General features: G+C 48.9%; 2 protein-coding genes across 10 annotated transcripts in view; both read right to left on the bottom strand.

Moving 5' to 3' along the window:
- Window positions 1–17,577: 17,577 nt before the first annotated feature.
- On the bottom strand, window positions 17,578–162,717 carry mnmip1 (manchette microtubule inner protein 1). The gene is made up of 17 exons (XM_085963172.1): window positions 162,714–162,717; window positions 159,279–159,439; window positions 148,601–148,661; window positions 117,248–117,363; window positions 114,387–114,504; window positions 83,611–83,654; window positions 74,963–75,032; window positions 73,639–73,733; window positions 71,846–71,941; window positions 69,140–69,182; window positions 57,380–57,451; window positions 46,065–46,179; window positions 36,173–36,243; window positions 30,929–31,044; window positions 29,219–29,469; window positions 26,725–26,788; window positions 17,578–19,622 (listed from the first exon to the last, which is right to left on the bottom strand). The coding sequence occupies exons 1-17, from the start codon at window positions 162,715–162,717 to the stop codon at window positions 19,539–19,541; spliced, it is 1,581 nt and encodes a 526-aa protein (XP_085819298.1). The 3' UTR covers window positions 17,578–19,538.
- Window positions 162,718–180,626: 17,909 nt separating this feature from the next.
- The window catches only part of LOC147103079 (thyroid hormone receptor-associated protein 3-like), a 152,172-nt gene continuing 120,742 nt past the window's right edge, over window positions 180,627–212,056 (bottom strand). For 5 of the 9 annotated variants that reach the window (XM_085962378.1, XM_085962379.1, XM_085962380.1 and 2 more), the window contains 9 exons: window positions 209,738–210,718; window positions 207,148–207,951; window positions 205,080–205,252; window positions 196,360–196,468; window positions 194,571–194,655; window positions 188,382–188,578; window positions 187,020–187,215; window positions 185,870–186,019; window positions 180,627–183,533 (listed from right to left, as the gene is read on the bottom strand). In XM_085962378.1, the coding sequence (XP_085818504.1) occupies window positions 183,285–183,533; window positions 185,870–186,019; window positions 187,020–187,215; window positions 188,382–188,578; window positions 194,571–194,655; window positions 196,360–196,468; window positions 205,080–205,252; window positions 207,148–207,951; window positions 209,738–210,718 (2,944 nt within the window). In that variant the 3' untranslated portion in view covers window positions 180,627–183,284. The remainder of the gene's footprint in view (window positions 183,534–185,869; window positions 186,020–187,019; window positions 187,216–188,381; window positions 188,579–194,570; window positions 194,656–196,359; window positions 196,469–205,079; window positions 205,253–207,147; window positions 207,952–209,737; window positions 210,719–212,056) is intronic. The other 4 variants (XM_085962385.1, XM_085962381.1, XM_085962387.1 and 1 more) reach the window with 4 other exon arrangements.

Here is a 212,056-nt window from a genome sequence, read left to right as displayed (position 1 = left end):
AAAATTGATCAGTTTCCCCTTTCACCAATTAGCCCAATCTCCCTAACCTTTCACCTCTGTTTGCCCCTACCCGCACAACAGCAATAATCTCCTTTCTACGGTCAAGTGACCGTACGCCAGATGAAATGTGACCATCACCTGGCACAGCAACAGTAACAGTAGTGTCGTTCGTACACGGCCTTGCAGCTTCTGATATGGGCTCTGGTATCTCATCTATGACACTAAGGTAGTCAAACTCCACCTGCAGAAAGGTTGGTAACCCGAGGACACAGATTTAAGAGAATTGGCAAACGAAGCAGAGGAGAGATGAAGAGAATTTTATTTACGCAACAATTTATTATGATCCGGAATGCACTGCCTGAAAGGATGATGAAACATATTCAATTATAACTTTCAGAAGAATTGTATCTGTTGAGGATTAGATTGAGTAAAAACCCCAGTTTGTGCTTGGACTAAAATTGAAGATAGTCCAAATACAGGAACAATTCCAAACACACCGACACAGCCATGAACAGATACAGACACATACTGCACATACACGCACACAGACAGACACACACACACATGCACAGGCAAACAAACACACACAGACAGAAACAGTCACACACACAGATTCACACATACAGGCATACACACAGACAGAAACACACACATACAGACAAACCGACATAAACACAGCCATGAACACATACAGACACACACACAGACAGACACACACACACATATGCACAGACAAACACACAGACAGGCAGGCACACACAGTCACACAGACAGAAACACACATATGCACACACACAGACAGAGACAGACCGACACACAGATAGATATACACATACACACATAAACACAGCCATAAATGCACTTGAAGTGTCGTAACGTGCAAGGCCACAGACCAAGAGCTGGAAAGTGGGATTAGTCTGAATGGCTCTTTTTTGACCGGCGCAGACACGATGGGCCGAATGGCCTCCTTCTGTGCAGTAAATTTCTATGATTCTGTAAACACATACAGGCACACACACAGAGATATAGACATACAGATAGACATATACACATATGCACAGTCAGAAACACACACATACACACAAACACACTGAGAACATTCCTCTGTGTGTCAGTTCAGATTCAAAAGGTTACATCCACTTAATAAAGCTAGAACTATCCATAACTCTGAGGCCTTCACTTTTAAATCAGAGACGGGATCCGTGCCAAATGCTTCCTCATGCCAATTTGAGAAGAAAATGTTTTAGACCGTTAACGCTTGCAGTGCTGGCTGCCACGATTGTGTGAGAGTTTGAAATTGTAGAATTTTACAGCATGCTTGCACTGTAGTCACAGCTCCACATCTGGGGTCCCTGGAGTGCAATCTCTCTCAGCACACCAGTGCCAACTCCCAGAGGTTTGGTACTGATGGCAGTCTTGTGTTCCAGGCTGCCTCACCTCACATATCAGTCATTTCATTTTTGGAGAAAAAAAAATTCAGGCTTTTAAATTTCATTTTTTTTAAGCCAATTTTGCCCTCCCCCCCCCCCAACCTGTCTGACTCTCACTGAGGTCCAGTTCCACACCTACTGGCAACTCTCCAGCACTTCACTCTTCACGTGTGAGTCTAGACTTTCACTCACTGTTGACAGGTTTCTCGGATGCAGGGAGCAGCCCAGCACCATTCTATCCTAACCCGGTGGCTACACTTCCCAGCAGGAATCACTGGATAGGGATCATTTTACTATTTATTACAAGGTGGTGGGTTCACGCCCCATTCCAGAGACTTGAGCACAAAAGCCAGGCTGACACTCCCAGTGCAGTGCTGAGGGAGTGCTGCACTGTCGCAGGTGCCGTCATTCGGATGAGACGTTAAACCGAGGGCTCGTCTGCTCTCTCAGGTGGACGTAAACGATGCTGTGACACTGTTTTGAAGAAGAGCAAAATAGCCCCCGGTGTCCCGGCCAATATTTCTCCCTCAACCAACATCACTAAAAACAGATTATCTGGTCATTATCACGTTGCTGTTTGTGGGGCCTTGCTGTGTGCTAATTGGCTGCCTTACAACATTACAACAGTGACAACACTTCAAAAATACTCCAGTCCTGCGGTCACAAAGGGCGTTGAATAAAAGCAAGTTCTTGGGTTTTTCAGCAGCAATCGCTGAATAGTGATCATCTCCCTTGTCTGTATCAAGGGTACTGAGGCCAACTGTGGGTAGCCCAACTGGTGCCCCCACCCCCCCTCTCCTGGAATAGGCACAGTGCGGGGAATGACCCTGGGAGCTGCTGTGCTGTACGGTTCTCCCAGTCACCACTTTTCCCCGCTAGGCACCCGGGAAAACCAAATCCTTGATATTTCTAATAATAGAATAGGCAGCTTTTTATTTTATTCATCCTCGGGACGTGGGCGTTGCTGGCAAGGCCGGCCCATCCCTCGTTGCCTGGAGATACAATTGAGTGGCTTGCAAGGGCAGTTAAGAGCGAACCCAATTGCTGTGAGGCCAAAGTCACATATAGGCCCGACCAGGTAAGGATGGCAGGTTTGCTCCTATTAAAGGACATTAGTGAACCAGTTGGGTTATTATGACAATCTGCCAGCTCCACGGTCACTGTTACTGCTATCAGCTTTTCAGAGAATCAGAGAATCTTACAACATAGAAGGAGGCCATTCGGCCCATCGTGCCTTTAAAAGAGCTATTCCAATTAGTCCCACTCCCACACTCATTTCCCATAGCCCTGCAAATTTTTCCTATTCAAGTATATATCCAATTCCCTTTTTATTTCAAGATTTTGTTTAACTGAATTCAAATCCTTAAGCTGCCATGGTTGGATTTGAACCCCATTCTCTGGATTACTAGACCAGTAACATGACCACTAATCTACCTTTCGAAAGTTCTGACAGTCTGGAGACCAGTAACCCAAGCACCAGGTATGTGACAGTCTACATTCTGAGTCAAGAGTTGCCTTCTCACAGGGGTGTACCTGATAGTGGGCCACCTGGTGTTCACTGGGCCTCAATGACCAGGCTTTACCTCACAAACTCCCTCCAAAAACCCACGGCATCAACACCAAATCTCCATTGACCGTCAGCTTGGCCTGATTGGGAGCGTCTTCCCTCTGGGCCGGGTAGCTATGTCTACGGGACCCATCTCAGCACTTCTAGTTCATTCAAAAAATAAGGACAGGAATAGATCAGTTCAGTCGGTTTATTGAGCCTGCTGTATCCACCACCTAACCCTTCCCTCCTCAATCCGGGGACTTGCGCACATAAAGCTAGGCTGACACTCCAGTGCAGTGCTGAGGGAGTGCTGCACTGTCAGAGGTGCCGTCTTTCGGATGAGACGTTAAACCGAGGCCCCGTCTGCGCTCTCAGGTGGACATAAAAGATCCCGTGGCACTATTTCGAAGAAGAGCAGGGGAGTTATCCCCGGTGTCCTGGCCAATAGTTACCCCTCAATCAACATAACAAAAACAGATTATCTGGTCATTATCACATTGCTGTTTATGGGAACTTGCTGTGCGCAAATTGGCTGCCGCGTTTCCCACATTACAACAGTGACTCCACTTCAAAAAGTACTTTATTGGCTGTAAAGCACTTTGGGGCATCCGGTGGTCGTGAAAGACGCTATATAAATGCAAGTCTTTCTTTCACTCCCACCACAGCCACGCAATCTCCAGGGCGAGCCTGAAACAAAACCTTTGGCCAATGTACAAACATACGAAAATGGCGGTCAGGAAAAGACCAACTGTTCCTTCGCGCCTGCCCCACACTCATGATTCCTGGAGCATCGTGACTAGACGCTTCCTACCCTCTCCACACAGCCATGTAACCTCCTGGTATCTCCAGAGATACAAGCTTCAGAATAGAGTAAGACAGCACAGAAGGAGGCCATTTGGCCCAGTGTGTCTGTGCCGGCTCTTTGAAAGAGCTATCCAAATTAGTCCCACTCCCCCTGCTCTTTCCACATAGCCCTCCAAATTTTTCCTTTCCCAATTCTCCCTGGAAAGTTACTGTTGAATCTGCTTCCAGTACCCTTACAGGCAGTGCATTCCAGATCACAACAACTCGCTGCGAGCCTCTAGTTCATGTGATTCTCTCGCTAACAGTTCCTGGGGCTGAACTTTGATCAGCATTTTCCAGAAACTATGTTTGGGATAGGCCGACCTCAGAACCAGCATTCACATTCCAGTGTGGTCGATCATAATCTCTCTTCCTACCATTTAATGAGGTGGTGTCATTTACTCGGAGGAGCCTCCTTGCAGGATCAGTTCCTGAAATGCATTGATCCAAAGGCCCAGGTCCAACAGTGCCTCCATATTCTTGTGGTCTGGGTGGGGTTAAGCAGGAAGAGTTAGCAGTGACAGTAAACGTGTCTGCGGCAGGCAGTCTATGCACTGCATTGTTTTGCCATGTATATCCTACAGATGCATTTACCGAGCTTATTAGCCTGGATTTTCCAGTCAGCCGTAAGCCCACCCAGATGTTGGCCGATGCATTTTCACATCCGCCCAGCCACGCTCGACTTTCTGGGACCACCCTGAGTTAAGTATGGTGGTTGACATAGGCTGACACTCCAGTGCAGTGCTGAGGGAGTGCTGCACTGTCGGAGGTGCCTTCTTTCGGACGAGACGTTAAACCGAGGCCTCGCCTACCCTCTCAGCTGGATGTAAAAGATCCCATGGCACTATTTCAAAGAAGAGTGGGGGATTTCTCCCCAGTTTCCTGGCCAACATTTAACCCTCAACTAACATCACTAATTGGCACTTCATTACTTTGAAGGAGTAAGTTCTAAATTATCATTTTAAAATACCACCAATCTTGGTGGAATTGATTCCTTTTTTAAAATACTCATTCTCGGGGTGTGGGCGGTGCTGGCAAGGCTGGCATATAGTGCCCATCCCCTGCTGTCCTGAACAGGAGGTGATAACTGAATAGCTTTCTCGGCCACTTCAGTGTCACCCATGTTGGTGTGGGACTAGAGTGACATATAGGCCAGACCAGGTAAGGACAGCAGATTTCCTTCCCGAAAGGAGGTTTTTATGATAATCCAACAGCTTCATGGTCAGTTTTACTGATACCAGCTTTTCATTTCCAGATTTTTTTTAACATAACTCAAATTCTCAAGCTGCCACCGTGGGATTTGAACGCCAGCTCTCATGGATTAGTTAGTTCAGTAACATAACCACTACACTACCAAATACACAAAACCTGGCTGGGGTAAACCCTCCAGCTCCTCACGCAAGTGGCCATGCTTCATCATGAGCCTCAGCTGTGAGTGTTGGTAGGCTATTCAACCATGCATCTGATTCTGGGCCAGCCACATAAATACTGCGCCACAAGAGCAGGCCAGAGGCTAAGTATTCTGCGGCGAGTGTCTCACCTCCTGATTCCCCAAAGCCTTTCCACCATCTACAAGGCACAAGTAAGGAGTGTGATGGAATACTCTCCACTTGCCTGGATGAGTGCAGCTCCAATAACACTCAAGAAGCTCGACACCATCCAGGACAAAGCAGCCCACTTGATTGGCACCCCATCCACCACCTTAAACATTCACTCCCTCCACCACCGGCGCACCGTGGCTGCAGTGTGTACCATCTACAAGATGCACTGCAGCAACTCGCCAAGACTCCTTCGGCAGCACCTCCCAAACCCGCGACCTCTACCACCTAGAAGGACAAGGGCAGCAGGCGCATGGGAACACCACCACCTCCAAGTTCCCCTCCAAGTCACACCCCATCCTGACTTGGAAGTATATCGCCGATCCTTCATCGTCGCTGGGTCAAAATCCTGTAACTCCCTCCCTAACAGCACTGTGGGAGTACCTTCACCACACGGACTGCAGCAGTTCAAGAAGGCTGCTCACCACCACCTTCTCAAGGGCAATTAGGGATGGGCAATAAATGCTGGCCTTGTCAGCGATGCCCAGATCCCATGAACGAATATAAAAGAAACATTCTGTCCTGATCCAATGTCCACACACATGCACTTTCTTGCAGGAATGACTGGACAGTGATCCAGAGCAGGAACCAATCTTCCCTTTCAATTTTTTTTGGGTGCGCGGCCCCTTTAAGGAGCTGCGCGGCCCATTCAAAATACCACGCATGCACGTTTTTTTCCTACTTAAAAGCCGGTGAGCCGGCTGCGCGGGAGCCGCGGAAAGGTTAAGGGGAGATTTAATAGAGGCGTTCAAAATGATGATGGGTTTTGATAGAATAAATGAGAAACTAGTTCCACGAAGGGTTGCCAACCCCTCCAGGATTGCCCTGGGCCCTGGAGTCTAGGAATTGAAGATTAATCTCCTGGACACGGCTGCCAGCAACCCAGGAGAAAAAATGGTGTGTTTTTTCTCATTTTCTTTGCACACTTCTGTTTATTAATTATAAAAATATTGGACGTTGGAAAAAAAGGCTGCTTGACTGACAGTCAAGAATCATCCGATTGTGTAACGAAGAGGTTTTTACGCTTTCCAATTGGCCATGGGAAGGCGGTGCGGCGCGAGGACGAACGTGCCGGGCGACCAATGGCGGGAGTGTGGGGGCGGGGCAGTTGGGGGCAGGAGGTCATGTGATGAAGCCTCCAGCAACACGTCCAATAAGAGTTGGCAACGCTCTCTGCAGTGGCAGGAGGGTCGGTAACCAGAGGGCGCAGATTTAAGATAATTGGTCAAAGAACCAAAGGCGAGGAATGTTTTTACGCACAGCGAGTGGTTGTGATCTGGAACGCGCTGCCTGAAAGGGCGGTGAAAGCAGATTCAAAAGTAACTTTCAAAAGGAATCGGATAAATACTAGCAAAGGAAACGTTTGCAGAGCTATGGGGAAAGAGCAGGGGAGTGGGACTAATTGGATCGCTCTTTCAAAGAGCCGGCACAGACACAGCAGGCCGAATGGCCTCCTGCTGTGCTGCATGACTCTATGAATGAAGACAGGTGCCTTCTCAAGGCTGTGTGCCTCAGCTACTCGCTTAAAGCTGAACCATTACGGTTGGCCATTACATGTGTAAAAATTTCGCTATATTTAATTAAACCCTACACACTGGGAAATGTTATCATCGGCAAATTGAAGGGAGGATCTGGCAACTGTTAGTTGCATCAAGTGTTTGTAGGGCTATCGATAGCCTTAGCTCCCGTACACTGAGAGAGATAGAGCCAGGGAGGAGCCAGACACCAAACAAGAAAATTAACAGTAGGTACCAGGAGGTGAGAACCAACCACTGACAGGCTTTAAACGTAAGTAGAGGAATGTGGTTAGGGACTAGCCAGGTTTCATTCTCACGGTTCACCGTCTCAGCTTATTTTGTTGCTACCGTCGTGGTGACCTGCACTTTTGGCCTTGGTCCTGTCACTTCTCAATAATAAAGAGATGTGGTGTGATCCTGAGCCACATACAAACCTGGGACAGTTTGCGCTGAGTTGTCTGATCCTGGCCCAGCCCTCGCCGTCAGTGTCCGCAGATCATGGAAGGTAAAAAAAAAAATGAGTTCCCGTTCCTGATTGTTATCCGGTGGCCCCCTGATGGCTAGCGATGCCCCCATGGTCGAACGGCCAGCCAACACCCACTGTCTAGGATCATGCATGAAGGATGCCGACTTGAGTGAAATCCCAGAGGGTTGTTGGTGGGCATCTGTGGAACGATACCTCAGCAAGAGAGTTGAAGAGAGGACATTGGAGGATAAGGAAATGTTAGAAGAAGTTTCTTGGTTTACTTGTGTTACATTTTGTGTTTTTGCTCAGTGCTAAAGACCACCTCCCCGTGGAGTGTACTTCAAAATCCCTAAAATCTGAGATCATAGCAAGTCCAGGGTCCTTGAACACCTGCTACTCTTTAAAGGTTGATCAGGAACAAAGGAAATTCAAAATGTGCCTCCCTCTCAACATCAAATAAAGTTGCCAAACAAGCATATACTTAAAAGCATAGAGGATGTTTACGGAGTCCATCTAATAGGTGTCAGACCAAGATCATTTGATACTAGACTGAAAGTTCCTTTAGTCTTCATGGACCATCGTATAAGAGAGCAAGCTGTTGGCCAAAGGGTTCTCAGGTGTCAGCGGCAGCTCAGTAGTTGCACTCTCACTTCTGAGTCAGAAGGTTGTCCAGAGGCTTAAGCACAAAATCTAGGCCAAGACTCCCAGTGCAGTACTGAAGGAGTGCTGCACTGTCAGCGGAGCTGCCTTTCCGATGAGAAGTTAAACCGAGGCCCCACCTGCCATCTCGGGTGGAAGTAAAAGAGCCCACAGCACTATTCCGAAGGGTTCACCTAATGCTCTAGCCAATCAACACCACCAAAAAGAACAATTAATTGGTCATTCATCGCACTTGTTATTTCTGGGACCTTGCTGTGAGCAGATTGACTGCTGCACTTGCCTACATAATGACAGTGGCTACACTGCTTCCAGCATTTTCTGTCCTCATTTCAGATTTCCAGCATCTGCAGTATTTTGCTTTTTGTACCATTATGTCGCACACGTGCGCAGAAAAGGATTTTGGGATTCCCCAAAAGAGCACCTTACGGAGAGGGGTGCAAGGTATGAAATAAAGGCCAGGGGACCAGTGCCAGCAAGCTGGTACACGCCAGGTCACCCGAAAGAAAAAACATAAGAACATAAGACGTAGGAGCAGGAGTCGGCCACTCGGCCCCTCGAGCCTGCTCCGCCATTCGATAAGATCATGGTTGATCTGATCTTGGCCTCAACTCCACTTCCCTGCCCGCTCCCCATAACCCTTGACTCCCTTACCATTCAAAAATCTGTCTGTCTCCGCCTTAAATATATTCAATGACCCAGCCTCCACAGCTCTCTGGGGAAGAGAATTCCAAAGATTCACGACCCTCTGAGAGAAGAAATTCCTCCTCATTTCCGTTTGAAATGGGCGACCCCTTATTCTGGAACTATGCCCCTAGTTCTAGATTCCCCCACGAGGGGAAACATCCTCTCTGCATCTACCCTGCCGAGCCCCTTCAGAATCTTATATGTTTCAATAAGATCCCCTGTCATTCTTCTAAACTCCAATGAGTATAGGCCCAACCTGCTCAACCTTTCTTCATAAGATAACCCCTTCATCTCCGGAATCAACCTCGTGAACCTTCTCTGAACTGCCTCCAATGCAAGTATATCCTTTCTTAAATAAGGAGACCAAAACTGTACGCAGTACTCCAGGTGTGGTCTCACCAATGCCCTGTACAGTTGTAACAGGACTTACCTACTTTTATGCTCCATTTCCATTGGAATAAAGGCCAACATTCCATTTGCCTTCCTAATTACTTGCTGTACCTGCATGCTAACTTTTGCTGATTCATGTACAAGGACCCCCCAGATCCCTCTGTAATTCAGCATTTTGTAAACTCTCTCCCCATTTAAATAACAATTTGCTTTTTTATTTTTCCTATCAAAGAAAGACTTGCATTTATATAGCGCCTTTCACGACCACCGGACGTCTCAAAGCGCTTTACAACCAATGAAGTACTATTGGACTGGAGTCACTGTTGTAATGTGGGAAACCTGGTCTTACTGGAACAGCAGTAAAATGCTGTGCTGGGTTCGAATGCAACTGGAACCATTCGCCTTCACTGATCCACAATCAGCTCTAACTAGTTTGATCACAATTTTTCAAACGTTAGCCAGAAAATTGTGTACATGACATGTTTTCGAGACAACACAACACAGAATATTTATTCTATTTTTGGGGAGGAGGGAGGGAGGGAGTGTGGGGAATTTCCTGTTTGTGCAAAGCTATTAGAGTTTTTTTTTAAAGCTGCAGTCAACTATTCTTGGAATGAAAAAATTCCCAGCTTCCTCGTTCCCATAATTGGAAGCAGCCGGGTGGGAATAGAGCCTGCTCCCAGCCATGCACCCAGCGTGCCGTTGCCCCTGACGACCCCCGAGGTGGCTCTCCTCCAGCCTCCAATCACATCAGCAGGTCTGCCAGAATCCTCAGTGAAGGGACCTCTGATTCCCACATCCTATTTTCACAGGGGCCCTGCTTCCTCTTGCTGTTATTTGTTTTAAAATATATCCACCACAATTACTTTCTTACAAGGGCTATATATGGTGGCTTAGGCCAAATCAAGGCCTTTTTTTAACCGTAGGAATTGCCAAAATGTTGCTGCTCAGGACTTTTTTTAGTATTAGGGCTCTTTTTCAACTGGTTTTCTCTCATGCTTGAAGGGGAGAGATTTGCAGGGCTGTGGGGAAAGAGCAGGAGAGTGGGACTAATTGGATAGTATGTTCAAGAGGCATGATGGGCTGAATGGCCTCCTTCTGCGCTGTAAGATTCTATAATTCTGTTCTATGATTCTATATTTAATAAAAATATATTTTACTACAGTGATATACTGTGTATTTTGGTATACTAAACTGCTTGGGGTCCTCATTTTAAAATAACAGGCCTGGGAGACAAAAGGTCAATCACTTGTTTTTTATTATTTCAAATGTTTTGCACGTGTCAGGACCTCGACATCATTCAATTAATTTTCAACAAATTAAAAGTGATGTCACGTTCAGGGGAGATGTCCTGTCTCTCTCGAGGTGCTTCTTGGTCATGCGATCCTCCGGCTCCTAGCCTCATCACCACGCTCTCAGGTAGTGCGATCTCTTACCGGCGCTGCCTGTCAGCTCGGACCCATGCTGGGGTCATGGAATGACCCCTTGTGCATTAGAAAATCGTAAAGATTTGATTTTTGTTACACACAGCGCATCGGGGCAATGCTCCCCCCAGGGTTCCTTTAAAAAGCAGCCATTTTTTTGCCCCCCTTCCCCCATGGCTTAATGAAAAGCTGATGGTTGGATGAAGTGCAGGAGGGCTGCTGACACCGGAGGAACCAGAGACATTACTGTTCCGATACCTCGCCCAAGAGCCCATGCTCGTCGGATTCATTGTCAAGACAAAGGGACAAAGCAATTAAAACAGCGGATAGAGTGTTGGGATAGAGGATTGAACAGTTTGTGCAAGAAAGAAAGACTTGCATTTATATAGCACCTTTCACAACCTCAGGTCTCCTCATAGCGCTTTACAGCCAATGAAATACCTGGAATCTCTCACAGATCAGCGATCACCCTCGTAGTTTGGATCTTTGACAAAGAGATGAAGTTTGACATGAAACAAATTCCCTTGGTGTCCTTCATTAACCCAGACACATATACCTTTGAAATGTAGTCACTGCTGTAATATAGGAAATGCGGCAGCCAATTTGTGCACAGCAAGCTCCCACAAACAGCAATGAGATCATCACCAGATAATCAGTTTTACTGCCACGTCCCTCTACAGGGACTTGAGCGCATAACCCAGGCTGACACTCCTAGGGCAATACTGAGGGTGTGCTTCATTGTCGGAGGTGCTGTCTATCAGATGAGATGTTAAACCGAGGCCCCGTCTGCTCTCTCTCAGGTGGATGTAAAAGATCCCATGGCACTATATTGAAGAAGAGCAGGGGAGTTATCCCTGGTGTCCTGGCCAATACTTATCCCTCAATCAACATCATTAAATCAGACGATCTGGTCATCAGGCGGGAAGTGGTAGCTGGACCAAGGGCGGGGGTGTAACTTCAGGCGGCAGGAGCCCACAGTGGTTGGCAAGAAGGTAAATTGGGAGGAGCGGGTTTCAGGAGGGTCTTCCGAGAGGGGAGGGAGGGGAGACCAGGGGCAAGGGAGACCAGGGGCAGGGGAGACCAGGGGCAGGGGAGACCGGTGCAGGATAGACCTGGGCAGGGAAGGCCAGAGCAGGGGTGGGGAGTCTGAGGCAGGGGAGCCCAGGGCAGGTGAGACCGGGGCAGGGGAGAAGAGACCGGGGCAGGAGAGATGGGGGCAGGGGAGGCTGAGGGTTGGGAGGGGAGGGTGGCTCATGGAAGGCAGGGGCAGGGGAGATCTAAACTTTTCTTATGGGCTCCTGGCCCAACAAGGCAAGTAAAAGAACGTACCTGTTGGGGCCTCTTCTGGCCCAGTATCTTCCTCCTGCTGTGTTCACCCGCTCCCAGGAGGCACTTTAAATATTATAATGAGGCTTCCTGCCTTATGCTGATCCACCATTTTAAATTTAACTCTGGACGGGAGGCGAGGACTGCTGGATCCAGGAGGTAAGGGCCTTTCCACTTACCGGCTAGATCCAGCGTTCCTGTCTCGCCAAATCCCTGCATTCAGACACCACCCCCGATCCTTCCGATCTCCCCCTACCTCCCCTGCCCTGAGGCCTCTACCTGTTGTACCGTTTCTCTTGCAGTCTGTGTCTTATTATACACAGACACAACATTGGCGACGAGGCAAGTTCGAACCTACCTGCAACTCTGCATCACCTCCCGGGGATTCGTTCCTGGAGATCAGTGGATTGGAGGTCAAGGCCAGAGACTCGGGTGTCGACCACGGGCAACCGCCCAGTCATCCAGCAGAGACTCGAGAATTGCGGGGGAGGCTGTCGAGAGCCAGGCTTGGCTTTCCAGTCGAGGTGGTCCAGCGAAACGGGCTGGCAACAGGTAGTGCGCAGACCCTTCCCGGACAGCGGCGGGCTAGAGCCCGACCGAGCGGCACAGCAAAGGGCCGAGCAGCGTCGACGGGGGAGAGAGAGAGAGGGCAGAGCGCACAGGGCGCAGCCAGTATTCGGGGGCCGAGCAGCGTCGAAGAGAGGGAGAGAGAGACGCGCAGAAACCCGCGAGGCGCCGCCATTGCCACGAGGACCGCCGAGAGCGGCCTTGGCAGCAGCGCAGGAGAAGCGCGCGAAACCTACAGGGCGCCGCCATTGCCACGAGAACCGCCGGGAGCGGCGTTGGCAGCAGCGGGGGAGGAAGGAAAGCGCGGGAGACGCCATTTTCAGCCATTGGGAGACGCCATTTTAAACCACACCCAAAATGCCAAAGAGTGGCAATATCACATTTGACAATGAAGTCAAAGATTGGACTACATATGTCGAACGAATAGAGATATACTGCAAGGCAAATGAGGTGTCAGATGACAAGAAAGAGTCAGTATTGTTAAATTTAATGGGTGCAAAGACGTATGGTTTATTACGAAATCTAGTAACCCCAACGAAGCCAATGGAAAAGAGTTTAGAAGACATAGTAACGATACTACAGGGACATTTAAACCCCACACCGCTGCTGATAGCAGAAAGATTCCAGTTTCACAAACGGAACCAGCATAAGGATGAAAGCAATGCTGATTATTTAACAGAACTGCGCAAACTATCGAAACACTGCCAGTTTGGAGCGGGTCTGGCAGATACCTTAAGGAACAAGTTTGTGTGTGGGCTTCAAAGTGAAGGAACCCAGAAACGGCTTTTATCTGAAAAGGACCTTACGCTGAAAAAGGCTTTCAGCATTGCGGTATCCTATGAAGCAGCAGCACGGGGCGCTGCAGAGATACAACAGAGACGGCAAGAATATGGCACAAACGAAATGTCATATGGAACAGAGAAGTGCTATCGCTGCGGCAGAACAACACACGACCAGAATGATTGCTGGTTCAAAGACAAAGTGTGCAGACAGTGTGGAAAAGTAGGACACATAGCACGAGTCTGCAGGTCGGGAAAGAAAACCAGCAATAAGAAACCTACCAAAGGAAAGTACAAGAAGGTACATAAGATGACGGAGAATAGTTCAGACGAACAAAAGAGTGATAACAACTCCGAAAGCAGGGAACTGAGTTGTCTGAAACTACATAATGTGATCACAACGGAGGATCACCGAACCATTTGGGTCACTCTCAAGATAGCAGGAGTCCAGGTAAAGACGGAATTGGACACGGGATCAGCCCTAACAGTCATAAACTGACAGGACTACGAGTGGCTATTCTCACACATACCCTTGAGGGACACAAAAATTATTTTGAGGACGTACACGGGGCAAAAAGTCTACCCCAAAGGAAAAATAAGGGTGACCGTTATATATAACGGTAAGGAAACACCAAAACTAGACCTGTATGTATTGCAAGATGGAGGACCACCATTACTGGGACGTGAATGGATCCGGAAAATACTACTAGGATGGCATTCCATACAGGCACTGACTGTGGCTGACAAAAAGGATGACGACGTCACACCTGGGCGACTGTCAAAGATCCTAACTGACGCGAAAGAAGTGTTCCAGCAAGGACTCGGAACACTAAAAGGCATGACAGCGATGATTAAAATTGAAGAAAACGCAAGTCCAAAATTTTTTAAGGCCAGACCGGTACCTTATGCGATCCGCCCAGCCGTCGAAGCAGAGCTGGAGAGTCTGGAACGTTCAGGTGTACTGTCCAAGGTAGACTGGAGCAAGTGGGCTACACCCATCGTCCCTGTGATGAAAAAGTCATTGAGCAGCACGCCTGGGGAACCAAGGAAGGTTCGCATCCATGGGGACTTTAAGGTAACAGTGAACCCGGTCCTTCACACCGTACAATATCCACTTCCGCGGATTGAAGATATTTTCGCCTCGCTATCTGGAGGGAAACGCTTCACTAAGATTGATCTGGCCCAGGCGTATCTGCAAATGGAGGTAGAAGAAGCATCAAAAAAATACCTCACAATCAACACCCATAAAGGTCTCTACCAATACAACCGGCTGGTATTCGGGGTAGCATCAGCTCCGGCTATTTGGCAGAGGGCAATGGAACAAGTCCTGCAAGGGATCCCAGGGACCCAGTGTTATTTGGACGACATCCTGGTCACGGGCGAAAATGACACTGATCACCTTGCCAACCTGGAGCAGGTGCTCACTAGATTGCAGGAATATGGGCTCCGAGTTAACCGCCCGAAATGCGAGTTTTTTTAGAAAACAGATCTCGTATTGTGGCCACGTTATCGATAAAGAGGGGTTACATAAGTCCCCAGAGAAGATTGAGGCAGTAGTCAAGGCTCCAGCACCGGAAAATGTGTCACAACTGAGGTCGTTCCTCAGGCTGGTAAACTGCTACCATAAGTTCTTGCCAAATTTGTCTACAATACTACACCCACTGAACACCCTACTGCAAACTGGGGTGCCATGGAAGTGGAGTGACGAATGTAGACGAGCTTTCCAGAAGAGCAAAACACTAATCACATCAAAGGAGGTATTGGCCCATTACAACCCAGCATTACCAATTCGGTTGGCATGTGATGCGTCACCCTACGGCATTGGAGCAGTGCCGTCGCACAAATTCTCGGATGGCTCAGAGAGGCCAATAGCCTTTGCGTCACGATCACTAACCTCAGCCGAGCGTAACTACGCCCAGATTGACAGGGAGGCCCTCAGCCTAGTGTGGGGAGTGAAAAAGTTCAATCACTATCTGCACGGGCAGAAATTCACCTTGCTGACTGATCACCAGCCTCTTGTCTCCATTTTTAATCCGAAGAAGGGCATTCCGGTGATGACTGCGCAACGACTACAAAGATGGTCACTTTTTCTAGGGGCACACCACTATGAGATTGAATATAAGGGCACAAAACAGCATGGAAATGCTGATGGGCTATCACGCCTGCCACTGCCTACTGCGGAGGAAGCACCAGCAGTGGATCCTGTCAAAATATTCCATTCGACTATAGTTGAATACCTACAGGTAACTAACGCTTGTATCGAAAAGGAAACCCGAAATGACCCGACACTGTCTCGGGTATATGGTTTGACGGTGAAGGGATGGCCAGCACATGGCAACTCACTGTTGCCAGCATTCTCGACAAGGAGAGAACAGCTGTCAGTGTGCTGGGGGACCTTGATGTGTGGATCCCGAGTGGTAATTCCACCCAAGTTAAGGGATAGAGTGCTCAATGAGCTTCATGAGGGTCATCTGGGAGGGGTAAAAATGAAAAGCCTAGCCAGGGCTTATGTGTGGTGGCTGGGAATCGATAAACAAATCGAGGACCTGACCAAGAGCTGCTCAGGATGCCAGAAAGTCCAAAATGCACCACCACAGGCCCCTCTACACCCATGGGAGTGGCCCTCATCTCCATGGCAACGGGTGCATATTGATTTTGCTGGTCCATTCATGGACTCAATGTTTTTAATAGCCGTGGATGCGCACTCGAAATGGCCTGAGGTCATCAAAATGTCCTCCACCACCACGGAGAAAACTATTGCAGTCCTACGGACAATTTTTGCCAGGAATGGCTTGCCAGAACAGATTTGCTCTGACAACGGACCGCAGTTTGTGTCCGAAAAGTTCCGGAGGTTCTTGAAAAAGAATGGGGTAAGGCATTACACATCCGCCCCGTATCATCCAGCCACAAATGGATTGGCTGAGAGGTTCGTACAAACCTTTAAGAAGGCAATAAAGGCTATGTACAATGACAACATTCTGCTGCAGCACAAGGTGGCCAATTTCCTGTTCGCCTACCGGAATGCGACACATGCAGTCACCAACCAGGCCCCAGCCATGATGTTCTTTAACCGAAGGTTAAGATCTCGCCTGGATTTGCTCAGACCAAACGTACGAAGAGATGTTGAGAGTAAGCAATTCCAGCACATCCATGAGAAGCCAACAAGGAGCTTCAATGTAGGGCAGCCAGCCTTGGCCCGCGACTACCAAACAGAAAAATGGCAGCCAGGAACGATATGCACACGGCAGGGCCCACTAATGTACACAGTGGACGTTGGGGAGAGCATCGTGAGACGCCATGCTGACCAGATCCTAGAGTCACAGGAACAAGTCAACCCCATGCCTCGCCCATACATACCTGGTGATGAACCCGACGTACAGATCGCATCTACCCCAGAAACAGTAGCATCGGAAGCTGATGAATCAACCGACAACAGGGGGCCAGAATCGCCTCTGCACCAAGAGCAAGACACTCGGGAAAAGCGCTATCCAGAAAGGATCAGGAAGCCTCCCCAAAGACTGAATATATAAATAGACTATTTTCAGCTAATGTTGCATGTTAAAAGTGTTAATTGTAATTAGTTTGATATTTAATTGTTAAATGAGTGTTATGGTACTGTTAATCTAAAAGGGGAGGAACTACTTTTTACAGCTCATGTATACTGTAGTACCGGCAGTGACCACACCTGTATATAGCACTGAGTAGTAATCTGTACAGTCAGTTCCACTGTGAGCCATGTTGAGTAAACACCTGTTGTACCGTTTCTCTTGCAGTCTGTGTCTTATTATACACAGACACAACACCCTCTGACCCCCGATCACCTTCCGACCTCTCCCCTCTGGCCCCTGATCACCTTCCGACCTCTCCCCTCTGGCCCCTGATTACCTCTCTCCCTCTGCCCTCCGATCACCCTCCGGCCTCCAAACCCTCCCCTGATCCCTCCCTCCATCCTCTCTGCGACCTGGTGCCGCAGGCCTACCTGCCCACAGCCAGTCAGCCTCTCCGTTCTCGCAGGTTTCCCGACTGCTTTCCAGCCCCTGCACCAGTTCCCTACCCATCTCCAAATTAAAACTCTGGTCAGTGTCTACCTCTCTGTGTCTTAGTGTCTTTCTATTATGCTCTATTTTTCTCTCCTATCTTTGTTTCTCTCTGTATTACTTGTCTTTTTCTCTAATTCTCTTTGTTCCGTCTCTGTCTGCCATGTAACATGTATGCGTGTCTCACTGTTTCTCTCTCTGTCTGTGTGTGTGGTATCTCTCACTCTTTGTGTAGTGTAATGAGATTCAAAGAATCTATTAACTGCCATCGCTGACAGTGAGCCCATTCATTAATTTGTACATGCAATAAAAGGAAAATGAATCAATTTAGTAGCCCACACAACATAACCAGTGTCTTTGAAATACACACAGACACAATTACAGGATTAAATAAAGCTGTTGTACATTTAAAAGGACATACATCATCAGCTGGTCACTGGAAACTTGGCACCAGTCAGCACTCTGATTAAAGGATGTGCATTGTAGGTAAGTACGAGCTGTTTAAAGGGATGTGCATTGTAGGTAAGTACGAGCTGTTTAAAGGGATGTGCATCGTAAGTAAGTACGAGCTGTTTAAAGGGATGTGCATCGTAAGTAAGTACGAGCTGTTTAAAGAGATGTGCATCGTAGGTAAGTACGAGCTGTTTAAAGGGATGTGCCTCGTTGGTAAACTTGAGCTCTGTTTCCGAGGGCATCCCAACCATCGACATGTCATTGGCTAGGAATGCTCCGATCTGCTCCCACACTATTAACAGAACACAGGCGATTAAAAGCACTGACTGAAAGTCTGAGGAAAATACACAGCCAGTTAGCAGCAGACGCAGACTCTCACCTGACAGACTCTCACCTGACCCAGACAGACTCTCACCTGACGCAGACAGACTCTCGCCTGACGCAGACTCTCGCCTGACCCAGACAGACTCTCGCCTGACCCAGACAGACTCTCACCTGACGCAGACAGACTCTCACCTGACACAGGCACTCACCTGACCCAGACAGACTCTCACCTAACAGAGACTCTCACCTGACCCAGACAGACTCTCACCTGTCGCAGACAGACTCTCGCCTGACAGACAGATTTTCACCTGACGCAGACTCTCACCTGACCCAGACAGACTCTCGCCTGACCCAGACAGACTCTCGCCTGACCCAGACAGACTCTCACCTGACGCAGACAGACTCTCACCTGACGCAGACAGACTCTCACCTGACACAGGCACTCACCTGACGCAGACAGACTCTCACCTAACAGAGACGCTCACCTGACACAGACAGATTCTCACCTGATGCAGACAGGCTCTCACCTGACACAGACAGACTCTCACCTGACGCAGACAGACTCTCACCTGACAGAGACACTCACCTGACCCAGACAGATTCTCACCTGATGCAGACAGGCTCTCACCTGACACAGACAGACTCTCACCTGACACAGACAGATTCTCACCTGATGCAGACAGGCTCTCACCTGACACAGACAGACTCTCACCTGGCACAGACAGACTCTCGCCTGATGCAGCCTATCCCGCCCACATTGGTCCCTTCCTCAACCCAAGAGACCAAACGGGCAATGGCCACCTCGGAATGTGCCGGTGTTTGGGAGCCAACCGCTCGGAGGCCCACATATACCTGCCCAGCACTGCTCACCTTCTGGTTTTCCCAGGGTTAGCCACGTGGAGATGCCAAGGCACCTTCCCCAACCTGGCTTCAGTGCCCCTGAGCATAAACCCACGTTGTGCCGTACGGTGGTCGATCCTGATGGATGACTGGAAATCTAGGAATTTTGAGCACTAATGGAGAGTGTTGTGATTGGCCACCACGCGTTTGTCTGGGTGAGAAGACGGAGTCTGTCATCCTCACCGTGTGTGGAAACCCATGTAAGGTCTTTCACCCAGCTGCCATCTTGGATTTACATTCCAACAGCGACTACACTTCAAAAAGTACTTCATTGGCTGTGAAGCGCTTTGGGACGTCCTGAGGTCGTGACAGGCACTATAGAAATGCAAATCTTTTCAAGTCCTTCTTTTTTCAAAGCTGACGGGTCCCTGGCTCCGTGACTCGACCTCTGACCCAGGATCCTCGAGAATTCTTAGCCCTCCACCATCAACATGTACGATACACACCGAGCCAACCCCGTAACAATCCCGCGACCTCGGCAAATCGGCTTCGGGTTCTTAAAATTCCAAACACGAGAACCGCTCGAGCCCAGGACATTGTCTGTTTGAGTTTTCTCTTCGCAGAGGGTGGGCCACAGGCTGGGGCCAGGAGCTAGGGGGTAGGGGGAAGAGCAGGTTCAAACTGAGAGTGCTTCCATGGAGATGATACGAATTTGCTCAGTTTTTCAACCTCCACCTGCAACAAAAAATTTAAAAAATTGTCAAATTATATTAAATGAAGCTTTGAATTAAAATTTTTTGTTGGAATTTGCGGATCCTCTGTTTCTCACGGTGCTCTGCTCCCCACAGCGGCCTATCAAAAGGCAATAGCCTTCAGCAAGTGACTCCTTCCCCCCATTAGTGACAATGAACTCCTGCTGTAACAGGCGCCTCACTGAATATATTTAAGGTGGAGATAGTGAGATTTTTGAATGGTAAGGGAGTCAAGGGTTATGGGGAGCGGGCAGGGAAGTGGAGTTGAGGTCAAGATCAGATCAGCCATGATCTTATTGAATGGTGGAGCAGGCTCGAGGGGCCGAATAACCTCCTCCTGCTCCTAGGTCTTATGTTCTTCTGTTCACTCACACCCTCACTAACAGGCTGCTGCCGGCTTTGTCCCCAGTTTGCAGCAGACGCTGCTCAGCAGTGCCACCAGCAGGCTGGCCAATGACACTGCAGGAATTACCAGGACCAGACGGAGCCTTAATCTGTTTTAACTGTGTTAACATTCCCGTTAAATGCAGAGAAACGGTCGCCTCAACACTTTAAATGTTCAAGTCTGGCTCAGTTGATAGCACTAAGTCAGGAGACTTTGAGTTTATTTTTTTACTCATTCTCAGGATGGGGGGCATCGCTGACGAGGCCAGAGTTTACCGCCCATGCCGAGTTGCAGTGTGGTTTGGTACAACAGTGTTTGCTGGGTCACTTCAGAGGGCATTTAAGCATCAGCCGTGTTGCCGTGGGACTGGAGTCACATATAGGTTAGACCGGGTAAGGACGGCAGGTTCCTTCCCTGAAGGGCATTAGTGAGCCAATTGGGTTTTTACAACAATCTGACTGCTATCATGGATCACTTTTACTGAGATCAACTTTTTTATTTCCAGAATTTCTTTTTAATTCATGTTCTCAAGGTGCTGAACTCAGTCTCCCTGGATTATTGAGTGCCAGTAACATAACCACCGCACTGTTTTACCCTCTCAGGTTGAACATATAATCTGAGTTTGACGCTTGAGTGCAGTGCTGAGGGAGTGTTGCAGTGTCAGACGACACTGTCCTGCAGAGGAGATGTTAAATGAAGCCCTGTCTGCCTATTAGAGACGAGGTGGAACTGTGGCCCAATCCGGGGATGCGACTTGGAGCATAATCCAGATCTGCGCGGTTTCCATCTCTCAGAAGTTCTCAGGTGAATTGTCAGGGAAGAGGTTGCTTCTTAAGCCAGCGCCGGCTGCATCGCAATCAATCTTTCGGCCGTGTCTGGAGGGTGGGAGGGTGGGGGGGGGGGGTGTGGGCTGAGGGGGAGGGCCGGGGGTGGGCGTGGGCTGGGGGGGAGGGGCTGGGGTGGGCTCGGGGGAGGGGCATGGGCTGGGGGGGCGGGCCGCGGGTGGGCGTGGGCCGGGGTGGGCGTGGGCTGGGGGGGAGGGCCAGGGGTGGGCCCGGGGTGGGCGTGGGCTGGGGGGGGAGTGCTACGGGTGGGTTGGGGGGGGAGGGCTGCGGGTGGGCCGGGGGTGGGTGTGGGCTGGGGGGGGGGGCGGGGGAGGGCCGGGGGTGCAGGGAGTATCCGGAGCAACTTCCAAAGGGAAACTATTTGCAGCAAAATTTCACATGCAGGTCACAAAATATTAAACTATAACAAATTGTTTTACGAATTGATAGCGGTGCCTTAAATGAACGTAGGAACAGGAGAAGGCCACTCAGCCCCTCCAGCCTGGTCCGCCATTCAATGAGATCATGGCTGAACTGTTACTTAACTCCATCCACCTACCTTGGTTCCGTAACCCTTAATACCCTCACCTAACAAAAATCTATCAATCTTAGTTTTGAAACGTTCAACTGACCCACAGCCTCAACAGTTTTTTGGGGGAGAGTTCTGTTGTGTATGTACCTTTAAGGGAAGAACTGGTTTTAGGCTGCAGTACCGGCAGTGACCACCCCTGTATAAAAGGCCCTAGCAGGCTTCTGTATTTCAGTCTGACGTTGCCCTCCTGTTCAGTAAAGTACCTGTTAAACTGTTCTCCTGAAGTCCGTGTATTATTGAGGCGCGGACTTTACAGTGGCGACGAGTAAGTTCGAACTCACCTGCAGTGTGGCATCATCTCACGGGGATCTCGCCCTGACAGGAGGTTTCTTGGAGGTTGTAGTCTGAGCAACGGGCGTCGACCGCGGGCAACCGCCCAAAGAATTCATCGGTGTTCGGAGAATTGCGGGAGAGACTGTGGAGAGCTGTGCTTGGCTCCCCAGTTAAGGTGTTCCAGCAAATCGTGCTGGTGGCAGGTAGTGCGCTGACCCTTCCGGACTGCAGCGGGCTCAAGCTCGATCGAGCGGCTCTACAAAACGGGCCGCACAGCGTCGCCGGGAAAAGAAAACAAGAGAGAGAGAGGGTGGAGCGGACAGGGCGCGGTCGGTGCTCAAGAACTGGGCAGCGGAGAGAAAATAAACGGGGGGGGGGGAAGGAAAGCGAGACGCGCCGAAGCCGCGGGTCGCCGCCATTACCCCGTAGAATGCTAGGAGCAGCGCGGCAGCAAAGGGAAGAAGGAAAAGCGCGGGAGGCGCCATTTTATCCCGTTGGGGAAGAAGGAAAAGCGCGGGAGGCGCCATTTTATTCCATTGGGGAAGAAGAAAAAGCGCGGGAGGCGCCATTTTAAATCACCCAAGATGCCGAAAAGTGGCAGTATCACTGCTTTCGACAACGAGGTAGAAGACTGGACCACGTATGTGGAAAGAATTGAAGTGTACTGCAAGGCAAATGAGGTGGCCGATGGAAAGAGGGCGTCGGTATTACTGAATTTGATGGGCGCGAGTACATACGGCCTATTGCGGAATTTAATTACCCCAGCTAAACCAATGGAGAAAAGTTTTGAGGAGATTGTTAATACCTTACAGGAACACCTAAACCCTACACCGCTGCTGATAGCAGAAAGATTCAAGTTCCATAAAAGAAACCAGCACAAAGATGAGAGCAATGCTGACTATCTTACGGAACTACGCAAGTTATCGAAGCACTGCCAGTTCGGAGCAGGACTGACAGACACCTTGCGGGATAAGTTTGTCTGCGGGCTCCAGAGTGAAGGAACCCAGAAACGACTACTTTCAAAAAAGGACCTGACGCTAGAACAGGCTTTCAGCGTGGCAGTATCCTACGAAGCAGCACGGGGAGCTGCGGAAATACAACAGAAACCACGAAATGGCGTATGGAGCAGAAAAGTGCTATCGCTGCGGCAGAACAACCCATGAGCAGAAGGACTGCTGGTTTAAGGACAAAGAATGCAGGCAATGCAGAAAAATGGGACATATAGCAAGAGTCTGCAGGTCGGGAAAGAAAACCAACACGACAAGAACTACTAAGGAACAGTACAGGAAAGTAAAGAAACTGACAGACAGTAGTTCGGAAGATCAGGAGAGTGATAAGGACTCCGGGAGCAGGAGACTAAGTTGTCTAAAGTTACACAACGTGATCGCAAAGGAAGATCACCGAACCATTTGGGTCACCCTCATGATAGCAGGGTCCCCAGTAAAGATGGAATTGGACACAGGATCAGCCCTAACTGTCATGAATCAACGAGACTATGAGCGGCTATTCTCACACATACCCTTAAAGGACACGTCCACTGTATTGAAGACATACACAGGGCAAAAGGTCTACCCCAGAGGAAAAATAAAGGTGCCAGTTAAATATAACGGCAAGGAAACACAGAAACTATATATGTATATACTACGAGATGGAGGGCCACCATTATTGGGATGTGAATGGATCCGAAAAATACAATTGGATTGGCATTCCATTCTGGCGCTAACTGTGACTGACAAAAAGGATGATGACGTCGCACCTGGACGTCTGTCACAAATTCTATCTGACGCGGAAGAGGTGTTCCAACAAGGACTTGGGACTCTAAAAGGAGTAAAGGCAACCATAACGATTGAGGATAACGCAAACCCAAAATTTTTCAAGGCCAGACCAGTGCCATACGCGATCCGCCCAGCCGTTGAAGCTGAACTGGAGAGTCTGGAGCGTTCGGGTGTGCTGTCCAACGTGGACTAGAGCGAGTGGGCCACACCCATCGTTCCTGTAATGAAGAAAGCATTGAGCAGCACGCCTGGGGAGCCAAAGAAGGTTCGCATCTGTGGGGACTTCAAGGTGACTGTGAACCCAGTCCTGCACACAGTACAGTATCCACTTCCGCGGATAGAAGATATTTTCGCCTCACTATCTGGAGGGAAACGTTTTACAAAGATTGATCTGGCCCAAGCATATCTACAAATGGAGGTGGAAGAAGCATCTAGAAAATACCTCACGATAAACACTCACAAAGGCCTTTACCAGTACAATCGACTGGTATTCGGGGTAGCATCGGCCCCGGCTATTTGGCAGAGGGCAATGGAACAAGTCCTGCAAGGGATCCCAGGGACCCAGTGTTATTTGGATGACATCCTGGTTACGGGCGAAAATGACAATGAACACCTTGCCAACCTGGAGCAGGTGCTCACGAGATTACAGGAATATGGGCTACGAGCCAACCGCCCCAAATGCGAGTTCTTCAGGAGACAAATCTCGTATTGTGGCCACATGATTGATGAGGAAGGGTTGCATAAGTCGCCGGACAAGATTGAGGCTGTAGTCAAGGCTCCAGCACCGGAAAATGTGTCGCAACTGAGGTCGTTCCTCGGGTTGGTGAACTACTACCATAAGTTCTTGCTGAATTTATCTACAATTCTGCACCCACTGAACGCCCTGCTGCAAACTGGAGTGACATGGAAATGGAGTGATGAGTGTAAGCGTGCCTTTCAGGAATGTAAATGCCTAATCACTTCAAAAGAAGTATTGGCCCACTACAACCCAACACTACCGATTCGGTTGGCATGTGATGCGTCACCCTACGGCATTGGAGCGGTACTGTCACACAAATTCCGTGACGGTTCAGAGAGGCCAATAGCCTTTGCGTCGCGCTCGCTAACCTCAGTCGAGCGTAACTACGCCCAGATTGACAGGGAGGCCCTCAGCCTGGTGTGGGGGGTGAAGAAGTTCAATCACTATCTGCACGGGCAGAAATTCACCCTACTGACTGATCATCAGCCCCTGGTCTCCATTTTTAACCCAAAGAAGGGCGTTCCGGTGATGACGGCGCAACGGCTGCAAAGATGGTCACTTTTTCTAGGGGCACATCAGTACGACATAGAGTACAAGGTTATGAAACAGCATGGAAACGCTGATGGGCTGTCGCGCCTACCATTGCCTACGGTAGAAGAAACACCGGCAGTGGACCCTGTTGAGATATTCCATGCGACCATAGTCGAATGTTTGCCTGTTACAAACTCGAGTATAGAGAAGGAAACCTGAAATGACCCGACACTCTCTCGGGTCTACGATTTGACGGTGAAGGGATGGCCAGCATATGGCGACTCACTGTTGCCAGCATTCTCGCCAAGGAGAGAACAGCTGTCAGTGTGCCGGGGAACCTTGATGTGTGGATCCCGAGTGGTAATTCCACCCAAGTTGAGAGATAGAGTGCTCAAGGAGCTTCATGAGGGTCATCTGGGAGGGGTAAAAATGAAGAGCCTAGCCAGGGCGTTTGTGTGGTGGCTGGGAATCGATAAAGAAATCGAGGATATGACCAAGAGATGCACAGGATGCCAGAAGGTCCAAAACGCTCCACCACAGGCCCCGCTACATCCATGGGAGTGGCCCTCATCTCCATGGTAACGGGTACACATTGATTTTGCTGGTCCATTTATGGACTCAATGTTTCTAATCGCTGTGGACGCCCATTCGAAATGGCCAGAGGTCATTAAAATGTCCTCCACCACCACGGAGAAAACTATTGCAGTCCTAAGGACCATCTTTGCCAGGAATGGGTTGCCAGAACAGATTTGCTCCGACTATGGGCCACAGTTTGTGTCTGAGGATTTCCGGAGGTTCCTGAAGAATAATGGGGTGAAACATTACACATCTGCCCCATATCATCCAGCCACAAATGGATTGGCTGAGAGGTTTGTTCAGACCTTTAAAAAGGCCATAAAGGCAATGTATAATGACGACATACCACTACAACACAAGGTGGATAGTTTCTTGTTTGCTTACCGGAATGCGACACATGCAGTAGCCAACCAAGCTCCAGCCGTACTGTTCTTCAACCGAAGGCTAAGATGTCGCCTGGATTTGCTTAAACCAAACATAAGATGAGATGTTGAGGATAAGCAATTCCAGCACATAAATGAGAAGCCAACCCGGAGCTTCAAGGTAGGGCAACCAGTCTTGGCCCGTGACTAACGAACAGAAAAATGGCAGCCAGGAACGATATGCACACAGCAGGGACCACTAATGTACACAGTGGACGTTGGAGAGAGCATCGTGAGACGCCATGCTGACCAGATTCTAGAGTCACAGGAACAAGCCAAACCCGTGCCACGAGAAGGTGCACCTGGTAATCAACCTGAAGTACAGATTGCGTCTACCTCAGAAGCAGTGGTATTGGAAGCTGATGAACCAACCAGTGACCATGAACCAGAATCAGCTTCGCCGCAAGAACAGGATACTCGAGAAAGGCGCTATCCAGTCAGGATCAGGAAGCCTCCTCAAAGACTGAACTTATAAATGATTATTTCAGTTGATGTATATAATATCCAGAAAGTTGTAATTAGTTATTATTTAGTTGTTAAATGAATGTTATGTACTGTTTATCTAAAAGAGGAGGAATTGTTGTGTATGTACCTTTAAGGGAAGAACTGGTTTTAGACTGCAGTACCGGCAGTGACCACCCCTGTATAAAAGGCCCTAGCAGGCTTCTGTATTTCAGTCTGACTTTGCCCTCCTGTTCAGTAAAGTACCTGTTAAACTGTTCTCCCGAAGTCCGTGTATTATTGAGGCGCGGACTTTACAAGTTCCAGATTTCCACTACCCTTTGTGTGAAGAAGTGCTTCCTGACATCACCCCTGAACGGCCTGGCTCTAATTTTAAGGTTATGCCCCCTTGTTCTGGACTCCCCCACCAGAGGAAATAGTTTCTCTCCCTCTACCCGATCAACTCCTTATAATAATGACAAGTGTGTCAGATCCCATGGAGAGAGTGACACTTGCAAGGGGTTTACCTTCAGTATGTTCCGTTTGGTACGTTCCTCTGCAATCTCTTCTTTTAAATCGGATATATCTCTCCTGTTAATGATGAAGAGAACGTCACTCGATTACCTTATGCTCGTTAAGTGTGTCCCACCTCACACAGGTACACAAGGAGGTGAAGTAAACTTTCAACTTAAAACCACAGATGGTTCCTTCAGTCACATTATCTCATTCTTTTAATTGTGTGAATTTTGTCTGTTTCCTATCCTGAAGGAGTTGCTGTGCTGGGCACGGCCCCAGGGTCACAGGCAGCCGTCCAGTACTACCCCCATAAACTATTTCTACAGTGGACAATGGACCATGGGTGGCATCAGAACTGTGCCCAATCCTGAACTTGCTCAACATCCACACTTACCGGCAGGGACCACTGTACAGCGATCGAGAGCAGTAACCCTGGCTGATCTTTTCTCTCAGGAAACTGAGGCCAATTGTAGCTGTCGTGGCTCAGATGAGAAAAGACAACAGAGGAAGGATAAAACCCGAGACAGCTGGTCAGTACCATAACGGGCAGCTCTTTTACTGATTGAGCCACTGGGACTCACTCTCGCTCTCCGTTTTCTCAGCAATGTTCCCTCATTTCCTTCAGCTACATGTCTCCATGTCCCGTCCTCTGTACCCCAGTTAGATGGTGCTGGCTTATCCTGTCCCCAGTTAGATGGTGCTGGTCTGTCCCCTCCCCAGTTAGATGGTGCTGGTCTGTCCTGTCCCCAGTTAGATGGTGCTGGTCTATCCTGTCCCCAGTTAGATGGTGCTGGTCTGTCCTGTCCCCAGTTAGATGGTGCTGGTCTGTCCTGTCCCCAGTTAGATGGCGCTGGTCTATCCTGTCCCCAGTTAGATGGTGCTGGTCTATCCTGTCCCCAGTTAGATGGTGCTGGTCTGTCCTGTCCCCAGTTAGATGGTGCTGATCTGTCCTGTCCCCAGTTAGATGGTGCTGGTCTGTCCTGTCCTGAGTTAGATAGTGCTGCTCTGTCCTGTCCCTAGTTAGATGGTGCTGGACTATCCTGTCCCTAGTTAGATGGTGCTGGTCTGTCCTGTCCCTAGTTAGATGGTGCTGGTCTATCCTGTCCCTAGTTAGATGATGCTGGTCTATCCTGTCCCCAGTTAGATGGTGCTGGTCTGTCCTGTCTCCAGTTAGATGGTGCTGGTCTGTCCTGTGCCCAGTTAGATGGTGCTGGTCTATCCTGTCTCCAGTTAGATGGTGCTGGTCTATCCTGTCTCCAGTTAGATGGTGCTGGTCTATCCTGTCCCTAGTTAGATGGTGCTGGTCTGTCCTGTCCTCAGTTAGATGGTGCTGGTCTGTCCTGTCCCTAGTTAGATGGTGCTGGTCTGTCCTGTCCCCAGTTAGATGGTGCTGGTCTATCCTCTCCTCAGTTAGATGGTGCTGGTCTGTCCTGTCCCTAGTTAGATGCTGCTGGTCTGTCCTGTCCCCAGTTAGATGGTGCTGGTCTATCCTGTCCCCAGTTAGATGGTGCTGGTCTGTCCTGTCTCCAGTTAGATGGTGCTGGTCTGTCCTGTCCCCAGTTAGATGGTGCTGGTCTATCCTGTCTCCAGTTAGATGGTGCTGGTCTATCCTGTCTCCAGTTAGATGGTGCTGGTCTATCCTGTCCCTAGTTAGATGGTGCTGGTCTGTCCTGTCTCCAGTTAGATGGTGCTGGTCTATCCTGTCTCCAGTTAGATGGTGCTGGTCTGTCCTGTCGCTAGTTAGATGGTGCTGGTCTGTCCTGTCTCCAGTTAGATGGTGCTGGTCTATCCTGTCCCCAGTTAGATGGTGCTGGTCTATGCTGTCCCCAGTTAGATGGTGCTGGTCTATCCTGTCCCTAGTTAGATGGTGCTGGTCTGTCCTGTCTCCAGTTAGATGGTGCTGGATCTATCCTGTCTCCAGTTAGAGGGTGCTGGTCTGTCCTGTCCCTTGTTAGATGGTGCTGGTCTGTCCTGTCTCCAGTTAGATGGTGCTGGTCTATCCTGTCCCCAGTTAGATGGTGCTGGTCTATCCTGTCCCTAGTTAGATGGTGCTAGTCTGTCCTGTCCCCAGTTAGATGGTGCTGGTCTATCCTGTCCCTAGTTAGATGGTGCTGGTCTATCCTGTCCTCAGTTAGATGGTGCTGGTCTGTCCTGTCTCCAGTTAGATGGTGCTGGTCTATCCTGTCCTCAGTTAGATGGTGCTGGTCTATCCTGTCTCCTGTTAGATGGTGCTGGTCTATCCTGTCCCCAGTTAGATGGTGCTGGTCCGTCCTTTCCCTAGTTAGATGGTGCTGGTCTGTTCTGTCCCCAGTTAGATGGTGCTGGTCTTTCCTGTCCCCAGTTAGATGGTGCTGGTCTGTCCTGTCCCCAGTTAGATGGTGCTGGTCTGTCCTGTCCCCAGTTAGATCGTGCTGGTCTATCCTGTCCCTAGTTAGATGGTGCTGGTCAGTCCATTGTCAGATGCAATCAAGACTGGGAACAGTTTCTGAATTGAATGTTACTTACAAATACTGATTCTTCAGCAGATCCAAGCCTAGCTGCAGGCTTCGCAGTTCAGCTCTCAGTGCTGCAATGGATGTGGCGTTGTCCTCGCTCTCTGCCTCTCTCTGTGATTTGTTTGGTGGTCCAGACAAGACTGCGCCTGGTTCTACAGCTGTCGACCGTTGCACTTGGTATGGCGGGGGCTCGGACAGTTGGATGGTTGGAGGAATGACCTTCGCTGGCGCTGGCGGTGATGTTGGCCTCTTGGCATCCTGCTATTGGCAGTTTAAGAAAAAGAGAGAATGAAACCGGCTACAGGCACCGTGTTCCCACACACAGAATTAGAGCAAAGTTAAAGATTGCCTTGGAGAGGGTGCAGAGGAGATTTACTGGAATGGCACCAGGGATGAGGAACTTCAGTTGTGTGGAGAGACCAGAGAAGCTGGGATTGTTCTCCTTAGAGCAGAGAAGGTTAAGGGGAGATTTAATAGAGGTGTTTAATATTGTGAAGGGTTTTGATAGAGTAGATCGGGAGAAACTGTTTCCAGTGGCAGGAGGGTCGGTAACAAGAGGACACAGATTTAAAATAATTGGCTAAAGAAGCAGGGGGGAAAGATGAGGAGAATTTCCTTTTACGCAGCGAGTTGTTACGATCTGGAATGCGCTGCCTGAAAGGGTGGTGGAAGCAGATTCAATAATAGTTGGTGCTACATAGTTGGTGACCATGTGGGAAGCCGATTGGGTAGCTGACCTGTGCCAAGGCCTCTGCCAGTGCAGCTCTGTAGCTAGGGGTGCGAAGGAAGCGAGCGGTGACTGATCCTCCCAGGAGGTTCTCTCCCAAGTGAAATTTTTAGTGCGTTTCTGTGCCTCTGAAGGGGGAGGATTTGTGTGGGTCCAGATGGCAGCCGCAAAGCCCCATTCTCCCATCCCCCATGTGATGTTTCTCTGGAGCGCCAACTAACTCTGCCAGCTCCTCCAGAGAGGAACATGTAAGAGAATTTTTAAAAAGCCTTATGGGGAACGAGAAAGTGAACAAATAAGCAAATTTTAAAAGCTCCTTTTCACACAAGTTCAACGTTACTCAGGATCCTACCCAGCAGCACTTGCAGCCCACCTCCCATTCACCTTTGACCCTCAACAGATCTGCTGCTCTCGGTCTCTCTGGGCCTCTGTCCAAAGCCCATCAGCTGTGGGGTGTTGCTGGGGTCAGGGCAGAGAAATAGGGGGATACATACTGGGATTGTAACCCTTCAAGGAGACTTGCCATGGACTGAGGGAAATAAGTAATTTTTTTGGGGGGGGGGGAAGAGCTCTACAATATCTATATTATATTTTTTAAAGATCTGTGCAGATGCACACTTCCGGTTCACAAGCTTCACTTCCTGTTGTCACGGTTTTTTATGTCAACATTTAACACTATTAGTTAGAATGGAAATTTCCTATGTAAACGGAGGCTGGGCGCAGCTGTAGTTGCAGGCTGCGGCCACTAGCTCCACTGTATCTTGTGCCACTTTGTGCTCTTCATCAATGGCACGGGAGATCTACCAGTACTGGACGGAAACAGAAGGAGATTAACGTTTCTGGTGGGGGGGCCTGATACTTTAAGCTGTTTTCGGATGCTGTGCATTCACAGTTGGGTTTTTTCTCTTTCAAAATTCGTTTTTGACATTTGGAGTCTTCCCTCCCGCAAGTGCTGGGAGCTGCTCAGAACCAAGAGGCAAACAAAAGACTCACGGCGGGTGCAGCAGCAAGCTGAGTGGGTGGCCTGCGCCCTTGGGGTTTGGGCCTGTCTGTCGTCAGGTGCCTCAGCTTTTCTGCCGATACAGCGAGCATGTCAAAGGTCACCGAATCTAAGGGGGGGGGGGGGAAAAAAATCACGTCTTAGAAATATCTTCCAATCATGAAGTTTTCTGCGGTAGGTTCTCATTCATCCCAGCTCCATGGTCAATTGGCCGTCGCCTGAGGGGAATTTTGAGCGCTGCCCCTTTAAGAAGTACGTGCCCGCAATGGTCTTGTGATTTCAATGTCAGCTGCTGCATAAAGGACTGTCATCGACCCAAGCAAATGTTTCAGATATACTGACTTAGAAGTAACATTAACTCAACTGCCATCTATAGAAATGCATTCTTTGCATCGAAAAAATCTAGGCTGACCTCCCCCCCCCCCCCCCCCCCCCCCCCAGTGCCAGTACTGAGGGAGTGCTGCACTGTCGAAGGTGTGGCCTATCGGATGAAACGTTAAACCGAGGCCCCGTTTGCCCTCTCAGGTGGATATAAATGATCCCATGGCACTATTTCAAAGATGAGCTGGGGAGATCTCCCCGGTGTCCTGGCTAATATTTATCCCTCAACCAATATCACTAAAACAGATGATCTGATCGTTATCACGTTGCTGTTTGTGGGAGCTTGCTGCGCACAAATTGGCTGTCGCGTTTCCCACATTTCAACAGTGACTCCACTTCAATAAGTACTTCATTGGCTGTAAAACACTTTGGGATGTCCTGAGGTTGTGAAAGGCGCAAGTTTAAAAAAAAAAATTCTACTCAACAACTACATATATTTAGATAGCGCTTCACAAGAGCGATCAAAAGCTTGGTCAAAGCGGTAGATTTTAAGGAGCATCTTAAAGGAGGAGAGAGAGGTAGCGAGATGGAGAGGTTTATGGAGGGAATTCCAGAGCTTGGGGCCGAGGCAGCTAAAGGCACAGCCGCCAACGGTGGTGTGAAGGAAGTCAGGGATGTACTTGCTACCATTGAATAAACCTGAGCACCAAGCCACGAGCACTGCTTACTGCAAACAACAGTCTACACCTCTATTCCCTCTAACTTTTTTTTGGTGCACGGTATTTTTGCCAGTGGCTGCAGCTGGTGAGCGGCCTGTGCGGGACCTCCCGATTGGTGTGTGGTCTGTGCGGGACCTCACGATTGGTGCACGGTCTGTGCGGGACCTCCCGATTGGTGCACGGCCTATGCGGGACCTCCCGATTGGTGTGTGGTCTGTGCGGGACCTCCCGATTGGTGCACGGCCTGTGCGGGACCTCCCGATTGGTGCACGGCCTGTGCGGGACCTCCCGATTGGTGTGTGGTCTGTGCGGGACCTCCCGATTGGTGTGTGGTCTGTGCGGGACCTCCCGATTGGTGCGCGATCTGTGCGGGATCTCCCGATTGGTGCGTGATCTGTGCGGGACCTCCCGATTGGTGTGTGGGCTGTGCGGGACCTCCCGATTGGTGCACGGTCTTTGCGGGACCTCCCGATTGGTGCGTGGTCTTTGCGGGATATCTCGATTGGTACGTGGTCTTTGCGGGATCTCTCGATTGGTGCCTGGTCTTTGCGGGATCTCCCGATTGGTGCATGGTCTTTGTGGGATCTCTCGATTGGTGCCTGGTCTTTGTGGGATCTCTCGATTGGTGCGTGGTCTTTGCGGGATCTCTCGATTGGTGTGTGGTCTTTGCGGGATCTCTCAATTGGTGCGTGGTCTTTGCGGGATCTCTCGATTGGTGCATGGTCTTTGTGGGATCTCTCGATTGGTGCATGGTCTTTGTAGGATCTCTCGATTGGTGCATGGTCTTTGCGGGATCTCCCGATTGGTACGTGGTCTTTGCGGGATCTCTCGATTGGTGTGTGGTCTTTGCGGGATCTCTCGATTGGTGTGTGGTCTTTGTGGGGTCGCTTGAGTGGTACGTGGTCTTTGCGGGATCTCTCGATTGGTGTGTGGTCTTTGCGGGATCTCTCGATTGGTGTGTGGTCTTTGCGGGATCTCTCGATTGGTGTGTGGTCTTTGCGGGATCTCTCGATTGGTGTGTGGTCTTTGTGGGATTTCCCGATTGGTGTGTGGTCTTTGTGGGGTCGCTTGAGTGGTGCATGGTCTTTGTGGGATCTCTCGATTGGTGCATGGTCTTTGTAGGATCTCTCGATTGGTGCGTGGTCTTTGCGGGATCTCTCGATTGGTGTGTGGTCTTTGCGGGATCTCTCGATTGGTGCGTGGTCTTTGCGGGATCTCTCGATTGGTGTGTGGTCTTTGCGGGATCTCTCGATTGGTGTGTGGTCTTTGTGGGATTTCCCGATTGGTGTGTGGTCTTTGTGGGGTCGCTTGAGTGGTGCGTGGTCTTTGTGGGATTTCCCGATTGGTGTGTGGTCTTTGTGGGGTCGCTTGAGTGGTGTGTGGTCTTTGTGGGATTTCCCGATTGGTGTGTGGTCTTTGTGGGGTCGCTTGAGTGGTGTGTGGTCTTTGCGGGATCTCTCGATTGGTGCGTGGTCTTTGTGGGATTTCCCGATTGGTGCGTGGTCTTTGTGGGATTTCCCGATTGGTGCGTGGTCTGTGCAGGATCTCTCGATTGGTGTGTGGTCTTTGTGGGATCTCTCGAGTGATGAGTGTTCTGTGCAGGATCTCTCGATTGGTGTGTGGTCTTTGTGGGATCTCTCGAGTGATGCGTGTTCTGTGCAGGATCTCTTGATTGGTGCGTGGTCTTTGCGGGATCTCTCGATTGGTGCAAGGTCTTTGTGGGATCTCCCGATTGGCGCGTGGTCTGTGCAGGATCTCTCGATTGGTGCGTGGTCTGTGCAGGATCTCTCGATTGGTGCGTGGACTTTGTGTGATCTCTCGCGTGGTGCGTGGTCTTTGCGGAATCTCTCGATTGGTGAGCGGTCTTTGCGGAATCTCTCGATTGGTGAACGGTCTTTGCGGGATCTCTCGTTTGGTGAGCGGTTGTGCATCTTAGGGGAAACATTGGGCTACACTACCCATTCCAACTTACAAGAAAAATGAAAAACTTGAATTTCTATCGCGCCTTTCATAACCTCAGGGTGTACCAAAGAGCTTTACAGCCAATTAAGCACTTTTGAAGTATAGTCACTGTTGTAATGTAAGACATGCAGCTGCCAATTTGCGCACAGCAAGCTCCCACAAACAGCAACATGATAATCACCAGATAATCTGTTTTAGTGATGTTATTTGATATTGGCCAGGACACGAGGAAGAACTCTCCTGCTCCTCTTTGACATAGTGTCATGGGATCTTTTACGTCCACCTGAGAGGGAGGAGGGGGCCTCGGTTTAACGTCTCATTTGAAAGATGGAACCTCCGACACTGCAGCACTCCCTCAGCACTGTACTGGAGTGTCAGCCGAGATTATGTGCTGAAATTTCATGGAGTCGGACTTGAACCTTCTGAATCAGAGACGAGTGTGCTGCCCACTGAAACATGGCTGATACCTCAAGCTGTACCTGCCCTGGGAGTGTTTGATGGGGCAGTGTAGAGGGAGCTTTACTCTGTATCTAACCCGTGCTGTACCTGCCCTGGGAGTGTTTGATGGGACAATGTAGAGGGAGCTTTACTCTGTATCTAACCCGTGCTGTACCTGCCCTGGGAGTGTTTGATGGGACAGTGTAGAGGGAGCTTTACTCTGTATCTAACCCATGCTGTACCTGCCCTGGGAGTGTTTGATGGGACAGTGTAGAGGGAGCTTTACTCTGTATCTAACCTGTGCTGTACCTGCCCTGGGAGTGTTTGATGGGACAGTGTAGAGGGAGCTTTACTCTGCATCTAACCCGTGCTGTACCTGCCCTGGGAGTGTTTGATGGGACAGTGTAGAGGGAGCTTTACTCTGCATCTAACCCGTGCTGTACCTGCCCTGGGAGTGTTTGATGGGACAGTGTAGAGGGAGCTTTACTCTGTATCTAACCCATGCTGTACCTGCCCTGGGAGTGTTTGATGGGACAGTGTAGAGGGAGCTTTACTCTGTATCTAACCCGTGCTGTACCTGCCCTGGGAATGTTTGATGGGACAGTGGAGAGGGAGCTTTACTTTGTATCTAACCCGTGCCGTATCTGCCCTGGGAGTGTTTGATGGGACAGTGTAGAGGGAGCTTTACTCTGTATCTAACCCATGCCGTATCTGCCCTGGGAGTGTTTGATGGGACAGTGTAGAGGGAGCTTTACTCTGTATCTAACCCGTGCTGTACCTGCCCTGGGAGTGTTTGACGAGATAGTGTAGAGGGAGCTTTACTCTGTATCTAACCCGTGCTGTACCTGCCCTGAGAGTGTTTGATGGGACAGTGTAGAGGGAGCTTTACTCTGCATCTAACTCGTGCTGTACCTGCCCTGGGAGTGTTTGATGGGACAGTGTAGAGGGAGCTTTACTCTGTATCTAACCCGTGCTGTACCTGCCCTGAGAGTGTTTGATGGGACAGTGTAGAGGGAGCTTTACTCTGTATCTAACCCGTGCTGTACCTGCCCTGGGAGTGTTTGATGGGACAGTGTAGAGGGAGCTTTACTCTGTATCTAACCCGTGCTGTACCTGCCCTGAGAGTGTTTGATGGGACAGTGTAGAGGGAGCTTTACTCTGTATCTAACCCGTGCTGTACCTGCCCTGAGAGTGTTTGATGGGACAGTGTAGAGGGAGCTTTACTCTGTATCTAACCCATGCTGTACCTGCCCTGGGAGTGTATGATGGGACAGTGTAGAGGGAGCTTTACTCTGCATCTAACCCGTGCTGTACCTGCCCTGGGAGTGTTTGATGGGACAGTGTAGAGGGAGCTTTACTCTGTATCTAACCCATGCTGTACCTGCCCTGGGAGTGTTTGATGGGACAGTTTGACCCGAGTGTAAGAGTTTTACATTGCTCAGTGCTGACATTGGATATAGAATGTCATGAGACTATTTTATTGCTGACTACACTAATCTCTCCTCAATGAATGCACAAATGAACTAAACACTATCAAAGAAACAGCTGCTCATCCATGGTAATGTTACGTACAAAATGTCACTCTTCAGGGCTGATTAAGACTCATCGTATGAAGGCCGGCAAACTGGTCAAACTTTAACTGTTGAACATGCAGATAAATCAGACCCTGACTTCCAGGGGACTGATGCATATGATGCACAAATGTCCCCCTCCTGTGCTCCCTCAGTAGGACATGGCATCCTCTCTGTGCTGCAGTTTCGGTTATCTGTAACATCATGCTACCACCCTCACCCTTACCTGAATCACTGGTCCTGTCTCTGGCTGGTTTGTTGTGTTCCTGCGGAGGGAGGGCCTGTTCTCCACTATCTCTGCAAAGAAAACATTTGTAATCATCGTCTCTTCAACGTATCACTGTCAGTGCATGTTTTAAAAAAAAGCAAAGCGTAAGTATGCAAATCTGCTCCTTATTTTGAACATCCTTCTATCTGACTTCCTCTCCCATGTCCTTGCGACACTATGTGAAACCAACACTAGCACTGCTAATTCCCAACGGAGGGGTTGGCTCCAAGTCAAAGGGAGACCAATTTCTCACCAGGTCTTACTGCAGGCCGGTCTTGGCTTTACTGAGACGTGTGTCCCCTGGTATCAGGCTCCCTGTGGCACCTCAGTCAAGACCTTTCCCCTCCACCATAATCAAGTTCTCTATTGACACCTGATCTGAACCTTGACAGCTAGTGTCAATGGAGCATTGGACCATAGTGGGGAGCCAAATTCCGCACAAAGGCACTTTCCAACAGGTGTCATTGGATAGTAATCAAGAATGGGAAATCTAGGAATTCTCTCAGTTAGCATGTCGCAATCAGGTAAAACACTCTGGGGGAGAAATTCGGTATCGCCCCGTTTGGGGCACAATTATCAGCCGGGCGCAAACATAGAAACATAGAAGATAGGAGCAGGAGTAGGCCATTCGGCCCCTCGAGCCTGCTCCACCATTCAATGAGATCATGGCTGATCAACACTAGTACTGCTAATTCCCAACGGTTCCCAAAGTTTAGCGCCTGGCGCTAATTATCGCCTCCGACTGCAAACTTGGCTTCTATCGCCCCTGGAGGTGATTGGAGCGCTAAATCAGGCACTACACACCTGTCTTAAGGCGCTAACGCCGAGGAGCGAGGCGCTACCTCAGAGCGCTGGCGAAGCTCATGTGATGTCAGTCAGCAATGGAACACAGACAGACTGGCGCCGGCCAGTTCTTAAAGGGGAGGGTTGATCTTGCTCTCCATCCACATCCTGCTCATTGCAGCCTTGAATCTCGGCCTGGAGAGACCTGTACATCAAATCTGCTGGAAAGAACAATGGAGAGGCCCAGGGAAAGAGCTCAGAGTGCAGCCCCCACAGTCTCTTCTAAATCGATACAAGGTCAAATCAAAAGGAACCTGCAAAGTGCTGCTCAGTACCCAAAACTCCTTCACACAGCGTTGAATCTCTACAGAAGTCTCTCTCTCTCAGAATGCGTGGTGCAAAAATGTCGCAGACAAAAAAAGGCAGGAAGTGGTCGCCTTTAAATAGCGCCCCCCCCAGTCCCTTCCCGACTGCAAAATGCTCCCCTCAACCTGTCGTTGCTGGCGGCAGGCGGTAAGGCAGGGGGCGCCACTCAATATCCGGTCCGGGGCGCTACCGGGGCGTTGCACGCTCGACTGACGTCATGATCTACAGACGCAGGAGATCATGGCGGTAGTGTTTAGCGACACTGCAAAATGTCTGGTCAATTTCGCGAGTGGCGCAAACATCGCCGCGCCCGGGCACTAGTTGCTTTGCGCCCCATTAGCGCCCTCTTAAGGCACTGATGGGAGGCACAAACCTACCAAATTTTTCCCCCTTTGAGTAAATGGTTGCAGTTTCCATTCAGCCTGGCCCTCACAGTCTTGTAACAGACTTAAATAAGCCTCTTTTATAACCTGATCCATATAACGACAGGGAATGACTTGTGACTTCATAATCAGCTGAGGACTGAGTCTCACACAGTCTGGTGCTGATTTAGCCAGGGTTGGTGAGGGTCAGGAGCCTGTCTATGGTCACCGTGTGTACTATATGACTGGTCCAGAGGAGGCTCGTTAACCTGACCTGAAGCAGGGTAAAACCTTCTGTGAAAAGATCTATTTATCCAACCTCCTACTTAATTCTTTTTGTGATTATTTTAAACTGGTGCCCTCTCATTACCATCTCACCAACCAGTGGAGACAAACAACCGTCAAGTGTCATAACCTTTCATGACCTTGAAGAGCTCTATTAGTTCACCCCTCAGCTTTCTCAGCGCGAGTGAAAAAACTCTCAAGTCCTTCTTTAGAACTGTAATCCCTCATCCCTGTTAATATCCCAGTGAATCTACGCTGCACCTTTTCCATTGATTTTGTCATACCCTTCCTGTAATAGGATGCACTAAACTACATACAATAATCCAAACTAAGGTTTTGTAGAAGTTCAGTATTGCACTCTTGCTTTTGTATTCAGTATTTTGTTTGTTTGCCACCCTTAATGGCCGGTGTATTAACACATCAAAGTCCCTTTCTCCCCTACTTCATTTCAAATCTTACTATTTAAGGTGTATTTCCTTTCCTTCCATTTATTTGAAAAAAGTACTATTTCACATTATTTTACATTGAACTGCATCTGCCACATATCTGCCCAACCTGCTAGTCTATCTACAAAAACAACAACTTGCATTTATATAGTGCCTTTAACATAGTAAAACGTCCCAAGGCGCTTCAAAGGAGTGTAATCAGACAAAATTTGACCCCGAGCCTCATACGGAGATATTAGGACAGGTGACCAAAAGCTTGGTCAAAGAGGTAGGTTTTAAGGAGTGCCTTAAAGGAGGAGCGAGAGGTAGGGCGGCGGAGAGGTTTAGGGAGAGAATTCCAGAGCTTAGGACCTTGGCAGCTGGAGGCACGGCCGCCAATGGTGGGGCGAATTAAGTGAGAATGAGGCCAGAATTGGAGGATCGAAGATTTCTCGTAGGATTGTAGGGCTGGAGAAGGTTACAGAGCTGGGGCCATGGAGGGATTTGAAAACAAGGAGGAGAATTTTAATTTTGAGGCGTTGCTGGACCGGGAGTCAATGTAGGTCAGCAAGCACAGGGATGATGGGTGAACGGGACTTGGTGCGAGTTAGGACACAGGCAGCAGACTTTTGGATGAGCTCAAGTTAATGCAGGGTGGAATATTTTTATAGTTTCTTCAGCATATCCCTGACTTAGCAGGTTTGGGTTGCAGAAACCTTACGTAGCTGACTGTGGCTGCACATCCTTTATTTAGCTGGGTCTGTGTGGAGTTTAGTTTGAGTGACAGCCATCACAGTGAGATAATCACATGTGTCCTTATCAAATAGGATTTTTTTAGGCAAATCATTTTGTCACTAAATATAACAAACATATCAGGAATATGTTACTAGGGAAGGTCATTGGGGCTAATAGCATAAATGAGACAGTTATCTACATATCTTGAAAAGGAAGTTTGAGTGATACAGTGGGGTCTAGACAGAGTAGATAGAGAGAAACTGTTCCCATTGGCAAAAGGGCTGAGAACCAGAGGACACAGATTTAAGGTGATTGGCAGAAGAACCAAAGGCGACATGAGTGAAAACTTTTTTACGCAGCGAGTGGTTAGGATCTGGAATGCACTGCCTGAAAGGGTGGTGGAGGCAGACTCAATCGTGGCTTTCAAAAGGGAATTGGATAAGTACCTGAAAGAAATTTTTTTGCAGGGCTACAGGGATAGGGCGGGGGAGTGGGACTGGCTGAAGTGCTCTTGCAGCGAGCCGGCACGGGCTCAACAGGCCAAATGGCCTCCTTCTGTGCTGTAACTGTTCTATGTGGAGTTGAGTTTCTCTCTCGATTTCAGTCAAAACAGGCTTTTTGGGATTAAGACCTTTACCTATTCCCCTTCCTCAGGTGGAACTCATTGACTAATCACCACCACCCAGTTCTCTAACCAGGGATAGCACCTCATAGGCCAGACTATCACCACAAAACTCTGCTGCTTCCACAGGCACACCTCAGGGGTCAGGCCAGCAGCGCTGGGTCAGTTTACACCGAAATATGCACTTTTTGAAGCCACTGTTCATTTTGATTGCACTTGGCTTGCAAGCGAGTGCACACCACAGGCAGCTCCTCATAGGCCAGATTGGGACTGACGAGTGCCACCACAAACCACTTCTCTTACCAACATTAGCATGTGATAGGCCAGAGCACTCTCGGGGACTATCTCCCTGTAAGTGGTGGATTCTGAATGACCAGCTGGCTGAGGAGCAGCAACAAAGCAAAAGATAAATAAATAAATTCAAAATGAGTTCCTTCTTATATTTCTCCAGCAGGACTTGGACACCAGACATGTGTTTTACACTGAGAAATATTAAGAAGCATCACCTCTACCTCAGGACCTTTTTGGCTGGAAAATGAGCAGCCCCGAGACAGCAATTTCCAGTAACACATATTCAGAGACATGTTTGTGAAGCCACTGTATAATTCACCTGGTCCTTTCAGGAGAGTACACTGGTACCCGAAGCCATGCGTGGTTAAGGGTTGGAGCAATCAACAGAGGATGGCAACAAGGGACCTATCAAACTAGAGGTCCTTTTTTAAAATTCATTCATGAGATGTGGGCATCTTATTGGCCATCCCTAATTATCCTTGAGAAGGTGGTGGTGAGCCGGCTTCTTGAACCGCTGCAGTCCGTGTGGTGAATGTACTCCCACAGTGCTGTTAGGGAGGGAGTTCCATGATTTTGACCTAGCAACGATGAAGGAATGACGATATATTGCCAAGTAAGGATGGTGTGTGACTTGGAGGGGAACTTAGAGGTGGTGGTGTTCCCATGCGCCTACTGCCCTTGTCCTTCTAGGTGGTAGAGGTCGGGGGTTTGGGAGGTGCTGTCGAAGAAGCCTTGGCGAGTTGCTGCAGTGTATCTTGTAGTTGGTACACACTGCAGCCACGGTACGCCGGTGGTGGAGGGAGTAAATGTTTAAGCTGGTGGATGTTTGTTTAGAATCATTGTCCTTGTCTTGTAGGGTTTGGCCGGTGCCAACATCAGTGGGTGCATGGGGCTGAAGGATTTTTGGACTTTTAAAATGGAGACGCACGTGGGCTGCGTTTTAAAAATGGAGTTTGGACTTTTGGACTTTAAAAGGGACTGCCTGTTGGTTTCTGTGAAGATAGCAGGAACTGTCTGTCTTTTGGGTTGCCATGGGACCTGTCTCAACGCTGACGTCATGAAAGGCAGGACCCTTTTCATATTTGACCTTGTGTGATTTGTGGAAAAACACCTTTTGTCCATGGAGCCGGGATGTTTGGATGGACAATGTGGTTTGCAGGCCAAAAGTAACACTTCTGGACTCTTTCAATGAAGGAGCAGTCAAGAACTTAACAAACAGTTAGCACTTGGAGAACTGGTCATCTACAGTAATGGCCTACCATTGTTTCCTTCAAGATGACCAATCCAGGACAGAGACGTCACCAGGAAGACCAATTAGCGTCTCTGTGACCATGGTAACCAGGAATCGCCCAGCCAGTTTGGTGTATTATACGGGGTATAAACATGCTGAACTTTGGGGATGCAGGGCTTTTTGGCTTGCTTGCTTGCTTTTCCACTACCATCTGTAACGGGGTTCTCCGCATAACATACGCATCTGTCAACTCTCCAGGAACGCCCGAAGTGAGCGCCTCGTCGTACTGCCTGAACGTAACTCTCTAGGCCTCATCGCATGCCTCCGTTAGGCACGGTTTTGTCTCTGGAGTCGAACGGAGCCGGGACCGCGTGAATCAACGACAAGGGCTGGTCATTGGGCTGACCAATCGGGTGGCATCTGGTCACGGCCGGGTTACACAGTAATCCCGCTGGGGATGCAGCGCATCGGGCATCGGGCTGGTCATTACCATCTCGTCTAGCTCTTTTGTTTCTTTCACTTCTTTTGTCTGATCGCAGCCCTGCCTTCGATCTGGTTTCTTTTCTTTCCAGTTTTGAAGAAGGGTTCGACCCGAAACGTCAACTCAAATTTCTCTCCACGGATGTTGCCTGACCTGCTGAGTTTTTCCAGCATTTTCTGTTGTTATTTCGGATTTCCAACATCTGCAGTATTTTGCTATCATTATATCCAGCATACACCTCTAGAAATCCCCAGGACCGCCCGTGTGTTTGGCTGCTGAGGAAATGCAAGTGTCCAAGACACAGGCTAACATGGGTGTGTGTGTGAGGAGGCTTCCAAGTGTGAGTTCTGACCAAACCAGGAGAGAGGTTTAGTTAGAAGGGTTTTTCCATTATCTAGGCTTAAATTCTGGGAAGGGGTTGGTTCGGCTTAGCCAATAGGGTGGGCATTTTAGTCTAAAGTTGTAAGCTAGTGTCCACGGTCACCTACTCATTATGCCATAAGCAAGAGGAATAGGGATTGTCATTTTGTGAGTGTAATAAAACAGAATCGACCTTTGACCAACCTGAACCGTTTCGTTTTGTCTGAATCATTTATAATCTATCCATAGTAACTCCTTGGGTCCGAACTTGGGGGTTGTGGGGCTTGTGGTTCGCGGTATAATTCGGAAGACCAATCGGGTGGCATCTGGTCACGGCCGGGTTACACAGTAATCCCGCTGGGGATGCAGCGCATCGGACATAGGAGAAGACCTATCTGGCCTTGGTCTCTCTCTCTGTGTGGGATTACCGCTAATCGACGGGCTGGGCAGGGACTATTGGCATAAGCTCCTGTCGTCCAAGGCAAACAACCCAAACCGGGGAGTTTTTGAGGCATGGGTCGACTCAAGGGAGAGTCATAGAAACACGGGGCACGCAGAAACACCCTACACTCTGTCTCTGATGGGTGACTTTTGCTGGTTGGCTTTACCTCCTCTGCTGGTCTGCCTTCTCCACTTGGAGGGGTGCTGTGAGTGTTGATGGAGGCTTGTCTTAAATGACCCCAGTTACCTTCCGGATTCTTGACCAATGCCCTTAAGCCCTCTGGTCACTATGAGACTTAGGCTCCATTTCAGACTCAACACCATCAACCTGGATCTCAAGCACAAGGCAGCAAGCCAGTGTGCCACCAGAATTATGGGATGTGGGTGACCACAGGTCAAATGGAAATGGCAAATTCCTGACCAGGACCACGCTGGTAGAGGGAGATGGGAGAGGGCATGCTGGCCAAGTAGGCGGTGTAGTGAGGAGATGGGAGAGGGAGTGCTGGCCAAGTAGACGGTGTAATGTGGAGATGGGAGAGGGTGTGCTGGCCAAGTAGGCGGTGTAATGAGGAGATGGGAGAGGGCGGCTGGCCAAGTAGGCGATGTAATGAGATGGGAGAGGGCGTGCTGGCCAAGTAGATGATGTAATGAGGAGATGGGAGAGGGCGGCTGGCCAAGTAGACGGTGTAATGAGATGGGAGAGGGCGTGCTGGCCAAGTAGGCGATGTAATGAAGAGATGGGAGAGGGCGTGCTGGCCAAGTAGGGGATGTAATGAGATGGGAGAGGGCGTGCTGGCCAAGTAGGCGATGAAATGAGGAGATGGGAGAGGGAGTGCTGGCCAAGTAGGCGATGTAATGAAGAGATGGGAGAGGGCGTGCTGGCCAAGTAGGGGATGTAATGAGATGGGAGAGGGCGGCTGGCCAAGTAGGCGGTGTAATGAGGAGATGGGAGAGGGCGTGCTGGCCAAGTAGGCGATGTAATGAGATGGGAGAGGGAGTGCTGGCCAAGTAGGCGGTGTAATGAGGAGATGGGAGAGGGAGTGCTGGCCAAGTAGGCGGTGTAATGAGGAGATGGGAGAGGGTGTGCTGGCCAAGTAGGCGGTGTAATGTGGAGATGGGAGAGGGCGGCTGGCCAAGTAGACGGTGTAATGTGGAGATGGGAGAGGGTGTGCTGGCCAAGTAGACGGTGTAATGAGATGGGAGAGGGCGCGCTGGCCAAGTAAGCGGTGTAATGAGGAGATGGGAGAGGACATGCTGGCCAGGGCGTGCTGGCCAAGTAGGCGGTGTAATGAGGAGATGGGAGAGGGCGTGCCGGCCAAGTAGGCGATGTAATGAGATGGGAGAGGGCGGCTGGCCAAGTAGGCGGTGTAATGAGGAGATGGGAGAGGGTGTGCTGGCCAAGTAGACGATGTAATGAGGAGATGGGAGAGGGTGTGCTGGCCAAGTAGGCGATGTAATGAGGAGATGGGAGAGGGCGTGCTGGCCAAGTAGACGGTGTAATGAGATGGGAGAGGGAGTGCTGGCCAAGTAGATGGTGTAATGAGGAGATGGGAGAGGGCGTGCTGGCCAAGTAAGCGGTGTAATGAGGAGATGGGAGAGGGAGTGCTGGCCAAGTAGGCGATGTAATGAGGAGATGGGAGAGGGCGTGCTGGCCAAGTAGGCGATGTAATGAGATGGGAGAGGGCGGCTGGCCAAGTAGGCGGGGTAATGAGGAGATGGGAGAGGGCGTGCTGGCCAAGTAGACGGTGTAATGAGATGGGAGAGGGCGTGCTGGCCAAGTAGACGGTGTAATGAGATGGGAGAGGGCGGCTGGCCAAGTAGACGGTGTAATGAGGAGATGGGAGAGGGCGTGCTGGCCAAGTAGATGGTGTAATGAGATGGGAGAGGGCGGCTGGCCAAGTAGACGGTGTAATGTGGAGATGGGAGGGGGCGTGCTGGCCAAGTAGGCGATGTAATGAGAAGATGGGAGAGGGTGTGCTGGCCAAGTAGGTGATGTAATGAGAAGATGGGAGAGGGCGTGCTGGCCAAGTAGACGGTGTAATGAGGAGATGGGAGAGGGCGTGCTAGCCAAGTAGGCGATGTAATGAGGAGATGGGAGAGGGCGTGCTGGCCAAGTAGACGGTGTAATGTGGAGATGGGAGAGGGCGTGCTGGCCAAGTAGGCGGTGTAATGAGGAGATGGGAGAGGACGTGCTGGCCAGGGCGTGCTGGCCAAGTAGGCGGTGTAATGAGGAGATGGGAGAGGGCGTGCTGGCCAAGTAGGCGATGTAATGAGATGGGAGATGGCGGCTGGCCAAGTAGGCGGTGTAATGAGGAGATGGGAGAGGGTGTGCTGGCCAAGTAGGCGGTGTAATGAGGAGATGGGAGAGGGTGTGCTGGCCAAGTAGACGGTGTAATGAGGAGATGGGAGAGGGCGTGCTGGCCAAGTAGGCGGTGTAATGAGGAGATGGGAGAGGGTGTGCTGGCCAAGTAGGCGGTGTAATGAGGGGATGGGAGAGGGCGTGCTGGCCAAGTAGGCGGTGTAATGAGGAGATGGGAGAGGGCGTGCTGGCCAAGTAGACGGTGTAATGAGGAGATGGGAGAGGGTGTGCTGGCCAAGTAGACGGTGTAATGAGGAGATGGGAGAGGGCGTGCTGGCCAAGTAGGCGGTGTAATGAGGAGATGGGAGAGGGTGTGCTGGCCAAGTAGGCGGTGTAGTGAGGAGATGGGAGAGGGCGGCTGGCCAAGTAGGCGATGTAATGAGGAGATGGGAGAGGGCGTGCTGGCCAAGTAGGCGATGTAATGAGGAGATGGGAGAGGGCGTGCTGGCCAAGTAGGCGGTGTAATGAGGAGATGGGAGAGGGCGTGCTGGCCCAGTAGGCGATGTAATGAGGAGATGGGAGAGGGCGTGCTGGCCAAGTAGGCGGTGTAATGTGGAGATGGGAGAGGGCGGCTGGCCAAGTAGGCGGTGTAATAAGGAGATGGGAGAGGGCGTGCTGGCCAAGTAGGCGATGTAATGAGGAGATGGGAGATGGCGGCTGGCCAAGTAGGCGATGTAATGAGGAGATGGGAGATGGCGGCTGGCCAAGTAGGCGATGTAATGAGGAGATGGGAGAGGGCGGCTGGCCAAGTAGGCGGTGTAGTGAGGAAAATAGCCACTGCTGAAGAGAGGACTGAGCCACGAAACCCAAGATAATGGGCGGGAAAAATTAAAAATATATTATTAATGTCTAAAAAGATGGCTGGTCTTGTCCCAGATATAAAGGCTTATTTTGTCCCAGGCTCCCGATTATGATGCCATGTTGTACCACCTATTAGAATGAGAATAGAAACTTCTCACATTTCCCAGGTTATATCTAACAATGTCCAGCATTATCCATTATACAGAGGTGGTTAAGTTAACACGGAGCGAGGACAAGCATTACTACAGGAATTGGAGATGGTGCAGAGGCTGCTGCCCTGAGTGCAAACATCACATCGTTTCACTTACTTATTTGGCAGGTTCACTGGCTTCACTTTTACAGGAGGGGGCACCTTTTTGGGAGGCATCGAGTTGGGTTTGACTGCAGGTCCCGACCATTCGTTCTTGGGTTCTTTCTTCTCATCTGCAAGTGAGACCGAGGCGGTGAGAGAGACAGAACCGAGAAAGACAAGGGCACAGAAAGAGGGTGAGAGAGAGAACATCAAACAGGCAGATGTAGATGCAAAGTGAGAGGGGGAGAAACTGTGGCAGTTGAGAGTGACAGGAAGAGATTAAAACACACAATCGCAGAGATAAAGAAAGTAAGACTTGCACTGAAGTTGTCCCAAAGCGCTTTGCAGCCAAAGAAATACATTTGAATTTTAGTCACTTTTGTAACTATAGGAAACAGGCAGATAATTTGCTCACAGCAAGTTACCACCAACAGCAATGAAATATTCTACCAGATCACCTGCTTTTTAGGTATTGGTGGGGGATAAATATTGGCCAGGACACCGGGAGAACTCCCCTGCTCTTCTTCAAAATAATGCCGTGGGATCGTTCACATCTACCTGAGAGAGCAGACGGGGCCTCGGTTTAATGTCTCATCTGAAAGACGGCACCTCCGACAGTGCAGCACTCCCTCAGCACTGCACTGGAGTGTCAGCCTAGCTTTATGTGCTCAAGTCCCTGGAGTGGGACTTGAGCCCACAACCATCTGACTCAGGCGAGAGTGTGCTACCCTCTGAGCCACAGCGGACACTGTAGATCGAAAAAGACCATCACAGAAATCAAAGGAGAAGCTCAGAAATGACTGACGACGATATTAGGGATGAACTCTTAACACGTTCATGTGACACTCGTCTATCCTCAGTTGTAATGCATGCAGTAACGTGTTTAATCTCAATGAATTAACACCTCCGTTAAAATAGCACATGGGGGAATTTCATAGGAATGTGTTAAGCATTTGTCCTCTGATATTCACAGTTTTCTAGGAAAGAGAAACACGTGCAGAGTCCGAGAGAGGAAAAGGCTGAGAATGAGATAGGAGAAACGGAAAGTGAGAGAGACCACTCAAATAGAGCAGGATGATGGTAGAAACCAACAGACAGAAGGAGGTCAAAGAGACAGAGGCATGATGAGTCAGAGCAAGGGAGAGACAGACAGTGAATTGTACACAGCGAGAGTGAGGGGCAGGGTTGGAGATTTCATCACGTGACCTCCTGCCTCCAACCGCCCCTCCCCCACCATTGGTCGCCCGACACGTCAATCCACGTGACGCCCCGCCTTCCCGCGCCAACTGGAAAGTGAACAGACTCTTCGATACCTGGGTGGATGAATCTTGACTGCCAGTCAAACAGCCTTTTCCCCATTTCCAACACTTTTATAATAGATGGAAAGTCTTCCAAGAAAATGAGAAAACACACAATTTTTCGAATGCCCCTATGAACTTTCTGCTTTCGGGAGATTAATCCTCAATCCCTGGAGACTCCAGGACAATCCCGGAGGGTTGGCAACCCTGGTGTGGACACAAGAGAGACAGACCATGAGAGAGAGAGCGAGAGAAAGCAAAGGCGAGAGACATATAATATACCCTTCTGTGCAACAGTTAATTTTTATAAAAACAGGTCAGAAGTGGACGAGAGAATGTTCGTATCACAGAACTGGATCAGTTACTGGTACTGCGGATGGGGGGTTAGTGGGGATTTCTGACATATTACTGGTTCACACATTCACGAACAGGATTTGAGTTTGACCACATGTTATGCAATGTTTCTCTGGTTTCCTGCCAGTGTGCTGCATGTGTAAGAATTTCTACTTCATTCCGTAGGCTAATATCTGCTGGCCAGCCAAGGAGAACTTTAGATTTTAGAATAACTGCTACTAATGAAGTCTCAGCAGACAGAGCTGCTGTGACCCTCTGCCCTCTGCCCGCAACCCTCTGCCCACTACCCTCTGCCCTCTACTCATTACCCTCTGCCCTCTGAGCTCTGCCTGCTGCCCTCTGCCCTCTACCCTCTGAGCTCTGCCCGCAACCCTCTGCCCGCAACCCTCTGCCCACTACCCTCTGCCCACTACCCTCTGCCCTCTGCCCTCTACTCATTACCCTCTGCCCTCTGAGCTCTGCCTGCTGCCCTCTGCCCTCTGAGCTCTGCCTGCTACCCTCTGCCCTCTACCCTCTACCCTTTGCCCGCTACCCTCTACCCGCTACCTGCTGCCCGCTACCCCTGCTTGCTACCCTCAGCTTTCTGTCATTCACACATCCCACTCGCTAATCTTTTCATACATCGTTAAAACACACAGCAGTGAGGCCACAACAGGAAGTGCTTGCATCTTACACTCGGCGCTTCATTATAATAATGGTTTATGCAACTGTCACACATTGAGTTAATTGTTGCTTTAAGTTGTGCTGTAACCACAATCAGGGGACGTAACTGGTAACAGGCAACTGAGTGTAACTGTAGGAGCCAACTGCAGTACAGACAGTGCCCAGGGCAGTGAGTACTGGCTCTGTGGGTACAGACTGTGCCCAGTGCAGTGAGTACGGGCTCTGTGGGTACAGACCGTGCCCAGGGCAGTGAGTACGGGCTCTGTGGGTACAGACCGTGCCCAGTGCAGTGAGTACGGGCTCTGTGGGTACAGACTGTGCCCAGTGCAGTGAGTACGGGCTCTGTGGGTACAGACCGTGCCCAGTGCAGTGGGTACGGGCTCTATGGGTACAGACTGTGCCCAGGGCAGTGAGTACAGACCACGCCCAGTGCAGTGAGTACGGGCTCTGTGGGTACAGACTGTGCCCAGGGCAGTGAGTACTGGCTCTGTGGGTACAGACTGTGCCCAGTGCAGTGAGTACGGGCTCTGTGGGTACAGACCGCGCCCAGTGCAGTGAGTACTGGCTCTGTGGGTACAGACTGTGCCCAGTGCAGTGAGTACGGGCTCTGTGGGTACAGACGGCGCCCAGAGCAGTGAGTACGGGCTCTGTGGGTACAGACCGTGCCCAGTGCAGCGAGTACGGGCTCTGTGGGTACAGACCGTGCCCAGTGCAGTGAGTACGGGTTCTGTGGGTACAGACCGTGCCCAGTGCAGCGAGTACGGGCTCTGTGGGTACAGACCGTGCCCAGTGCAGTGAGTACGGGTTCTGTGGGTACAGACCGTGCCCAGTGCAGCGAGTACGGGCTCTGTGGGTACAGACCGTGCCCAGTGCAGTGAGTACAGACCATGCCCAGGGCAGTGAGTACGGGCCCTGTGGGTACAGACTGTGCCCAGTGCAGTGAAAGCAAACTCAACAAGAACTTACATTTCTATAGCATTCATAACAGGCATCGATACACTCCCGCCTGTTACTGTACAGCTCTTGAGTGTCTCAGTGCCAGCTCCTGTACATGTATAGTACACAGCGGGTAAAAGGCAATGATTCACTCCCATCTGGGCCTGTGTGGGTCTCAGTGCCAGCTCCTGTACATGTATAGTACACAGCGGGTAAAAGGCAATGATTCACTCCCATCTGGGCCTGTGTGGGTCTCAGTGCCAGCTCCTGTACATGTATAGTACACAGCGGGTAAAAGGCAATGATTCACTCCCATCTGGGCCTGTGTGGGTCTCAGTGCCAGCTCCTGTACATGTATAGTACACAGCGGGTAAAAGGCAACGATTCACTCCCATCTGGGCCTGTGTGGGTCTCAGTGCCAGTTCCTGTACACTGTAAATGGGTGAGCTGCGACTCAACCATAGCAGAGGAGCCTGTGTTGAAGCACAGAACTGGCTGTGTTGATCGCAAAAGGGACAGAATCCATTTGTCCTTGATGAGCCCAGCAACTCTATGAACAAGAGATCTCCCAGAGAGTGCTGAATTTCTCTGGAGCAAGACACACACAATCCACGTTTTGACCTGGGCCGCTATTGACTGTCAAACAATAATCATTAGCCTTGCAAATATTAGTGTACAAACACCTTAATGGGGTAGACCTTGACTGTGTGAAATGGGTGAAAGCGAACGGGCAGCCCGTTTTACATCACTCCGCATTTTTATCTCCATTGACTTCAATGTAAAACGGGCTGCCCATTTACACTATCGCACAAAGTCAAGATCTGCCCCAGTGAGTGATTCGCAGCACTCCATTCTCTCAGATCCAACACCAACATTGTCATTAAACCTGCTGACAAGGGTGGTGCTGTTGTTGTTTGGCGAACCAACCTCTACCTAGTGGAGGCTGAACGCCAACTCTCCGACACCTCCTCCTACCTCCGCCTGGACCATGACCCCACTACCGAACATCAAGCCACCATTTCCCAGACCGTCACTGACCTCATCTCCTCTGAAGATCTTCCCTCCACGGCCGCCAACCTCATAATTCCCCAACCCCGCACAGCCCGCTTCTACCTGATTCCCAAGATCCACAAACAGGTAGACCCATCGTTTCAGCCTGTTCTTGCCCCACGGAACTTATCTCTTCCTATCTCAACTCTATTTTTTCTCCCCTTGTCCAGTCTCTTCCCACCTACATCCGTGACTCTTCCGACACCCTCCGCCACTTTAACAGTTTCCTGGCCCCAACCATTTGCTTTTCACTATGGACGTACAATCCCTCTACACCTCCATCCCCCACCAGGATGGCCTGAAGGCACTCATAGAAACATAGAAACATAGAAGTTAGGAGCAGGAGTAGGCCATTCGGCCCCTCGAGCCTGCTCCGCCATTTAATGCGATCATGGCTGATCATCCAAACTCAGTACCCGGTCCTTGCTTTCTCCCCATACCCCTTGATCCCTTTAGCCTTAAGAAATATATCCAACTCCTTCTTGAATATATTTAATGAACTGGCCTCCACTGCCTTCTGTGATAGAGAGTTTCACAGGTTCACCACTCTCTGGGTGAAGAAATTCCTCCTCATTTCTGTCCTAAATGGCCTACCCTTTATCCTTAGACTGTGTCCCCACTCCGCTTCTTCCTTGAACAGAGGCTCACCACCACCCTCCTCCACCTGGCTGAACTTGTTCTCACATTGAACAACTTCTCCTTTGACTCCACTCACTTCCTCCAAATTAAAGGTGTTGCTATGGGAACCTGCATGGGTCCTAGCTATGCCTGCCTTTTCGTGGGATATGTGGAACATTCTTTGTTCCAGTCCTACTCAGGTCCCCTCTGATGTGCCTCAATAATTCCGAGACTCGATGTTAGCGAAACAAAACAAGGCTTTTATTAACTTAGAAAGTAACACGTAAGAGAGAGAGGTATCTTCCTTCTGGAGACTGAGGCCAGACTGAGCTAGCTTACAAAAGGGGCCAGGTATGGGCGGAGCCCTACACACACAGCACATTCCAGCACATTCCAATAAACAATACAATGAGGACTGGGGGAAGGGAAATGACACTGAAACCGACCACAGTCACAGGCAGTGATGAATGGAATATTTCATCACATTCACCCCTTCTATAGATTTAGTCTGTTCAGGGGTTTGATAGTCCTCTGCGACCGACGTGGCTGTTGTGGTGCCGCGGGTGTCGGCTGGGTGTCCCCGGTAGTCTCCTGGGTCTCTGCCGGGGGTGCCGCCAGGGTTGTTGAAGGGGTAGTTGGTGGGGGTGCCATTGGTCGATGTTCTTCTGGGGGTGATGAAAGAGTAGTGGGTGGGTAAGAGTTGCTGTGATCGTTGTTGCTGCTATTGCCGTGGTTGTTGTCGATGCCGGCTGGGGCGACGTCTTTTATGGACACGGTGTCCTCCCTTCCGTCGGCGTGCCGGACATATGCGTATTGGGGGTTGGCGTGGAGTAGGTGTACTGGCTCCACGAGAGGGTCCGTCTTGTGGCCCCTCACATGCCTTCGCACGAGTACCGGACCTGGGGTGGAGAGCCATGACGGCATGGATACGCCTGAGGTGGATTTCCGGGGAAAGACAAACATTCGTTCATGAGGCGTGGCATTAGTGGCCATACACAATAGCGACCGTATCGAATGGAGCACATCCGAGAGGACTTCCTGCCAGCGGGAGATAGGGAGGCCCTTGGTCCTTAGAGCTAGAGTGAGTGCTTTCCATACTGTCCCGTTCTCTCGCTCCACTTGGCCGTTACCCCGGGGGTTGCAGCTGGTGGTACGGCTCGTGGCGATCCCCTTGGACAGCATGTACTGGCGTAGCTCTTCACTCATGAAGGACGCCCCCCTATCCGTATGGATGTAGCTCGGCATACCGAACAGGCAGAACAGGCTGTTGAGGCATTTAATGACCGTGGCGCTGGTCATGTCTGGGCAGGGGACGGCGAATGGGAACCGGGAGTATTCGTCCACAATGTTCAGGAAGTAAACATTGCGGTCGACGGACGGGAGGGGGCCCTTGAAATCTAAGCTGAGCCGCTCAAAGGGCCGTGTAGCTTTGATTAAGTGGGCTCTATCTGGGCGGTAGAACCGAGGCTTGCACTCAGCGCAAGTGCGGCAGTTCCTGGTCAGAGACCGAACTTCCTCAATCGAGTAGGGTAAGTTACGGGACTTTATGAAGTGGAACAGCCGCGTGACCCCTGGGTGGCAGAAGTCGTTGTGGAGGGTCTGTAGCCGATCCCCGGTGGCGCTGGCACACATCCCTCGTGAGAGGGCGTCAGGGGATTCGTTAAGGGCCCCTGGCCGGTAAATGATGTCGTACTCGAAGGTGGAGAGCTCGATCCGCCACCTAAGAATCTTATCATTTTTAATCTTCCCCCTCTGCTTATTATTGAACATAAACGCTACCGACCGCTGGTCGGTAAGTAGGGTGAAGCATTTGCCGGCTAGGTAGTGGCGCCAGTGGCGCACTGCCTCCACAATGGCTTGGGCCTCCTTTTCCACGGAGGAGTGTCTGATCTCGGGCCCTTGGAGGGTCCTCGAGAAGAAAGCTACGGGCCGCCCCGCCTGGTTGAGGGTGGCCGCCAAGGCAAAGTCAGACGCATCACTTTCCACTTGAAATGGAGTGTTCTCGTCCACTGCCTGTAGCGTGGCCCGCTCAATATCCTGCTTAATGCTTTTGAAGGCGGCGTGGGCCTCAGCAGAGAGCGGGAAAGAGGATGCTTTCAAGAGGGGGCGGGCTTTGTCGGAGTAGTTGGGGACCCATTGGGAATAATAAGAAAATAACCCCAGGCACCTTTTCAGGGCTTTGGGAGTGTTGGGCAGGGGCAGCTCCCGTAGGGGGCGCAATCGGTCGGGGTCTGGTCCGATTTCCCCATTCTCCACCACGCTGCCTAGTATGCAGAGGCGCATGGTGTTGAAAACGCACTTGTCCTCGTTGTAGGTGAGGTTGAGTTTTTGTGCGGTTTCCAGGAACCTCTCGAGGTTCGAGTCGTGATCCTGCTGATTGTGGCCGCAGATGGTGACGTTGTCGAGGTAGGGGAAGGTTGCCTGCAAGTGGTGGTCATCGACCATGCGGTCCATCTCCCTCTGAAAAACCGAGACCCCATTCGTCACCCCAAAGGGGACTCTGAGGAATTGGTAGAGGCGTCCGTTCGCCTCGAAGGCGGTGTATGGGTGGTCCTCTGGTCTGATAGGGAGCTGGTGGTACGCTGACTTGAGGTCGATGGTGGAGAACACCCGGTATTGGGCGATTTGGTTCACCATTTCTGATATGCGGGGTAGCGGGTAGGCGTCTAGTTGGGTGTACCCGTTGATCGTTTGACTATAGTCGATCACCATCCGTTTCTTCTCGCTACCCCTTACCACTACCACTTGGGCACGCCACGGGCTGTTGCTGCGTTCAATAATGCGCTCTTTCAGGAGCCTGTCTACCTCGGTCGCGATAAACCGCCTGTCCTCCCAGCTGTACCTCCTGCTTTTGGTCGCTATTGGCCGGCAGTTAGGGGTAAGGTTCGCGAATAGCGAAGGCGGCTTTACCTTCAGGGTAGCCAGACCGCACACTGTGAGGGGCGGCTGGGACCCACCGTACTTGAGCGTGATGCTTTGGTGGTTGCACTGGAAATCCAGGCCCAAGATCACGCTCGCACATAGGTTCTTCATGATTAATACTTTAAAATTATCGTATACAGTTCCGTTAACGCCCAATTGTACCGTGCAGTAACCCAGAATGGTCGATGTCTGGGTTTTATCAGCCATAGAGATGGTACCCTGGGCAGGGACCACCTTTAGGGAGAGTTGCTGTGCCAGTTCAGGGTGGATAAAACTCTCCGTGCTTCCACTGTCAATTAAACATTTAACCCGGCACCCGTTTACCTCGATGTCCACCATTGATTTGGATAGCGGGTGCAGCCTGGTCTGGTCCACTGTGACCGATGCCACTGTAGGGCCCTGATCGAGACAAGATGGCGTCCACGCTGTCTGCTCATAAGATGGCGGACCCCACGAGGTCGGGCAAGATGGCGTCCAAGATGGCCGCTCCCACGGCGCACACGCGGCGGTGGCGGGTTTTCCGGCGGTTGGTTTTCCGGCGGGGTTCCCTCTGCACACCTTCCCGAAGTGTCCCTTCTTACCGCACTTAAAGCAGGTGGTGCCTTTCGCCGGGCACAGGTTTCTGGTGTGTTTTGGCTGCCCGCAGAAGTAGCAGTTGGGTCCCTGACGCGTCGCGGCTGTCGTAGGGCTTCTGGGGGGAGAGCGGGGCCCCGCCGGTGTCGGGCTGCCGGGCGGGGAAGATGCCTTCCAAGATGGCGGCACCCTCGGTGCACACGTGGCGGCGTGGACGGCGCGGGCTGAAGAGTAGGCGTCCGAGTTTCTCTGGGCCATATCCAGGGATCGCGCGGTGTCCGCAGCCTGTTTCAGGTCCAACCCCGTTTTTTCCAGCAGTCTTTGCCGGATGTAAGTGGAGCTGAGGCCTGTGATAAAGGCATCGCGAACAAGCTCGTCAGTGTACACTGCGGCTTTTACATCTCGGCACTTGCAGTCTTTGCCAAGCATTTTCAGGGTGCTTAGGAACTCCTCCACCGATTCCCCAGGTCGCTGTGCGCGAGTAGCGAGCAGATGCCTAGCATACACCTCATTCGTAGGCTGCTGGTAATGCGCCTTTAAGATGTCGCAGGCGGCCAGGTACGTATCGGCGTCTTGGATGAGGGGGTAAACCCGGTGGCTTACCCAATTCCGCAGAATTCCGAGTCTCATCCTCGCAGCGTCCGTAGCGTCTTTGACGGCTGCGGAATTGTCCAGGAAGAATTCCATACACTCAAACCAGTGTCCGAAGCGTGCTGATGCGTCCGGAGCATGTTGATCCAAATCCAAACGTTCGGGTTTCAGGAGTTGATCCATAGTGTTGAAAAGTAAGTTAATAAAATTGATGTGCCTCAATAATTCCGAGACTCGATGTTAGCGAAACAAAACAAGGCTTTTATTAACTTAGAAAGTAACATGTAAGAGAGAGAGGTATCTTCCTTCTGGAGACTGAGGCCAGACTGAGCTAGCTTACAAAAGGGGCCAGGTATGGGCGGAGCCCTACACACACAGCACATTCCAGCACATTCCAATAAACAATACAATGAGGACTGGGGGAAGGGAAATGACACTGAAACCAACCACAGTCACAGGCAGTGATGAATGGAATATTTCATCACACCCTCCCTCACCTCTTTTTCCAGTACATTGATGACTGTATCGGTGCTGTTTCCTGCTCTCGCTCTGAACTAGAAAATTTCATTCACTTTACTTCCAATTTCCACCCTTCCCTCACCTTCACATGGTCCATCTCCGACTCTTCCCTTCCCTTCCTTGACTTCTCTGCCTCCATCTCTGGGGATAGGCTATTGACAAACATTCACTACAAGCCCACCGACTCTCACAGCTACCTGAACTACACTTCCTCCCACCCCGCTTCCTGTAAGGACTCTGTTCCTTTCTCCCAGTTTCCCCGTCTCCGTCGCATCTGCTCTGACGATGCCACCTTCCATACTAGTGCTTCCGACATGTCTTCCTTTTTCCTCAACCGAGGATTCCCCTCTACTGTGGTTGACACGGCCCTTGACAGTGTCCGTTCTATTTCCCACACTTCTGCTCTCACCCCTGCCCCTCCCTCCCGGAACCACGATAGGGCTCCCCTTGTCCTCACATTTCACCCCACCAGCCTCCACATTCAACGGATCATCCTCCGCCATTTCCGCCAGCTCCAGCGTGATCCCACCACCAAACGCATCTTCCCCTCACCTCCCCTTTCAGCATTCAGAAGGGACCGCTCCCTCCGCGACACTCTCGTCCACTCCTCTATCATCCCCAACACCCCTTCCCCTTTGCCTGGCACCTTCCCGTGCAAGCACAGGAGATGCAACACCTGCCCTTTTACCTCCCCACTTCCCACTGTCCAGGGCCCCAAACACACCTTCCAGGTGAAACAGCGATTTACTTGTACTTCTTGCAATTTGGTATACTGTCGCTGCTCACAATGCGGTCTCCTCTACATTGGGGAGACCAAACGTAGATTGGGTGACCGCTTTGCGGAACACCTCCATTCAGTCTGTAAGGGGGACCCCGAGCTTCCGGTCACCTGTCACTTTAATTCACCGCTCCACTCCCACTCTGACCTCACCGTCCTCAGCCTCTTGCATTGTTCCACGGAAGCTCAGTGTAAGCTCGAGGAACAGCACCTCATCTTTCGATTAGGCACTTTACAGCCTTCCGGACTCAACATAGAGTTCAACAATTTCAGATCATAACCTCGGCCCCTATCCTTTATTTTCCATTTATTTCTCTCTCTCTCACATGGCAGCTGTCGATGATTCTGCCATTGCCATTTACACTTCATCTAGAGTCATCTTTTGTTTCTTAACTTGTCCCATTACCATCTCCTTTTGCCTTGCACCATCTCTTAATCTCTCTTAATGTCTCTTAATCTCTCCTGCCTTCCATCCTATCACAGACCTTCCCTTTTGTTCTTTCCTCCCCTCCCCACTTTCCCTGCCCCTGCTCTTGCTTAAAAACCTGTTCCATCTCCAATTTTTACCAGTTCTGACGAAGGGTCATCGACCTGAAACGTTAACTCTGTTTCTCTCTCCACAGATGCTGCCTGACCTGCTGAGTATTTCCAGCATTTTCTGTTTTTATTTCAGATTTCCAGCATCCACAGTATTTTGCTTTTGTATTAGTGATTCCTCTGCCTGCTGTTTTAAAATGAACTGGTTGGGCCTTCAGTTAAAATAGCGGCCAGAGCAATCTATACAAAGCCACCAGCGCCCGTGCGCTAATACTCACTCAGCGGCATTTCAAGGCCTCTGCCTCTGAAGTTCTGAGGACAGTGCCGTTTATAAGGCGATCCTTATGGAGATCTTCCAACTTAAGCCTTTCTTGTAAAGGGGTTTGCACTTTCAGAGCATCGAGAGACACTAAAGCAACAGAGTGAGTGAGGCTCTTGGGCCACTAGCTCTCATCAGTCACATTTCAGGTTGGTAGGATTTTCTACGCTTACCTTTGTGGTCGATTTTCCAAAGGAACAGCTCCGGGGTCTTTGCTGTTGCCATGGCGTCAGGCTTAGAAGTTAAAATAAAATAGAAACCCAAAGAGGCGTCCAACTTAAAAAGAAATAGTCATTTTTCGTGTGCAGGTGCGAAAAAGTTGTGAAGATACATTGTAATCAGAAGTTGACTTGAGCGAGGTCGAAACTACTAAGCACAGATGGGCTCTGAGTGCCATAGCTACACATATCTTAAGTTAAATCATATTCGTATCCTCTATGCAGGCAGATTAGAACTTTCCTAGCTTCTTAATGCTTCAGAAACATATACAGAAGAGGAAAATACACAGGATCCTTGGATCCCACAAGTTCCTGTTTCGGAACGAAGTTCTCACCTCCTGGCACCACCTCTACCCCACGCACATGCACACACTCAGTGCAAACTCAAACGGAAGGTATTATTCGAAAAACCCCTGTGAGCATCTCGTTGCAAAGTGCCTTGCGCGCTTGCTAACTAGCACAGTCTGACCGACAGCCCACAGATTCAATCACATGTTGTGTGGTTAACTGCAGCTTCCTGAGCACGGTGAGAGCAAGCTGCGTAACCAACACGTTCCCTACAGAAACCCCGCGATGTAAAATAAAACGGCAGACTCACCATTCCAGGTCCCTCAGAAACAGCTCAAATCGCTTCGTGCACTGATCATGCTAAGCTGAATGCCCCCAGTGTTTTGGGCGCCAGGGTCCCACACTATCATGCCCGAGGCCCACTCACTGGCTGATGCTCTCTGCGTTCCGTACGACCCGTCGACTACACGGTCTTCACATCGAGCCAATTATAGGCCCGGTTTCAACATGAAATTAGGCCAAAGCCCCATAATATGGGTTCAGGAGCGGCCTATCCAAATCATTTAAATTTTGCCCTCTCCTGGTTTAAGAGCCACTCTTTCTTGCCTGGAGTTTCCGCTCGGTTGCGCTGGTATTTTCGGCGGAATTCATCCGAAATCGGCGAAACCCACGCAAAAGATCGAGCCCAAAATTTCGTTCAACACAAAACGTCTTTTGCGCTAGTTTTCAAAACATCACGCTAGGAGCTGGCCCCACCCACAAAACTGGCCGTGCCCCCATATCAAATTAATCACCATGGCGAGTTTCCGCTAAATGCTCTAAAAATTAAGCTGGTTCTTTTGGGCGTAAGGACACTAATTGGCAAGTTTGAAAAGCTTTTGAATGTAATTTTCTTTGAACTTACTAAGAAACTGACTACCGTACCCCAATATAACTAGGAAATGGTTCTGCATAGTTTTTTTAAGTTATTTTCAGTTAGTTAAAATCTGTATACTCACAGGTGGTGGACGAGACACTCTGATTATAAAATGCTTATTTTTGTGATAAACCCACTTCCAGCTGTATTAATCAAACCGCTTACCACTCTTGAATATATCAAGCAATATTATTATGTTTTAAGACGCGGCCCGATGACGCTGGTTCGTGGCAAATTTTGTGTTCGATGATATTCAAAAGAGTTTGAGTGGAAACTTGAGGAAAAAAAAACACTTCTCAAAATTGGCACAATTTAGGGCACCGATTGCTCCCAAATCAGAAACTCTACCCATGGCTTTTTTTTTTGGCCTCCCACAGCCACATTCTGAAAGAGGACGAGTCTCCCGATGGAGAAGACACACAGCGCTGTAACAGTCCTTCACTGGCCGCAGGAGCCTGATATTCCGACCTCCCCCGACCCCTGACCCCCCACCGTCCTGCTGTTGCTCCCAGCATGCCGTGCGGCACACATCAAATTCCCCCCCCCCTAAAATATTTAAATGAGCTGGCCTGGCATTAGCTTGGAACATCAGCTCAGCTGGCACACAATTTGTTACAATCCCATTGATAATATGTCGAAGAAGAGCAGGGGGAGTTCTCCCCAGTATCCTGGCCAATAATTATCCCTCAACTAACAAAACAGATTATCTGGTCATTATCACATTACTGTTTATGGGACCTTGCTGTGTGCAATGTTAGCTGTCGCCTTTCCTACATTACAACAGTGACTGCACTTCATTGGCTGTAAAGCGCTTTGGGACGTCCTGAAGTGGTGAAAGGTGCTGTACAAATGTAAGTCTTTCCCTTTCCATTTTCCCACATTAACCAACCTTGGGGCTTCTCTGTGTGAACTCGTCGATACACTGCCAAATGAGGGATCGTTTCCAGCTGTGACCTTTCACCCTCTAGCACAGCTCAGATTAATTTCCAAATCCCTACAGACAGCAGAGAACTCTGGTCTGTGTTCAAAACCCAGGTGCCATCAGTGAAAGCACAATTCCTAACCTACTGCACAACCCAATCCACAAAGCTGGGCAGGTTTGCCAATGTGCACTGAACACACAGATACATAAACACCTGCTTTTATTAAAGTTTAAGCTCTAGGAAAAAGGAAAAGGTATTGCATTTATATAGCGCTTTTCATGACCTCAGGACGTCCCAAAGCGCTTTATAGCCAATTAAATATTTTTGAAGTGTTGTAATGTAGGAAACGCGGCAGCCAATTTCCCACAAGCTCCCACAAATAGCAATGTGATCATGACCAGGTCATCTGTTTTTGTGATGTTGGTTAATGGATAAATGTTGACCAGGACACCTGGAGAGCTCCCCTGCTCTTCTTCAAAATAGTGCCAATGGATATTTAAGTCCACCTGAGAGGGCAGATGGGGCTTCGGTTTAATGTCTCATCTGAAAGACGGCACCTCCGACAGTGCAGCGTTCCCTCAGCACTGCAGTGGAGTGTCAGCCTGGATTATGTGCTCAAGTCTCTGGAGTGGGGCTTGAACCCACAACCTTCTGACGAGAATGTACCACTGAGCCATGGCTGATACCATTCCCTGTCTGGGACAGGAGTGCCATCCTCACCCACAGACTAAAATCGGCTGTGTAGTTGATAATGAAGAAGGAAGCTGCAGACTGCAGGAAGATATCAATGAACTGGTCAGGTGGGCAGAACAGTGGCAAATGGAATTTATTACAGAGAAGTGTGAGGTAATGCATTTGGGGAGGGCTAACAAGGCAAAGGAATACACATTACATGGTAGGACGCTGAGAAGTGTAGAGGAACAAAGGGACCTTGGAGTGCATGTCCACAGACCCCTGAAGGTAGCAAGACAGGTAGATAAGGTGGTTAAGAAGGCATATGGAATACTTGCCTTTATTAGCTGAGGCATAGAATACAAGAGCAGGGAGGTTATGCTTGAACTGTATAAAACATTAGTTAGGCCACAGCTAGAGTACTGTGTACAGTTCTGGTCACCACATTACAGGAAAGATGTGATTGCACTAGAGAGGGTACAGAGGAGATTTACAAGGATGTTGCCTGGGCTGGAGGAATTTAGCTACGAGGAAAGATTGGATAGGCTGGGTTTGTTTTCTTTGGAACAGAAGAGGCTGAGGGGAGACCTTAGTGAGGTGTATAAAATTATGAGGGGCCTAGATAGAGTGGATAGGAAGGATCTATTTCCCTTAGCAGAGGGGTCAACAACTAGGGGGCACAGATTTAAAGTAATTGGGGGAAGGTTTAGAGGGGATTTGAGGGGAAATTTCTTCACCCAGAGGGTGGTGGGGGTCTGGAACTCACTGCCTGAAAGGGTGGTAGAGGCAGAAACCCTCACCACATTTATAAAGTGCTTGGATATGCACTTGAAGTGCCGCAACGTACAGGGCTACGGACCAAGAGCTGGAAAGTGGGATTAGACTGGATAGCTCTTTGTCGGCCGGTGCGGACACGATGGGCCGAATGGCCTCCTTCCGTGCTGTAACTTTCTATGATTCTATTTCTATTCTATGAGACACAGCTGTGTCATTATGGAGGAAATTAACTGCAAGCTTGATGCTTTCTCCACATGAAGTGAGGCTGGGGGGATACATATAGTGAGAGACACCCTCCACCCACTCTCACCGACTCCTGGAAGGGCACTGGTCAGGTCTGGAATCAGGTTGACTACACACAGTAAAAGTTGGTCCACTGGCCAGAGATAGCAGGGAAAAAACGAGAGGAGACCTTTCCCTCATGGGTTTAAAAAGAAGGGGACCAGACAAGAATTTCCAATTCAATGAAGGATCTCCGCCCGACAAGTTAAACTTTGCTCTTTTCCGATGCTAACAGACCTGGTGTGCACTTTTAGCATTTCATAGAATCATACAGCACAGAAGGAGGCCATTCGGCCCCTCGTGCCTGTGCCGGCTCTTTGGTAGGGCTATCCAAATGATCCCACTGCCCCGCTCTTTCCCCAGAGCCCTCCAATTTTTTTCCCTTCAAGTATTTATCCAATTCTCTTTTGAATGTTAATATTAAATCTGCTTCCACCACCCTTTCAGGCAGTGCGTTCACGATCACAACAACTCGCTCTGTAAAAAAATGTTTCTTTATGTCGCCTCTGGTTCTTTTGCCAATCACCTTAAATCTGTGTCCTCTGGTTACTGACTCTTCTACCACTGGAAACAATTTCGCCTTATTTACTCTATCAAAACCCTTCATGATTTTGAACAGCTCTATCAAATCTTCCCTCAACCTTCTCTGCTCTAAGGAGAACAAGCCCAGCTTCTCCAGTCTCTCCACATAACTGAAGTCCCTCATCCCTGGTACCATTCTAGTAAATCTCTTCTGTACCCTCTCTAAGACGTTGGCATCCTTCCTAAAGTGTGGTGCCCAGAATTGGACACAATGGCCTGGATACTAACAGGAACGGGTTAAGTAGGCTGGGAGGGGGACGGAGTTTCGGACGGGAAACGTCCAGGTTTCCCAGCATGCTATGGAGTTTTAACACCACACTGTGCGTCTTTTGTCCTACCGAACTACGGACCTGTTAGCCTCACATCGGTAGTTGGGAAAATGCTGGAATCTATTATAAAGGATGCAATAACTGGGCACTGAGAAACTAATAGTAAGATTGGGCAGAGTCAACATGGATTTATGAAAGGGAAATCCTGTTTGACAAACCTATTGGAGTTCTTTGAGGATGTAACTAGTGGAGTAGACAAAGGGGAACCGGTAGGTGTGGTGTATTTGGATTTTCAGAAGGCCTTCGATAAGGTCCCACACAAGAGGTTGGTGAACAAAATGAGGGCACATGGAATTGGGGGTAATATACTAGCATGGATTGAGAATTGGTTAACAGACAGAAAACAAAGAGTAGAGATAAACAGGTCTTTTTCAGGATGGCAGGCTGCGACTAGTGGGGTACTGCAAGGATTGGTACTTGGGCCCCAGCTATTCACAATCTATATAAATGATTTGGACGAGGGGACTAAATGTAACATTTCCAAATTTGCTGATGATACAAAGCTAGGTGGCAGTGTCAGTTGTGAAGAGGATGTGAAGAGGCTTCAAGGGGATCTCGACAGGCTCAGTGAGTGGGCGAGAACATGGCAGATGGAATATAATGTGGATAAATGTGAAGTTATCCACTTTGGTAGAAAAAAACAGAAAGGCAGAGTATTTCCTAAATGGTGAAAGATTGGGGAATGCAGATGCTCAAAGGGACCTGGGTGTCCTTGTACATGAGTCACTGAAAGTGAATGTGCATGTGCAGCAAGCCATTAGGAAGGCCAATGGTATGCTGGCCTTCATTACAAGAGGATTTGAGTACAGGAGTAAAGAAGTCTTACTCCAATTATATAGGGCCTTGGTGAGACCACACCTGGAGTACTGTGTACAATTTTGGTCTCCTTACCTAAGGAAGGATATACTTGCCATAGAGGGAGTGCAACAAAGGTTCACGAGATTGATTCCTGGGATTGTGGGACTGTCGTATGAGAAGAGATTGAGTAAACTAGGCCTGTATTCTCTTGAATTCAGAAGACTGAGAGGGGATCTCATTGAAGAATACAAAATTATTACAGGGCTTGATAGGATGGATGCTGGGAGAATGTTTCCCTTGGCTGGGGAGTCTAGAACCAGGGGCCACAGCCTCAGGATAAAGGGTAGGCCATTCAGGACTGAGATGAGAAGACATTTCTTCACACAGAGGGTGGTGAATCTTTGGAATTCTCTACCCCAGAGGGCTGTGGAGGCTCAGTCATTGGGTATATTCAAAACAGAAGTCGATAGATTTCTGACTAGTAAGGGCATCAAGGGATATGGCGATAGGGCCGGTGAATGGAGTTGAGGCAGAAGATCAGCCATGATCTCATTGAATGGAGGAGCAGGCTCGAGGGACCGAATGGCCTACTCCTGCTACTATTTCTTATGTTCTTATGTCCTTGACAGGTTTCTCGCCCAGAAGTCAGCCTGATTGACAGACTTGGCTTCCAGGTGGGCAGGGAGGACACCAGAGCAGGTAGGTCTGATCCCCGAACCAGGTGAGGGGGGGGGTCCCGATCCCCGACCCCAGGGGTCTTTGTACGGAGGGGGGTCTGATTGCGGGGGGAGCTTGGGGGGGTCGGGGGGGAAGCACTCCTGCTCCTCCTGGCCCACAAGCAGAGCAGTAAAGGCACTTACCTTCTCCCGGAGGCAGTCCTCGCCAACCTTCCGCTGCCGGGCTTTTGAAGCCTGGGAACCCTGGTCGGCCACAGCTAAACCGGCAAAGCAGGTTAAATCAGAGGCTGCCCGCCTCACTGACATATTTAAATTGCCAACCCACCTCCTGGGAGCGGGTTGGCTGCCCGCCCCTTGCCCCACCTCCGTTACACCTGGAAGTGGGAGGGTTGGGGTTGGATTTTAAAAATGTTAACATCTGACCCGACCCCAGCCCACGGGTTTTTGGGTGTTAAAATTCATCCCAATATTCCAGCTGAGGCCTAACCAGTGTTTTATAAAGGTTTAACATAGCTACCTTGCCTCGGTTCTCTATTCCTCGATTAATAAACCCAAGGATCCCGTCTGCTTTTTTAAACAGCCTTCTCAACTTGTCCTCCCACCTTCAAAGATTTGTGTACGCACAGCCCCAGGTGTGTCTGTTCCTGCACCCCCTTTAAAATTGTACCATTTTCAGTTCTTTCTTCAAGATCTTGCATCTATCAGGCCCTTGTTGGAACTTGTTTCTCTCTGGATCCTACGTGTGGTTTGTGGTGCATGTGTTCCGCTGTATGTCATCACCCTTTGAGCAGTTTCAGTGACTGATGCACAGGATAGCAGGGTGCCCTGCTCCTACTGTGGGGTGCTGATCACCTTGCAGCTGGAGAGAGAGGAAGTGGCCGAGTGCACCTTTCCCAGCACGACACAGACAAGCAGTGGCCCGCGGGCAGAATTAACCGAACAGAAAATAGGTCGGCAAGAGTAACAATGAGAGATTCTGTTCCACAGGCTGCCCAGTGGCACTGCGGCTGGAACCACCTCCATGATCCCGTGCACGATGGGTTGCATCAGTCGTGGGTACACTGGCTAAGGGGAAGGGGATGTCAGCTGGTCGCTGTCAGGTGATTGCGAGAGGCAAATTGTAAGAGGTAGCCAACTGTGCACCTGGGAGTTGGCCATGTACATGCCTCTGAATTACAGAAAGGTGCCTGTGGACACTCCGTGTCGCGAATCAGAGAACACAGGGTACGGGGCGGTAGACACAGGGTACGGTGCTGTAGTCGCAGGGTACGGTGGTGTAGACGCAGGGTACGGTGGTGTAGACGCAGGGTACGGTGGTGTAGACGCAGGGTACGGTGGTGTAGACGCAGGGTACGGTGGTGTAGACGCAGGGTACGGTGGTGTAGACTCAGGGTACGGTGGTGTAGACGCAGGGTACGGTGGTGTAGACGCAGGGTACGGTGGTGTAGACGCAGGGTACGGTGGTGTAGACGCAGGGTACGGTGGTGTAGACGCAGGGTACGGTGGTGTAGACGCAGGGTACACTGGTGTAGACGCAGGGTACGGTGGGGTAAACGCAGGGTGCGGTGGTGTAGACTCAGGGTACGGTGGTGTAGACACAGGGTACGGTGGTGTAGACACAGGGTACGGTGGTGTAGACACAGGGTACGGTGGTGTAGACACGGTACGGTGGTGTAGACACAGGGTACGGTGGTGTAGACTTGGTGCGGTGGTGTCGACACAGGGTACGGTGGTGTAGACGCAGGGTACGGTGGTGTAGACGCAGGGTACGGTGGTGTAGACGCAGGGTACGGTGGTGTAGACGCAGGGTACGGTGGTGTAGACGCAGGGTACGGTGGTGTAGACGCAGGGTACGGTGGTCTAGACGCAGGGTACGGTGGTCTAGACGCAGGGTACGGTGGTGTAGATGCAGGTAACGGTGGTGTAGACGCAGGTAACGGTGGTGTAGACGCAGGTAACGGTGCGGTAGGCACAGGGGCCTAGAAATTCACTATAACCCCATTTGGGGTGCCAGCCTCGCCAGGGCGCTAAAAGTAGCGCCCCGGAAGCAGTCGCTGCCGCCCGCCAGAAATTCAGTTTGCGCGCCCCAGAGGGAAGCGCGGCACTACTGGAGGCGCCCAGCATCCCTCTTGGGGCACTGCAGCTGAATATCGCTGCGCAACGTGCCGCAGCGCCACACGCTGCAGCATGGCGCGCTGTGGTACTGCAGGCCTTCCTCCCCTTCTTAAAGGGGAGGGGCCTTGTGCAGCGCGATCGAAGATCGCGAGTGCCAGCAAAAGAGCCCGGCACTGAGGAGAAATGCCGGGCTCTTGGAACGCAGTCCGTGGGGGGGGATGCTCAGGAGGCCGGGGACGGCAGCGCGGAGAGGTGCTGGCAGGTGGCCAGCAAAAAAAATGGCCGCCCCGCACCTCCTTTAATTAGCGCCTCTACCGCCGCAGGTAGGTCCCCTGAACCGGTCGCAAATAGCGCCTGACGTTAAAGCAGGGGGCGCATCGAAATATCTTGATCGGAGCATTAGCGGGGTGCTGTGCACACCGATGACGTCATTGGTAGCGGCGCAGCGCTAAAGGCTAGCGCCGCCATTAGCGTCCCGCTGAATTTAGCGGGAGGCGTGGCCAGTGGCTTCCGACCCACTTAGCGCCCTCTTAAGGCGCTAACAGGTGGCGCAGCCCACTGAATTTCTAGGCCAGGGTACGGTGGTGTAGTGGTTATGTTACTGGGCCAAAAATCCAGAGAACATGAATTCAAATCCTACCATTGCAGTTGTTGCAAAGACTTGGCTTGTATTCCCTTGATTACAGGAGATGATGTAGGGGCGGGAGGAGAGGTGATCTAATTGAGGGATTAGAAATGTTTAAAAGGGTTCGATAGGGAGAAACTATTTCCTCTTGTGGGGGGAGCAAGAACAAAAGCGGACATAATCCTAAAATTAGAGCTAGGCCATTGAGGTACGAAATCAGGAAGCACTTTTTCACACAAAGGGTCGTAGAAATTCGCTCCCCCTAAAGTCTTACAAGACTGAGATCGATAGTTTTTTTGTTCGTGAACAGTATCAATGGCTTTGAAGGCGGGAAACTGGAGTTTAATTACAGATCAGCCATGATCTGATTGAATGGTGGAGCAGGCCTGAGGAGCTGAATGGCCTCCTCCTGTTCCTAATGTTGCTATGTTCCAGAGGCTTGATTTCAGACCTTTATCCTAAACCAAAAGCAATTTCAGTCGGTGGATCTGTTTCCAGATGTCTGGTGGGAATATAAACCTAATGTTCCTGCCCAGGCCATTATCTGAACTGGTTTCCCAGGCCACTCACCCTACAGGGACAGACATATTGATGGGCTGGGCAGCCCCCTGACCTGGGAAAGAAGTGTGCCGTATGAATTGGGAGGGGAAGAGGAGGTGACGGTCTCTGCGAAAGGGGAGGGAGTTGGCTGCGACACAGTGGTTGCAGGGGGCGGAGAATACCTCTGTGAACTGGGCTGTTGGTCGTGGGAGATTGTTGAGCTAACTTTTGAGTAACTGATGGTCTGGCTGGTCTGGTGGAAATCCAAATGTCACTTTGATTTTCTGTTTTTTAGATTAAAAATCTATTAATTGTGGAGAAAGACTTTCTTAACATTAACTAGAATGTATTGTTTGTAAGGAAAATATGACACATTTTCCAAGGGTAACCTATCTCTTGGACCGCCCCCACCCCAGAAATACACCAACAGTTTTGTGTCTTTGATGTTTGTATTCCCCCTTCAGCCTTTCATGCACTGAATGCTTCTTCCCTTTCATACCAACAACGGAGTGTTCAATCGACCTACAGCTAAGTTGAAAAACACCCGGTAACTACTGGTTTTGACATGTCATAGGCTTATAATCAGGGCCATTCTTCCGTCATCAACTTTTCAGAGGCTGTTTCAGATTTTACGAAGCTATCGCCAGTTTTCTATAAGTTTATACCTGCCCTGGGAGTGTTTGATGGGGCAGTATAGAGGGAGCTTTATTTTGTATCTAACCCGTGCTGTACCTGCCCTGGGAGTGTTTGATGGGACAGTGTAGAGGGAGCTTTATTCTGTATCTAACCCATGCTGTACCTGCCCTGGGAGTGTTTGATGGGACAGTGTAGAGGGAGCTTTACTCTGTATCTAACCCGTGCTGTACCTGCCCTGGGAGTGTTTGGTGGGGCAGTGTAGAGGGAGCTTTACTCTGTATCTAACCCGTGCTGTACCTGCCCTGGGAGTGTTTGATGGGACAGTGTAGAGGGAGCTTTACTCTGTATCTAACCCGTGCTGTACCTGCCCTGGGAGTGTTTGATGGGACAGTGTAGAGGGGGCTTTATTCTGTATCTAACCCATGCTGTACCTGCCCTGGGAGTGTTTGATGGGACAGTGTAGAGGGAGCTTTACTTTGTATCTAACCCGTGCTGTACTTGCCCTGGAAGTGTTTGATGGGACAGTGTAGAGGGAGGTTACTCTGTATCTAACCCGTGCTGTACCTGCCCTGGGAGTGTTTGATGGGACAGTGTAGAGGGAGCTTTACTTTGTATCTAACCCGTGCTGTACTTGCCCTGGAAGTGTTTGATGAGACAGTGTAGAGGGAGCTTTACTCTGTATCTAACCCGTGCTGTACCTGCCCTGGGAGTGTTTGATGGGACAGTGTAGAGGGAGCATTACTCTGTATCTAACCCGTGCTGTCCCTGCCCTGGGAGTGTTTGATGGGACAGTGTAGTGGGAGCTTTACTCTGTATCTAACCCGTGTTGTACCTGCCCTGGGAGTGTTTGATGGGACAGTGTAGAGGGAGCTTTACTCTGTATCTAACCCATGCTGTACCTGCCCTGGGAGTGTTTGATGGGGCAGTGTAGAGGGAGCTTTACTCTGTACCTAACCCATGCTGTACCTGCCCTGGGAGTGTTTGATGGGACAGCGTAGAGGGAGCTTTACTCTGTATCTAACCCGTGCTGTACCTGCCCTGGGAGTGTTTGATGGGACAGTGTAGAGGGAGCTTTACTCTGTATCTAACCCGTGCTGTATCTGATCAGACAATGTTACTGTTGATTTTGAATACAAACAGGTGGAAAATATTGCAGGCCCCTCTCTGAGCCCTCACATTAATGAGCACTAAATTCCTCCAAAGTATTAAACTTGGGTTTTTCCTGGTTTTTTTGCTCCAATGCAGTGTGCATATAATGCGTTATGGCTTTCCTTATTGGACTCAAGTCCTTCATTTCCCAGCACTGAGTGGCAGGAGGATGATACTGAGTGGAGAAGTCAGGCTGGTTAAACCCTCACACGCTGAGTGCTTTGATCGACGGTGTTTTGGTTGCAATGGTTGAACTCGAACGCTGCCCCTGCCTTCTTTCCCACTCCACTGACACAGGCCAGGATTTGCTCACACTGGCCGATACAATCTGCAATTAGTTCTGATGTGTCTGCCTTGCCTGAGCTTAAAAGGATGATTGGTGTAATAAGATGGCTTTACTTACAGGTATCCATACCTGTTCTGACTCCTCGAGGAAGCTTCTTTTTCACCTGCAATATAAAACAGAGATAGATCAAAGAAACTGTGGGATAAGAACATGCCATTAGTTTCTATCAAGCCCACTGCCCCCTCACCCACAGACCACGTACAATCTACCCTCTCAGGGACTCCACTCACACACTTAATCCCCTGTGGGAAGCAGCTGTATTGATAGCAAGAAGAGTTATCCAGCCTCACATGTCCGCCATTTGACCCTGGCTTGCTGCCCTCCACAGACAAGACCTGGCCCCTCCCTGAACACACAATGCTAAATGTGTCAACAATGGAGTATTTTTGCTTGTTCTAGTTTTGGCTTGGTGGCTGTCCCTTTCAATCCACCCGCGTCCCACTCAAATTGGATACGTGCGTTGCGAGCTTGGTTCGAACTTGTAGGCTTGAGGGAGACTGCGTGATTCGTTCAATTAAATATATTAATTATTTTTGAATCCAAGCATCAGTTATGAAAATCCAAAGCAGCCACAGAAACCAGTGCAAGTGTATATTGAATGGCTGGATCTGTCCATTAAGCTGAGTTTATAGAAAATAATCAAACCATTTGGAATTTGCACAGGAAAAGATGGAGCAGACTAGCTAGCTCCTATAAATCAGAAAAGATTACAAGAACAGGACTATGTATCTAAAAGGAACCATAAAAGAATAGCTTAGAATTTTTTTTTCCACTCGAGGAGTTAGTTAACTGGCTTTCTGCTGTAACTATAGAATTGTATTATGCAGTCCCCCCAGTTATAGTGGGCGCATTTGTGTGAAAGCGATTGGCCCACTATACACGATGGCCAGTATAATGTGGTACCACTATTACAGTGCTCTACAATCTAACAAGAATGTTGTAGATCACGAATAAACTAAAGAAGACTGCATGCAATCCATGGAGTACAAGAGTAAGGAAGTCTTGCTACAATTGTACAGGGCTTTGGTGAGACCACACCTGGAGTACTGGGCACAGTCTTGGTCTCCTTATCTGAGGAAGGATATACTTGCCTTGGAGGCGGTGCAACGAAGGTTCACGAGATTGATTCCTGGGATGAGAGGGCTGTCCTATGATGAGAGATTGTGTAGAATGGGCCTCTACTCTCTGGAGTTTAGAAGAATGAGAGGTGATCTCATTGAAACATACAAGATTCTGAAGGGGATTGACAGGGTAGATGCTGAGAGGTTGTTTCCCCTTGGCTGGAGAGTCTAGAACTAGGGGGCATAGTCTCAGGATAAAGGGTCAGCCATTTAAGACTGAGATGAGGAGGAATTTCTTCACTCAGAGGGTTGTGAATCTTTGGAATTCTCTGCCCCAGAGGGCTGTGGATGTTGAATATATTCAAGGCTGAGATCGATAGATTTTTGGACTCATGGGGAATCAAGGGCTATGGGGATCGGGCAGGAAAGTGGAGTTGAGGTGGATGATCAGCCATGATCTTATTGAATGGCGGAGCAGGCTCGAAGGGCCGAATGGCCTACTCCTGCTCCTAATTCCTATGTTCTTGCAGTCAGTACACTTTAACGAGGTGCGAACTGGTGCATAAGCACAGCTGTTTCTGTCTGAAATAAACAGAGCTCTTAAGACGCTGTAACCGGCAGCTTCAAAATTAACGTTAATACAAACGGATAATGTTTAAGCGACTGTCCACTTTAAACCTAGACTCTTTAAGTGGTGAGGACCATGTCACTATCCTTGTCACTGGCTCATTGTTTGCTTTTTTTAATTTGCTGAATACTTCAATTTTTAAATAAGATGTGAGGTGATGCTGTCAGAGGCTGGAGTTAGACCCAATGGAGGCACAGGATAAATTTCAATAGCTTAATAATTACCTGGCCAGGTTTGTTTTTCGTTATTCTGGGCACATTACTGAACACGTACCTGGATGTTAAGGCTAGAACAGACATTCTCAAAGGTCTGAGGAGTTGGGACTTGCCCATGAGAGTGACCTATGACACGAGTGCCAAAATAATCTGGTGGAAGAAGGGTAGAAGAGATCTAAAAACGTAACACTGACATTACAGAAACTATTGGAGTATTTGGTTATTTCAGTCTGTACTGACACATCTCAGCGTGGTTGACTCTTAACTTCCCACTTCAGAGGGCAAGCCAGTCAGTTGTACAAGGGCAACTTGGGATGGGCAATAAACGCCAGCCTTGCCAGTGATGCCCACATCCCGAGAATGAATAAAATAAAACTCCACACTCATTCCCAAGCATGGAAGCTGCTGGATTGTTGCAAACACCCAACTGGTTCACTAATGTCCTTCCAGGAAAGAGAGCTAGCCATCCCTGCTTGGTCCGGCCTTGATGTGATTCCAATCGCGCCCCCCCACCCCGCCTGGCTACAGATCCTACCTCTCATGCCCTTCTTCACATACCTGAAGCCTGCTGCTGGCATTGCAGTGGTTCGATCTTCAATCCCACTTCATGGGGCGAGCTGCCTCGTACTCTCTGCAACTCACCCGCCTCATGGAAATGAGGGCTGAGGCCCAATATCGGCGGGGCCTCGGGCCTCACCATTCAGGTGCAGGGATCGTACCCCGTGCCCCCCACACCCAAAAAACGGGCGCGCCCGAATTTCTACACCTGTGTGCCTCAGTATTCTATCCACCAGCAATTACACCCAGTCAGCCATGTTTGACCCATGGGTATCCCATAACGAGCAGTCAGAAAGGCACTCACCTCTGCGGCTTCTAGGTAAGGGACCACGTAGTTGTCTGGGAATAGCCCTTGGTTTCCATTCACATATCCTTCCCACCAGCCATCGTCCTCGGTCTCCTGTTAACAAATACGAATCAAAAGCTGCTGCTTAGATGAGACTGGGATGGGGGTGGACAATTCAACTACAGTATATTGCCAAACCAATCCCTGCAGTTGGCTCCTGTGCTAAGCATGTTTCTACCAGACACTGTGAACTGGCTCCCATCATTATGCTTGTAACCCGAGTTCAAAGTGTAAGACATTTTAATTTCTCCTACGAGGATAAGTTTATACGTCTGTTTACAGCTAATTTTAATATTAAAATTAAAATTGTAAAATTAAAAGCAATGTCTTTGACCAAGCTTTTGGTCACCCGTCCCAATATCTCCTTCCTTGCCTCGGTGTCAATTTGTGTCGGATTACGTCTCTTTGAAGCTCCTTCTATGCTATATAAATGCAAATTGTTGTTGATGCTATTGTTTAAATCAGGTTGAAATATGAGATCGCAGTGTATCATCGTATCACCTCTACAAGCACTGGTTGGAACAGTTGGACACCAGGCAGACTGAGCTCCTGCAATAGCAGCAATGCAGCTTCCAGCTCTCCTGCTTTTCAACATGGGGTACCCTCCATCCCAAATATCCGGGCGATACAGGAGCTATTATGTCCGTGTATAATTGAGACACGGACTGCAGGAGTTGGTTATAACAGGCCTTTACTGAGTGGAGACAACCTGGAACTACTATGCAAAAGTTACTACACAGGCTTATATACAGGGGTGGTCACTACTGGTACTGCAGTATACAGAGGCTGCAGAATATAGTTCCTTCTGCAAAGTACATACACTACAGGAGCGACCCTTCAAAATCATGGCGATGTTTAGCCATGTCTCCAAACTCGATTACTCTTTGCCCTCCTTTTCCGGTCTGTCCTTAACAAATTCAACTCCTTAAAAATTCTGCCACTCACAGCCTATCCCACTCTCAGTCCCATTCCTCTATTATCCCTGTGCTTGCCGACTTTCTTTTCTTCCCTATCCCCCATACATCAACTTCAAAGCCCTTGACCTCACCTACAAATCCCTGCATGGCCTCGTCCCTCCCCACATCTGCAACCTCCTCCAAGCTCTATGTTTTTGTTTGCACCCTTTGGTCTTCTGGCCTTCTTCATAACCCTTCGTCCCTTTTTCTTTACCCCACCTTTGGCCATAAAGCCATCAGCCAATTTGCTCCCACACTCTAAAACTCCCTCCCTTTTCTACCAAGCTGCACTCCTTCAAAACCCTCCTCAAAACCCACATCTTTGATTATGCTTTTGGTCACCACCCCTAGCCACTGCTCGGTTTCCGTTTCTATTTTCACCTCCGTGAAGCGCAGAGGGGCATTTTATTATATTAAAGACTCTCCATTAGTGCAAGTTGTTGTTGTTTAAACCTTGCCGGCCTTCTGAGTTCTGTCCTTAACAAATTCAACTCATCCGAGTGCAAGTTGTCGTTGTTAATGGTGTCAGCCGTGGCTCAGTGGCAGCACGCTCACCTCTTCATTAACCCTTACAATCTTCATTTCACAAGGGAATATCCCTTTCCGTCCCCAACTTGAAACATCCTACTAGCTGGGCGAGGAGGCCCCCTCCTGCCAAAACCTGCCATTAGGTGAACGAAGTATTTCTGATTGTGAGTATGCAGAGCTTGCCTTTTACTTCAGGATTATATGTGATTTATTTTACTGAAGTTTATGTACAGATGTACAGACATAGACACAAAGAAGAATGATTACCTTATTTAACACTAGGATGACATCTCCTTTGTGCAGACTGAGTTCATCCTCTGAGCTTGCAACATAGTCAAACATCGCTTTATAGTATTCTTTGCCTGAAAAGAAGATTACCCCATTAAAACATAGTAACCCATAAAATAATGTGTCTGAGCTCCCCACTGGTTGGGTGGGTGACGGGCCACCCAGTGTGGCACTGCGCCGTAGGGACCAGGAGGGTCTCAGCTTCTGGTCTGTGCTGAGTTCGGTGATCTTGGCCAGGATGGTAGCAGGGGCACTACAATTGACCTCAGCACTCAGGGTAGGGAGGGGGGTCATCCGCCAAGCTTTCCCACCTGATCTTTAGCCACTGACCTTATTGGAAGGTGCGGATGTCGGGTGAGGGCAGGGCTGGGCTCGGGAGTGTGGCTGCCCTCAATCAGACAGCCCTGCAACACTCAGTTGTCTGGGTTCAGCACCTGAAGGGCAGTCAGGTGGGTGAGGAACCAGTCAGCACACTCAGGGGAAGGAGGAGGAAATAAAGGGAAAACAATATATAGTGCCACTCGTGGAGTAATATCCAGTAATGGTGTAAATAATGCGATGTATCCCATAACTGCCTTTGTTAATGAGTGGAAACCAATTGGCTATTTTTAATTTTTTGCAACTAATCATATGTGAACTCCTCTTACAGCGCCACCCAGAGGCTCCAGTGTAGATGGGTAGTGGGCAGTGCAATGTTAGGAGGCAGGCTGTAACAACTGGAATGTTAGTTTGTCTGGACTCAGTAGCACTGACTTATTATGATCCCTCTCCACCCTTTGATCCACACCATGTATCCTCCCTTCTCCCCAACTTACCTTCAATCGCTTTATTCTCCTCTACAGAGACAACGGAAGCAAAATTACATTGATTGGTCAGGTTTTTCTGAGAGGTGATTTTTGGCTCAGCTATTTTCCCACTGTTCACACAACTCAAGTGGTTTCCCTGCAGGTCACCGAGGAACAGGCATGTACCTCTTTAAATCTGTGAGACCCGCCGTTATTAAGACAACAAATCCTCCTCCCCCGGCCAGGTCCCTTTCCACTGCTTTGGCCGACCTTTCTATATCCCCCGCACACCTCTGGTTAGCAAGGAACCAAAGCAATGGCGTTGATTCATTTAATGCTGACTTAATAAGGCAGCCCTCAGGGTATAGGTTCTTCCCTGGTTGGGGGACTTGGCTTGGTGAGTCTCCATTAGCTTGTCCTAGCACTGAGGAGCCTTCAGATTATCCTCAGCATTAAGAGCTAGATGTTCCCCTGGGCCTCCCCCCACCTCCACAAGATCAAACGCACTGGATACAAACCCATCTGTTGTCTGCCAGCTCCAGTGTCTCCAATGTCTGCTTTCGGGTGTGCTGATCTAAGAGTTGGGTCCTACAAAAAAAACAGAAAACACTTTCTTCAACATCAAGCATTCTGACACTTTTCTTAGACAAGCACTTTTATTAATTGCAACTTTCCAGAGTCAGCTGTGGCTCAGTGGGCAGCACCCTCTAGGTGGGAGGGGCTAGGAGTGAGCCAGGTGTGACTGGTTGCCTAATTGCAGCTGGGTGTTGGAGGAAGTTTTGTAAAACGTTGGTGGAGGGTTTTGGGGTGTTGTTTTCAGGTTTTAGGGGCTTTTTGGCCCACAAAAAACAGCCAGATGGCGGCTGAGGGGTCCGGAGTGCCGGGCCCCTCAGAGGACAATATTCCCGAGAGGAATTTTATTAGGGAAGAAACTGTGGTGGGAAGGGGGAAAAAAAGGCCCAAAGATTTGGGCCGGGACCTCAGGAGGTTTGGTAAAGAAAATACGGTGGTGGTGCAATGTGAAGATAAGAAGATTCGAGCCTGGGATATAATCCAGGCGGTTCATGAGGACTGTGGTGAGGGAAGCTGTTTTGCCTGCCGACCAAAACCAAATGTGGGATTTGAGGTGACGGTCAGTGGCCGTGAGGAGGTGGAAAAACTGCTGCTCAGTCTGAAAGTTGGGGAGAAATTTTTGGAGGTGACTCTGCTATATTCAGAGGAGGTGGTGGTTTCATTTTTGAACTTGCCTGTGTACATCGAGGATGAAGTGCTGAGCAAAAAGTTGGAGTCGTGGGACATTAAAATCTGTTCCAAAATAAAGAGGAGGTACTACCCGGGAACACGGGTAGCAGACGGAACCCGGTATGTAAAGGGGCGGTTCCCAGAGGGGTTGAGGTCTTTGCCTTACAGTCTGAAGTTCGAGACACTGGAAGGAGTACAGTACTTTCGTGTGCTGCACGATAACCAAGTAAAGGTGTGTTACTATTGTCTGGGACATGACCATCTCGTAAGAAACTGTCCTGATTTGTATTGTTACAATTGCGGTGAGTCAGGACATATTGCACGGAGCTGCAAGGCGGAGAGCTGTGGGGTGTGTCATAAAGGCCCCGCCCGCTGTGAGTGTGTGGCAGAAGGGAGCGAAATGAGTGATGAGGAGATGGGAGAAGGAGCAGGAGAGGAGTGTGGAATGGCCGGAGGTGCGGTGCAGTCGGAGGACACAGCCGGTAAAATGAAGGAAAAAGGAGTACAGGAAGAGGCAGAGGTTGGCGGAGCGGAGATCGAGATGGAGATGGCGGAAAACACGGCGAGTGCTATGGAGGGGAATAAAGACAGCAGCGGGCAGCAAGGGTCGAGTGCAGACTCGAGCCTTAGTGCAGTTCGGCTCCCCCTGGGGAGTCTGGTGTCTGCGGGGGGAGAGGAGGCAGGAGCGGGGTGTGTGGTGGAAGTGAGTGCTCAGGGGAAAGGCGGGGAGTCGGATATTTTGGTGAGCGGGAGGGGGCAGGGCGGGGAGAGGGTGCAAGAGGCAGGAGCCTTAAAGGGACAGCAGAATGGGATCGGCGAGATAGAGACATCAGAAGGGAACAATTTAGGTGCGCCATTGTCCCATGGAGTGAGGGAACAAGGTGCAAGGGTCAGAGGTAGAGACGTGGTCGAAGGGGGCGGCACAGTGGGAGAAACTGCGATAACAGGAAGACTCTCTATGGGAGATGAAGTATCTGACGGGGAGCAGGATTATGTATCTGACGGGGAGCAGGCACAGGGGGTTGCAGAAGAGCTTGAGTGTGAGGAATTAGAGGGGGACAGAGACATGGAAGTCGGGGGTGGGGTGGCATCATGTGGAAAGGGAAAGGTTAGTGAGGGGCAGAAGGAGGGAGAAAGGGCAGCTCCTGGGTCCAAACTTAAGGCAAGGAAGAGGCTGAAACAGCAGGGATGGGTCAAACAGGAGGGGAAAAAGAGCCGGAGGCTGCAGGAAAAAGCAACAGCTGCCCGAAAAGTTGAGAAGGAGCATGAGAGGAGGGAAGAGCCAGAGATTAAATGATGGGGAGATTATTGGGCATACTTCCCTTCTTTGGAGCCATGATTACATTGGTCTCGATCAATGTGAACGGACTGAGGGGTGAGAAGAAATTGCAGCAGTTGTTGCAGGGTTTTAAAGGCACGGACTTGTTGTGTCTGCAAGAAACCTTTTGGGATGAGGATATTCTAGAAAGAGTTCAGAAGGTTTGGAAGGGAGAGGTGTTTGCAAGTTGTGCAAACAATAACCGTAGAGGGGTGGCTGTTTTGGTGAGTCCGTCCATAGAAGAGAACATTGCCTTGGTGGACAAGGACACTGAGGGGAGACTTTTACGGCTAAGGGTAAAATTGGAGGGATTTAATTGCGATCTTTTTAATATCTATGCACCGAACGACCATTGCAAGCATCGCGAGTTTTTTTGGGGGTTATTCACTGAAGTGGCAGAGGTGGAAAATCCTTGTATAGTGGGGGATTTTAATGTATTTTTATCTTGGATGGACATTTCAGCCCAGATGACCTTTAAAGAGGATAACTCCAGAGGGATGATTATAAAAATGATGGCAAATTTAAATTTGAGAGTCTTATGGAGGGACCGGAACCCCATAAAAAGGGAGTTCTCCAGAGCAGGTTGGGTGGGTGATGTTTTAAAACAGAGCCGAATAGATTTTGTGTTAATGCGGGAAGGGTTAAGTTCGGAGGTGATGGAGATTTATTATAAAAAAGTATTTTTTCGTGATGACTCGGCTTTGGTTCTTAGAATTAGGAACAGCAGAGTTAAGGTCGGTTCAGGGGTGTGGATTTTAAACAATCATTACCTGAAGGAAAGTGCTTATAAAGAAGGGATTATAAATATAATAAAGAATGCTCGGAAGGAACTTTTGTTCTTGAAAGAAAGAAGAGTTTGGTGGGACAATTTCAAATATGAGGTAAAAGTTTTTTCGGTACGTTATGGGAAAAAGAGGGCGGCAGCTAACCGGCATCAAGAAGAGAATATAAACAAAAGGTTTACGGATGTCTGTAAAGCAGTTGACGGGGGGGATAAGGGAGCTGAGACTAAGTTCCGGGTGCTAAAGGAAGAGTGGGAATTATTGCAAGCTGAAAAATGCAAGGGGGCCATTCTCCATGCAAAGGCTAGAGATGCATTGGAGGGCGAAAGATGCACTAGATATTTTCTAGAGCAAGAGAAGCTGTGACAGAGATTATCGTTAATTGAGGAGTTGAAGGTTGGGGAGAAGATCATTCATGAAAGTGAGGAGATTTTGGAGGCGGCTAGCAGCTTTTATCAAAATCAAATCAAATCAAACCAAATCAACTTTTATTGTCATTGTTAGTGCACAAGTGCAGTACAATGAAATGTAGGCTTGCGGCTCCCGAGAGTGTACATTTAGATTAAGACATTTAAACATTCAACATACATTTGGCTTGTAATACATTAACATAAACATAACCATAATAAAGTGCATTGGCAGATGTGCAGGCTTTAGAGTTTATTTGTGGAGTTCAGTAGGATGACAGAGCTATATACAAAAGAAGACATTTCCAATTTGGAGATGGAGAAGGTTACTGCTTTTATTGAAAAGGGTTTAAAGGAGGATGAGAGAAGCATGTGTGATAAAGAAGTAGGATTAGCGGAAATAAAAATAGCAATAAGTGGAATGAAGGGGGGGAAAAGCCCAGGGTCCGATGGACTAAGTGCAGAAATTTATAAGGAATTTTTTGAGATTTTTAGTCCATTGCTCTTAGAAGTTTTTAAGGAAATTAAAATTGAGGGAAGCCTGGCCCCATCTACGAGGAGAGGTATCATAAGCTTAGCTTATAAAAATAAAGGGGATAGACGGGATCTGAAGAATTGGAGGCCCATCACACTATTAAATGTGGATTATAAGATCTTGGCGAGGGTTATGGCAAATCGTTTGAAGGAGGTGTTACCGGAGATAGTTTGGCCCTCTCACTCCTATGGAGTCATAGGCCGGGACATCGCAGACTCTGTTGTCTCAATCCGAGATGCGATAGAGCTCATGGAAGAGAGTGGGAGGGAGGCTTATGTATTAAAGATAGATCAAGAAAAAGCCTTTGATAGGGTCTCTCATGAGTTTTTATTGAAGAATTTGGAAGCATTTGGTTTCAAGGAAAATTTCATTCAGTGGATAAGGATTTTTTATTCAAACATATTTAGCTGTGTTAAATGTAATGGTTTTTTATCTAAGTATTTTCCGATACAGAGATCAGTGAGACAGGGTTGTCCCCTGTCCCCACTGCTGTACACATTGGTAGCAGAACCATTAGGTTACATGATGCGAAAGAAACAAGGTGTAGTTGGGATTGTGGTTAGGTTGATTTGGCTATGATAAATTGACCCTTAGTGTTAGGGGATTAAATACGTGGGGTTACGGGGATAGGGTGGGATATGTGTTGGTGCAGGCTCGATGGGCCGAAATGGCCTCTATCTGCACTGTGGGGATTCTGTGATTCTGTGATACCCAATATGCAGATGACACAACCTTAACATTGAGAAATGAGGAGTCAGTGAGGAAAGCTATGGAGGTAGTGGAGGAATATTGTAGAGCTTCAGGTGCCAGAGTGAATTATAGTAAGTCCCAATGCCTGGTTGCAGGGAGGGGTAGGGGGGAATGGTTGGGGGAATGTCCCTTTAAGGTGGTGGAGGTTTTGGAAGTTCTGGGGGTGCATATGGGGTGCAAGAAAGACAGGGAAGAAGTGGATCGATTAAATTGGGAACCGAAGGTTATGAAAATTAAAAAGATTTTGGGAAGATGGGAAAGAAGGTGGTTGAAAGTGCAAGGAAGAGCGACAGTGGTGTCTGCTCTCCTGCTATCTAAGCTATGGTACTTATTGACGGTAGAGGATATTCCTGAGTGGGCAGAAAAGTCCATCCGAGAGGCTTGTGTGAGGTTTTTATGGGAAGGGAAACCAGCCTTGGTGGCTTACAATACCATCATTGGACGGAGAAATCAGGGAGGACTCAACTTCCCAGATATTGATTGGAAGAAAAAATCCTTTAGAATCAAATGGGTGAAGAGATTTCTTCAGAAGTCAAATTCAAGTTTTTGGAAGAGTTGTTTTGAGCATTTTTTAAAACAAAGTGGGATAGGAGGGCAGGGGATATTGTATATGGAATACAATAATATGTTTTTGAAATCGATTAAGCTTCTCCCTAGGTTTTATAAATGTAAGAAGTCACACAACACCAGGTTATAGTCCAACAGCTTTATTTGAAATCACAAGCTTTCGGAGCGCTGCTCCTTCGTCAGGTGAAGTGGAGAAATGCATAAAGACACAGCTTATATAGTCAGAGAATCATGTCAGATGTTTACAGGTAACCATTCCAACTGCCATTTATCACACCTCGGCAGAGAGATAATCACAGCAGTCAAAGGTGTGAATGGTGTCCAAACAGGTCAATCAGGGAAACATTACATCAAAGAACAATGAGGTGGGGTCACAAGGGGTCAAATATTGCAGATGCTGGGGTCTGTATGAAAGACAAAAAAAGACAAAAAACATTTTTTTTGGCTGGAAATCACAGCAGGTCCGGCCACATCTGTGTAGAGAGAACAAGCCAATGTCGACTCGAGTCTGGATGACCCTGCATCAGGTGGGGTTACATGTAGCGTGACATGAACCCAAGATCTCGGTTGAGGCCGTCCTCATGGGTGCGGAACTTGGCTATCAGTTTCTGCTCGACGATTTTGCGTTGTCGTGTGTCTCGAAGGCCACCTTGGAGAATGCTTACCCGAAGATGTTTTTTGTCTTTTTTTGTTTTTCATACAGACCCCAGCATCTGCAATATTTGACCCCTTGTGACCCCACCTCATTGTTCTTTGATGTAATGTTTCCCTGACTGACCTGTTTGGACACCATTCACACCTTTGACTGCTGTGATTATCTCTCTGCCGAGGTGTGATAAATGGCAGTTGGAAAGGTTACCTGTAAACATCTGATATGATTCTCTGACTATATAAGCTGTGTCTTTATGCATTTCTCCACTTCACCTGAAGAAGGAGCAGCGCTCCGAAAGCTTGTGATTTCAAATAAAGCTGTTGGACTATAACCTGGTGTTGTGTGTGACTTCTTACATTTGTCCACCCCAGTCCAACTCTGGCATCTCCACACCATAGGTTTTATAAGGGGGTTGTAGAGACTTGGGCTCAATTTTTAAAAAGTGTGCAGTTTATGCCCAAGGGGGCTGAGGAATTTTTAGAACAGCCTTTATTTTTGAACAGGTGGGTCAACATCGAAGGAGAGGTTTTATTTAATCAAGCTGGGATTATATCGGTGAAAGATGTATTATACGAGGTGATTCCAGGTTGGTTGCCGGAAGCGATAGTGAGGGACATGGTGTGGGAGGAGGATCAGGAGGTAGAAGGAAAAGCAATAGGAATCATGTACGAGAAGATTGTGAGGGCAATGCCACAGGATTGGATGGAAGAAATAAATGCGGAAATCTCCAAAGGAAGTAAAATGCGGCCTGCTTTTCCAAGCTTTGTACTGGAGAAAGGGGGAGAGTTGGTCCAATTTGACAACTGTAATACTCGAGATTTCTATGAGATATTCAGAGAATGGAGATTCAAGACACCTGCTGGTCAGGAGTTTTGGCAGAGTATATACCCACAGCTGGACTTCAACAGGATTTGGAAGGGAGTGTGGGCGAATTTTAAATGCCCAGAATGGATTGAACTGGATTTCAAATTGGCTCATAACCGGATTTTTACCATGACGGTCTTGTGCAAGATTGGACGAGTGGAGGCGGCAACTTGCCCAATGTGTGGGACACAGGATGAGACTCTGTCCCATTTACTGGTGTTATGTCCGTAGTTAAATGACTTTAAGTACTATGTTCAACAGTTGTGTGAAGCTTTTTTGCTGGGTGGGGACCGAACAGCGAGAATGGGAATCCCGTGGGACTCAATTTTGAGATGGGGATTGCAGGAGAGTCTGCCAGAGTCTAGCGGAGCGGCAATTAATTTAATGTTCAGTTTGGCTAGATTCGTGATTGTGCAAAGAAGGAATGCTCTGTTTTTTAAGGGGAGGAGAATCAATCTAAAAGAGTATTTTAAATATAAGCTAAAAGACCATTATAAGGCTTTGTGGATGTTTTATTCAGAAAGGAATTTAAGGACAGTATTTTACAACCAATTTTTAAAGTACAATCGATTAATATATGTTACAGGTGACAAATTAAACTTCAGGTTTTGATGTTAAAATGTGGTGGCGGAATGGCTGTGCAGGGCGGTGGAATTGATTTGTATCATACAATGAAATGATCACGATGTTGTAAATGTTCTTAATGTTCAATAAAGTATTATAAAAAAAATTTAAAAAGTGGGTAGCACACTTGTCTCTCAGTCAGCAGGATGTCAGTTCTAGTCCCACCCCAGAGAATTGAACACAACATCTAGGCTGACGCTCTTGGTGCAGTACTGAGGGAGTACTGCACTGTTGGAGGTGCTGTGTTTTGGATGTGACTTTAAACTGAGGCCCCGTCTGGTTTCTCAGATGGATGTAAAAGATCCCATGGCACTACTGTGAACAAGAGCAGGGGAGTTCTTCCTGATATCATGTCCAATATTTATCCCTCAACCAACGTCACTAAAAATAAATTATCTGGTCATTATCACATTGCTCTTTGTGGGATGTTACTGTGCGCAAAATTGGCTGCCGACTTTCTTACATTACAACATTGACTACGGGGGCGATTTTCTCAGCCCCGAGGAGGCGGGTATGGAGGCGGGACTGCCGGGAAAGTGGCAAAATTTGGGGGCGGGTGGCAAACCCGCCTCCAACCCGCTTCTATGCCCTCTTGCCAGGAGGCGGGAAGCCGTCCCGCCCCAGGTCCCATCTCCTTGGAGGTGGGAAGGGATTAAAGCCTATTAACTGCCTGTTAACAGATGTGGGAGCATGGGATTGGTGAATTTTTTCTTTATAATATTACTGTGTGTTTCCTGTTGCAAAACGGCAGATATCAATGTTGAACAGTGGACTATTTTTTGCCACACTGTCAGTCTCGAGCATTACTCGGTCAGGTATAGTAGGGGCTAGCTGCAGTGTGTTACCTTTGGCATCTGGTACAGAGAAAATCTTGGCTTTATTGGGCTTTGTGGCCATCTCTTTAACTGTTGGGAGTGGATATTGAGACTTCTCAATCACTCAGGTAAAATCCATGGATCAATGGAGATCTTCAGCCTGGTTTGCTTCATAATTTGGACCATAGTTGACACACAAGCTATGGGTTCACTCCCGCACTCTCTCCCTAGGCTGCTTCAACACAACAGGTTGTTAAGCAGGCTCATGTTTGGATCTGCTTCAATGTGACTCGTGTCAGCCCAAACACATCACCAGGTCCATTCATCATTTTCTTATTAACCAATGGCCCCTGATTGTTTTGTACATAGTAAGTACATAATGACTTTAGTACCTCCAGAAAACTTCAGACCGGGTTTGGCTGGTGGATACATCACAGACCCATTATACAATTCTACCCCTGCATGACTGCTTTGGGGTCCCTCTATCTGTCACTACTCTGGGCAAGAGCAGACAATGCACAGATCCACAATCTGGCTGAAACTTAGCACCTATCTTGTCATTGCCTCTCATTGTCACAAAGACCACTCCTGGATTTGTTGGATTCTTTACCTGGAGGACTGAGCTCGGTCCATCTCGATTCTTGGCACCGGGGCCTAATGAGGGAAAGACGAATATGAGAAATGACACATCACTGGATGAGGATCCTCGTTGAGTTCATTGCTCCCAGCAGAATTTGAATGAGTCCCATCAATTGTTACAGAAGTCCTCACCCTAAGTCCTAACAATAAAATGTCCTCATTGAAACCTAACATTCAGAATCCTGAATCCATACCATGTTTACGTTATTTCACACCCCTCCTTTCATCTGGTCAGTGGTCCTCTTAATTTCCTTCCTTCTAAGCTCCAAACACACTATCCTCCTCCCTGCCCTCCTAACACTGTTGAAATCAAGCTTCATTGCACTATTGCATCAGCTTGGCTCAGTTGGTCGCAGTCTCGCCTCAGTGTCAGCAAGTTGTCTTCGCCTTCAGCACGTAATCTAGGCTGATCACCCAGTGCGATACTACACTGTTGGAGCTACAGCTCTCTGGATATGATGTTAAATCGAGCTTCTATGGGTGCCTGAAGCTCCCCATACATGTTAAATGCTATAATTAATGTCAATCCTGGATATTACTTCAAATGAAGCCAGTAAAATAGTGCCAGAGGATTTAAACTACTGAAATGCAAGTTTAAAGCTGATAGCAGGAAGAACTCCAGACTGATCTGGGGAGGAGTTGAACTTCCATCAGCCCACTGCTGAGGTCCCTGACCCTGTCTGAAATCCAAGGGTCGGGATTATTTCAATGTTTCGGGTCAGGGACCCTGAACACGATTATAGCTCCTCTACTGCCCCCTTGGCTGAGATCAGATAACTCCGCATAGACTAAGGTGCAAACCTATGGCTGCATTTACCAAAAGAGCCATTGGGGGAACTCTCTCCCATGTTTAAATTACACGTGCGATAGGTGCTCCTCTTTCCTATGGGGAAGGGACAGGGGCTCTCCCTCTCTATTTTGCTCAGAATTTAAACCCGTGTTAGGAATCTTCATCTGCATTTTATTCAATCCTATAAATAACGGAAAATTGTAACAAAACAACCAAATATATCAACTCCAGCGCACAACCCAGCAACGAAGCCTCTTCCCTCCCCCAGCCCTCTTTAACTTCCCACGGTTACACACACCACCCACCTCTGCAACCCACTCACTCACTGGGGCCAACTTGATAGTGTAAAACGGGTGATACCGATTGGCTGCTCGTTGTACATCTCCCCCGATATTCGTTCCCATTGAAGTTAATGGCAATGGAAATGGGGAGAGGTATACAACGGGTGGCTGATCTGTTACCCCCACCCCCAGTTAAAATTACCCCCACTCAGCCTTCATCACCCGCAGCACAAGGACTGTACTGGTACAGTCACAGCTCCTGGACAAGAGCGTAACCATAGAAGCAAACAAGCTGCTACATGAACGTTGACAAATTATATTTTCTTTGCTTCTAGTTGAGAACAGTTATTCTGGGTGACCCTGATTCAATTTGGGATACAGCCCCCAAATCACCTCGCCTAGCGGATTTACAGTGCCCTCTTGTTCAACTCTCGTTGGGTTCATGTGGATGACTGCTCTGGTTACACACACCACCATTTTGACGCTTTATTTTTCTATTATTCATTCTCGGGATGTGGGCATTGCTGGCAAGACCAGCATTTATTGCCCATCCTTAATTGCCCTTGAGAAGGTGGTGGTGAGCCGCCTTCTTGAGCCGCTGCAGTCCGTGTGGTGAAGGTACTCCCACAGTGCTGCTAGGGAGGGAGTTCCAGGATTTTGAGCCAGCGACGATGAAGGGACAGTGGAAAAATGTCCAAGTCAGGATGGAGTCCGACACTGACCTTCCCCCGATCAGAGTAACTGGAAGGCAGACCACTGGATGCACCTCCACGATAGGACACGCTGGACTGGAGCAGGGTCACTATTACTGGGTGCACCTCCACCATAGGACACGCTGGACTGGAGCAGGGTCACTATTACTGGGTGCACCTCCACGAGAGGAAACGCTGGACAGGAGCAGGGTCACTATGACTGGGCGCACCTCCACGATAGGACCTGCTGGACTGGAGCAGGGTCACTATTACTGGGTGCACCTCCACCATAGGACATGCTGGACTGGAGCAGGGTCACTATTACTGGGTGCACCTCCACGATAGGACACGCTGGACAGGAGCAGGGTCACTATTACTGGGTGCACCTCCACAATAGGACACGCTGGACTGGAGCAGGGTCACTATTACTGGGTGCACCTCCACGATAGGACACGCTGGATTGGAGCAGGGTCACTATTACTGGGTGCAACTCCACCATAGGACCTGCTGGACTGGAGCAGGGTCACTATTACTGGGTGCACCTCCACGATAGGACACGCTGGACTGGAGCAGGGTCACTATTACTGGGTGCACCTCCACGATGGGACACGCTGGACTGGAGCAGGGTCACTATTACTGAGTGCACCTCCACGATAGGACACGCTCGACTGGAGCAGGGTCACTATTACTGGGTGCACCTCCACCATAGGACACGCTGGACTGGAGCAGGGTCACTATTACTGGATGCACCTCCACGATGGGACATGCTGGACTGGAGCAGGGTCACTATTACTGGGTGCATCTCCACCATAGGACCTGCTGGACTGGAGCAGGGTCACCATTACTGGGTGCTCCTCCACGATAGGACACGCTGGACTGGAGCAGGGTCACTATTACTGGGTGCACCTCCACCATAGGACACGCTGGACTGGAGCAGGGTCACTATTACTGGGTGCACCTCCACCATAGGACCTGCTGGACTGGAGCAGGGTCACTATTACTGGGTGCTCCTCCACGATAGGACACGCTGGACAGGAGCAGGGTCACTATTACTGGGTGCACCTCCACGATAGGACCTGCTGGACTGGAGCAGGGTCACAATTACTGGGTGCACCTCGACCATAGGACACGCTGGACTGGAGCAGGGTCACTATTACTGGGTGCACCTCCACAACAGGACCTGCTGGACTGGAGCAGGGTCACTATTACTGGGTGCACCTCCACAATAGGACACGCTGGACTGGAGCAGGGTCACTATGACTGGATGCACCTCCACGATAGGACACGCTGGACTGGAGCAGGGTCATTATTACTGGGTGCACCTCCACGATAGGACATGCTGGACTGGAGCAGTGTCACTATTACTGGGTGCACCTCCACAATAGGACACGCTGGACTGGAGCAGGGTCACTATTACTGGGTGCACCTCCACCATAGGACACGCTGGACTGGAGCAGGGTCACTATTACTGGGCGCACCTCCACAATAGGACACGCTGGACAGGAGCAGGGTCACTATTACTGGGTGCTCCTCCACAATAGGACACGCTGGACTGGAGCAGGGTCACTATTACTGGGCGCACCTCCACCATAGGACACGCTGGACTGGAGCAGGGTCACTATTACTGGGCGCACCTCCACCATAGGACACGCTGGACTGGAGCAGGGTCACTATTACTGGGCGCACCTCCACCATAGGACACGCTGGACTGGAGCAGGGTCACTATTACTGGGTGCACCTCCACGATAGGACCTGCTGGACTGGAGCAGGGTCACAAAAACTGGGTGCACCTCCACCATAGGACCTGCTGGACTGGAGCAGGGTCACTGTTACTGGGTGCACCTCCACGATAGGACACGCTGGACTGGAGCAGGGTCACTATTACTGGGTGCACCTCCATGATGGGACACGCTGGACTGGAGCAGGGTCACTATTACTGGGTGCACCTCCACGATAGGACATGCTCGACTGGAGCAGGGTCACTATTACTGGGTGCACCTCCACGATGGTACCTGCTGGACTGGAGCAGGGTCACTATTACTGGGTGCACCTCCACGATGGGACATGCTGGACTGGAGCAGGGTAACTATTACTGGGTGCACCTCCACAATAGGACACGCTGGACGGGAACAGGGTCACTATTACTGGGTGCACCTCCATGATAGGACACACTGGACTGGAGCAGGGTCACTATTACTGGGCGCACCTCCACAATAGGACACGCTCGACTGGAGCAGGGTCACTATTACTGGGTGCACGTCCACAATAGGACACGCTGGACTGGAGCAGGGTCACTATTACTGGGTGCTCCTCCACAATAGGACACACTGGACTGGAGCAGGGTCACTATTACTGGGTGCACCTCCACCATAGGACATGCTGGACTGGAGCAGGGTCACTATTACTGGGTGCACCTCCACAATTGGACATGCTGGACTGGAGCAGGGTCACTATTACTGGGTGCACCTCCACGATAGGACACACTGGGCTGGAGCAGGGTCACTATTACTAGGTGCACCTCCACGATAGGACATGCTGGACTGGAGCAGGGTCACTATTACTGGGCGCACCTCCACCATAGGACACGCTGGACTGGAGCAGGGTCACTATTACTGGGCGCACCTCCACCATAGGACACGCTGGACTGGAGCAGGGTCACTATTACTGGGTGCACCTCCACGATAGGACCTGCTGGACTGGAGCAGGGTCACAAAAACTGGGTGCACCTCCACCATAGGACCTGCTGGACTGGAGCAGGGTCACTGTTACTGGGTGCACCTCCACGATAGGACACGCTGGACTGGAGCAGGGTCACTATTACTGGGTGCACCTCCATGATGGGACACGCTGGACTGGAGCAGGGTCACTATTACTGGGTGCACCTCCACGATAGGACATGCTCGACTGGAGTAGGGTCACTATTACTGGGTGCACCTCCACGATGGTACCTGCTGGACTGGAGCAGGGTCACTATTACTGGGTGCACCTCCACGATGGGACATGCTGGACTGGAGCAGGGTAACTATTACTGGGTGCACCTCCACAATAGGACACGCTGGACGGGAGCAGGGTCACTATTACTGGGTGCACCTCCATGATAGGACACACTGGACTGGAGCAGGGTCACTATTACTGGGCGCACCTCCACAATAGGACACGCTCGACTGGAGCAGGGTCACTATTACTGGGTGCACGTCCACAATAGGACACGCTGGACTGGAGCAGGGTCACTATTACTGGGTGCTCCTCCACAATAGGACACACTGGACTGGAGCAGGGTCACTATTACTGGGTGCACCTCCACCATAGGACATGCTGGACTGGAGCAGGGTCACTATTACTGGGTGCACCTCCACAATTGGACATGCTGGACTGGAGCAGGGTCCCGATGACTGGGTGCACCTCCACGATAGGACAGGCTGGACTGGAGCAGGGTCACTATTACTGGGTGCACCTCCACGATTGGACACGCTGGACTGGAGCAGGGTCACTATGACTGGGTGCACCTCCACCATAGGAGATGCTGGACTGGAGCAGGGTCACGATGACTGGGTGCAGCTCCACCATAGGACACGCTGGACTGGAGCAGGGTCACTAGTACTGGGTGCACCTCCACCATAAGACACGCTGGACTGGAGCAGGGTCACTATTACTGGGAGCACCTCGACGATAGGACATGCCGGACTGGAGCAGGGTCACTATTACTGGGTGCACCTCCACAATAGGACAGGCTGGACTGGAGCAGGGTCACTATTACTGGGTGCACCTCCACGATAGGACATGCTGGGCTGGAGCAGGGTCACTATGACTGGGTGCACCTCCACAATAGGACACGCTGGATTGGAGCAGGGTCACTATTACTGGGTGCACCTCCACGATAGGACATGCTGGACTGGAGCAGGGTCACTATTACTGCGTGCACCTCCACGATAGGACACACTGGACTGGAGCAGGGTCACTATTACTGGGCGCACCTCCACAATAGGACACGCTCGACTAGAGCAGGTTCACTATTACTGGGCGCACCTCCACAATAGGACACACTGGACTGGAGCAGGGTCACTATTACTGGGTGCTCCTCCACAATAGGACACACTGGACTGGAGCAGGGTCACTATTACTGGGTGCACGCCCACAATAGGACACGCTGGACTGGAGCAGGGTCACTATTACTGGGTGCTCCTCCACAATAGGACACACTGGACTGGAGCAGGGTCACTATTACTGGGTGCACCTTCACCATAGGACATGCTGGACTGGAGCAGGGTCACTATTACTGGGTGCACCTCCACAATAGGACATGCTGGACTGGAGCAGGGTCACTATTACTGGGTGCACCTCCACGATAGGACACACTGGACTGGAGCAGGGTCACCATTACTGGGTGCACCTCCACGATAGGACATGCTGGACTGGAGCAGGGTCACTATTACTGGGTGCACCTCCACAATAGGACACGCTGGGCTGGAGCAGGGTCATTATTACTGGGTGCACCTCCACGATAGGACATGCTGGACTGGAGCAGGGTCACTATTACTGGGTGCACCTCCACGATAGGACACACTCGACTGGAGCAGGGTCACTATTACTGGGTGCACCTCCACAATAGGACACGCTGGACTGGAGCAGGGTCACTATCACTGGGTGCACCTCCACAATAGGACACGCTGGACTGGAGCAGGGTCATTATTACTGGGTGCACCTCCACGATAGGACATGCTGGACTGGAGCAGGGTCACTATTACTGGGTGCACCTCCACGATAGGACACACTGGACTGGAGCAGGGTCACTATTATTGGGTGCACCTCCACGATAGGACACACTGGACTGGAGCAGGGTCACTATTACTGGGTGCACCTCCACGATAGGACATGCTGGACTGGAGCAGGGTCACTATTACTGGGTGCACCTCCACGATCGGACACACTGGACTGGAGCAGGGTCACTATTACTGGGTGCACCTCCACAATACGACATGCTCGACTGGAGCAGGGTCACTATTACTGGGCGCACCTCCACAATAGGACACGCTGGACTGGAGCAGGGTCACTATTACTGGGCGCACCTCCACAATAGGACATGCTGGACTGGAGCAGGGTCACTATTACTGGGTGCACCTCCACGATAGGACACGCTGGACTGGAGCAGGGTCACTATTACTGGGTGCACCTCCACGATAGGACTTGCTGGACTGGAGCAGGGTCACTATTACTGGGAGCACCTCGACGATAGGACATGCCGGACTGGAGCAGGGTCACTATTACTGGGTGCACCTCCACAATAGGACAGGCTGGACTGGAGCAGGGTCACTATTACTGGGTGCACCTCCACGATAGGACATGCTGGGCTGGAGCAGGGTCACTATTACTGGGTACACCTCCACAATAGGACACGCTGGATTGGAGCAGGGTCACTATTACTGGGTGCACCTCCACGATAGGACATGCTGGACTGGAGCAGGGTCACTATTACTGCGTGCACCTCCACGATAGGACACACTGGACTGGAGCAGGGTCACTATTACTGGGCGCACCTCCACAATAGGACACGCTCGACTAGAGCAGGTTCACTATTACTGGGCGCACCTCCACAATAGGACACACTGGACTGGAGCAGGGTCACTATTACTGGGTGCTCCTCCACAATAGGACACACTGGACTGGAGCAGGGTCACTATTACTGGGTGCACGTCCACAATAGGACACGCTGGACTGGAGCAGGGTCACTATTACTGGGTGCTCCTCCACAATAGGACACACTGGACTGGAGCAGGGTCACTATTACTGGGTGCACCTTCACCATAGGACATGCTGGACTGGAGCAGGGTCACTATTACTGGGTGCACCTCCACAATAGGACATGCTGGACTGGAGCAGGGTCACTATTACTGGGTGCACCTCCACGATAGGACACACTGGACTGGAGCAGGGTCACCATTACTGGGTGCACCTCCACGATAGGACATGCTGGACTGGAGCAGGGTCACTATTACTGGGTGCACCTCCACAATAGGACACGCTGGGCTGGAGCAGGGTCATTATTACTGGGTGCACCTCCACGATAGGACATGCTGGACTGGAGCAGGGTCACTATTACTGGGTGCACCTCCACGATAGGACACACTCGACTGGAGCAGGGTCACTATTACTGGGTGCACCTCCACAATAGGACACGCTGGACTGGAGCAGGGTCACTATTACTGGGTGCACCTCCACAATAGGACACGCTGGACTGGAGCAGGGTCATTATTACTGGGTGCACCTCCACGATAGGACATGCTGGACTGGAGCAGGGTCACTATTACTGGGTGCACCTCCACGATAGGACACACTGGACTGGAGCAGGGTCACTATTATTGGGTGCACCTCCACGATAGGACACACTGGACTGGAGCAGGGTCACTATTACTGGGTGCACCTCCACGATAGGACATGCTGGACTGGAGCAGGGTCACTATTACTGGGTGCACCTCCACGATCGGACACACTGGACTGGAGCAGGGTCACTATTACTGGGTGCACCTCCACAATACGACATGCTCGACTGGAGCAGGGTCACTATTACTGGGCGCACCTCCACAATAGGACACGCTGGACTGGAGCAGGGTCACTATTACTGGGCGCACCTCCACAATAGGACATGCTGGACTGGAGCAGGGTCACTATTACTGGGTGCACCTCCACGATAGGACACGCTGGACTGGAGCAGGGTCACTATTACTGGGTGCACCTCCACGATAGGACTTGCTGGACTGGAGCAGGGTCACTATTACTGGGTGCACCTCCACGATAGGACACACTGGACTGGAGCAGGGTCACTATTACTGGGTGCACCTCCACCATAGGACATGCTCGACTGGAGCAGGGTCACTATTACTGGGCGCACCTGCACGATAGGACATGCTGGACTGGAGCAGGGTCACTATTACTGGGTGCACCTCCACCATAGGACAGGCTGGACTGGAGCAGGGTCACTATTACTGGGCGCACCTCCACCATAGGACACGCTGGACTGGAGAAGGGTCACTATTACTGGGTGCACCTCCACGATAGGACACGCTGGACTGGAGCAGAGTCACTATTACTGGGTGCACCTGCACGATAGGACACACTGGACTGGAGCACGGTCACTATTACTGGGTGCACCTCCACGAAAGGACACGCTGGACTGGAGCAGGGTCACTATTACTGGGTGCACCTCCACAACAGGACACGCTGGATTGGATCAGGGTCACAATTACTGGGTGCACTTCCACGATAGGACATGCTGGACTGGAGCAGGGTCACTATTACTGGGTGCAGCTCCACGATGGGACACACTGGACTGGAGCAGGGTCACTATGACTGGGTGCACCTCCTCCATAGGACATGCTGGGCTGGAGCAGGGTCACTATGACTGGGTGCACCTCCACCATAGGACACGCTGGACTGGAGCAGGGTCACTATTACTGGGTGCACCTCCACCATAGGACACGCTGGATTGGATCAGGGTCACTATTACTGGGCGCGCCTCCACGATAGGACATGCTGGACTGGAGCAGGGTCACTATTACTGGGTGCACCTCCACGATTGGACACGCTGGACTGGAGCAGGGTCACTATGACTGGGTGCACCTCCTCCATAGGACATGCTGGGCTGGAGCAGGGTCACTATGACTGGGTGCACCTCCACCATAGGACACGCTGGACTGGAGCAGGGTCACTATTACTGGGTGCACCACCACATAGGACACGCTGGACTGGAGCAGGGTCACTATTACTGGGTGCTCCTCCACAATAGGACACGCTGGACTGGAGCAGGGTCACTATTACTGGGTGCACCTCCACGATAGGACCTGCTGGACCGGAGCAGGGTCACTATTACTGGGTGCACCTATACCATAGGACACGCTGGACTGGAGCAGGGTCACTATTACTGGGCGCACCTCCACCATAGGACACGCTGGACTGGAGCAGGGTCACTATTACAGGGCGCACCTCCACCATAGGACACGCTGGACTGGAGCAGGGTCACTATTACTGGGTGCACCTCCACGATGGGACATGCTGGACTGGAGCAGGGTCACTATTACAGAGTGCACCTCCACCATAGGACCTGCTGGACTGGAGCAGGGTCACAATTACTGGGTGCTCCTCCACGATAGGACACGCTGGACTGGAGCAGGGTCACTATTACTGGGTGCAGCTCCACGATGGTACCTGCTGGACTGGAGCAGGGTCACTATTACTGGGTGCACCTCCACGATGGGACACGCTGGACTGGAGCAGGGTCACTGTTACTGGGTGCACCTCCACCATAGGACCTGCTGGACTGGAGCAGGGTCACTATTACTGGGTGCAGCTCCACGATGGGACACACTGGACTGGAGCAGAGTCACTATTACTGGGTGCAGGTCCACAATAGGACACGCTGGACTGGAGCAGAGTCACTATTACTGGGTGCACCTCCACGATAGGACCTGCTGGACTGGAGCAGGGTCACTATTACTGGGTGCCCCTCCACATAGGACACGCTGGACTGGAGCAGAGTCACTATTACTGGGTGCAGCTCCACGATGGTACCTGCTGGACTGGAGCAGGGTCACTATTACTGGGTGCACCTCCACCATAGGACACGCTGGACTGGAGCAGGGTCACTATTACTGGGTGCACCTCCACCATAGGACACGCTGGACTGGAGCAGGGTCACTATTACTGGGAGCACCTCGACGATAGGACATGCCGGACTGGAGCAGGGTCACTATTACTGGGTGCACCTCCACAATAGGACAGGCTGGACTGGAGCAGGGTCACTATTACTGGGTGCACCTCCACGATAGGACATGCTGGACTGGAGCAAGGTCACTATTACTGGGTGCACCTCCACAATAGGACACGCTGGATGGGAGCAGGGTCACTATTACTGGGAGCACCTCCATGATAGGACATGCTGGACTGGAGCAGGGTCACTATTACTGCGTGTACCTCCACGATAGGACACACTGGACTGGAGCAGGGTCACTATTACTAGGCGCGCCTCCACAATAGGACACACTGGACTGGAGCAGGGTCACTATTACTGGGTGCTCCTCCCCAATAGGACACACTGGACTGGAGCAGGGTCACTATTACTGGGTGCACGTCCACAATAGGACACGCTGGACTGGAGCAGTGTCACTATTACTGGGTGCACCTCCACAATAGGACACACTGGACTGGAGCAGGGTCACTATTACTGGGTGCACCTCCACCATAGGACATGCTGGACTGGAGCAGGGTCACTATTACTGGGTGCACCTCCACAATAGGACATGCTGGACTGGAGCAGGGTCACTATTACTGGGTGCACCTCCACGATAGGTCACACTGGACTGGAGCAGGGTCACTATTACTGGGTGCACCTCCACGATAGGACATGCTGGACTGGAGCAGGGACACTATTACTGGGTGCACCTCCACGATAGGACATGCTGGACTGGAGCAGGGTCACTATTACTGGGTGCACCTCCACGATAGGACACACTGGACTGGAGCAGGGTCACTATTACTGGGTGCACCTCCACAATACGAGATGCTCGACTGGAGCAGGGTCACTATTACTGGGCGCACCTCCACAATAGGACACGCTGGACTGGAGCAGGGTCACTATTACTGGGCGCACCTCCACAATTGGACATGCTGGGCTGGAGCAGGGTCACTATTACTGGGTGCACCTCCACGATAGGACACGCTGGACTGGAGCAGGGTCACTATTACTGGGTGCGCCTCCACGATAGGACATGCTGGACTGGAGCAGGTTCACTATTACTGGGTGCACCTCCACGATAGGACTTGCTGGACTGGAGCAGGGTCACTATTACTGGGTGCACCTCCACGATAGGACACACTGGACTGGAGCTGGGTCACTATTACTGGATGCACCTCCACGATAGGACACGCTGGACTGGAGCAGGGTCACTATTACTGGGTGCACCTCCACCATAGGAAATGCTCGACGGGAGCAGGGTCACTATTACTGGGTGCACCTCCACGATAGGACATGCTGGACTGGAGCACGGTCACTATTACTGGGTGCACCTCCACCATAGGACACGCTGGACTGCAGCAGGGTCACTATTACTGGGCGCACCTCCACCATAGGACACGCTGGACTGGAGCAGGGTCACTATTACTGGGTGCGCCTCCACGATAGGACATGCTGGACTGGAGCAGGGTCACTATTACTGGGTGCACCTCCACGATTGGACACGCTGGACTGGAGCAGGGTCACTATGACTGGGGGTACCTCCACCATAGGACATGCTGGACTGGAGCAGGGTCACTATTACTGGGTGCACCTCCACCATAGGACACGCTGGACTGGAGCAGGGTCACTATTACTGGGTGCTCCTCCACAATAGGACACGCTGGACTGGAGCAGGGTCACTATTACTGGGTGCACCTCCACAATAGGACACGCTGGACTGGAGCAGGGTCACTATGACTGGGTGCACCTCCACGATAGGACCTGCTGGACCGGAGCAGGGTCACTATTACTGGGTGCACCTACACCATTGGACACGCTGGACTGGAGCAGGGTCACTATTACTGGGCGCACCTCCACCATAGGACACGCTGGACTGGAGCAGGGTCACTATTACTGGGTGCACCTCCACAACAGGACATGCTGGACTGGAGCAGGGTCACTATTACTGGGTGCACCTCCACCATAGGACCTGCTGGACTGGAGCAGGGTCACTATTACTGGGTGCACCTCCACGATAGGACATGCTGGACTGGAGCAGGGTCACTATTACTGGGTGCACCTCCACAACAGGACATGCTGGACTGGAGCAGGGTCACTATTACTGGGTGCACCTCCACCATAGGACCTGCTGGACTGGAGCAGGGTCACTATTACTGGGTGCACCTCCACAACAGGACATGCTGGACCGGAGCAGGGTCACTATTACTGGGTGCACCTCCACGATGGGACATGCTGGACTGGAGCAGGGTCACTATTACTGGGTGCACCTCCACCATAGGACCTGCTGGACTGGAGCAGGGACACAATTACTTGGGGCTCCTCCACGATAGGACACGCTGGACTGGAGCAGGGTCATTATTACTGGGTGCAGCTCCACGATGGTACCTGCTGGACTGGAGCAGGGTCACTATTACTGGGTGCACCTCCACGATGGGACACGCTGGACTGGAGCAGGGTCACTATTACTGGGTGCACCTCCACCATAGGACCTGCTGGACTGGAGCAGGGTCACTATTACTGGGTGCAGCTCCACGATGGGACACACTGGACTGGAGCAGAGTCACTATTGCTGGGTGCACCTCCACGATAGGACCTGCTGGACTGGAGCAGGGTCACTATTACTGGGTGCACCTCCGCATAGGACACACTGGACTGGAGCAGGGCCACTATTACTGGGTGCAGCTCCACGATGGTCCCTGCTGGACTGGAGCAGGGTCACTATTACTGGGTGCACCTCCACAATAGGACACGCTGGACTGGAGCAGAGTCACTATTACTGGGTGCAGCTCCACGATGGTCCCTGCTCGACTGGAGCAGGGTCACTATTACTGGGCGCACCTCCACCTTAGGACACGCCGGACTGGAGCAGGGTCACTATTACTGGGTGCACCTCCACCATAGGACATGCACGATTGAAGCAGGGTCAGTATTACTGGGTGCACCTCCACCATAGGACATGCTGGACTGGAGTAGGGTCACTATTACTGGGTGCACCTCCACGATAGGACACGCTGGACTGGAGCAGGGTCACTATTACTGGGTGCACCTGCACAAAAAGACACGCTGGACTGGAGCAGGGTCACTATTACTGGGTGCACCGCCACGATAGGACATGCTGGACTGGAGCAGGGTCACTATTACTGGGTGCACCTCCACCATGGGACATGCTGGACTGGAGCAGGGTCACTATTACTGGGTGCACCTCCACGATAGGACACGCTGGACTGGAGCAGGGTCACTATTACTGGGTGCACCTCCACAAAAAGACACGCTGGACTGGAGCAGGGTCACTATTACTGGGTGCACCTCCACAAAAAGACACGCTGGACTGGAGCAGGGTCACTACTACTGGGTGCACCTCCACCATAGGACATGCTGGACTGGAGCAGGGTCACTATTACTGGGTGCACCTCCACCATAGGACAGGCTGGACTGGAGCAGGGTCACTATTACTGGGCGCACCTCCACCATAGGACACGCTGGACTGGAGCAGGGTCACTATTACCGGGTGCACCTCCACAATAGGACACGCTGGACTGGAGCAGGGTCACTATTACTGGGTGCACCTCCACGATAGGACACACTGGACTGGAGCACGGTCACTATTACTGGGTGCACCTCCACGATAGGACACGCTGGACTGGAGCAGGGTCACTATTACTGGGCGCACCTCCACGATAGGACACACTGGACTGGAGCACGGTCACTATTACTGGGTGCACCTCCACGATAGGACACGCTGGACTGGAGCAGGGTCACTATTACTGGGTGCACCTCCACAATAGGACACGCTGGACTGGAGCAGGGTCACTATTACTGGGTGCACCTCCACGATAGGACACACTGGACTGGAGCACGGTCACTATTACTGGGTGCGCCTCCACGATAGGACATGCTGGACTGGAGCAGGGTCACTATTACTGGGTGCACCTCCACGATTGGACACGTTGGACTGGAGCAGGGTCACTATGACTGGGTGCACCTCCACCATAGGACACGCTGGACTGGAGCAGGGTCACTATTACTGGGTGCACCACCACATAGGACACGCTGGACTGGAGCAGGGTCACTATTACTGGGTGCTCCTCCACAATAGGACATGCTCAACTGGAGCAGGGTCACTATTACTGGGTGTACCTCCACCATAGGACACGCTGGACTGGAGCAGGGTCACTATTACTGGGTGCACCTCCACCATAGGACCTGCTGGACTGGAGCAGTGTCACAATTACTGGGTGCTCCTCCACGATAGGACACGCTGGACTGGAGCAGGGTCACTATTACTGGGTGCAGCACCACGATGGTACCTGCCGGACTGGAGCAGGGTCACTATTACTGGGTGCACCTCCACGATGGGACACGCTGGACTGGAGCAGGGTCACTATTACTGGGTGCACCTCCACCATAGGACCTGCTGGACTGGAGCAGGGTCACTATTACTGGGTGCAGCTCCATGATGGGACACACTGGACTGGAGCAGGGTCACTATTACTGGGTGCACCTCCACATAGGACACACTGGACTGGAGCAGGGTCACTATTACTGGGTGCAGCTCCACAATAAGACACGCTGGACTGGAGCAGAGTCACTATTACTGGGTGCAGCTCCACGAGGGTACCTGCTGGACTGGAGCAGGGTCACTATTACTGGGCGCACCTCCACCTTAGGACACGCCGGACTGGGGCAGGGTCACTATTACTGGGTGCACCTCCACCATAGGACACTCTGAACTGGAGCAGGGTCACTATTACTGGGTGCACCTCCACCATAGGACATGCACGATTGAAGCAGGGTCACTATTACTGGGTGCACCTCCACCATAGGACATGCTGGACTGGAGTAGGGTCACTATTACTGGGTGCACCTCCACGATAGGACACGCTGGACTGGAGCAGGGTCACTATTACTGGGTGCACCTCCACAATAGGACACGCTCGACTGGAGCAGGGTCACTATTACTGGGTGCACCTCCACGATAGGACACGCTGGACTGGAGCAGGGTCACTATTACTGGGTGCACCTCCACAATAGGACACGCTGGACTGGAGCAAGGTCACTATTACTGGGAGCACCTCTACGAAAGGACATGCTGGACTGGAGCAGGGTCACTATTACTGGGTGCACCTCCACCATAGGACACGCTGGACTGGAGCAGGGTCACTATTACAGGGCGCACCTCCACCATAGGACACACTGGACTGGAGCAGGGTCACTATTACTGGGTGCACCTCCACGGTAGGACATGCTGGACTGGAGCAGGGTCACTATTAATGGGTGCACCTCCACAATAGGACATGCTGGACTGTAGCAGGGTCACTATTACTGGGCGCACCTCCACCATAGGACACGCTGGACTGGAACAGGATCACTATTACTGGGTGCACCTCCACAATAGGACACGCTGGACTGGAGCAGGGTCACTATTACTGGGTGCACCTGCACCATAGGACATGCTGGACTGGAGCAGGGTCACGAATACTGGGTGCACCTCCACGATAGGACACGCTGGACTGGAGCAGGGTCACTATTACTGGGTGCACCTCCACCATAGGACATGCTGGACTGGAGCAGGGTCACTATTACTGGGCGCACCTCCACCATAGGACACGCTGGACTGGAGCAGGGTCACTATTACTGGGTGCACCTCCACCATAGGACAAGCTGGACTGGAGCAGGGTCACTATTACTGGGTGCACCTCCACCATAGGACACATTGGACTGGAGCAGGGTCACTATTACTGGGTGCACCTCCGCCATAGGACATGCTCAATTGAAGCCGGGTCACTATTACTGGGCGCTCCTCCACCATAGGACATGCTGGACTGGAGCAGGGTCATTATTACTGGGTGCACCTCCACAATTGGACACGCTGGACTGGAGCAGGGAGCAGAGTCACTATAACTGGGTGCACCTCCAGGATAGGACACACTGGACTGGAGCAGGGTCACTATTACTGGGTGCGCCTCCACGATAGGACACGCTGGGCTGGAGCAGGGTCACTAGTACTGGGTGCACCTCCACAATAGGACACGCTGGACTGGAGCAGGGTCACTATTACTGGGTGCACCTCCATGATAGGACATGCTGGACTGGAGCAGGGTCACTATTACTGGGTGCACCTCCACAACAGGACACACTGGACTGGAGCAGGGTCACTATTACTGGGCGCACCTCCACGATAGGACATGCTCGACTGGAGCAGGGTCACTATTGCTGGGTGCACCTCCACAATAGGACACACTGGACTGGAGCAGGGTCACTATTACTGGGCGCACCTCCACAATAGGACACGCTGGACTGGAGCAGGGTTACTATTACTGGGTGCACCTCCACGATAGGACATGCTGGACTGGAGCAGGGTCACTATTACTGGGTGCACCTCCACAATAGGACACGCTGGACAGGAGCAGGGTCACTATTACTGGGTGCACCTCCACAATAGGACACGCTGGACTGGAGCAGGGTCACTATTACTGGGTGCACCTCCACGATAGGACATGATGGACAGGAGCAGGGTCACTATTACTGGGTGCACCTCCACAATAGGACATGCTGGACTGGAGCAGGGTCACTATTACTGGGTGCACCTCCACCATAGGACACGCTGGACTGCAGCAGGGTCACTATTACTGGGCGCACCTCGAAGATAGGACATGCCGGACTGGAGCAGGGTCACTATTACTGGGTGCACCTCCACAATAGGACAGGCTGGACTGGAGCAGGGTCACTATTACTGGGTGCACCTCCACGATAGGACATGCTGGACTGGAGCAGGGACACTATTACTGGGTGCACCTCCACGATAGGACACACTGGACTGGAGCAGGGTCACTATTACTGGGTGCTCCTCCACAATAGGACACACTGGACTGGAGCAGGGTCACTATTACTGGGTGCACCTCCACCATAGGACACGCTCGACTGGAGCAGGGTCACTATTACTGGGTGCACGTCCACAATAGGAGAAGCTGGACTGGAGCAGGGTCACTATTACTGGGTGCTCCTCCACAATAGGACACACTGGACTGGAGCAGGGTCACTATTACTGGGTGCACCTCCACAATAGGACATGCTGGACTGGAGCAGGGTCACTGTTACTGGGTGCACCTCCACGATAGGACACACTGGGCTGGAGCAGGGTCACTATTACTAGGTGCACCGCCACGATAGGACATGCTGGACTGGAGCAGGGTCACTATTACTGGGTGCACCTCCACGATAGGACACACTGGACTGGAGCAGGGTCCCGATGACTGGGTGCACCTCCACGATAGGACAGGCTGGACGGGAGCAGGGTCACTATTACTGGGTGCACCTCCAAGATTGGACACGCTGGACTGGAGCAGGGTCGCTATGACTGGGTGCACCTCCACCATAGGACATGCTGGACTGGAGCAGGGTCACTATGACTGGGTGCACCTCCACCATAGGACACGCTGGACTGGAGCAGGGTCACTATTACTGGGTGCACCTCCACCATAGGACACGCTGGACTGGAGGAGGGTCACTATTACTGGGAGCACCTCGACGATAGGACATGCCGGACTGGAGCAGGGTCACTATTACTGGGTGCACCTCCACAATAGGACAGGCTGGACTGGAGCAGGGTCACTACTACTGGGTGCACCTCCACGATAGGACATGCTGGACTGGAGCAAGGTCACTATTACTGGGTGCACCTCCACAATAGGACACGCTGGATTGGAGCAGGGTCACTATTACTGGGAGCACCTCCACGATAGGACATGCTGGACTGGAGCAGGGTCACTATTACTGCGTGCACCTCCATGAAAGGACACACTGGACTGGAGCAGGGTCACTATTACTGGGCGCACCTCCACAATAGGACACACTGGACTGGAGCCGGGTCACTATTACTGGGCGCACCTCCACAATAGGGCACGCTCGACTGGAGCAGGGTCACTATTTCTGGGCGCGCCTCCACAATAGGACACACTGGACTGGAGCAGGGTCACTATTACTGGGTGCTCCTCCCCAATAGGACACACTGGACTGGAGCAGGGTCACTATTACTGGGTGCACGTCCACAATAGGACACGCTGGACTGGAGCAGGGTCACTATTACTGGGTGCTCCTCCACAATAGGACACACTGGACTGGAGCAGGGTCACTATTACTGGGTGCACCTCCACGATAGGACATGCTGGACTGGAGCAGGGTCACTATTACTGGGTGCACCTCCACCATAGGACATGCTGGACTGGAGCAGGGTCACTATTACTGGGTGCACCTCCACAATAGGACATGCTGGACTGGAGCAGGGTCACTATTACTGGGTGCACCTCCACGATAGGACACACTGGACTGGAGCAGGGTCACTATTACTGGGTGCACCTCCACAATAGGACACGCTGGACTGGAGCAGGGTCACTATTACTGGGTGCACCTCCACGATAGGACATGCTGGACTGGAGCAGGGTCACTATTACTGGGTGCACCTCCACGATAGGACACACTGGACTGGAGCAGGGTCACTATTACTGGGTGCACCTCCACAATACGAGATGCTCGACTGGAGCAGGGTCACTATTACTGGGCGCACCTCCACAATAGGACACGCTGGACTGGAGCAGGGTCACTATTACTGGGCGCACCTCCACGATAGGACACGCTGCACTGGAGCAGGGTCACTATTACTGGGTGCACCTCCACGATAGGACACGCTGGACTGGAGCAGGTTCACTATTACTGGGTGCACCTCCACAATAGGACATGCTGGACTGGAGCATGGTCACTATTACTGGGTGCACCTCCACCATAGGACATGCTCGACTGGAGCAGGGTCACTATTACTGGGTGCACCTCCACAATAGGACACGCTGGACTGGAGCAGAGTCACTATTACTGGGTGCACCTCCACGATAGGACACACTGGACTGGAGCACGGTCACTATTACTGGGTGCACTTCCACGATAGGACACGCTGGACTGGAGCAGGGTCACTATTACTGGGTGCACCTCCACGATTGGACACGCTGGACTGGAGCAGGGTCACTATTACTGGGCGCGCCTCCACGATAGGACATGCTGGACTGGAGCAGGGTCACTATTACTGGGTGCACCTCCACGATTGGACACGCTGGACTGGAGCAGGGTCACTATTACTGGGTGCACCACCACATAGGACACGCTGGACTGGAGCAGGGTCACTATTACTGGGTGCTCCTCCACAATAGGACACGCTGGACTGGAGCAGGGTCACTATTACTGGGTGCACCTACACCATAGGACACGCTGGACTGGAGCAGGGTCACTTTTACTGGGCGCCCCTCCACCATAGGACACGCTGGACTGGAGCAGGGTCACTATTACAGGGCGCACCTCCACCATAGGACACGCTGGACTGGAGCAGGGTCACTATTACTGGGTGCACCTCCACCATAGGACCTGCTGGACTGGAGCAGGGTCACTATTACTGGGTGTACCTCCACCATAGGACACGCTGGACTGGAGCAGGGTCACTATTACTGGGTGCACCTCCACAATACGACATGCTCGACTGGAGCAGGGTCACTATTACTGGGTGCACCTCCACAATAGGACACGCTGGACTGGAGCAGGGTCACTATTACTGGGTGCACCTCCACGATGGGACATGCCGGACTGGAGCAGGGTCACAATTACTGGGTGCTCCTCCACGATAGGACACACTGGACTGGAGCAGGGTCACTATTACTGGGTGCACCTCCACAATACGCCATGCTCGACTGGAGCAGGGTCACTATTACTGGGTGCAGCTCCACGATGGTACCTGCTGGACTGGAGCAGGGTCACTATTACTGGGTGCACCTCCACAAAAAGACACGCTGGACTGCAGCAGGGTCACTATTACTGGGTGCACCTCCACGATAGGACACGCTGGACTGGAGCAGGGTCACTATTACTGGGTGCACCTCCACAATAGGAAACGCTGGACTGGAGCAGGGTCACTATTACTGGGTGCACCTCCACGATAGAACATGCTGGACTGGAGCAGGGTCACTATTACTGGGTGCACCTCCACGATAGGACATGCTGGACTGGAGCAGGGTCACTATTACTGGGTGCACCTCCATGATAGGACATGCTGGACTGTAGCAGGGTCACTATTACTGGGCGCACCTCCACCATAGGACACGCTGGACTGGAACAGGATCACTGTTACTGGGTGCACCTCCACAATAGGACACGCTGGACTGGAGCAGGGTCACTATTACTGGGTGCACCTCCACCATAGGACATGCTGGACTGGAGCAGGGTCACTATGACTGGGTGCACCTCCACCATAGGACATGCTGGACTGGAGCAGGGTCACTATGACTGGGTGCACGTCCACAATAGGACATGCTGGACTGGAGCAGGGTCACTATTACTGGGTGCACCTCCACGATAGGACACACTGGACTGGAGCAGGGTCACTATTACTGGGTGCACCTCCACGATGGGACACGCTGGACTGGAGCAGGGTCACTATTACTGGGTGCACCTCCACGATAGGACCTGCTGGACTGGAGCAGGGTCACTATTACTGGGTGCACCTCCACAATAGGACCTGCTGGACTGGAGCAGGGTCACTATTACTGGGTGCACTTCCACGATAGGACACGCTGGACTGGAGCAGGGTCACTATTACTGGGTGCACCTCCACCATAGGACTCGGAGCAGGGAGCAGCGTGGTGAGGAGCCCGGTATAAAAACCGGAGGCACCAGCGAGGCCAGAGCACTCGGAGCAGGGAGCAGCGTGGTGAGGAGCCCGGTATAAAAACCGGAGGCACCAGCGAGGCCCGAGCACTCGGAGCAGGGAGCAGCGTGGTGAGGAGCCCGGTATAAAAACCGGAGGCACCCGCGAGGCCAGAGCACTCGGAGCAGGGAGCAGCATGGTGAGGAGCCCGGTATAAAAACCGGAGGCACCAGCGAGGCCAGAGCACTCGGAGCAGGGAGCAGCGTGGTGAGGAGCCCGGTATAAAAACCGGAGGCACCAGCGAGGCCAGAACACTCGGAGCAGGGAGCAGCGCGGTGAGGAGCCCGGTATAAAAACCGGAGGCACCAGCGAGGCCCGACCAACTGAGCAGCGGTGAGAGAGGTAAAAAGTAATCAGTGTGTGATGTCACCAGGGAGCAGGTAGGTGATTGGTTGGTGAGTATTTCTCTTTTTTCAGTACAAGCTTGAATTCTGTGGTGTTAAATTTCTGTGGTGTAGTGGGGATCGTTGGTAAATAAAGCGCCCTAGAGTATACCTGTAACTGGGGTATTGAATAAATTTTTTAATTACATAAAGGAGTAAGTCATGGCAGGAGAGTTCAGACCCGTGTTCTGCTCCTCTTGCTCCATGTGGGAAGTCAGGGATGCTGCCAGTGTCCCTGACGACCATGTGTGCGGGAAATGCATCCAGCTGCAGCTACTTGTAGACCGCATTGCGGCGCTCGAGCTGCGGGTGGATGAATTTTGGAGCATGCGCGATGCTGAGAGGCTCGTGGATAGCACGTTAAGCGAGTTGTTCACGCCTCAGGGTAGGGCAGCACAGGGGGTGACCATCAGGCGGAGCAACAAAGGCAGGCAGGTAGTGCAGGGAACCCCTGCGGACATCCCCCTTTCAAACAAGTATACCGCTTTGGATACTGTTGAGGGGGATGACTCACCAGGGGAAGGCAGCAGCAGCCAACTTCCTGGCACTGGGGGTGCTCCTGCTGCCCAGGAAGGGGGGAAAAAGAGTGGGAGAGCAATAGTGGTAGGGGACTCTATAGTAAGGGGAACAGATAGGCGTTTCTGTGGCCGTAGACGTGAATCCAGGATGGTTTGTTGCCTCCCTGGTGCCAGGGTCAAGGATGTCATTGAGCGGCTGCAGGGCATTCTGGAGGGGGAGGGTGAACAGCCAGTGGTCGTGGTCCACATTGGTACCAACGACATAGGTTAAAAGAGGGATGAGGTCCTGCAGCAAGAATTTAGGGAGCTAGGGGCAAGATTAAGGAGCAGGACCTCAAAGGTTGTAATCTCTGGATTACTCCCGGTGCCACGTGCTAGTGAGTATAGGAATGGGAGGATAGAACAGATGAATGCGTGGCTAAAGGGATGGTGCAGGAGGGAGGGCTTTAGTTTGCTGGATCACTGGGTCTGCTTCTGGGACAGGTGGGACTTGTACAAGTCGGACGGTTTACACCTGAACCAGAGGGGAACCAATATCCTTGCGGGGAGGTTTGCTAGCACTGCTGGGGGGGTTTAAACTAACTCGGCAGGGGGATGGGATACAGAGTGGAGCTATAGTAGGGGGTGATGTACAGCCAAATACGGAGGAAAAAACAAGTCAGCAGGGAAGGCAGAGCAAAGATGTGAAGGCAAAAGGGAATATGGCAGGGCTGGAAGGCATTTATTTTAATGCACGGAGTCTTGCAAATAAGGTGGATGAACTGAAGTTGTTGTTGAACACATGGGAGTACGATATTGTTGCTATCACAGAGACATGGTTGAGGGAGGGTCAGGACTGGCAGCTGAATATTCCGGGGTATAGAATCTTCAGGCGAGACAGAAGGGGGTGTAAAAGGGGAGGGGGTGTTGCAATATTAATTAAGGAGTCAATTACTGCTGTAAGGAGGGATGATATATTAGCGGGTTCCTCTAATGAGGCCATATGGGTAGAACTTAAAAACAAAAAGGGGGCAGGCACTTTGCTGGGAGTGTACTATAGGCCCCCAAACAGTCAGGGGGAGATAGAGGAACAGATATGTAGGCAAATCTCAGAAAAGTGTGAAAATAATAGGGTAATAATAGTGGGGGATTTCAACTTCCCCAATATAAATTGGGATAGTCAGAGTGTGAAAGGCTTAGAGGGTGCAGAATTCTTAAAGTGCATCCAGGAGAGCTTTTTGAGCCAACATGTAGAAAGTCCTACAAGAGAGGGGGCGGTACTGGACCTAATTCTAGGGAATGTAGCCGGGCAGGTGGTGGAAGTATCTGTAGGAGAGCATTTTGGCGATAGTGACCATAATTCGGTGAGATTTAAGGTGGTCATGGAAAAAGACAAAGACGGCCCGGAAATAAGGGTTCTAAATTGGGGGAAGGCCGATTTTAATAAGGTAAGGCAGGATCTGGCCAAAGTGGACTGGGAGCAGCTACTTATAGGAAAATCCACATCAAAACAGTGGGAGGCTTTCAGAAGGGAAATAGAGAGAGTACAACACCAACATGTTCCTGTAAAGGTCAAGGGTGGGACCAACAAGCAAAGGGAACCTTGGATGACAAGGGATATACAAAAATGCATTAGGAAAAAAAGGGGGGCTTTTGGCAGTTACAAAAGACAAAAGACGGAGGAAGCCCTAGAGGAGTATAAAAGGTGCAGGGGCATACTTAAAAAGGAAATTAGGAGGGCGAGGAGGGGCCATGAAATAACACTGGCGAGCAAAATAAAGGAAAATCCTAAGATGTTTTATAAGTATATTAAGGGCAAGAGGATAACCAGGGAAAGGGTAGGGCCCATTAGGGACCAAAGTGGCAAGCTGTGTGTAGAGCCAGATGAAGTAGGTGGGGTTTTAAATGAATTTTTTGCCTCTGTGTTCACTATGGAGAAAGACGATGTAGACATAGAAGTCGGGCAAGGGGACTGTGACATACTTGAACATATTAGCATCGAGAGGGAGGAGGTACTAGCGGTTTTAGCAGGCCAAAAAGTGGATAAATCCCCAGGCCCGGACGAGATGTATCCCAGGCTGTTGTGTGAGGCAAAGGAGGAGATTGCAGGGGCTCTGACACAAATTTTCAGAACCTCTCTGGCCACAGGGGATGTACCAGAGGACTGGAGAACAGCTAACGTAGTACCATTATTCAAGAAGGGTAGCAGGGATAAACCAGGGAATTACAGGCCAGTGAGCCTAACATCTGTGGTAGGGAAATTATTGGAAAAAATTCTGAGGGACAAAATTAGTCTCCACTTGGAGAGGCAAGGATTAATCGGGGATAGTCAGCATGGCTTTGTCAAGGGTAAATCATGTCTGACCAATCTGATTGAATTTTTCGAGGGGGTGACTAGGTGTGTGGATGAGGGAAATGCTGTGGATGTGGTTTACATGGACTTCAGTAAAGCTTTTGACAAAGTCCCGCATAGGAGACTGGTCAAGAAGATAAGAGCCCATGGGATCCAGGGGGCCTTGGCGCGTTGGATCCTAAACTGGCTGAGTGGCAGGAGGCAGAGGGTGATGGTCGAAGGTTGCTTTTGTGACTGGAAGCCTGTGTCCAGTGGGGTACCTCAGGGATCGGTGCTGGGTCCCTTGCTGTTTGTGATCTACATTAATGATTTGGATGAGAATGTAAAGGGTATGATCAGTAAGTTCGCGGATGACACGAAAATTGGTGGGGTGGTAAATTGCGAGGAGGAAAGCCTCAGGCTACAGGACGATATTAACGGGTTGGTCAGCTGGGCGGAAAAGTGGCAAATGGAATTTAACCCGGAAAAGTGCGAGGTGATGCATTTTGGACGGACAAATAAGGCAAGGGAATACACAATGAGTGGTAGGACCCTAGGAAGTACAGAGGGTCAGAGGGACCTTGGTGTACATGTACATAGATCCCTGAAGGCAGCGGAACAGATAGATAAGGTGGTTAAAAAGGCATATGGGATACTTGCCTTCATTAGCAGAGGCATAGAATATAAGAGCAGGGAGGTTATGATGGAGCTGTACAAAACGCTGGTGAGGCCACAGCTGGAGTACTGTGTGCAGTTCTGGTCGCCTCACTATAGGAAGGATGTGATTGCTTTGGAGAGGGTGCAGAGAAGATTCACCAGGATGTTACCTGGGATGGAGCGCCTCAGCTATGAAGAAAGACTAAACAGGCTGGGGTTGTTTTCCTTGGAGCAAAGGAGGCTGAGGGGGGACCTGATTGAGGTGTACAAAATGATGAGGGGCATAGATAGGGTAGACAAAGAGGAACTTTTCCCCTTAGTAGGGGGGTCAATAACAAGGGGGCATAGATTCAGGGTAAGGGGCAGGAGATTTAGAGGGGACTTGAGGAGGAACTTATTCACCCAGAGGGTGGTTGGAAGCTGGAACTCACTGCCTGAAAGGGCTGTAGAGGCAGGAAACCTCATAACATTCAAGAAGCATTTGGATGGGCACTTGAAATGCCATTGCATACAAGGCTATGGACCAAATGCTGGAAAATGGGATTAGACTGGACAGGGATTGATGGACGGCGCAGACACGATGGGCCGAAGGGCCTCTTTCTGCGCTGTAAAACTCTATGTCTCTATGACTCTATGACCTGCTGAACTGGAGCAGGGTCATTATTACGGGGCGCTCCTCCGCGATAGGACACGCTGGACTGCAGCAGGGTCACTATTACTGGGTGCACCTCCACCATAGGACCTAATGGACTGGAGCAGGGTCACTATTACTGGGTGCACCTCCACCATAGGACACGCTGGACTGGAGCAGGGTCACTCTTACTGGGTGTACCTCCACGATAGGACATGCTGGACTGGAGCAGGGTCACTATTACTGGGTGCACCTCCACATAGGACACGCTGGACTGGAGCAGGGTCACTATTACTGGGTGCACCTCCACAAAGGATACGCTGGACTGGAGCAGGGTCACTATTACTGGGTGCAGTTCCACAATAGGACACGCTGGACTGGAGCAGGGTCACTATTACTGGGTGCACCTCCACGATAGGACCTGCTGGACTGGAGCAGGGTCACTACTACTGGGTGCACCTCCACCATAGGACCTGCTGGACTGGAGCAGGGTCACTATTACTGGGCGCACCTCCACCATAGGACACGCTGGACTGGAGCAGGGTCACTATTACTGGGTGCACCTCCACGATAGGACACGCTGGACTGGAGCAGGGTCACTATTACTGGGTGCACCTCCACCATAGGACACGCTGGACTGGAGCAGGGTCACTAATACTGGGCGCACCTCCACCATAGGACACGCTGGACTGGAGCAGGGTCACTATTACTGGGTGCACCTCCACCATAGGACACGCTGGACTGGAGCAGGGTCACTATTACTGGGTGCACCTCCACCATAGGACATGCTCAATTGAAGCAGGGTCACTATTACTGGATGCTCCTCCACGATAAGACACGCTGGACTGTAGCAGGGTCACTATGACTGGGTTCTCCTCCACGATAAGACACGCTGGACTGGAGCAGGGTCACTATTACTGGGTGCGCCTCCACAATAGGACACACTGGACTGGAGCAGGGTCACTATTACTGGGTGGACCTCCACAATAGGACACGCTGGACTGGAGCAGGGTCACAATTACTGGGTGCACCTCCACGATAGGACACGCTGGACTGGAGCAGGGTCACTATTACTGGGTGCACCTCCACCATAGGACATGCTGGACTGGAGCAGGGTCACTATGACTGGGTGCACCTCCACCATAGGACACGCTGGACTGGAGCAGGGTCACTATTACTGGGTGCACCTCCACCATAGGACACGCTGGACTGGAGCAGGGTCACTATTACTGGGTGCAGCTCCACAATAGGACACGCTGGACTGGTGCAGGGTCACTATTACTGGGTGCACCTCCACCATAGGACCTGCTGGACTGGAGCAGGGTCACTATTACTGGGCGCACCTCCACCATAGGACACGCTGGACTGGAGCAGGGTCACTATTACTGGGTGCACCTCCACCATAGGACACGCTGGACTGGAGCAGGGTCACTATTACTGCGTGCACCTCCACCATAGGACATGCTCAATTGAAGCAGGGTCACTATTACTGGGTGCTCCTCCACGATAAGACACGCTGGACTGGAGCAGGGTCACTATTACTGGGTGCACCTCCACCATAGGACACGCTGGACTGGAGCAGGGTCACTATTACTGGGTGCACCTCCACAATAGGACAGGCTGGACTGGAGCAGGGTCACTATTACTGGGTGCACCTCCACAATAGGACCTGCTGGACTGGAGCAGGGTCACTATTACTGGGTGCAGCTCCACAATAGGACCTGCTGGACTGGAGCAAGGTCACTATTACTGGGTGCACCTCCACCATAGGACCTGCTGGACTGGAGCAGGGTCACTATTACTGGGCGCACCTCCTCCATAGGACACGCTGGACTGGAGCAGGGTCACCATTACTGGGTGAACCTCCACGAGAGGACCTGCTGGACTGGAGCAGGGTCACTATTACTGGGTGCACCTCCACCATAGGACCCGCTGGACTGGAGCAGGGTCACTATTACTGGGCGCACCTCCACCATAGGAGACGCTGGACTGGAGCAGGGTCACTATTACTGGGTGCACCTCCACCATAGGACATGCACGATTGAAGCAGGGTCATTATTACTGGGTGCACCTCCACGATAGGACACGCTGGACTGGAGCAGGGTCACTATTACTGGGTGCACCTCCACCATAGGACATGCTGGACTGGAGTAGGGTCACTATTACTGGGTGCACCTCCACCATAGGACATGCTCAATTGAAGCAGGGTCACTATTACTGGGTGCTCCTCCACGATAAGACACGCTCGACTGGAGCAGGGTCACTATTACTGGGTGCACCTCCACAATAGGACACGCTGGACTGGAGCAGGGTCACTATTACTGGGTGCACCTCCACAATAGGACACGCTGGACTGGAGCAGGGTCACTATCACTGGGTGCACCTCCACGATAGGACATGCTGGACTGGAGCAGGGTCACTATTACTGGGTGCACCTCCACGATAGGACACGCTGGACTGGAGCAGGGTCACTATTACTGGGTGCACCTCCACCATAGGACACGCTGGACTGGAGCAGGGTCACTATTACTGGGTGCACCTCCACGATAGGACCTGCTGGACTGGAGCAGGGTCACTATTACTGGGTGCACCTCCACCATAGGACCTGCTGGACTGGAGCAGGGTCACTATTACTGGGTGCCCCTCCACCATAGGACACGCTGGACTGGAGCTGGGTCACTATTACTGGGTGCACCTCCACATAGGACACGCTGGACTGGAGCAGGGTCACTATTACTGGGTGCACCTCCACGATAGGACCTGCTGGACTGGAGCAGGGTCACTACTACTGGGTGCACCTCCACCATAGGACCTGCTGGACTGGAGCAGGGTCACTATTACTGGGCGCACCTCCACCATAGGACACACTGGACTGGAGCAGGGTCACTACTACTGGTTGCACCTCCACGATAGGACACGCTGGACTGGAGCATGGTAACTATTACTGGGTGCACCTCCACGACAGGACACACTGGACTGGAGCAGGGTCACTATTACTGGTTGCACCTCCACAAAAGGACACACTGGACTGGAGCAGGGTCACTATTACTGGGTGCACCTCCACGATTGGACACACTGGACTGGAGCAGGGTCACTATTACTGGGTGCACCTCCACGATAGGACATGCTGGACTGGAGCAGGGTCACTATTACTGGGTGCACCTCCACGATAGGACAGGCTGGACTGGAGCAGGATCACTATTTCTGGGCGCACCTCCACCATAGGACATGCTGGACTGGAGCAGGGTCACTATTACTGGGTGCACCTCCATGATAGGGCAGGCTGGACTGGAGCAGGGTCACTATTACTGGGTGCACCTCCACGATAGGACATGCTGGACTGGAGCAGGGTCACTATTATTGGGTGCACCTCCACCATAGGACACACTGGACTGGAGCAGAGTCACTATTACTGGGTGCACCTCCACCATAGGACACGCTGGACTGGAGCAGGGTCACTATTACTGGGTGCACCTCCACCATAGGACACGCTGGACTGGAGCAGGGTCACTATTACTGGGTGCACCTCCACAATAGGACATGCTGGACTGGAGCAGGGTCACTATTACTGGGTGCACCTCCACGGTAGGACATGCTGGACTGGAGCAGGGTCACTATTACTGGGTGCACCTCCACAATAGGACACGCTGGACTGGAGCAGGGTCACTATTACTGGGTGCACCTCCACAATAGGACACGCTGGACTGGAACAGGGTCACTATTACTGGGTGCACCTCCACAATAGGACATGCTGGACTGGAGCAAGGTCACTATTACTGGGTGCACCTCCACAATAGGACACGCTGGACTGGAGCAGAGTCACTATTACTGGGTGCACCTCCACAATAGGACACACTGGACTGGAGCAGGGTCACTATTACTGGGTGCACCTCCACGGTAGGACATGCTGGACTGGAGCAGGGTCACTATTATATTAGGGGCAAAGTTATTCACATTCAGGGACTTTGGAGCACCACAGAGGTACCCTTGGCCAGAGTTTGGCTAGAATATTTCAATTGCGCAGGAATGTTAGGAGTGGAGGGCTGTCTGCCCATGCTATTCGAGGCTTTGATTGAGAAGGCAGCAGGCACTGAAGCGTTTAAAGCCAAACAATTTAGTAAACTGGAAGCCGAGTACTGCAAAGCAAGTTGGTCTCATTTTGAGACAATGAGGGTTGTCCAACACTTCCTAACGATATATGCACTTTTATTGTTGGAATAGTTTTCATTCAGATGCCCATCAGCGGGCTTAGCTGAACAGACTATGTGGTTGTTACAGCTTCCACACCAAGTGGGGAGGTTTATCATTTGAGCTGGGAGGTTTGACTGACAGCTTGGCAAGCTAATTATTAACTCAGAAAGCTGAGAGAGGGGTCAGACGTCAAGCTTGTGCTTTTCTCTCTTGCTGGAAAAGGCAGTCTGTGGGAGGTATTGTGCCTGTAACAGTGAGAGAGACAGCGTAGTCTCACTTTCTCTCCAGCCAGAGGCTCTATATTGAGACATGAATATATATGTCCCATAATTGGAAAAATTAGTAGCGACTGGTTTGGTGATTGCGAGTTTGTAAAGTCAGTTTAGCCCAATAACAGGGGTAGAGTGGCAGACTTTATTGTTTTCCACGGTACAGGGAGCAATATGAAATAGATACGTTTCACTAGAGGACTGCGTTCAGTTCATTCATATGCTTCAAATAAAATAAACCAGTTTGCTGATTCTAAATTTGCCTTGCCTCACTGAAGTGTTCATCAGTCTGCCTTCCAAAGGTTAGAGGAAATCCAGGTGACAATCCAGACAAGATCATAGTATCCAGTACACAGAACAAGGGCTCTTATTGTTACAGCCCCCCGGGTCACACTATTGTTTAACTAGATATCATATAGTACGGGCGCTCTCCACATTGTAAGGAATGCAGGGTCCACTTACAGGAGTGGCTGGTGATGCTGTATCCGAGCGAATAGTGACCGCGCAACTGAAATCTCTAACACTTGCTCATTGAACATAATAAATCAAAAATCATACTCGAGTCGGTAACCGGGCCCTGGCCCTTTCCTTCAGTGTTGTCCATTTCTATGACAAAATTAGATGGGAAACCCCCGGTTTTTCCATTCTTCCTTCCCATCCACCAACCACCTTCAATCTAAAAGGCAAATAAAATTAAAAATAGTTTTGCACAGTCTAGTGTTTGAACAAGTCTCAGTTCAATATTCTGAAGGGTTTTGATAGAGTAGATAGGGAGAAACTGTTTTCATTGGCAGCAGGGTCGGTAACCAGGGGACACAGATTTACAGTAATTGGCAAAAAAACCAGGGGGGAGCGGAGGAGAATTTTGTTTACGCAGCAAGTTGTTATGATCTGGAACGCACTGCCTGAAGGGGTGGTGAAAGCAGATTCAGTAGTAACTTTCAAAAGGAATTGGATATATACTTGAAAAGGAAACATTTGCAGGGCTATAGGGAAAGAGCAGAGGAGGGCAGCACGGTGGCATAGTGGTTAGCACTGTGCCTCACAGCGCCAGGGACCCGGGTTCAAATCCGGCCTCGGGTGACTGTCTGTGTGGAGTTTGCACATTCTCCCCGTGTTTGCGTGGGTTTCCTCCGGGTGCTCCGGTTTCCTCCCACAGTCCAAAGATGTGCGGGTTAGGATGATTGGCTATGATAAATTGACCCTTAGTGTTAGGGGGATTAAATATGTGGGGTTACGGGGATAGGGTGGGATATGTGTTGGTGTTACGGGGATCGGGTGGGATATGTTTCTGTGCGGGCTCGATGGGCCGAAGTGGCCTCTATCTGCGCTGTGGGGTTTCTGTGATTCTGTGAGTGGGACTAATTGGATCTTTCAAAGTGCTGGCACAGCCACGATGGGCCGAATGGCTTCCTTCTGTGCTGTATGATTCTATGATCCTATGGGCCTCACATCACCATTCAGCAGAATAGTCAATGTTTTATTGATTTGCTCTCAGGATGTGTGTGACACAGACTGGGTCAGCATTTATTGCCCATCACTCGTTGCCCTCAGAAGGTGGTGGTGGGCCTTCTCCTTGAACCGCTGCAGTCTGTGTGGTGAAGGTGCTCCCACAGTGCTGTTAGGTAGGGAGTGCCAGGATAGTGACAGGTGCGGAGACCCAACCCTCTTTCTCACCAGGGGAACAGCTTACCATCTAGTTCTGCCTCCTCTGAGGGTACAAAACACCCTGTAGGGAATTGTGGGTGAGCCAGCATACAACTTTAATGTAAATTTACTAATAGGACACACTGTTTACTAAATAAAAATGCATTCACATTCTATTCATGCTAATATGCAGCAAAAATTGAACGCACAGGGATAATTAGTGAGTCCTACAGCACAGAGACCCAACCCTACGTACATGTTTCACTTCAGAGATTAGCATTTTTAATACGAATCAAGTCTCTCCTTCACGGACTTTCTTGTTTCTCTCTGCTTTATCTGTAGGTCTATGGTTAGTTTTCACTTGGAGTTTCTTCTCTTGTTACTCCTAACCCCACACAATCCTCCTCTCCCTGGATCCTCGCTGTGCTGTAATCAGGATTGTCACTCCGTCTCCCACTCAAACTAATTCTTTCCCAGGATCTCAAAACGATGGAACTCCACACCTCCCTCACTTTCCCCTTCCTTCTACATTCTACGGGGTTTTTTTTTAGCGCCCAAGTGAGGTGTTACAGCGCCAGCTCTGGCTCAGTGGTAGCATTCTGGTCCCTGAGTCAGAAGGTTGTGGGTCAAGTCTAGGCTGACACTCCGGTGCAGTACTGAGGGAGTGCTGCACTGTCGGAGGTGCCCTCTTTCAGATGAGCTGATAAACAGAGGCCCCTTCTGCTCTCTCAGATGGATGCAAAAGATCCCAGGGCACTATTCGAAGAAGAGCAGGGGCGTTCTCTCCGTTGTCCTGGCCAATATTTATCCCTCAACTAACACCTAAAATAGATTACAAAAGCAGAGTATTGCGGATGCTGGAAATCTGAAATAAAAACAGAAAATGCTGGAAATACTCAGCAGGTCAGGCAGCATCTGTAGAGCGAGAAACAGAATTAAAGTTTCAGGTCGATGACCTTTCATCAGAACTGGAAAAAGTTAGAGATATAACGAGTTTTAAGCAAGTACATAGGCAGGGAAAGGGGGGAGGAGAGGAAAGAACAAAAGCGAAGGTCTGTGATAGGGTGGAAGGCAGGAGAGATTAAATGACAAAAGGTATGATTGTACAAAGCAACAGGAGATGGTAATGGGACAGGTAAAGAAACAATAGATGAGTCTAGAAGAGGCGTAAATGGGAATGGCAGAATCATCAACAGCTGCCATGTGAAAAAATAGGGGCAGAGGTCATGGTCTGAAATTGTCGAACTCGATGTTGAGTCCAGAAGGCTGTAAAGTGCCTAATCGAAAGATGAGGTGCTGTTCCTCGAGCTTACATTAACCTGCGTTGGAACAGTGTAAGAGGCCAAAGACAGAGAGGTCAGAGTGGGAGTGGAGCGGAGAATTAAAGTGACAGGCGACCGGAAGCCCGGGGTCACGATTGTGGACTGAACAGAGGTGTTCCGCAAAGCGGTCACCCAAACAGATGTGACGGAGACGGAGAAACTGGGGGAATGGAACAGCGTCCGTCACATCTGTTCTGACAATGCCACCTTCCATACTAGTGCTTCCGAAATGTCTTCCTTTTTCCTCAACCGATAATTCCCTACTACCGTGGTTGACACGACCCTTATCTCACCTTCCATCCTTTTACAACCTGTTAGTGCCCTGTATTATGGGCTATGGGCCTTCGCTATGTCTTTTAATGGAAACCACAGTACAGATAGAAGCCCCATGGTCTGTGATGATGACAAACTTGTTCACTTTAAAAAAAATTATTTGAAATGAGATCTCACCTCGTCGAGGATCTCAACGATGTCCCCTAAGTTGAGCTCCAGCTCTTCTGGTTTCACAGGGCTGTAAGAAATGACAACCTCGCACCATCTCTGCTTCCTCTTCTTCACACCGTGCTCTGCAATTACAGACCCGACTGTCAGTGAAAAGAAAAAAGGAGACTTGCATTTCTACAGCGCCTGCCGCGACCACCGGATGTCCCAAAGCGCTTTACAACCAATGAAGTACTGTCACTGCTGTAGCGCAGGAAATGCAGCAGCCAGTTTGCACACAGTAAGCTCCCATAAATAGCAACGTGATAATGACCAGAGAATCTATTTCAGGTGTTGGCTGAGGGATTAATATTGGCTCCTGCTCTTCTTCAAAATAGTGCCATGGGACCTTTAACACCCACCTAAGAGAGCAGACGGGGCCTCGGTTTAACGACTCATCCAAAAGACGGCAGTGCAGCACTCCCTCAGTATTACATTGGAGTGTCAGCCTAGATTTTTGTGTTTATTCAAGTCTCTGGAGTGGGGCTTGAACCACACAACCTTCTGACTTAGAGGCAAGGGTGCTACCGACTGAGCCACGGCTGACACAGAGCTCCCTCCGTTCACAGGGGTCAACACTCTGCTTCAGTCAGCAGTCACTGCTATACATCCCTCTCACACTCGCAGCTCTGCGATTTTCCCTCTAATTTTGTCCTTGCTGGGGCACGACCCTCCCTCCAGGCTATTGCCAAAGAGGTCAGTCTAATGTGTGAACCTAGATCCTGACTTTTTCCAGGCTATTCGGCGATGGAAAGCATCACAGCCGAGCCCAATCCTCGACAGGCACCTACCTACATGCATCTTCCTGCTGGGGCCGTGACGCGGACTGGGAGCCCTGGCTGACTCTGGCCAATTCTAACATCCTTTCTTCTGTCCCAGAAATCAACTGACCCAACACAAACTAGGGACTGAACCTGGCACTTTCCTGCTCTCCTTGGTTCAGTACCTCATTGGGCAATGTGTTTTAGAATTGGAATGACCCTCTCCAAGGGCCTCACTATATAAACTGGCAGTGGACACAGCGGATTGCAGTGGATAGTTCAGATGGTTCTTTCAAAGTTTGATTAAAGCCAAGTCTCTATTGTGAATAATAATCATTTGGTGTTGGTGTCCGTCTCCCAGCCTGTCTGTAGCAGTCCGTCTCCCAGCCTGTCTGTAGCAGTTGGTGTCTGTCTGTCTGTCTGTATCAGTTGGTGTCTGTCTATATCAGTTAATATCTGTCTGTCTGTCTGTATCAGTTGGTGTCTGTCTATATCAGTTGGTATTTGTCTGTCTGTCTCTTATCAGTTGGTGTCTCCCAGCCTGTCTGTATCAGTTAGTATCTGTCTGTCTGTATCAGTTGGAACATGTCTGTATCAGTTGGTGTGGGTGAATGAGATTAGAATTATTTTCCCACATGGAGGGTAAACGCCGACACGAACTGTTTCCGTGTTGTAATTTCTATTTATTTCTATGTGTCTATCTCCCTGCCTGTCTGTGTATCAGTCAGTGTCTGTCTATATTGGTTGATGCCAATCTCCATGCTTATCTGTATCAGGACTAATGTTCTGCTAATATAGGCCAGAATAGCGACCCTTGACATTTCAAGAGGCATCTGGTAAAATATCTGGTTGAAAGCCAAAGGTCAGATGGTGCCTGGTGAGGTTGGCATCTATAAATGTTGAAAGATCAAATTATGGAGGTCACAAGGTGTGCAGAAAGGGCATCCTTTCAGATACATCACAGAGCTAAATATTAATGGTATTTGTGGCCTGTCCACAACACGGATAGCCATCCTTAAATCACCCACTCTGTAGGAACCAGGCCAAAATCGCTGGCCACACAATCCCTCCTGAACTGCAGTCCGCACGGCATGGCATCCTGCCCCACACATAAAGAATGGCCCCTTGGGGCGGGATCCCATGGTGACTGTGGTCTCTCAAATCAAACCAAAGCAAGGAACCACGCCTTCAGAAAAGAAATAAAAGTGTGAGGGGGGGAAAAAATCTCAACGCTTCCTGCAGGTCAAGTATGACAAGCAGAGAAAAGGCAAGAAGCTAAACACCAGACAAATAGACAGGCTGTGCCGGTACACAGCAGCATCAGGTTAAATCATAGTTCAAAAAATCTTGCACTAACCAGGCCTTCGCCTACCACAGTTACAAACTGATCCCAGGCTGTCTGTGAGGGTACATCAGCCTGAACCAACAGCAGTAAGCAAAAAATTAGCCAACCTGTAGAGGAAGCAGTGAAAACTAAAGCAAGCTATTCAGTTTATCCACATCAGCTAAACCCAGACACGCAGACACACAACTGGCTCTCATAGTCCCATCGACAGTGGGACACCTCATTGGATCAATCCCATCAACAGTGGGACACCTCACTGGGACAATCCCATCGACAGTGGGACACCTCACTGGGACAATCCCATCGACAGTGGGACACCTCACTGGGACAATCCCATCAACAGTGGGACACCTCACTGGGACAATCCCATCAACAGTGGGACACCTCACTGGGACAATTCCATCGACAGTGGGACACCTCACTGGGACAATCCCATCGACAGTGAGACACCTCACTGGGACAATCCCATCGACAGTGGGACACCTCACTGGGACAATCCCATCGACAGTGGGACACCTCACTGGGACAATTCCATCGACAGTGGGACACCTCACTGGGACAATCCCATCGACAGTGGGACACCTCACTGGGACAATCCCATCGACAGTGGGACACCTCACTGGGACAATCCCATCGACAGTGGGACACCTCACTGGGACAATCCCATCGACAGTGGGACACCTCACTGGGACAATCCCATCGACAGTGGGACACCTCACTGGGACAATCCCATCGACAGTGGGACACCTCACTGGGACAATCCCATCGACAGTGAGACACCTCACTGGGACAATCCCATCGACAGTGGGACACCTCACTGGGGCAATTCCATCGACAGTGGGACACCTCACTGGGACAATCCCATCGACAGTGAGGCACCTCACTGGGACAATTCCATCGACAGTGGGACACCTCACTGGGACAATCCCATCGACAGTGAGACACCTCACTGGGACAATCCCATCGACAGTGGGACACCTCACTGGGACAATCCCATCGACAGTGGGACACCTCACTGGGACAATCCCATCGACAGTGGGACACCTCACTGGGGCAATTCCATCGACAGTGGGACACCTCACTGGGACAATCCCATCGACAGTGGGACACCTCACTGGGACAATCCCATTGACAGTGAGGCACCTCACTGGGACAATTCCATCGACAGTGGGACACCTCACTGGGACAATCCCATCGACAGTGGGACACCTCACTGGGACAATCCCATCGACAGTGAGACACCTCACTGGGACAATCCCATCGACAGTGGGACACCTCACTGGGACAATCCCATCGACAGTGGGACACCTCACTGGGACAATCCCATCGACAGTGGGACACCTCACTGGGACAATCCCATCGACAGTGGGACACCTCACTGGGGCAATTCCATCGACAGTGGGACACCTCACTGGGACAATCCCATCGACAGTGAGACACCTCACTGGGACAATCCCATCGACAGTGAGACACCTCACTGGGACAATCCCATCGACAGTGGGACACCTCACTGGGGCAATTCCATCGACAGTGGGACACCTCACTGGGACAATCCCATCGACAGTGGGACACCTCACTGGGACAATCCCATTGACAGTGAGGCACCTCACTGGGACAATTCCATCGACAGTGGGACACCTCACTGGGACAATCCCATCGACAGTGGGACACCTCACTGGGACAATTCCATCGACAGTGAGACACCTCACTGGGACAATCCCATCAACAGTGGGACACCTCACTGGGACAATCCCATCGACAGTGGGACACCTCACTGGGACAATCCCATCGACAGTGGGACACCTCACTGGGACAATCCCATCGACAGTGGGACACCTCACTGGGACAATGCCATCAACAGTGGGACACCTCACTGGGACAATCCCATCGACAGTGGGACACCTCACTGGGACAATCCCATCGACAGTGGGACACCTCTCTGGGACAATCCCATCGACAGTGGGACACCTCTCTGGGACAATCCCATCGACAGTGGGACACCTCTCTGGGACAATCCCATCGACAGTGGGACACCTCTCTGGGACAATCTCAATGGAACAACACCATTCCCAGACCCTCACCCACGGCCCCATTACTGAGGTTTCTATCGCTGTGACACTCCCTTTAAGGCTGAATTTCCCCATATTAACCCACACTATAGCCATACTGCACCAGGAAATCCTCAAAACATTTCTGTAATAAAGCAACCATTAAATACTGATGTAACCAGAACCTGAAATTACTGCTCTGCAACAATTAGAAACCTAGAATCATGTATACTAAAACAAAAAAGAATTTAAAAATGCCCTACAGATAACAGATACTGAGCAGGACATTCCGTAGATTTGTAACAATCGATGACAATGAGACACAGAACTCACCCTCCACCCCCACAATAAAAGACATACACTAAACTGTCCTTGCATTTCTGGGTACCGAGTAATTGTGGCCAGCTTTACACCTCTTGGCTGGTCAATTGACCTTTAGACTCCCTGTGGCTCTATTCCCCTCTCCTCCCCCCATGCAAATTCAAAGCACATTGCCAACACATGCTTCTCACTGTACCAGTGGTGGGCAACAGTCTGGTTTCCAACCTCCTCCTGAAACAGCAACACATTCCAACTGTTCCTTCGATCAGACGTGAAAAATAAAGCTGCCCCGGAGACCGTGGCCAGGGTGATAGAATAACTGAAATAATTTGAGAATGAATAAAGCTGCCTTTGAAAGTGTCATTTCCTGAGGAGGGTCAGATCTGATCTGTTGTTTATTTCTCCACTGGTGTGGCCCACTGGTCTGGTTTTTCCATTATCACACTGCGACGAGATTCGCTTCACTATAGTACTGCGATGTTAAGCCACTTCCTGAAACCACTGCCCATTATAATCTTACCACCCATTGCATAAAATTACAGAACAGAAACAAGCCATTCGGCCAAACTGGTCTGTGCTCCACGCAAGCCTCCTCCCACTCTATTTCATCTAACCCTATTAGCATATCCTTCCGTTCCACTCTCCCTTCAAAAGGACTTCATTGACTGTAAAGTGCTTTGGGACGTCTTGAGGTCATGAAATGAGCTTTATAGAATCTTATCTATCCAGTCATAGCCAAAGAATCACCTGCAATGGCTTCTCTTCCCACTCCCGTAACGTTACCTCTTGAGTCCCCCAAGGATCTTTCCTTGGCCCCTCCTGTTGTGCATGTACCTTTAAGAGAGAACTGATTTTATACTGTAGTACCGGCAGTGACCACACCTGTATATAAAGCCATAGCAGGCTTCTGTATTTTCAGTTTCAGCATACCCTCTGTTCAGTAAACACCTGTTATTATTGTTCTCCTGCAGTCCGTGTGTTATTGATACGCGGACACTACACTGGCGACGAGCAGGTTCGAACTCACCTGCAGTACTGCATCACCTCACGGGGATCCTTCCCTGAGAAGAAGCTTCTTGGAGGTCGGAGTCAGAGCAATGGGCATCGACCGTGGGCAACCGCCCAGTGATCCATCGGAGTTCGGAGAATCGCAGGGGAGGCTGTGGAGAGCTGGGCTTGGCTCCCCAGTCAAGGTGTTCCAGCAAATCGTGCTAGTAGGAGGTAGTGCGCTGACCCTTCCGGACTGCAGCGGGCTCGAGCTCGATCGAGCGGCTCTGCAAAGGGGCCGTGCAGCGTCGTCGGGAGGAAAAGAGAGAGACGTGCCGAAGACGCGGGGCGCCGCCATTACCCTTTAGAATGCTAGGAGCAGTGTTGGCAGCAAGGGGAAGAAGGAAAAGCGCGGGAGGCGCCATTTTATTCCATTGGGGAAGAAGGAAAAGCGCAGGAGGCGCCATTTTAATCCATTGGGGAAGATGGAAAAGCGTGGGAGGCGCCATTTTAAACCACCCAAGATGCCGAAGAGTGGCAGTATCACTACTTTCGACAACGAAATGGAAGACTGGACCACGTATGTGGAAAGAATTGAAGTGTACTGCAAGGCAAATGAGGTGGCCAATGGAAAGAAGGCGTCGGTATTATTCAATTTGATGGGCGCGAGAACGTACGGCCTATTGCGGAATTTAATTACCCCAGCCAAGCCAATGGAGAAAAGTTTTGAAGAGATTGTTAATATCTTACAGGAACACCTAAACCCTACACCGCTGCTGATAGCAGAAAGATTCAAGTTCCATAAAAGAAACCAGCACAAAGATGAGAGCAATGCTGACTATCTTACGGAACTACGCAAGTTATCGAAGCACCGCCAGTTCGGAGCAGGACTGGCAGATATCTTAAGGGATAAGTTTGTCTGCGGGCTCCAGAGTGAAGGAACCCAGAAAAGACTACTTTCGGAAAAGGACCTGACGCTAGAACAAGCTTTTAGCGTGGCAGTATCCTACGAAGCAGCAGCACGGGGAGCTGCAGAAATACAACAGAAACCACAAGAATATAGCGCTAACGAAATGGCATATGGAGCAGAAAAGTGCTATCGCTGCGGCAGAACAACCCATGATTAGAAGGACTGCTGGTTTAAGGACAAAGTATGCAGGCAATGTGGGAAAGTGGGACACATAGCAAGAGTCTGCAGGTCGGGAAAGAAAACCAACACTAAAAGAACTACTAAGGAAAAGTACAAGAAAGTAAAAAAAATGACAGACAGTAGTTCAGAAGATCAGGAGAGTGATAATGACTCCGGGAGCAGGAGACTAAGTTGTCTAAAGTTACACGTGATCGCAAAGGAGGATCACCGAAACATTTGGGTCACCCTCATGATAGCAGGGTCCCCAGTAAAGATGGAATTGGACACAGGATCAGCCCTAACTGTCATGAATCGACGAGACTATGAGCGGCTATTCTCACACATACCCTTGAAGGACACGTCCATTGTATTGAAGACATACACGGGGCAAAAAGTCTACCCCAGAGGAAAAATAAGGGTGCCAATACAACGGCAAGGAAACACAGAAACTGTATCTATATATACTACAAGATGGAGGACCACCATTATTGGGACGGGAATGGATCCGAAAAATACAATTGGATTGGCATTCCATTCAGGCGCTAACTGTGGCTGACAAAAAGGATGACGACGTCACACCTGGCCGACTGTCAAAAATCCTAACTGACGCGAAAGAGGTGTTCCAACAAGGACTTGGGACTCTAAAAGGAGTAACGGCAACGATAAAAATTGAAGATAACGCAAACCCAAAATTTTTTAAGGCCAGACCGGTACCGTACGCGATCCGCCCAGCTGTTGAAGCAGAGCTGGAGAGTCTGGAGCATTCGGGTGTGCTGTCCAAGGTGGACTGGAGCGAGTGGGCCACACCCATCGTTCCTGTAATGAAGAAATCATTGAGCAGCACGTCTGGGGAGCCGAAGAAGGTTCGCATCTGTGGGGACTTCAAGGTAACTGTGAACCCAGTCCTGCACACAGTACAATATCCACTTCCACGGATAGAAGATATTTTCACCTCACTATCTGGAGGGAAACGCTTTACGAAGATTGATCTGGCCCAAGCATATCTACAAATGGAGGTGGAAGAAGCATCTAGGAAATACCTCACGATAAACACTCACAAAGGTCTTTACCAGTACAACCAACTGGTATTCGGGGTAGCATCAGCCCCGGCTATTTGGCAGAGGGCGATGGAACAAGTCCTGCAAGGGATCCCGGGGACCCAGTGTTATTTGGACGACATCCTGGTTACGGGCGAAAATGACAGTGAACACCTTGCCAATCTGGAGCAGGTGCTCACTAGATTACAAGAATATGGGCTACGAGCCAACCGCCCCAAATGCGAGTTTTTCAGGAGACAAATCTCGTATTGTGGCCACATGATTGATGAGGAGGGTTTACATGAGTCCCCAGACAAGATTGAGGCAGTAGTCAAGGCTCCAGCACCGGAAAATGTGTCACAACTGAGGTCGTTCCTCGGGTTGGTGAACTACTACCATAAGTTCTTGCCGAATTTATCTACAATTCTGCACCCACTGAACGCCCTGCTGCAAACTGGAGTAACATGGAAATGGAGTGATGAGTGTAAGCGTGCCTTTCAGAAATGTAAATGCCTAATCACTTCAAAAGAAGTATTGGCCCACGACAATCCAACACTACCGATTCGGTTGGCAGGTGATGCGTCTCCCTTCGGCATTGGAGCGGTGCTGTCACACAAATTCCTTGACGGTTCAGAGAGGCCAATAGCCTTTGCGTCGCGCTCGTTAACCTCAGCCGAGCGTAACTACGCCCAGATTGACAGGGAGGCCCTCAGCCTGGTGTGGGGGGTGAAGAAGTTCAATCACTATCTGCACAGGCAGAAATTCACCCTACTGACTGATCATCAGCCTCTGGTCTCCATTTTTAACCCAAAGAAGGGCGTTCCGGTGATGACGGCGCAACGGCTGCAAAGATGGTCCCTTTTTCTAGGGGCACATCAATACGACATAGAGTACAAGGGTACGAAACAGCATGGAAACGCTGATGGGCTGTCGCGCCTGCCGTTGCCTATGGTGGAGGAAGCACCTGCAGTGGACCCTGTTGAGATATTCCATTCGACCATAGTCGAATGTCTACCTGTTACAAACTCAAGTATAGAGAAGGAAACCCGAAATGACCCGACACTCTCTCGGGTCTATGATTTGACGGTGAAGGGATGGCCAGCACATGGCGACTCACTGTTGCCAGCATTTTCGCCAAGGAGAGAACAGCTGTCAGTGTGCCAGGGGACCTTGATGTGTGGATCCCGAGTGGTAATTCCACCCAAGTTAAGAGATAGAGTGCTCAATGAGCTTCATGAGGGTCATCTGGGAGGGGTAAAAATGAAGAGCCTAGCCAGGGCGTTTGTGTGGTGGCCGGGAATCGATAAAGAAATCGAGGATATGACCAAGAGATGCACAGAATGCCAGAAGGTCCAAAACGCTCCACCACAGGCCCCGCTACACCCATGGGAGTGGCCCTCATCTCCATGGCAATGGGTACAAATTGATTTTGCTGGTCCATTCATGGACTCAATGTTTTTAATCGCCGTGGATGCCCATTCGAAATGGCCAGAGGTCATCAAAATGTCCTCCACCACCACGGAGAAAACTATTGCAGTCCTACGGACCATCTTCGCCAGGAATGGCTTGCCAGAACAGATTTGCTCCGGCAATGGACCACAGTTTGTGTCCGAGGATTTCCAGAGGTTTCTGAGGAATAATGGGGTGAAACATTATACATCTGCCCCATATCATCCAGCCACAAATGGATTGGCTGAGAGGTTTGTTCAGACCTTTAAAAAGGCAATAAAGGCGATGTATAATGACAACATACCACTACAACACAAGGTGGATAATTTCTTGTTTGCTTACCGGAATGCGACACATGCAGTCACCAACCAAGCTCCAGCCATAATGTTCTTCAACCGAAGGCTAAGATGTTGCCTGGATTTGCTCAAACCAAACATAAGACGAGATGTTGAGGAGAAGCAATTCCAGCACATCAATGAGAAGCCAACCAGGAGCTTCAAGATAGGGCAACCAGTCTTGGCCCGCGACTACCGAACAGAAAAATGGCAGCCAGGAACGATATGCACACAGCAGGGACCACTAATGTACACAGTGGATGTTGCAGAGAGCATCGTGAGATGCCATGCTGACCAGATTCTAGAGTCACAGGAACAAGCCAAACCCATACCACGAGCATGTGCACCTGGTAGTGAACCCGAAGTGCAGATTGCGTCTACCTCAGAATCAGTGGTATTGGAAGCTGACGAACCAACCAATGACAATGAGCCAGAATCGACTCCGCCGCAAGAACAGGATACTCGAGAAAGGCGCTATCCAGTCAGGATCAGGAAGCCTCCTCAAAGACTGAATTTATAAATGATTATTTCAGTTGATGTATATAGTACAGAGAAATTTGTAATTGTAATTAGTTATTATTTAATTGTTAAATGAATGTTATGTACTGTTTATCTAAAAGGGGAGGAATTGTTGTGTATGTACCTTTAAGAGAGAACTGATTTTATACTGTAGTACCGGCAGTGACCACACCTGTATATAAAGCCATAGCAGGCTTCTGTACTTTCAGTTTCAGCATACCCTCTGTTCAGTAAACACCTGTTATTATTGTTCTCCTGCAGTCTGTGTGTTATTGATATGCGGACACTACACCTCCTATTTCTCATCTACAAACTGCCCATCTGAAAACACGTCAGATTGCACATATACGCCAACGACTCCCAGTTCCACCTCACCATCACCTCTCTCGACCGCTCCACTCTCTCTGATTTGTTACGCTGCTTGCCTGACATCCAGTCCTGGATGAGCAGAAATGTCCTCCAAATAAATATCGGGGAGACCGAAGCCTTTGTCTTCAGTCCCCGCCACAAACTCCGTTCACTAGCCACCAACTCCATCCCTCTCCCTGGCAAATGCCTGAGGCTGAACCAGACTGTTCGCAAACTTGGCGTCCTATTTGACCCCGAGATGAACTTCCGACCACATAGCCACTCCATCACCAAGACCGCCTATTTCCACCTCCGTAACAGCACCCGTCTCCGCCCCTGCCTCAGCTCATCTGCTGCTGAAACCCTCATCCATGCCTTTGTTACCTCTAGACTTGACTATTCCAATGCTCTCCAGGCCAGCCTCCCATCTTCCATCCTCCATAAACTGGAGCTCATCCAAAACTCTGCTGCCCGTATCCTAACTCACACCAAGTCCCATTCATCCATCACTCCTGTGCTCGCTGACCTACATTGGCTCCCAGTCCAGCAACACCTCAATTTTAAAATTCTCATCCATGTTTTCAAATCCCTCCATGGCATCACTCCTCCCTATCTCTGCAACCTCCTCCAGGTCTACAACTCTCTAAGGTCTCTGCTCTCCTCCAATTCTGGCCTCTTGCGCATTCCCGATTTTAATTGCTCCACCACTGGCGGCCGTGCCTTCAGCTGCCTAGGTCCTAAGCTCTGGAATTCCCTCCCTAAACCTCTCCGCCTCTCTTACCTCACTCTCCTCCTTTAAGATGCTCCTTCAAACCTACCTCTTTGACCAAGCACCGCCCTAATACCTCCTTAAAGGAAAGGGGGAAACAGATTTCAAGCCATGGGGGAAAAGGTTAGGAGAGAGGATCAAGACTTGGTTGGAAAAATGGGTTTTGAGAAGGAGGCGAGAGAAGGAGAGATGTGGAGAGATTTAGGAAGGGAGTTGCAGGGAGTGAGACCAGGGTGGCTGAAGACTCTGTCACCAATGATGGGGCGAAGCGAGGGGAGGGATGCACAAACGACCAGAGTCAGAGGAACGCAGGCTGCGAGGGGAGGGTAAGATATAATGGGATACAAGGCTGGAGGATATTGAAGCGATAAGGTGGGGCAAGATGTGGAGAATGTAACAGTAATCCAGAGCAGCCAACCTGATCACAGATGTTTACTCACTCCTCAAACAGCACAGTTGATGTGTAAGGATTACAAATAACGCAGAGTGAATGAATACAGCTGGGGAGTGCACGGTGGCGGCTGCCCAAAGGATATGAGGCGCACTAACACTGTCAGTGCACATGGAAACATTACAGGACGTGTTTGTGAATCTGTCGGGCTCAATGTTTCCTTTCAATTGTTTGCAGGGTGGATTCACACCACTTCCTGCCCTTCTGTGGTGCTGACGATGAAGACAAACAGAAAATATTGCAGACGCTGGTCCGGGGGACGATTGACTGAGGCGTTTAAAGGAAGGGAACCCAGATTTATTCAAAGGGAAACAATTCTGTTCAGCCCTGGCCAGCAATTTACCTGGCGTCCCCTCTCACAGACAAATGAGTGACAAGGTCCCTGTGCTATTTGAAGACTGCAGAGTCTAACTTAGGCAGCGCACTGAGAGTGAGTTAGTACCGGCACAAATCCCATCTGATCACACCTGCCGTAAAGTTATTTAACCAACTACAGTAGTACAACTGGATTGTAAGGATATTCAATAGTGTACAGCTGGGGAGTGAGCAAGTGTGAAACACAATAGAGAGAGGAAGGCACAGAAAGGGCGAATGTACTGACGAGGCTTTGCAAAGTGGAGTTCGCAGTGTGAGGGGCAAAAGAAATGCCCTTTAGAGGTCCAACGGGCATCTAACAAATAAGCAGCAGATTGATGGGCACAGGAGAAAGGAAGGATGTTGCGTTTATATAGCGCTTTTCACGACCTCAGGACGTCCCAAAACGCATTACAGCCAATGAAGTACTTTTTTGAAGTGCAGTCACTGTTGAAATATAGGAAACGCGGCAGCCAATTTGTGCACAGCAAGATTCCACAAACAGCAATGTGATAATGACCAAATAATCTGTTTTAGTGATGTTGGTTGAGGGATAAATATTGGCCAGGACACCAGGGATAACTCCCCTGCTCGTCTTCAAAATAGTGCCGTGGGATCTTTTACGTCCACCTGAGAGAGCAGACGGGGCCTCGGTTTAATGTCCCATCTGAAAGACAGTACCTCCGACAGTGCAGCACTCCCTCAGCACTGCACTGATGTCTAGATTATGTGCTCAGGTCTGGAGTGCAGTACTGCATTTTGTGGTTAGGTTTCTGGAGCAGGACCCACGAGCTTTTGACTCAGAGACGAGAGTGCTACCAACTGAGCCCCGGCTGACACCATGTGCAGCATTATGGACAGCCTGGCCTGTCAACTCGCACACAATTTGGAGTGAGACTCACTCCTTTCAGTTTTAAAATGGACCCTATTTTGATACATCTTCATCCTAAAAATAAATGGGTTTGTGAGTTGTCTCACTCTTGTCAAAGACGGATTAAGAATCTCTGGGGCCCTGGGCATCAAGCGCAATCAGGGCCCCTCCGCACCTCCCCCACAGTAGCTCCCGCACATTAAAGCACTTTACCGGGGAACCCATATTTGCACTGGGCCTCTGGCAGGGGCCTCTAGGTTGGGAGTGTTCAATTATGAGGACAGGTTGCATAAACTTGGCCTGTATTCCCCTGAGTTTAGAAGATTGAGGGGTGATCTGATCAAGGTGCTGAAAATGTTAAAAGGATTCGGAGAAACTACTTCCTCTGGTGGGGAGAGTTCAGAACAAGGGGACATAACCTTAAAATCAGAGTTAGGCCATTCAGGGGTGATGTCAGGAAACACTTCTTCACACAAAGTGCAGTGGAAATTTAGAACTCTCGCCCCAGAAGGCTGTGGATGCGGGGACAATTGAAGCTTTCAAGGCTGAGAGTGTCAGATTTTTGAAATAACAACAGAAAATGCTGGAAACACTCAGCAGGTCAGGCAACATCGAGGAGAGAGAAGCAGAGTTAACGTTTCGGGTCGAGGACCCGTCATCAACACTGGAAAAGGTTAGAGAAGAGAGATTTTATAGCAGGGATAGGGACAGGGAGGAAAGAACAAAGGGAAGGTCTGTGACAGACTGGAAGGCAGGAGAGATGGACTGACAAAAGGAATGATGGTGCAAGGCATAAAGAGAGGTAATAGGACAAGTTAAGAAACAAAAGATGACTCTAGTTGAGGTGTGAATGGCGATGGCAGAATCATCAACAGCTTCCCTGTGAGATGACAAGGGGAGAAAAAAATATAGGGGCCGAGGTTATAGTCTGAAATTGTTGAACTCGATGTTAAGTACAGAAGGCTGTAAAGTGCCTAATCGAAAGATAAGGTGTTGCAGAGGCTGGTGTCAGGAGCAGTGAGACCGGAGACCCAGTGAGTATTTAAACTCACTTTCGCGGGCTTTCTTTGCAGAGGCTGGTGTCGGGAGCAGTGAGACCGGAGACCCCGTAAGTATTTAAATTCACTTTCGCGGGCTTTCTTTGCAGAGGCTGGTGTCGGGAGCAGTGAGACCGGAGACCCCGTGAGTATTTAAACTCACTTTCGCTTTCTTACCAATCTCACACTGGTGGTGGCATTCCGGAGCCACGTCACGATTCAAAACATGACGCGGGCAGGAGGGAGCAGCTGATTGGGTGAGGACGGCCAGGGAGTATTTATACTACTCTATAGTTTGACAGTTAAGGTTCATAGTTTATAAAGTTTAGAAGGTCTTAATTTTTTTGTGGTTATGGTTTCTAGTGTTAGTAACCAAGGGCCCTTGAGTATATCATTTAATTGTAGTGTAATAGGTGGTATTGATTTGATTTAAGTTAATTTAAATTAATTAAAGGGTAAGTCATGGCAGGACGGCTTGCTGCCATGGCATGCTCCTCCTGCACTATGTGGGAAATCAGGGACACTTCCTGTGTCCCTGACGACCATGTGTGTGGGAAGTGTATCCAGCTGCAGCTACTGGCAGACCGCATTGCGGCGCTGAAGCTGCGATTGGATTCATACTGGAGCATTCGCGATGCTGAGGACGTCATGGATATAGGACGTCATGGATATCACGTTTAATGAGTTGGTAACACTGCAGGAAAAGGCTGCACAGGCAGGAAGGGAATGGGTGACCACCAGGCAGTGTAGTAGGTGCAGACAGGTAGTGCAGGGGTCCCCTGTGGAGATCCCCCTCTCAAACAGATATACCGCTTTGGATATTGTTGGGGGGGATGGCTTATCGGGGGAAGACAGCAGCAAACAACTTCCTGGCACCATGGGTGGTTCTGCTGCACAGGACGGGAGGAAAAAGAACGGGAGAGCTATAGTGATAGGGGATTCTATTGTAAGGGGAATAGATAGGCGTTTCTGCGGCCGCAAATGAGACTCCAGTATGGTATGTTGCCTCCCTGGTGCAAGGGTCAAGGATGTCTCGGAGCAGCTGCAGAGCATTCTGGAGGGGGAGGGTGTGCAGCCAGTTGTTGTGGTGCATATAGGTACCAACGATATAGGTAAAAACCGGGATGAGGTCCTAAAAGCTGAATATAGGGAGTTAGGAGGTAAATTAAAAAATAGGACCTCAAAGGTAGTAATCTCAGGATTGCTACCAGTGCCACGTGCTAGTCAGAGTAGAAATAGAAGGATATTTCAGATGAATACGTGGCTAGAGGAATGGTGCAAGGGGGAGGGATTCAAATTTCTGGGACATTGCAACCGGTTCTGGGGGAGGTGGGACCAGTACAAACTGGACGGTTTGCACCTGGGTAGGACCGGGACCGATGTCCTAGGGGGAGTCTTTGCTAGTGCTGTGGGGGAGGGTTTAAACTAAAATGGCAGGGGGTTGGGAACCTGTGCAAGGAGACAGAGGAAAGGGAAACAAGGATAGAAGCAAAAGACAGGAAGGAGAAAAGCAAAAGTGGCAGTCAGAGAAATCAAGGGTTTAAATCAAACATGGCCACAGTAAATAACAATTCTAAAAGGTCTAGGAGTGTTAAAAAAACAAGCCTGAAGGCTTTGTGTCTTAATGCGAGGAGCATTCGTAATAAGGTGGATGATTTAGCTGCGCAAATAGATGTAAATGGATATGATATGATTGGGATTATGGAAACATGGCTCCAGGATGACCAAGGCTGGGAACTCAACATCCAGGGGTATTCAATATTCAGGAAAGACAGGCAAAAAGGAAAAGGAGGTGGGGTAGCATTGCTGGTTAAAGAGGAGATTAACACAATAGTAAGGAAGGATATTAGCTCTGATGATGTGGAATCTGTATGGGTAGAGCTGAGAAATACCAAGGGGCAGAAAACATTAGTGGGAGTTGTATACAGACCCCCAAACAGTAATGCTGAGGTTGGGGATGGCATTAAACGGGGACTCAGAGACACGTGCAATAAGGGCACAGCAGTTATCATGGGTGACTTTAATCTACATATAGATTGGGCTAACCAAATTAGTAACAATACTGTGGAGGAGGAATTCCTAGAGTGTATGCGGGATGGTTTCCTGGACCAATATGTCGAGGAACCAACCAGAGATCAGGCCATCTTAGACTGGGTATTATGTAACGAGAAAGGATTCATTAGCAATCTTGTTGTGTGAGGCCCCTTGGGGCGGAGCGATCATAATATGATAGAATTCCTCATTAAGATGGAGAGTGAAGTAGTTGACTCAGAGGCTAGGGTCCTGAATTTAAATAAAGGAAACTACGATGGTATGAGGGGCGAGTTGGGTAGGGTGGATTAGGGAATGTTACTTAAAGGGTTGACGGTGGATAGGCAATGGCAAACATATAAAGATCGTATGGATGAACTACAGAATTTATTCATCCCTGTTTGGCATAAAAATAAAACAAAAAAGATGACTCAACCAGGGCTAACACAGGAAATTAGGGATAGCATAAGATCCAAGGAGAGGACATATAAATTGGCCAGAAAAAGCAGCAAGCCTGAGGATTGGGAGCAGTTTAGGATTCAGCAAAGGAGGACAAATGGATTAATTAAGAGGGAGAAAATAGAGTATGAGAGTAAGCTTTCAGGGAACATAAAAACTGACTGTAAAAGCTTCTATAGATATGTGAAGAGAAAAAGATTGGTGAAGTCAAGCATAGGTCCCTTGCAGTCAGAATCAGGGGAATTTATAACGGGGAACAAAGAAATGGCAGACCAATTAAATACATACTTTGGTTCTGTCTTCACAAAGGAGGACACAAATAAACTCCCAGAGATGTCGGGGAACATAGGGTCTAATGAGAGGGAGGAACTGAATGAAATCAGTATTTGTAGGGAAATGGTGTTAAGGAAATTGATGGGATTGAAGGCCGATAAATCCCCAGGGCCTGATAATCTACATCCTAGGGTACTTAAGGAAGTGGCCCTAGTAATAGTAGATGCATTGCTGGTCATCTTCCAAAATTCTATAGATTCTGGAACAGTTCCCATGGATTGGAGGGTAGCTAATGTTACCCCACTATCCAAAAAAGGTGGTAGAGAGAAAACTGGGAATTATAGACCAGTAAGCCTGACATTGGTAGTGGGGAAAATGCTAGAGTCCATTATAAAAGATGTAATAGCAGAGCACTTGGAAAACAGTGACAGGATCGGACAAAATCAACATGGATTTACAAAAGGTAAATCATGCTTGACTAATCTACTGGAATTTTTTGAGGATGTAACTGGTAGAATAGATAAGGGAGAACCAGTGGATATGGTGTATTTGGACTTTCAGAAGGCTTTCGATAAGGTCCCGCATAAGAGATTAGCATGTAAAGTTAAAGCACATGGGATTGGGGGCAAGGTACTGACTTGGATAGAGAACTGGCTGGTAGACAGGAAGCAAAGAGTTGGAATAAACAGCACTTTTTCTGTGTGGTAGGCAGTGACTAGTGGGGTAGCACAGGGATTGGTGCTAGGACCCCAGCTATTCACAATATATATTAATGATCTAGACGAGGGAACTAGATATAATATCTCCAAGTTTGCAGACGACACAAAGCTGGGTGGGCGTGTGTGCTGTGAGGAGGATGCCGAAAAACTCCAGTATGATTTGGACAGGTTGGGTGATTGGGCAGATGCAATATAATGTGGATAAGTGTGAGGTTATCCACTTTGGTGGCAAAAACAGGAAGGCAGATTATTATCTGAATGGCAATAGATTGGGAGAAGGGGAAGTGCAACGAGACCTGGGTGTCCTTCTGCACCAGTCGCTGAAGGTAAGCATGCAGGTGCAGCAGGCGGTTAGGAAGGCAAATGGTATGTTGGCCTTCGTAGCGAGAGGATTCGAGTACAGGAACAAGGATGTCTTGCTGCAGTTGTACAGGGCCTTGGTGAGACCACACCTTGAGTATTGTGTGCAGTTTTGGTCGCCTTATCTGGGGAAGGATGTTCTTGCCATGGAGGGAGTGCAGCGAAGATTAACCAGACTGATACCTGGGATGGCAGGAATGACGTATGAGGAGAGATTGGGTCGATTGGGCTTAAGGAGTTTAGAAGAATGAGAGGAGATCTCATTGAAACTTATAAAATTCTAACAGGGCTAGACAGACTAGATGCAGGAAGGATGTTCCCGATGGCGGGGGAGTCCAGAACCAGGGGTCACAGTCTAAAGATAAGGGTTAAGCCATTTAGGACAGAGATGAGGAGGAATTTCTTCACCCAGAGAGTGGTGAACCTGTGGAATTCTCTACCACAAAAGGCAGTTGAGGCCAGTTCATTAAATATATTCAAGAAGGAGTTAGATATATTTCTTAAGGCTAAAGGGATCAAGGGATATGGGGAGAAGGCAGGGACAGGGTACTGAGTTTGGATGATCGGTCATGATCTCATTGAATGGCAGAGCAGGCTCGAGGGGCTGAATGGCCTACTCCTGTTCCTAAAGTGCCTATATTTGGGGATGGGCCTGTGTGTTAATCCACACCTCGTACTTGTACTTCCTGGTCTATGTGTGTTATTTTTACACAGGAATGTAGCATGAGTGCGTGAAGCATTCATGTATGAACATCACTGATCGGCAGTTCTACCCTCAAATCTCAGTCCTAGCATTTGCCTGGTGTGGCCAGGGTGATACTGCAGAATGCAGCAGGACCTGAATTTCACGTCCGACACAAAGCTCCAACACTGGCACTTAAAAAGACGCTTTTTCAAAGTGTTTCAAAGGAATGAGTCGATCAGACACACATCACAAAAGGCAGATGCCCTACATAGAGATAACAAGAGAAACACAGACAAGGAAAGCATTTCTGTGTAACTTGACTCATTCGTCAAGAAGGAAGTTCCAAAGGGTCCCCATCACAGTATTCGACTGTATTCATGTGCAAGCGCAGGAGATGCAACCCATACCCTTTCACCTCCTCCCTCCCCACTGTCCAGGGTCCCAAACACTCTTTCCAGGTGAAACAGCGATTTACTTGTACTTCTTGCAATTTAGTATACTGTATTCGCTGCTCACGATGTGATCTCCTCTACATTGGGGCGACCAAACGCAGATTGGGTGACCGCTTTGCAGAACACCTCCGTTCAGACCGTAAGGGTGACCCCGAGCTTCCGGTCGCCTGTCACTTTAATTCTCCACTCCACTCCCACTCTGACCTCACCGTCCTTGGCCTTTGACACTGTTCCAATGAAGCTCAGCGTAAGCTCGAGGAACAGCACCTCATCTTTCGATTAGGCACTTTACAGCCTTCTGGACTGAACATCGAGTTCAACAATTTCAGATCATAACCTCTGCCCCAATCTTTTTTATCTTTTTTTTCCTCTCTCTCACATGGCAGCTGTCGATCATTCTGCCATTGCCATTTACACTTCATCTAGAGTCATCTTTTGTTTCTTAACTTGTCCCATTACCACCTCCTTTTGCCTCGCACCATCATCCCTTTTGTCTCTTAATCTCTCCTGCCTTCCACCCTATCACAGACCTTCCCTTTTGTTCTTTCCTCCCCTCCCCCTTTCCCTGCCCCTACACTTGCTTAAAAACCTGTTAAATCTCCAACTTTTTCCTGTTCTGACGAAGGGTCATCGACCTGAAACGGTAACTCTGTTTCTCTCTCCACAGATGCTGCCTGACCTGCTGAGTATTTCCAGCATTTTCTGTTTTTATTTCAGTATTCGACTTGCTCTGAAGTGACTTCAAGGTTTTTGTCTCCATTAATCCATCCAGAGAGGCTGGGAGCAGAAAGCTCAACGAGGTCTTGTCAGGGATAGAAAGAACGTCATTTATAGAGCACCCTTTACGTCCTCAAGATGTTTCAAAGTTAATGAAGAACTTTTGAAGTGTAGTCACTGTAGTAATGCAAGGAACTGTGACAGCCAAATTGTGCACAGCAAGTTCCCACAAACAGCGGTGTGATAATGACTAGATCATCTGTTTTAGTGATGTTGGTTGAGGGATAAATCTTGGCCACAACATCAGTAGAACTCCCCTACTCTTCTTCGAATAGTGCCGTGGGATCTTTTGTAGCTACTTGAGAGAGCAGACAGGGCCTCGGTTTAAGATCTCATCTAAAAGATGGCACCTCTGACAGTGCGGCACTCCCTCAGTACTACACTGGAGTATCAGCCTAGATTTTGAGATCAAGGCTCTGGAGTGGGGCTTGAACCCACGACCATCAGCTCAGAGGCACGACTGCTACCAACTGAGCCATGGCTGACCTGGATGACAGGGCTATCCTGCTCAGAAACTCAATTGTTTTCCAAACAGTGAGCTGCGCCCTCTTTGAGCCAGTGCATTAGTCCCTGCTCCCACCCCTCATGGCTCAGTGGATTCCTGCACTGCCCCATGTGCTATTGCACCATACAAACTAAGAAGGCCCCACGTTCAATCCCGGGTCTGTGTTGAGTTAGCTTATCCTGGCTGGGAAGTCCTACAATTAGCCTCAGCGACTGAGGGCTGGGAAGGGGGGGGGAGGGGAAATAAATCACTTAGGCTTCAATTCCTGATCCGTAGTCAATAGGATCTACTGGAGATGCGAGTGTGTCAGGTGAAAACAAGCTCAGGCTCAGCTGTGATGGCCCCAAGAGTGGGACAGCCTGGCAAAGCTCACCTTACAGGTTTATAAATGAAAAGTGGCAACTTAGGTGTGGCTTTGGGGGGGTTCCTGGAGCCTGTCAGACTCAAACCCAGCAAGACTCACTCTGTCAGGGAAACAACTGGAGGGCAAACCTTTTAACATCCACAGTCACCCTGTCAAGACCAATTGGCCCAGCTTCCTAGTTTACCTCAGCACCTATAGACAGGCCAGCATCATGGTGCTTTCACTGTTAATGCTGTGGGGATATGGGCGACCCTGACAAGACCACATTTATTGCCCATCCCCTCGTCTCCCTGAGCAGGTGGAGGTGGTGGCGATTGTTTTTACAGCTGAGTAGTTTGTCTCACTAGGGGTGCAAGTACAGAAATCACTAAAAGCTAGTGGACAGGTACAAAAAATAATTAAAAAGCTAATGGAATGTTGGCCTTTATCTCAAGAGGGCTGGAATACAAAGGGGTGGGAGTTATGTTACTGTAACATAACGCTCTGGTTAGACCCCAATTTAGAGCACAGTGTTCAGTCTGGGCACCGCACCTCAGGAAGGACATATTGGCCTTGGAGGGGGTGCAGTGCAGATTCACCAGAATGATACCAGGGCTAAAAGGGTCAAATTATAGGGACAGGTTGTGTGGACTAGGCTTGTATTCCCTCGAGTATAGAAGATTAAGAGGTAATCTGATTGAGGTGTTTAAGATGATTAAAGGATTTAATAGGGTAGATGGAGAGAAACTATTTCTTCAAGTGGGGGAGTCCTAAACATGGAGGCATCACCTTAAAATTAGAGCCAGGCTGTTCAGGGGTGATGTCAGGAAGCACTTCTTCACACAAAGGGTAGTGGAAATCAAGAACTCTCTCCCTTAAAAAGCTGTTGAGTTTGGGGGACAATTGAAAATTTCAAACTGAGATCGATAGATTTTTGTCAGGCAAAGGGGTGGGTAAATGGAGTTAAGATGCAGATCTTCTAATTGAATGGAATAACAGGCTCAAGGGGCTGTGTAGTAACCTGGGAGGTTATGAGTAACCTGATCCACCAGGTGGTGCTGTGGCAATTGGTCTCCTGAGTTAAGTCTGGTCTGTACTGGTTGTACTCTTTGTTTTTGCTGCCTCATGGCAGAAGCTTTTATGTGCAAGTGTTGATTAAACCATGTTACGGAGTTAACCTGTGTCCGTCTCCATCTATGGCCACCTCAAGATACCACAGGCTGAATGACCTACTCCTGTTCCTATGTAAGGAGCCATGTAGTGTAGGCCCAGACCAGCTAGGGGTGGCAGGTAGCCTTCCCTCAAGGACAGTTAGTGAACCAGTTGGGGTTTTTACATTGAGCAATCTAGCCACTTTCATGGTCAGTTGTCCAGTTCAAGTTATGGGAGACTGAGGTCCGTATGCCAGTTCCTCATGTTTGCACCGCTAACCAGGGGGTCTAGCCTCGCTGCAGGATCATACACCCAGTTTATTTGCAGTTCATGGTTCTGCTGCCAGGATAAGGGAGCTGAATTTTGAAGCATAAATACAGGAGGCGATGAATGGGCACCAATCTCCTGCAATCCAAATGAAACATTTTTCTTTTGATTACATCTCTGTGAAGTGTCTTGGGACATTTACGGCGCTACTGTATATAAATGCCCGTTGTTGTTGTAGACAAGTGGCAATATGAAAGCGCCTGAAAAGGATCGGACTGATTGGGATACTTTAAATCCCTTATTATGCAGCCTAGCATTGACCTCACAACAAGTCTCAATGATCCAGCCTGAGGGAAACCAGACAGAGATGTACGAGCAGATTCAGGTCCCTCCTTTCTTGCTTCAGTTGTCTCCTGACCTGGAAAAATGCCAACAAAGCAGCCATTGCTGCCAAGTTCACCACACCCAACGTCAAGTATCATGCACACAATCTGCTGGTATACTAGGAACTGGTAATGGGTGTTAATCATTCAGATTAAACTTTAGACCAAGATCCCGTCTGTCTGTTCAGGTTGACATAAAAGATCCCATCGCATTGTTTGAAGAAGTGCAGGGAGTTTCCTGGTTTCTTGTCCAACATTCCAAAGATGTGCGGGTTAGGTTGATTGGCTATGATAAATTGACCCTTAGTGTTAGGGGGATTAAATACGTGGGGTTACGGGGATAGGGTGGGATATGTGTTGATGTAGGGGTTACGGGGATCGGGTGGGATATGTGTCGGTGCAGGCTCGATGGGCCGAAATGGCCTCTATCTGCACTGTGGGGTTTCTGTGATTCTGTGATTCCCCCCTTAACCAGTTCTACCATGAAACAGATAAACTTGTTCTTCATTACTGTTCATGGGATATTGTTGCGCACAAAATGGCTGCAACATTTGTTCATGTAACGTAAATCACTTCACTTCAATGTAGTTAATTGCATGTGAAATGCTTTAAGATGTTCCTGCGACATTAATGTGTCCTCTCTCTCTTTTGTTTCTATTCATTCTCGGGATGTGGGCATCACTGGCAAGGCTGGCATTTATTGCCCATCTGTAGTTGCCCTGAGAAGGTGGTGGTGGGCCTTCTTCTTGAACTACTGCAGCGGTTCGATACAACTGAATGGCTTGCGAGGCAGTTAAGAGTCAATCACGTTGGTGTGGGACTAGAGGTCAGACCAGGTAAGGATGCCAGGTTTCCTTCCCCTGAAGGATATTAGTGAACCAGTTGGACCTTTGCGACAATCCAACAGCTTCACGATCACTTTTACTGATTTAAAAAAAAAACTGAATTCAAATGATCAAACTGCTATGGTGGGATTGGATCGCACCCTCTCTGCATTACTAGTCCAGTAACAGAACCACTACACCACCATAGCCTGTCACCATATATCCCAGCATTCCATTATCAGAGGCACAACCCACACTGATGCACTATGGGAGGCTCTTCTGAGTTTGGCATCAAGTTTTATTTTTGGATGTAGTAGAGGGACCTTCACCTCGATACTTTACTTGAGACCATTTGATGCCAATTCTAATCGCCAAAAGTGTTTCAGTTCCCAGTGTCAGTCCTGATCATCATAAGGGGCAAGTGTTCCAATTCCCATACTAATATTCCTGCGCTCGATCAGCAATAAAATGTACAAAAACTTGACAGTAATTAGAATAGAACTTGTAATTTAGCCTGACTCAGTGTACAGACAGCCCAGGGCAGGAGAACGATACCGGGGCTAAAAGGGTTAAATTGTGAGGACAGGTTGCATAGACCAGGCTTGTATTCCCTTGAATATAGAAGATTAAGGGTATGTACTCAGATTGGCAGGATGTGACTAGTGGTTTGGCCCAGGGTTCTGTACTGGGGCCTAGGCTTTTCACTATATTTATAAATGAAGGAACAGAGAGCTGTATATCTACGTTTGCTGATGACACTAAGTTAGGTGGCAAAGTAAATGATGTAGGTGGGAGCAGAAAGTTGCAACGGGCCATTAATAGATTAAGTGAGTGGGCTAAACTGTGGCAGATGGAGTTTAACGTAGGAAAGTGTGAGGTCACCCACTATGGATCTAAGAAAGATAAATCAGAGTAATTTCTAAATGACGAGGACCTAGGAACTGTGGAGGAGCAGAGAGATTTAGGGGCCAATGTCCAGAAATCACCAAAAGCTAATGGACTGGTGCAAAAAGTTATTAAAAACGCTAATGGAATGTTGGCCTTTATCTCAGAGGGCTGGAATACAAAGGGGGGGAAGTTAGGTTACAGCTGTACAGAGCTCTGTTTAGACCCAGTCTTGCGTACTGCATTCAGTTCTGGGCACCACACCTCAACAACAACAACAACTTATATTTATATAGTGCCTTTAGCATAATAAAATGACCGAAGGCACTTCACAGGGGTGCTATCAAAAAAAAAAGTTTGACACCGAGCCATATAAGATGTTAGGGCAGATGACCAAAAGCTTGGTCAAAGGTTTTAAGGAGCGTCTTAAAGGAGGAAAGAGAAGTGGAGAGGTGGAGAGATTTTGGGAGGAAATTCAAGAGCTTAGGGCCTTGGCAGCTGAAGGTGCGACTGCCAATGGTGGAGCATTTAAAATCGGGGATGTTCAAAAGGCCAGAATAGGCGGAGTGCAGAGGTCACGGGGGATTATAGGGCTGGAGGAGATTGCAGAGTTAAGGAGGGGCGAGGCCATGGAGGGATTTGAAAACAAGGATGAGAATTTTAAAATTGAGGCGTTGCTTAAACTGGGAGCTGTAGTGTATGTACCTTGAAGAAGGAACTATATTCTGCAGTCCCTGTATACTGCAGTACCAGTAGTGACCACCCCTGTATATAAGCCTGTGTAGTAACTTTGTATAGTAGTTCCAGTTTTGTCTCCATTCAGTAAACACCTGTTATAACCAACTTCTGCAGTCCGTGTCTCAATTACACACGGACATTACATTGGCGACAAACAGATCCGAACTTACCTACAGTTCTGCACCACCTCACGGGGATCCATCCCTGAAGCGAAGTTATTAGAGGTCGAAGCCAGAAGGAAGAAATCCAAAAAGAAAAAAAAACAAACAGAAGAAATGGGCGTCGACCGTGGGCAACCGCCCTCTGATTCATCGAATTCGAAGGTTTGCAGGAGAGGCTGTCGAGAGCTGGGCTTGGTTCTCCAGTCTATGGTGTTCCAGCTAATCGGGCTGGTAGCAGGTAGTACACTGATCCCTCCTGGGCTGCGGCGGGCTAGAGCTCGATCGGGTGGCTTTTCAATGGGGCCGAGCAGCGTTGTCGGGAAGAGGAGAGAGAGAGAGAGGGTGGAGCACACAGGGCGCGGCCAGTGCTACGAAGCCGGGCAGCGTACAGACCCGAGAAGAGGGAGGAAAGTGTCCCATAGGGTCTGCTCTGACGACAGGAACAGTAATTAAAAGAAAAGAAAAAGAAATTAGAAGCGCAGAAAGCCGCGAGGAGCTGCAGTTTGCCACAGGGACCGCGGAGAGTGGCGTTGGCAGCAGCGCGGGGGGAAGCGCGCGAAGACCATAGGGCGTCGCCATCAAGGCATAAAAATGCCAGCAACAGCGTTGGCAGCAGCGGAAAAGACAGAAAGCGCAGGAGGCGCCATCTTAATCCAGCGGAGAAGAAGGAAAAGCGCGGGAGGCGCCATTTTGTTCAATCGGGGAAGAAGGCAAAGCGTGGGAGGTGCCATCTTAGATCTCCAAGATGCCGAAGACTGGCAATATCACTGCCTTCGATAATGAAATAGAAGACTGGACCACGTATGTGGAAAGAGTCGAAGTATATTGCAAGGCAAATGAAGTAGCCGATGAGAAAAAGGCATCGGTACTACTAAACTTAATGGGCGCAAGAACGTACGGCCTATTGCGGAACCTGATCACTCCAGTCAAACCGATGGAGAAGAGTTTTAACGAAATTGTTGATATCCTACAGGAACACATAAATCCTACACCGCTGCTGATAGCAGAAAGATTTAAATTCCACAAGAGAAATCAACATAAAGATGAGAGCAATGCTGATTACCTTACGCAAGCTATTGTAACCCCTTCACGGTTCTCTAGATATATGTGAGATGTGGTCTCTGTTGTAGACAGTATTCTATAGTCCAGTAAGGAGATCACTACTACAATGGCTTAATTCTAATTATCTTACTTTATAGTTTTAACGTCAGACAGTATAAGAAGATTACGGGTCAATGACCTAAATTAGACATTTGCATACATTAGAATGAATCTAGACATAATAAACATACATTCTCCATTTATATGGATTCAAAGGAGAATCTGCCCGTGTCCAAATTCGAGTGCACTCTTTCGTTGGCGCGCTTAAGTTGGAGCTCATGGTATGTATAATGTCTGCAAGACTTACGACTCCGAACCACTTCGTTGAATTCTCTTCACGATCACTGAATCCCACTTTGAGTTCTGGATGCAGAGCTACTAATACGAAGGGCGGCGGCCGAGTTTGGAAGCCCGGGACGGGATGCGGCAGCCATTTGCCTCCTGAGCCCTCTTTTCAGAGCTCCTGCCCTCTTCTCTTCCAGTCGCTCCTTTCTTCCCACTCAAAAAACCCGACTCCACCCCTTCCTCCTGGGGTTTCTGCCTGGAGACTGCGCAGCCTCACTGTCTGCAACAGTTGATACTGGTGCAGAATTATGGAAAGTATGCTCTTAGTCACATTGTGTCCTTAAAAGTTCTTGCCGTACCTTCACATGGGCAACTTTAATCCAGGGATTTATAACAATGATAATACAGTGTCTAAGTTAAAGATTGATAACCATACTTAGCGTACATAACATTTCCAGTGGGTATTACACTATCAAAGCACTGCCAGTTCGGAGCAGGACTGGCAGATACCCTACGGGACAAATTTGTCTGTGGACTCCTGAGTGAAGGAACCCAGAAGAGGTTACTCTCAGAGAAAGAGCTGACGCTAGATAAGGCTTTCAGCGTGGCAGTATCGTATGAAGCAGCAGCAAGGGGAGCTGCGGAAATACAGCAAAAGCCACAGGAATACGGCACCCATGAAATGACACGGGGATTTGAAAAATGTTATCGCTGCGGCAGAACAACCCATGACCAGAAGGACTGCTGGTTCAAGGACAAAACATGCAGGCAATGCGGAAAGATGGGACACATTGCACGAGTTTGCAGGTCCGGGAAGAAGACTAACGACAACAAAAAGACTACTAAGGAAAAGTACAGGAAAGTACAAAAGATGACGGACAGTAGTTCCAAAGACCAGAAGAGCGATAGTGAATCCGGGAACAAGAGACTAAGCTGTCTCAAACTACACAACGTAATCGCAAAAGAGGATCACCGAACCATTTGGGTCACCCTCACGATAGCAGGGTCCCAAGTCAAAATGGAATCCGAGGATAGAAGATATTTTCGCCTCACTATCTGGAGGGAAACGTTTTACAAAAATTGACCTAGCGCAAGCATATTTGCAGATGGAGGTTGAAGAATCCTCTAGGAAATATCTCACGATAAACACTCACAAAGGTCTTTACCAGTATAATCGACTGGTATTCGGAGTAGCATCAGCTCCGGCTATATGGCAAAGAGCGATGGAACAAGTCCTGCAAGGGATTCCGGGGACTCAGTGTTACTTGGACGACATCCTAGTGACAGGTGAAAATGACAGTGAACACCTTGCCAACCTAGAGCAGGTGCTCACTAGACTAAGAGAACATGGGCTACGAGCCAATCGCCCCAAGTGCGAGTTTTTTAAGAAACAAATATCGTATTGTGGCCACGTGATTGATGAAGAGGGGTTACATAAGTCCCCTGACAAAATTGAAGCGGTAGTTAAGGCTCCAGCGCCTGAAAATGTGTCGCAACGGAGGTCATTCCTCGGATTGGTGAATTACTACCATAAGTTTTTGCCGAATTTGTCCACAATTCTGCACCCACTGAACGCCCTGCTACAAACTGGAGTAGCATGGAAATGGAGCAATGAATGTAAGCGGGCCTTTCAAAAGTGTAAAGGCCTGATCACTTCAAGAGAAGTATTGGCTCACTACAGCCCATCACTACCGATCAGACTGGCGTGTGATGCGTCTCCCTACGGCGTTGGAGCGGTACTGTCACATAAATTCCTTGATGGTTCAGAGAGGCCGATAGCTTTTGCGTCACGCTCGTTAACTTCAGCCGAGCGTAACTACGCCCAGATTGACAGAGAGGCCCTCAGCCTGGTGTGGGGGGTGAAGAAGTTCAATCACTACCTGCACGGACAGAAATTTACTCTACTAACTGATCATCAACCTCTTGTCTCCATTTTCAACCCTAAGAAGGGCGTCCCGATAATGACAGCACAACGGCTACAGAGGTGGTCCCTTTTCCTAGGGGCACACCAATATGACATAGAGTACAAAGGAACTAAACAGCATGGGAATGCTGATGGATTGTCGCGCCTACCGTTGCCGACGGTGGAAGAAGCACCTGCAGTGGATCCTGTGGAGATATTCCACTCGACCATAGTCGAAAGTCTACCTGTGACGAATGCAAACATAGAAAAGGAAACACGAAATGACCCGACACTCTCCAGGGTCTATGATTTAATGGTGAAGGGATGGCCAGCACATGGCGAACCACTGTTGCCAGCATTCTCTCCGAGAAGAGAACAGCTGTCAGTGTGCAGAGGAACCTTGATGTGTGGATCCAGAGTAGTAATTCCACCCAAATTGAAGGATAGAGTGCTCAATGAGCTTCATGAGGGTCATCTGGGAGGGGTAAAAATGAAGAACTTAGCCAGAGCGTTTGTGTGGTGGCCGGGAATCGATAGAGAAATCGAAGAGATGACCAAGAGCTGTACAGGATGCCAGAAGGTCCAAAACGCCCCACCACAAGCCCCTCTACATCCATGGGAGTGGCCCTCATCTCCATGGCAAAGGGTACACATTGATTTTGCTGGTCCATTTATGGACTCGATGTTTTTAATTGCGGTGGATGCACATTCAAAGTGGCCAGAGGTAATAAAAATGTCCTCAACCACCACAGAAAAGACTATCACAGTCTTATGAACCATATTTGCCAGAAATGGGCTGCCTGAACAGATTTGCTCCGACAATGGACCACAGTTTGTGTCTGAAGAGTTCCGGAGGTTCTTAAAGAACAATGGTGCTAAGCATTACACATCCGCCCCATATCATCCAGCCACCAAAGAATTGGCTGAGAGGTTCGTTCAAACATTCAAGAAGGCTATCAAGGCAATGTGTAATGAAGACATACCCCTACAACACAAGGTGGATAACTTCTTGTTTGCCTACCGGAATGCGACACATGCGGTTACCAACCAAACTCCAGCCATGATGTTCTTCAATCGAAGACTAAGATGCCGCTTGGATTTTGTTAAGCCAAACATCAGAAGAGATGTGGAGAACAGGCAGTTTCAGAATATGAATGAAAGGCCAACCAGGAGTTTCAAGATAGGTCAACCAGTTTTGGCCCGGGACTACCGCACAGAGAAATGGCAGCCAGGAATGATCTGCACACGGCAAGGACCTCTAATGCATACCGTGGACGTTGGAGAGAGCATTGTAAGACGCCATGCTGACCAGATTCTGGAGTCTGACCACTGACCAGCACGGTGGCATAGTGGTTAGCACTGTTGCCTCACAGTGCCAGGGACCCGGGTTCGAATCCGGCCTCGGGCGACTGTCTGTGTGGAGTTTGCACATTCTCCCCGTGTTTGCGTGGGTTTACTCCGGGTGCTCCGGTTTCCTCCCACAGTCCAAAGATGTGCGGGTTAGGTTGATTGGCTATGATAAATTGACCCTTAGTGTTAGGGGGATTAAATACGTGGGGTTACGGGGATAGGGTGGGATATGTGTTGGTGTAGGGGTTACGGGGATCGGGTGGGATATGTGTCGGTGCAGGCTCGATGGGCCGAAATGGCCTCTATCTGCACTGTGTGGTTTCTGTGATTTCTGTGATTTCTGTGATAGAGTCACTGGAAAACGTCAAATCTACACCACGATCCTATACACCTGGTGATGAAACCGAAGTACCAATTGCATCTACCTCAGAATCAGTGATATTGGAAGCAGACGAACCAAACAACGACGTTGATCCCGAATCAACTTTGCCAGAAGAACCTGATACCCCAAAGAGGCGTTATCCAGACAGAATCAGGAAGCCTCCTCAAAGACTGAACTTATAATTGCTTAACTTCAGCTAATGTATCTAGCAACAGTAATTGTAAATATGTTATTTAATTATTAATCGAATGTTATGTACTGTTTAGCTAAAAGGGGAGGAATTGTAGTGTATGTACCTTGAAGAAGGAACTATATTCTGCAGCCCCTGTATACTGCAGTACCAGTAGTGACCACCCCTGTATATAAGCCTGTGTAGTAACTTTGTATAGTAGTTCCAGTTTTGTCTCCATTCAGTAAACACCTGTTATAACCAACTTCTGTAGTCCGTGTCTCAATTACACACGGACATTACAGGAGCCAAAGTAGGTCAGCGAGCACAGGGGTGATGGGTGAATGGGGCTTGGTGCAAGTTAGCACACGGGCGGCAAAGTTTTGGATGACCTCAAGTATATGGAGGGTAGAATTACAGAGGTTGGCCAGGAGTGCTTTGGAATAGTCAAGTTAGGAAGGTATATACTGTATTGGCCTTGGCGGGGGTGCAGCGCAGATTCACCAGAATGATACCTTGGCTGAAAAGGTTAAATTATGAGGACAGGTTGCGTAGACAAGGTTTATATTCCCTTGATTTTAGATGATTAAGGGATGATTTAATTGAGGTGTTATAATGTTTAAAGGATTTGACAGGGTAGATAGAGAGTAACTATTTCCTCTGGTGGGAGAGACCAGACCAGGGGGCCCATAATCTTAAAATTAGAGCCAGGCCATTCAGGGTGATGTCAGGAAGCAGGAAGATGTCATCGGGGCCCGACTGCAATTTAAACTCAGGCCTGAGCAGGGAAGCTCACTGCGGCTTCCCTAGGACAGAGGAGGATCAGCCCCAGAGGAGGCTGTAAAAAGGAGTAAGTGTTTGTCTTTCCTTTGTGGGGTCCAGGTGGGGCCAGAGTTGCCTTCCACATCTTTCTGGATGGGTGAACGAAGATGGCCCAAACGACCTTCCTCATCCACAATTACCTTGTGATCGTGGTGAAGTCGAAAGCCTAAAGCCTGCGCTGGGTTCTGGGAGTTATAGTCAGGTTGCTTGGCTCACAGTGTGGTGGTGCTCTTTGCACACGCGTCGTGATGGAGGCTGGGCCACGTGGTGGCTTCTGAGAAATGTAGTGCAGTGGCTTGGCTCAGAACGTCAGGCCTCGGCTGAGCAGGATAGGCCGTGAAGGATCGGGGAGCTTAGCTAATGGGGATAGGGCGGGAAAGTGGAGTTGAGGTAGAGGATCAGCCATGAACCTATTGAATGGCGGAGCAGGCCCGAGGGGCCGTATGGCCGACTCCTGCTCCTAATTCTTATGTTCTAATAAATGCTGGCGTTTTTTTGCTCTCTCTACCAGACACTGAATAGAAGACACCACTTACTTCTGCGAAGAGAACGAGGCTGAATACGGTTTCCACAGGCGACGGTGTGAGATGGCACTTCCTGTAAAACACAAGCATTGGTTTGTACTGAACTCTCTTCACCTCAGGCACTCTGAATAGTTTAGTTGGATGTTTGTGAAGGCAACCGTTTCTATGGAAACTTACATCCGTAATTAGCCTGTAATTGAACTGAGGGCGCGCCTATTTATATTATGGGGGTAAATGTTGGGGGGCAGGGATTCCGCTTTGAGTGCAATCAGGAAATTTCACTCACATTGTGCTCAAAGTTGCGCTGGTTGAGTTACAGTTCAAGTTTCTGATAAAATTAATTTGCATAATCACAAATGTTAATTAACCAGCGCAGTCGGGCAGTGCAATCGTTTCTTTTTTCTTCTTTCCATTAAAAGGTATTCCTTGATGTATGTAAGAGCGGTAACCTGGTGCAGTTTGATTACTACAGCTGAAACTGGGTTCATCACCAAAAATAAGGGTGTCCAGTCCTCTGCCTGTGAGTAACCTGATTTAAAATCACTGAAAATGACTTTAAAAAACTACACTGCATCGTTTAATAGTTTCATTGGTGTAGACTAGTCAGTTCCCGAGTAAATTAAATATTTTTTGATATGAAAAACCTTTTAAAATATCCCTGTTAGTGCCCGTGCGCCGAGGAAACTGAGCGCAATTGAAGAGCCTTCCCGAACCAGCGTTATCGGTGGAATCTCGCAATTTAGACACATGGGCGTGTCCAGTTTTGTGGGCGGGGCCTGCTCCGGGCAAATTGAATCCTGAACCAGTGTAAAAAAATCATAGAAAACGCGAGCATAAGCGGGTTTGAGCGTAACTCACTTACATTTTAAATTCTACCATCTTCTGGGCTGGTTCGGCCAATTGCGCCCTCAATGCGTCTATCTTCCTAGCATAAACAAATGGAAACTCTACCCCTAGATGTTTGTGAGGCTGACTGATTTCATTGCACGTGAAACACGGTGTCCCATGCAACAGCCAGCGCACAATCAGTGCCTGCGGTAGCTATCACTCCTCCATCTGAAGGATGTTAAGGCAAAGAGCGTCTCAATGAGCACCTCTGATGATCCAGTCCGTACTTGGGTTGCCAACTGTGGTTGGATGTATTCCTGGAGGTTTTCTCACGTGACCTCCCACCGCCAACCGCCCCGCCCAGTCAAACAGCCCTTTTCCCCCCATCTCCAATATTTTTATACGTCCTATTCCTCCTATTTCTTATGTCCTTATGTTATAACTAACAAATGAAAGTGTGTAAAGAAAATTAAATAAGAACACATTTTTTTTTATAACACCCCTATAATTTTTCTCCCGGGTTGCTTGCAGCAGAGATTAATCTTTAATTCCTGGCGACTTCGAGACAATCCTGGAGGATTGGCTCCCCTAGTCTGTGCATGCACCGCCTGCTGTGATACGAGGCCCACAGAGTCAGGTTAAATCCCCGGTCTGTGGTGATCTGAGTCGGGGCAGTGGTTGGACGCTACAATCGGCCTGAGCTTGCACTCCTGGTCAATGTGCACGGGTGGGGCAGGACAGAATCACACTCAGCTGTGACACAGCCCAGAAATGGAATAGCCTACTCATACGCAGGGCTAGGAATTCACTGGCACCTGGCTTCAGGTGTGAAGGCGGTGATGCGGTCGCAACGCGCGCCCGAACCGGAAGGCCCATAAATTGGGCCTCGGGCCTCATCTAAATATTGTGGGTGATCTGCCGACACCTGTTGCGCCTCCACAGGCAGCTCGCACTTTAGCCGGATCGAATTTCAGGCCGCCTGTCTCACCGGGGGAAAGAACAGCGGGGTTGGTGGGGAGAGTTCAGTGGGGGGGTGGGGAGAGGACGGTGAGGGGGTGGGGAGAGGACGGCGGGGGGGGTGGAGAGAGGACGGCGGGGGTGTGGGGAGAGGACGGCGGGGGGGTGGGAAGAGGACGGCGGGGGGGGTGGGGAGAGGACGGTGGGGGGGGTGGGGAGAGGACGGTGGGGGCATGGGGAGAGGAGAGTGGGGGTGGGGAGAGGACAGCGGGGGGGTGGGGAGAGGATGGCGGGGGGGTGGGGAGAGGACGGCGGGGGGGGGAGAGGACGGCGGGGGGGTGGGGAGAGGACGGCGGGGGGTGGGGAGAGGACGGCGGGGGCGTGGGGAGAGGACGGCGGGGGCGTGGGGAGAGGACAGTGGGGGTGGGGAGAGGACGGTGGGGGCGTGGGGAGAGGATGGTGGGGTTGGTGGGGAGAGGACGGTGGGGGGTGGGGAGAGGACAGTGGGGGGGTGGGGAGAGGACGGTGGGGGGGTGGGGAGAGGACGGTGAGGGGGTGGGGAGAGGACAGCGGGGAGGGTGGGGAGAGGACGGCGGGGGGGGCGATCGCAGCTGTCAGTGTCCCTCGGGAGGAGCTGTGGAGCTAGCAGCTTCAAAAAGGTGTCTCAGGAGGGACCTTATTGTGATAAATCCATGTAGTGAGACAAGGAACTTGAAGAGGCGAGGTATTAGGATTAATACGAGTACTTTATTAAACGACTGCGAAACAACCAGGCAGGCCTGCATCCAGGCATTGCACCTTTGCTGACCTTAGCAGGAAGCCAACCCTTGACCTTAACAGGAAGCAAACCCCTGACCTTAGCAGTAGCATTGGCTACAGCACCACCTGGTGGATAACCTTAATCATAACATCCCAGATTACTATATCCCTCCTCCCTTAAGATTTCAGTATGAATTTCTTAACAAACAACCATTCCTAAGGGTCTCATAAGAAGTCTCCATTCACCATGTTCCATACTTGACGAATCTAACAGGTCAATATCAATCTCTCTGGTGGCTTGCGAGTCCTTTGTGAACGTCTAACAGTAAAGTCCCTGCTTGTTTGTGGTGAAGCCACCAGCTGCTCCTGAGCAGTGCTCGGAGTAACTGACTCTGCAACGATGGTTTCCTCTTGACGAATGGGTTCCTGTGGAATTGTCTCTGTCCCTGGTGATGGCACCACAGATGCACTTGGATAACTGGGGGCAACCCTGTCCTCAGTCATTGCATCTGGAACCTTCATTTCAATTTCCCCTTGTCTGGCAAGTATTTGATCTACATGTCTACGTACTACCCTACCATCACCCAACATGATCTTGTATGATACTGGACCTGTCATTGAGTCTATGAAGCCAGGAATCCACTTTGGTCCATAACTGAAATTCTTGGTAAGGACCGCAACTCCTTCTCCAAAACTTCGGCTCTTTGTTCTTTTGTCATGGTTCTCTTTTTGTTTGTTTTGTCTGTTTTCCATTTTCCTTTTTAGGTCTGGGGGGACAAGGTCAAGAGTGGAGCGTAGTCTACGACCTAATAACATCTCAGCAGGAGAGAGTCCTGTGGTGGATTGCGGTGTTATTCTGTAGCTGAACAGAACCCGTGACACTTTGGCTGCTAAACTCCCTTCTGCACTTTTTTTTATCATCTCTTTAAATGTTTGTACGGCTCTCTCCGCAAGTCCATTTGAGGACGGATGATATGGAGCCGAGGTCACCTGCACTATGCCATTTTTTCTCAAGAACTCTTTTGTCTCTGTACTCACAAAACAAGTGGCATTATCACTTACCACGATCTCCGGTAGCCCTTGATTATTGAAGCTCCGACGCAGGCAGTCTATAGTAGTAGTGGCGGAAGCAGAATTTACAGGATAAACATCCATCCCTTTGGAATGTGCATCAATGATTATGAGGAACATCTTCCCCATGAATGGACCCGCATAATCTAAGTGCAATCTTCTTCATGGTTTATCCGGCCACTCCCAGGGGTGGAGAGGAGCCGCTGCTGGTGCCTTCCGGTGTTCCTGACAAGTGCTGCATGTCTTGACTAGATTTTCTATCTCCTCATCTAGCTTTGGCCACCACAAGTAACTCCTAGCCAAGGCTTTCATACGCGAGATCCCAGGATGACACTGATGTAGTTGCTCTAGGATAGGCTGTCGTGCTGGCTGTGGAATAATCATTCGTGCTTCCCACAACACGCAACCATCCTGCACACTCAGCTCTGTTTTCCTGACACTGTAGGGTGTGAAGTCAGCCCCTTCCGGATGCTGTGGCCATCCCCTCACCACATATTCTTAAACTCTAGACAGTACTGGATCTTTACCTGTCCATGTTCTTACTTGCTCTGCAGTCACAAGTGCCATGTCAGTGTCCTCCAACATCAACACTCTGTCCTCTGGAGCTGCACGGATAGGTGTGCCTGGCAGTGGAAGACGGCTCAAGGCATCTGCGTTCCCATGGTACTTGCCCGCCTTGTAGACAATGACATACTCATATGCCCTCAACGTCACGGCCCACCTCTGGATCCGGGGTGACACCATCTGTGGAACTGCTTTCATTTCATTGAAAAGAGAGAGAAGAGGTTTATGATCGGTGCATATGGTGAACTTCCTGCCATATATGTACTTGTGGAACCTCTGTAACCCAAACATTACTGCTAACCCCACTTTGTCTAACTGGGAATAGTTTTTTTCCGCTGGTGTTAGAGTTCGGGACATAAACCCTATTGGTCTTTCAGTTCCATCTTCCATGCAGTGTGAAAGAACTGCCCCCACCCCGTAAGGTGAAGCGTCACAAGAGAGAATGATGTCTTTCTCTGCATTGTAGTTAACCAGCACATCCAACGACAGCATCAGTTTCTTGGACTGTTCAAATGAAACCCCCTGCTCCTCTCCCCACTGCCACTGTGTCTCCTTGCGCAGTAGTTTGTGAAGAGGTGCTAACACAGTTGACAAGTTTGGTAAAAACCTGTTATAATAGTTCAGCAGTCCCAGGTAAGCTTTTAACTCAGCCACATTTGTAGGAGCAGGGGCATCCTGCAGTGCTTGTACCTTCTCCTTGAGTGGATGGAGCCCGGTGGCATCCACTCTGTGTCCCAGGAACACTGCCTCATTCCCCAGGAAAGTGCACTTACTCCTCTTGAGCCGGAACCCTGCCCTCGCCAATCTCTGTAGTACCTCACTCAGAGTGCTCAGATGCTCCTGGTCGGTTTGTCCCATCACCAGAATGACATCCAGATAGATGGAAACATGTGGAATCCCTTGCAGTACGCCTTCAATTGTCCTCTGGAAGATAGCTGGACTAGATGAGACACCAAACGGTAAGCGGTTATATGTAAACAAGCCTATGTGTGTATTTATGGTGACATACTTCTTTGATTCGCCACCCAGTGTAATCTGCAAGTAGGCATGACTCATATCCAACTTTGTGGATTTCTTTCCTCCAGCCAGGTTTGCAAAGAGATCCTCTGTTTTGGGAATAGGATACTGCTCGAGTTTGGACACCTGATTGACTGTCAATTTATAGTCTCCACAGAGTCTTACCGAATTGTCCGGTTTTAAAACAGGTACTATGGGAACTGCCCATTCCGAACATTTCACTGGCTCCAGTATGTTCTCTCTCAATAGACGGTCAAGCTCAGCCTCTACCTTTGGCTTCATGGCATAAGGCACAGGTCGTTGTTTAAAAAACCTTGGCGGTGCCTCCTTGTCTACATAAATCTTAGCTGGGGGGCCATTAAATGAGCCAAGTTCCTCCTTGAACACATTCTCATGTTCACTCAACACTTCTTGCAAAGTCAACTGTTTGCCTGCATCTATTTGATGTACTGCTCCCCAGTCTAATTTAAGTTCTTTTATCCAGCCCCGACCTAACAGGTTTGGTCCGGTACCCGATACTATAACTATAGGTAGCTGTTCCACTGTGTCCCTGTGTTGCACAGTTACCTTAGCTGTACCTAATGTTGCTACTCATTCACCTGTATATGTTTTAAGATGCAGGGAGCAAGGCTTTAACTCCGGAACTTTTGCACGGTTCCACAATTTTGAGTACTCTGCCTTGTTCATTATGGTCATGCCGCACCCTGTATCCACTTCAAAGTTCACCTTAGAGTCATTTACTGTCAGTTGCAATGTGATAGGAGCCACTTTTGGAATGTTCTCTAACATGCTATACATTATGAACATGTTCTCTTCTTCCTCAGCTTCCCTGCTGATGTGGTGTGCTCCATGTTTTTTCACTTCTCTCCCTTGGTTTTGCTGTCCTCCTCCTTTTGGTTTGGATTTCTCCACAGGTGATTTCGCCCTGCAAGCTCATTTTATGTGTCCTTGTTTCCCACACTTGTAGCACTTTTCCTCCAGAAACCGGCATTCACTCGCCAGGTGATCGCCCTTGCATCTATAACATGCCTTCACATGCTCACGTTGTGGTTTCTGATGCATGTTCAACTTGTGCACAACAACCTGACCTGCAACTTGCGTAGCATTAGTCCTGTCTGAACCCTGTATTTCTTTTACATCTCGGTTCGCTGTCTCTATGGCTTGAGCAAGTTCCAATGCTTTTTCATAAGTAAGCCCAGTCTCGGATAATAATCTACGCTGCATTCGGTCATCCATAATTCCGCAAACTAGCCTATCTCGCAGCATTTCCTTCAGGTTGTTCCCATAATTGCAATCTTGTGCTAATTTACGCAACACCGCTACATAGTCCATTACATTCTCTTCCTCTTTTCTGTTCCTTGAATTAAACTTGAACCACTGTACAATCTCACTAGGCTTAGGGTTGAAATGTTCCTTTAGCAAGGCCACTAATTCAACAAATGATCTGTCTCCAGGCTTTTCAGGACTGAGCAGATTCTTCATGAAACTGTAGGTTTCGCTTTCCACTGAACTAAGCAGAATGGCTTTCCTTTTTCCGGCATCATTTATTTCATTTGCTTCAAAAAAATAACCCAACACTTCACAGTATTCCTCCCAGGTTTGTGCTTGAATATCAAAAGCGGAGACCATTCCTACCATGGCAGCCATACTCTATTCTGACTGGTAGCGAACTTTAGCTTGTGATTCTGTTGTTTAAACGTCCTGGCAGACTTCTCTTCTTTATTCAGGGTCCTGTTTTACCTCGTCGCCAAATGTGATAAATCCATGTAGTGAGACAAGGAACTCGAAGAGGCGAGGTATTAGGATTAATACGAATACTTTATTAAATGACTGCGAAACAACCAGGCAGGCCTGCATCCAGGCATTGCACCTTTGCTGACCTTAGCAGGAAGCCAACCCCTGACCTTAACAGGAAGCAAACCCCTGACCTTAGCAGCAGCATTGGCTACAGCACCACCTGGTGGATAACCTTAATCATAACATCCCAGATTACTATACTTATAGAGGGATGAAAGATACTGAACAGGAAAGAGAAAGTAAACACAAAACAATGTGCCAGGTTTCACTTGAATGGGGCATCCAGTCCTTGGATATTTTTCCTCACCCTTAAGCTCAAAATATTTTTGCGCTCTAACATTGCTGGAAGTGCCAGCTGATAACGGTACAGCAAGGGCATCTGGGGCCTCAGTGGACAACGGGACCAACAGTCTATCTCCTCAACCAGTGAGATTCAACGATAGAGAAAGAAACAGGAACGACTGAGAAGGTGGGTGAATTAGAAAGAGAAATAAAGAGAGGAAAAGAAAGATTGGATTACGAGAGAGAGAGAAATCTATCGACTTCTGTTCTGAATATACCCAAAGACTGAGCCTCCACAGCCCTCTGGGGTAGAGAATTCCAAAGATTCACCACCCTCTGTGTGAAGAAATTTCTTCTCATCTCAGTCCTGAATGGCCTATCCTTTATTCTGAGGATGTGGCCCCTGGTTCTAGATTCCCCAGCCAAGGGATACATTCTCCCAGCATCCATCCTATCAAGCCCTGTAATAATTTTGTATGCTTCAATGTGATCCCCTCTCATTCTTCTGAATTCAAGAGAATACAGGCCTTGTTTACTCAATCTCTTCTCATACGACCGTCCCGCCATCCCAGGAATCAATCTCATGAACCTTCGTTGCACTCCCTCTATGGCCATGAGCTGTGGGTGGCTCAGACAGGAGCTGAAGTATGTTGTAAGTCTCTGTCCAGTGCTCTGACACACGACTCAGACAATGTGAGAACCAGAAAAGGCCTCTCCTAGGAACATAAGAACTACTAGGGGAGAAAAGACCACGGTCCATCTCGTTCACCTTCTACCATCCTGGTAGTCACATGATACAACGATCGTGGAGTTGTTGACTAATCACAGCGATCAATCTCTATCAATTAGTCTACAACAGACCCAGACATGACACGAGGAAAACCCCAGTGGTGGAGAGCTTTGGGAACAATAGGTCCAAAGTCACCTGTCCCTCCCAAGCATGCTACACTCACCACATGTTGTGTCTCCAATTACTCACACTGTATCCCAAAATGTTATTTTCTCATCCAAACAGCCATTATAAATATCCCCAAAGAGCAGGATTCACTCTCATAGACCAGGACGCTACAATTCTCTGTTTGATTCTCCCACACCTGTAAAGCTCACCATCACCTTCTCAAGGGCAGTTAGGGATGGGCAATAAATGCTGGCCTTGCCAGAGATGCCCACAACCCGGAACGAATAAAAAAAATGTCTTCAAGAGATTTTCCTGTAAAGGTTACCAGACTTGTCATTGATATCACCCCCTGCTCTGCTGAAGTACTTCCCATTTGCTAGGTTTCACCTCTATCCTTATAATGAGTTACTTTAAAAGGGCTGTTCCATGGGACCTGGAAGACAGCCATTATGGGGCGGTGGGTGGAGGAGGGTAGGAAAGTATTTGATGCAGTCAGTCCAAGCATTCTCCTTTCACTGCTGTGAAGCGGGTTTAAATTCACTCCATCCTTCTGGTGAGACGTCAATCCGGGTTACCATCAGCCTGCTCAGATGGAAAGTCTTCTTCTTCTTAGGCTGTACCTCAGAACCGAGGAGGACTTGCTTCCACATTAAAAATTAGTTCTCAGGTGACTGATGAGTCCAATACGGGACCTACAGTCTCTGTCACAGGTGGGGCAGACGGTGGTTGAAGGGGCGGGTGGGTGGGGTACTTGGGTTGACGTGCGCTCCTTGCGTGCTAGCGCTTGGCTTCCGCTTGCTCCCGGCGAAGAGACACGAGGTATCCGGCGCCTTCCCGGATGCTTCTCCTCCACTTTGTGCGGTCTTGGGCCAGGGGTTCCCAGGTGTCGATGGGGATGTTGCAATTTTTCAAGGAGGCTTTGAGGGTGTCCTTGAAGCGTTTCCTCTGCCCAGCTGGGGCTCTCTTGCCGTGCCGGAGCTCCAAGTAGAGCGCTTGTTTTGGGAGTCTCGTATCGGGCATGCAGACGATGTGACCTGTCCATCGGAGCTGATCAAGCATGGCCAAAGCTTCAATGCTGGGGATGTTGGCCTGAGTGAGAACACTGACGTTGGTGCGCCTATCCTGCCAATGGATTTGCAGGATCTTGCGGAAAGTAAAGATCCCATGGCAAACAGCACCACAAAAACAGGTTAACAGATCATTCGCCAGATGCTTACAGAATAGCGATCACTGAACTTCAAAGGAAACACATCGAGGTGCTTCTGAAAAGTGTGGCAAAGCTCTACATAAATACACGTCCTTTCTTTCCCATGGATTTTTAATTATGTCAAAGAGGCTCCTGCAGGGGTGTGACACCTCCAGTCCAAACCACACAACATTCGTTTCTGCTGGCCCTCTTTGCGGCTCGATGAGTCTTATTTATACCAAAGGTCCAGTCGCTTCCCTTTGCCATTCGGTTCTGTGCTGTTACAGTTAGCCCATCTGCACACAGATTGGTTCAATGGCTGGACTAGCAGAGAAACCCAGTGAGTAATCGCAAGAGCTGGCAGAGAATAATGTTCAATGGTTTCCAAGTGCATTCCCCTGCTCTTACAGGCATTGTATACCATAACTTAATCTTCTGTTATCTGATTCCTTGGCCCTGCCGGAATTGATTTTACTGAACTGACATCCCTCCAACATTATCAGGGAACCAATTTGGGATTCTACATCCGACAAAGCCATGCCATTGGAGCCCCACAATTAAGAATGCCTTGCTCCCTGGATCAGTAGATGACCATGGGTTGTGGCACTGAATCTTACCTGACCAGCGAAGTCTCAGATCTGATCCCTGACATCAACAGGAGTGGCAGCTGGGGCTATATAATGGGCCTTGATGTGATTGGGAATGGATAAACGGTCCTGGTTCCCACTCCAGATTGCTATGTGGTGACTCCTACAGGAGGTATGTGTGTGTGTGTGTGTGTGTGTGTGTGTGTGTGTGTGTGTGTGTGTGTGTGGTATTCAGGAAAGGACATTGCCTGTGACAGCCGCAGTCAAATAGCTCACTAGCACTGGCTATCCGAGGTCACACGTGGCAAACGGCCAGTTGGGTGAAGGACTGACTGGCCATTCACTGTGGAATAATACCTCAGAAACAGTCAGCACCTTCAGTCATGAAGGAAGGAGGAATAAGAAGGCAATTTAAGAAGAAAAAGAGAATTCCAGTGGCACTTCCAATTAGAAGGCCTCGGACCTAATTAATGGTATCTTTAATTAGAATTTTCCCTTCAGAGATGCAATGAGCTTGTTTTACAAGAAACTTTCTCCCAGTTGGCTTTTCCTTAACTTGGGTAGTCAGTAACCAATCGGGTTATTGCATTTTACATTATGGCTATTTCATTGGCCAATTCAAAGCCTGATCCTCCAATCAGAGAGGTCGGTTTGGTTTCTGCATTGGTTTGGTTACCCTGCATCAGATTCTGGCCACCACCAGACTTCCCGTCCATTTACCCACAATGTTTGGACCTCACATACCTCGACAAATACTCTCGGGAAAAAGCCCCTTTTCCCGTCTATCTCTCCTTCCCACCAGCCTTGCTCTCCTGTGCACTTTGAATTCTTTATGATGTCGCCAATCCGGAGAGGCAGCTCTTCTTCCACCTGGGTCTCATAGCAGGTCACAACGATAAATTCCACTAAGGGCGACAAAAGAGAACAACAAGGATGGTTAGGAGAGGAACGAGCAATCAAAAACAGACAGGAAAAGACCAGCTGGTGCATTGAATGTTGTCCTGGCGTAACGGCTGCACAGTGTGACTCCCATATCAACACCCCCCATCCCCCCAACCCCACCCTACCCCGCCTCCTCACTCACCAGCCAAACAATCTCCTGGGAGAAGCAAAAAAATAAACAGAATTTTTTTTTAGACCAATTTAGGAAAAAAATTCATAGAATCATACAGCACAGGAGGCCATTCAGCCCATCATGCCTGTGCCGGCTCTTTGAAATAACTGTCCAATTAGTCTCACTCTCCTGCCCTTTCCCTGCAGCCCTGAAAATTTTTACTTTTTAAGTATTTATCCAATTCCCTTTTGAAAGTTACTATTGAATATGCTTCCACCGCCCTTTCAGGCAGGGCATTCCAGATCATAACTCGCTGCGTAAAAAACTCTCCTAATCTCCCCACGTAATTATGTTGGCCACTCTCAGTAACCTGTCCAGCCTTTTTGATGTGTTTGCAGTGAATACACACTCATAGGAACAGGAATGGGCCATTCAGCCCCTCGAACCTGTTCCGCCATTCAACTAGCTCATGGCTGATCTGTATCTTAACTCCATCGACCCGCTTTGGTTTCGTAACTCTTAATACCCTTACCTGACAAAAATCTATCAATCGCAATTTTGAAATTTTCAACTGACCTGGTCTCAACAGTTTTTTGGGGGAGAGAGTTCCAGATTTCCACTCCCCTTTGTGTGAAGACGTGCTTCCTGACATCACCCCTGAACGGCCTGGCTCTAATTTTAAGATTGGACCCTTTTGTTCTGGACTCGCCCACCAGGCAAAATAGTTTCACTCTCTCTACCCTATCAAATCCTTTAATCATATTAAACACCTCAATTAAATCACTGCTTAATCTTCTATACTCGAGGGAATACAAGCCTAGTCTATGCAATCTGTCCTCATAATTTAACCCTTTTAGCCCCGGTGTCATTCTGGTGAATCTGCGCTGCACCCGCTCCAAGGCCAATCTATCCCTCCTGAGGTGCGGTGCCCAGACTGAACACTGTGCTCTAAATGGGGTCTAACCAGAGCTCTGTACAGCTGTAATGTAACTTCCCCCCCCCCGCCCCCCCCTTTTGTATTCCAGCCCACTGAGATAAAGACCAACATTCCATTAGCCTTTTTAATTAATATTTTGTACCTGTCCACTATTTCTGTACCCCTAAATTTCTCGGCTCCTCCACACTTCCTCACTTCTTGCTATTTAGAAAATACTCAGATCTATCTTTCTTGGGTCCAAAGTGGATGACCGCACACTTTGCCCACTCGCTTAATCTATCAATGTCCGTTTGCAACTTTCTGCTCCTGTCTACACCATTTACTGTGCCACCTAACTTAGAGTAGTCAGCAAACTTCGATACACGGCTCTCTATTCCTTCATCTAAGTCACTTATAAATATAGTGAAAAGCTGAGGCCCCAGTACAGATCCCTGGGGAACACCACTAGTCACATTCTGCCAATTTGAGTACATGCTGTGTCAGCTGTGGCTCAGTTGATAGCACTCTTGCCTCTGAGTCAGAAGGAATTGAGCATAAAATCTAGGCTGACGCTCCAGTGCAGTACTGAGGGAGTGCTGCATTGTCGGAGGTGCCGTCTTTCGGATGAGATGTTAAACCGAGGCCCCGACTGCCCGCTCAGATGGATGTAAAATATCCCATGGCATTATTTCGAAGAAGAGCAGGGAAGTTCTCCCCATTATCCTGGCCAATATTTATCCCTCAAAAAAAAGTCACTAAAACAGCTCATCTAGTCATTATCACATTGCTATTTGTGGCACAAATTGGCTGCTGCGTTTCCTACATTACAACAGTGACTACACTTCAAATGCACTTCATTGGCTGTAAAGTTCTGAAGATGTGAAAGGTGCTATATAATTGCAAGTTCTTTCTTCTTTCTTACCCATTATCCCTACTCTCTGTCTCCTACCTCCTAACCAATTTCCTATCCAAGCCAATAGGATGCCTCCAATTCCAAGTGCTGTCATTTTTGTCAACAGTCTCTTATGTGGAACTTTAACGAATGAACATAAGAAACAAGAGCCGGAGTCGGCCAATCGGCCCCTCGAGCCTACTCCGCCATTCAATAAGATCATGGCTGATCCAATCTTGGCCTCAACTCCACTTTCCCGCTCTCTCCCCGTACCCCTCGACTCCCTTGTAGTTCAAAGGTCTGTCAATCCCCGCCTTGAATATATTCAATATATGCCTTCTGGAAGTCCATATAAGTAACATCCATAGACACTCTCTTATCTACCACCTCAAAAAATCCTACTAGGTTCATTAGACATGACTTACCCTTTACAATCTATGCTGGCTCGCTCTGGTCAGCTCATATTTGTCCAAATGCTCAGTCACTCAGTCCCTAATAACAGATTCGAGTAACTCACTGCAAGAGCCCACAACGTGTCTCAAAGGTTGGCCACTCTCTGCAAATAGAAATACCATCTAACGTAACGAACTTCTATTCTTCCATACCTCAGACTCATGTTCCCTGGTCCTCCCCAACCGATCTCGCTCAAATAGTCTATCCACATAAAGAAAGACTTGCATTTATATAGCGCCTTTCACAACCACCGGACGCCGGATTGAGTCTAATCCTTGCATTATTTTAAAGACCACAATCAAACCTCCACAATGTCTACGCATTTTTTTTAAGAGTAAAAAGCCCTCAGCTCTCTAAGCCTGGTAACTGAGGGCCTTTAAATTAGTATCAATCTAGTGACCAAACTGCACCAATGAAGCTGCAACACACCAAAAATTGCTGGAAGAATTTTCAATATACTTGTATAAATAACCTGCCAGTAACCCCACAGGAGATCGACTAGTATATATTAATAACACGACAGCAACGCACTGTAGGAATTCATTTACTGCAACACCCCCAAGATAGTCTAAATATTTCTCTGGGACGCTCTGTGCCTTCCCTAGGGCAGTCTGAATGTCCCTGTGGGGACAGTCTGGACCTCCCCTGCATCAGTCAGATTACCCTCCCAAGGCAATCTGAAAGACCCCTTCCCCTGGAGCAGTCTGATTGCTCGTTGTCTCTTACAGCTCATCCAGGGCAGGCGGAACATCCCGTTCTGACAGTCCGCAACTTCCTTATCCCTTCCCCAGTGTTGTCTGTGTGTTCCTGTTGCTCGCTATCTAATTCCCATTTACAGTGCCTGTTAAACTGAACGCCTCTTACCCATGCTCGTTGCTCTGTGGTACACTTTCACCGCAACAGCTGAGGAACGATTTCAAAGTCTCACGCTTAAAAATACGCAACTCAAAAATGAGACAACATTTAGTTACAAAAGGCGCCTGTAGATCAAAAAAAGCAAAGTAATTGTGACGCAGGGCGTGCCTGGAGGAGGGCAGGCAGCCACATGAACAGGTGGGACAGGTTTGGAGAAACAATCTTCAGCTAAAAAAGAATGCATTTCCGGTGGAACACTAATTTCAAATAGCTGAGGGCTGAGAGAGAGACAATAATAGTGAAGAGAAAGAACTTGTATTTAAATAGTGCCTTTCATGACCTCAGGACGTCCTAAAGCGCTTTGCAGCCAATGAAGTACTTTTTGAAGTGTAGTCACTGTTGTAACGTAGGAAATGTGGCAGCCAATTTGTGCACAGCAAGATCCCACAAACAACATTGAAATAATGACCAGGTATTTTAGTGATGTTTGTTGAGGGATAAATATTGGCCACGACACCAGGAAGAACTCCCCTGCTCTTCCTCAAAATATTGCCATGGGATCTTGTGCATCCATCTGAGAGGGCAGACAGGGCCTCGGTTTAACGTCTCATCCAAATGACAGCGCCTCCGACAGTGCAGCACTCCCTCAGCACTGCACTGGAGTGTCAGCCTAGAATTTGTGCTCATGTCCCACGGAGGGGGAATTGAACCCACAACCGTGTGACTCAGAGGCGAGAGGGCTACCAACTGAACCACAGCAGACTCAGTTGTCTCATAAACTGTCTCATAGAGTCCTGCACAAATTAAGGAGATTCACAACATCTGGTCCGAATAGTTTGGACTTGGTTTTTGTCTCTTGTAGTTCTACGGTGGGTTTTATGCTCTTACAGTGAGGGATGTGTTGTAGAAAAGAACACTTTCTCAGCACTGGCTCATGAGTGCTATTTCCCAAGTCTGGGAGAACTGGCGGGTGAGCAGACCCTTGCTGTTGGTGCACCGTCACATGGCAAAAATTGGACTGGACTGGTTGGGTTTTTGGGCTTAGAATTGGCATGGAAAACGTGCACAGTGACTGAGACCCATATGCTGGTTGGCTGCGGATAGGATAATTAGGCACCAGGTGCTCTTAAAGGGCTTTAAGGTTGGCCTTTAAAAGGGAGGCAGTTCTTGCTGGCACTGTTGGGATTGGCTGAGTCAAGGTACGCGGGGAAGAGTGGGAGCACAGGCTTAGGAGTGAGAGGGTAGGCTCAAGAGTCAAGAGGGTGGACTCAGGGGTGAGAGAAGAGGTTCAAGATTGGGAGCTTTGGCAGGATTGAGGGGACAAGCACAAGAGTGAGGAGGAGGGAATCAGGAATGAGGATAGACTTGGGATTGAGATAATGGGCCAAGGAATCAAGAGGATAGTTTCAATAGTGAGAGGATTGGCTTAGGACTGGAACGATGGAATCTGAAATGAAAGAATGGACTAAGATGTGAGGAAGACAGATTCAGAAGTGAGTAACTAGACTTGGATGTGAGAAGACGGGCTTAGGAGAGAGAGAATGGGCTCATCAGTGGAAAGGTGTACTCGAGTGAACAGATAAGCTTGGAATAAAGGAATACACTAGGAAATGAGAGCATGAACTCGGGCGTGAGACGATAGGCTTGGAATGAGAAGATGGACTTGGGAGGACATGGGGAGGGCGCGGTTAGGAGCTCTGAATTAGGTTCCATTGTGAGTCATCATTCTTGGAGCATACTGGGACTAGATGAGCCACTCTCACTCCTTGTCTGTTAGCAGTCTTTGCCGATCTAAACACCATTGACCTTGTGCTTTACAATATGTTGGGAGGGATATTGACAATTAGAATATACCGTCATCACACGTTGATTTTAGATTAGCTAGGCCTCAAATTGAGATACTGACCAGTTGAGGATTGGGTCTACTGCGGATGAAACTGTGTCGGGAGATATCAAGGTGAGCCTTGCTTAAAGAACCTCTGGATTTTGACTGCTATTCCTATCCTGTTTGCCTTCTGTTATGATAATGCTTGTCAAGGTCCACAGCTGGAAGCCAGAGTCAGTCTACAGAGGGGAAACCAGAGTGGTCCTTTAGAAGTGACAAACAGGATGTCCTGTCTGGGTTGTTTTGAGAGCAACAAGTCACATTACAAAGAACATGTGCTTTCCTACACGATGCACTTGTACAGAGTGTGTGGAGAGCAAGAACATGTCTGCTGCCTTTAAAGGGGTACAACCTCTGTTGCTCAAGGTTTCCGTGCAGTGTTCCCAACTGATGCATAGGAAGGAACATAGGAACAGGAGTAAGCCATTTAGCCCCTCAAGCCAGTTCCATCAATCAATTAGATCACGGCTGATCTATACCTTAACTTCTTTTACCCGCCTTGGTTCCGTATCACTTAATACACTTGCCTAACAAAAATCTATCAATCTCAGTTTTAAAAACCATGCAGATGCTGTCAATACCTGTCATACGTTAGGAGTGAGATTCCTGCTCAGAAAGAGATGGATTGCAAACCCATTTAACGGCACGGAATGTTTAATTTTATAATGAGTTAAACTAGCAATCCAGAGAGCTAGCAAGTCAAATCCACTTAAAAAATGTCTCTCAGTTGCCCTGTCAATAATATTCTCGTGCATTTGGTGGACTTGATCTCCTGACTTTTAATTGATTGAGTGCAGCAGCACAGAGTGAACAACTGCAAGTTTGATAAGTGTGGCAGTTCGGTGAAGTGGGGGAAGGAGGTGCTTGCTTTTCTTAACTTCTCCCGCAGAGCAGCGGCAGACCTGAACGGGGGCAGACCGAGACCCGAGAGCAGGGATAAAAGTAGCAACAGACCTGCATCAACAAGAGAAAACGGCAGTGCGACATTACAGGTAAGGCAGGTAAGTGATTGCTAGTGACTGTGGGCTAAGTGTTAAGTGTTAAGGTGGCCACATAAATTAAACTTTAAAAACTAAAATTAATTTAATAAACTAAACAAGGTAAATAATTTGATTAATACTAAATTAATGAATTAAACAAATAAAATAATGGGAGAACAGGAGATGTGTTGCTGCTGCAATATGTGGGAGCTTGTGGACATTTTTGTCCAGGGCGACTACATCTCCGGTAAGTGTCTGCGGCTCGAGGAACTTCGGCTCTGGGTTGAGGAGCTGGAGTCCGAGCTGCAGACATTGCGAGACATCAGGGAGGGAGAAAGTTAGCTGGACCTTAAGCTCCAGGAGGCAGCCACACCCCTTAGATTAAATACTTTAGAATTGACACGTGGTCAGGGACAGGAGGGTATGACTGCGAGTGAGGCAGGTACGGGGATCCAGGAGGTAGTATTGCAGGAGCCTCAGTCCCTGCACTTGTCCAATAGATTCGAGGTTCTTGCAACCCTTGTGGACCAGTGCGGGGACTGCGGGGAGTACGAGCAAACTGACCACGGCACCGTGGTACAGGAAGCCGTTCAAGTGGGGGGAGTAAAAAGGAAGGTGGTTGTAGTAGGTCACAGTATAGTTAGGGAGATAGACACTGTTCTCTGCAGCCAGGAACGTGAGTCCCGAAGGCTATGTTGCCTACCCAGTGCCAGGGTAAAGGACATCTCCTCCGGGCTGGAGAAGAACTTGGAGTGGGAGGGGGAGGATCCAGTTGTCGTGGTCCATGTAGGTACCAACGACATAGGTAGGACAAAGAAAGAGGTTCTGCTGAGAGAGCTTGAGCAGCTAGGGACTAAATTAAAAAGCAGAACCACAAAGGTCATAATCTCTGGATTATTACCGGAGCCACGAGCAAATTGGCATAAGGTCAATAGGATCAGGGAGATGAATGCGTGGCTCAAAGATTGGTGTGGGAGAAGTGGGTTTCGATTCCTGGGGCACTGGCACCAGTACTGGGGAAAGAGAGAGCTGTTCTGTTGGGACGGACTACACCTGAACCATGCTGGGACCAGAGTTCTAATGAATCGAATAACTAGGGAGGTAGATAGGGCTTTAAACTAAATAAGGTGGTGGGGGGAGGGCGGTCCTGGTGGAGATAAATCTAGAATGCTAAAGAGAAAAGAAAAGGAAGCAGTGCAAGAAAGTGATTGGGGTAAGGATAACCAGATTGTGTCAGGAAGGGACAGAGCGTACAAACAAAGGAGGGCACGAACAAATAGGGTCCGGGTAAGAAAAAATGATAATAATGTGGCCTTGGTCGGCCGAACAGCAGCGGCTCAACTCTTTCTCTTCCGCTCAACAGTTCGCCCCACTTCCGGTTAACCGACACGGCGAACACGCACCTCACGTCCCGCCAAACTTACAGCAGGCACGCTTCGTCTTCGTGCGACACGACGCACACCGCGGACCCCTGCGACCCTCGTACGACGAACCGTATGAGGTACTACAAACCGGGGACAAGGTCTTCAAGCTGCAACTCGGCGACAGGGTCGAAACGGTCTCCTTCGACCAACTCAAACCAGCACACACAGAGCCAAGGGAGCAGGTCCCCGTGGCCCGACCTCCAACTAGAGGCCGTCCCGCCAGCAAGCCAGCACAGCTGACGGTGAACCGCCTGGCCCCACCAACTAGACCGGCGGCCACTCAGAGCCGCTCCGGCAGAACCATTAGACCACCGTCACGACTCGTCCACTCCTCCTAAGCGGATTCTGGGGGGAGCTCTGTGGCGACACGCCACCATTGGACATAATCCGCTCACGGCGGCACGGACAGTTTACGCAGGTGCACTGCCGACAGCAGCTGCCCCCAGCCATGGGCCCTTTCCTCTGACAACTTGTTTCCCGCAGGGACAGGCTGCCGGGAGCACTTCCTGTCTGGGGAGTATTTAAGTGGTTGCGCGGGCTTTTTAACTTCACTTGTTTTGCCATGATGTAAATTAAAGCAGTTGTGTTCCATCAACTCTGGTCTCGACTCCCATGTTTGCCGCGGTATCTCAACACTGGTGACCCCGACGCTCAGGACGAATCCTAAGCTAGCATGGCGGATACAAACGCAGTCACGGTTAAACTACCAGACTTTTGGGAGAACCTGGCCGAGGCCTGGTTCGTTCAAGCCGAATCCAGATTCCGGCTGAGAAGCATTACAGTCGACGCCACGAAGTATGACTACCTCGTCGCCTCTCTCACCTGCGCCACAGTTGGGCAGCGCTGCAGGATCCACCAGAGGAAGGCAAGTACGAACATCTGAAGGCCGCGCTCCTTAAAAAATTTCAGGTTCCTCCTGGAGGGCCGCCCCTTTACCGCGTATGTGGACCACAAGCCGCTCACATACGCGATGGCCAAGAACACCGACCCTTGGTCCGCTAGGCAGCAACGCCAGCTCGCGGCCGTGTCCGAGTTTACTACGGACATCCAGCACGTCTCCGGTAGAGACAACGTTGTCGCCGACTGCCTTTCCCGTCCCGCCATCTGCGCGAATCACCTAGCGGTCGACTACGCGCAACTAGCAGCGGCCCAGCTCACGGACCCAGACCTCCTCTCGGCGGCTACCAGCCTGCCAGGGCTACGCCTAGCCAAGGTCGCGCACGGGCCCGAAGCCATGGCAGTCACTTGCGACGTCTCACTCGGCCAACCCAGGCCGGTTGTCCCTGCAACCTGGTGCCGCCGCATCTTCGACGCGCTCCACGGGCTCTTCCATCCGGGTTCCCGCGCATCCGTCAAACTCCTCTCCCAGCGCTTCGTCTGGAGCGGCCTCAGCAAAGATGTTCGGACTTGGACCAACTCCTGCCTCGCCTGCCAACGGGCTAAGGTGCAGCGGCACACAAAAGCACCCCTGGGAGACTTCGAGGTATCCAGCTGCCGCTTCGACCACGTACACGTCGACATCGTCGGTCCTCTGCCGCCATCGCAAGGCCAAACTTATCTCCTCACGATGGTCGACCGCTACACACGCTGGCCTGAGGCACTGCCGCTGACCTCCACCACCACAGCCGACATCGCCAGGGCGTTCGTTAACACCTGGGTCGCGAGGTTCGGCGTACCGGCCGACATAACCTCCGACAGAGGCGCCCAGTTCACCTCCGAACTCTGGACGGCCACAGCACGCAACCTCGGGGTGATGCTCCACCGAACCACAGCATACCACCCGCAGGCCAACGGGCTGTGTGAACGCTTCCACAGGTCACTCAAGGCCTCACTCCGCGCCAGCCTGCAGGACAGTACCTGGACTGACCGCCTACCGTGGGTGCTACTAGGCCTACGCACTGCAGTCAAGGAAGACCTCCAGTCCTCAGCAGCGGAGTTAGTCTACGGACAACCGCTGCGCGTACCAGGCAAATTCTTCCCGGAGGCTACCACGCCTTGGTCGGCTGAACTGCAGCGGCTCAACTCTTTCTCTTCCGCTCAACAGTTCGCCCCACTTCCGGTTAACCGACACGGCGAATACGCACCTCACGTCCCGCCAAACTTACAGCAGGCACGCTTCGTCTTCGTGCGACACGACGCACACTGCGGACCCCTGCGACCCCCGTACGATGGACCGTACGAGGTACTACAAACCGGGGACAAGGTCTTCAAGCTGCGACTCGGCGACAGGGTCGAAACGGTCTCCATCGACCGACTCAAACCAGCACACACATAACCAGGGGAACAGGTCCCCGTGGCCCGACCTCCAACTAGAGGCCGTCCCGCCAACAAGCCAGCACAGCCGGCGGTGAACCGCCCGGCCCCACCAACTAGACCGGCGGCCACTCAGAGCCGCTCCGGCAGAACCATTAGACCACCGTCATGACTCGTCCACTCCTCCTAAGCGGATTCTGGGGGGAGCTCTGTGGCGACACGCCATCATTGGACATAATCCGCTCACGGCGGCACGGACAGTTTACGCAGGCGCACTGCCGGCAGCAGCCGCCCCCAGCCGTGGGCCCTTTCCTCCGGCAACTTGTTTCCCGCAGGGACAGGCTGCCGGGAGCAATTCCTGTCTGGGGAGTAGTTAAGTGGTTGCGCGGGCTTTTTAACTTCACTTGTTTTGCCATGATGTAAATTAAAGCAAGTTGTGTTCCATCAACTCTGGTCTCGACTCCCACGTCTGCCACGCTATCTCAACAATAAGACAAATAGGGCCATAGTACAAAAAAATGTTAAGATGTCTAAAAATCTTCAAAAGACAAATCTAAAGGCACTGTATCTGAATGCACGAAGCATTCGTAATAAGGTAGACAAATTAACAGCACAAATAGATGTAAATGGATACGATATAATTGCGATTACGGAGACATGGCTGCAGGGTGACCAAACCTGGGAGCTGAATATCCAAGGATATTCGATATTTAGGAAGGACAGGTGAAAAGGAAAAGGAGGTGGGGTGGCCTTGTTAGTAAAGGATGAAATCAGAGCAATGGTGAGAAAGGATATTGGCTCAGAAAATCAAGATGTAGAATTAGTCTGGGTGGAGCTAAGAAGCAGCACGGGGCAGAAAACATTGGTGGGAGTTGTCTATAAGCCTTCAAACAGTAGTGGCAATGTAGGGGATGGCATCGAACAGGAAATTAGAGATGCATGTAACAAGGGTACTGTCTTGTTTTACACACTTTGTATAAAAATAATAAATTGCAGGACACCGGAGTATTACAGTTTAACTCTTTTATTAAGCATTAGGTCTGTGATCTTACTCATAGCAGCACCAGTGGCGAAAGCATGGCATTAGGACCCCTAGCCTAGGTCTTCAAAACAATAGTAGTCCTTACAGATGCCTGCAGGCCAATGACAACTCAGCATGTGATCACGTGAATATAATAGCTATTCCTTACAGATGCCTGCGGGCCAATGATAATTCAATATGCAAATGTTACATCCCCTTTCTTTTAAAAGAAAAATGTTATGCATTACTTTTAAACCTTTCTTCTACATAATGTTCTCGGTAGCATAAACATATAAGTAAGCTCAGCATTTAACTAGCACTGAAAACATCTCAACGTTTCAATAACGATGTACAGTTTTTTTTTAGGGCGGCGATCCCTTTGACAGTTCACAAGTCAAGGATAACTCTAGGCTTGACCTCTCGTCCCGACCTTGTGTGGTATGAAACTGAGCATGCTCCTGAATCGGTCAACAATTCAGGTTCAGGTTTAGGTTCAGGTAAGTATGATATGTTTTGTGTATTGCTCTGTTCATCACACTCTGTTGAACTGATCTTCTCGTCGGAATGATGGTGTTGTTCCTTGGTGTTGAGGAGGCGCCTGCGATTGCGGTGGTACACCTGTCCTTCTGGGGTGCAGACGTGATACGATCGCTCAGTGTCAGCTGGCTGGATGATGACTGCTGGATTCCAGTAGTCATGCTCCTGGATTCTGACGGATTCTCCATTGTGCAGCGGCGGTAGTAGTCTAGCTGACTTGTCATAGTATCTCTTTTGGTGTTGCTGTCTCTGTACACGTTTTGCATGCACTTGCTTGCAGCTGACGACCTCTGGCTGCAGCTGCTGGTTGGTGCTTGGAAGGATTGAGCGAAGTCTGCGGCTCATCAACAGCTGTGCTGGTGACTTGAAGTTGTCAACCAGAGTGTTGCGGTACTCAAGGAGACTGATGTAGGGGTCTCTTTTGTCCGCTTTGGCTTTGTCCACGAGTGTTTTTGCAATCTGGACAGTTTTTTCAGCAAGGCCATTACTTTGAGGGTAATGTGGGCTTGATGTGACATGTGTGAAATCCCATGCCTTGGCAAACGACTCGAACTCTTTTGATTTGTATTGGGGGCCATTGTCTGAGACTAAAGTCTCTACCATGGCATGCCTGGCAAAGGCTGCCTTTAGCTTGTGGATCACAGCTGCAGATGTGGTGCTGTGAAGCTTGTCCAGTTCAAAAAATCTGCTGTAGTAATCAACAGTCACTATGTAGTCCTCGTTGTTCCATGTGAGCAGATCCGTTGCCACGACCTGCCAGGGCCTGTCTGGGATATGGCGAGGTATCATGGGCTCTTTGACATTTGATGGGCGGCATTCTAGACAAATGGAACATTTTCCGACAATGTCCTCAATGTGTTTGCACATTCCGGGCCAAAACATAATGTCATGTGCTCTTTGTTTGCATTTTTCCATGCCCATATGTCCAGCATGAATTTTTGTCAACATCTCTTCTCTGAGACTGGTAGGAATGATGATTTTCACCCCTTTGAAGCTGATTCTGTTGATTTGTGACAGTTCGTCTCTGTGGTTCCAGGATTCAGGTATGCTCTGAGGGCATTTCCTCCTTTCCTCAGGCCATCCTTCATGTATGACTTTGCTCAGCAGTGTGAGTTGTGCATCTTTCTCTGTTCCTGCTCGGATCTCCTTCAGTTTTGAGTCACTCACAGGAAAGCTGTTGTACACCATGTGCACCTGCACATCCATGCCTTCACTGAGGCTGCTGTCCTGGTAGCTAAGAGACTTTCTGGAGAGCGTGTCTGCTTCTCAACTGGTGCTGTCAATGATAGCACTAGCTTGACGAGGTCCATGTCTAAACATGCCTTTACACCTAGCATGGGAGGTGCTCGAGTGTCAACAATGTAAAAGTCCAACATCATGTTGCTTTCTTTGTACTTGCATTTCATCACGCATGTGCCTTTTACAATGAGCTGATCACCCCCATAGCTGGTCAGTCTGCGTGAGGTGGGCTGTAGCTCACACTCATCCTTCAAGCTGTGATACTCACTCAGAGGAATTACATTAACCTGAGCTCCAGTGTCTAGTTTAAACATAAGCTCTGTGCCCTGTTTTTCTATCTCAATATCTGCAAAGGCTTGCTCAGTCTCTGAAATCTGTTTTTTCTGTGACACAGAATCAATAAACAGTTCCTCTGCATTTGGCTCTCTATCTGGCATTTGGCTGTCACTCACTGTGTGTACTGCTTTTCCAAAACAGTCCTGCAAACTTTAGCAAAGTGGTTCCATTTACCACATTGCCTTCCTTTGGCAGGGCAGTGCTCCTTTTCCCCATGCACCTTGTTTCCACAATATCCACAGTTTTTGAAGCGTTTTATGTCTGTGTCGCTCATTTTTAGAACTCTCTCTGTTCTGAAACACGCTCTCTGGGCGGTGTTCTTTGGTGTGTGTCTATTAACTGCATGCACTGTCTGTTCACGTGAGCTGCTCGTGGTGCCGGTTATGGTTTTCAACTGTGCTTGGGCTATCTCGTGTGATCTAGCTATGTCCATAGCTTTGTCCAGCGTTAGCCCGGACCCAACATTCAAAAGTTTCTCTCTCACTTTAGCTGAATGTATTCCAAACACAATGCAGTCTCTGACCATCTCATCTTTATCTGCATATTCACAATCTTTTACCAGCAGTTTTAACTCAGTCACAAACTGTTCAAATGACTCACTAGCTCCTTGTACTTTCTCCTGAAACTTGTACCTAGCGAATATCATATTTGTCTTGGGCATCACATATGATTCAAAACGGTCAAAATAACTTTTCAGTACCTTTGCTTCATCCGCGGTGAGAGACCATGTGTTAAAAATGTCTCTCCCTTTTTCTCCAATCCACAGGAGTAGGTAGCTGCATCTTTCTTCCTCCCCTTTGCTTTTCAGCGGCCCCGAGAACATCAACTTCACGTGTTGCTTGAACTTACGCCATTCTCCAGGTAAGTTCAAAGATTCCCAATCCATTCGAGGCAAGGGAGCTCCAATGATGTCCATTTGCAATCCCTATTCTGACACCATGTCTTGTTTTACACACTTCGTATAAAAATAATAAATTGCAGGACACCGGAGTATTGCAGTTTAACTCTTTTATTAAGCATTAGGTCTGTGATCTTACTCATAGCAGCACCAGTGGGGGAAGCCTGGCATTAGGACCCCTGGCCTGGGTCTTCAAAACAATAGTAGTCCTTACAGATGCCTGCAGGCCAATGATAATTCAATATGCAAATATTACAGGTACTACAGTAATCATGGGTGACTTTAATCTACATATATAATAGCAAAATACTGCAGATGCTGGAAATCTGAAATAACAACAGAAAATGCTGGAAATACTCAGGCGGCCAGGCAGCATCCGTGGAGAGAGAAACAGGGTTAACATTTCAGGTCTGGGACCCTTCATCAGAACTGGAAAAAGCTGGAAATGTAACAGATATTAAGCAGGTGCAGAGACGGGGGGGGGTGGTGGGGGGGAAGAATGAATTGAAAGAACATACTGTGAAAATGTTGCAAATGGGAATGGCAAAATCATACTGCATGAAAAATGGGGGCAGGGATTATTATCTGAAATTGTTGAATTCTATGTTGAGTCCGGCAGGCTGCAAAGTGCCCAATCGAAAGATAAGGTGCTGTTCCTCGAGCTTACGTTGAGCTTCATTGGAACAATGTAATAGGCCGAGGACAGAGAGATCAGAGTGGGAGTGAAGCGGTGAATTAAAGTGGCAGGCGACCAGAAGCTCAGGGTCACCCTTACGGACTGAATGGAGGTGTTCCGCAAAGCGGTCGCCCAATCTGCGTTTGGTCTCCCCAATGTAGAGGAGACCGCATCGTGAGCAGCGAATACAGTATATTAAATTGGAAGAAGTACAAGTAAATCGCTGTTTCACCTGGAAGGGGTGTTTGGGGCCCTGGACAGTGGGAAGGGAGGAGGTAAAAGGGCATGTGTTGCATCTCCTGCGCTTGCATGAAAAGGTGCCAGGTGAAGGAGAAGGGCTGTTGGGGGTGATTGAGGAGTGGACCAGGGTGTCGCGGAGGGAGCGGTCCCTTCAGAATGCTGAAAGGGGAGGTGAGGGGAATATGTGTTTGGTGGTGGGATCACGTTGGAGGTGGCGGAAATGGCGAAGGATGATCCGTTGAATGTGGAGGCTGGTGGGGTGAAAGGTGAGGACAAGGGGAACCCTATCATGGTTCATATACCTACATATAGATTGGCCAAACCAAATTAGCAATAGTAATTCCTGGAGTGTGTACGAGATGGTTTTTTTTAGACCAGTACGTTGAGGAGCCAACTAGGGAACAGGTTATCCTAGATTGGGTATTGTGCAATGAGAAGGGGTTAATTAATAATCTTGTTGTGCGGGGTCCTTTAGGGAAGAGTGACCATAACATGATAGAATTCTTCATTAAGATGGAAAGTGAAGAAGTCCAATCTGAAACTAGGGTCCTAAATCTAAACAAAAGAAACTACGAAGGTATGAGGAGTGAGTTGGCTATGATAGATTAGGGAGCTTCATTAAAAGGCATGATGGTGGATAGGCAATGGCTAACATTTAAGGAACGAATACATGAATTGCAACAGTTATACATTCCTTTCTGGCGTTAAAACACAAAAGGAAAAGGGCCCAACCATGGCTAACAAAAGAAATTAAGGATAATATTAGATGCAAAGAGGAGTCATATAAAGTTGCCAGAAAAAGCAGCAAGCCTGAGGATTGGGAGCAGTTTAGAGTTCAGCAAAAAAGGACCAAGAGATTGATTAAGAGGGGAAAAATAGAGTATGAGAGAAAACTTGCAAGGAACATAAAAGTGGATTGTAAAAGCTTCTACAAGTATGTAAAAAGAAAAAGATTAGTGAAGACAAATGTAGGTCCCTTACAGTCAGAAACAGGAGAATTTATAATGGGGAACAAGGAAATGGCTGAGCAATTAAACAAATACTTTGGTTCTGTCTTCACGGAAGAGGACACAAATAACTTCCCAGAAATGCTAGGGAACCAAGGGTCTAGTGAGAAGGAAGAATTAAAGGAAATTAGTATTAGTAAAAAGATAGTGCTGTAGAAATTAATGGTACTCTAAGCTAATAAATCCCCAGGGCCTGATAATCTGCATCCCAGAGTACTAAAAGAAGTAGCCACAGAAAGAGTGGATGCATTGGTTGTCATCTTCCAAAATTCTATAGATTATGGAACAGTTCCGGCAGATTGGAGGGTGGCAAATGTAACCCCACTATTTAAAAGAGGGGGAGAGAAAACAGGGAACTACAGACCAGTTAGCCTAACATCAGTAGTAGGGAAAATGCTAGTCTATTATAAAGAATGTGTTAACAGGACACTTAGAAAATATCAACGGGATTAGACAAAGTCAACATGGATTTATGAAAGGGAAATCGTGTTTTACAATTGGAGTTTTTTGAGGATGTAACTGGCAGAATAGATAAGGGAGAACCAGTGGATGTGGTGTATTTGGATTTTCAGAAGGCATTTGATAAAGTCCCACATAAGAGGTTAGTGTGAAAAATTAAAGCACATGGGATTGGGGGTAATATACTGGCATGGATTGAAAATTGGTTAACAGACAGGAAGCAGAAAGTAGGAATAAATGGGTCTTTTTCGGGGTGGCAGGCGGTGACTAGTGGGGTACCGCAGGGATCAGTGCTTGGGTCCCAGCTATTCACAATATATATCAAGGATTTGGATGACGGAACCAAATGTAATATTTCCAAGTTTGCTGACGACACGAAACTAGGTGGGATTGTGAGTTGTGAGGAGGATGCAAAGAGGCTTCAAGGCGATTTAGACAAGTTGAGTGAGTGGGCAAATACATGGCAGATGCAGTATAACGTGGATAAATGTGAAGTTATCCACTTCGGTAGGAAAAACAGAAAGGTAGAGTATTATTTAAATAGTGCTAGATTGAGAAATGCTGATGTACAAAGGGACCTGGGTGCCCTTGTACACCAGCCACTGAAAGCAAACATGCAGGTGCAGCAAGCAGTTAGGAAGGCAAATGGTATGTTAGCCTTCATTGCAAGAGGATTTGAGTACAGGAGCAAGGATGTCTTACTACAGTTGTACAGGGCCTTGGTGAGACCACACCTGGAGTACTGTGTGCAGTTTTAGTCTCCTTACCTAAGAAAGGATATACTTTCCATAGAGGGAGTGCAGCAAAGGTTCACCAGACTGATTCCTGGGATGGCAGGACTGTCGTATGATGAGAGATTGGTCGACTAGGCCTGTATTCACTAGAGTTTAGAAGAATGAGAAGGGATCTCATTAAAACGTATAAAATTCTGACAGGACTAGACAGACTGGATGCAGGGAGGATGTTTCCCCTGGCTAGGGAGGTCTAGAACGAGGGGTCACAGTCTCAGGATAAGGGGTAGGACATTTAGGACTGAGATGAGGAGAAATTTCTTCACTCAGGGGGTGGTAAACCTGTGGAATTCTCTACCACAGAAGGCTGTGGAGGCCAAGTCACTGATTATATTTAAGAAGGAGATAGGTAGATTTCGAGACACAAAAGGCATCAAGGTGTATGGGGAGAGAGCGGGAATATGGTATTTAGAGGATCAGCCATGATCATATTGAATGGCTGAGCAGGGCCGAATGGCCTACTCCTGCTCCTATTTTTCTGTTTCTATGGCGAGTTTGTGGCTAAGGGACAGGTCACCTTCTCCAAGTTCATCAGGAGATGTTTCCTTGAGGCTGATAAACATTTGTCTGAGAACGGAAACTGAAAGTATCTGAAACAGGTACTGAATCCAACTATCTAGTTATGGAGTTATGAGGCCTGCTTCAATCCTATTGTTGGGGGGGGGGGGAAGCACTGAGCCCTATGTAGCTCTCTGATGGGTTGAAATACACTCACGCACATCTTTTCAACCTTTAGAGCTGGGGGTGGTTACTTAAAATGATTCATTTGACAAGTAGAGTGGAGTCTGTATTCACGGGTTTGGTATCAGGCGCAGTATGATTCCAATACCTCACATGGAAATTTTAGCTACAGTGGAAAGGTTTACCATGTGACTAGGTATCACTGCTGCTGTAAAGCTTCTCCAATCAGAAGTTCAGAAAAAACAATGATGGAAGCACTCAGATAAGATAAAAAACCAAAATCAAGTAAAAAAAAAAACTCTTGCAACCACTATCCATAACCGCCAATGCTGTGTAGTTGCAGAATCAATGCACACACCTGCTGTCAAAAAGATCAATAAAGACGTGGAAGCCATTCGGCCCATCTACCGCACCCTTCTACAATCCCCCATCACAACATTGAACTGCCCCTTGAATAACTCGAGATTTTTGCCTCCACAGCCCTACCCAAAAGATAATTCCAGGGTTTTTTGTGAAAAAATACCCATCCTGACATTAGCCTTAAATCTGTCTTTTACAAGCTTGTACTTTGTTCTCTTGTTCAGTAATCATGGCTTAATGTGATGCGGTGCTATGGATGAACCCTGTCTATTCCACTTAGTATCTTATAAGGATTCCTGTCACAAACTAGGCCATTTATGCTTGTTTTATTTTTAATGTAAAGGAAAATCTCCTCTCAGTATTCAGGAGACAAGTTGTTTGTGCTTCAAAGGGTCCATCCTGAATGAACATAACTTATTAGCTTTCTTTGGAATGTGACGACTTGCCCTCAGCAAGGTGAAATTGTATCTTCTGTTACAGCTAAGAAAGAACTTACATTTATATGACCGCAGAGAGGGTGCAGAAGAGATTTACTAGAATGGTACCAGGGATGAGGGATTTAGTTATTTGGAGAGACTGGAGAAGCTGAGGTTGTTCTCCTGACAGCGGAGAAGATTAAGTGGAGATTTGATAGAGGTGTTCAAAATCATGAACAGTTTTGATAGAGTAAATAAGGAGAAACTGTTTCCAGTGGCAGAAAGGTTGGTAACCAGAGGACACAGATTTAAGGTGATTGGCAAAAGAACCAGAGGTGACATGAGGAAACACTTTTTTACATAGCAAGTTGTTGTGATCTGGAATGCACTGCCTGCTGGGGCGGTGGAAGCAGATTCAATAATAACTTTCAAAAGGGAATTGAATAAATACTTGAAGGGAAACAAGTTACAGGGCTATGGGGAAAGAGAGTGGGACTAACTGGATAGCTCTACCAGGGAGCCAGTACAGGCACGATGGGCCGAATGACCTCCTTCTGTGCTGTGTCATTCTATGATACTATATAGCACCTTTCTTCAGGTCATCCCAATGCGCTTCACAGCCAATGGAGTGTCGTCATTGTTATAATATAGGGAATCACAGCAGCCAATTTGCACATAGCAAGCTCCCACAAAAAACAATGAGATAAATGACAAGATAATCTGTTTTAGTGATGTTGATTGAGAGGTAAACTTCAACACTGTTCCAATAAAGCTCAACACAGTTTGAGGAACAGCACCTTAACTTTCTATTAGACACTAACAGGCCACTGGCCTTAATATTGAATTTAATAACTTCAGACCGTAACTACAGCTCCCACTTTCACAGCGGCAGGAAGTGCTGGCGATGGGTATGCTGCATTTCCAAGGTGGGGAGGCAGTGGGATGGGTTGGTGCTTAGGGTGGGGGATCCTCTGCTGGAACACCATGCATGGGGGATTCTCTGCTGGAACACCACGCTGGCAGAACAATCTATGAACTGGTGTCAATCTACTTTTCTTCCCTCAGGACCGTTTTAGGAATTTTAGTGCATTTTTACTATCTTATCCCTCCAGCTCCTGAGCTATTCACATATTCTCCATGTCTCATAAATGTCTTTAATTTCTCTCATTTTGCCTTCATCCAAATAATAAGTGTATGATTAATTTGAGGCATGACATGTGGTAAGTGTTCCTATGCCTGGGAGGAACAAGGTGACTTTGGACCTATGGTTCCCAAAGCTCTCCCCCACTGGGGTATTTGTATCTGGGTCTGTTTGATAGAGATTGATTGCTATGATTAGTCAACAACTCCATTATCATTGTATCATGTGACTACCAGGACTGTGGAAGGCGGTGTCTTTTTTCACCTAGTAATTCATTGTCTTGTGTGAATATAATTTCTGCTTCTTAAACATCTCCTGTTCCCCACTCAAGCACCTTACAGGCCCTTCATTTCTTCTGTATGTGAGCATTCCTCCCCCTTGTCCTTTTAAAAAAAATTCTATTCAGTTGTGCCATCTTCCAGTTCTGACAAAGGGTTCGCAGCTGAAACATTAACTCCTGTTGTCACCAGATGCTGCCTGACCATCCGAGTGTTTCCAACAACTTGTTTCATTTTGATTTCCAACATATCCTGTGCCTTTAGTTGACTTGTGCATGCAACTTGGTTTTTGACTCTGACTAGCTAGATTCATATGATGTAGCAACCCATTTACTTGCTTCCAGTTGGATTTATGCATGAAGTTCTATTTTAGCAATCGCCTATGAATGATTTTAATTGGTGCCATAGCAACTTTGCGATAGCAACTTTGCGATAGCAAGTTTGTTGCTTTATTTTAGAATCCATACATCAATGGATTCCCACTGGTGGTGTCTGAATGGGCAGAGGGAAGAGGTGTTGAGCTGGTAGCTAAAAAGCTGGATTCAGTGCAGCAACAAGTGATATCAATTTGATAAACATTTGAATGAAATCAAAAGCTATGCTTAAGGGTAATTAAACCATTGTCGGCATTCTGATGGTGCGCATGTTGTACTTTTAGTGAGACGGCTTTTACCAAGTTGGTTCATCATCTCCTGTATCGGGGACCTGCCTTTAAACTGGACAAAACAGTTTTTGAATAGGTTGTTCTGAAATTTGTAAAATATAAACTGCTCAACAAAGTCTGCTTTTTAAATACAAGTCCATTTTTTACCCCTCCAGCTAAGTGCCCACTTTCTGTCTTCAGCCTCTGAAGCAGAGTTCTCCTTCTGTCTGAGGAGCAGCAGAGATGTTTGTTGTTGAGTCCTGACTTGGGTTTACTGGCAATTTCAATCAAAGCACTGATCGGAATTCGTGCTCCTGCCCCACCCATTCCAACTGTTGCACCCCTGCCCGCCCCCCCGCAATTCAGTTCTGGACCTATCTGCATGCTTTTTCTGGTGGGAGACTCCACCCTACCTCTACAATCTGGTCCCCCAATCCCAGTAGAAAGCCACTATTGTGCATTGGCTGAGCTTTCAGCCATCACATCCTTGAACTTACTCTTCCTAAACCTCCTCATCTTGCCACCTGACACCACCTCAAACCTCCCTTGTAGACTGCCAAGTCCACTGCTCTCCCATGTTCCTTTCATTTGAATGCCGCTACATAAATGAGAATTGTTGGAGACAGAGCAGACCCAATAATGCACGTACACGACTGGTGACGCTGGCACAGAAATTTAATTAAAATTCAACACAATGCTTCGAACCTCAGCAAGACTACAGTTTGAGGGAGGGGGGGAAACTGAGTTGATGACAAGAATGTCATTTTAGACTCGAGAGGAAACCATGGTAACAAAACAGAACACAAATAATTGGAGAGATACAAATCTGGTTAAATTCTGGACAACAAGAGTGACTTTTAACAATTCTTTTAGTGATAAGGCAGTTCAGCAAAATTTTACAAAAATAGTTCAACCGTCGTACTCCTCCCTTTTCGTGTTCCCCTCCCCTCAAAACTATTTACTTCTATGTATAAAAAAATTCAATATAGTTATTGCAGTCGAGAGCACGTGTCACTTTTTTTTTTACAATTTTTTTTTTTAATACATACATAAAAAGATACAAAATAAAGAGATCAAGCAAGATGCATTAGAGAGGAATAGGGGAGGCCAGGCACGGAGTAGAGGTGAGATATCTGATTGTCAATATAAAATGTATCTAAATGTTTATCCAATATCTGTTCATTAACATTAATCCCAAGATCTAAATCAACAAGTGACTTAACATTTGAATTCAGATTACGTAAAGAATCTTCCAATAAAAAACTCAAAAGGAATTTACAATCCTGTTTTAATATGTGTTGCTCCCCCTTTCCCGTTTTGCAATGCACTATTCCACTGATGGTGTCATTGTGGCATCTCTCAACGGAGATGTCATTCTGTAGAGCAGTTCACATTGGGGGTGGGGGGTAAGTGAGGACGGCGAAGAAGCAACACTTTAATGTTATGGTGTAGATTCGGGCTCTTGCACTTTGTAGGACTGAGTTTTAAGGGGACCATTTGAGGGAGCAGTGTCACAATATGTGGATGGGTAACTAAATTGTAAAGCTCTGAACTGAAAGGCCAGTTACTGCTGCAGCCATTGCCTGCACAGTGGGTTTGCTGTTTCCCATATGCGCAATAGGGAAACTCCAATTTGTCGAGAGGAAATGATGCAACAGTAGTTCCTGCTGCAAGCGCTTCCTGTCACTCAAGACAGCACAATTCTATTCAACACTAGCTCTTTAATGTTTGCCACATAAATTAGCAAACAAGGATAACTGATATTTGTACACTAAAGATCAGCTTTTACTTCACTGCATCTCTTTTTTTGAGACTTTTTATTTTGTCTATGTTTTAAGGGTATTTTGAGGACAATTGAAGCCCCCATTAATTTGAACCTCGTTTCCTATTCCTTGTCCAGCCTCTCTCATCCCATTCCAATTGTCTTTGCCAACAGTGGTCTGTGGAAGGGGAAAAAACAGTGGAGCCCGAGACAGATTTTAAAAAGTTGGTACAAATAATGTACAGAGCCACATTAAAACAGACTGCCTTGTGTTTTTTTATCAATTGGTATTCCCCCCCCCCCCACCCCTCAATTATCTTCCCTCCAGTAGCTTGCTCAAGGCCAACCCTGTTCTCACGCAACATTCAAACACACACCCCTTCATTTCACAGCACGGGTCACCGTACTGTGGTCAAGAACAGGAACGTTGACTGATTCTCCTTTCCTTAACCCAGTGACACAAAACACCAAATGTAGGCGACGGCGAGATCAGCTAACTCATCATTGACCAGGAACCAGATCATTGGATAAACCCGTTGAGCCATCGCCGACCTCTGACTTTTGAAATTAAATTAAATGTTTTAATCTAGTCCGTAGCTCTCGAGGAGGGGACGGGACGGGACGGGGGGGGGGGGGTTAAGGTGATTCTTGTGGCTGGGCAAGATTGTTAATTCGGACAGTTCTCTACCTGAACAATCAGGACAGATTCACGGGCGGTCACACTTTTCCCTCCACTCTACAAATAAACAGCGAGTGCGAGGCCCGGGATGAGTCGCCAGTCGCTTTTTAAAAAAGAAAACGAAAAACAAAAATATAGAAACCACTGCTGCCGTCAATCACATCTGAGAGAAAGCACAAGCCAAGCGTCGCAACCAAATATGGAGATGTGCAGATCCCAAAAGGAACTAGGGAAAAGAAATTATGAAGGATCCTTGAAACATGTTCCGCTCTAAAGCTGGCTTCAAAAATGAAAGCGTTTTAAAACCCATGTTGTTAAAATAAGCATGCGGCAATATCGGGGCTCAGGAAAACGGCAGTTTGGGGAGAAGATCCTTCTAGAATGCAGGGTGCGACTCGTGGTGGGAGACATCTAGCGGTACATGTTTTTTTCCTGTCAGTTTCACATTTTTGCAGCAGTTTCCTATTACAAACTGAGCCCAGTAGCTCAGGGAGCGCCTTAATATCAGGTGTACACAAGTCGCACCATCATGCGCGTTTATATTTTTTAGTTCTGTAAATACACGGGGGGAGGGGAATTACACCCCCAGGGTGACCTGTAGCGCTTTGATGTCAACTAGCGGGGTATCTTACAACACAAGTACAACACCTGCACGGCACTTTATATAGTAAGTTGCATTAAAGACAGGTGTTTTTGGTCCTTTCAATCCCAAAGGGTCCTTTACCCCTTACCCCCACCACAACGAATAACCTACTACATTGTAAACCCTAGAGAGATCCGGACGAAGAAATCTCTTGCGGTCTGATCCTAGTGACCAGCTTCTACGCTCGAATCGATGCAGAGATGCCAGAGGCAGGCCCAGTTCCTTTCGGCGCTACTGTTCCATCGCGCCCAGCTTTTTCTCTTCCTGGGTCGCGATGCCGCCAACTTGCCCGTCCTCCTCCTCTTCCTCCTCCTCCTCCTCCACCCCCCCTTCCTGTCCGCTGCCTTGATATTTATCGTGTGTCCACTTGGGGCTGGTGTTGGACTTTTTGTACAGGAAGCGGCCCCTCCCTCGCTGGAAGGTGCCACGGCCCCTTTTATTTGCCCAGTAATTGTCCCCGTCTCCCTCACGGTCATCGTGCTGCAGAAAAACAGAAGGGGAGGGGGGGTGGGAAAAAAAAGAGAAATTATATTAAATGCACATTACTAGTACAATCAGGCATCTACAGGAAACTTTGGTTTATCCGGAGGTTGTATGTCCGGAAACCTCGATCTAACGGCAGAAATCAGCAGCCGTTTTGGTTAGGTTTTTTTTCTTCTCCCATTTTTTTTAATTTTTTTTAAAAACAGTCAGGCTCTGGAAAGCATCTCTGTAGCTTAGCAACAGCTTCAGAGACACTTCCAAGGTACGGGCCGAGTGTTTACAAGCTGTTGCTAAGCAACAGTGTTTGTTGTCAGATACGGAGATGAAAACCTCCGTATCCTTCAACATTAGCGCTGGTCTATCCAGAAGTTTTGATAGATCGGCAGCAGCTCGGTCCCGTCGGTGCCGGATATCGCAAAGTTTCCTGTATTTCGATTTGCTCAGAAGGTCAATATATAAAGGTATACCACCTTTTAAGGTTTAGCGGTACTGGCGTGGGGATGCAGTCTTGGATCTGTGTAACCTGCTCTCCAGCGTCAGCCCGCTGGTAAACTTGGCAAAGTGACCTCCTGCCAACCCCCACCATTAAAACACAGTCTAGGACCAAGAACAGCACAAGAGGAGTCAGGGGTTGGCTGTGGCTCAGTTGGTAGCACTCTCGCCTCTGAGTTAGAAGGTCGTGGGTTCAAGCCCCACTGAGTACAAAATCTAGGCTGACACTTCAGTATGTTATGGAGGGTGTGCTACACTGTCGGAGGTGCCACCTTTCAGATCAGATGTTAAACCGAGGCCTCTTCTGCCCTCTCGGGTAGATGCAAAAACTCTCGTGGCACTATTTGAAGAGCCAGTGAGTTCTCCCCAGTGTCCTGGTCAATACTTCTCCTTCAACCAACATCACTAAAACAGATTATCTGGTCATTATAACATTGCTGTTTGTGGGATTTTGCTGTGTGCAAATTGGCTGCTGCGTTTCCTATATTACAACAGTCACTACACTCCAAAAGTACTTCAATGTCTCTAGTGCTTTGGGGCATCCCGAGGCCGTAAAAGGCGTTGCATAAATGCAAGTTCTTTATTTCAGCAAAATACATTCCAAAAGGAAACACAGAGGGAATCACAGCTGCCAACAACTGGCATCTGAGGAGAGAGAGGTTATAACAGAGATAGATGGGTTGTTACTGTATTCGAAGTCTGTATTTGCACTCCATATAGTACTGAATGAAAATTGCTGGAACAATTCAACTGCTCTCTCAAGATAAAGGCTTAGCTTACGCAGGCAACGCACTTCTTTCGGTCGGTGTCCCCGTCCACCAGCTCCCAACAAAAACAAATCGCCGCTCCTTCGGCTGCAGATCACAAGGGCAGGGTCTCCTTTGTGAAACCTCAAGAGTATGATGCAGCAACAATCGAGATGAAATGTAGATCTGTTACTCTCAGCAGTAGGATAAATCCACTTCCATCTCTCTCTCTCTCTCTCTCCTCCCCCAAATTAACAGAACAAATTAATCTCCGAATCCTAATTATTCCACTTATTTCCTCCCTCCCCGTAGAACAGACCCAAGGCACTTGGGGCAGAGGTCAAGAATTATTCAAACCCCTTTAACCAGTTTCAGCTTCCATGCTACAAAATATTTCATTTATCTGGGCTCATCCTCTAAAGCCTACGGGAAGGTGAGGAAGGGACTGTTTTTAGATCTTGGTGCAGGAGGTCCAAGGAACAAGAAACCTCAAATCCCCCCCAAATTGTCCAGTTTGGTACTACAGCCACAAATTCATAGGAATGAGGCCATTCAGCCCCGCCAGCCTGTTCCAACATTCAATTACATCACGGCTGATCGGCATCTCAACTCCATTTTCACACCTTGGTTCCATATCCTTTAACATGCTTGCCTAGCAAAAATCTACCAATCTCATTTTGAAATTTTCAATTGAACCCCAGCAACAACCACCTTTTGGGAGAGTTCCAGATTTCCTCCACCCTTTGTGAGAAGAAATGCTTCTGGACATCACCCCTGAACTGCCTAGCTCTAATTTTTTAAGTTTGTACCTCCTTTGTTCTGGAGGCATAACCTTAAAATTAGAGCTAGGCCGTTCAGGGGTGATGTCAGGAAGCATTTCTTCACACAAAGACCAGGAACCTGCCACCAGCCTGCTCTGTACAGCCTGACTACTCGATGGGCCAACTTGCTGAGCCATAGGGGAGCTCTAGACACCCACCTAGACCTGCCCTGGTTACAAACGGCTCTCAGAAGCTCATTGATGTTTCTCCCCTCAGCACAGATTAAACAAGGCCCTGGCCCAGCCCTGAGCCCTGGATGCTTGTGGACACGTACCAGGTAGTACTTTTTGCTTTTTGGCGTGTACTCGGGATCCCAGTCCTCTTCGCGGGGTCGCTTTTGGAAAGTTGGGTTACCGGGGTTACTGCTATTGCTGGGACCAGGAAACGCTCCCCTGCCATATCCTCTTCCTCTTATTCTGAACTGCTGCATTAGCATAAAAAGGAAGGTGTGATTGGGACAGGTATTCAACTTCAACGAGTTACATTTTCAGACCTTGATGCAAAGTACCAGTGTTGGAGAATGGAATAACCACTTACTCAGCACGCCGAGGTAACAAGGCACTGGAGGCTCTCTCCACACTAACTTGGCAACGCACCTCTACCCGAGATCTCCCACCCCGCGGTACTGCCCCTCGCTTCCAGCAAGACATTTCCACACTCTACACTCTCAATCGTGGACTTTTTTTTATTAAACAAACAGATAGGAGCACCAAGCTTTAAAGCCCAGGCTTGGCCTTCCACCAAGAGAGAGAGAGAGAGAGAGAGAATCAAAGGCTCAAGTCAGGAAGTCCAGAATTAAACGTCCCTCTCCCTAAGGCTGCTCAGTGTCACCTCCAAGCCTCGGAGACCCGTGTATTTCTATCTGAGCTCTTTGTGCAAATCAGGAGCAAGAGTCATACAGGCCGAAGGTCAGAGGTTTAAAACTGTGGGGCGAGGGGTGATCGGCAGAAAATTCTGGATGGAAGCATCTTGTTATGTAGACCATTGTTCTCAGGAAATCAAAATAAAACCCTGTAGCTCAGGGCCCACACTGATTGAGGACTTGGGTCAATGCCCAAGAGCAATGGTCTCCATCCAAGAATAAGGCATTTCCATCCAAAATCGTCTGCAGACTCAAACTATACCCCCCTGCACTCTAGAACAGAAGAGACCATAACTCCGCCTCTGGAAAAGACACAGGGGCCAAATTATAGATACGGATACAGTCAGCAACTCCCAAAATACTTCTGGGCTGGGCTTGCTAACCTACAGCTAGATCTTCAGCACCAAAGAAAAATCATCAATAATCTGGACGCAGATGGCCGGAGTTACAAATAGCATGGCCCCCCCACTCTGCCCAAAAGCCACTGACTGGAAACCAGGGAACACACAACGTTAAAGAGGCTGATAGCAGAAAGTACCAAGAGTTTTCAGGTTCTGCTTACAAAAATTCCACGTGCTCTGCCTCGTGTTGGTGGGCCAGTGAACTCTCTCGTTCCAAGGCGAGCTTTGTTAAAGCCGGAAGTGGCCTCCTCACGGCCTACCCCCTCTTCTCGTTCATCTTTGCCCTCTTGTGATGGAGAGGATGAGGAAGATGAGGAGGACGACGAGCTGGACCTTGCTCTGACTTTCTTACGTTTCCTGTTCAAAGAAAATGCACAAAAATAAAAAAGTATTATTTTGGAACACTTACACTCTCGTGCGTCGCTGGGTCCCTTGAGTAGCAGCCTGTTGGTCTGAGAGAGGCTGACACCAACTCAAATGCTGGCCTCAACCACATTCAAATTCACTTATCCTCAATACTCAAGCACCAGTTGGAGCGTTGCCTAGGTGCCAAGTGCTTCCTCCCTCCCACACACCTTTCTGGGTACATGGCGGGGATGGCGAGAGGCAAGTGATGACCTTTCTTAGTGACAAATCATACTGCTGCACTGACGGTAACAAGATCGAACCTCAAACCAGCTCCGCTGAAAGGAGTGAGCACTAAATCAGAAGACAAGCTTGGGCGGGTGAAAGGGGGCTGTAGTACAACAATTTAATTAAAAAAAAGACAAAAAAATGTCTGTGCAGCCCAGTGTAGCAGTGATTCAGAAACCTTCTGCACATCGCCATGGCTGTTTGGCGAGATCGGCTGGTCATTTGTTAATTTGAAATCCGAGCAGCCAATTTGTGGAGATGTAGCACCGCACAACAGCCAAGAATGCCGGATAGTTTATACCTCTCACGCTCCCTTAAACACAGCTTCCATTGGCCAAGAACTGGCAGCTTCCATTGTCTTCATCATGCTGCGGACCCATGTCCATTGGGAACTAGGTAAGGAGTGTAACCAGCCCAGCGTGTGACACCCACTGCGGGAGGCGTCGAACCAGCCCCAGTATTAGGAACATTGTTGGAACTCACAATCTGAACGCTGCCACTGCTTCACTTCCATCAAGGCTGTGCACGAGTTTTGACAGTGCTGACCACACCACAATCCCACTCATTCACTACCCACAATGACATTTGGTGCTATTGCTACCATCAGTCTCGGCTGTGGGAAAGCAGTAGCCTCGCTGCTACTGGGGTGATGATGTCACTAAGTGTGTGGAGTTTTACATGGGGAATGAAAACGACGAAATGAGACCACGTGTACCTGTACGTCAAGGGTTACATAAGGGAAAACAAAATGGCGACAGTGTGAGGTGGTATTCCGCCAGAGTACACGGCTACTATTCTCCACAAGGATAGGCCCATTGCACCATTGGGAGGGGAGGGGAGAGAGAGGCAGCGAACAGAGGCGGAAGATCCAGAGGGAAACGGAACATTACCTTTGCTTTTTTGACTCCTTGTAAGCTTTGGGAATTTTCCCGGATTTTTCCTTTGAGCGTTCGCGTGAATGGCTTGAATCTCTTGAATCTTTGGAACTATCTTTTTTATGCTCTCCTTCCTTGCTTTTATATTTCCTACGCTGCTCAATATCTAGGCGAAGGTCATCCGGCTCATCCCTTAATTTTCCTTCTCCCTGCTGGAAAGCATTCGATATAAAAAAAAACAAGAAATACATTTAAGATGGACTGCAGCTGATAGAGACAGCAAAAGACTCCAAAGAGTGTCAGAAGGTGGTAATGTGGATTCACATTTCCATGCCTTTTTTTTTAAATAATAGAATTTGTACAGTCTAGCTTCCAAGTCTCTTTCAGTGCTGCTGGAGTACACCTAGTACACACACAAGATAATTGGAAATGAAACAAGGCTTGGAGTGCTGCAAAAGGACATGGCCTGTACTCCATCTAAGTGGTTTCTTTAACTTCTGAACCTGACTGAACATGCACGCTATTTTAACACTGGTCAACCTCCCTGTGGAATTACATGGATCACACGCGCAGGGAGTCCATCACGAATATAATGGCCCAGAAATTCGGGTCTCCACGGGTGAGTACGCACGGGGTACTCACCCGTAGGCCCAATGGAAGTGCCGGTTTCGTGCATGCACTGCGCATGCGCGGGAAACCGGAACTTCCGTTCCCTTGAAAGAAGGGGTTGAGGTGGAACGCGTGCGCCGGAGAGGCAGCGCGTGCGCATTGAACTTACGTTTGTTTTCCAGGTTTTTCCCGGGAGGGCAAGTCTCCAGCAGTTACACACATAAAAAGCAGTCGCAAGGCCTGCTTTTTACAAGGTAAGTGGTGAATTAATTAAAATTAAAACATTTTTTCCACAGGTTTATTATTTTTAAATACTTTAAAGAAAGGTAAGTTTAATTTTAGCCCCGTTAGAAAATGTAATTAATTTTTTCAAATGTAAATTGTTTAAAATAGTTATTTTATATATTTTATATTTATTTTAAAAATGTGATTTAAAAAAAAAATTATTTGAAGTTTTAGTGATGTTTTGGTGCTTATAGTATTTATGGTTTTGACAGCTCTTCCTGTCAATTTTATGAATGGACATTCCCTGCTACCATTGGCTCTCCATGGCCCACATGATCCCAGAGGATGCATCGAACTAACTGCGCCCCGGGATACGCAAGCACTGCGTGCCGGCAGTTGGAGCAGGCCCAGGATCAGAATTGTCTGAATGGCAATAGATTGGGAGAAGGAGAAGTGCAACGAGACCTGGGTGTCCTTGTGCACCAGTCGCTAAGGTAAGCATGCAGGTGCAGTAGGCGGTTAAGAAGGCAAATGGTATGTTGGCCTTCGTAGCGAGAGGGTTTGAGTACAGGAACAAGGATGTCTTGCTGCAGTTGTACAGGGCCTTGGTGAGACCACATCTTGAGTATTGTATGCAGTTTTGGTCGCCTTATCTGAGGAATGATGTTCTTGCCATGGAAGGATTTCAGTGAAGATTCACCAGGCTGATACCTGGGATGGCAGGAATGACGTATGAGGAGAGATTGGGTTGATTGGGCTTGTACTCACTGGAGCTTAGAAGAATGAGGGGGGATCTCATTGAACCTTATAAAATTCTGACAGGACTGGACAGACTAGATGCAGGAATGATGTTCCCGATGGTCAGGGAGTCCAGAACCAGGGGTCACAGTCTAAGGATAAGGGGTAGACAATTTAGGACAGAAATGAGGAGGAATTTCTTCACCCAGAATGGTGAACCTGTGGAATTCTCTACCACAGAAGGCAGTAGAAGCCAATTCAGTAAATATATTCAAGAAGGAGTTGGATGTATTTCTTAAGGATAAAGGGATCCAGGGGTATGAGGAGAAAGCAGGGACAGGGTACTGAAATTGGATGATCAGCCATGATCACATTGAATGGCAGAGCAGGCTCGAAGGGCCGAATGGCCTACTCCTGCTCCTATCTTCTATGTTTCTATCCCATGCGGGCCCACAGCTCAACGGCCGGTGCGCTAGGTAAGTGCAGGTCGGAGGCTTGCACTCGCGGGAAGCCTCTGACCCGAATTTCTGGGCCATAGTTTTACCTCAAAGTACGAGGGGCTGAAATTAATATCACTATTTAAATACCACAATCATCCTACGTCCCCTTCCCCCGACCTTTTATAATTGTCAGAACAATTCCTGAGGAAAAAGCTGTAGTCAATGACGGCAGGGATGTTCGAACACCCATCGACGTGAAGGAAAGAATTCAGGAGAAAGTGTTTTACTCAGCCAATGATTGAGCTCCGTGAACAAGCCCAGGACTGACCACATCCACTCTCCTTCCCTGTGGTTGGACCCACACCATTCCTGCCCCACTCAATTGGAAATTGATCCATTTCCTTTTTGGTTGCTCCAACCAAGTCAACTTTTCCCCTATGAGGTGCTGTGAAGGGGATGCCCCTTAGCTTGCCATTTCCTCAGCTTATTATCACCTCCCAATTCCTATCTGGTCCACACGAGGAACTCCATCACTTCCACCCTACCCATCCCCCAACATGGGTTCAGATGGCCAGTCGGAACAGATTGAAATATTAAATCACTGCAGAGGCTTCCTCTTCAATGTGCTCACTATCCATAATGCCGTCAGATGCCAGTGAAAGAAGATCGAGGGGAGGCTGAGTCACAATTTAAAAATAAGGAAGTGAATCGAGAAGCATCTTGTGAAAAATGAGGGTAAGTAAACAGGGTGGTGTATTTGGGAGGGAGAGGGGAGGAAATTACCATAAAGAATCAGAGCCTGAAGATGAAGATAATCACGGATTGTTGGAACAGACTGCTGCCCGGTCCAACAAAAACTGACAAGCATTCAAATTGCAGTTGGATCAGTTTCTGCTTCAGCAGAGAGTGAAGGGACATCATTCGGAGGTTAAACGAAGAACCTGGTCAGATCAGGATGTGGGTAGGCTGAATGGCCTCTTCTCGATGCTATATCCTATCCTTACTCCAAGTGTTATACCTACGCCCCAGGAAAGGCAGCCGTACAGGGTGAATGCTAGCCCCAGGAATGGAGCAGATAGCATGGGAGGTGATGTTTGCCTCGTTCCTGCATCTTGTGTGAAGTTAGTGATACGAGTCACAGAAAGTTAACATGCAGGTACAGCAAGCAATTAGGGAGGCAAATGGTACTTTAGCCTTTAATGCAAGGAGGTTGGAGTATAAGAGTAAGAAAGTCTTGCTGCAATTATATAGGGCTTTGGTGAGACTACACCTGGAGCACTGTGTACAGTTTTGGTGTCCATACCTAAAGAAGGATATACTTGCCTTAGAGAGGGTGCAACGAAGGTTCACTAGACTGGTTCCTAGGATGAGGGCTGTCCTATGAGGCGAGATTGAGTAGAATGGGCCTATATTCTCGGGTTTAGAAGAATGAGGGGCGATCTCATTGAAACATATAAAATTCTTAAAGGGCTTGACAGGGTAGATGCTGAGAGGCTGGTTCCCTTGGCTGGAGAGTCTAGAACGAGGGGTCACAGTCTCAAGATAAGGGGTCGGCTATTTAGGATCGAGATGAGGAGAAATTTCTTCAAGCAGAGGGTTGTGAATCTTTGAAATTTTCCACCCCAGAGGGCTGTGGATGCTCAGTCGATGAGTATATTCAAGGCTGAGATCAATAGATTTTCGAGCACTAAGGGAATCAAGGGATATGGGGATAGGGTGGCAAAGTTCAGTTGATGTAGACGTTCAGCCATGACCTATTGAATGGCGGAGCAGGCTTGATGGGTAGTATGGCCTCCTCCTACTCCTAGTTTTTATACCACTGGAGTGAAGCTTCCCATGTAACCACAGCGAGCAACACCGCACCGTGCCAGCCTTGGGCAGAGAGAGCTTGGCCACTCAGCATGGTAATCACACTCCCCTTTTCCCTGGGGTGAGATATCCCGCCACAGTGCGGCAGACAGCAGACAACACCCGTCACAGGCGCTGCCCTATCAGGCTGCGACTGTCGTCTTGTTTATCCTCAGCCCCTAGGATCAAAATGGAAACGTGGTCAATCCCACCTGTTGAGAACAGGCCAGTAATTTGTTCTCTCTCTAAAATTGCAATTGCAGTTCTGTGCAATTGAAAAATTACACATTGACTGGAACACTGCAAATGGATAAAAGCCAGCTTCTGGCAAAGTGTTGGAGCCAGCTGAGAGGCCAGATGTTTTAAACACAAGGCCCTGACCCTCTCACAAAGAACCCCATTGTGAAGGAGTGTTATAGGTTACACACACCCAGACACAATTAACCAACACAATTCTCTGCATCTGTCAGAAGAGCTTCCAGGCAGAAAGAATCGAGTGTAACACATCTGGAAAGGATAGGATCTCAGCACATCTGGAAAATGAATTCTGGGACAAACAACTGGACAGTTTGCAGGTTCTGCCTAGCTCTGTATTTCAGGCTGTATGTAGACACACTTAAAAATCTGAGTTTGATGCTATGTGTGGTCAGTATTTTCCCCTTCTTTCCCTGCTGGCTCGTATTGGGGTAATTTCACAGGTGCCAGCAGCCCCCTGGTACCTCACCAAATGGGCATTCTTTTGTGTGTCTTGATTGCAAGCATCACCAGGCTACTCGACTGTAGAGGGCACCACAAGCTTAGTACCAAAACTGGAATGCATTTACACACCGAGTCATTAGAGGGAGCATTCCAAATTATTACCGACTGGTCTAGAATTGGAACAGGGCAGGAGCAGCAGCAACTGCACAAGCAAATAGGAGAGAGAAGGAGTAAACAGACTTTGCGCTGTGCACTGCCATTCCACTGAGAATACTTCAATTCAAGGCATCTCAAGTAGAAGTCACAACCATTTCTGGGAACAGAGTCAGGCTATGGCAATAATGTGCACCCTCAACACCAGAATTGCCAAGCATTATTGCCACTTCTTACAGAGGGCAGGACACACTCAATAGTTCAAAACCACTCTATTATCGGGCGAGATAAGCCTACCACATCTGTGGAATAAAATTTCTATCAGCCGCCACGCTCAGTTGAATGCAGGTGTACTTTTCAAATGTGCTTTTAAGTTCACCTTGTGGGACAGACACGAGAGCCCGATCTCCACAAACAGTGGTGCTAAATGAGGCGCTAAAGGACCCGAGTTACATGAATTAGTCAGCCTTTAATTTAAAATATGGGTTAATGCAGTACAGGTGTTTGCCATTAGAGGTCACCAGCACATTTAATACCATAACTGACCACAGATGGAGGAAGGGGATGATTTCCTCCATGCTCTATACATAATGAATTCCAACCCTTTATATACAGTAAATAAATGGATTGATGCTTTTGTTACACAAAATACACCAAGCAAACCGTCCCCTTATATTTACAAAGCATGGCGAGGGAAACAGGGCAGTTTCCAATCAATGCACAACTTATCTGCTCTGACTCACTCAATCTACCTTGTCTGGAGATTGGGCCGGGAGTCAGAATGGACTCCTAGCTCCAACTGTAGGCCCTAGATGTGGCACTAAATGCCTCATAGAATCTAGTTCAACACATACAAATAAATGGCATAAAAATACATTCTGCCTAAATCCTTGCAAAGTTATTTAACAAAATATATAAACAGGCTGTTGCTAGGTTACCATTGCTATTGGAAACACCCATCTAAGCTCTTTCCCAATATTAAGAAATATCAGAATTAGACACAAATATCCCAACACTACACAAGAGATGACAAGATAGACGTCTTAAAATGTCAACTACATTTGAAAGTTAAAATTTTCTTCAGAAAAAAAAATCCAAAATACTTACAGCTCAGTCAGAAAAGAAGTTTTCCTGCATCAGTCACTCGCCTTTTTTTAAATATTTTTGCATTTTTCTAAAGATTTTTTTTTCCAAAAATGTCTCCCAGGGTCTCAAGCTCACCTCAACAGGCTCTGACAGCATCTGCCATACTTTTAAGCACGTCACAGAGGTGAAGATTAATTTAATAAATTAAACACTTTTTGCAGCTCAGTTTTTTTTAGAACAATTGTTTTGGGGGGCCTTAAAAGAAAAACACAAACTTATGATAGGAGAAGCTCCAAACAAAAATAAAAAAGAAAGTTATTTGTCATTGTACAGATATTACCCAATAGCCATGCATTAAAAACACAAACACAGCATTGGTAAATCTACGATGAAAACACCAAGTTACCTTGTAGCTGCTCTCCTTCTGGCCCTTTATTTCGTCACGGAGATGCATACGTTTCTTTAGTGCACTGGGTGAAATATCAATCCGCCTTTAAAATGGAAACCAGCATCAGAACAAAGAACATTAAGGGAGCAGAGTCGTTAAAGATCTGGTCGTTAACTTTTGAGGGGGATTGGATTATGGTTTGTGCTCAACGAGATGAGAGGTGTCTGTGGAGGAGAACACTTTGCCATTTCAGGTATTCGGCGTCAGCATTGAGGTCTCCCAGATCAGGTACAGCACAGCCAGATGCAGAGTAAAGCTCTATAAATAACGTGCCCAAGTCCCAATCTCTGACGAGCTCTCGCCATCACCAGTGTGGCATTTATGTTTTCCGCACACGCCGTTCTCTCAGCATTTGAGCAACATCGTCAAATTAGTCCCGATTTATACCGAGTTAGGGACAGCCCACTCAGAAGTGGATACAGATTGCCCAAACCATTTCACACTCAATCTTCGGAAGCCAACAGAGAGAGAGAGAGAGAGAGAGAGAGAGAGAGAGAGAGAGAGACTTCCATCTCATCATTCTGGGTTGGATTCAAATCCAGTCCCAGGAGTGAAAGGACAAACTCACTGTGCCACTCACTTCCGCTCCTCTTTTTAAATTAGCCAAAGCCAAATTACACTTGTTTAGGCAAAACAGTAAGTGGAGAAGCTGTGCATTACATATTATCCAGAACTATTCCCCCTCATCGCTCCCTTTTTACTTTTCAACCTCCCATGCCACACCTCCACTGTGGGTAGGGCAGGCAAAAAGCTTGTTCCTCGGCCTCTGCTAATGCTTCTCGATAACTGGACACTTGGAAACACGGATGCCCTCCTCAACCCTTCTTGGTGCCACCCTCAGACAGCTAGTCCGAGACTGGGAACTCTGTGCTGGAAAATGGTGGACGCTGCACCTTTGACGAACTCGGGTATTTTAAAGCGCTTCACAGCCGATAAAGTACTTTTGAAGTAGTTGTAATGTAGGGAAACGTGGCAGCCAATTCACGAAAAGCAAGGTCCCACAAACAGAAATGAGATAATTCACCAGATCCTTTTTGGTGATATTAGTTGAGGGACTCCTTTGCTCTTTTTCAAAAAGTGCGATGGGATCTTCTACGCCCATCCAAGAGGGGAGATGGGGCCTCGGTTTAACATTTCATCTGAAAGACGGCACCTCCGACAGTGCAGCACTCCCTCAGTATTGCACAGGAGTGTCAGCCTAGATTTTGTGCTCAAGTCCCTGGACTTTGGGGGGGGGGGGGGGGGGAAAGAGGGAGTCTCTGGAGTGGGACTTGAACCCACAACCTTCTAACTCAAGAGGCGAGAGTGCTACCACTGAGCCAAGGCTGACACCACAGTGCCAGCAGATAATTCCAATACAAGAACTGAATGGAAGCAAGGGGCTTCAGCTGGCCTGGGGAGTGATGGTGTGTGGGTATAGAAGAGAATTGACATAGGCTCTACTTCCGACTGTCCTTCAATGACTGATCACAGAACAGCACTGGCAGAAACCAGGAAGACATCACTGCCTTGCTGCAGAAAGCCAACACGTGCTGCAGTGAGGAGGAAAAAAACATATAAAAAAAGTCAAAATCCAAGGGCTGCACAGCAGACTGGAGTTTCACCGCACTGTTGTAGAGTGTAGGATAGTCTAGTGGTCAATAATTGACAAGAGTTGAGTATCAGGATTTGAACTTGCGAGCCTCTCCATGGGGAGTCTCATTGCTGAAGCTTACTAACCTCTCTGGCAAAAAGGAAAATCAGGTACCTATGAATCTCTGGGCTCTTCTGCCTGGGCACCTCCTGCTCGGCTGTTCTCCTTTGGTACATTGTAAAGCGTTCATTTAATGTGACTCCTGCTGACTTGAAGTAATGCTCTGTTGGTGCCAGAGAAGAAATATAGCCCGGTTAGAGACTCACGCAAGAGTGAGAGGGATCCCCATCTCTTACAGAAAATAGATTCGCCGGTAGTTAATAATTATACACTCAGAATACCACCCAAGAGAGAAGCTAGTTGTTGACTGCAAGTCACAGTGCACACCAACTCTGTGAAAGGCCGGCTCTGATACAATTTTCACGAACACCCAAATGTTTTGTTTTAATGTTGCAATTTCCAAGGTGTTCAAACACAGCATCACAAGAGGCACGGATTCATCCTTGCAATGTCAGCCTCATGATTGTGAGAAACAGTTTGCCCACAGAGACCGGGGAGGCGGTGTGGGGAAACAAGTCATTGCCAAGCTGCTCCTGCACACTTCCTTTGTAGGTGACCGGAGTGAAACACTGACTGAGTTTTCTTAAGTAGACATCGCATTCACTCCTCCCCCTGTGCACGTGGGGCAGGATAACCCAACTACTTAAAAACAAATTGTTTTACATTTACATAAAAAAGATTTTAGCAAACAACACACAAACGATTAAACAATGCTGGTTAGATATATACAGCAACTGGCAGTCGCTGGCCGTCTGGCCCTCCATGGTACACGCATGGCTGGCATTGAAAGGAAGGGCTCATCACCTCTTTCCCTGCTCCAGCTTTTCTCACGACTTTTAATCCTCTTCTCTTTTTTCAGTTTCCTCTGGTTTTGATTTTTTTTTTTTAAATAAAAGAATTAAACCTCATTTGCGCATTCGATCTCTTCTTGTTTCTTTTCCCCTTGCTTATTCTTTCAATCACTTTGATGGGCCCAAACCCCCGTCAGCCTTCATCTACTTTTGCTTACGACGACCTGGACAGGACAGAGCCTGGCCGGATGTGGGAGCGTCAGACTACCACGGAGCAGAGCACGATGACACCATTCAACGGAAGAATTGCCAGCTCGCATTCCACTAAGAGCCACTTCTACCCATTGGCCACGGTGCAAAGACATCACAGGTGGAACAGTCCATTCAGAGCAAGGGGAAAACCACGTATCGGATATTCTCCAAGGTCAACATTCAGGATTACTGAACCTACAAACATTGTAATTTTAATGAGGAATCCATTGTCAGTGAGAACGTCTATCCACCTCACCCAGGCGATTTTAGCCGCAAAAGTTCCTTAAAAAATTTAACTCTTTGGTAGTTATCACTATTATTAACAATTTAGCTGTACTGATTAGAGCAGTAAAGTGCCGTGCCTTCGGTCGGCAGCCAATCACCTTTGTGAAGTTACCCACACCATTTTATCTCAGATTCCATGTAAACCCATAACCAGTCGTCAGGGAATGTCCTGCAAAGCTCCGAAGTGAATTAAGTTCCAGATAAAAATCACTAGTTGGTAAAAGCTTATGCCACACATCACTTCATCGCCATTCAGTGACATCTATACACAAACAGCAGGAAAACAATTAGAGACATTTTAACTGATGTGGTCAGATTTCTGTACTCTGCCAATATCATTTGGGGGTTAAAACCCCCCCCAAAAAAATACAGCAGTTGCTAGAAATCTGAAATAAACAAGCACTCAGCAAGCCAGGCAGCCTCTGTAACAAAAGGAACTGCTGAACCTGAATCACCAACATTTATCTTTCTTTACAGATGCTGCCTGACTTGATGAATGTTTACATCATTTTCTTCCCTTGTGGGCATTTGGCAGCACACTGGCTGCGTTCAGTTATTGAACAATAAAACTAGAGAATGATGAACACATTCAGCCTGAATCAGAGATTATACATAATGGCGAGAAGACACAGGGGTCCACAGTGATTCTAAGTAATGAGAATGAACAGAAGAGCTTGTTTCATTGGTACTGAATGTGAAGGGGTTCAGTCCATTGGATTCTGTACAATGGGAGTGAATGTGAAGGGTTTAGTCCATTGGATTCTGTACAATGGGAGTGAATGTGAAGGGTTTAGTCCATTGGATTCTGTACAATGGGAGTGAATGGGAAGGTTTTAGTCCATTGGATTCTGTACAATGGGAGTGAATGTGAAGGGTTTAGTCCATTGGATTCTGTACAATGGGAGCGAACGTGAAGGGGTTTAGTCCATTGGATTCTGTACAATGGGAGCGAATGAAGGGTTTGGTCCATTGGATTCTGTACAATGGGAGCGAATGTGAAGGGGTTTAGTCCATTGGATTCTGTACAATGGGAGTGAATGTGAAGGGTTTAGTCCATTGGATTCTGTACAATGGGAGTGAATGGGAAGGTTTTAGTCCATTGGATTCTGTACAATGGGAGCGAACGTGAAGGGGTTTAGTCCATTGGATTCTGTACAATGGGAGCGAATGAAGGGTTTGGTCCATTGGATTCTGTACAATGGGAGCGAATGTGAAGGGGTTTAGTCCACTGGATTCTGTACAATGGGAGTGAATGTGAAGGGTTTAATCCATTGGATTCTGTACAATGGGAGCGAATGTGAAGGGTTTGGTCCATTGGATTCTGTACAATGGGAGTGAATGTGAAGGGGTTTAGGCAATTGGATTCTGTACAATGGGAGTGAATATGAAGGGGTTTAATCCATTGGGATTCTGTACAATGGGAGTGAATGTGAAAGGGTTTGGTCCATTGGGATTCTGTACAATGGGAGTGAATGTGAAGGGGTTTAGTCCATTGGGATTCTGTACAATGGGAGTGAATGTGAAAGGGTTTAGTCCATTGGATTCTGTACAATGGGAGTGAATGAAGGGGTTTATCCATCGAGTATCTGTACAATGGGAGTGAATGTGGAGGGGTTTATCCATCGAGTATCTGTACAATGGGAGTGAATGTGAAGGGGTTTAGTCCATTGGATTCTGTACAATGGGAGTGAATGAAGGGGTTTGGTCCATTGGATTCTGTACAATGGGAGTGAATGTGAAGGGTTTGGTCCACTGGATTCTGTACAATGGGAGTGAATGTGAAGGGTTTGGTCCACTGGATTCTGTACAATGGGAGTGAATGGGAAAGGGTTTATCCATCGAGTATCTGTACAATGGGAGTGAATGTGGAGGGGTTTAGCCATCGAGTATCTGTACAATGGGAGTGAATGAAGGGGTTTGGTCCACTGGATTCTGTACAATGGGAGTGAATGTGAAAGGGTGTGGTCCATTGGGATTCTGTACAATGGGAGTGAATGTGAAGGGGTTTAGTCCATTGGGATTCTGTACAATGGGAGTGAATGTGAAAGGGTTTAGTCCATTGGATTCTGTACAATGGGAGTGAATGAAGGGGTTTATCCATCGAGTATCTGTACAATGGGAGTGAATGTGGAGGGGTTTATCCATCGAGTATCTGTACAATGGGAGTGAATGAAGGGGTTTGGTCCACTGGATTCTGTACAATGGGAGCGAATGAAGGGGTTTGGTCCATTGGATTCTGTACAATGGGAGTGAATGAAGGGGTTTGGTCCATTGGATTCTGTACAATGGGAGTGAATGTGAAGGGTTTAGTCCATTGGATTCTGTACAATGGGAGTGAATGTGAAAGGGTTTAGTCCATTGGATTCTGTACAATGGGAGTGAATGTGAAGGGGTTTATCCACCGAGTATCTGTACAATGGGAGTGAATGAAGGGGATTGGTCCACTGGATTCTGTACAATGGGAGTGAATGAAGGGGATTGGTCCACTGGATTCTGTACAATGGGAGCGAATGTGAAAGGGTTTAGTCCATTGGATTCTGTACAATGGGAGTGAATGGGAAGGGTTTAGTCCATTGGGTTCTGTACAATGGGAGCGAACGTGAAGGGGTTTAGTCCATTGGATTCTGTACAATGGGAGCGAATGAAGGGTTTGGTCCATTGGATTCTGTACAATGGGAGTGAATGGGAAGGGTTTAGTCCATTGGATTCTGTACAATGGGAGTGAATGGGAAGGTTTTAGTCCATTGGATTCTGTACAATGGGAGCGAACGTGAAGGGGTTTAGTCCATTGGATTCTGTACAATGGGAGCGAATGAAGGGTTTGGTCCATTGGATTCTGTACAATGGGAGCGAATGTGAAGGGTTTAATCCATTGGATTCTGTACAATGGGAGCGAATGTGAAGGGTTTGGTCCATTGGATTCTGTACAATGGGAGTGAATGTGAAAGGGTTTAGTCCATTGGATTCTGTACAATGGGAGTGAATGAAGGGGTTTATCCATCGAGTATCTGTACAATGGGAGTGAATGTGGAGGGGTTTATCCATCGAGTATCTGTACAATGGGAGTGAATGGGAAAGGGTTTATCCATCGAGTATCTGTACAATGGGAGTGAATGTGAAGGGGTTTAGTCCATTGGATTCTGTACAATGGGAGTGAATGAAGGGGTTTGGTCCATTGGATTCTGTACAATGGGAGTGAATGTGAAGGGTTTGGTCCACTGGATTCTGTACAATGGGAGTGAATGTGAAGGGTTTGGTCCACTGGATTCTGTACAATGGGAGTGAATGGGAAAGGGTTTATCCATCGAGTATCTGTACAATGGGAGTGAATGTGGAGGGGTTTAGCCATCGAGTATCTGTACAATGGGAGTGAATGAAGGGGTTTGGTCCACTGGATTCTGCACAATGGGAGTGAATGTGAAGGGTTTGGTCCACTGGATTCTGTACAATGGGAGTGAATGTGAAGGGTTTGGTCCACTGGATTCTGTACAATGGGAGTGAATGGGAAAGGGTTTATCCATCGAGTATCTGTACAATGGGAGTGAATGGGAAGGGGTTTAGTCCATTGGATTCTGTACAATGGGAGTGAATGTGAAGGGGTTTAGTCCATTGGATTCTGTACAATGGGAGTGAATGAAGGGGTTTGGTCCATTGGATTCTGTACAATGGGAGTGAATGTGAAGGGTTTGGTCCACTGGATTCTGTACAATGGGAGTGAATGGGAAAGGGTTTATCCATCGAGTATCTGTACAATGGGAGTGAATGTGGAGGGGTTTATCCATCGAGTATCTGTACAATGGGAGTGAATGAAGGGGTTTGGTCCACTGGATTCTGTACAATGGGAGTGAATATGAAGGGGTTTAATCCATTGGGATTCTGTACAATGGGAGTGAATGTGAAAGGGTGTGGTCCATTGGGATTCTGTACAATGGGAGTGAATGTGAAGGGGTTTAGTCCATTGGATTCTGTACAATGGGAGTGAATGAAGGGGTTTATCCATCGAGTATCTGTACAATGGGAGTGAATGTGGAGGGGTTTATCCATCGAGTATCTGTACAATGGGAGTGAATGTGGAGGTGTTTATCCATCGAGTATCTGTACAATGGGAGTGAATGTGGAGGGGTTTATCCATCGAGTATCTGTACAATGGGAGTGAATGTGAAAGGGTTTAGTCCATTGGATTCTGTCCAATGGGAACGTATGTGAAGGGTTTGGTCCATTGGATTCTGTACAATGGGAGCGAATGTGAAGGGTTTGGTCCATTGGATTCTGTACAATGGGAGCGAATGTGAAGGGTTTGGTCCATTGGATTCTGTGAGTGAATGTGAAAGGGTTTAGTCCATTGGATTCTGTACAATGGGAGCAAATGTGAAGGGTTTGGTCCATTGGATTCTGTACAATGGAATTGAATGTGAAGGGGTTTAGTCCATTGGATTCTGTACAATGGGAGCAAATGTGAAGGGTTTGGTCCATTGGATTCTGTACAATGGAAGTGAATGTGAAGGGGTTTAGTCCATTGGATTCTGTACAATGGGAGTGAATGTGAAAGGGTTTAGTCCATTGGATTCTGTACAATGGGAGCAAATGTGAAGGGTTTGGTCCATTGGATTCTGTACAATGGAAGTGAATGTGAAGGGGTTTGGTCCATTGGATTCTGTACAATGGGAGTGAATGTGAAAGGGTTTAGTCCATTGGATTCTGTACAATGGGAGTGAATGTGAAGGGTTTAATCCACTGGGATTCTGTACAATGAGAGTGAATGTGGAGGGTTTAGTCCATTGGATTCTGTACAATGGGAGTGAATGTGAAAGGGTTTAGTCCATTGGATTCTGTACAATGGGAGTGAAAGGGAAGGGTTTAGTCCATTGGATTCTGTACAATGGGAGTGAATGGGAAGGTTTTAGTCCATTGGATTCTGTACAATGGGAGCGAACGTGAAGGGGTTTAGTCCATTGGATTCTGTACAATGGGAGTGAATGTGAAGGGTTTAATCCATTGGATTCTGTACAATGGGAGCGAATGTGAAGGGTTTGGTCCATTGGATTCTGTACAATGGGAGTGAATGTGAAGTGGTTTAGGCCATTGGATTCTGTACAATGGGAGTGAATATGAAGGGGTTTAATCCATTGGGATTCTGTACAATGGGAGTGAATGTGAAAGGGTCTGGTCCATTGGGATTCTGTACAATGGGAGTGAATGTGAAGGGGTTTAGTCCATTGGGATTCTGTACAATGGGAGTGAATGTGAAAGGGTTTAGTCCATTGGATTCTGTAGAATGGGAGTGAATGAAGGGGTTTATCCATCGAGTATCTGTACAATGGGAGTGAATGTGGAGGGGTTTATCCATCGAGTATCTGTACAATGGGAGTGAATGTGGAGGGGTTTATCCATCGAGTATCTGTACAATGGGAGTGAATGTGGAGGGGTTTATCCATCGAGTATCTGTACAATGGGAGTGAATGTGAAGGGTTTAATCCATTGGATTCTGTACAATGGGAGTGAATGTGAAAGGGTTTAGTCCACTGGATTCTGTCCAATGGGAGCGAATGTGAAGGGTTTGGTCCATTGGATTCTGTACAATGGGAGCGAATGTGAAGGGGTTTGGTCCATTGGATTCTGTACAATGGGAGCAAATGTGAAGGGTTTGGTCCATTGGATTCTGTACAATGGGAGTGAATGTGAAGGGTTTGGTCCATTGGATTCTGTACGATGGAAGTGAATGTGAAGGGGTTTGGTCCATTGGATTCTGTACAATGGGAGCGAATGTGAAGGGTTTGGTCCATTGGATTCTGTACAATGGGAGCGAATGTGAAGGGTTTGGTCCATTGGATTCTGTACAATGGGAGTGAATGTGAAGGGGTTTAATCCATTGGATTCTGTACAATGGGAGCGAATGTGATTGGGATTCTGTACGATGGGAGCGAATGGGAAGGGGTTTGATACATTGGGATTTGAAAAGTGGAAGCAAATGAAAAAAGGGGTTGCTCCAGTGGGATGTTTGTTTGGACAGGAATTCAACTCGGACTCGGCCACGAATAATTTCCTGGAGTTTTATTCTGCTCACTTTTGATAGTCAGGCCGTCGGAATAACCCACTAAACTTTATCACAATCCCACTAACCTTTACACGTACTAAAAACTGGCATTTCTCATACGTGACACTCATGGACAGGCATAACCATATCCCACTGGTTAGTCGATTGTTGAAGATGGTGCATTAGATGCACTGGGTTCCTGGGTGGGTCTGCGAATGGCACAGTGTCATCTGCGGAGGGGAGCTCCACAATACCAACAAGAATGTTAAACTTGTATCGAACCATGGTTAGACCACACTTACGAGTAACTGTGCAGTGTTCTGGTCTCCATATTATAGAAAGGATATAGAAGCACTGGTGAAGGTGCAAAAGAGATTCACAAGCATGATACCAGAACTGAGAAGATATATTTATCAAGAAAGGCTGAACAAGTTGGAGCTTTTTACCCTGAAGAGAAGGCTGAGGGGCAACCTTATAGAGGTCTTTAAAATTATGATGGGTTTGATAGGGTAGACGTAGAAAAGATGTTTCCATTTCCACCAAAACTAGGGGCCATAAATATAAGATAGTCACAAATAAATCCAATAGAGAATTAAGGAGAAACTTCTTTACCCAGAGTGGTTAGAATGTGGAACCTGCTACAACAAGGAGCAGCTAAGGTGACTCACATAGATGCATTTAAGGAGAAGCTAGATAAACACATGAGGGAGAAAGGAATAGAGGTTATGTTGATAGAGTTAAATGAAGCAGAGTGGGAGGAGGCTCATGTGGAGCAAGCACTGGGATGGACCTGTTGGGCTGAATTCCCGTTTCTGTGTTGTAAATTCGATATAATATACATATCAGATTTACACTAGTCTTTCCCCCCCCAATTACAGTAGTACCACCGACTGTGCCCCCAGGTCACTCAATATTAGGAAAGATAAGCATACAAACAAACATTAATATTCGATTCACGCATCACATCTATGAAAGTTCGGCAGTAAACCGAGGAGCTCGGGAAGCTGTACAAGCTGTTTCAGTGACCAGCAAGGTCGTATACAGGTCACTTATTGGCGCTGTTTTGATGATGTCACAGGTGACGATGCATCGCTACTAGAAGCAATGATGGCATAATGACTCCATCTGAATCCTTTGGCGGGACCAATACACAACTGACATTGCAACGAGAGTCCAAGAAAAAGAATGAACAGGTTTCTTTCATCAGGCTTCAACATACTGGATTTCACCAGCATAGGTGAGCTCTAGCTGCAATTGGTGGTTGCCATGGATACAGTGATACCCAAACCAAAAGCATAGATTAAAAAAAAGTCCACACATGCCTCACTGAAAGGAGTAAGATGGAGCAACTTAAAAAAAAAATAATAATATATATATATAGATAAAAAACAAAGTCATTGTTAATATCTTACCTTTCACATGGTGAACCAGAGTCACAATGTGCTGAGCAAATAACTCTGAAGGGCTACGTCGAGACTGGGCCATCTGAATATGCTGGAAGATGGAACGGAACTCCTGATCTTTTTTGGGTTTGTGAACAAGGTCACGACAGAGCCGCCGCTCATGGGTCAGGACGTTGGCAGAGCTGGAAGGACAACACAAAGCTCTTCATTAAAGAAGGGCACGCCAAGGCAACACTAAGCAATATTCTTCCCACCTATCAATGCATTACGGACTTCAGTATTGCTAGTGCCTCACTCATCACATCATTCCCATTTCTTTGTAGAATTCTGTTCACCATTGTGCACCATCAACAACTCAAAGACAAGCCAACTGGCTTTCTAATGTTGAGGTGAGTACAGGTGTAGATTTATTTAAAAATATAGATCTTCCAGTTTTCAGTCAATTGTGGAGAGGGGAGAAACAATTTTAAAAAGGTGTCCAGTGACCTTTGCTGGAAAGTACACGTGTGTGGACATGCTTCGATGAGATACCGCCACACCCAAAAAAAACAGCTGATGCTCGCTGGCTAGGATCACGCATGAAGTGCGGCAATTAGGCAAGATACTGTAGGGCATACTATCGGTCACCAATCTCAAGCAGGAAAGGATGGGAAAAAAATTGCAGAGAACAAGTGATGGGTATATGAATACATGGTGAGGAGTCGTGGGGTATGACCTGAATCCTACCAATGTATTAGATAGATGATGAGGACCCAGAAGATATGACCAATATTCTCCAAGTGTATTCGATAGATGGGATGGACCCATGGGGTTTGACCAATATTAGCGTATTAGCTAGATGGTGAGGGTCCGTGTGATAGGACCAATATTCACATTTTAATATGTAAATGACATCAATTTTAACTGCAAATTACACAGAGCTGAGATTAGAAAGTGGTTTCAGGATCACAGAGACTATATTGAGATTGGTGACCGATAGTATGCCCTACAATATCTCGCCTAATTGCTGCACTTCATGCGTAATCCTAGCCAGCGAGCATCAGCTGGTTTTTTGGGTGTGGAGATATCTCATGGAAGCACGTCCACACACGTGCACTCTCCAGCAATGTATCGGTATTCGATGACATCTCTAAATAAGAATCTATTTCAGTGAGAGGATATCTACGGGCTGCCACAGGTTGGGGTTGCACCATGCTGTAACAGGATGTGGCAGGTTGTATTTGCAATGGTAATTTCCCCAAAGAAAGTTTGTCATCTCTGCCAAGCCATCACGCAAAGTGAAGGCTTCGCAACTGGTCAAGTGGAGGGGTATCCAATAAAATGAGTTGACAGGTTAAGGCATGATCACATTACCAGGTAGACTGGCTCTACAGCGTCACTGCAATGGCTTGGCAGCTCAATTGGATATGTATCTGACAGAGGTGCAGAGGGGGTTGGGAAAGGGCGGGGGCTAGAAGTAGGGTTAAGGAGAAGAAAAATAAAAACAAATCAGACACTGGGCTCAAGCTCTGCCTCAGGACCCCTTCTGAATGGAAAGTCCAACTAAGGACAGTGCAGTGATGCACTAATGGGCTATGTCACAGAGAAGTAAGGCCACAGCTTCCATTACCCACTCAAGTTACTGATCTCAGCTGCCCTGCAGCAAAGAGAAATAACTTGATGGGATTGTACCAACTGGGCCGCTACTATGTGCCTCTTTGAGTGAAGGGCACATGTTTGAGCAACGGGCTGCTTCCACCTTTTGGTCACAGTTAAGTGGCTTGGGAAGTTTTTGATAAGGAAGGAAACCCCGAGGAGGGGCGAGAGGGCAACATGCTCTGAAAAAGCAAAAGGGACATCTTGCTGAACCAACTAGAAGCGGACAACAAATGGCCTCAGCCCTACCCGAACTCAGAATGCCCTCTACATGTTTAATTCACTTCACTTATTTAGTTTTTTCTGGTATGGAGGGGACAGGCGAGAATGAGAGAGGGGGCAAAGAGGAGAAATGATCAGATTTTGAGAGAATCTGCCACAGTAAAACCATGCAACCTAACCCATGACAAAACAAACACGAAGCACTCAATCCAATTCTTACCCAAGAACGTCATCGCCAAACTGCAAGGAATCCATTTTCAGCGTCACCTCCGTGGGACGATGAGCTGGTTTGAGCACTGGGGGGCTCTCCTCTTGAGCAGTCACACCTTCCTGCTCTTTGGCATCGGAACTCTTCCTTGGAGGAGGGCTTTCTGCTCGGCCTGCCTTATATTTTGACGCTTTCACGGGTGACACCTCCCGGTATCTGCTTCCGTCTACTTTTTTTGTTAGGAACCGCTCCTCTTTTTTAAATCTCTCGGGCATTAATTCCTCCTCCTCCTCCACATCCTCCACCTCCCTAAACTTCTCCTTGGAGATGGTGATGTGCTTAAAGAAATTCACCTCTTCCCGTTTGCGTGGCCTATTGTTCTCGTCATCTTCCTCCTCCTCATCCTCCTCATCATACCTCTCCTGAGTTTTACTTGCGATTAATTTGCTCCTGTACTTGGAATCATCCTCGTATCCATATTCCTTTTGGTTCTTGGCCGCGTAGTCCTTGTCGTGCTCCTCCACCTCATCTTCATCGTAGCCAAATTTGTGACGCATCTCTGCTTTCGAGATTTTTTCAAACTCCTCGGCAACGCCACCTTTGAATCGTTTCGGGGATTGGCTGCAACGGTTGCCTTTCTCGGGGATGTTTTTCACGTGGAACTCCGTTTTCACCACACTGCAAGTAGAAAGCCTATCGTAAGCACTGGCCTGGTCTCTCCCTTTCTCTCTTTCTAAATCTGTTCCTTTCTGCTCCTTTTCTCTTCCATTCACCCTATCCTGCATTAACACTTTAGCTTTCTGCTCCTCTGCAAACCTGTGGTTCAACAAAAAAAAAAACACACAAAAAAGAAAAGAAATGCAAGACATTACACAATCCAGGGTCTGTGCTTAAACAAACAAGATTGTACAGCAAGGGTCCATCTCAAAGGTCTTGGTTCTATCCAAGGCTAGGACTCAATGAGGAGTCCATTCAGGTATTATATAATCGAGAAGCTTAGGTGAAAGGCCAAAGCCCAAATTGCAAGACACCAAGATTGAAAAGAGCAAGGAAGATGTGGCGGCGGTTAGGCCGCAAAAAGCTTGCATTTTAAAAGGGAGGAAGGAAGGATCGGAAGAAAAGACGGAGGGATGTAAGGAGTTCCACAGTTTGGAGGTCTTGAGCTAGACTACAAAACTGTGTGTGATGAGTCTTATTTCAGTCAGATTGTCCATGTTCAATACTCAGGAGTCCAACACTGGATCCAATGAGGCGCTGCAGTGAAGAATTCGGGGCAGGACATTCTACTACAGTAGTTGGGGAACAATACAGGACTTACGAAGTAACAGATCAGCACTGTGCCCTTTTACGTTGTGCGCTTATTGGAATGTCACAATCCAATAACTAGGACAAGGGATCTCTCCATGTACCATTCCCAGCCACTTAACACAGCTGTAAAACTCCTTTAAGCAAGTTTCCACAGAAGGAAACAGGGGAGAAAAGCTGAGGGGTAAAATCCTCCATCAAACATTGCATATTTTGCAGTAGAGCAAAAACTTTTGAGACAGCCCCCAACTCTAGGAGGAAGTTCTAACCAAACATGCCACAAGGAATGGACACCAATGGTTATTAGATAACTGAAAGAGCATTCCAGCATCAGTCTCATCAAAAATGCTGGCCCACACATAATTACATTTATTTTTAAAAAGGGTCTTTATGGGGTTTTAAAATCTTAACGTTCATGGAGCCCTCAATCCCAGCCATACCAACGTGGAGAGGCACTAAGTTGAGTCCAGGGAGAAAGCCTGCGTGTAAGGGGGCCCGTGTAATGGTTTATATTTTCATGCCCTATTCTCCATCCACCTGATGTTTGGAGCTTAAGGGGCAAGTACACAGCCGCGTCGCTGCGGGTGACAACTGTAATAGTTGCCCAAAACTGCCCCTGCCGGGAAAAAACGCGAGAGCCTCCAAGGGTGACCTTCCCACTCAACCCAGCTCAGACAGGGAGTGGGACTTGAGCTTCTATCAGTTGATGCACTGTGTGGGCTACATTTTATTGAAGCCCATAAACCAAGTCTAATTCTGGAGCGCTCCTTTACCTAACCAGCCACCCATCCCCATTACATGCTCGGAAGTTTTAAATTCAAGGTGCATTGCTTTCACAGAAAAGAAAGAGAAGAGAAATAGCCCAACGTTTGAAACCCACTTGCCCAGCCAGCTGGGTCATGAAGTGTGAAGAAAAATAAAGCCCAGATTAAATTGGAAGAGCACCTCCTTCAGGACAGACACTTGACCAATCACATCTGTTCAAACCCAGAACTGTTGGCAAATCATCCCACCTCGACTCACAGTTATATTGAGCTTTTGAGCAGCCATCCACTGCTGAATACTTGGTTAACCAGCTGGTCGGACTGTGCCTGTGTATGGGAGGATACATCACACATTATTTGTAGACGCTACCCACGACAGTCTCGAAGCCTCACCGCTGGGATATCCAGTGTATCCGCTACTTGATTCCATTGGTGGTCCGGAATTTGACAACTTTTGAAATGAAGGCCTTTACACAAGGCCGGCTACTTCCAGGTAACAAAAAACGGAAGAAAAAAAAGAATTCAATACTGACCTTTTCGGAACATACCTCTTTAGATATGAAGAGATAGTCGGGACTGGCTGGTCTGCAAACAAGCCAGACATTCCTGGCCGTGTTTCCTCTTTCTGTGCATTGCCCTGTGCCAAACCTGCCAACGGCGGGCTGTGGTTGGCCGGGCCTTGACGTGGCACGCTGCGAATCGTAGAGCTGAGCGGTGGGGGGCTCTGGTGAGAGGCGTTGGGCCTGGTTGGGCTGCGGCCCTGGGGGCTCATCTGCGAGGGGCTCCCGTGTGGCGAAGCGTGGCGGGCCGTGCCCGACAGCGAGGGGCTCTGTTGGCTCGGGCTGGAATGCAACGCCGGACTGGTCTTCAGCACCACGGTAGAACGCGGGGCCGGGCTGGGATGCTTGGGGCTGGTGTCGTAGGCGGTCAGGCCTTTCCACGAATCACTGCGTTTGGGGGCCAGGCCGGTGGGGGTCTCCGAGCTGCCGTTGCCGGCCTGCCCGTCCTCGGGTGAACGTTTCTGCTGGTCTTCCGTCTCCTGGGCAGGCAGCTGAGAGGCGGCCGCCTCTTTCTGGGACGACTTGATCTTCTTGCTCCGCCGCTTTGGTGAGGCCGAGCGGCTGCGGTGAGGCGAGGAGCGAGATCTGGAGGATGACGACCTTCCCGACCTGCTGGACGACGACTTGTCGGTGTACCTGGAGCGACTCCTGGACCTCGGCGATGCCGACCTCCGCTTGGGCGAGCGCGAGCGGGACCGGCCCCGCCGCGGGCTGTAGGTCGAGCGGTAGTTGTGCCAGTTGGGCCGGTAATTGCCGTAATTGTTATAATTGCCGTAGTTGCCGTAACCCCCACGGTTATTCCAGTTGCCCCTCGGGTAATAGCCTCGCCCTCGGCGTTGGATGAAGGGCCGCCTGTAGCCCCGATGCCCTCGAAACTCCCGAGGCTGGTACTCCCGCGGGTAGTTCCGTTCCCGGTTATGAGTCGGAGAATAGGACCTGGAGCGAGACCTGGGGCTGAAAAAGAGAAACAGAAACAGAATTAAAAATCACAGCAGGATGGGTTAAAGCAGCGTATCAATGAAATATGGTTTTGTTTTTGTTTTATTGGTGCTGGATACAAGTTCTATCGTGGCCCTTCAATAATCACATTACAGGTGGTTGTTGCAGTAACTACTTGCATTTATATCGCCCCAAGGCACTTCACAGAAGCAACATTTGATACCGAGCCACGGGAGGAGACATTAGGACTGGTGACAAAACCTACCTCTTTCACCAACCGTTTGAAGGAGTGAATAGAGGTAGAGATGCGGAGATGTTTAGGGACGGAATTTAAGAGCTTAGGGCCAAGACATCTGAAGGCACAGCCGGTAACGGAGGGGCGATTAAAATCAGGGATGCTCAGGTAGCCAGAATTGGAGGAGTTAAGGACTTAAGGAAGTGGCCCTAGAAATAGTAGATGCATTGCTGATCATCTTCCAAAATTCTATAGACTCTGGGACAGTTCCCATGGATTGGCAGGTAGCTAATGTTACCCCACGATTCAAAAAAGGTGGTAGAGAGAAAATGGGGAATTATAGACCGGTAAGCCTGACATCGGTAGTGGGGAAAATGCTAGAGTCCATTATAAAAGATGTAATAGCGGAGCACTTGGAAAACAGTGACAGGATCGGACAAAGTCAACATGGATTTACAAAAGGTAAATCGTGCTTGGCTATTCTACTGGAATTTTTTGAGGATGTAACTGGTAAAATAGATAAGGGACAACCAATGGATGTGGTGTCTTTGGACTTTCAGAAGGCTTTCGATAAGGTCCCGCATAAGAGATTAGCGTGTAAAGTTAAGGCACATGGGATTTGGGGCAAGGTACTGACTTGGATAAAGAACTGGTTGGCAGACAGGAAGCAAAGAGTTGGAATAAACGGCTCTTTTTCCGAGTGGCAGGCAGTGACTAGTGGGGTACCGCAGGGATCAGTCCTAGGACCCCAGCTAGTCACAATATTTATATAAATGAACTAGACGAGGGAACTCTATGTAATATCTCCAAGTTTGCAGACGACACAAAGCTGGGTGGGCGTGTGTGCTGTGAGGAGGATGCCGAGAAACTCCAGTATGATTTGGACAGGTTGGGTGATTGGGCAGAAGCATGGCAGATGCAGTATAATGTGGATAAATGCGAGGTTATCCACTTTGGTGGCAAAAACAGGAAGGCAGATTATTATCTGAACGGCAATAGATTGGGAGAAGGGGAAGTGCAACGAGACCTGGGTGTCCTTTTGCATCAGTCGCTGAAGGTAAGCATGCAGGTGCAGCAGGCGGTTAAGAAGGCAAATAGTATGTTGGCCTTCATAGCAA

Source organism: Somniosus microcephalus, chromosome 20, assembly GCF_052327205.1.
Source record: "Somniosus microcephalus isolate GS21.2 chromosome 20, FLI_Smic_1.0, whole genome shotgun sequence".
NCBI lineage: Eukaryota > Metazoa > Chordata > Chondrichthyes > Squaliformes > Somniosidae > Somniosus > Somniosus microcephalus.
This window is presented reverse-complemented; position numbering and strand designations above follow the sequence as displayed.

Bases quoted from the DNA above. Each gene is read 5' to 3' on its own strand.
- mnmip1 (XM_085963172.1), bottom strand. The intron at 114,505-117,247 runs GTGAGATCTCAT...TTTGCCTTTTAG, and splicing joins TCGTTGAGATCCTCGACGAG to ATTGAAGGTGGTTGGTGGAT. The intron at 26,789-29,218 runs GTAAGTAACATT...CATCATTAACAG, and splicing joins CTGCTGAAGAATCAGTATTT to GAGAGATATATCCGATTTAA.